At 46.7% G+C, this 288,358-nt stretch overlaps 7 protein-coding genes across 19 annotated transcripts; 3 read left to right on the forward strand and 4 right to left on the reverse strand.

The window, feature by feature from the left end:
- Nucleotides 1-14,687: 14,687 nt before the first annotated feature.
- On the reverse strand, nucleotides 14,688-107,332 carry IKBKB (inhibitor of nuclear factor kappa B kinase subunit beta). Of its 3 annotated transcripts, none has more exons than XM_078603560.1 (22): nucleotides 106,845-107,332; nucleotides 91,726-91,838; nucleotides 86,294-86,388; nucleotides 82,640-82,760; nucleotides 81,650-81,719; nucleotides 79,370-79,458; nucleotides 78,034-78,123; nucleotides 75,330-75,454; nucleotides 74,237-74,344; nucleotides 73,198-73,333; nucleotides 70,421-70,609; nucleotides 67,872-67,974; nucleotides 65,915-66,038; nucleotides 63,656-63,834; nucleotides 60,908-60,969; nucleotides 56,638-56,747; nucleotides 55,868-55,917; nucleotides 46,935-47,034; nucleotides 46,316-46,463; nucleotides 23,780-24,003; nucleotides 19,392-19,491; nucleotides 14,688-16,938 (listed from the first exon to the last, which is right to left on the reverse strand). In XM_078603560.1, the coding sequence occupies exons 2-22, from the start codon at nucleotides 91,813-91,815 to the stop codon at nucleotides 16,909-16,911; spliced, it is 2,343 nt and encodes a 780-aa protein (XP_078459686.1). In that variant the 5' UTR covers nucleotides 91,816-91,838; nucleotides 106,845-107,332; the 3' UTR covers nucleotides 14,688-16,908. The 3 variants fall into 3 exon arrangements, with proteins under 3 accessions (XP_078459686.1, XP_078459688.1, XP_078459685.1); XM_078603562.1 differs by having other exon boundaries at nucleotides 63,683-63,834; nucleotides 91,726-91,852; XM_078603559.1 differs by having other exon boundaries at nucleotides 91,726-91,852.
- A 3,547-nt stretch (nucleotides 107,333-110,879) lies between these two features.
- LOC144724441 (stomatin-like) lies at nucleotides 110,880-123,590 on the forward strand. Its single transcript, XM_078603567.1, has 7 exons — nucleotides 110,880-111,067; nucleotides 114,359-114,474; nucleotides 115,458-115,530; nucleotides 116,906-116,988; nucleotides 118,093-118,296; nucleotides 120,523-120,657; nucleotides 121,870-123,590. The coding sequence occupies exons 1-7, from the start codon at nucleotides 111,055-111,057 to the stop codon at nucleotides 122,080-122,082; spliced, it is 837 nt and encodes a 278-aa protein (XP_078459693.1). The 5' UTR covers nucleotides 110,880-111,054; the 3' UTR covers nucleotides 122,083-123,590.
- On the reverse strand, nucleotides 122,845-142,553 carry TRMT1L (tRNA methyltransferase 1L). 2 transcript variants are annotated; one of them, XM_078603565.1, is made up of 16 exons: nucleotides 142,251-142,553; nucleotides 140,271-140,411; nucleotides 139,538-139,600; nucleotides 138,423-138,536; nucleotides 137,396-137,496; nucleotides 134,693-134,822; nucleotides 133,082-133,229; nucleotides 131,131-131,210; nucleotides 130,447-130,699; nucleotides 129,638-129,850; nucleotides 129,307-129,497; nucleotides 128,497-128,575; nucleotides 126,905-127,071; nucleotides 126,300-126,383; nucleotides 124,959-125,091; nucleotides 122,845-124,658 (listed from the first exon to the last, which is right to left on the reverse strand). In XM_078603565.1, the coding sequence occupies exons 1-16, from the start codon at nucleotides 142,309-142,311 to the stop codon at nucleotides 124,466-124,468; spliced, it is 2,151 nt and encodes a 716-aa protein (XP_078459691.1). In that variant the 5' UTR covers nucleotides 142,312-142,553; the 3' UTR covers nucleotides 122,845-124,465. The 2 variants fall into 2 exon arrangements, with proteins under 2 accessions (XP_078459691.1, XP_078459692.1); XM_078603566.1 differs by lacking the exon at nucleotides 142,251-142,553 and adding an exon at nucleotides 141,730-141,954.
- A 916-nt stretch (nucleotides 142,554-143,469) lies between these two features.
- On the reverse strand, nucleotides 143,470-161,990 carry WDR24 (WD repeat domain 24). 2 transcript variants are annotated; one of them, XM_078603563.1, is made up of 16 exons: nucleotides 161,900-161,990; nucleotides 159,055-159,202; nucleotides 158,153-158,368; nucleotides 157,573-157,717; nucleotides 156,694-156,871; nucleotides 154,521-154,842; nucleotides 151,485-151,696; nucleotides 150,758-150,874; nucleotides 150,029-150,196; nucleotides 149,775-149,872; nucleotides 149,445-149,597; nucleotides 149,118-149,295; nucleotides 147,713-147,811; nucleotides 146,839-146,962; nucleotides 145,994-146,178; nucleotides 143,470-144,134 (listed from the first exon to the last, which is right to left on the reverse strand). In XM_078603563.1, the coding sequence occupies exons 2-16, from the start codon at nucleotides 159,166-159,168 to the stop codon at nucleotides 143,966-143,968; spliced, it is 2,478 nt and encodes an 825-aa protein (XP_078459689.1). In that variant the 5' UTR covers nucleotides 159,169-159,202; nucleotides 161,900-161,990; the 3' UTR covers nucleotides 143,470-143,965. The 2 variants fall into 2 exon arrangements, with proteins under 2 accessions (XP_078459689.1, XP_078459690.1); XM_078603564.1 differs by lacking the exon at nucleotides 161,900-161,990 and adding an exon at nucleotides 161,409-161,774.
- A 4,204-nt stretch (nucleotides 161,991-166,194) lies between these two features.
- Nucleotides 166,195-174,020, reverse strand: PGLS (6-phosphogluconolactonase). The gene is made up of 5 exons (XM_078603568.1): nucleotides 173,582-174,020; nucleotides 172,589-172,696; nucleotides 170,377-170,478; nucleotides 168,378-168,518; nucleotides 166,195-167,647 (listed from the first exon to the last, which is right to left on the reverse strand). The coding sequence occupies exons 1-5, from the start codon at nucleotides 173,849-173,851 to the stop codon at nucleotides 167,528-167,530; spliced, it is 741 nt and encodes a 246-aa protein (XP_078459694.1). The 5' UTR covers nucleotides 173,852-174,020; the 3' UTR covers nucleotides 166,195-167,527.
- A 4,931-nt stretch (nucleotides 174,021-178,951) lies between these two features.
- On the forward strand, nucleotides 178,952-208,983 carry SHFL (shiftless antiviral inhibitor of ribosomal frameshifting). 3 transcript variants are annotated; one of them, XM_078603569.1, is made up of 8 exons: nucleotides 178,952-179,210; nucleotides 185,726-185,864; nucleotides 190,542-190,594; nucleotides 193,665-193,748; nucleotides 194,473-194,628; nucleotides 196,307-196,413; nucleotides 207,252-207,403; nucleotides 208,411-208,983. In XM_078603569.1, the coding sequence occupies exons 1-8, from the start codon at nucleotides 179,154-179,156 to the stop codon at nucleotides 208,611-208,613; spliced, it is 951 nt and encodes a 316-aa protein (XP_078459695.1). In that variant the 5' UTR covers nucleotides 178,952-179,153; the 3' UTR covers nucleotides 208,614-208,983. The 3 variants fall into 3 exon arrangements, with proteins under 3 accessions (XP_078459695.1, XP_078459698.1, XP_078459697.1); XM_078603572.1 differs by lacking the exon at nucleotides 194,473-194,628; XM_078603571.1 differs by lacking the exon at nucleotides 193,665-193,748.
- A 4,969-nt stretch (nucleotides 208,984-213,952) lies between these two features.
- LOC144724444 (uncharacterized) lies at nucleotides 213,953-237,239 on the forward strand. Of its 7 annotated transcripts, none has more exons than XM_078603574.1 (10): nucleotides 213,953-214,214; nucleotides 217,891-217,931; nucleotides 218,503-218,678; nucleotides 219,334-219,481; nucleotides 230,568-230,644; nucleotides 231,635-231,708; nucleotides 232,968-233,029; nucleotides 234,019-234,179; nucleotides 235,293-235,376; nucleotides 236,017-237,239. In XM_078603574.1, the coding sequence occupies exons 3-10, from the start codon at nucleotides 218,587-218,589 to the stop codon at nucleotides 236,144-236,146; spliced, it is 828 nt and encodes a 275-aa protein (XP_078459700.1). In that variant the 5' UTR covers nucleotides 213,953-214,214; nucleotides 217,891-217,931; nucleotides 218,503-218,586; the 3' UTR covers nucleotides 236,147-237,239. The 7 variants fall into 7 exon arrangements, 6 of the variants coding, with proteins under 6 accessions (XP_078459700.1, XP_078459704.1, XP_078459699.1 ...); XM_078603578.1 differs by lacking the exon at nucleotides 217,891-217,931 and adding an exon at nucleotides 231,176-231,270 and having other exon boundaries at nucleotides 234,019-234,150; XR_013586478.1 differs by lacking the exon at nucleotides 217,891-217,931 and having other exon boundaries at nucleotides 235,234-235,376.
- Nucleotides 237,240-288,358: the final 51,119 nt, after the last annotated feature.

The following is a 288,358-nucleotide window of genomic DNA, read 5'->3' on the forward strand; positions in this document are numbered from 1 at the left end:
AAATATGATTAACCCCCTGAACCACCGATGTGCACCTCATAAAATATTAAGTTTCAATCGCAGTCTCAGTCACTTCTCAATTTCAGTTCCAGTTCTGTCACATTTAAAATTAGAGGGTTTCTTCGTGTAATGTCATGGCGAATGTAATATCCAACAACAGAATTCAACGACTGGGTCTCGTGAGCAGCAGAGCATTGGGATTCCTCACGTAGCCTGCGTGACAGCACGACAGGTCACGAGTACCACCATCGCCACACTTCAGACAAAATGTGAATCCCAACTCGGAGAACGTGGAATCACGTGTCAAGAAACAGTTCAAACCCGTTCTGCATCGTAAATGTACATAAAGTTTATTTTTGTTTCAAATTTCCATTTTGTAACATTTCTTTCAATTTAGTTGTATTCTCAATGGCAGTAAACACGAAGAATACAACTTTATCGGAAGCGAACACTTGCTTTCCTATTCTCAGACGCACCCCTACCATAGCAATGTGAAATTTCAAACGCAAGTTCAGGGTACGTAGCAGAGATGAGCAAGCACTTTTCCACCTCTTATTTTTGAACACGAGTCCACTTGCATTCAAAAGTAGGCTTTATATAAAAAAACAAAGCTTCCCTGTATAGCCTAAACAGACTGATGGAGCAAGTGCTGTTAGCGAGCACATATGAAGGACGTTACGGCACACGAGGGGGTGGGTGGCCAACACCACGCCTGGCCGCCTTTGTCTCCCTAGTGGCGATGTTTACACATTACACCAGGTACTCATTTGAGGCTGGAGTCGACCATGGGGAGGCCCGTGACGGGTTCAGACAATTATAATAAGCCGTGAGAGGGAATCCAACTCGTGTGGCCGGGTTCGTAGCGCAGCACGCTAACCGCTACACTACCGCTCCCCACAAGGATCTATATATACACACAAACACACGCATATAATTGCGAAACACAAGGGACATCGAATGCATTTGTGGCTTCATCTGGTTATATAAAGGATACGTGAATCGCGTTTGAGGTCGTTTAAATAAGGCTGGTCGGATGAAGTGATAGAAGGCGGTGGGTGGGTGATCTTTGTGTGGAACAACGCCGTCGGATATAACGACCGTCGCGCCGGATATAACGACCGTGCAAAGAGGGGGGGGGGGGGGTGCCCACCAGCTCAGGAGAAGAATGATTGCACAGACGATACGAGGGGCTTTAATTAAGGCTGCGGGGAATACATCACTTATGCCGCACGCCACACATGCTGCGTGCGTGTGAGCCGGGGTTATGGAGCCAATGTTGGTTCATTTTCGCAGAGATGGCACAACGCCTCCGGTTTGTGACTGATGAATAATGAGCCGCGGTTGAGACTTCGTTTCTATTTATTTTCGATGTGAGCTGATTTACACATCCCCCACCCCCCGGGCCATGACGACGTGTTCCCTGTACGTGTTACTTCACCAGCAGGGAGCTGGGCTGGATGCTGTCAGGTGTTAGTGGGGAGGGGTCTAGGACCGTGGCTTCTTCACGGCCGAAGACAATGGGCGATAACGCAACGGTGCAGCATGCCCTGCGTGTGCCATGCACACGAGTCGGTGTGGCAGAGACACGAACAGTAACGGTGCAGCCCTGCAATTGCTTGCTCGGCAGAATCAGAATATGAATTTATACTGAAGGAATCTGATGAGCTATAAAGCTCTTTTTCATAGATGACCAGTTGTTTAACAGATGTCCAGTTGATGTAAGGGGCCGTCCATAAATGATGTCACGCGATTTTGGACGGTTTTTGACCCCCCCCCCCCCCTTCGTCACACGACGTCACAAAAAGTCAGCCCCCCTCAAATATGACGTCACAAAGCTCTGCCCCTCCCCCCCAAAAAAAATAAAACATGCTTCAAATCGCTTTAAACTATTGTCATTGTAGTGCGTATTTAATGTGGCGCTGCACTCTGATGTTGTAGGAGAAAACATGTATTAAAAAGTATATTTAATTTAGCAGAACGTGTTGCCTATATTTATTTAAAGTTGCGCATTTTGATGTGACGTCACATTTCTCACCCCCCCCCCCCCCTCTCGTCACACATCGTCACAAATGTCTGACCCCCTTCCCTAGGTGCGTGACGTCATTTATAGACAGCCCCCAATGACACTGCTGAAAAAAAAGGCCTCCACCCAGATCATATTTTGGCCTAATCTTTAACCCTGGTCATACGTCATGGAAGAGGTGGAAGGACCCACACTTTACCCCAGTACACGTGACCTTCTGACGGACTGTGGTGGTGGGGGGATTTAAGAGACGTGCACCTCGTGTCAACTGCCGTGACGAGAGATCGAGCCGATGACTTCTGGATTACAAGCCCAGTGCGCTGACCATGAGACCAGGACAGCCACCCAACCATCACTAACCTACACACAAAAGTGGGACAGGTGCTGCTAATGATTATTACATTTACAACCTCCTCATACATATTTATTCTTCAATTACGGTTTATTTCCCAATTTGGCTTCAGTGCGGCTCAATGTTAGATATGAATCACAAGGTGCGACCTGTGATGCCGCCACCACGAAGCCGTTCAGCAGGCGCCCCATCCCCGACCTCGCCACCACCAAGCAACGGAGCCAACCCCTCGTCCCCCTCACCTCACCTCACATGAACACACCTGCACGCATTTCCCCCCCCCCCCCCCATAGAGCTGGAAGGGAAGGTCACCTGATCGACCGGTTTTTATCCGAGAAACCCTTATCGGGATTAACTCTCACGGTTTCCGGCGATCAGGGAATTGGACGGCCTCCCCCGACGCTACGTTGCACCGCGGCGCTGCGACCTGCCTTAAGATGGCATGGCCGCGGCGAGGGGCATTCGGCCACCGCGGTTGAAGCGCATCCCCCACACACACCACCCACGTGTCGACGGGGCAAGCAGGGGAGGGACGGGACAGCATGAGTAGCGGGACCGCAGGGGCTCTTGCGCATAGTCACGGATGGTTGGGATAATTACGCTTGAGCGCGCAGGCACCATTGTTAGGGAGGGAAAGGGATTAATTGGAATTTGCGCCGCGCAGGTTGAGCATTAAGTAGGATATCAAAAGCGCCCGGAACCGCCATGCGCGTGCCAGAGGGTCGCGAGCCTATTGTTCAGAGCCGCATCCCTTTGAGGTAGGGAGGATAAATAGGGAGCGCAAAGGGGAAATCGCTCTCTCACTCCAGCACCAGGCGACACCACGAGCTCCAGCCCAGCGACCCGGACGTCCGTGAGACGCACCGCGGTACGCTGCGAGGAGGAGATCAACGGACCGCCGTGAGCACCTAACAGTGAGTACGAAGGTGAATTGAAATCAAAGCCGATAAATAGAGAATAGATTCAGGGGTGGTAGAATAGGCCGGCCTCGTCGACTCATACTGATCAAACATCAATTACCAGGTAGCAGATAATAAATCATTAATAGCGAAGCGTGGCCTCGCGTGATCTTGTCGAGCAGTGTGAACGTGTGTACACAGTGGTTCTGTAGTGCTGCGGCTCGCCTCGGGGGAGCGCTGCGCAGAGCGGTGCGAGAGTGGGTGTCGCGTGTGTTCACTCCGTGTGTGATACAGGTGCGCAATCACAACGTGAGTGCTCCGTGGTGAGTGAGCGCTCGGGGAGCTGTGTGCGTGAGGGCGCGTACGTTCACTACGTGTATGATACAGGCGCGCGATCACAACGTGAGTGCTCAGTGGTGAGTGAGTAGCTCGGGGAGCTGTGTGCGCGAGTGCGCGTACGTTCGCTACGTGTATGATACAGGTGCGCGATCACAACGTGAGTGCTCCGTGGTGAGTGAGCGCTCAGGGAGCTGTGTGCGTGAGGGCGCGTACGTTCGCTACGTGTATGATACAGGTGCGCGATCACAACGTGAGTGCTCAGTTGTGAGTGAGTAGCTCGGGGAGCTGTGTGCGTGAGTGCGCGTACGTTCGCTACGTGTCGGATATGGGTGCGCATTGGTCACGCGATTATTCGACGTGGAGGCGAGAACCGCACCAGGCTATAGACGGGCACACGCTCGCAGTGTGCGAGAGCTGTACGTAGCGGTGTAAAGAGGGGGAGTGTGGCGTTTGATTGATGATGCTGTGCGCAGGTATGCTCGCAGCGTGGGAGCGCGGCGCGAGGCTGTAACAGTAGGGGCGTCGCGTTCGAATGCCGGCGAAACCGTAGCGGGTAATAGGGAGGTGCGGTAACGTAAATGGAATAGGGGATGCAGGCGGGAGGGACCCCGGGGGCCAACGGCCCCCACATAATGGTGTCAGAAACGGGACGATCCCCCGCACCCCCAAGGGAAAGAGGCCCCCCAACCCAGATTAAAATCAAATGCACATTTACGGGCAAAGGAATTCCATCATGGAAATCGTTTGCCCGCAGCATCAGGGGGGCTAAAAAAGTTAATGGGTGGTCAGATGAGGAGGCGTTGCAGCAGTTAGAGCTACATTTAGATGGGCGGGCAGCTGACTTTGTGGAAGCTTTGCCCGCAAGCGCACAAACCCAGTGGGAAAAATTAATGTGCGAACTCGAACGGCGCTTCAGCGCCTATGACGAGGAGGATGCGCAGACGGCCTTAGAGGCACGCCGCCGCCAACACGGCGAGGATCTACGAGATTACGCCGAGGATGTACGCATGTTGACCCAGCTCGCGTACCCAGAGTACGAGGTCAAAATAATTGAGGGCCTCGCTGCCGGTAAAATCCAGCGATATTTGGCACGCACCCCGTGGTGGCAGCCAAATGTCGACGGTGCACGCCTCTCCTTTAACACCCTCGTCGAGCGCGTGCGCAAATGTGAGAAACTCTCAGGTGAGCGCGCGCAGCCTCGAGGGAGGGGACGAGAGTGCGCCGTAGCGAGCCTATTCTCCGACGAGGAGGAAGAGCTCGCCATCGCAGTAAAGGGACGGGCAAGCGAGCCCCAGAGACCCAGCGAAACAACCCCGGGGTGGGTAGCTGGGTTACAGGCCGGTATGGGAGATATGATAAACCAAGTAGGTGAGAGGGTAACCCAAGTAGGTGAGAGGGTAACCCAAGTAGACGATAAAATGAGCCGAAATATGGTTAAGCTACAGTGTACCGTTGAGACTGAGATGGGGGAACTACGCTCGACAGTAGGGGGGCTGGCTGGGAGGATAGCCCAATTAGAGTCCGATATGGGACAACTGCGTACTGGGGGAGGGAGAGGGAACGCACAGGGGACCCGCTACGGAGCCGCCCCCCCTCCCCGGGCGTGTTATGTGTGCGATCAGCGAGGGCATCTCAGGAGGGACTGTCCTCAGGTCGCCCAAGCTAGACAAGAGTGAAGGTCAAACACTAAGGCCCCCCTAGAGAGGGGTGAAATCGACGTTGCCCCGACACGAACAAGCTGTGAGAATAATGGCGAGCGAGTGATCTCCACACAGGTTCCAGCAACAACGCCCACGGAAATGGTGACTCCTGGCGACTGGCTACGGGAGCTGGTGGCGGGGATCACGGGGGCCACGTCGCTGGTGGAAGGGGAGGTAAACGTTGTGCGTACCCGAATCCTGCTGGACACGGGGGCGGTGGCCTCGCTCGTGAGCGCAGCGCACTGCAGCGCGATCAGGGTCGACGTGCGTCACCTGCAGGCCCCGGACCGCGCGCTGCACACGGCGAGCGGAGCCGGAATGGGGCTGCTGGGGAGAGCCACCCTAGAGGTCCGCATAGGCAGCCAGGTGTGCACCCAGGAGTTCTACGTGTCGAGTGCGTTGTGTCACGAGTGTATTGCAGGTACCGACCTCTTAGAACAGCTGGGACTCAACGTGCAACCCCGCCAGCGATGCGCCACCATGGAGAGCAACGGCGAGCGGATACCGTTCCTGGGACGAGAACCAACGCGCCCCCGCTTCGCACCTGTGGCCGCTATCCTGGCGACGGCAGTCACCATCGGACCACTCACCAAGATGCTGGTGCCGGTGGCAACATCCCCCACCGACCCCGCGCTCCGACCATCAGGGGAGGTAATGCTGACTCCTCACCCGGAGTTGGCAAAACGGTATGGGGTCGTGGGATCCGCCACGTTGGTAAACGCAGATGGGGACCGATTGTTTATGCGGATGTTTAACCCCCACAGTACCCCAGCGATACTGTGATGGCGCACCCCGATCGCCACCGTACACCCCCTGCACGCACGCCACTCTAACGACTCGGTGTTCGCACTCTGGGCTGAGGACCCCGGTCGTCCTGAGGGTGACCAGGACCTGGCCTGGCGAGTCGGCCCGACTCCCCGAGCCGAGGTCGTTCCCCTGCTCGACGCGTTACATGTACCATGGGCGGATTTACCTAAGGGAGAGGCCGATCGGCTGCGCGAGTTACTGCGGGAGTATGCCGACGTATTCAGTGAACACGACTCGGACGTGGGTCGGACCGACCTTGTTAAGCACCAAATTGACACCGGTGCAGCTCGACCCATTAAACTTCCTGCGTACCGAGTGGGCGCACCCGAACGCGCCCAAATCAAAGAGGCAGTTGGGGACATGCTTCGCGATAACATAATTCAGCCCTCGGCGAGTCCCTGGTCAGCCCCGGTGGTACTAGTAACGAAAAAGGATGGGTCAACCCGGTTCTGCGTCGATTACCGTAAACTGAACGCAGTCACCCTCGGCGACGCCTTCCCCATACCCCGCATCGACGACACTTTTGACAGCCTCGCAGGAGCGCGATATTTTTCCACCCTCGATCTCGCGTCCGGGTACTGGCAGGTGGAGATGGCGGAGGAGGATCGGCCGAAAACCGCCTTCACCACCCCGATGGGACTATTCGAGTTTCGAGTACTCCCGTTCGGACTCACCAATGCGCCCGCGACGTTCCAGCGGCTGATGGAGTTGGTGATGCGGGGCTTGCAATGGGAACAGTGCCTGATATTCCTGGATGACGTGATAGTGTTCAGTAGATCTTTGTCTGAGCATTGGTCCAGGTTACGAGAGGTGTTCCAGCGACTGCGAGCAGCTCATCTCAAGCTCAAGCCACGTAAGTGTCACATCGCACAACGCGAGGTGGGGTACCTCGGGCACCACGTCAACGAGGCAGGCGTGCACACCGATCCGGAGAAGGTACGCGCCGTAGTGGAATGGCCACGGCCAAGGAATCTGACGGAGATCAGATCATTTTTGGGGCTCGCCACCTATTATCATCGATTTGTAAAGGGATTCAGCGAGATTGCACGCCCCCTCACCCAACTCACCTCCCCTAAGCACCCCTATCAGTGGACGGGGGCCTGCCAGACGGCCTTCACCACTCTCAAAGACCACCTCACCCACGCCCCCACCCTCGCTTTCCCCGATTTTACCACCGATTTTATTTTGGACACCGACGCCTGCAGCAGCGGGCTGGGCGCGGTGTTGTCACAGGTACAGGATGGGACGGAACGAGTCATCGCGTACGCCAGCAGGACCTTGAGTGGGGCCGAGCTTAACTATTGCGTGACCCGCCAAGAGTTGTACGCCGTGATTTTCGCATGTAAGCTGTTCCGGCCGTATTTGTACGGCAGGAAATGTCGCGTACGCACTGACCATTATGCTCTGCAGTTTCTTCTTACATTCAAGGAGCCGCGGGGGCAGATGGCCCGGTGGTTGGCGCAGTTGCAGGAGTACAACCTGCAAATCGAGTATCGTGCTGGCCGGACGCATGCAAACGCGGACGCCTTGTCGAGGCGGCCCACGGTGTACGCCGAGACAAGGGCGGAGGAGGCCTGCCCGTGTTTCACGGGGGGACGCTGCCGGCAGGCAACGGACCCCCGAGGGGCCGCGGCCACTGACCCCCCCCCAGCGAGAGAGAGTGCAGTGTGCGCCACAGAGACCCTCACAGGTGGCACCGAGGATCCCGTCGACCGCCCGGCAAGCATGGGACCCACGGCTCGGGACCCGGCGGATCACCCCGCCCCGATCGGACGAATCCAGGAGGACGTCGGCTGCGCCTTCCCGGGCCTGAACGACGAGCAGCTGAGACAGACCCAGCAGCGAGATCCGGATCTGGCGGCAGTGGAGGCGGCACTGCGGGAGGAAAAGAGCGCCCTACCAGGACCCTGGAGCGGTTTGTATGCCCGGTTGTGTGTGCAGAACGGAGTGGTACGGGAGTTAACCGAGGCCGGCCAGCCGGGGTGCATCTGTGTTCCTGCCCAGGTGCGACCCCAGCTGCTACGGCTGGTGCATGACCACCCACTCGGGGGCCACGATGGGGAACGACGCACTCGAGAGACCCTGCGTCGCCAGTATCTCTGGCCCAAATTGGCACAAGACGTGGCGGCCTGGGTACAGGGCTGCCGTGCCTGTCAGCAGTGCGGGCCGAAATCGGCACGATACCAGGTACCCCTAAGGCCGTTCCGCGTCAGCCGCACGAATCAGCTGGTCGGGATCGACCTACAGGGGCCATTCCCGCGATCCCATCGAGGCAACCAGTATATCCTGGTCGCAGTAGAGTATTTCACCCGCTACCCCGTGGCAGTGGCTATCCCTGATAAAACGGCCTTGGTGGTGGCCCGGACATTTGTGGAACATTACGTACTGAAGCACGGGATCCCAGAACGAGTCCTCACCGACCAGGGTAGCGAGTTCGAGGCCGAGCTGTTCCAGGCACTGTGCCGAAAATTCGGAATCCAGAAGGACCGAACCACAGCGTACCACCCCCAAGCGAACGGTATGGTAGAGCGCATGAATCAGACCCTAGCGGGGAAACTCAAACGTATGGCGGCCGCAAATCAACGGGATTGGGACGAACACCTCCCCTACGCCCTTTTCGCTTACGCCACCACCGTACACACGTCGACGGGACAAACCCCGTTCTTAATGATGTTCGGCCGCGAGTCTCGTTTACCCGCAGATCTGCTATTCGGCGTCCCTTCCCCCCAGCCGGAGGAGGGAAGCCGCCCCGTGGAACACCTGTTGGAGACCCTGCGAGAAGCCCGAGGCCGAGCATACCCACAAGGGGAAGCCGCGCATCGGCGGCAGGAACAGGGCACCCGACCCCGCATGGAACCCCCCTTATTCCTGACAGGCGCTAAGGTGTGGCTACACACCCCTCGCGTCGTGGCCGGGCAGGTGGGGAAACTGACGACCTACTGGCGGGGACCCTGGACCGTGGTGCGGCAGATCTCCCCCTGGACGGTACTAATTTATGGCGGGGAGAGGGGTCGAGAGACGGTGGTCAACGTCCGCCGCTTAAAACCGTGGAAAGCGGCCCCGGCGAGAGAGAACCCCGTCACCCGAAGGCCCCGAAATCCCGGAGTACCCGCACCCCTCGTGTTGGGGGGCCTCGCACACTACATGGGCCCCGCCGGGCCCCCGAGACGCCCCGATCCAGTCCGGAGACGGCGCGGACGACGGCCCCTAAACCCTTCCGCTGCTGAGTTTGTGCCCCAGCCCACAGGTGCCGGAGGACGGGGAGAGCCGCTGGAGTGGAGGAGGAGGCCGCCGCAGGAGCCACAGAGGATGGAACCACCCACCCCGAGACCAGCCACCAGGTCCGGACGGATCCCCCGGACCCCACAACGTTTCCTCGTGGGCGCGGCCCAAGCAAGGTGCTCCAGTCAACCCGGGACGGGGACTGGCACTTCGGGGGGCTATGTGATGCCGCCACCACGAAGCCGTTCAGCAGGCGCCCCATCCCCGACCTCGCCACCACCAAGCAACGGAGCCAACCCCTCGTCCCCCTCACCTCACCTCACATGAACACACCTGCACGCATTTCCGCCCCCCCCCATAGAGCTGGAAGGGAAGGTCACCTGATCGACCGGTTTTTATCCGAGAAACCCTTATCGGGATTAACTCTCACGGTTTCCGGCGATCAGGGAATTGGACGGCCTCCCCCGACGCTACGTTGCACCGCGGCGCTGCGACCTGCCTTAAGATGGTATGGCCGCGGCGAGGGGCATTCGGCCACCGCGGTTGAAGCGCATCCCCCACACACACCACCCACGTGTCGACGGGGCAAGCAGGGGAGGGACGGGACAGCATGAGTAGCGGGACCGCAGGGGCTCTTGCGCATAGTCACGGATGGTTGGGATAATTACGCTTGAGCGCGCAGGCACCATTGTTAGGGAGGGAAAGGGATTAATTGGAATTTGCGCCGCGCAGGTTGAGCATTCATTAGCATATCAAAAGCGCCCGGAACCGCCGTGCGCGTGCCAGAGGGTCGCGAGCCTATTGTTCAGAGCCGCATCCCTTTGAGGTAGGGAGGATAAATAGGGAGCGCAAAGGGGAAATCGCTCTCTCACTCCAGCACCAGGCGACACCACGATCTCCAGCCCAGCGACCCGGACGTCCGTGAGACGCACCGCGGTACGCTGCGAGGAGGAGATCAACGGACCGCCGTGTGCACCTAACAGTGAGTACGAAGGTGAATTGAAATCAAAGCCGATAAATAGAGAATAGATTCAGGGGTGGTAGAATAGGCCGGCCTCGTCGACTCATACTGATCAAACATCAATTACCAGGTAGCAGATAATAAATCATTAATAGCGAAGCGTGGCCTCGCGTGATCTTGTCGAGCAGTGTGAACGTGTGTACACAGTGGTTCTGTAGTGCTGCGGCTCGCCTCGGGGGAGCGCTGCGCAGAGCGGTGCGAGAGTGGGTGTCGCGTGTGTTCACTCCGTGTGTGATACAGGTGCGCAATCACAACGTGAGTGCTCCGTGGTGAGTGAGCGCTCGGGGAGCTGTGTGCGTGAGGGCGCGTACGTTCACTACGTGTATGATACAGGCGCGCGATCACAACGTGAGTGCTCAGTGGTGAGTGAGTAGCTCGGGGAGCTGTGTGCGCGAGTGCGCGTACGTTCGCTACGTGTCGGATACGGGTGCGCATCGGTCACGCGATTATTCGACGTGGAGGCGAGTGCCGCACCGGGCTATAGACGGGCACACGCTCGAAGTGTGCGAGAGCTGTACGTAGCGGTGTAAAGAGGGGGAGTGTGGCGGTTGATTGATGATGCTGCGCGCACGTATGCTCGCAGCGTGGGAGCGCGGCGCGAGGCTGTAACAGTAGGGGCGTCGCGTTCGAATGCCGGCGAAACCGTAGCGGGTAATAGGGAGGTGCGGTAACGTAAACGGAATAGGGGATGCAGGCGGGAGGGACCCCGGGGGCCAACGGCCCCCACAGACCTTCTGAATTTGATTCGCAACGTACAATGCGGATTGACGTACATAACATTGTTGCACTACCCTCATTAGACCCCGAGCAGCTTGAGTTTCTTATGTAATGGTTACCATTGTGGTGATATTGACACGGAGAGACACCATGATAAAGACTGTACCGGGGGATTTGAACCTAATGATGTTTACTTCTTGCTGTCGTTTAAAAATAATCTACTTAAAGTTTTACATTTCAACTTAACTTGGCAACGTGTTAGTGATGTTTACTTCTTGCTGTTGTTTAAAAAAGAATATACTTTAAGTTTTACACTTGGAAGATATTTCAACTGAACTCGGGAACATATTGCGATAAGTTCAGTATGATTGACAATGGCTATTTGAAACCATCCAGAGTTGTACATAAACATTGTACGAGCTGTATGTCGATGATGATGGCATAGAGAAAGACAGCAAGCAGGCTGGAGGGGTACTCTTAGGTCTTTTCGGTAAAGTCACGTAGGTAAAAAATAAAAAAATAATAATAATAAAAGAAATTATAGAAATTAAATAATACATCACGACGTTTCGGAGGCAACACAAGCTTCCATTTTCAGGTGTAAGTACTTGATACAGCAATTGTGCTGTGACTGTTCCACCTGAAGACGGAAGCTTGTGTTGCCTCCGAAACGTCGTGATTTATTATTTAATTTCTATTATTTCTTATATTATTATTTATTATTTATTTTTTACCTACGTGACTTTACCGAAAAGACCTAAGAGTATGACACCGAAAAGACCTAAGAGTATGACAAGAAATAATAGAAATAAAATAATAAATCACGACGTTTCAGAGGCAACACAAGCTTCCATCTTCAGGTGGAAGTACTTGATACAGCAATTGTGCTGTGACTGTTCCACCTGAAGACGGAAGCCTGTGTTGCCTCTGAAACGTCGTGATTTATTATTTAATTTCTATTATTTCTTATATTATTTAGTATTATTTATTTGTATTATTTATTTTTTACCTACATGACTTTACCGAAAGATCTAAGAGTATGAATCCTTGCAGTTACGAAAGCTTCAAATCTAGACTGGAGGGGCATTTAGAAAGATGAACTTGATCAAGGAAGGCAACATAGGAATGTACCAAAAGAAAATGGCGCTTGTTTAACACGGAGTAGTAAGATTTCGCGACCAATATCATCCATAAAAGGTTTTTTGGCTTAGATCGTGTAAATATAAATGTATCGCTATACCCGCCACCACCCGACACAGATAATTAGTAAGGTTTGTCACGTAAACAGAACATGCCAATTCGTTAGTAGTACAGCACATTTATATTTACGCGATCTAACCCAAAAAAAGCCTAAATTATGGAAAGAGGTGTTTAAATCATGCCTATTACCTGCAAAGACAACATGGATCACAAACATGCTCATTCACAATAAAAACGGAACACGTTGAAAAGTCCTCAAAGAAGGCTTGGAGAGAAAGAAAGAGGAACACTCGGATTCGACAACATCCGCACCTCCCGATTATCACGGTTGGCTACGGACGGTGCGAAATAAGTTCAACAGACATAGATTAAAGACACCTCTCCGTTAGGAAAAGCAAGTGAGACTTGGGCAGGACACGTCACTCGAGCGAATGAATGGCTGAAGATCGAGACTAGTGTGGAGTGGCAGCCAATGGGACGCGTCCAAGACGACGTCCGCCTCGGAGATGGGTCGGTGAGATCAGCGCTTGTGCAGACGCGAAATTCATTCTTGCATCGCAGGATCAAGAGATGGCTCAGGGAGGAGGCCTTCATCCAGAAGTGGACTGAACATAACCAATGATGATGATGATGGAGATTAATGTCGTTGCTTCTCTGTGGGGTGCACATCGTAAAGCAAACTGAAAGATGGTTGTGCAGTTTACTTGAAAGCATCACCCCCCGAGTGATGCGCCACACAAATTAAACTATTTTTTATTTTACCAGGTAAGGCACACTGAGCTACAGATCTGTTTTTCAGATGCGACCTGGCCACAAATGATAGCCCAATGAGGTGGCTTATCACGTGGAAATTTAGGAGCCAAATACTCTAAACGCATGTTTCTAAATGTGAAGGAGAAACCAGAGGACGCGGAGAAAATTCCAAACGACCACGGGGAGAGAGACACATGCAAACTCCAATGATACAGACGTCAGGGTGCGGATCGAACCCACGACCTCCTGCATACCAGCCCAAGTCAATAAGTGCCACAACGACAAAGTGAACCACTCTCCTGCGCCAGGTGCCGAACTCTGCCTGTGACACAGAGCGAGGAGCACAGGGAGGCGTCTCCTCTCGGACCTCACGAACGACTCGGGCCCCGACCCAGAGGCGAAACTTGGCGTGGGGCAGGCAGGGGGTGCCAGGCCGCCCCCTGGTGGACTCAGCTCCGATTTGGGTCCCCCTTCACAACCTCCATGATATGTTTTCAACAAGTGGAAAAGAACAAAACACATTTAAAACGTAGTTTAAATAATTAATGCAAAATGCTTTAATCTCCGTTCCACGTTTTTTTTTCATTTAATTAAAGCAACGAACGGGGTTGGCTTCCACAAATTGCGCCTTTCGTGTTTGTTTTCTTTGTTGTTGTTGTCATCATCATCAGTGTCACTGCGTAGACAATCAGAAACCTTTATTGCGAGTTGAGACGAATAGTGGCAAGGTATAAATAAATAAATAAGGTGGCACCACTTCGTCCAAACAGGGCACGCGCTCGCTCGCCGAAAGCCACAGCAGTGCTGCCTTGTGAACCCAAAGAATTCACGTGTGAAATTTAAGAATAAGTTTGACCCTTTCTGGAAATAAAACGGGTATTAAGATGTTCAAAACACCAAATAGAAACCTTTTGCAAGGAATCGGTGAGAGAAAATGGAAAGGCGATTGGCTGGTGGGTCAATGAACCTTCGAGAAAGGGGCTTGAGGGATATGTAAGGGGGGGGTGGCGTGTCTCGTGTCTGAACAAATAAAGACTCCTACCGTCGAAGACCGCAATGTCGGTGTCACTACATTTGTAATAACAGCAGTAGTGAGAATAGTTGAGATGATTACGATACGATCGTGAGGACTAAATGATTTAGTGCACAATACTGATGAACCGTAGGTACACGAGTGTATGACTGCGATTCAGTCATTGTCCACGCCTGCTGTTCACACTGCCCAACCATAAATGACCTACCAGCCGTCACCAGTACTAAAGTTCTGCCGATATCAAAGCAACAGAGCCGGCACTGCTGAGACTGCGGGTTTGGCTGTGACCCCATCACTCTCCATCGCTGAGCCTGTTTGCAAAGTAAAATTGTTCACTTTCAATCACCTAGTCTTTGCAAAAAAATACTTTAAATGTACCGTGGGCATTTTGAGAGGCGACACTTTAACTGTCCATTGCATGGGAATGCCATCGTCCAAATCCTACATTAAAATTATCCAGAACGGTGAAAGATAAAATAACATTATTTTAGAGGCCTCCTTTGCAAAAAAAAAAACATGCTGGGAGAAGCCGCATATCGTTAAGACAATATTGGAAGAGTCGTGAGTAGCGGTGGGATAGCTGCCAACGACTGGTCAAAAAGAAACTCCAATCATGTGCAGTAATGTTCGTCTTCACTTTATTAAATCTCCGCGCACCTAATCGGGCTCATTGTATATACAATGTGTGTAAGCACGCGTTACAGAGTACAACAAAATAACGACTCGACATTAAAGCACACGACGAGCAATAAGCGCTGTCCCTGTGGCTTCTGGCAAAGGAAGCCTCCTGCAAGAGACACACCAGCAGTGGCATTTCTATTTCATGCCACAATCATGCCCGTGATGTTGAGCGTCCGTTGTCTGCAGAGGGTTCTCGGTATTTCTTTCCTTTGTGCCCCGCCGATTCCAGCTGAGAATTAGTGATACGTACGATAGGTGTCGTCAACGGAGGACTAGAGTTCTATCCGACGATCTAAAATTGTTTATTTGAAAACAATTAAAATGTCACGTAACAAGTGAACGCCAAAGATTTACAAATGCATGACTCAAGAGCGGTATTCCACATTTCAATTGCATTATCTTCTGGCATGAGCTCGCAAATGAATCACACCATTCAGAGCAAATTGTTAAAAAACCGGGACGATAACTATGCTCTCTGACATGTATCGTATATATTTGAGAGTGTTATATTATGAGTTACATGAGTGTGTTATGGAGTTACATGTATGTAAATACCTTAAGGAGTCGTGTGAGGATTGTAGTTTAGACACTACACTTAACCCAATGCATTTCATCTTCTTAAATCCACATTTTAATATATTAACATACAATAGCGAGCGTCGGAAAGCCCCATGCAATGCAATCAATGACGTCTATAAGAACGGGTATTTAAATTTACAGAAATAACACGAACGGCAACATAAAACAAAAACCGTGTCGGAGGAACTTGTGCACCTAACGCATCACAGAGTTCGATAATACGGTGGAGGTTTATACACATATTGCAGCACTGTCAAAATGTTCCTGTACAAAGATAACTCTACTGATAACCACCACCAACAACCAGGTCACGTCTCCAACCCTTTAAACTTGCCTTACGTATCGGATCATAGCGGCATTTCATTAAATATCCTGAACACGGCACACTTTGATGTTCTAGGTACATTTCATTCAGGCACAATTCTCCACCTCAACAGTTCCCACAATGAAGATTAATCGCAAAGCCAGTCCACCTACCTCTCAAACTGTTGGAAACAACAGGAATAAAATGTCTTTATTTATTACAGAACATATCAGTGAGCCTCCAGGCTTTTGGGGGGGGGGGAGGTTGGTCCTGCATTGGGGTTGTTGTGGCCAGTCACTGGGAGGACAAAAAACACACAAAACTTTTAAAACCCTGCACAGATGGGTCCCAGACCCACGTTGTCCTTCTGCCACCTCCTGTGCAACGTGTAGCTCCTGCAGCCACAGGAGAGGCTTCAAGCGCGTGATAAAACCTGTGTGGCTACACCACCAACCTCAACTCCGAAGCAAAGGTCGAAGGCCATAAGCTTGCGTGCGCTGCCAAAACCTAAAACCAGCCTACAAGGCACCATTTATCAAAACCTACAACTCAAACATTGAGCTCGGTTCTCCCAACTCTTAAATGTGACGTTTTCAACCTGGCTAGAAAGACGCATGTTTCAATGCCATCCCTGACGTATAAACCCCTCAAATTGCAACACCGGAATGGCAGACCATCGACATATTTGAACCAATAATACACAATCAAATTACATTGTAAAACGGTCCAGTAATCCTCGACACTGTCATAATAAACCTAAACCTCTGTATCAAATTCGAGCCAATGGGAATTTTACCGATAGAGCCTTATTGGCAATTAAATCAACGACGATTTGAGCTACGAACCAGTCGAGCGAACGTTATCTAGCGTGTCACCATCAATACTGGCAGTACGTACTGTGGAACAGAAGATTCTATTTAGATTTGTTTTATTAATTCTAAGACATTGCTACACCATGAACCAGCTGAGTTGCAGCCACCTCATTTCTACGTATTCTTGTGAAAAAAATATAAAAAGAGGTTAAGAGAGAAAGTCCAAAAATGTAATATACAGCAGTTAAAAAATAGTGTTTTTTCATTTGTTGCATTTGAAAGGGTTCACGCAAGTCCTCACATGCAGATAACGCGAGGCGATAAAGCTACAGAGCGCCCAAGTCCAACACCAAACTGCTGGTGGTGCGCGTGTCCTGCCCAAGCCATAGCAAAACCCATCCGCCGATTCTGCTCGTCTTCTCCTGCTCCATGTGACACGTGTGTGTGTGTGTGGTGACTCCAGTCGCTAGCTTGAGAGCCAGCTCCAGTCCAAGGTCTACACAAGGTGGACAGGGGAGGCACCATTCACAATCACAGCTATGCCGGCGTGGCACTCAGACCGGGGTGGCACGCAGGCCAACGTGGTGTCAAGTCAACATGGTAGCGCTGACGTGGAAACGCGAGCCAATCCATCAAGCCTGGTTCACACACCCAAGCCAGCACGTTTCCCAGTGTTCATGAAAAACAAAATAGCGCAAGAGCCCCAGGGGGACAACAACAGTGAGTGGGACACTCACAGAGAGAGGGCAAGCAGACTTCACGAATCATATTTACAATTGGTGCTCATTTATAACTCTGCCCGGGGAATTCTCCACTGACCAGGTTTTTGCGGCTTGCATTGTATTCATGCCGAGACGAAAATCGGTACCAAAAGGATTAACTCTTACCTCTCACGTTGCAACGGTTTTCCTCTAAAGAATGTGACGTTGCCTTTTACGTTAAGTGAGAGTTGGAGTGAAACAAGTTTCTTCGGCACATCCCTTCTTTTTTTAGTTAATTTAACGGAAGTTTTGCACGTGTATGATTCCACGAAGGCCCTTGCGAGTGCCATCCCACAATCACAGCAATGGTTGCATCATGTGGCTAACATGGTCAGGCCAGCTCCCACATGCCCAAGTAAACTGCTATAAAACCTTATTTGGAGTTCATGGGTATTATGATCAGCTGGAAAGAAAGACTGCGGGCTACACAAATATATGAAACAATACCCTCTAAGTCTGCTTCTCAAAGTGTTGAAAGCATCAACGAATCACAATAACTGTGAACACACCACAAAGAAATCATCGACCAGCAAATCTTTCTCCACGTTTCTTGGTCTTCACACCGCCTTCAGAATCGCGACATGCCACTTATCACCCAGTCGGCCACATCATCAAACCACTCGCAGTTACTCACCACTCAGTTACAAACCGCTCGCAGTTACATACCGGCCAAAGGCCCCCACTGCCCTAGCAACACCTAGCGGCAGTCCCAGCAGAACCTGCCTGAGCAAAGCTTCATCGCTCACCCAGCATGCCCCACAAACTCAAGTTTCCTCCGTCCAATCGTCGTACCGATATCAGGCGTCACATTCTGGTCACGCTGTAAATTCTGCCGATGGCCTCGTTAGTCACGTACGAGGTAAAGCTAACGCGGAGCAAGCACCTGCGGCTTCAATGTCCAATTTCCTCATCGTTCGTATCTTGCATGCATAGAGCAAGATGCTGAAGGCGAGAGACTGCGGCGGTTTAACTTTACACTCCACGGTACCTTCGTTTCTTAAAATAACCACGGTCGCAAGTCCAGTTCAGTGTCAGATCTCTATGCGGGGTTTAGCATCCCTCATAGTCGCAGGCATCTGAGGGACTCAACGCACCCCCCCAATGCCTCCTCAGATTTGGACTTCATGAAAGCCGATTTCCAAATTGACACAAGACAAGTATAGAGCTGTTTATTTAACATGCTGCCACACAATGTCTGTTGTCGCCACAATGTCATCGTGCCCCCATGTGGGGTCTGATGGAATTAGACATTAGATTATTTCTCTAGCAGACTTTGTTTCATCTGCCCGACAACAATTGCTTCAATATCTAACAATGCACATTATATGTATATACATGATATCAAATAAACTCCTAAAAAAAATCCAAGTTCCTCCCTGGTCATGGGACATTGTTCAGTTGTGTGGCTAAAATTCCAACATTTGTATGGTGAGGGCCAATGTCTCCATAGACTGTTACTGGGACTTGCCACATTCTCTAAGCGATTCTTATGCGTAGATGATCTCAGTGGTACTGGGTCACTGCTAATTAAACATTAGCCCTACGAGCCACCCAACTGCATAAATCAAATATTAAGAACTAGGTTGTACTAGATTGACTGTTTTGTCTCATCCATACTGTACTCAACCACCACACTGCAGGCGATAACACTTATTCATACCTGTCAGCCTATACGGGTTACCCGTATTATTGTACAGGGAAATTGAGTTTTCAGGTCCATATGGCGTACAGCCGTTTCAATACGGGCAAAAAATGTGTATATTTGTTTGTGTTTCTCCCTCGTGATGGGACTTCGTAGGATGAACGTTGAGATTTATTAAGGACACGAGGTGACCAATACGGTCTGAATTGGTCCGTAATAAGGTAGGCACTGATAAGGGGTTGACAGGTATGCTTATTCATACTGTGCTAAACCACCACACTGCAGGTTATAACATTTCTCTTTCTGATTCTTTCCTAGCACTGCTGCTCCCCTTTGGAATTCCCTCCAATCGCCTCGTTCCCAAATGTTTACAACCTTGCTCACGAAAGAAACGCATTAACTCCCATCTATTAAACCTTCAACAGCGCCATTTGTTGCTGGCCCTTTTGCATGTTTGGGCATTTGCGCCCATGCTCAGCAAATGTTATGAAAGTCGGCCTCTGTGCAGCACAAGTCCCTTGGCCGTGAACGGGCACTTCTCCTCACCTTGAGGTCCAGCTTCTGCTCACGCAGAGTCTCCTGGATGACATCGACGCAGCGGCTCATCTGGCTGTGGCCCTCAGCGATCAACATCAGAGACGCCTCACTGTTGGGACGTACACACGAGCACACATGCACTGCTCAGGAGATGATCACAACACGTGTCGAGAAATGCACAAAAAATGCACAGGGCTGTCATTGTTTTTTCTCACGTTGGACGACTCTACTGTTAAGTCAATTCGTCCCTAACGTTGCTTCACGTATTTTTTATTTTGTAGTGGTAGTGCGTTGTTTATTTACAATATTGGCGAAGCGTTTTTGGCCTCTGCTTCTCGAACGTGGAACCAGTGAGCTTGCTGGGAAGGAACAGAGGTCTAATTATTGCTTCATGAAGCAAATTGGGCACCACTGAGATCAGGTCCCTAAGGGCTGTACAACTACACCGCCATGAACGTATGGTTCATTTGAAAGGTTCTTCGATGCACTTTTGGGTTGCACCGCGTGTTGTTCTGCAAGATGTCTGACGTTTCACTCCACGTGCTGGGACCGTCTTCAGTTCCTCAAGAAGCTTCCAGCAAATTGGGAGTGAAATGTTGGACATCAGGACACGAGGAACACACAAGGAGGTCGGAATGAACATGCGGTGCAGCCCGAAAACAAATCTAGAGACCTACAAATCACAACCGCGACAACCCGTGTAAGTAGCACATCAAAGGAGGTAATGTGAGTATTATGGATAATATTGGTCGCGAAAGCCTACGTGTTCAACTGAGGTAATGTGACTTTGCTGATTGCCAGGCATTAAAATGAGCTGATGGTCAGACAAGGCGAAACCACACTTGAAGTTAAAAGCAGGGGATTGCGTGGTGAAAGACAGCCATCGGCGTGCACCACAGGTAAGCTCTGTGCCATCCCACATCCTCTGGGGATTGTTCCGGGTCAAGATTGTCGCTCTGCTCCCTGTTGCGTAAATGATGCCACTGGCGTGACACCACATCACCTGATAATAGCACAACTGGGATGTGAAAGTGGCTCGATCACAAAAAAGTTGCACCCTGGCACGTTGTCACGTGGCTCTCTCACAATACCGTTCTGATTGCACCATTCGTTGAAAAGTTGACCGTCTCTCCATCTGCTAATGCGTTACTTATGGAGGCATGAGAAGAAAAAAAACATCAGCCAATAAAAGGTTGGGTGCATTGATTTTCACAAACACCCGTGAAAGCGTGCTTGGATGAAACCCAGCAGGCTGCAATCTTAACGAATCGCACATCGCTTGCAAGCGCAAAAATATCTGCGGCAACACATGCATTAGAGGGGGGGGGGGGATGCCCATTCGGATTGCAGCCTCTGCCTAATCGGCAAAGCAAATCTGCGAGTGGCGCAGTACCAACTGAAGGAAAGGGAGCGTCTCAATGGCGAGCCACTCCAGGTTGAAGGCTCAACGAGGACGGTTGTGTGCCTTCAATGTGGATTATACAATTCAATTAGCACCAACTGAGCTGTGACTGCTTCTTAATGAAGAGTGCTACGCGTGTGCACGTCGGTGCTTAGCTCAGTAGAGTGGTATACACCCCCCCAACTTCGAAGCTTGAGCTCGTGACAGCACATTTCCCAAAAATAATGTTGACATTTTGTCCACAGGCTGAGTGCGGCACTGTAAAAATAACGTGGCATATGGCTCTCAACACGCAGCTGTGTTCAAACCACTTTTTGATGTATTCTACTTGTTTTTTACACACCCACCAGTGCTCCGATTGGTTGGCTAAGGTCACGTGGCCTGTCATAAAGCAGATATTATTTCAGCATGGTATTTTTGTCGTTTAGATACGATGGCATTGGGCCGTTTAATATCATAACACTCACGTTTTTCACAGACAATTTTATGATTCATGATTTAATTATTTTGGTTCGGTCACGCTAATGACCTGAAAAAATCAGTGTCATTGGGAACCCTGTGTTGGATGGTTCCATAATGTGACGTCGACAGCAGATTTAGAATATAATTTGCAGAGAGAAAACAAATAATAACACATTTTTATTAATCTAGGAGAGCCTCACTGAGGGATTCAGGTGGAAATGCGAGTGTCGAGAGAAAGCCCACACACAACAGATGGCTCAATAGCTACGTGCAATCTGTAAGCAGCGTGTTTGTGCAGATGGTGATTCGTGAAAATACATGAAAAATTACAGAATCCAAGAAACTACTATTTGTCCTCAAATTAATACAGGGTGCTTCAAAAAAAGTCAACACTTAAATGGGACTATCGTTTTTAATGGAAAAGGAATGGATAATAGACTGTAACATGATAACAAATGTATGTCAATAGATTAAAAAAGTCAAAGAGTCTCCACTTGTTCACCATCATTGTCAACACGTGCCTGGAATCTTCTCCAGGTGGTCTCGTGGTATTGTTGCAAAATTGTCAGAAGTGTTAACATTTTTTTTGAAGCATTTGCAATGGGTGCCTGAAAGCTTGCTGCCATGGCAACGAGACGAGCTCAGGGTCCCACGAGGCAGGTCGCCACGACCCACGGGCAGCAACACGACCGCGACTCACTCGCCAGCGTGAGGCCCCGGCGGCGCCACTCTCACAGCTCGGCAGTGCCAGCGCGCACATGTGTGCACACACGTGTCTGCGTGCACACACGTGTGTGCGCGCATACTTGTCGGTAAGGGCTGGCGCGTGCATGGCATGGCAGTACACCCGCATTTGCAGATTCTGTTACAGATACATAAATGGGCACCGATGTGCGGGGAAAGGTGTTGAACTTCTTTCGCACTGTACGTAGCCAACCACGATAATTAGAGGTTTGGGGGAAGGACAACAAACTAAACACAAAAAAAAGTTCTAAATAAAATAGTTTTCAATGTAGATTTAAAAGTGCATAGCTCCGCTCCAATGCAGTGACCATCTTTGTTCGCTGGCAAGTCAAAAGCCACGGCGAGGATGACCGGAGTTCGTGTGATGGTTTATGCTCCTTGATGAGAATGTTGGAGTGTGTGTGCGGCCGATGTTTGTTTTGTAAGGTGCCTTTGTCTTTCTATCTCGGGTGGGTGCCGAACACCAGACCATTGGTAGTGCTAGTTCAGGTATCTTTGTGGTATTTTAGCTGCTGAGGCAACCCAGCCTCTTACAGGTGAATGTATGTGTGTGCACACATGTCTGGGGAGCGGTAGTGCACTGGATGTACCAAACAGGACCCACCATTATAACCTCTGCTTCAAATCCAATCTCACATCACTTGATGCAAGAATACATCTACACTGGGCTCTGTTCATCCATAAAATCCTTATTGGCAAATCTGCACTATACTTAGCTTATTCATCATCCCAATTGTTAAACCCAAGGAACCTAATTGCCTTTTAAATACCCCTACAACAATGGAATAGGTGACAAAGCCCATGCCATTGCAGCACCAACGTTATGGAACAATCGTATTTCCTACCACAACATGAAAAATCTTCCATCACAAACTAATGACCTGAACAAATCAGTGTCATTGGGAACCATGTGTTGGATGGTGGAGGGTTCCACATTTGCCACTGTGATTTGTAACTTACCCGTGTATAGATAGTTACATTTAAATGTGCCATTTTATTGAGGTATTGTATGCTGTCTTGGTGTGGTCTGGGACTGTTTTTTGTTGTTGTTTTGCTGCTTTGCCCAAGCTTGCATTTAGCGTTGAAAAATCCGACTCATGTACTTAATTTTTGTTAAAGTTTTATTTGGTGACTTGCTTTCCCTTTTCTCTATTTTGCCCTCCTCTGGTATTTTTGTATATTGTTCGTTGTTGCAACTTTTTGACCCACCCCTACTGGAACATCTGTGAATAAGAGCTTCATGTCTCATCACATTTCTCCAGTCTAAATAAAGATTATGATCCTATGAGGGCACTGCACTACGAGCACGGCGACCTTTATTCTTGCTCGTGGAAAACTTGAACCCCATCCTAGGTCACCCAAAATGAATACCTGGGTGAGGTGTGAAAATGTCACCGCTGGGGAGATAAAGGTGGTCCGGCGTGGTGCTGGACACCACCTCGCACACAGTCTATGTGCCACGTCCTTTCTTAGACGATGGCAATCATGGCCTTCTTCCATTTACCTCTGCCCATAATGTTACTCAAGAACTTTTGAATGAGATGCTCATCCCATTGTTTAAATGTATTAAGTGCCTAACTCTCTGTCCTTCCCGGCTTCTTGCACCACAATTTTCCACTGGTCAAAACATTTATATTCAGTCTCTTGTCTTCTCATTACACATCCGAGGAATCTAACTCGACAGTCTTAATAGGTGCTCGCCAACTGCACTTTCCCCCCCAACGGATCCGTCTGGGCTACAACGGGTGAAAGAATGCACGCGTGCATGTGCACGGCTCGGCAACGTTACCATCGCTCGGCAGCCATGGAGTGCAAGGAGTTGGGGGTGGTGGGGCCGGGGGTGGGGCCGGAGGGAGCCACCGCGGCAGCAGCGCTGGCGACGCCGTTGACGTTCGCGGAGCTGGAGGAAGCGGAGGTTGTGCTGGCGCCGGGCGGCGAGGGTGGCCACAGGGGCACCTGTCCCAGGGAGCCTGAGTCCGGGCTGGCGCTCATAGGAGACTGCTTGCTCTTAGCCTGGAGGAGGGGGCAGAGGGGGCAGTGGGGGGGTGTCAGCAAGGGGGCACAGCAGCCGCTCGTAGTCATCCTCATCGGCATCCACGTCCTTCCCAAACGTGGTGCTCGGAACAATAATCTAGCCACGGAGCACTGTGGTCAGAGTGCCCGACTCACCAAGGAAAAGTAAGTTAGTCCAAATCACTGCCGGGAGTCACAGTCAACAGTGGATGTTTTGTTGATAAACTAGTCTGTGCCGTAAGAATGTCGAATTGACACCATTTAAGCAGTGCCATCAATATGTATTTTTATTTTAAAAAATGTACCCAGGAAAGCCTCACCGAGTCCCAAGACTCCTTTTCAGGAGAATCCTTTTCAGGAGAACCCCGAAAAGGAGTTGTGGGTGACAATTGCTATGTTATTTCCAAAACGATTCTGTTGTGTTTTTTTCTTTAAAATCCGGCAAATTTGGACCACGAAGCCAGCACACAATGACCTCCTCTTTTTCTAACAGCGTGTACAACATCTATAACATCTAACGTGCATCAAACAGTACCTTTATTGTTAACACCCCGGCTGCATTAACCAGGGCGGCCGCAGGCTTCAAACCGAGAACCTCTGTGGCAAACAAGTGGCAGACGTGCTGCCGATCGGGCCACGTCTTTGACTCGAGAGTAAGTAATAATTAACGCGATTTATTAAATTCAGACTTGTGCACATTTGCTTTTGAATATGGTTTTATTCTTTCCCGGTTCTGAAAACTACCAGGGACCTCTGGTAACCTGCTCTTTAAAAATCGTGTCGTGTAAAAAAAGAGAGTGTTATCGAAACGACCAGAGTACAGATTTACATCTGTAGATCTCCATCTGCAGATCTCCATCTGTCGTCACTGTCTGTGTGCGTTTTCATTTTAAAGGGGGGCCCCACCTCCTGCCACACACGATGCGAGGCTTTGCCGACTGGTTGCCGCAAGATAAAATGTTTAAGCTCGTCTCCCTCTTCTTTGATCGGGATGTTAAAGAGTTAAACACACAGCCTACTGCACTGCTGCCGCCAAACGATTCCCGATTTAGCGGAGGAGCTCTCACTTAAAATCCACAATTGGTTTTAAAGCAGAGCCTCGCAAAATCCATTCGTTGTACAATGTCCACATCAAAATACAGGCACAGCTGCGTGTGAAGCTGTCATTAAAACCACCTCTGAGGTCGGTTTCAGGCAAAAAATAAAAAAGTGTTATTTTGGATCCAAACAATTTCCCCCTTTTCGATTATCCCACTGACCGAGGAGGGGCATTTATCGCTACGGGGGGAAATGAGAATTTTTTTATCACACCGTTAAAGCACACACACACACAATCAAATCAGGTGAGTTTTCCTTATGAAAAACTTGTAGACTAATTCAATGAGTCTACATCGTCTCATTTTAAATAAGCAACGTCATTCACTGTCGGACGCTCGGTGGCAGTGGATTGACAAAAGATGGACAATATTTTTCATTTGCCCCCACCAACCATTCCAAGCTCAGCCCCGCTCTACCCCGCTCTCCTTCTAAAGGTTAACAATGCATATTTAATTCATTCATAATCGATAGCTCTAGGCATGTAATAACCTGCACACTCCTGGCCCCGCAAGCTAAACCAATTAAGCATCACGACCCAGGCTCACAATTCAAATAAAAACATCAGTTTTTTATTTGAATTGTCTTGTTCAGTGTCTATCTCATATGCTGTCTTGTCCCGTATGGTTCATTCCATGAGCTTAACATCTGCATCATTTGCATTTATAGTAAACAATATGTTCTTATCGTGTATAATAAGTGTCAAAATAAATGTTAACTGATGACTCGTTACACATCTCGTTGCAACAGTGATCTGTATTAACATATAATTATTACTTCGGTGGAAGCGGCTCATGTTTGCCAACGCTGATGATCTCATTGCTCTCGTGAGACGGAGGTTTCAGGAGCAGCCAAATCGAAACGGTTTCATGTCCACTTACATCGTAGATGAGCGGCGTCTTGCTTTTCTTGGCGGTGTTACTTGTGTTCCATCGCTGTATTATATAGACTACCTTATATACTACAACGAGCTTTACTACCCGGCTTCGCCCGGGATTTGGATTCACCACGCCCGGCTGCCTTTGTCCCCCCAGCGGCGATGTTCGCACACCACACGAGTTACTCGTTTGAGGCTGAGTCGACCTAGGGGAGGCCCAGGTACCAGTTCAAATAATCGTCACCGGTGGTGGCCATGAGCGGGAATCGAACTCGGGTCGCCGGGTTCGTAGCGTAGCGTAGTGCGCTAACCACTACACTACCGCTCCCCCTACACACACGCGCACGTCCATAGGTACACATACACGCGCTTGCTGCAAACACACGCAACTTTCAGGGTGGGTACGGCAATAAACGACTCAAATAATAAAGCAGCAATGCTACGTGAAGAACGCCTTAGACCTGCAACACATTTGTATGGCACTTTACTCGCGGAGGGTTGGGGGGGGATGCGTGACATCAGCAGGCACACTGCGTGACGCTTCCTCATGCGGGTGACATGACAGATGTGACGTCACAGCTCACTTGCCGTGCAAAATATATGCATTATTGCGCCCCCCCCCCCAAAATACAAAAGTCTATTTTTATACTTTTTGCATGGTGTACAGTCTGGAAAGTACCCACATGCCAAATTTCAAGTTTGTTGCATGTCAGGAAGTATGCTAAACATTTTGAACACACACACACATTCACAAATTTACCTTTTACATATTAAGACAACTACAACTTACATTTACAAATCTAGATTGAAAACTAATTTCTTTAGAACAGTTTTTTGTGTTTCAGTTTGTTGTCTTTCCCCTGCACCTCCGATTAGCACGGTTGGCTACGTACGGTGAGAAAGAAGTTCAATATGCATACATACATCACGTAAAGAAATCTCTCAAGAGCACGGAATTACAAACGAGGAAACGGGAGGGAAACGAGCAAGGAAGGGGTTAACGGATGCAAATAATGAGGTCCTCCATAGGCATGAGGGGTTGAAGAGGAAAGTTTTTAGGAGAGACTTGAAAGCAGAGTGAGCGAGGGGGGGGGGTGACCAGGCAGGAAGGGAGTTCCAGGGGGTTCCGGTGGCTAAAAGAGCAGCCACGCACCGTGGCACAGTGGCCGATGGGCGCAAGGAGGAGGGTGCCAGCGCCCATGGCAGCGGCGGGAGCGGAGGCAGTGGCTGGGACGCACGCGGGGGGCGGGGGGGCATTGGAGGTTGCAGAGATAGGGAGGTGGAGGAGGGGGCTAGGCTGAGGACATGGACCCCCGTGGCCCCCAAGCTCGGGGATAGGAAGCTCGTGAAGCAAGGCCAGGACTGAGGTGATGCAACACGTTTAATCACATCCAGGACACAACCTGTGAATTTGTTTACAGATCACTGACAGACATATCCAGGGTACATCACAGCCAGAAAGCACACGTTGTTGGCGTGCACATGCCGCTAACACGACAAGCAATTTCGTAGGTTTGATTGCAATATGAAAGATGATGAAAATAGTTCGCCACATAATTTAAATTATACGCATGGCTTATGATGAGACCTTCCAACTGCCATCTGTTTAAAATGAAATGCAAAAACAAATATTCATAACATTTAAAAGGCAATGAGCATTCCTTTGCTGATCGAGCTATGGGGGAAAAGATTCACGGAACTCACTTCAAATGATGTGGTTAACATCAATTTCTCAAAGCAAAACAAATACTGAGAACAACACTGAAATGTAAACGATTTTACTTTCTAACCCACCTATTACTGTGAATGTGAAAATCCACACATATCAAGTGATTAAGACAGAGCACTCACCATCGTCATGCACCAAAGATCCCCTGTATAGCCTGAACAGACTTTCAGGGAAAGTGCTGATTTTTACGACCACCTATGAAAGCCATTTTGCCTCTGTAATGGGGATATTTACACGCCGCACCAGGTACTTATTTGTGGCCGAGTCGACCTAGGGGAGGCCCAGAACTGGTTCAGATATTTGCCACTGGTGTTGGTGGCTGTGAGCGGGAATTGAATTCGGGTCGCCGGGTTCGTAGCGCGGCGTAGCGCTCACCACCACACTATCGCTCAGCATCGGCACGCACTGAGCGCACACACGTGAACAGTGTTCTTTCGAAAACCATCATTCCCAACGAGGCTGTCATCGCGGCCGTACACGTACGGTGCAGTCGGCGCGCACTTACGCCACACCACGCAAATGACCCATCATTTTGTGGAAACCGGGAGACGGCTGGTGTAAAGAAATGTTCCTATTGATGCCGATAACGGCACGAGCACCGTAAGGGTTTTGCATTTGTGGAGGCGGAGGGAGGGGTTGCAGCCCATGTCTATAACGTCACGGTGCCATGTATTAGCGTGATGCGCTACAATCGATCAGAGGTATCAGTGTGGAACTACTGAACGTCACTATTTTCAATGGATGTGAAGTTCTCTTATTGGCGATTACTTGACGTTGTGTTGCATTTCAATGGTAGTGCCCATTCCAGACCTTCTCTGCCAGGAGCTGTAAATGAAACGCAACGGACGAGACACGATGTGGCTGCAGTGAACTATGGTGAATGGATGTTACCGTAACGGATTGGAAAACTCCTTTTAGCACATTGCTCATATTTACACAATTGCCCTACATTTTAATATCCGAGTGATATATCCACTCACACTGGGATGTAGCCCCCCAAAGTTTGCGAGTTCACAGTGTTATACTCGCGTGTTCACACTTGTGTCAGCTTACTCTCCCGGAAACCAAAAAAACAAAGCAGTCTAAATATTAATCTCCCACCATATTTATAAAATAGTATCTTATCTTAAAAATATCTATAAAGCGCCTTTTCCTAAGGTGCTTTTCCTAAGGTGCTTTACAACTATTATAACATTGTACGTAAGGGGCCGTCCATAAATGACATCACGCGATTTTGGACGATTTTTGACCCCCCCTCCCCCCTAGTCACACGGCGTCACAAAAAGTCAGACCCCCCCTCAAATATGACGTCTCAAAACTCTGCCCCCCCCCCCAAAAAAAAACTATGCTTCAAATCGCTTTAAACTATTGGCATTGTAGTGTGTATTTAATGTGGCGCTGCACTCTGATGTTGTAGGAGAAAACATTTATTAAAAAGTCGATTTAATTCAGTAGAACGTGTTGTCTAGATTTATTTTAAGTTGCACATTTTGATGTGACGTCACATTTCTCTTAAGGAAGGAACAGGTTCGAGTGAAGATGATTATTTTATCTGTAGTGGGAGTTGGTTCCAGTGAAGGAGAGCAACAAGGGAGAAGGAACGGAAGTGAGACTGGGTGCAGGGCGAGGGAGGCACAGGGAGGGATGGAAGTGTTTTGGAGTGTAGAGTGTAGTGAATGGGATGGGACAGAGTAAGATATGAGAGAGCAGCAAGATAAGACAAGGTGAGGCAGGACCATGCACCCACATATATTTCCACATTATTAATCATTCAGCACAATTATATAGCATGAAGAAAAACAAGTTTCCAACGTGCTGGTACATTTTTAAAACGGTAACAAACTTGTTTCTGCATAATTCCTGCTACAGAAACTCAAAATAAAGACCCGAGTTTAAATCCCAGCAGGGGTTGGATTCTGCTCATTATCTTTACGAGGGTGACCAAATGAATACCACAGTGGTCGTCTGACAGCGACTGGCCCGGCGTGAGAAATGGACATTAGAATCAGGGCCACGGACCTTTTGTGAAGGACAAAGAAAAAAAACGCTTCTGAAGTCAAAATACTTTGCTCGATCTAAAGCAGCCGGACTTGGTAATTCTCTGCAGGGGTTTTGCCAATCGACCAGATCGGATAGATACCGTGGATGCCTTTCTCCATTAATTTAACGAAACAGCTTATGAGCTCGCCCAACGAAGCAGAGCATTCTATGTCCTTGGATGCAATGACAATGCGCAGAGAGGCAGGGGCAAAATCAATGTGACTGAGAAGAGAGCCGCACGCCGACCCCGTCATTGAACGCATCGGGAGAGAAGCAATACCAACTAATGCGGTTACCTATAAACCTCAAAATAAAATAGATCTGCTTCAGATGGATGAGACTTGGTCTCAATCAACTCTAATCACCCTATTTGCCGCATTGTCATTATGATTTTTTTCAGAGTTGGCCGGCTTGCTGCTTACACCACGCTCAGAAATTAAGTCAAAGGATGTCCCAGCGATTTGTGCCTTCGAGGACATACAAGGGTGTTCGCAAATGAATATACATAAAAAGAAAGCTGAATAGTTTTTATCTTTTATTCGAGACACTGACATAAATTTGATATAAATATTTGCATTGGACTTATAAGTTTTAGTTTGTTGTCAATATTGATTTGTACTTTCTGTTTCAGGAGTAACCCCATTGTCTGATATGTTCATCCGACTTAACATCATTAGATGTTTATCTCTGGGGTTTGTTAAAAAGGAAAGTCTTACACTAGCAAACCAAGGGACTTTGAAGAACTTAAACATCGTATTGTTAATGCTGTTGTGTCATCATCCATCCTTACATGTGTGATGGATTTTTTTCTCAGTTTGAACTCCAAATTATATTGATTATAGTGAATGATGGACCACATGTAGACGTTTATTAATAATCCGAGAATATCGAATCAATACTATCAACATTTAAATAAACTAAAACGTGAGTATCTCAAATAACAATAAAACTAGTCAATGTTCTATTTTTGTGTATAGTATTCATTTCCAGACACCCTATTTATACAGCATGTCTATGATGTACACTCAGCAAAGGGCAATCACATCCTGGGTGTCCCACAAAGATTTGATCGACTTTCGATTTAAAGCTTTCGTGACCGCAGGGATTAATCTTCTTGGTTCTTTCGGTAAAGTCACATAGAAGGGAAATAATAAAATAATAAAAATAAAACATAATAAAATAATTCTCACGACGTTTCGGCCACAACGCAAGCAGCCGTCCTCAGGTGAAGACCAGGTCTGTCGGGGAGACAGCGTCTGAATGTTCAGACGCTGTTCAGACGCTGTTTCCCCGACAAACCTGGTTTTCACCTGAGGACGGCTGCTTGCGTTGTGGCCGAAACGTCGTGAAAATTATTTTATTGTTTTATTTTTATTAATTTATTACTTCCCTTCTACGTGACTTTACCGAAAGAACCAAGAAGATTTGATCGACTATTAAGGTTTCAACTTCCTCGTTGCAATGTTGCCAACACGCGTCTTTCTTTATCACTCGTTTCTATTTACCGAAAAGCTCGAACCATCTCGAACAGCGCACGACAGAAGCATTTGAAGCGTTCACAGCCCAGAAGCTGCCCAGCACACCGAGACTCCCTGAAATCACGATGGCAGCGTGCGTCGCCATGCCGCGTGGAGGATTACAGGGGACGAGACTCGCACAATTAAATAGTCACTGTTATCAAGTGTAGTTCATTTAACCAAACTCAAACCGCCGTCTAAATGTAATTCTTTGAAAATAAACTGCTGATACCTTTAAAGGCACACTGTATTGTATAGTTAATGTACTCCAAAGTAAGTTAACATCGTACAGCTCATCATCATCCGAGAGCCATCTACTGCTGGTTGAAGGCCTCCCAAAAGCACCGCTAACACTCAACACTTCCTCAATGTCATAATCCGCCTCGCACCAGCACACGAGATTATCTCGTCGCTTCATCTCCTCGGCGAATGTCTTCTTGGTTGCATTCATCCCTTGGCAGCCAATCCCTCATTATTCCTGACCATCATCCCTCCCACCCAAAGCCCATTTAGGTGTTTGAATGAAATCTTAATTCTTACGGATGTTTCCTAATGCATGTGTTCCTCTTCTCTCACTTAATGTATCCAAGCACGAATTTCTCCACTAGTCTTGAACAACGTTTCAGTTTGTACCCTTTCCAGAAATAATACAGGAGGTGTTAAGATGTTGAAGCACCAAATAGTCACCTATTGCAAGGCCTTCATCTGCCTCTATTTCACTATACAGCTCAAATGATGGACAAAAAAGCCCCGTATGGTTTCAATACGTCATTGTCAATCACACTGAATATTGTGAAAGATGTTCCAAGTTTAGTCCAAATACTATACCAAGTAATTTACCCCTGTTTAAAACTTCTTCTTTTTTACACAGCACGAAATAAACATTGTTCTGTACAAGTCTCCCAAGTAATTACAATGGCAATTTCTATTTCAAAGGTGAATTATTTAGGTTCAAAAGGGTGCCAAGCACAGGATTTGACAATATGAATTATTAAATAAAACAGGATGTATAACCACAGGAACATGAGACAAATGCCCTATGAGTTTCAAAAGGAGCACACCATGAATGGAACAAGTTCCAGCCTCTAGAGCAGTGGTTCTCAACCGGGGGTAGGCAGACCCCGGGGGGATACGTGGAAATGTCCCAAGGGGGTTCCTTGAGGTGATTTCTGAATGTGTGAAAATGTTTCATACATGAGAGTCATTGGTGAATAATCATGTAAGAATCTACATCATGGGACCTCCTTTTCCAGTACCAAAATATGAGAATAGGTTTTCCCCTTTTTTCTGGCAACAATACAGGTGTTCAGATGTTAAAACACCAAACTGAAACCTTTTACAAGGAATCATTGTGGTCAGAATGCAAACAAAAAACATACTCTGATAATATATGCATCAGAGTATTTTTTTTGTTTGCATTCTGACCACAAGTATTGTGGTTAATGCAGACATGATTCCTTGTAAAAGGTTTCAGTTTGGTGTTTTAACATCTTAACACCTCAAACTTAATTTGGAGCTTTCGTGACTGCAGGAATTATTCTTTGGTTCTTTCGGTAAAGTCACGTATAAAGATAAAATAATAAATTAAATACTAGCATACGACGTTTCGATTGCAACACAAGCAATCATCATCAGGTATAAATGAAATAGAAACACAAATCTAGTATACTTAGAAATGTAATGTAATACAACAGAGAGTCGGATAACATAACAGTCAACACCCTATCTGGTTGATTACGTTCTTCCTGAGAATGCTAAATTTGAGAGAGAGATTAAACACAGAACCAGAAACATAGACAGACATATAAGCAGACAGATATCACAGAGATACATAGAGAGAGAGCAAACATAGGCACAAAGAGAAACTACGCCTCTGTGTCGAGGCCTTAAATAGAGAAAAGAGGCGTAGTTTCTCTTTGTGCCTATGTTTGCTCTCTCTCTATGTATCTCTGTGATATCTGTCTGCTTATTTGTCTGTCTATGTTTCTGGTTCTGTGTTTAATCTCTCTCTCAAATTTAGCATTCTCAGGAAGAACGTAATCAACCAGATAGGGTGTTGACTGTTATGTTATCCGACTCTCTGTTGTATTACATTACATTTCTAAGTATACTAGATTTGTGTTTCTATTTAATTTATACCTGATGATGATTGCTTGTGTTGCAATCGAAACGTCGTATGCTAGTGTAATGCGGGCGAAAGCGACCTTCCGGATGTGACGTCACGAGGAGGCGGAGCCAGGTGACGTGGGGGAAAGGTAGGGGGTCCTTAAGCGGGTAAACCGGAAGGAGAAGGCAGTCGGGGTGTGAATGGAAAGGTGTGGGGCCACGCGGGCGTACGAGCCGAGGGGGCACCGGGAGAAGCGGGAGCCAACCCTGGGAACAGTAGGGAGCTACTGGGAGGTGTAAAGCTGCAGATAGAGATAGGCAGTAAGGCTGTGTGTGAGGAGCAGCGGGGTGGCTGCCAAGAGTCGCAGGAGCGACGAGAAGGCGAGACAGCACGAGGCTGTCAGAGCTGCAGCAGGAACAGCCAAGGGAGCTGTGTGAGAGTACAGCAGCGGAGCTGCTGTGGGGCTGCAAGAGCGACAAGAACAGCAGCGGGGCTGCTGATGTGGACTGAAGTGACATCGGAACCAGCACAGAGAGAATAAGAGAGACAGCCGTGTGGGAACGCAGTACGGACCGAATAAAGGACACTGAGCCAGAGATCGTGGTCAAGTCTTTTATTACACTGGGGTCAGAAGTGAAACGGCATGTCTAAGCAAGTAAGGAAGAAAATTCCCCCGGCGCCAGCATCGGCTTCTTCGTCCGACGACGACGAATTCCCTCCGACCACGGATTCTGCTGGGGTGGTGGAGGAGAGCCCTGCTGAGGCGAGCACGGGGACGGGCGTGGAAGATGTCGGCGCGATGGCGGGTCCGTCAACAACATCGGACGCTCACCAAAGATGGCAACAGGTGGCAGAACAACTGGAGACACTCAAGGACGTCCTGGCGCATCTATGTCACCTCGTTACGCCAAGGACGACGATGGAACGAGAAGGTGCTCCACGGGCCGCCACGTTGCCTGCCCTGCCGCCGCCATTGGCCACGCGGCAAGAAGACGCCATCTTGCGCGCTCCGCGGCGCCAAACCGCCATCTTGGCCACGCCGCGGGCCGACGCCATTTTGAATTTGCCTCCAGAACAACCATCATTGGAAGACGGCGTAAAGAGGAGTCGGAGTCGCCACCTTACTACAGTTAAGGAATTCTCTATCGGGGGCGATTGGAGCGCTTTCGCCTGCCGATTTTTGGCGGCGGTTCGTTCAGCAAGATGGACCGATGCGGAGGCCTTGGAAGTGTTGCCGACTCTACTGGACGACGAATCTGTTCGATTTTTCCGTTCCATAACGGCCGATAAGAAGAAGACTTTATGTGGAGTTTTTGAGGAAATGGCCGACGCCTATGAGCCACCTGACGACGCGCATCGGCGATTCGCTCAACGACAACGAGCACCCGAAGAATCGCCCGTGGCGTTCAGGGGTGCGGTGTTGGAGCTGGCCATGGCAGCATATCCTGACACGCCACAGGATCTGCTCGAGCCTCTCATATTGGGAAAAATGCTGGAGCTGTCTCGGGATCTGGGGATCCCCATGCCTGTGTGTGGGCATGAGAAGCTCACGTCCCGGGCGGCAGCAAAGTGTCTGGATGCGCAGTTTAATCTCCGTCGCTGGAAGCAAGTGGCGGCATGGACGGGTGGGCCCGTCAAGGAAGGAGGCGCGATGGGGTGGGACCCCACAAGGGCGATCTATGTGCCGGATGAGCGGGGTCCACAGGAGCTGACGGCTGCCTCCTCTCCATGGTCGGGACGCGGAAGGCTGGGGCCGCGCGCTACGCCATCGGGACGGGGCCGCCGGGATGCAAGACCTGCGCTTCGGCGCAACGAGGCCGATTGCTTCCGCTGCGGCCGTAGGGGCCATTACGCCAAAGATTGCTGGGCCCGCTTCCCGGGTCCGCCGCAGCAGGAGCCCACAACACCGGACAAGCCGACCAAGGAACCTCCGAAACAGGCATGTCGGCACGCACCAGACACTCGGCAAGGCTTTACACCTCACCCACCACCCTTGTTGCGCGATCCTATTGTTGTTGTTAAAGAAAGGCCATCGACGGGGCCTTGTCATTCAGTTACGCAGTGGCGCAAATTGGCACGGAGAGTTGTCGCGGCCGCTACGGGTTCGTCCACTGTGCCGGGGTCCATACAAGGTGTGGACGTGCGCATTTTGGTCGACTCGGGAGCGTCTGCGACTATTATATCGGATGTCATTTTCCATCTGTTGGGCATTCCGCCGGGGGCTGTGCGTCCGGTTTATGGGTCTTGCGTCGCTGCGAACGGGGGTAGTATGGGTATCGTGGGCCAGGTGGATGCTAAGATATCTATAGGGGATGTGTCGGCTTCGGGCGTTGTGTTAATATCGAGATCTTTGGCGGTTCCTTGCTTACTAGGCACGGATTTTTTGGCTAAGATGCCCATTTTGATTAAAATCAATGAGAATTGTATTGAATTGCCGGGGGGCCGTCGAATCTCGTTTCTGCCGTCGCCCTGGGGGCGACCTGCTTCGGCCGTACAGGTGCAGGCGCTGTCCGTCGCATCTGTGGACATCCCACCTGGTTCACAGATGCTTATACCCTTGCGGTATCGGAAGCCCCTGCCCAATCGGCTAGGAGCATTAGGGGTCTTGTTGTCACCATCCGCCACGATAACAACGGGATTGGCGTTGGTTGGGGCACAGACCATCGTCCGGCCGGATCAATTACCGGTTTTACAGGTGCTTAATGCGGGGGTGGAAAACATCCGTGTTCCGGCCGGTACGGTTGTGGCACATGCCACTACGGCGTTTGCGACGCACGATTGTCCGCATCGCCGAGGAGTGGTCGCTGGTGTTTCCGAGCCAAGGAGTTCGGATAATCGTTGGATCGCTACCTTATGTGACGAAAATTCTTCCCTGTCCGTGGGGCAACGTGATGCGCTGCGTAAATTGTTGCTGACGTATTCGGATGTATTCAGCTCCGACGATTTGGATTTGGGACGCACATCGTTGCTTTCCCATCACATTGAGACGGGTGACGCTGCCCCTATTCGGTTAAATTCGCATCGGATGAGTCCAGCGGAGCGAGAACACGTTCGGGGGGCGGTGGAAGACATGTTGGCTGCGGACATTATATCGCCATCTAACAGCCCATGGGGCGCTCCTGTGGTCTTGGTTAAGAAAAAGGATGGCAACTTGAGATTTTGTGTCGATTTCCGGAAATTGAATAAGATATCGGTGGCAGATGCGTACCCCCTGCCGCGTATGGACGACTCCCTTGACGCATTGTCGGGGGCTAAGTTCTTTTCCACACTGGACCTCTCTTCGGGATTTTGGCAGCTTCCCCTTGACGAGTCCTCACGGGAGAAAACCGCATTCCGTACGCCGCAGGGGTTATTTCAATTCAACTGCCTCCCGATGGGATTGAATGCGGCCCCTGCTACGTTTCAAAGATTGATGGAGCTCGTTTTGACGGGGTTGCAGTGGGAGACGTGTCTTATATATTTGGACGATATTATTGTGTTCAGCCGCACATTTGAGGAACATTTAACGCGGCTGGAGACAGTGTTCACGAGGATGCGCTCTGCCAATTTGAAATTCAAACCAAAGAAATGCCACCTACTGCAACGGTCCGTCCGTTATTTGGGGCACATTGTGAGTGCCGAGGGGGTGTCCACGGATCCGGAAAAGACGGCGTGTGTCCGGGATTGGCCGACTCCGGCCTCTGTGGGGGATGTTCGACGGTTTTTGGGATTCGCCTCGTATTACCGAAGATTTGTGCCGGGGTTTGCGACGATTGCGAGGCCCTTGCATCTCCTTACGGGTAAAGGACGGAAATTTGTTTGGGGAGAGCCGGAAGAGGCGGCCTTTCGGAGTCTGCGCGATCTATTGGCTACGGCCCCGACATTGGATTATCCCGATTTTGATCGCCCTTTCATTCTCGATACGGACGCGAGTGACACAGGTATTGGGGCGGTATTATCACAGTCTAAAGGGGGCGTAGAGCGCGTCGTGGCGTATGGTAGCCGAGTCTTGTCGCCTGCGGAAACACGCTACTGTGTCACTCGTAGAGAACTTTTGGCGGTTGTTTTTTTCCTACGGCAATTTCGACCGTACCTTTACGGTCGTTCTTTTATTGTGCGTACGGATCATGCGGCCTTGCAATATGCACTTAAAATGGACCAGCCATCGGGACAGTGGGCACGTTGGTTGGACACGCTGCAGGAGTTTTCCTTCCAAATTCAACATCGGAAGGGAGTGCGCCATGCGAACGCTGACGCACTTTCCAGATTACCAGGGCGCGCCCCTTGTAAATGTGCGTCGGGGACGCATAGGTGTTCGCCGATTCTCAACCCCCCTCAGCCGCTCACGTTGGCCGTCGGGAAGTCGGATACTCCGATGGAACCGGGACCGACTGATGGGGTTTTGAATCTGCCGCGGTCTGTCTGGATTCGGGAACAGATGATGGACGAGTCGTTGTTGTCCATGCGGAAGCGGTCTATGAGGGACAAGGGGAGTCCGAGTTCGGCTGTGGGGCCGCGAACCGCTCTCCGAGATGGTCTGCTTATGTGGCAAGAAAGGTTCCAGGAAAGCTGGCGTGTGGTGGTACCAACGTCCTTGCGATTTGAGTTGATTAGAACTCTCCATTGTGACACACTATTGCATTTAGGGGTGCAGAAGACCTTGTTGACGTTACAACGTCATTATTTTTGGCACGGCATGGCGACAGATGTCGTAGGGCACGTGCGCGCGTGCCCTGAATGCGCCCGGCGTAAGCCGCCTAAACATCTTTACGTGCCGCCTCTCCAGTCGATTCAGGTGTCTCGAGTCAATGAATTGGTGGCACTGGACATATTGGGACCCTTCCCACCATCGGCGAGGGGAAATAAATATTTGCTGGTAGGGGTCGAGTATCTCTCCCGTTGGCCGATGGCCTGGCCGTTGCCCGATCAGTCGGCCGCGGCCATCACCGACGCCTTTTTGTTTGGGTACATTATGGACAAGGGGGCGCCGGAGAGACTCCTCACGGACCAGGGCCGAAATTTCTCTTCTAAATTATTGGCTGAAGTGTGCGCAGGCCTTGGGACTAAGAAGATACGGACATCTCCATACCATCCGCAGACGGATGGTATGGTTGAGCGGCTGAACAGGACATTGTCTGCCATGCTTTGCCATACTGTGAGTGAACAGCAATCGGATTGGGATCTGCACATCCCCGGAGTGCTTGCGGCGTACAGGATGACGCCCCATGCGGCTACAGGGTATTCGCCGTTTTACCTTATGTATGGTCGGGAAAACGTGCCTCCGGTGGATGTGCAATTGGGTACTGGGGTGAAGGGACCTCGTAAACCACTCCCTGAATACATTCAGGACACGGTTCGCCGGGTTACGGAGGCGCGGGAAAACGCCCGCGTGGCTACGGCCAAAGCCCAGGCCCGGAACGAGCGGTATGCTCGGCGGTCTGAGGGGGAGTGCCCCTGGAAGGTGGGAGACCTGGCCTGGCTCCATTGCCCGCAGGTGCGGCCGGGGACCTCTCCTAAATTGCACAAACCTTGGCATGGTCCTGTGCGCCTCATTGAGGTTCCCAATCCACAGTCGGCGCGCGTTCAGTTTGGTTCTCGCCGTTGGTTTGTTCATACGTCGCGGTTGAAACCATATGTTGCTCCCCTACGTGATGCGTCATCTCCCAATGTTGCCTTGCCGGGGTCTGTTGCTGCTGACTCTGACTCTTCCCCGCCTGCGTCCATTGATCTTGCTAGAGCGCCTGTCGTACCTGTTCCAGACAGGCCGACCGTGACACCGCGGGGGAGGAGTGGGCCTGCTCGGAGGGCGCCTGCCAAGGCTGCGGGACCTTCAAGCCCGGCGACCCTTCCGACCCCGCTGCAGGCGCATTCGCCGAATATGACCAAGACTGATTCGTCAGGGACACGAGATGTCGGTGGACTTCCAATCGCAGCAGGGGAATTACCCCCTGTCATTTCTCGTGTTCCATCGCGTCCTCGTTCTACAAGTGGGCCGCCGACCGTCCGGGACGGGCCGGCGACCCGCACTCGTTCCAAATCGCTTACGTTTCGTTGATTGTATGTTGTTATTGTTCTTGTTCTTGCCGTCGTATTTATCGCATGCTTTCGTACGTTCGTCGATGTTACTTGTGTGTTGTTCTTGTTGTTATATTGCATGCTTAGTGTCCTTTAAGGGGGAAGGTCGGTTCACCGCATTACGCTTTGGTGTTGTTCAGCCGAGGTCGGCTGGGTTTTTTCTATGGGGGAGGGTGGTGTAATGCGGGCGAAAGCGACCTTCCGGATGTGACGTCACGAGGAGGCGGAGCCAGGTGACGTGGGGGAAAGGTAGGGGGTCCTTAAGCGGGTAAACCGGAAGGAGAAGGCAGTCGGGGTGTGAATGGAAAGGTGTGGGGCCACGCGGGCGTACGAGCCGAGGGGGCACCGGGAGAAGCGGGAGCCAACCCTGGGAACAGTAGGGAGCTACTGGGAGGTGTAAAGCTGCAGATAGAGATAGGCAGTAAGGCTGTGTGTGAGGAGCAGCGGGGTGGCTGCCAAGAGTCGCAGGAGCGACGAGAAGGCGAGACAGCACGAGGCTGTCAGAGCTGCAGCAGGAACAGCCAAGGGAGCTGTGTGAGAGTACAGCAGCGGAGCTGCTGTGGGGCTGCAAGAGCGACAAGAACAGCAGCGGGGCTGCTGATGTGGACTGAAGTGACATCGGAACCAGCACAGAGAGAATAAGAGAGACAGCCGTGTGGGAACGCAGTACGGACCGAATAAAGGACACTGAGCCAGAGATCGTGGTCAAGTCTTTTATTACACTAGTATTTAATTTAATTTATTATTTTATCTTTATACGTGACTTTACCGAAAGAACCAAAGAATCTTAACACCTGTTTTGTTGCCAGAAAAAAGGGGAAAACCTATTCTCATGTATGAATCTGGCAATATAATATAACTAGTATAACGTGTAAATCCACGTGGTAACCTGGAGCGACATAAAACACCTTTACAAACTCAGTGATCATAAACATTGTGGTTTACAAGAGTAACCAGCGAGCGCGAACAGATTACGTCATGCGTGCAGAGCGTCCATTGAATTTTCTTTTTATTTGCTTGCAGTTACTAGTTCGTTAGGATACCTCACAAATGGACAATTGTTTAAAATGTTGATGTTGATTAGTGGTACATTTATTTCTCAAGAACCACTTTGGGGCAGGCAAAGGGGGTATTACTCGGTGTGAAACAAAATTCAGAAAGAGGTAACAGTAGTCAAAACATGTTTGAGAACCACTGCTCGAGACCACTTCCTCAGCTGGGCCAGCTGACGTGCATACTTCTCTTGGCTCGCAATCACTCTATTAAAGAAGAGGGCTCCCAATCAACACAACAATTTAAGACGTATTTCACGGTATACAGTGTCTTGCACAAGACAGCAGAATCAGGCCACCAAAACATACTTGATGGAACCCATGAGTTGACATCATGATGACCTCTTTTACGACAATCAAATCTCCCTGAACGTACTGGATCTCCTCGGATCTCAGCAGCTAAGCAGTTGTTGAGCCTGGTTATAACTGGGATGGAAGATCTACCTGGACATATCAGGTGTAAGAGGCATGGCCTGTAAAGGTGGCCACAGTACGGCAATTCAATCTTAAGTCTGCGTATATAGCAAAGCTTTCAGTATTACCCTCCTCATACGCATGTGCTCTCTCAAGTACTCCAGTTTAATCCCACACGAAGTCAAAGTAACTCAACAATGTAAACAACCAAACACCCCAATGCCAGACAGCTCTTGACATTAATTCTGAAAGTCAATGATGATTTTTTTACATATTCCAGAGTATTGTAAAGATACTGTAAGTGACCACTTGGTAAGGCACACCATTTGATGGAGGTGTAACTACTGGCTGACTTCAAAACCGTACTTTTATTGGTAGCTATGCAGCGCTCACAGCTCGACATATTCGCGTGAGATAACAAACAAAAGCCAAGATAATGTTTGGATACAGACTGCCACAATATCTTCATCGCCAGTTGATGAACCCATGTCACGGAAGAGTATAGCAGTACTAACAACCATATCAAAATTATGAGGGCAAGTTCTCCGATTGTGAGAACCCATCAAAGTGGGAACTGCACGGTGGGAGGCTAGCGGCTAACCACCTGGTGGAAGAAAACTTTCCAGGTCAACGAGAAAGACCAAGATATCCCGTATAGCCTGCAACAGACTGTTGGGGAAAGTGCTGTTAGCGAGCACTTATGAAGGCCGGAACGGTACACAAGGGGGTGGGGGTGGCCAGTACCACACCCGACCACCTTTGTCTCCCTAGTGGCAATGTTTATAAACCACATCAGGTACTCATTTAAGGCTGAATCGACCAAGGGGCGGCCAATGACCGGTTCAGATAATCCTCACTGGTGTTGTTCATGAGCGGGAATTGAACTCGGGTGGCCAGGTTCATAGCGCAGAGCTCTAACCACTACACAACCGCTCCCCACCGACACACACACGCATCCATGCACTTTAAGAGAGTGCTGTGCATGAAGAAATGCCAGCACTTGAGCAAACTTCTTCAAACACCATTACGCACTCATTCGCGAAATGCCGCTCACACCGAAGACGACACATCAAGAACACGTATCGACTTTTCTTGCTCTCACACGACGTCCATCTATCCGTCTGTGGAAATTAAGCCATAGCTGGAGTGGCTTAACCAGCTTATTTGAATGCATAAATGCTTGATGAAGGCCCTTGAGCCACCACACTTGCACGCTGCTTACTCAGCAGTGCGTTAATTGACGACAGTACGACATTATTTTCCCTGGGCCGTAAACGTTTGCCCAAGATGGGACACGCACACGTCTGCGTGCGTGCTCGCACACCGAAGGAAGCTCTCAAGCACACAGATACAAAAACTAAACATGAACAAACAGCCCCCCCCCTTTCTCAGCCAAGAATAGACTGAGGGGAAAAGTTCTGTTGACAAAGTACCTCTTATAGTCAGCATGGCACATCATATGGTGCGGTCGGGCACCACACCTTCACTTCCCCAATATGGATAAAGAAAACTAACATTGCGTGAGGTGATGACCTAAGAGAGACCCTCTCTTAGGTCATCGCCTCACACAGGGGAAAGAAAAACAATCCAGAGAGGCCCAGCATCAAACACATGGACGCATGGGATTGGCAAAAACCAGGAAAGTGAACGATTCACACCCATTTCATCACAATTTGGGATCATGATTAGAATGTTACATTTTTTTCTTATTTCATGCGTTTCCGATCTCCTGTCCGATTTCAATCTTATTTTCGCACCTCATTGGATTAAATGTAATACTGGCATATATTTAGAATTAATCATAAAAAATAGTAATGTAGTCTCACTCCATTGTTTGCATGGAATGAGAAAACAAAAGTGATTAATCAATATCTCACTACATGCCTAATGCATACAATGTATGTTACCTTTCTCTATATCATACCAAAGACCCACCGTATAGCCTCAAAGACTGTTAGGGTAAGTGCTGTTAGCGAGCACCTATGAAGGCCGATACGGACAACACCACGCCTATCCACCTTTGTCTCCCTAGTGGCAATGTCTACACACCGCACCAGGTACTCATTTGAGGCCGATTCGACCTAGGGGAGGCCCAGGACCGGTTCAGATAATCGTCACCGGTGTTTCCCGTCATACCAAGCGTGCACACGCGCCAGCAGGCGTAGAAACGCAGGCGCGAGTTGCCTTCTTTCCACTCATGCTCATCGCTTCCTGGAATATGGCATGCCCAGACTAATTTCCACAATCCCAATAAATGTTGACAATGTGAGGTCGTTTTAGGCAAAGGAGTCCTTTAGAGTTTACTCCCACCTATCCTCGGACTCCACGTAGCAAAGTGCGAAGGGGTGCGAGACCACGGCTAAACCTGACGCGGTCTATTCATTGAGTGTTTCAGGTTTATTATTTAATGTGTTAATGGCAGGAAAAGGTTCAGTTTGAATTATTTATGACTCACTTCCCACGAGCTATTGCATTAAATGCAGGTACAGCTGAATGTTAAGCTGCCATCACCACTCAGGGATTCCAAATCTAAAAGTTTATCAATGTTGCTAGACTCCTCACTTTCAGACTTCAACATCACAAGGAAACATATACAATAGTCCCTTGATTAACGTTTTTAATCCGTTCCAAGACGACCGCTGATGGCATGAGTCTGCAAGAGAGCTGTTTCCACTGCCAAAACAGAAAGCGTAATGTAAACAAAGCCAGTCGAGGTCTAAACACCCATAAATGGGCATCGCCAATTGGCTGAGGGACATGGCTCAGCCCCACTTACGAGCGCTCGGATTGGCCGAAATTGGCGCCCGCGTGCATAGCGTAAACATACTGCTAATCAGCATGTTAACGTTAACGGAATGTAAAAACGAGGGACTACTGTGCATACAGACTTACAAATATCAGTCGCGTCCTTATTTGCCAAGACGAATAACCTTTTGAGTTGTATAGACTGTAGGGATAGCCACTGTTAAGTTTATGTAAAACGCTTTGAGGCCTTATGTGAATGTGCTCTAGAAAACCGAGTTTATTATATTATTATTTGAGGTTAATGGACACAAGGGGGTAGTGGGTCAAACACAATGTCTGTTTGTCTTTATCCCTCCTCTGCTGATGCTCACATAACCGCACTTGTTTTTAGCCTTAAGGGAGGGCCAGACGGATTAAAATTTCCAACTGTCACTCGTGTTGAACGTGACTTAGACATTAAGGTTAGCAAACCACGATTCGTAAACCGTTTAATCGTGTTGAGAATCTATTCCAAATAATTAACGTCAGGGAGTCAGAAAGCGATTTTGTGGGATCGTTCACAACCGCACAGTGCATGTGCTAACTCCGATTGGTCACGGCACCAAATCTAAAGCCACGAGCGGCAGCAGGCCAACGTGTCATTGCTTGCTCAATCTGCCCTCATTTCTCAATTAAAAGGGTAAAGGCGCAGCCCTCGAATTGCTTGTTCACGCGACTGCTCTGGAAGGATCTCCTTGAGAGGGAGCTCTGGAGGGTATTTGGAATTCTCTTCCACGCTGGCCAGACGGGTTGAAAGCTCAGAATCAGAATCTTTATACTGATTTGCAACACCACGTGGTAATTGGTGACTGAGGCCTGTCACTGAACGTGGATTGGACCTTCAAGGTTGACTTAACCTGAAACGAGGACCAGCTGTGATGGTCAGGTTCACATCAACACGTGGGAGACACGGGCGTGGCGCCGGCCACATGGCACAATCAGAACCTAACAGGCGATCGCGAGTTCTATGATCAGTGCAGGGTGTTTCCTGGATTCTCATACTTGATTACCGATTGTCCTATGAATTCTATAGATATTTCACACGCACCGTCTCTACACTTGCATGCTTTATTTGTACAGCAGCAGACATATCGGTGGACTTGCACAATAAATGCGTGCAATTCTCTAAACACTGCAACGTTTTACATTTTTATTTTCTGTCACTAAGAGGAAAACGTTCTTTCTGAATTTCCTCTCAGAAACCAGATTTTTTTTTTATTAACTCGTTAGTGTCTTTTACTACATAGTGTAAAATTAATCATTAGTATAAATGCACCTGTGTTAATCATGTTTAAAAAATTGTAAGTAATAACTTATCACGAGCACAATTAGATTGCTTGTCATGTCAGGGCAATAAACTTAAAATAAACATTTGATCAGAATATTTATACTGAAGGAATCCGATGAGCTATGAAGCTCTTTTCCACCCTGCGGGAGGCGACCTGCCGTACAACGAACTCTCGTCTACCCATTTTTACCGCTGGCTGGAAGGAGGCAGGAAGAGTACAGACACTTGCGCCATTGTTGCAACTGCCGCTCCAGAAGATGGAGTAGAACCAGCAACCTCTGTGTGCTGACCAGCTCACCACGGCGGTAACGTCCCCTTGTTTCTCAATTTAAAAGGCGAACTTTTGTGCTTCTTGCTCGACATTTCTATCTGCACAGGAAACCGATAACCGATTTAAACAATTCATTTACTGGTAATGCCAAAACTTCCGATTTTAACAACCCTGCTAGGAATGGAACCCAGATCGCCAGCATCGCAGTGCAATGCACTCATCATTCCACCATGGCTACCCGCACAAACAGTACAGCAAACACCGTATGTAGCCAAACGCGCTAATCGGAGGTACAAGTAAGTGGCAGTGACATTAGCATGTTCCAATTGGCCAAATTGGCCATAGTGGCCGGCTGGATTCAGCAACCTGCTTAGACTAGCCAACATAAATTCGGAAAAGATCGCAATAGATTCCCAATCTATTGCACCAATCTTACCACGGCAGGATCACTGTTGGAATCTCTCATTAAATTTGAATGTCGATTTTTTTACATGGCAATCACCCATAGAAAGAATCGGGATTCCTGCAGGTGAATCTCCCAGCTCTGTTAGACGTAGGGGAGGCCCAGGACCGATTCAGACAGTCGTCACTGGTGTTGGCCATTAGTGGAAATTGAAGTCGGGTCGCTGGGTTCGTAGTGCAGCGCACTAAACGTTGCACTACCGCTCCTCACCCGTTCTTCACACAGCCACAGGATACGGAATATCATACTACAGTGCCTCTATCAACGTGATGGATGGTGTACGCACGTACTCGGTGTGCCCATGCTTAAAAGGAGGCTGGGTGACACCTGATTTAAATCGCTGGTCCGGCACCAACAGCGAAATTCCCAAGGTTCTATGACGGGCACCGGTTTACAGAACAACCCACTGTGGGCGACTTCCTGCGAGGTGGTGCAGCCTCACCAGGTGGGGCTCTCACTGTACCCACCGTGAAGCGATGGCACCGATAGCGACGACGATGGGATCAGGTTGATCTTAGCGAGGATTTGAACTCGTGGTGATCGGGGGGGGGCGCCCCTCTGCTATGACAACAGAGTGCACGGGGGGGGGGGGGGAGGTTTGATCGTGCAAGTCACACCCACCATGGCGAACTTGAGCAGCGACCAGATGTCCTTCTGCCGCTTGTCCTGCATGCGTGTGAGGGCGCGGTCCGCCTCCTTCATGCACTCCACAGACTCCTCCAGGCGTGGCATCAGCGAGCTGATCTCATTTTTACAAACCACCATCTTACTGTGATCGCACGCACACAGGCAAAACAAATCAAAACCCCCACGGTCAAAGGCACGCAATACGCACGCTCGTCTGACTGTGATCACACGTACAACAAAAATCACGATCTCACTTTCAGTGACAAAAGACAAAGATCCCCCGTATAGCCTTAACAGACTGTTGGGGCAAGTGCTGTTAAGTGAGCACTTATGAAGGTCATTACAGCGTACGAGGGGGTGTGTGGCCAGCCCCACAACCGGCCGCCTTTGTTTCCCCAGTGGTGATGTATACACAGCACACCAGGTACCCATTTGAGGCCGAGTCGACCTCGGGAAGGCCCATGACCGGTTCAGATAATCGTCACTGGTGTTGGCCGTGAGCGAGAATCGAACTCGGGTCGCCGAGTTTGTAGCGCAGCGCGCTAACCACTATACTCCCACTCTCCCAATCCTGTTGTCCCTGACGCACACACACACACAGACACAAGCGTACCCTAGGAAGAGGCAGAGCTCCTTCATGAGTTTCTCCAAGTTCTGCACGGCATGTATTATCAGCTTCACCATCTCCACGCTGTCTCCATACACACGTTGGTCTGCAAAACAATGCACAGATGCCCGAGTATATCAGCCCGACCGAGTGCACAGCCAACTGCTGAGCACCCATTAAGGTCGGCACGGCACATGGTGAGGGGATGTCAGTTACACCGCACTGCAGAGTGCTGACATTGACATGCTTGCTCCTTACGAACGTTTGAAGCCAAGCCGAGGCACTGGAAACCCAGGCAAGTCTCAGCCATCAATTGTCAATGGTGTAGCATGGCCAGGAATCAACGTCGGGACACAAAAGGTCACGCGCGTCGTACACAAGGAGCTCTCAACGTTGGGGTAACGATGGGGTAACGATGGGGTAAGGGCGATCGTTGCGAGTTCCATACCTCCCGCTGTGCTGCAGCCAAAGACCCAAGATTAGAACTCAAACATTTAATTGTAAAGAGAATCTGCTGCTATATCCTAAATTTAAGTGCAAGAGAAATAGCTCGCTTTAGAACAATTTAATTCAACTGATACCGCTGATAAATTTAGTCTTATGCAGTTGTTTTAATAAGGAGACTTTGGTTATTACTGTAACTTATGTCTGTGCGATTTCAGTCAACACTTAATAATGAATGAGGCATATGATTAATGGTGTGGTGCTCTTCTAATGTGTAGTTGTGCAACAGTGCCAAGATCTTTGATCACATGATATATCTGCCATCTAGCAGCAAGGCCTGGGTGAAAAACATGTGGCACGCGATAACCAGGATCGTGTCCCATTCACGATGTAAACGTGACCAAAATCATACATTGGGTCAATTCGTAATAGTTTTTTGGGTCAGATGGCCAGTTAAATTTGTGCTGTATACCCTCCTCCACCTGACACCGCCAAAAAATAGTGGGACGCCTGTGTACATGTTTACCTGTCACCTTAAATAAAATGAATATCAATGAGCCGAAATGGATGTCGTTAATTTAAATGCAGATATGATCAGTAAACTGCTGCAGTCTATGCTCCTTCAATTTAGAAATAGCAAACCTGCATGACCTTTCTCCTTAAGCCCTCTCGTGGCACGCAGACTTCGACATTAGCTCATAGCTTCAGCACAACGGTGTGCTGGAGAGCACCCTATTTCAAGTTCAAGTTCATTTATTAGGTATAGCCCTGTGAGCCATTCGGCTCTTGAAATCGGGTGCAACCGCAACAAACAAAAAACAAAAACATGAACAAAAAACATCTTAAAGTGAATATGTGACTAAGTGCAAACAGAATAGACAGCAAAATATTGCAGAAAAAACATATGGGTGACGTTTTGCATTTACAACCGCAACTGGTGTCATCAGGCAGTTGCCAGAATTGTGTTAAAATACATTGGGGTACAGAAGTGTAAAAAAGGCCCATAAAACACCCTCATTTAAATTAAAAATACACTCATATTTACAGAGAGAAAAATGGCATGAGGATTATGGGTGAGCGACCTATAAGAATAGAGATGCTGGGCGGTGGTGGCTATGCTGCATGTGGTCTGTAATCCAGCACTGTGGAGGCGAGGGTGTGTAGCTCACACAAATGTTGCGAGGCTCCCTTTGCGTGGGCAATGAGGGACAATACCCTGGCAAGCCAGAATGCGGTACAGCAAAGTGTGGACTGATAACATCTGTCCCTTCTGTATTGGATAAGAGTGTTGCCCCCCCCACCCCCCCAATATTCGAGGGTTTTCTCCGGGTGCTTCAGTTTCCTCCCACACACATAAACAACACTCACAAATTGGCGGAGAACATCTTGATATACAGAGAGCTGCAGAGCAATTGTCGGCATCTGCTCCGCCTGGCAGCCTTCCGGCTAGTCTGTGATTCCTACTCAGCGATTGAGATGTGCAATTTACAAGAAAGAAGCGAAATAAAATTTAGCATTACATATTTTTTCAGATTGCAAAGAACGCTTGTGCGTCCAGTCTGAGTAAATATGAGCTAATGGCCTCGCTTGTGCTTCCCTCATTAAACACGTGCACAAACATTGCCAAAACAGCAAGGTTTAATCGTACAGCCGAGGATCCTGCTACCTTTGCTTCATATCAAACCAATTGAATTCATGTGTATTCGTAACACAACCACGTGCACAGACGCACGCGCGTGCACATGAATATGGGGGATTTAAAAAAAGTTGTCATTTATCAAAGTAATTATACGCATTTATTTCGATCACTCATTCAATATTTTTTTTTACATCACAAATGTATTATGTAAATCATATGTGGGGAACACAATGTAAAAAGTGTTTCACTACAAATCTGTGATGTTGTTCCGAGAATGAATCTCCCTCGCTGGATGACACTGCATCTGTTCTTCTGCAGCAGGAATATTCTGCCGATTTTAAAGCCTTGATTAAACACTATTTTGATATCAGAAACGTAACGTCCCAATGACCAACTGTTTTTGTTTTAAACAACCGTGTAAAGGGTCTGTTGCCATGTTCTTGGTGGGTATCTGGCACAGTCATCACAGTTAGAAAAACCGAGACGCAGGAGTATTTGGTTTAACACGTAGGCTTTCGTGACAAATATCATCCATAATAGAGGTTTTTGGGTTAGATCGCGTACATATATGAATGTGTCGTTAAAACCCGCCACCACCCGACACAGCCAACTAGTAAGGGCTGTCACGTAAACAGAACGTGCCAATTCGTTACTAGTACAGTACAACCGGTGTGTTGGAGAGCCAAGCCACAACATTTACAAACTGAGTATGACGTTTCGCCAGTAATTACAACTAGCGTCATCAAGCGACAGGCAGATTTGTGGAGAAGTCCGCCTGTTTCGTTCCTTATATAGAGGTGTAGATGTGTTGACCACGCTTCTGTGCTCTTATACAATGTGGGGGGGGGATTACTGAGGCAACGTACATTATGCATGTGCATTATGCGAGCCCTTTGAACTTGTCCTTCCTATCTATTGAAGTACGCTGCCCTTTGTAGGCATGCATTTAAATCATGTATTATTTGATGATTCGTGTCCACGCATCACTAAGACGGTAACTATCCGAACGGTTAAAGTTATTTTTTATTTCTATTTTAATGAACACAATAGACAGGAAGGACAAGTTCAAAGGGCTTGCATAATGCACATGCATAATGTACGTGGAATATAATCGACACAATTACACAGCAATCAGCTGATAATATATTTTACAAAACTAACACTACCCAATTAAAAAAATTTGCTAGACTATCTAACAAAAACAACTCTCAACTAAAAATGAATATTTAATAAACACAACGGTTATCAACATGACTAACGTTGAATTATCCAGCGATATGGTTTCAGTCCTGTCTAAAGGTCTTAATGTTGCTGTTGCCGCACGTACAATCCCTCTGATATGGAATCAGCAGTGAGACATCTCCCTCATAATCAAGCTGAGATGACTAGGCACGAAGTTGCCAAAATTATTGAGAACAGAAAAGTGCCAAAAACAAATATTAACTGCAATGAAGCAAAAGCCTTAAGAAAATTGAGAGCAAATAACGATATCCAAATTCTTGCTGCTGATAAGGGCCGATCGACTGTTGTGATGCCCCGTGAGGATTACGATAATAAAATCAAAGATTTACTCGATGAAGGTACCTACCTTAAAATTAAACGAGACACAACCAGCACCTTGGAACGTAAAACAACGGCAATCATTGCCAAATCATCAATTGCCAAAAAAGAGCAATACCTGACTGATCAAACCAAGGGCATCAAAACCACCAAGACTTCATGGGCTACCAAAAATCCACAAACGTGATGTCCAATTAAGATCCATAGTACAATAGGCTCTGCCACGTACAAATTAGCATGATACATAAAGAAACAAATACAGCCCTACATCGGTAGGACCTCTTCGTTAATCAAAAACTCTGAACATCTCGTAAATATAATTAAAGATATTACGCTTAATCCTAACGATATTCTCATAAGTTTTGATGTGACCTCTCTGTTCACGAGGGTTCCGGTCAACGAGTCAATTAAATTACTCGACACTAGTAACGAACAACGGTTTAGCCAAAGATATCCCAAGACTAGCTGAACACGATCTAAAAAACACCTACTTATTGTAGCAAGGTGATTTCTATAAACAAAAGGAAGGACCAGCAATGGGCTCTCCTTTGTCTCCTGTGATAGCGAATTTGTACATGGAAGATTTGGACACAAAAGCAAAGGCTTCAAAGCACACTAAAACCATCTGCTTGGTTTAGATATTTGGATGACACATTGGTGGTCTGGCCACACGGCCAAGATGCACTGAACGCATTTCTAAATCATCTCAACTCGCAAAACCCATCCATCCAGTTCACCATGGAAGTGGAAGCTGACAGAACTCTACCATTTCTGGATATTCTGCTCGGACGTGGTAGAAATGGTAATAAGTATAACCAGTAAAAACAAAGTTTTTCACTATAAATCCTTTATATGCGTGGCGGCGAGAGTCCTCTTGTCCTCTGGCTTGAGATGGCTGCCACCTATGGGTCAGATGATTGTCGGCCAGTATTAAGCAATTGGTAATTAAATATTTAATTTGTTTTCCCTAAACAGTGTAAAATTTTGGAAAAAAATTTTCACGAACATTAATTGTCTCGCACAACGAATCTGTGTGCAAAATGTCAGCTCGATTGGATCACGGGAAGTGGGTTAAAAAACGACCGAAAGATTTGCACGGTCGTAAGCAAGCAAGCAAGCACGCAAGCACGCAAGCACGCGATCTTAATATAAAGTATTTAAAAAATATATTCGCTTGTGGAGGACGCGGGGATCGATCCCGCGACCTTTGGCATGGGAAGCGAGGGCGCTACCAACTGCGCTACTCCGCCACGGCCTGTGGAGTGGTTACGCTCTGGGCTCTTACACTCTGACGTTCAGCCAAAGCCATGAATGCATTCTATTTGAATATATGTAAAATAATTTTTTTTTGCCTAAAAAGTGTAAAATTTTGGGAATTTTTTTTCACGAACAATAATTGTCTGGCACAACGAGTCTGTGTGGAAAATGTCAGCTCGATTGGATCATGGGAAGTGGGTTAAAAAACTACCGAAAGATTTGCACGGTCCTAAGCAAGCAAGCACGCAAGCAAGCAAGCAAGCACGCGAACTTAATATAAAGGATTTAAAAATAACACACAGTGTTTACGAAATAAAACGCATACTGACACCTATCTGAATGCAGAGCCACACCATCACCCGCACAGAAATATGCTCTTATCAAGACGCTCATTCATCAAGCTAAGAAAGTGTCAGATGGTGACAGTCTGAGATGTGAAATTCAACATGTTAAAGAAGTGCTGCAAATGAACGGTTACAATGATGCACAAATCAACAGGGCATTGAATGCCAAAAACAAATCAACTAACATTGCGGGAGTAACTGACAAACTAGCCAGATGTTTGCAAAAACAACACATCTGAGTCAGATTTGGCACGGTAAATAAAATACAGAATCTAATATCTGGTACAAAAGATGTATTACCGAAGCTATCAACAGAAGGTGCATACAGGATTAACTGCACGTGTGGTAAATGCTATGTTGGGCAAACAGGACGAATGATCAGCACGAGACTAAAAGAACATTAGAGAAATATTAAATTCTCCCAAATGCAACTGTCAGCAGTAGGAGAACACGCGTGCCAACAAGGACATTCAATTTATTTTGATAAAGTTGAAGTTTTGTGCAAAACTAGCTACTACTGTCCAAGACTAATTAGAGAATCTATCGAAATTGAAAGAAATCAAAATAACTTTAACCGTTCGGATAGCTACCGCCTTAGTGCTGCGTGGAAGCGAATCATCAAATAAGTCATTATTTAAATGCATGCCTACAAATGGCAGCAATCTTAAATAGGGATTACTGTTGGTAGGGCTATTTTAATAAACACAATAGAAAGGAAGGACAAGTTCAAAGGGCTGGCATAATGCACATGCATAATGTACGTTGCCTCAGTAATGCCGCCGCCACCCCCCACATTTTGCAAGAGCGCAGAAGTGTGGTCACCACATCTACGCCTCTACATAAGGAACGAAACAGGTGGACTTCTCCACAAATCTGGCTATCGCCTGTATGAAGCTAGTTGTAATTACTGGCGAAACGTCGTACTCAGATTGTAAATGTTGTGGCTTGGCTCTCCAACACACCGGTTAGTGCTGTACTAGTGACGAATTAGCACGTTCTGTTTACGTGACAACCCTTACTAGTTGGCTGTGTCGGGCGGTGGCTGATTTTAATGACACATTTATATATTTACGCGCTCTACCCCAAAAACCTCTATTATGGCAGTAGTATTTGGTATTTATTTGTGTTTCCGTAATCTGACGGAACCAAATGCGTTCCATGGCAAAGAGGCTTTTCTAAACTCAGCTCGATCACGCAGTTGGTCTGCAAATTGTCAAAATATAAAAATTTCTGCAAAAGCAGTACCTATCATATAAAACTGTTTTTCGAATGTCTGCTTTTAAGAACTATATATTATACTCGTTCATAATGCCTGTCCTCGCCAGGCAAAAGTTTTCAATAAATGTAATAATTAACCTGATGATTTTTTACAATGTTTATCTATGATCAGACACTAACTACTCCAAAAATGTGTATGTTTCCGCAAAAAAAATACTATTGTTGACGACTTGATTCAACTTCTTAATTTAAAGACATACCCCTGGGCTACTGCTTAATTTAAAGATTCCATTCTTTAATTATTAGAAAGACTAAAAAATTAATAACTCAATACTCTATGAGGGGAAGCTCTCCTATCTTTTACCGTTTTCGAATTATTCGGATTTGAACATCATAAAATGCAGATTTTTGTCGCTCAAAACGGCTTAAATCCGAAACAATCTCAAAAACAATCAACATAGAACAATGGTTCTCGCTTAAATTTTCTGACACGCACAAACATGTTTATGGGGCACTTAAAATTGATATTTGGCGGCCTTAAACTTAAAAAAACCTCGGATTTTATGATTTTTCTGTTGTTTGTGTCCTAAAAGCTACGAATGTACCAGGCATCAGCTTTCTACCTTGTCGAGAATGACCCAAGAGGTTTTGAGAATACAGATTAAGGTTTTTATTTATATAGAAGATATGTTTAGACCAACCAACTTGCCGTTATACAGATTCCATTTGTATACTTCCTGAGGATTCGTAAGCATGCTTAGCTTGAGTTACAAATAGCACATGCGGACATGGCACATAATTGCGTTATATAAGTAATTTGAAGGCAGGAATTAACGATAATCGAGGCATCCTTTTTACATTACAGCCTACAACCTCCGGCCAAAAAGTGATGCAATCAACCAATTTAACACAACGCACGCTGGCAAAAGCACTTTATTATAAGCGCTTGGTATGCTTGCTGAAAATACATTGACTGGTTTGATTTAAAAATTGATGCGCAATCACTTTAAGGGCGAACAGCAATAGGTAGCGGAGTACACCTCACTTGCTCAGCATGCTCAGCACCGAGCCAGCATCGGAGTCGATAGTTTCATTCCTGTAGCCGCCTAGTAATTTTTACGGAGGAATTAGTAAAGTGAACGTCTGCTGTAAGTGATGAGTGTGAAATGATGTCGCGGCACTTACATGGAGCCACTGTGCTGTTTTTCAAAGCTCAACGTCGACATTAAAAATTATAACGAATTTAAAACGGCGAGTCATTTTACGCTTTGGCCATCCTTGACTCCCGCTGTGCGCCCGTGAGAGAAGGCGGCGTGCTCGCCGCCACGGGTGGCAGCGCGCAAAAAGTGTGCAGCCGGGGGCTGCGTGCGCGCTGAGCGTCGGCGCAAAAGCCTCTTGGGGAAAGGGTACAATCCCTGTGGTCAGCCACGGTGGCGAGATAGCAACTACCTCGCCTGGTATGCAGGAGGTCGCGGGTTTGAACCCGGCCCTGACAATGCCTGTATATTGAGTTTGCGTGTTGTCTCTGCCGGTGGTCGTGTGCATTTTACTCCAGGCGCTCCGGTTTTTCCCTCCACATTTAAAATCAACATGCGTTTAGAGTCGTGGGCTGCTAGAAATTTCCACTCGATAAGCCACTTTGTTGAGCTCTCATTTGGGGCTAGGTCACTTCTTAAAAAGCGGTATATAGCTCAGTGGGCCTTACCTGTTAAAATAAAAAATAGTTTTAGTTTTAAAATTGGCTGAGTACTTCCCTAAAAAAAACATTACCAACTTAACAAAAATCTCATATCGAGATCTCATATGGAGATTTCGAGGTGACAAACCCCAGAAAATGATAGCATTGATTGTCGCGAATAAGAACAATGTAGTGTGTCGTTGTGCTGTGCATTGCGATAACAGCCTTGGGGTTCTTGTGTTTTTTAAAATAGAATTTCTGGATGCTCCCTGGAGCAGAGTTTATACTTATGGAGCATGCTTGAAAGCCGCCTCCTGGACAGCGCAATTCAGTCCTCTGTGCCTTGCGACAACCAAGCTGGCAAGAAGCGATAAACAAATAATTGAACACGTCCGCTTTATGAATTAAACAAAGAATTGCAAAGACCAACGCAGGAGGATTTATCCACAACTCTGGCTGTCACCAGATGATGCTGGTTGTAATTACCAATGAAACATCGTGCTCAAATTGTAAATGTTGTGGGTTTACACACCAACACACAGGTGTGCTGAACTCGTAAGAAATTGGAATATTTTCTTTAAGTGACAAACCTTACTAATTGGCTGTGTCTGGTGGTGGCGGGTTTCACGACACGTTTATATTGACGGAATCTAACCCAAAAACCTCTATTATGGACAATATTGGTCTTGAAAGCTTACTACGTGTTAAACTGAAAGAATTGCTGTTTTCCAAGCATCTCCTTCTCCCTCTCAAACCCTGAAAAACGATCAGGACATCGCGCGCACTGAAGCGTGCTTACCGCTCGGCTTCTCTCGCAGTTGTTTGTACAGCTCCATTGCCTTTTGCTCCCTGTAAAAGTAAAAAAAAAATCCGTTGTTTAGAGTGGTTAGACAGACAGGGAATTATGATGATGACGGTGGCTTTTAAGCACGTGAATGTGATGCAGCCAGCAACACCCCGGGGGTCACATTCGTCTCCCCAGTGCTGGTGCCACCACGTGGTTAAATTTTTTTATTACAACTCAACGCGAAGCTGCTACAAAACCCCCCCTGCAAAACGGGGTGGAAACTCCGCGACAGCGACCCGCTCGATTTCGGCGCGACAGGTGCCCAATGAAGGGGAAAAATTGGGCTCACTGCTCCCACTCAGGTTGGGACCACGTGTGCGCAGATGGGGCATTTAGATTTAAACGGGGAACACATCTTTACCAACAGGTGGCTCTCAGTTTAGCCCGAGTTGACTTACAGGATAAAACAAATGGCGGGTACTCTCGAATAAGCTGTGTGTTATATCACTACCAATAGTAATAATAATTTATAATTCAAACTTGTCCAGTATCTGCTCACTGTCGTAGAGAGTGAACGACCGAGGGGCACAGGGAAGCGTAGGATTGAAGAAAAGCAGCAGGCGCACGTGTCGGAGTGATGGGGAGGGGTGGTGGCACGCACGTGTGGGGAGGTGAGGGGATGTGGGTGGTGGGGGGATGTGGGTGGTGGGGGGTAGGTGGGGGGGAGGTGGGAGGATGGGTGTGGTGGAGGGGTGGTGGGGGGGGTGGGTGGCGTCACACACGTGTTCTCCAGCACGTCGCCTTGCCGCCGCGCTGTGGGGCTGCGCTGCAGCGCGACGATCTGTCCCTGCACGGCCAGCAGCTTCTCGTCCACCTCCACCACCTCCGTGTTCTGGGTTCAAGGGAAGAGGGGGGGTGAACTAAAGTAAACGTGAGGCTCTCATTTTACAACGTCCGTAAACGCGGGGATGCTGCCCCGAGGTATAATGGTCAGCGCGATTTGATCTCCTGGCGTGGCAGCTGAAACAATCGTGTATTGCAAGTTTCTTTTTTTATATTCTTGAACCCAAAGAACTGGAGTCACACAGAGGAGATACATTCTGCACGAGTCAACTCGTGACCCCGTGCTCTGTGGCCCGTTGTAAAGAGTCTGCTGCACTCCAACCACACATCAACTTAGTGAACCCGATCAGAGCACGGGACTCGCGACGTACTTCGCCAAAGAAAATAGTGACGATCAAGACGGCAGTTTCTAACTTGAAGGCAATGGCATTGTCCCGGTCTGCCATCTGAGTTTGATCAACCTGGAACCGATGCAAAACTCGAGACCCTGGCATCAACGTCGGTAGCAGAGTTGTCGATGTTCATCGCACGGCTATATTAAGCTTCACCAGTGGTGCTGGGTTTATTATCTTTTAACAGGCAATGCATTTTGCGAACGTTCCCAAAACACAAACTCCTATTGGCTCCTTGAGCCTCTTCGTTTTTACAACTCCCTCGGGTGATTTAAATCCAGTTGAGCTCTGCTCCGGGATAAGATCAAAATCTCTAAACGTTATTAGATAGTTACATTTTTGTCAGCATAATAATTTTGGTATTTTCCCCAGGTTTGAGATTGCACTTTTGCTATCGTTAGTGTAAGTGTCATCAGAGCAAGCGTCTGTTCTGAACACTCGCAGAACAGTGCATCACTTCTGAGATCGCCTTCAAGAGATCTTTTGATCCGCACACTCGAGGCGCTCCCTCATGCACCCCCGCTAGAGATAATAATTTGTTGCGTGGCAGTCGAACTGGGATTTTCTTTTTCATTTCAAAGAGCTGGAATTCAGCCAAATTGAGAGAAAAAGCATATATAATACGACGGTTTTTTTCGTGCAGTCAGCAGAGGTCGCAAACGGGTTTTGATTCCTTACCCGTACCTGGCCGCACCAGGGTCGCAAATGGGTACCCGTACCTGGCCGGGTACGGGTATCGGGTACCCGATTGCGACCTCTGGCAGTCAGTGCTGATTAGACCGAGACCAACAACCTCGCTACATCTGAGAATCCAGTTGAATCGCGGGTGACCGCCAGGATCAGAACACAGACTCAGTGGTGCCAGCGCAGTGCTCCAGACTCATCAGACGCCCAGCCACCACAGCAGTTCAGTTTTTATTTAAGTGTTATCTACACTTGCATTGCTGACAAAGATTTACATCCGTAGTCACTTTTGACTCAAATTACTCTGTTGGAAGTGGAAGTCGCACATTTTCAAGTGTCTCTCCAAAAAGCACTGTGTAGTTTACTTAAGAGGTGATTTGAAGTTGAAGGATTGATTGCTTATGCCGTGCAGCTTGAACGTCCGTGCACTCCAATCGCTTCAATCGTTATGAAAAGTGAATTGGATCAGATCATCGGTTCCATGAATTTTAAAATAAAATTTCGATTCCAAAAAGGATCGTCAATACATCGATAACAAATGAACAACCCGGATATGTATGTGCGTATGCATGTTGAACTTATTTCGCATCGTACGAAGCCAACAATGCCAAGTGGAGGTGCGGGATAGCAACTGGATGCTAACCCTAACGATACAAGGAAAATATGACGGAGATAGAAACGGAGTGAAACCATATGCGATATGAAGCCGTACAGACACCAACGAGATGACCAAATCAAGCTAAAAGCAATGGCCCAGTTGGGCCTTGGCAGCACACGCCAACAAACAGTTTTGCATCCGATATGTTAACGAGCGATAATGGACGGAATCAGACCGACCGAATGCATCCGCACCATGACGAGTGAGCGAGCGCGCGGGCAGTGACGCAAGGAAGGGATTGGTTTACGCAGCGCAAGGGGAAGCGATTTAATTTTTACGTTTAAAAAAAAAAGATGACAACAAAGATTGGTAATTGCCCACGCGCGATGGATAATCGTGATAATGCATTGCACTGTCCAACCACAGTAAAGACACCTTTCGCTCAAATGTACTCGCACTTTCTCCACGATGTGCAAAGATCGAAAATGGTAGTGAAGCGCTGATGTGGTGTTCGCGTCTAAATGGTCTATAGATAAACTGTTTGAGCATTTTATATATTTTTCACTCCCCACTTATGGGATTTCAGTTGTTGCATGCACCATTTTCAGCTCACATTAGCTTTTCACCACCACCTATTTCCAGTTACACCGTCACCATAAATGTTTATTAAAAATATGTTTGTAAAACATTCATGGGATGGTACAACAGCATTATTGACCTACGGGGAAGCTATAGATAGGGTTTCAATTAGATGCTATAAAAATCCAAACCGTACTTAACTAGTGTTTGCTACAGCTCCATTTTCTGGAGCGTGCAGTTGCATGGGTACGAAACATAAGGCGGATAGGGACTCTACAGGTGGCCACTCTGCGCTCCGAACCCGGGATTTTCCGCTTAAGCGCTCCCACCATCTGTTTATCTGAGGCTGAAAATTATCTCACAGCATTGGAGCATCAAGCTAATTTGTGCCGGAACTGTGGGCACACATTTTCATAATTACCTCCGAGTTACAAAATTACCCGAATGTCCCTATCTGATGCCTGTCAGGGCAAAAGGTCCCTTAACTAAACACTGGGCCGTTAAAATGCTTCCGTAATTCCTAAAGGATAGCCAGCTGGTGCCATGTTTATCAATCTTCAAAGGGCTTCTGTTGATGAACGGGGTGATATTATCTAAAAGGCCACCTGCAGCCAATGCATTTGGGCACTTTTTTGTTCAAAGTCCTGATCTTCAAAAAGTAAATACAAAAAATTGTATTCACCTCTACTGCTGTTGATTTTGGGCATAATTCCTTCCCTGTGCTGATCTGGGGAAGACTGCTTGTGGTTATAGATTATTACGACTCGGGCAACATTTTATAGATAAACAGAAAATATATCTCCGACACATCTATCTCAGCAGATAAAAAACTGAATTTTTTTAACACAACCCACCAGCCCAACATAACTTACGTTTGGCTGATAAAAGTCACAATTGTGTGGCGAGTCGCAAGCTGTCAGCTGCAGCACAATTAGGCAGATATGGCTCTAAATCCTGGCACGCCCAGAAAACGCATAGCGGGCTCTTTCGCTGCGTCCCGACACGGCAACCCCTGACCCCGTGAGCCCATCCAGACGCATCGCATTCAAGCGAATTTCATCCAAATTGGGTGGCGCCGAGTTGACGGCGCTTGCTTCTTAAGGATGAGATTTAAAATTCCAGTTACGGGCAAAGTCAACCTGTTATCCCCTCTTGCGGGTGATCTCGACCTATCATCCCCTCTGTGGGTCTCTCTAAACGAAAGGTACGCCCCCCTACCCATATCTGTACCTCCACCTACAATTATAAGTTTGATGCAAACTATATAATACGTACTTAAAGCTTTCGTGACTGCAGGAATTCATATTCTTGGGTCTTTCGGTAAAGTCACATAGATAGGTTCAAAGAAATAACAAAAAATAACAAAAAACTACGACGTTTCAAAATAAAAAACGTTGCGATCACAACACAAGCTTGTGTTGCGATCGAAACGTCATAGTTATATTCTTTGAACCTATCTACGTGACATTACCGAAAGACCCAAGAATATATAGAATACGTAAAACAATAATGGTTGTCTTGCATTAGTATTGCATATAACTAGAAATGATATCTAACAATGGGGGGGGTCTCCTTCCCTCTAGACATCTGGCAGTTCACCAGCATTGCTTCAAGTAAGCCCCATTCTGCTGCTGAGACACCAAATATCAGAAACCGTCCCTGAAATAAATCACTCCTAGAAGTCCGTGTGAGCGATGGGATGTGTAAATAAAAAAAAGTTTTCATACAGAGAAACAGATGTGGGAAGGAGGCATATTTTACGTTTATCTATTTTGATACTTGTAGTCTCCAAAACGCTAAATTATAATTCCGTGTTAGACGTTGTTCTCGGAAGACACTGGCATTTCATTGCTTGTTTGAAATGGGAGACAATCCCTCGTTCTGGTGTTCGCTTTGAAGATTTCTCCGCGACGCGTAACAGGGGCAATGCTCACGCGGACGGAGGACGCCACCCACCTGCACCAGCGCCTTGGCCTTCTCCTTCATTTCCAGCCACGCGCTGTGCATCTTCTTTGAGGCTGTGCAGAGCGCACGCCAGCAGAGACACGGACAAATTAAGAACTTCACAACAGAATCAATTTTACAATTGAAATCAAATGGCCGAGTGGCGCTGTAAATGACTTTCGTTCATCACCCATGGCAAATACAGTACTAAATGGGATTATTTTTGCCAGTATCAAAGTATGAACAAGTTCGTGTGGTTAACGCAAACTGGATTCCTTGCAAAAGGTTTCTATTTGGTGTTTGAAAATCTTTACACCTGTTTTATTGCCAGAAAGGGTCAAACCTATTCTTGTTTTTTCATAAGTACACGACTAGCAAGTAACATTTACTCCTCACCATCTCCCTAGTTTTGCATTCTGTGGATGTAACGTTGATCATGACCTTGGGAAGAAGTATCTCTTGAATAAGTACTTCCGGCTGCTGCTGCTGCTGCTTTGAGTTAAAGTCTTACAGAGCTGAGAGCTGCGTTGAAAGCCGGATTGACGAATGAGGCTGTGCATTGATTCTCTCATTTCATTACACTTTTAGAGCTGTGCTGGCCACATTTTAGCGGCCTGTTTCAGTGAAACCATTGGCCGAATTAAACGCAGTCGTGGGCAGAATGCGGCCGATTGGCTGCAGTTTTGGTTTGTTTGTTTTAAAACACAGCTGCTAAACACAGGCCCCAAATCGGCAAGCAACAAAACAGCACTGTCACATTTGCAATATATATCGAGTTAACACATTTCTTGCATTGACGTAAGAGCTTGGGGAAGGAGACGACGGGAGGGAATTACAAAGTGGAGCAGTGCGAGGGAAGAAGAGAAGTGTTGTGACCTGCAGTGTGGTGGTTTAAGGTGTGGGTGATATGAAAACCAGTCTGGTAGACCGAGTCCTCAACATGGGTGGACGAGGAATCAAAGAATAAAGTTCAAGTGAACAGTAACACGGTCGTAGCAATAGAAGTGATGAACTCAACTATTTGAATTCTACCAAGTCAGGCCCACCAAGCTATATAGCTCTTTTTCAGAAGCCACCAGCCACAAATGATAGCTCAACGAAGTGGCTTATCGCGTGTACATTTACAGCGGCCATGTTTCTAAATATGGAGGGAAAAACCAGAGGAACCTTTAAAAAAATGCCCGCAACAGGGAGATAGAGAGACATGCAAACTCCAAATACACAGACGTTGTCAGGGTCGGGATCGAAGCCACGAACTCCTGCATTCCAGACGAGGTACTTCACATCTCGCCATCATGGTCGCCACTGCAGTTAGCGAGATAAGGAAGCGACTGACTGCCGGTGAGCGAGCATATGGAGTGAAGGGGTGCGAGAGCCCCAATCACCCCGACAGCTTTACGCTGGACAACCCTGGCTTACAGCCCCTGTTTAGCAATATCTGCGCTGTTCAAAAGAAAAAGCGAATGGCCTTTTCTTTTTCTGGTGCATTATGTAATTTAAAAGTTTTCCATTGCATTTTCACTCAGGTCTGCCTCGCAAGGGATATTAATCTCCACGAGCTCTCTCCCGAATCTTAAACATATCTCGCCAAACGATCGAGACTGATGGATGGTGCCAAATGGTAACAACCACCAGCCTCTCAGGAACACCAGAGGCTCCAAGCAACGTTTACTCAATGGCACAATTTGAGGTAAGACCTTGTATTAACGCGCTTTCATACAACGCACTTTCACTATAACACTGTTCTTCTATTCGGTAGCACTTTTCGCACTACGTAGAACACGCCGTTATTACGTGGAAAACGCGCGCCCGTTATAATGCGGAATGCGCACCGTTATTACGCGGTTTATGAGCACTTGACAAACTGCTTTTTTTTATCCGAGCGGTATAGTGATACAGTATTCGGCGACGTACCCTCATCACAGTTCTTTGTCCCGCCATGGGATGCCTGCAGGCTGATTTTATAGCGCAAGTGTGATTCAGAACGGTAATACCTCGCTCAAATGTGGTTTTCTTTTATCTGCGCCACTTTTTAGTAATGCATCTACTACCACATTAAAACGAAGGGTTACTCGTTGCCAGGTGTAAATCGAATGCAAAAAAACCCATCTCTGTGGTCACTACAGGAAGATGCAACCCTGTTCCTAGGCTGTGCGTGGCAAAAAATGCGAATCTCAGCCATAAAACGCTCAGGTGTATTGCCATAGCGCCCTCGAGTGACAACATCACCACGCTGGAGACCCCTCAAAATACATTCACAAGGGGGTGACAGCCCCTCGGTTACCCCGGCTATGTCACAATATGCAGGGCATGGTAGGAGCCGCTCAACGTTATTTAAATAGACCAGCGTGCACTTGGGAATATGAAACCTGTCGAGGTGGCACATCAACCCGTAGCCGGAATTCAAGTGGTGAACGTGCGTATTTTCTATTGGCAGAAGCGGATTTCGACTCGATACTGGAACAGGATTCGCACCCAATCGTTTTGTTTAGTGTATCACGCAGGCTTTTGCGACCAATATCATTCATCAGAGGTTGTTTTTTAGGGTTAGATCGCGTAAATATAAGCGTGTTGTTAAACCCGCCACCAGCCGACACAGCCAATTGGTAAGGCTTGTCACATAAACAAAACATGCCAATTCGTTACTAGTTCAGCACACCCAGTGTGTTGGACAGTAAAGCCACAACATTTTTTATTTTTGTTTGGGTTGCATTTTCCTTTCGAGGAGGAAGGGGCTACACAGGGGCTGCCCATCCATGCCTTCGAGCCCACTCGGCATGCCCTCACAGATGCCGGAGTTCATCTGCTCCTCGTATTTCTCCAGGTCGAGTTGAAGGCTGCTGAGGAAGAACTCGAGCTTGGCCTTGAGCTGCTGAGCCAGGGCGGCCGTGAAGCTGCGCAGTTTCGTCAAGCTGCTGTTGTAGCGCAGGAGGCTGAGCCTGCATGTTGGGGAGAGCGCGTGCGTGTGGTGAGCGTGTGTATGTGCAGGTGTGTGTGTGTGCAACGGCGTGTGTGGGGGTGTATAGTGTGTACGACACATGTGTGCGCGTGGGAGTGTAGCGTGTGCGTGTGGTCATGCATGGAGGTTTAGTGTGTTGTGTGTGGGGTGTATCGTGTGTTTGTGTGCGTGGGGGTGTAGTGTGTGCGTGTATAAGGTATGCATGTAGGTCAAAATGAAGGAGTGGATAATCATGTTAATTGAAACTCAATTCACGTAACAACAACAACATATATTTACCAAGGTGCTGTTTAAAGTAGCCAGGCGTCTCAAATCGCCGCACAATTGGAAAAGCACAAACTGGACATTGAATTGAGGTAGGAAACAACTCGAGGAGGGTGGAAACTCCACGAATTGCATCTGGAACTCTGCACGACTGCATCGAGAGAAAGAAAGTGATGAGATAAAGTGATGAGAGATAAAGTGATGAGAGGTAAAGTTATGAGGTAAAGTGATGAGCGATAAAGTGATGCAAGAAAGTTATGAGATAAAGCGATGAAATAATGTCCATGTATTTAATAGTTTATTTACATATTTAAGGCCATTTATTTAAAATATTTTAATGGTTTTCGAATAAGGAGCGAATCCCACCCAGTGATTGCTGTGAAACTCTCCATTGCGGCCTGTCACAGGCTCAAGCGTGGCATGTCAGCAATGGCCCAGTGAGACTTCAGCATTTTTAGGGCAATATAGTTATTATACAGGACATTGTCGGTAAACTAATCAAAGTGAAATAACAAGTACATTTGTATGTGCATGCATGCATGGCAGCCGTCGCAGTATAATGGTATATCTTCTTGGTTCTTTCGGTAAAGTCACGTAGAAGGGAAATAATAAAATAATAAAAATAAAACATAATAAAATACGTGACTTTACCGAAAGAACCAAGAAGATGAATCCCTGCAGTCACGAAAGCTTTAAATCGAAATTTATAATGGTATACTTTGGGAAAATAAAGCAATCTTAGTGAATTATCTCATCAGCTTCAGTGTATTCCCTTGCAGACAACAATTAAAGTCCATTAGCCATAACGGTGGTTTCAAGAGTGTGTAATTTCAAGATCAAATTAAAAAATAATTATTTGTTATTTTAAAGCAATGTTCTGCGCTGTGAATTCCCATGAGATGCACACAGTAAGAGCAATCAAGCACCTGCTTGGCCTCGTCGTTAACGTTCACGAATGGGCTCATATAGTTTAACTGCAATTGAAACATCATTTTAAATGGAAATTACCAAAGCGAACTTTCATTATTATTTTTCTGCACGTTTACCCAGGAAAGACTCAATGAGTCTCAAGACACTTTTATAAGGAGGGTCCTACCAGGTTTTTGCAGTCGAGGGTGATGTTATTGCTGTGTGTAATCCCGATTGCGTTAATTTGCAGGTAATTATTCAGCAATGGGATGTCCGGCCAATACCAGTTCAATTTGGCAATGGGGAGGAAACCAGAGAATCCGGAGAAACCCATGTAGAACAGAGGGGGGGACACACAAACTCCGCACAGAAAGGTGCCCGAGGAGGGAGTTGAACCCAGGCACTTCTTGCTAATGAACTGCAAGTGTTAACAACTGCGCCACCGCCCTGCCGCCCTGAACAGAAACCTTAGGAAGTGTCACAACGTAGAAGATTAGGAATATTGTCTTCAAGTCTCACCATCAATATTTTACAAGTCTTAAATCACATCCACAATTCATTCAAAACAAAATCTCAAATTACGTGCAAGTAAAATGGTGCGGGGAACGGTTACAGTGGTTAACCCGGTGAACCGCGTTCAAATCCCATGCAGGGAGCGGTTGCACAATGGTTAACCTGGCAACCCGAGTTCAATTCCCGTGCATGGCCTGTAACAGTGGTGAAATTTTTTACCGGTCCCGTCCCTCCCCGAGGTCGACTCAGCCATAAATGCGTATCTGGTGTGGTGTGCAAACATTCGCCAAGAGAACTTGCTCTCAGTCTTTCGAGACTAAACTAGGGGCGTAATGCTTTGCGTGTCCAGTTGGGGCAGCGGATAGTTTACGTACATGGCGGCCCTCTGTCCCTGCTGCAGGCGGCCCAGGTGCTCCTTCATGCTGCGCACGTAGTGGTAGGCCTGGCCAAATGCCCTGCGCTGCTGCATGTACGACAGCAGCGTCTTCGACTCGGACACTGGCGGAGAGGGAGTGCCAGATAGAGACACGCACTCAGACGCTACAAACCTGTCGATGAGGGAGGTGCTTGCAAGCGAATGCACACGCCGAGTGTTTTCAATTGAGATAATTTAATTTGGCCTCCAAATATCATCGGAAGGAAGACCGTTCCAGATGGCCGCAGAAGTGCATCTGAAGGCGTGCGATGCAGTGACCGTCTTTGGTCGATGCCTATAGAGCTGGGATAAAGCCGATTAATTAATAAAATAATTAAACTAATACTTCTTGTGGTCGATTCCTTACGGCCCCTTTAAAATGGCCACCTCTTTAAATAAAATTAACGTTAACCGCTTGCACGTTCCGAGATTCAGCGGTGAATGGGACACCCCCACCCTGCGACTGTCAGGCATCTCGGAACGGGAAAGGGTAAAGTGCAAAATTCGCATTCAATAAATTTTTGTCCTGTCATCAGTGAGCAGGCAAAGACCATCAACTCACTAAGACAGTTGGCCAGTTTAATCATGGGGCCACTGAAACCCACATTAATCCCCATGACTTCTGTGGTGCCGGTTTAGTGCCCCCTACCCATGAGCCACCCAGCCACATTCAAAATGCCAGTTTTTGTCAAATGTATCTTGGTAACCAAAAGAATGGCAGCGTGCAAATGGGAAATGTACCCCCAGATGCACAAGTGATACAATACAAATGTAGTTAAATGTTCTGATGCCTCTATACATTCACATTTGTGTTCTTAACTGACATTCACAGGGCTTGTGTATTTCACACGAGTTGTGTTTATGTATGCATGTTGAACTTATTTCACACCCTACGTAGCCTAGCATGATAATTGAAGTTGCGGCGAAGAACAAACTAAAACAGAAAAATCAGTTCTAAAGAAATGAGCTTTCAATCTAGAATTAAAAGTGCAAAGCTCCAGTGGCTTCCTAATATCAGAAGGAAGAGCATTCCAGACGGCCGCAGAAGCGCATCTGAAAGCGCGCGATGCAGTGACCGTCTTTGTTCGATGGTTAGCCAATTACCTCTGCGAGGATGACCAGAGTTCGCGTGATGGTTTATGCTTTTTGACACGATCAGCAAGGTATTGTGGTTCATCACAGACCTCATGGGTTCACCAGACACTCAAGCACAGCTGATAACATCTGCTCGGTACTTTGTTTTTACAATCTATCAAGCAAAAGGGTCGACATAAGGCAGCAGTGTTGTTTAATTAACTTCTTCAACCAATGTAAAATAATTCGAAGGTTTTATTACAGACGCAAAAGCCAGTATTTATCAACCCCTGCTTATCCAAATATAAATGGTGTGCATCACAGCTGCAAGACACCAAAGCAAGTAAATTAAATAAAGCAAAAGAGGTATTTTTAAAAGCATGAGTAAAACAAAATGAGAAGATATGCAACCTGTAACCTGGCTCCAAATGTCTCGATTCTAATTGCTAATTTTCTGGAGAGAAAATAAAATCATTACCCTGCAAATGTAGAAATGTTGCCAATAAGGATAAAATTGATTTGGCAAATATAGGAACACACAAATGTAGACTGAAGCCAAGGTGTTAATTGATCGCCGAGATTCAATCAACGGAAGACGAAGTATGTCCAATTATTCACAACGGACATTTCTGAGAAGTATTGGCTTCAAATGGGAGGGTAAATGCAGCTCAGGAGCTTTTTTTCCCCCTCGCAGATTGCAACGCAGAACTTCTAATCGAGAGCCGAGTACGCCAAGCGACGTGCCACCCACTCAATCAGGCATGATGGTAGCCCTTTTACTCACGGTGCCTTATGCAGATATAAACATGGCCGACGAAGTAGACGACGATGCTGGTACTTACCGATGTAGCTAACGAGGTCAGGTATTTTGGGAACCCTCAACTGAACTCCGTATTCCTCCCTGCTCTTGTCGAACAGGTAGACCAGCGACATGTTCCAGCAACCCTGCACATGTTGGATGTATTACAGTCATCATTGCCCATAGAATAAACTCTCCAACACACCGGTGTGCTGAACTATTTACGAATTGGCACGTTCTATTTACGAGCTGGCGGGTTTAACGGCACATTTATATTTACGCAATCTAACCCAAAAAACCTCTATTATGGATAATATTGGCCACGAAAGCCCACGTGTTAAACAGTCCTCATTGTCATCGTCATCACTCTTCCCCGCGGGATACTGTGCGATCTATAAACATTTTCACAATTCAGCACAATGGATGTTATCTCTGATAATCCGCCACGAAGCCACGAAGACAAATGATGTTTAACGGGATAACGTGCCGTTGTTTGCCTGCTGGGCCGGGTGGCAAGCAGACTTCCACCCTCTGCTGTTCAGAAAAAGGAAGTGGCGGCATTACCGTAATAATTTGTTTCGCCTGCCGCGTGCGTTGACAGCGATTTGACTTTGTAGGAATGACATTGTTGTTGTAACTTTCTGACCCGCCCCCCCTACTAGACATCTCTGAAAAATATCTTCATAGCCCATCGGATTTCTCCAGGCTAAATAAAGACTCTGATCCTGATTCTGACGTGCACAAGGTGAAACTCAAATACATAAGACACTGCGCCACACACTCCCGACGGGTAACACTTTTGGGAAGTTCGAGTCATGAGATTCGGGGTGATGATGGACGACGGTCAAGAATATTGACGGAGTGACAGCCAAGGCATGGGACGTATTCAGGAGAGAACACCCATCGATGAGACGGAGCGATTCAATTTCGGTTCGTGTGCAGGCCTGAGGTGGATTACTGCACCGCAAGACAGTAAGAGGTGGTGGTGGCTTGGGGAGGCCTTCATCCAGCAGTGGATTGCCTATGGCCAGTGATGATGACTACTTTTATTCACAAGCAAATACTTGTAGGTGCATAAAGAAGCTCCCACTGGTTCGCACACAGCAAGACCCAAACACACACACACAAATAAACAACAACAACCGCCATTCGCCACTAAGTGGCGGTGACGTCACCACGACGCTTGTGCCAGGCCATGTGCACAGACATCCACCGCCAATTGTGTACACACACACACTAACAAAAGTAGACATATACCGCATTGGATTTTAGATTCTCCGCACAGCATACCACAACATAAGAATGGTAGTGCACAACTCGTGTTTCCTTTGTTCATTTTTTTTATGTAAATGTTTATAATTTGTTTGCGTGTAAGTTATTCATGATAACGTTTCTTGGAATATATCAAGTAAATGTACGTGCGTCGAAAACCCACCTCCACCCAACACAGGCAATGAGTAAGGTTTGTCTGTTTACGTTTGCACGGTTGCCCCGTGTAGTGTATTGATATGCTCCTTTATTTAGATGGTTCAATCGACGAATCCAAGATTCATGAAGCACCATATTCTGAAGCTTGGATGGCAATGAGAACATTTTACTGAACGTAAGAACTGAAGAGAAAATCATTGTTTTTAGTCCGTTATTGAAAGCACCGCTGAGTAGACTTCAGTTGCCAGAGACTGTTCCAGACACCGGGGCTGCTTGCCAAAGCCGAGTAGATTTCACGCAGAGCAGCAGCAGGTCCATAGCAGACGAGCGTAGTGACAGTACAATATTGGCCGATGGCACTGCTCAGGCAGGTTGGTTGACCTGTCGTCTTTGCTATAAAAGAAAGCACTGAGACCTTGCACTGCACTCTCTTATGCACCGATAACCAGTCCAGGGACTTCACAAAAGTCCAAGAGCACACGAGAAAGGCTCCGGCGAGGAGGGCGTTTTGGCGACGCTGGAGACGTTTGCCGAGGCCTTCACCGACTCCGTACAACAAAGAGTTGGAATTGTCCAGGCGTGTGGCACAGACTACACGTGATGCCATTTCTGATGTGATGTAGAGCTCGGGTGTGGTGAGTGCGTGACTAGATTAACTCGCTCATTTGTGATTTATTATTTGATATTATTTGTTTTTAACAATTACTAATGCCAATCGTTCCTGTCTCTTAATGTGCACCTTTTCCCAAATGTTATAGCATTGGATTCAATTATCAGTAACATTATTCATCCAACAATTTTGTCTCGGTCAGAGTAAAGCGCGGACATGTTGTGAATTCTACTCGAGCATTGTATGCAAATTGTACCTCACTTAAAATATTTCACGCAAACGTGTTTTAGTTTTCGATGCAAATTGAACCGTAAAAGCCAAAATGCCTCACCTATTTTGATGACATTACAGTCAGCACAAAACTCTTTCACCGTTCTTTTTTGCAAAAGCGCTTGCGTCATGAAAACTTAAGAATGGGGAATTTCCGCCAGGTGATGCGCGGTTTGAGAATAGCCATGAACACAACACAACACTCATTTCAGCACGGAGGACACTTTGCTTGCCCACACGCCGGAGCGACCGCGTGAGCGAGCGCCCACGCGTGGAATCCGTACCTCGGGCAGGCACTGGTCCACGGGCTTGCGAGGGTCCAGCATGATGCCCGTCTCAAACAGCAGCTCCTGGTCGGCCACGGGGATGGTGGTGGATGCCATCACTTGCTCCTGCAGGTGCTGCAGGGACTCATCGGGCCGTACCGTGTACGCCAGCACCTCCCCCGTCACCATGTTGAGGATGTGCACCGTCTGCACGGAAATAACCAGCGGACTCGTTCACAACCCCGCCACAGGGTGGTGCTCGTGTTACGCGTGCGCGGTTCACCTGAAGCGGTTTATGCAAAGTGCCTCCCGAGTTCTTGGGCGAACATTGCGTCTGATTCGCGATATGAAGTGTTTTATTACTATTATTATTGGACGGTGAGAACAAATCGAACAACTATATTTGCCCGGTGTTTTTTTTCTTTTTTCCCCAGAGTCGTTGGTAACCAGGGGTCCTGAGTGCAGAAAAATTGCGTGAATCTAAGCAGGAGGCGATTTGCGTCACGCTACAACAAAAACTTCGCAGCCTTTTCTCAGACACGCCTCTCCAGCCAATCGGCTGCTGTGGGGATTTTGGCATCAAGTTCCACGGATGCTACTTGTGCTGCAGCAGCAAGAGCAGCAGCGGCAGCTCCATTTCTCCTCTTCTCAGGGAGAAGAGTGAAGTCCGCGTGCAAAAAGTTGGATGAGCGGTGGAGGGGGAGTGGAGGTGTAGCGGTTAGCGCGCTGCGCTACGAACCCTGCGACCAGAGTTCAATTCCCGCTCACGGCCAAAAGCCAGTGATGATTATCTAAACCGGTCCTTGGCCTCCCCTAGGTCCACTAAAGCCTCAAGTGAGTAGCTGGTGCAATGTGTAAACATCACCACTGGGGAGACAAAGGCGGCCGGGCGTGGTGCTGGCCACCCACCCCCCTCGTGTGTCACAGTACCGGCCTTCACAGGTGCTGCTCGCAAACAGCACTTGCTCCAAGAGTATGTTAAGGCTATACGGGGGATCTTTGTCTTTGTTTTGCTACGATGTGGGTGGCGACGTCCACCTCCGTGAAGTGAACCCAGCAGCGTTTAGTGGCAGCGGTCGAGGCCACAGGATAGAGGGGAGCGCGTGGCACAGGTAAGCACAGCAAATGTTGTTAATATTTGAGTTATTTATTATATCGTGATAAATAATGTTAACCGTGTTAGAAAGGTTATCAAAGTTGATGTAGTATAAGGCAATGTTGGTAATATTGTAATTTCTTATGTTGTTATAAATAATGTTAACCAGCAAGAGTAACCACTTTTTGGGTTTAGTTTGTTGTCCTTCCCCCGCACCTCCGTTTAGCACGGTTGGCTACGTACGGTGTTAAAAAAATCATGTAAACCTTGTTATAAAAGCCATCAAACTTGATATCGTAGAATTAAATATTGTTCATGTTATAACATTTTATTATGTGGTTATAAATGTTAACCATGTTAGAAAGGCTATTAAAGTTGATGGAATATAATGCAATGTAATGTTACAATAGTTTATTATGTGATTATAAATAATGTTAACTATGTGAGAAAGTTTATCAAAGTTGATACATTAGAGTGCAATATTAAGGTTATAATGGTTTATTATATAGTTATTGTTATGCTTAGCATGTTAGAAAGGTTATCAAAGATGATGATGATATAGTCGAATTTAATGTTTTTAATGTTATGCACTTATTATATCCTGATATATTATGTTAGCAACAACCACAAACAACCACAACCATACACCACAACAAACGCTCAACCACAACCATAAACCACTCAAACAACCACAATCATACATCACAATATATACACACACACACACAAATACAACCACACAAACACAACTACAAACACACAGCAACATCAACAACCGCACAGACACACACAAGCATCCGCTCAAACATGAAAGACATGGACATCTCTCCTTCCACACGGTCACGGTGTCAGAGAGTAATGGTGGACTCACAGCTGCCTGCTATCGTTCGAGCATTCTTGCGAAAATGTACGCATAAATCAAGTGGGGAATCTGAAAAATGAAATTCGCAGCCTACGCAAGTCTTAAAATTGCGTAAGCAGTTTGGGTACTCGGGCCCCCATGATGCTAAATGTGAGAACGTCGCAAATACTGCGCACCTGCTGCTAAGCAGCAATGAACACGCAGTGCAGCCTGCAAACGTTGGACACTGGCATCCCTGCAGCCCCAAGGGGAAGGGTCACGCCCACACGAACACGTCTAACTTCTGGGAATCTACTGTGGATCTACCATACCATTACCGACTGTATTTACTGTCATCATCCTCCACATGTTTACAGCCCTTTCGTCAATGGGATGTTCACCGTGCCCGTGGGAGTTGTTGGGGTTATTTATTATTTGACCGTACACAAACCACATTAGTAAGTGCGGACTGGTGGAGATGGGGAGCATAGACACACGAAAGCACAGAGGTACAATACAACAATGGATGTTGCACTCAACTGCCCACCACACACAGTCGAGCAGCCTGTAATCACCTGTTTGTACATGGTGGTGGTGACGAATCCAAGTACTACCCAGGTTCAACCCTGCTTAGCTTCCGAGGTCTGAAGAGAACGGGCGAACTCAGGTCATCCTCTACATCCTCAAGTTAAAAACTATGTAGCTAACCATGCTGATCGCACCTCCGATTACCACGGTTGGTTAGGTACGGTGCGAACGAAGTTCAACATATATATACACACATAACAATGATGGATGCCGCTAGGCCGATGGGAAAAGGAAACCGGGCAGGCGAGGGCGCGTTGCAATGTGTCGTGCCTTGCTCGTGAGGATGGTGTCGAGGATGAGGAAGCACGTGGGCCGTCCCGTGCCTTCATCCACAGGGCCGCCCCTCTGCCGAGCGTTCCAGAAGAGCATGAGCTGCAGCCAGTGCTCCAGCTGCACCGCCAACACACTGGGCCAGGCCAAGCACGAAGCACAACCACGTCAACGCGCGGCGGAGAGAGATCACCGCAGGCTCGTTAATCGTAGTCACCTTTCATTAGTCGCTGTGACTCGAACATCAACTCTGGACCACAACCCTTCAACTTGGCCTGTACAGCAGGAATGCATTCATAGAATGATGACTTAAATCAGGTTATGAATAGATGTCCATTTCCAGACATTAAAGTCGAAGTCCAAAACCGAGAAAGCAAACATTGTTCTAAGGGTTGTAATGTGTGGAAATACACCTCTGGTAGCCTAAGTAACGACTGCTATAATCATCCAAGAGTAATGTGATTGATGTATCTAGCAATATATAACAGAAAATTTAAGAGGAACACAAGTGTATAAATCCCAACCGAAACACAACAGCAAATAGAAGCTGGCGTTTGTGTTAAGGTACATGCAGAAGATGTAGGGAGATGGGAAATATTCAGCAACTTGGGTTGTTCAGAATACAACGAGGCAGAAAAGCATCGCAGGTGTAATCTGCGTGAGAAGATTGCAGTGGGGTAAGACACGTGTACAGAACGGAGGAGGGAAAGGTGGCCGAGTTGGGCTGTAGTGCCACCCAGAGGCTGGCGACCACCTACACAGCTGGTTAAGTTTAAGAGCAGACCGTATTGGTCAGGTGTCGACCGTGCAACGGTTGCAAAATACGACAGGAGGATAAAAGTGATGGCGGGGCGATGTGTCATCGATGGTATTAGCCTCGGTAACCTATCGATCTTGAAGCTGTAATGCTAACCATATTCCCTTGTTTTCACATTATTCTTGTCTCGATCCTTAAAACCCCCGTTTCCCCGAATGCTTTAGTGTCCGTGAGCAACTGCGGTTGGAAAGGGGGGGCTGGCATGATACTATATTCACGTACGAGTTAAGGTTGTGGGGCGCTGGGATGTGGCTGGAGAACTTGATATCTCGGTTCATCTCCTCCACAGCCACAATGTCGTGGGGGCCTTTCCGTATCACGATGCTGTGCCTTAAGCACAAGAGAACAGACGTGCGTACACATATTAAGCAAAGTCACGCAAACAATAACAACAAGGCTCCTCACAGTCTTGCGATGACGCGGCAAAAAGAGCCGCTTTGGATCTGTGCTTTTATCGCCACTGACAAAAAAATCTTCCCAGAAAACCTTGCCGGATCGTTGGTACCGACGTGTGACTGAGCACCGACTGTAAAGCACGGTGCATGGAGGGTCGCGGCAGCGCCATGCACAAGAGTCCGTCTGGATCTCCCCGCTGCCAACGCCAAGCAAACCGCACCGAGTGACGAAGCACGTGCAAAAAATAAACTCACTACGCAGGGGAAATGGTAGTGCAGCCTGCTAACAACCACGCAACTATATATATAGCCGGGCGGCGGTGGCACACGCCTGTAATCCAGCACTGTGGAGGCAGCGAGGGTTGGTGGATTGGACAAATACTGTGAATCTCCCTTCCCATGGGCTTCAAGGAGGAGCCACACCCCTGGCTCGCTGGTAGGCAGTACAGCAGAAATGTGGACTCCACCTGTTCCGTCTGTATAAGATGCAGTGTTGTTCCCTTGCACATATGGGTTTTCTCCGGGTGCTCGTGTTGCCTTCCACATGTGAACACTCATTTATTGGCTAAAAACATCTTAATATGTAGAGGACTGCAGAGCATGGTCACAATCGTTGGCGTCGGCTCACCGTCTGGCTACCTTCTCTATTGTCTGTGGTGCCTCGTGCCTCTGTGTTGGTCTCTTTGAGAGTGAGCGGAGCACTGTGCCCCTTATGAGCTGAACTTTTTAATATTTATTATTGTATACAACCACAGATGTATTCAAATGAAAGTTATAAAAATCCATCATACAACTCATGAATTTTTTTTAATCCGATTAAAGCCCCAGTGCTGCTGCACGGCAGACACAATAGAAGCTGGAGGGGGGGGGGGGGAAGGATTTCGCCGTGGTTCCGGGTGACGACGGAGTGCGGGTCCCACCACTGCACGGGCTGCATGTTGGGCAGGAAGGGGCGGAATCCGGTGATGCACTCAAACACGACGGTGCCAAAGCTCCAGTAGTCCACCGACACCGTGTACTTCTGCCCTTCGAACAGCTCGGGGGCCTGGATCACGCGTGCGAGAAACGCACGCCCACGCGCGCGTCCGCACACTGGTAAGAATGTGTCAGTGTTTTTATTTTCGCGACCAATATGATCCATAAGAGGGTTTTGTTTGGGTTAGATCGCTTAAATATATTAAATCCGCCACCACCCGACACGGCCAATTAGTAAGGTTCGTCACGTAAACAAAACATGCCAATTAGTTATTAATTGGCATTGGCTGCTGACATTTGGGCTACGCCCATTTCAAACCTTTAAAAGCAGTTGTCTTTAGAAGCTAACCCCCCTTTTCCTGAAGACGACCACTTGTGTTGCAATCGAAACGTCGATTTTTTTTTCTGTCTACGTGGCTTTACCGAAAAACCCATAGAATATGAATTCCTGCAGCCATGAAAGCTTTAAGTCAAGATTTAATTAGTTACTAGTTCAGCACACCGGTGTGTTGGAGAATAAACCCACAACATTTACAATTCGAGTACGATGTTTTGCCGGTAATTACAACCAGTTTCATCAGGCAATAGCCAGAATTGTGCATTAACGAACGAGCAAAAGGGATAATTCACCAACAGGCATCTCCACTTGTCCGTTATACAAATGCATCTCTCATAGTCAAGATAGCATCGATCAAGTTATGTAGGACTGATTTATACGTTAATTCGTAATGTAATTTCTGGTGACCAAATTCACTGAACATGATGAGGAACCTCATTTCAAATCTCAATACCCAAGCTGCCCAGGTTTGTCCTGTGATCTGTGCCAGCCAGCCACCTTTCATGATATATGACCACACATTTCCGAGCATATATCTGTGAACATTGGAACCAATATAAATGTACGTAAATCATTAACAAATCCCGGAACACATACAAATCTCTTCATGCGTACAAATACTTTTTGCAAGTGGACACACACAGAAAAGGCGGGGGGCGGGGTGGCAGAGTGTTTCATTGCACTGTGAACCGGGTTAAGTGCGACCAGAGTTAAATCATTCCTGACCACGGCCAACACGTTGTAATTACAGTATACATCGTGAAGTATGATGAAATAACTGCCCCATGACTGGCATGGTACGCGAAGGTCTTCAGCTAGCAGTGGATTGACAAAGGGATGTAAATTAGTATTGCTATTACAGCAGACGCTCTGTTATCCAGCATCCATGGGGAATGGAATGTGCCGGTTAATCAAACAAACCAGTAACACGAGAGATGCTGATGATGGTTCACCAAATTTTACAATCACGTAAAACGTTTCAAGAAGGAAGCTAAACCTACATTTTAATCTATGATATAAGAAATATCACACTCTTTTACAGAGGTACTCACACCACTCAGTTGTAGAACATTCTAAGTTGATTGTAGATAAGCAGTGTGGCAGTTTAGAGTATAGTGTACAGGAGTACAGTACTCTATGTATGGACTTCCGCTCGCACCACCACTCGGCAATGTCCTGAAGCTTTCGTAAGCAACAGGTCTCTGATAAGCGCAACGCAGGATGCCGGATGGCTGTGTGAATCTTTCCGGATGCTTGAAGGAAGATTGTATTGCCGTCGATGACAGATGCCGGTGAATAGAGCATTGCGGATGGTGAAGGGACGGAAAACAGAGCTTTTTCTGGATATAATTTACACACACACAGCATCATTATTGCAGGCAAGCTATGGTTTGCGTATGCCCTCACCAATTTACTAGAATGATGTTGCAATTAGTCTGTTGTATGGGTTCCCTTCACAGGATAAATGCTGACAATGTGCCAGTGTGACGCACTGGAGTACAACGTGGAGAGGCGATTAATGGTGGCGCAGTGTGGAAAGCGGAAATGTCATTCGTCTGCCTCAGCTGCACAAACACAATTTGCGTCATTATTATTATCATGGTTCAGTGTTAATACACACAATCAGATGTCTTGATTCATTCACCTTCATGGTGAATGTCATATAAAAGACCACACTGAGTCACTCTGGACTCTGAGGGCTCTCAGATTATTTCCAATGTGATACAGGTGTCACTAAAACTAATCGCATAAAATTAATCTCCATTAACAGGTGTAAAAAAACCCCAGAACTCCCATGATTTAAGCAGGAACACAGTAAACAGTATCATTACTCATAACAATCACTGTAAGCTCGTCAAAGACTTTATGCATAACAATTGCTTACATCGAACTGTTAAACCAATTCATTGTTCACAGCAATTGCTGAAATTAAAGTTATCCTCATGGCCCTACTGGGTCTTGGGTAGTTATGTTCTTTAGAAAATATTTTTTGTGTTTAGTTTGATGTCCTTGCCCCACACCTCCGATTAGCACAGTTGCCTGCGTTCGGTGCAAAAGACGTTCAACGTACATACACACATAGGTGCCCATTAACAGCGCTCGCCCTTACAGTCTGGGGGATCTTTATATTTTGTGCGTACTTACATGCAGGGCGGCCGGTCGCTGCAACAAAGGCGTGGAGGAGCTGCTGGCCATGGCGCTGGAGCACTTTGTTCAACGCACCCACACATACATGTTGACCAGTGCATCCTGGGTAAAGTGTCTGCCCTGATGCACCCGCGGAGGGGAGGGGGGGCGATGCCGGCGCTCACCAAGTACTGCAGAGTCCCCACGAATGAGGTGCACAAGCTGCCCTGGTCCAGCTCTTTGGCATAGCCCAGGTCGATAATCTTGTAGATGACCTGCGCAGGAAGACACGGAGATGTTACATTTCAGAGAATTAACTATGCAAACGAGCCCCCATTACTTTTCACGCAGGTAAGAACACACTGACATACAGTATGCGCCGAACTTTCCCAGGGAAACTTGTTTTTTATATTCCTGTAAACGATGGCAATGTGTTCAGGAGCTAAATGCCAATGTCGGGGTCTGCCGACCTCGATGAGGGCTTCAGTAGAGAGTTTGTGTGGTTTTCCTATTCCTCCATTGAAGGAGTAGAGTAGTTTACTGTGGTCCAGAGTTTGGGTTGCATCGCCACAATCGCACTCTGGCTTGTCTATAATTGTCCATTCATGAAGGACATGTGCATACCGACCTGTTGATGTTATTATACGGTTGTTAAGGGGAAACACTGTATAACCATGAAACACATTGCCTATGTAGTACTTGCTTGAAAGTGAATAACAGATGGATGGACAGAATGGCAGGCATAGTAACAGAGAGAACAACAACGCAAAATAACAAAATAAACAGCAGCACACATTATAATGCAATTACAAATTCAAGATGTAGATTGTCCCTAAGTGAAATACACACTTCACTTGATGGCCCTGAAATAACGATGGAAATTCCACCTTACAATGACGGTATACAGTCTCGCCATAGAACAAGCACTGGTGACTACCCACTGAGTGGTACCCATGTTTATCAACCCTCAGGGAAGATCGGCTGAATCGACACCCAAACAGGATTGGACCTCACAACCCTAAAATTGTGAACTGGCACTCTCCGACAAGTGACTCTCAGCTCTTACGGTGGCGAGATGTTAACTACCTCGCCTGGTATACAGGATGGTCGTGGGTTCGAAACCCGACCCTGACACCTGTATATTTGGAGTTTACATGTTCTCCTCGTGGTTGTGTGGATATTTTTACCAAATCCAGCATCGTGTGTTTTGTTTAGCTATGGGGGAGAACATACAAACTCCACACTGAAAGACTCCCAAGTCTGAAATAGAACTTGTGCCCTTCTTGCTGTGAGGTGCAGTAATACCACTGTACCACCCAGCTATCTAAAATTGTGTTTGTATGTAGAACTTATTTCGCACCATACGTTACCAACCATGTGAATCAGAGGTGTGGGAAACGATTGCAATTGCATACAATTGCGCAATGATTGCAACGACGACCGTGGCTGTCGTGTTGGTAGTGCACGACCGTGGCCGTAGTGTGGGTGGTGCACGACAGTGGCTGTGGTGAAAGCACCCACCCGGTCCTGCTGCTGCTGCAGCACGATATTCTCGGGCTTCAGGTCGCGGTGGATGATGCGGTTGGTGTGCAGATACTGCACTGCTTGGGCTGCGGGGCCAAAGAAGGGCAACACAAACAAAGTCACAAGGAGGCTGGATTCTACCCCAATATCCACTGCCTCTGACGGAGGTCAGATAAACAAACCACTACTGACTGCCACCGAGAACTAGAGGAATAAAGTCACCTCTAGGCCAGTGGTTGTTCTCAACCTCTTCTGGCTACTCTACACCACCCCCCTTGCCTGACCCAACATGGTTCAAGTTAACCACATGGATTTAAATGTTATTCTAGTAATTTCATATTGGCTGATTAATACATGATTACTCACCAACGACTCTCATGTACGTCATTATTTCAGTTATACATCACCTCACATACTCCCTGGGACATTGCCACGTGTCAACCCTGCAAACTGATTTTGTGGACTGCCATGCATTGAAAAAAATATGTAACGCAAATAACCTACGATTGGAACAATGCCAAACATACCACGTTACTGGTAAGTAATTCTACACATATGCGCTTAAATTAAGTATTGCCATTGTTGGTTGTGTGCATCTTTCACAAGTTGTATGTTACATTTTCACCATTCCAATTATCTGTAAAAAACACAGTTTTGCTAAACAAAATGCGTCATGCTTGTTTGTCTCATTCTTATTCACCAAGAGTAATCATAGACTAACAACCCTTAATGAACCGATGACAAAGAACGAATTCCACAACTTTTCTGATATCGCAATTTCAGACAACATCTGAATGAGGATAACAAAACGAATCAACACAGTTCCTCCCAAGGATGAACCACATTTGTCCAGTGTACACATTTTCACACATCAAACACACACATATATATCTCCTGCCTATGCGAGGTGCATTCTTTGACAGGTGTCGTGAATGCAAAGCACATATTCCATATCAGTTATTAGTCAGGGTGGGCAGACAATGAGGCACCTTTCCTGCAGGAAGAAACACGTACATCAAAAGTTCACAGCACCACCCACAGGCCAAACAGGTAGTATACGTAGAGTGGAACGATTCAAATCAGTTCACAAATGCTGTACTAACTACTATTAACTTTTTTTATTTTACCAAGTTAGGCCCACGGAGCTTATATAGCTCTTTTTTAGACGCGACCAGGCCGCAAATGATAGATCAAAGAAGTGGCTTATCATCATGTAGAAATTTATAACAGCCAAATACTCTAAACGCATATTGATTCTAAATGTGGAGGGAAAATCGGAGGACCCGGAGTAAAATCCACGCGACCATGGGGAGAGGGCCATGCAAACTCCAAATATACAGCAAGCATTGTCAGGCTCGGGTTTTAACCCACGACCTCCTGCATACCAGGTAAGGTAGTTAACATCTCATCACCACAAGCATGCAGGTGTGTATGTGCAAAGACAAAGATTTCCCGTATAGCCTTTAACAGATGTTTGGGGCAAGTGCTATAAGCAAGCACCTATGAAGGCCAGTATGGCACACGAGGGGGTGGGTGGCCAATACCCCTCGCCAACTTTGTCTTCCCAGTGCCGATGGCAACACACCACAGCAGGTACACATATTACGCTGAGTCGACCTAGGGGACGCCCAGAACCGGTTTCAAATATTCGGCACTGTTATTGGTCGTGAGCGGGATTCCAACTTGGTTCATAGCGCTGTGCACCCACTACTGCTTCCCATTGTGTGCAATGCATCCACACACAGGCAACGTGGGGATTCATGCAAACCGGTGGCAGGGTTCTTGTTCTTATTATCGTCACGAACACTCGGATAAACTCGCGTATGAGTGTGGGCTCCTCTGTATGGACAGTTCTGAAACAAGGATTGGACTTTTTAAAAGAAAACGCAACCCAAACAATAGCGTTTAATCCGTAGATACACAACTAAGCCGTTCATGTCAGCCTGTCCAACAGTGTATGAAGATTCCGTCTTCAAACACGTGTTGATGAAAAAATACCATATACTGTTGGCAGTGCATTTGCAATGTTTCTGCACTGATATCATGACAAACAGCACTTTATAAGCACGCATGACAGTGACTTTATCGGCGTTTTTTTTTCCTCTGTGAACAAAGCATCAAATGGCCCGATATGTATCGTACGTATCTATAAAATAAAATAAATGTATTGTCTTTGGTAGTCTTCTTTCAAAACAGGATCATTTGTACACTGGGAGTTTAAAAAATAAAAGTCTGAGGCCACATAAGACGACAAAATCAGTCCCGCTCATTACGTACAGATGTCGTAGATGACGGCCATGACGTCACATTCCCTCATCCCGCAGCAGTTCTCTGGCTTCAGCAGCACCTGCAGCAAACACCACCGCCATTCTGTCAGGCGCCGGATCTTTCAACGCAGACATTAAGTATCGGGTGGTGTGCCGGGTTTGCGCACTGTGTGTTTAGCTTATTGTCCTTCCGCACTGGATACATTGCAGTGGCTTCTGCAACGTGTAATGTCACACGTGTAATGTCACAGGTTTTTTTGATTGTTTAAACATGCTAATTAGGCTGTGGCATTCAGATTAAACAAGACGCGGATGCTGCTTGGAGGACACCCCACGCAGGCTGCAGGAAGAGAGTTCACTGCGCAGAGCGCAATTCACACTTCCGCTGCCCTTGTTCAATTCAACACGTAAGATGCATCTATTTTCGTGCGAGTATGGCTCACCGTTGCCCGTTTTCCTCGATGTGGCGGTGGTTTTCGTTTTTCTTACATGGACATGCTAATCTCTCACAATACAATGGCCACCTCCACAGCTTCGTCGTCGTGGAGGTAGCTGAGCTCTCCGATCTGACATTGACATGCAAATTTCATCTCTAGCCCCGCCCAGTTCGCTTATGACCCTTGGGCTACACCCATCTCAAACCTTTCTCACATCCTGCCTCAGCAGCTCTCCTGCTATATTTTTTCACCTGATGACGATTCCTTGTGTTGCGATCGAAACGTCGTGATATTTTTTTCTTATTTTTCTATTTACGTGGCTTTACCGAAAGACCAAAAGAATATTAATAACAATATGGTTCAAGTGTTATTTTTATCTTATCGCACCATTTGCATTTCATTTGTCGAGTCAATTACCCTGTTTATACCCAACTCTTGTAATGTTTTTTGCGTGCTGTGAAGCGCTAGGAGATGCGGTGGCATTTAGGCATTCTGTACATTGTCACCGAAAGCTGTTTGAACATGGAGCTGAACAAGGGGAGGGGAGAGAAGGGGCAGCGGACCTTGCGCAGGTCCCCGCCGGAGCAGTACTCCATGGCGAGCAGGGGCAGGTCCCTGGGACCCAGCGCCTTCTCCATCTCCTCGGGAACCTCGCGTGCCGACACCACGTTTGGGTGGTTCAGCCTGCAGACACACCACAAAGACAAAGATCAACCCACGTATAGTTTTAACAAGTACCGATGACGGCCGGCACAGCACACGAGGGGGTGGGTGGCCAGAACCACGCCCGGCCGCCTTAAGTCACCCGAGTGGCAATGTTTACGCATCGCACCAGGTACTCATCTTAGACTGAGTCGACCTATGGGAGGCTCAGGACCGGTTCGAATAATAGTCACTTGTGTGGATCCTGAATGGGAATCGAACACCACACAAATGCAGCAATGGCTCAGAACAACGGGCTGCACATGCAGTCAGAAGAATGCTTCCCTCCTGTGCAGCGCAATGCACGTGGCTGATGCTTGTTGCAAAGTCTGCTGACTAAACAAGTCGAGGCAAAGTGTCTCAATGCCCTAGCAAGTGCAAGATGGCGCTCATTTCCAACTGTGGCCCTGCAAGGAGTGGTGTGAATTTCACACTTCGATGGTAGGAGCCAGTATATCTATATGGGACAACCACTGCTGACTTGTGCAGAGTGCTACTCTTGTATCAACCAAAACCAGACGATGAGTTGAGTCATCTCCCGAGCAGGAATTAAACTTTCAATCGTGCGTGAGTCGGGTGCATGGACCACGGCACCACGTGCAGCAGAATCCCTCGGCCACAGATCCAGCAGACGAGGACCCTCCATTGTCAAGCACAGCTCGTTCCGCAAATACAACGGCACCACAGTAAATCGTGCTCAGCAAAGTGATCGAGCTAAACTGAGTCGAACGGCCGACCACGAGCGTGAGCTCAAGTGAGCCAAACATCCACCCACGAGTGTGAGCTAAAGTGAGCCGCACAGCCACCCACGAGTGTGAGCTAAAGTGAGCCGCACAGCCACCCACGAGTGTGAGCTAAACTGAGTCGAACGGCCGACCACGAGTGTGAGCTAAAGTGAGCTTAACATCCAACCACGAGCATGAGCTAAAGTGAGTCGCACATCCACCCACGAGTGTGAGCTCAAGTGAGCTGAAGAGCCAACCACGAGTGTGAGCTAAAGTGAGCCGCACAGCCACCCACGAGTGTGAGCTAAAGTGAGCTGAACATCCACCCACGAGTGTGAGCTCAAGTGAGCCGCACAGCCAGTCACGTTGTCGGGAGTGACAAACTGGATTTTCTTTAAGTGTCTCCAAAACAAACAAAAATTGTACCAGAGACACAGGATTACGCAACAGCTACTTGGGCTTCATCAGCGTTGTTATTTTGTTTTGTCCCCAAGCACAAAGTATCGACAGGAACCAGGTGAGCGAGTAGACCGGTAAACCTGGAATGTTACTTTTTTTCATAATTTGGTGACGTATCGGCAGTGGTGCACAATTCACAAAAAAACTCAGACTTATGAACTGTTTTAAAATTTTAAAAAATGTATACGTTAAATCAGTGACATTTCAGGTGATAACCACTCTTAATCACACAACCTGTCTGCAATGCATGGGGAGGAACTACATGACCCTAAACACAGACAGGCCTTGATGACAAACTGATAATAGTCATAACTACAACATCGGCAGCATTGCTCCTCTTTATTTTTATTCAAATACGGAGGCGATACTGTTTACATATGGAATATTGGTGCTTGAGTGAAGAAAAACGTTGTTGAAATAACTGACATGATTAGGACTCGGCGACATTTACCAGTGTGCTGACATTAGACGCACAGGAAGCTATGGCGACGGCTCTAATTGTGGTTGAATAAAACAGCAATTGACAGTGATGGTTGGTAAATATTTACTTTCAAACAAATTCATCGTCTTTTATGCAACTGTGGGAACCAACTCAGTTAAGACAACTCCCAATTATTATTTGTTTCTTTCGGTTAAGTCACGTCTAAAGATAAAATAATAAATTAAATTAAATAATAGAATACGACGTTTCGATTGCAACACAAGCAATCATCATCAGGTATAATGAAATAGCGACATAAAATCTAACCAGAAAACTATAGACAGACATATTAGCAGACAGATATCACCAAGATACATAGCGAGAGCAACACAGGTAACAGAGAGGGGTGATCGTCTCTGTGTGGTGGCCTTAAATAGACAGAGGGGGGGGCGGAGGCAGAGAGAGGGAGGAGGGTTAGAGAAAAAATTAGCATATCAATGAGTGGTCAACAGACGTGGTGCTGCGAATGCGATGGCACGGCAAGCAAGCCTGAAAATCAGGAGAAGGACACACTAAAATTAAATAACCTAGTAAAATATCGAAATGTAATGTAATACAACACAGAGGGTCGGTCAACACACAATTAACGCATAGCCTGGTTGATTACGTATTTCAAAGATTGCTAAGTTAGAATTTAAGTGTGAACAATCTAAAGAGAGGACACAGGCAGAGAAAACAAGTCGCCAGAGAGAGAGAAAAAAGATAAGCTTAAAACTTCCCCCCCCTCTGTCTATTTAAGGCCACCACACAGAGACGATCACCCCTCTCTGTTACCTGTGTTGCTCTCGCTATGTATCTTGGTGATATCTGTCTGCTAATATGTCTGTCTATAGTTTTCTGGTTAGATTTTATGTCGCTATTTCATTATACCTGATGATGATTGCTTGTGTTGCAATCGAAACGTCGTATTCTATTATTTAATTTAATTTATTATTTTATCTTTAGACGTGACTTAACCGAAAGAAACAAATAATAATTCCTGCAGTCACGAAAGTTCTAAAATTAAGATTACAACTCCCAATGTAGCTAACGTGCACGTAATCATTCACGGGTTGAAATATATTCTGAAGCACAGGACAGGCTCATTGAAATATGTCCGTAGGAATCAATTAGTCGTACTTGTTGTATGTGAATGATGCAAATAAGCCCTGGAGCCAGCGGAGGCTCCTCTGCATGCACCACATGATGGCTGAATCAAATCGCACCTCCGAATTGTGATGACTCATCGGCTTGTAACGCAGGCGAAAAATTACCACACATCTCAAGCCAAGTAACGAGGCCCTTTTTGTCAAGGCGACCCAGGTAAACAGGTTGAGGGGGGGGGGGAGTTATTATCGTTACGGTTCACTTGCACGTAATGCCCAAGTGGGGGACACAATGGGCATCTACGGTGGAAAACGTCACAAGGTCTTTACAATTCACTTCAACAGCGAACGTTGAACTTTGGAATTTCACAACAGCAATGACTACGCGGCTGTTCGCTGAGCAATGACGGCTGCATACTTTTGGCTGTAGATTTTTCTCCGGGTTCTCCGGTTTTTCCCTTCACATGGAGAAACACTCGTTGAAGAGTATTTGGCTGCTATAAAATTCCACGTGATGAGCCGCTTCGTTGAGCTATCAATTGTGGCCAGGACGCTTCTGAAAAAGAGCTATATAGGTTAGTGGGCCTTACCTGGTAAAATAAAAAAATTGCAGTATGGTGGTAAGAGCCCCTTTCGTTTGAAGCAACAAACATGCAACAGTGCAAACAGCAGTGTCATGCACACATAATTCTACCTGCGTTCTGTACATAGCAACAGCAACCCCGAGACTCCTCAATGCAGCCCTGAGTCAGTCAACAAACCCACCTCTTCATGATCTGAATCTCCAGAACCCATCGCTCCCGATTCCTGGGACTCAGTTCCATCCGACAGGTCTTGACAGCTCGCTGCTCTCCATTGTCCTACACTCACATGAAAAGGACACACACAAACATATATAGAACTCAATTAATGCCCTTAAGTAATCCTCAACAAAGCCAAAATACATTTGAATACCTTAAATCCCACAGTGATTCTTAAAACTCTTATATAGGAAGGACCTATTTGGTATTTGGGCCAATTCCTTGAAAATGCGCACAAGGACACTCAAAATATTTTACAGTAGGATTTGAAAACAATCTTACTGTACTACATCCTCATCAGACTGTCCTGTCGCAAAGGATTCTCTGCCCGACAAACTCGTGCACAAAAACCTTGAGTTTAAACCCTTCGAGAGCTTAAAATTAATTTGATGAACACAGCGTGGCGAGACAGCAATAAGCATTAGAGACGCTGTTAGCATGATTTTGCGTTTCTTAAATGACTATTTACATTAACATGTAGATATATACATATAAAGCAGATGGTGAACATTGGAATTTTTCCCTGAACTGATATACCCCCCTCTTGCTTTCTCAACCACAACACCATTTCCAAAAAAGGGTCTTTTTATTGGACCATAATAAGCACCATCACTTTACCCCACGAGTTATAGCATGCAAACTCGATACACGATGCATCTAACGCGTTTTAACAGTCAGTCTGGTTTGCGATGTCCCTTGGGCATGGAGCTTTTGTTATTCTCAAGTGTTTTTGTGGATATTTGACTCATTAAATATGGCCGATAAAAGGAAAAGCACAACGGCAAGTGATGTTTCTACCGTTTCTACTATCGATGGGAAAATAAAGTTCAATTTACGACGATGTTTCCAGGAAGCATTGTAGTAAAAGCGAAAACCGCCTGTACATACACATGTGTACTCACAAAAAAACCCGACATAAAAAAACCCCCAGAGCCTCACTCAATGTACTGGCTTGCAGTCTTGTTGTTTCTCGATTGCTTCACCACTGAAAAATGGCATGTTGAGGGTTTCGAGAGTGTGTGGGTGCCTCTTCTTCATTTGTACGACGGTGACATTTCAAACTAATCCTGAGACAACCGCGTAATCTGTCTCTTTGAGAAACACAATATGCACCCCTCGGTCCAACACCGTGCGATCACCTGAGCCCCACACACTCGGGCACCGAACCCATTGGCTCGTGCAGTGCGACCACGATGAACTCGCCGTTCTTTGCTTGGTGTGAGAAACATCGCTCGCATGTGGCACTGAGAATAGGCACGACAATCCATACATTTGAACTACATAATTATTGCTCACATAACCAAGACACTATTTCTTCCGTTGAACCTCATCTTGGCAGTACAATCAAATGCACAATTGGAGGGAAACACAAGGCAGCACAGGGTTATTTGTCCATACTTCACCACACCGGTCAGTGCAGGTTGATGAAGATGGGGGGGGGGGGGGAGTAACAGAATATATTTTGCCGCACTGCCCTCTGCCGTCCACAGAACCTATAGCACCTGTGATTGTGCTTGGTAGCCGCTCATCAGAGTACCACCCAGGCTCCTCAACCTTCCAAGGTCTGAAGGGATCAGGTGCATTCAGGCTTATTAGGTCAGAGGTGTCTGTGTGTTTAATTGTATTTATTTATATCAGCCCCTGGCCCAGATTTATGGAACAGAAAGGTACCTTAAGAAAAGAGAGCCACTCTACGAGTGCCTTCACGTAGTCATACAAACAATGCAATATATTTAGGTTGCCCAGAAAAAATATATCACAAAGCATTTTCACTTCCTGCCATGAAAGGTTTGTAGGGCGTTGTAAAAATAGCTGGCTCTGCCCACGCAACAAGACCTTATTCCTGGAAATATGCAGTTGATGTCACGAATTTGCAGACATAAACATTTTTTACGGAATTGCTTATGAAAAGGTCCTCATAATGAAGGGGTGTGGAAGTCTTCACATTATATGTACAGTGCTGGCTTTTTAGACCATATTTATTAAATTCTGTCTTTTTTACATCTCGTCACAGTGGCGAGATATTAAATTACCTCGGCTGGTTTGATCCCGACCCTGATGCCTGTATATTTGGGGTTTGCATGCTCTCCCCGTGGTCGCGTGAATTTTTCTCCGGGTCCTCCAGTTTTTCCCTCCACATTTAGAAACATGCGTTAAGACTATGTGGCTGTCATAAATGTCCACGTGATATTTGTGGCCAAGTCGCTTCGGTAAAAGACCTAAATAGCTCAGTGGGTCTTACCTGGTAAAATAAAATAAAAATAGTAATAGTTTAATTAACATTAAAACTGCCATTCCAACTGCCACTCAACATACGCATCATCATTTGTGTGTATCAAGAGTGGCAGGATGGTAAGGGATTTTTTTTATTTCTAATTACGGTATAATATTTTATCATGAGGCATGGTACGGTAAGTACGATATTTTTTGTACCAACTCAGATGATCAAACTAATTTAGAAGCTGATCCTCTGATAATAAATCATTATACTCTCGTCTTTAAAGGCAGTTACAATAATTTAACACATCAGCTATCAAAAATTTAAATAAGCAGGCAAGATTCCTTTCTCAAAATTCCACTTACAACCATTGAAATTGGATAAACATTTTCAGAATTTTGTTTAATCAATATATCGAAATGCGAATTTGGATTAAAATCTTTTTTGTCAATTCAAACAAAAAAATCTAACATTTTAACAGACGTTTTGGGGTTTAAAAAAGGATCTTCCTACAATAGATAAATAAGGCGCGCTTGTCATCTATACCTTATTTTCTAAGATTTTTTCTCTTAGGTACGATGTAAGGTACTAAATTACGGCATTCAATTTTACGGTACAAATTTTTTTTTCAAATGTACAGTACGACATTTTTCTCCAAGGCACGGTATGAAACAGGGGTATTTTTTTCTGAGGAAAAAAACTAAAATACCGCGTACCATAACGTGCTGCCACCCTTGATATGTGTAGCTCCACACACATACACGAGACTCGCGACCATTTGGATGACTCGTGCATCACGTATATTGTAACCGTACACAAGTATGGGGCCCCACATACTTTTCCAGCAATTCTTTATATATGTGTGGTAAAGCGATTTCACTCAGGCCAAAGTGTATCTCTGCACTAGTGATTAACAGGTGGTTTGCTCATCTTTCAATGGTGGCTCTGAACCAGTGGTGGAAAGTCCATGAGTATATATATGGCTTGGGCGAATGCAAAGCATATTCTTGAAGAAAAAACCTACAACACTGCAATGTGATTATTTTTTATTTGCCACTTGGAGAAGGGGAATTCCGCTTTCTATTTCTATAGTATTTCACAGATTGCGTTCTTGTGGACAGCATTGTTAGCATTTTATTTTCTCAAGCAGCAAACTTAAAATGTCAATGCACATACAAAGGCATGACTGGATGATTTTTGGAAACATTACAGAACTTGATCAAATATTGACACCGCAAGCCAGGTCTGTGGGTGAAAAAGGCTTCAGATTTATCTGAAGAGAAGTGAGAAAATGCGTGATCCTAAATCAATATTAAATGTTTGCCAACTAGACACCCTTCATCCTCAGCTTCAATTAATATTTTCAAGAAGAAATGTATATTCTATCTCCAATAATATCGGGGGGGGGGAATGTTGTGGAATTGTATTGCCGACAGCAGTCCTATGTTATCGTGTCAGGAAGAGGCTCTGTAAGACCCAATAAAGACTGCAACAGCTCACTCTTACCGGCACCAGAAAGTTTTCAGACGTCACGACTGAAGATTTCATAGACTCTCGTACGGTTATAAACGTCACCGCTTTAAAACATTTGGATAGAATTGTGCGAATTAAAAAGCAATAATAAGTACGTAATGTTTGTGCAATTACCAGCGACCAAGGCAGAAACAAATCAGATTGCCACCTTGCGGAACCTAGTTTAATATCGGGCAGATATTCAGAATAGAAGCCGACATCTCAGTGTTGTCATATGATAGCTGGAAGCAGCATAAATAACTACCTGATGCCTTCTCATGAACAACTACAGCACAAATAGACCCACATGCTATTTTGAGTGGTGCTAGAATATGCCGATGTAAATCATATGTTGGTTCATTCAAGTTGTGTCACTTAGCAATCCCAGGAACATCTTTATTAATTTCAAGTTCACCCTTAGGGTCTGTCGATCATTCTCACGATGCCCTTCATGGTGAGAGGCGGGGGATATTCAAGGAAGGTGCTGAGCAGAAAGAAGCACGCACGATAATGCTAATCCTGATTTTTTTTTGGGGTACTTTTGTGAGAAATGAAACCTGGGTTGTTTGCATTTGGCAACTGACAGTGACGGAACAGTTTATGCGAATGCTGTCGCAACAGGTCACAAGTTTGGCACAACGGTCCTTCGCTGACTCTGAGTGATGAAAGAATGAATGTGATGGAGTAACCCGGGTTTTGGGCACGCAGGAGGAAGCTGGCAGCACTAAAAAGGGATCTAGAATTCCAAGCACCAATTACGACCAGAGCAAAGGAGAAGGCAGATTTGGACCTTGACAGAGCTGACTGATCCGATGAGCTAAAAAACAGTGTAACTGGTGTTGGCCAAAATTTTAAATGCTGAAACATTTACTTGCAAATACTCAATTGGGATCACACACAGTAGCAACATCACCCGTTACTGCGAAAACTTGGCAAGGCCCTCCAGAAAATAAAACGGTTTTCAAAATTCAGCGAGGACTTCCATGGCAAACAAGCGCAGTAATCAAAAAATTATGCGAGCCTTCCAGATTCGGTGATGAATTTGACATGAAATACCCAATGCTTGATCCAACCATGCCACTTCAATTATCGAAATAAATGTGCAGACCCATATGCAAAAAAGGGACTAACGTTAGAAGTAAAGTCAAGACAAAAGCAGTATACATATTAATTGCAACCTTACAAACACCGAAATGCTACATATATAAAAAAAAAATGTAATACGATAATAAACGCAAAAAATTTTTTTTTAGGAAAATTGATCATTGGCATTACAATACAATGGGCCTCGTCTTCAAAGCACGTGAACAAAGGTCAGGGAGCTAGAGCGCAAAAGAGTTGGAGACTGTCCATGAGGCTTGATATCAATTACATTTTAAAATGGTTTCGAGAATATTTTTATTGGAATATGGTTAGTGCTAATGAGTAACAGACAACTCTTCAATATTCAAAAACGTATCATCACTAAACTCATTTTGTATTAAAATGCAAATGAAAAAATGTCGCCGGCACATTGCATTGTGGGTAGACCGTGTTGTAATGAAGTCAATGAACTCATCATGACCATAATTAACTTGTGCATTTCTTTGGCTTTCAATAATCATCCTCGTATTGGCAGCGGGTGGAAGGGGGAGGTGTGTGCGGGTGGGAGACGGGAGAGGCGGTACCTTGTTCTGCCACATGCACACATGGCCAAAGCCCCCGGCACCCAGCCGCTCCTTCCGCTCCCATGGCCCAGACTCCGCAGCCTGGTTCATCGTCCTCGCTCGGCCACTCCACCCTACGCACACCACGCTTGATCAACACCACGCGGACGATGAGACGGAATCAGTGGAGGGGGGCGGCACAGGAAATGGAGGCTCCGTGATAAGCTGGAGAAACATTTGCTTTAGACGTCTGGTGATCGTGGCTGAAATGGTGTTGATTCGTCGATGGTGGTTTTGAGTTCAATGATGAGCATTGTTTTCAATGAAAATGGTTTGTCACAAAAAGTTCACAAGACATTCTAAAAATCGAAACATCTTCTTGCTTAAATCAGCAATGGGGTAACATTGTCTCTGTTGGAAACACTGCACCAGTCGTGAAAAATCCATATTCTGAACGCCAGCCTCAGAAAAGCCACCTCCAAAGGATTGTCCGTGTTAAATATTCAATTACTGATATAAAGTGAATCGAAAATTAAGTATGTAGTATGCATGTAAAGTCACATTAAATACAAAACAATGAATATTCTTGCTTAAAATAAATGCCAGAAATTAAACAAAATTTCATAAATGTATACAATTGCTTTGGGAACCGCTCATCTTTAGTTATACATTCAAGCCCTTAACCATCACCACAAGTTAACCTCGCTCTAGGTAATTTACTTTTACACAGCCGCATCGTAAGTGCAGGTAATATAACGCATCATTTATCAGTAAAGAGAGGTGATGTCATCGAGGCACTTGTTGTGCTGGCCTCCTTCCTGCAAGGCCAGATTCGCAGGTCGCAAGACAGACCGCTTAAACAGATTCTTTGTTCGGCCCGGTTGACGATTCGGAAGAAAAAAATACTGCCAGCAACACCTTCCAAGGACAGAACAGTACGCAAGGTGGTGGTGTAGCTGGCACCACAGCCCTTTCACCTCCCTAGTGACAATGGTTGACAAAACTGTAGCAGCTACTCATACGAGATAGATTCATCCGAAGCCTTAGGTCAGGTTTAAATAACAATTGCCACTAATGTTCTAAACTACAAGAAAATCTATGTTTATTTCACCAGATAAGGTCCAACGAGCTATATAGCTCTTGTTCAGAAGCAACCAGGCCACAAATGATAGCTTAACCAAGTGGATTATCTTTTGGAAATGTATTGAGCCAAATACTGTAAAGGCGTTTCTAAACGTGAAGGGAAAAACGGGAATATCCGGAGAAAAATCCGCGAGATCACAGGAAGAACATACAAACTCCAAATATACAGGATCGAACCCACAACCTCCTGTATACCAGGCGAGGTAGTTAACATCTCGCCACCACGGCACCCTGTTGTGCTCTCTCTTTTCCCTCTGTCAGTCATTCACGGCGCCTGATGACGTGGCTGGACCAATTTCTCCCACTGATTTCTCTAGTCACGGCGATCGCTTCCTATGCAGCAACATATCAGGTTTGTCAAGTCCTCCTTTTGACGCCGTCCGATCACGGCAGTGCAAGGCCGCCAATGGCCATTTGTTGGCCTCCATTCTTTTTACGTGTCCAAAAAAAATTACGTCTGCTGCTTATTTTTCTTTTCTGCACCAAAGTTGTTTTCTTGGCTTAGCGTTTGCCTTCTGGTGTTGTGCATTTACTGGGAATGAACCCAGGTCACCGACATATAAGTGCTTTGTGATCATTGCTAAGCAACCTGCCTCCCAGAAATAATGCAGATGTGTAATTACAATGTTGCGTATGGCAATGTGTTCAGGAGCTATCTGTCAATGTCGAGGTCTCCTAGCCATGAGAGGGCTCCATGAGAGAGTTAGTGTAGTTTTGCTAATCCTCCATTGAAGGAGCGCAGACTAAGTGGTTTACTGCATGGTCCATTGTTTGGGTTGCATGGCCACAGTCGCACTGTGGTGGCTTATCTTTAATGTTTTCAGTTATGAAGTTGTGGCACATTGGCCTATTGATGTTCTAATGCAGTTGATGGTTACGCCAGTAGGAAAGGCAAAGCCGGGAGGTTGCGATATTTGGGTCTCGAATAAGGTTCTTATTTTGGACTTCTGCCGTGTTTCACTGTCTACCAGTGTTCTTCCTGACCTGGGCGAGATTCAAGGATGGTGACAGCACAATCCCAGAAGGGTGATATAGCCTTGAGTCAGTGGTGAGGTACATTGTTGAGGTCTTGGTTGATGGGTAAGTTGTCATTGGCAAGAAAATGTGTAAACTCATTTGCACTTTGCATGTCTCTGCAGATGTTTGGTGGCAGAACAGGGATCCAGGTGATAGGTGTTGGTTTTCATCTTCCGGTTGTGATGCACATCGTTTTATTTAATTGTGCGTCTATCAGTTTTGTGAACGAGCTCCCGGACCAAGCTGGAGTGCAGTGACTCTGCCACCAAGTCGATCAGTGAGAGGGCGGCAGTTCGTAGGACATCAGCCGAGGGGTTCCAGGCCATCCCTGCAAGTTTCCGTAGCAGGGCGATTCTTGATTTAGTCTCTTTTTACAGATCTGTTTCATATGAGGCTTAAAATTCAGGCTTCTGTCTATGATAACTGCTGGAATTGTTATGTAAATGCAACAAACTATCGTGTGTGTGTGTGTGTACACAAGTTGGCACAGTGAGGCACACAGCTGGTATCCCTGGCAGTCATCTCAAGTCAGTTAACTCAAAACCCGTCCCTTGACCTGCCAGCGAGACTGACAATGTTTTTGTGATCGCCTTTGTCTTGTCAAATTATTGACCTGTTATGTGCCTGCTATTAGTGATTGTAGGTAATAACGACATCACTGGCAGCTGTAACTCGCCAACTAGTCTGTAGCAGCTCATTGGATCATGCGACTGAGACTGACAGAGCGAACAAGCAGAACAAATGAGGCACAACAATAATCTGTTCTTGAATTGTGATGATCAAATGACAAATCATTGAAACACAGGGAGGAGAGAGGGATGGAGAGAGAGTTGAATGGTTAAATGCCAATCAATTCATACTTAAAATGGAAACCAGACTCTGAAGTGGCATTTACGCAATAACGAAAAGGCTTGGTGGCTGAGCAGCAATGATGATGCTCCTACAATTGAAATGTGAACTATGGGGGCAAGGCGCTTGCGGTGCAAAGGCATGACAAGGGGAACACCGTATTTGTTTCGATTTGTTTATCATTTTCTATAAGTTAACATCTCGCCACCGAGATGTTAACTACTTCACGATACAGAAGCAATACAACGGCAGTAAAATGTCAGGGGGGAGGGGGGGGGAAACCCCTCCGCACAGTTAGGAAGGTTTTTTCCCATTCAGCACCCAACGCGTGACCAGCCGGATGCCATCGGCGCGCAGTCACCACGGTATCATTCGAGTCATCTGGAAACTCTCGTGGGACCGTCAAAATTATTTTATACGAACGGTTCCCATGCCTTATCCAGATCTATTTTGGCCTGAATGTGTCGCGTAAACAAAACTCATAAACAAGTCGTCTTTATATATTTTACCATCCTCTGTTATTTTTTTAAAACGTCAAGTGAAGTTAATTTTTCGATTTAAAGCTTTCGTGACTGCAGGGATTCATCTTCTTGGTTCTTTCGGTAAAGTCACGTAGAAGGGAAGTAATAAAATAATAAAAATAAAACATAATAAAATGAAATAATTCTCACGACGTTTCGGCTACAACGCAAGCAGCCGTCTTTTATTATTTTATTACTTCCCTTCTACGTGACTTTACCGAAAGAACCAAGAAGATGAAGTTAATTTTGTTTAACCAGGCAGGAACTCAAGAGACCGGGATAAATCTCATTTTGCAAGAGTGACCTGGGTATGTGTTCCAACGCCCATCGGATTTGGAGGCCAGACTTCCCTATTTTCGTCGTTTAAATCGCTTTGTTAATTAGTGCGCGATCCCTTGCTGTCACTAACGGTCACCTTTCTAAGAACAGGAAATCCTCATATGGGGTCCTTCTCATTCCGTAGGGCGGTGCAGGGGAAAATCTGAACCCCCTTGTGCACACTGGATTGTGGAATGTATATGTACTCAGGTTAACTTCACTGTTGTGTCGTTGATGTTGTTGAAAATTCAAATAAAATAAAAGGAAATCCTCACTGGGTCTCAAGACTTTTTCAAGACGGTCCTGCAATGTGATGTTTGGTCAAATCCATAACAGTGAGAGAGTCTATGCCATACCCACAAAGAGGCCAGAAAACCATTCTGCTGCTGTCTCCTGCCATCTCAGCCCAGCAGGTTGAGAGTGTCAAACACATTTGGAAAATATTCACCTGACCTATGCACCTGACCTCCAAAGGCACTGGAGTACAGGCATTTGCCACTGACACTTATACAACGGACATAATGCACAGTAGAAGCTCAATTTCTGGTATATTTTACAATCTGAATCCAGGCCAAGCCAACCTCACAGTTCTCATTTGCAGAGACCTGGATCAGGAGAACTAAACAAAATGAGCTATTTATATACGGTATTTATCTGCGTGTAAGTTTGATGACAATTATTGGGCTGATGTTCGTGTCCATAAATAAAACCCAAGAGAATAAATAAACGCCATCACCCGTGAAAGCCCAAGCGGTCACCACAGCCAATGCCGCTACACCTCACCATCGCTTCCTTCTGCCAGATCCCTGCAGCCGGTGCACATTGCAATGCCAACTCCACGGTGTGTTCATTCTTACACCCCTCCACCCCCCATCTCAGACTCAATACTTCATTTCAGCTGGTGAGGCCCACTGAGCTAAGCAGCTCTTCTGCAAAGGACAACCACAGACCAGAGGACCATCGGCAGCAGTGGGACGGTTACGGGACAGGGAGGGAATACGCAAACTAACGACAGCATCTTGTTTGGGTCTTCCTCTTGGGCCTGAGTGCCACTACAATGAGGCCGGTTGTAATTACGGACGAAACATCACAGTACTCAAATTGTAAATGTTGCTGTGGGTTTACTCTCCAACACACAACTGGTGTGCTGGTGGTGGCGGGTTTCACGACACATTTATAAATGTATGCGATCCAAACCAAGACAACCTCTATTATGTGTTTAGTTTGTTGTCCTTCCCCCGCACCGCTGATTAGCATGGTTGGCTATGTACGGTGCGAAATAAGTTCAACATACAAACAATCTCAGAAACCGGTCCTCCTCGATCCTACATGCATGCCCCACCAATTTCAACCCTGTCCTTCCGATCCCCATGCTTTGTCACGTTTTTGTTCCAACTTTCCGAGTAACTTATCCTAACTTCCTTCTACACAATTCCAAGCACCCTCCGCCCGCATCCATACTTAAAAGGCAAGAGAGCAACACTGCTGTGTTCATGTCCAGCCCTGACCATAACGTAACACGTCACCTCCCGTCACAGCACCTGTCATAACGCCCACTCACTGCTGACGTGCCTGCTCTTTGAAAACAGTTTACACAGTCAATGTCGGAGTGATTATCATTATTTTAGCCAAAGGACAGACAACTGCACAGACAGTTGTATTTACAATTAGTAAGGAGACATTTTAACCGAGCAAAAAGGCTCGAGCCGGGTGGCCAACCTGTAACAGACCCAGAGCCAAAAGGTACCCCGTGAGTTCTGCAAAGAGCCAAGTGTATATGTACATATGTGTGTGTGTGTGTATATATGTGTGTATATGTGTGTATATATATACATATGTATGTATATGTACGTATATATTGACAGTTTTCGGCACGGCATGGGAGACATTCATTATTCTTTGCTACCGTGATAGAACGTTCTACGTTATGCCCCTTCGAAAGAGTCACATGTGGTGTGTTAAAGAGCTGCATGTGGTGTGTTAATAAGACACATGTGGTGTGTCAAAGAGACACATGTGGTGTGTTAAAGAGACGCAAGTGGTGTGTTAAAGAGACGCATGTGGTGTGTTAAAGACACGCATGTGGTGTGTTAAAGAGACGCGTGTGGTGTGTTAAAGACACGCATGTGGTGTGTTAAAGAGACGCGTGTGGTGTGTTAAAGAGACGCGTGTGGTGTGATAAAGAGACGCATGTAGTGTGTTAAAGAGACGCATGTGGTGTGTTAAATAGACGCATGTGGTGTGTTAAAGAGTAACATGTGGTGTGTTAAAGACACGCATGTGGTGTGTTAAAGAGCCGCATGTGCTGTGTTAAAGAGTCACATGTGGTGTGTTAAAGAGTCGCATGTGGTGTGTTAAAGAGACGCACGTGGTGTGTTAAAGAGTCACATGTGGTGAGTTAAAGAGACGCGTGTGGTGTGTTAAAGAGACGCACGTGGTGTGTTAAAGAGACGCATGTGGTGAGTTAAAGATACGCACGTGGTGTGTTAAAGAGTCACATGTGGTGTGTTAAAGAGTCGCATGTGGTGTGTTAAAGAGACGCACGTGGTGTGTTAAAGAGACGCATGTGGTGAGTTAAAGAGACGCATGTGGTTTGTTAAAGAGACACATGTGGTGTGTTAAAGAGACACATGTGGTGTGTTAAAGAGACGCGTGTGGTGTGTTAAAGAGCCACATGTAGTGTGTTAAAGAGACGCATGTGGTGTGTTAAAGAGACGCATGTGGTGTGTTAAAGAGCTGCATGTGGTGTGTTAAAGAGACGCGTGTGGTGTGTTAAAGAGACATGTGGTGTGTTAAAGAGACGCGTGTGGTGTGTTACAGAGATGCATGTGGTGTGTTAAAGAGCTGCATGTGGTGTGTTAAAGAGACGCGTGTGGTGTGTTAAAGAGTCACATTGTAGTGTGTTAAAGAGACGCATGTGGTGTGTTAAAGAGACGCATGTGGTGTGTTAAAGAGCTGCATGTGGTGTGTTAAAGAGACGCGTGTGGTGTGTTAAAGAGACACATGTGGTGTGTTAAAGAGACGCATGTGGTGTGTTAAAGAGACGCATGTGGTGTGTTAAAGAGACGCATGTGGTGTGTTAAAGAGACACATGTGGTGTGTTAAAGAGACGCATGTGGTGTTTGAAAGAGACGCATGTGGTTTGTTAAAGAGATGCATGTGGTGTGTTAAAGAGACACATGTGGTGTGTTAATGAGACACATGTGGTGAGTTAAAGAGACACATGTGGTGTGTTAAAGAGACACATGTGGTGTGTTAAAGAGACGCATGTGGTGTGTTAAAGAGCTGCATGTGGTGTGTTAAAGAGACACATGTGGTGTGTTAATGAGACACATGTGGTGAGTTAAAGAGCTGCATGTGGTGTGTTAAAGAGCTGCATGTGGTGTGTTAAAGAGACGTATGTGGTGTGTTAAAGAGACACATGTGGTGTGTTAAAGAGACGCATGTGGTGTGTTAAAGAGACACATGTGGTGTGTTAAAAGAGCCGCGTGTGGTGTGTTAAAGAGACACATGTGGTGAGTTAAAGAGACGCATGTGGTGTGTTAAAGAGACGCATGTGGTGTGTTAAAGAGTCACATGTGGTGTGTTAAAGAGACACAAGTGGTGTGTTAAAGAGACGCATGTGGTGAGTTAAAGAGACGCATGTGGTGTGTTAAAGAGCTGCATGTGGTGTGTTAAAGAGCTGCATGTGGTGTGTTAAAGAGACGCATGTGGTGTGTTAAAGAGACACAAGTGGTGTGTTAAAGAGATGCATGTGCGGTGTTAAAGAGACGCATGTGGTGTGTTAAAGAGACGCATGTGGTGGTTAAAGAGACGCATGTGGTTCGTGAGACGCCAGTTGGCCACCACTGGGCTAGAGATTTCTATTCCCATAAAGTGCATCCATGTGCCCAAGAACATTACACATTTTTTCATTTCAAACTGCAACCCCTGAACCAAACATTACAAAAATTACCAGATCAGCAATACCAGGGCTCATACCTATAAAGTTTTACGACAAGATTTGCAACAAAATACTTCTACAAAAGTATGTTTAATTACCACATGAAGATGAATTAACAGCCATTTGTCACTTAACAACTCAATAAAGGCCTCATGACGTCACTCCAGCAATGGGGGATGCTTGACCATACCTCACCACATTGGCCAATGCGAGCTCATGACATCGCTAAACCTTTATAAACAGCCTGCCTCAGCAGATTTTCTCCTATTTTTAAATCCTTTATATTAAGTTCGCTTGCTTGCTTGCGTGCTTGCTTGCTTACGACCGTGCAAACCTTTCGGTCGTTTTTTAACCCACTTCCCGTGATCCAATCGAGCTGACATTTTCCACACAGACTCGTTGTGCGTGACAATTAATGTTCGTGAAATTTTTTTCCAAAATTTTACACTTTTTAGGACAAAAATATTATATTTAATTACCAATTGCTTAATGGTGCAATGCAATCATCTGACCCATAGGTGGCAGCCATCTCAAGCCAGAAGACGAGAGGACTCAAGCCGCCACGCATATAAAGGATTTATAGTGAAAAACTTTGTTTTTACTGGTTATACATATTCACCTGAAGACGATTGCTTGTGTTGCGATCGAAACGTGATTCTCTTCTTTGTTATTTTTTCTATCTACGTGGCTTTACCAAAATACCCAAAGAATATGAATATTAACATTGTTGTGTACGAGCACTACTTGCTTTTCTCGCGTAAGAACGCAAGAGCGCACAGATGTCAACTCACGTGCCTAACATAGTCGTGCGTGTGTGCGCAAAGTTAAACACCCAAGAAGTCCCATATTGGCGTACGCCTACAATGTGTCACAAGGTCCCGAATCGCCAATTTACAGCAGACCAAATACATTGATGAATTCTCCAGAGAAATCCCCTGGTGTTCTGTAGGACGTAACAGCAACATTGCAAGTGGAACAGGGACAACAATCAGCCTGGCCACCCGGCTCACGCATGACAAACATATATTCAAAATGTTTACCTTGCACAGTGCAGCGGCCTTTGATTCAAGGTGCCCGAAGTTACACAAAAAACGGCCGTGTAACGCTTACGATCGAGTTGTTTAGCAATTTACATCTTCCTTCCCAAAATATATTTCATCAGGTCTGTCATCATACAAATAAGACTCTCGACTGGAAGTTCGTCCCTTCAGTCTCAAGAGCACACTTCTGAGAAGCACTTGTGCAATGGGCACCACGGGACCTGTCATAGTGTATCTGTCAGTTTCCTTCTCAGCGAGTGACGCGACGGGTTTTTGATGGGAACCGATTCTTGGTACATTCCACCACTGCCGTCGTTTTACCGTCACGACGGATAATTCACGTGCACGAAGGTACAACGCACGCCATTTGTTCGAGCCACCTTATTTCGCGTGGTCAGCAGGTTAATGGCCAAACTTGCTGAAGCTGAGAATCCTATAAAAAAAAAATCGGCAAAACTCTGCTCTTTACTTTCCTTCCATCGCATCTATAATATGTACCCTTTGGTTCTTTCGGTAAAGTCACGTAGGTATAAAACAAATCACGACGTTTCGGGCGCAACACAAGCATCCGTCATCAGGTGGGAAAGCATGGTCTGCTGCTGAGGCAGACTGTTTTAAAAGGTTTGAAATGGGTGTAGCCCAAGCGTCATAAAGAAGTGGCCGGGCTAGTGATGTTAATATGAGAAATTAGAATGTACCTGTAGAAAAGAAGGAAAGCGGCCTCCTCGACGAGGGCACAGAAGTGGCTATGTTAATGTGAGAGATTAGCATGATGTTAATGTGAGAAATTAGAGGGCACGGAAGTGGCTATGTTAATGTGAGAGATTAGCCTGATGTTAATGTGAGAAATTAGAGGGTACGGAAGTGGCTATGTTAATGTGAGAGATTAGCATGATGTTAATGTGAGAAATTAGAGGGTACGGAAGTGGCTATGTTAATGTGAGAGATTAGCATGATGTTCATGTGAGAAATTAGAGGGCACGGAAGTGGCTATGTTAATGTGAGAGATTAGCCTGATGTTAATGTGAGAAATTAGAGGGCACGGAAGTGGCTATGTTAATGTGAGAGATTAGCATGATGTTAATGTGAGAAATTAGAGGGTACGGAAGTGGCTATGTTAATGTGAGAGATTAGCATGATGTTAATGTGAGAAATTAGAGGGCACGGAAGTGGCTATGTTAATGTGAGAGATTAGCCTGATGTTAATGTGATAAATTAGAGGGTACGGAAGTGGCTATGTTAATGTGAGAGATTAGCATGATGTTAATGTGAGAAATTAGAGGGCACAAAAGTGGCTATGTTAATGTGAGAGATTAGCATGATGTTAATGTGAGAAATTAGAGGGTACGGAAGTGGCTATGTTAATGTGAGAGATTAGCATGATGTTAATGTGAGAAATTAGAGGGCACGGAAGTGGCTATGTTAATGTGAGAGATTAGCCTGATGTTAATGTGAGAAATTAGAGGGTACGGAAGTGGCTATGTTAATGTGAGAGATTAGCATGATGTTAATGTGAGAAATTAGAGGGCACGGAAGTGGCTATGTTAATGTGAGAGATTAGCATGATGTTAATGTGAGAAATTAGAGGGCACGGAAGTGGCTATGTTAATGTGAGAGATTAGCATGATGTTAATCTGAGAAATTAGAGGGCACGGAAGTGGCTATGTTAATGTGAGAGATTAGCCTGATGTTAATGTGAGAAATTAGAGGGTACGGAAGTGGCTATGTTAATGTGAGAGATTAGCATGATGTTAATGTGAGAAATTAGCATGTAACTGTAGAAAAGGAGAGCGGCCTCGTCGACGAGGGAGTGCAACCCAACGGGTGTAATCCAAAGGGCCTGTGAGAATCTATAATCTGGTTTATTTCCCCAATATTGCTTATTACCCAAAATGCAGTACTCTATAATCCATGGAAGGTAACTATAATGCTGCAGGATAATAATATTGCAGACCTTATTTTACCATCACTGAAAACACCCAGGTCATGATTATTTCACTGTTAGAATAGCATGAATGGCTTAATACATCAAATTGTGAAACATTAATGGAGCACATTTGTTCGCACATCACATTAGCCCGTAAACAAATATAAGTGCCCCCGAATGGAACTATTGTTTTTATTGTCTGTATTTCTTTGGATGCAAGATACATGCAAAACATGAAAATTGTGCATATTTAGTTACATAACATAGCGCAAGAGGAACTACTTGCACAAGTGGGTACGTTACAATTTTAAACAAGTATAGAACAACAATGTAGGGACAGTCTGTATCGATTAGCATGGTGCGAAAGAAGTTCAACATACATAGTCTCCCCGATGATGTATGACCAGGAAAAATGAACACAAACTTGAGCTCTTTGAATTTAAGAAAGAGCCAATGCAATCACAATAATAATTTGCAAAATCTCAAGGCACCATGAGTGAAGAGGACAACGATAACAAGAACCGGGCAGCAAAATAAGAACCAGAGAGGAACAAGGCCAATTAGAATGTGTTATAAACAGATGTGTTTTTCGGCAGGAGCTAAAAATGTCCACGTTATGGAGTTCCACGACTGGGGGCGATCAGTGTCTCACCAATGATAGAGACACACAGCAAGAACACGATTCAGTTTTGTGAGTTCTGGACAAAAACATAGCACATTTGCTACATGAAATGATGCCACTTTGAGAGGTGACATCTCCTTGCACTAAACCAATGTTCTTCAACAAATTTTCAGAGGGGGGAGGGGGGCAATTTCGCTGATAAGACATCATCAGTGTGAGGGCTACCACACATTTTAAACCATTGGGGTTTCACAGCACGATAATGACGGAGGATGTTTTCACATTTGTGTCTTGTTGGGGGCCGCACGACAGGGGCCGAATTAAACGCAACAAGGGGCCACCAGTGGCTTGCGGGCCTTGCAATAAAGAACACCGTACTAAACTGATGCTTAAACTTGAATCAACCAACATTGCGTATCCAACTAGGCTAGAGCCGATTGAGATTAATTATGCGTCTTATAAAGGGGGGCCAAAATGCCAGCAATGACACCAGAAAATGTATCATACATACAGTATTCCGTTCCTATTGTGGAATTGTCAACAAACGTTCAAATGTGACGTTTGTAGATTTTTTAAGTGCTTGATTTACCTGTCCTATACATTGCACTCCTATCGTGTTTTTGTCTTGTTTAGTGTTATAACGTTCCGACCTGCTCCGACTGGACATCTGTGAAAAAAAGCCTTATAGCTCATCGGATTCCTTCAGAATAAATATTCTGATTCTGACATTGTCAAAGGCAATAAACATACACTCTCCAGCAGAAGTCACAGTGTGTGATCCTGTGAGAGATGTAAGTTCTGGGCATGACGGTGCACGCCTGCCTGCTAATTCAGTGTTTCCCAAGCAGCAGCAATGATGGATCACGTGGACGTCATCATGCGCTGCACGATGATGACCGTCAGAAGATGACAGAACGTGAAATTGATTCCTGATCATTGCTGGTTTTGCCTAAATTATCCCTCATGCAAAACACTCCTGAAAATAAAGTAATTGGCTCAACATTTCAATTCATGACCCTTTTGAAACAGTTACAGTGAAGCTTTTCTGCATATAGGATGGATGTTTATTGTTACACATTGACTGCTGGATTATGTGGTCACAGGCAAATCTAAACTTTACATTCAGCAAATTGCCTTTATGATCAGCATCCTCAAACTTGTCTGCGACACAAGACTACTCATGGTGTAAATTTGGGAAGCCAAGATGCGATAATCGTGCCTCGAGTTCTATTGGTATTTGGTAACAGTTTAGTTCCATTAAAATACATCGCTGTGAACTGACCTGATGATGAGAGCCCTCACTGCTGCATTGTTAATGGTGGGGAGAGGGGCTAAAATTTGCGGGCAGCATTACTCTGATAAGTTGAAATTAGGAATACTGGAGGAAGAGGTTGACTATTGACATTAGGAATGATTGATGAGGGAGAGACAGGACTAAAGTTTAGGGGCTAATATTAATGGTTACAGCCGGAAACAAAAACATTTTTGGTTTGTTAAACGTCATGAGCAGAAATCACAACTAAAATCAGAGGCTATAACTAATAATGTGCAGAAACAATGAGAACAGTTTGAGATTGAGGGATGCCAACCATTCTAAGGTGAATTTGGTAATGTCAAGTTGGAAAGGCAGATGACGGAGGTTCCAAAGTCTGAGTTGGGTCGGAAAAGAGGAGACACGTTCCATGCTGAAGCGAGGCAGCCGGACCACAAAGCGACCAAGCGAATCGACGTCACCTGAGAAGATGTAAGCACACGCAAAGGCACGCGGTTTCTAAACGCAACAACCTTGACTGCGGTGGTAAACATTGATGAGTGTCTGTAGTGATTCGGAGTCAATCACCAGACAGATTAATCTTAATAAAACGAGATGTGAACAGTGAGCCTCAACAGGATAACAATGTATTTTGCTGCACTGCCCTCGTGTGCCCACAGTGCAGCCCTATAACAACATACCTTCAACACATGATGGTCAACCCCACACAAGCATCATCTCCAAGCTCCAATTAAAGCACAGTACCCACAAATTACTCAATTGGGATGACACATTGCAACATCGCCACTCACTGCAAAAATCGCAATGGAGTTTAGACGTTTTCTAGCCAGAGATAACGTGTCCATCAACCAAGACCTCAACCACGTTCCTCGCAGCTGACTCAAGCAGCCATCCCCCTTACTGGGGTCGCCCTGCCACTATCCTAGAATCTCACCCAGAGCCAGGAGAACACGGCCAAACAAAGTGGCACAACGCAGACGTCCAGAATAACCCCTCTAATTCGAGACCATTCAAGAACATCAACAGGCCCATTCACACGTCTCCTTCTGAAATGAAAATACAAACCACAGGAGTGCGATTGTGGCCATGCAACTCATCATATGGACCGTAAAGCTAGAGACATATAGAGATTCGGAGACGCATAGAGACTGACGAAATCGGGTGGCTTTGGCGCCATGTGGTCACAAGCCACCACCACCACCACCACCAAAGACAAAAATCCCTCCGATGGCCTTGATAGCCTGCCGGGGCAAGTGCTGTTAGTGAGTAGCACCTACGAAGGGTCGGCACGGCACACGAGAGGTGTGTGGGGTGGCAAGGACCACAAGCACGGACGCATTTCTCTCCCAAGTGGCGAGGTTTACACAGAGCACTCAGGCACCCATTTGAGGCCGAGTCGACCTAGGGGGAGGCACAAAATTCGTTCAGATCATCATAAGCGATAGTTGAGCGTACACCTGTCAAGCCCTCATCAGTGCCCTACCTCATTGCAGACCAATTCGGATCGTATTGGTCACACCGTGCCCTTATAAATCTCAACGTTAATCCTACAAAGTCCCATCAGAAGAGAGAAACGCAAATAAATAAACAAAGTATTGTGCAAGTATTGAAGCGGCTGTACGCCGTATGGACCTGAAAACTCAATTTGCCTGTACAAGACTACGGCTAAACCGTACGGGTTGACAGGTATGGTATGGTTGTGGTGTATAGTGTAGTGTATAGTAGTATATAGCATCCTTGTCAACCCCTTATCAGCGCCCCACCTTCTTACACATTCAGACCGTACTGGTCACCCCGTGCCCCTTATAAATCTCAACGTTTATCCTACAAAACCCCATCACAGGGGAGAAACACAAATAGACAAAAATCTACATTTTTGCCCGTTTTGAAGCGGCTGTACGCCATATGGACCTGAATACTCAATTTCCCTGTACAAGACTACAGGTGAACCGCATGGCTTGACAACTTTGGGTTCGCAGCGCAGCGCGCTAACCACTGCGCCACCGCTCCCCACGACATCCACCACCACCACCACGGGACCGACGCCACGTGAATGACGAACCCCGAGATGCGCGCGGGAACTTCTCCTTCTTGTTGCCCCGTAGGGGACCGAGACCACCCACACGTCCAGAACCCCACCGCGGCCCTCGCGATCCGCGGCCCTCCTCTCGACGAGACCCAAACAGAACACGAGCGGCGCGATTCAAAGGGCGACAGTGGCGACAGTAAAATGGCAAACGGCGTGGCCGCTAGCAGTGTGCCGTTGTTTCGCCTCTCGCGTTAGAGACGTGTTTAAACTCTTCACTCGCACGGAGGCAGTAATGACATTCTGCAGGAACTGTGCGGACGCTGTTCCGGTCATTCTTTCAGCCCGCGCCGCGTCCATCCGCCTTTTCATTCTGTCCTCATGACACTGCGGCAGTGTTGTGGCGACATGGGGTACAGATGTGGTGACAGGGCATTATTGTGATGATGGACAAGCCGTACCTTGTACTCTAGTAGCAGTGCCTTAGGTCGCTAATCCGCACTCCGCAAGCCGGCCCAGCCAAAGACCACCAAGCCAAGTCACGTGGCGTTCCGGGAAATATCGACCCGAGATTGGGGAGAGCTGGGAGAGAGATACTGGGTAGAGGGACACTGGGGAGAGAGACACTGGGGAGGGGGATTGGGGAGAGGGGCACTGGGGAGTGATGGGAGAGGGGCACTGGGGAGGTGGATTGGGGAGTTCTGGGAGAGAGACACTGGGGAGTGATGGGAGAGAGATACTGGGGAAGGGGGATTGGGGAGAGGTGGGGGAGACACTGGAGAGAGACACTGGGGAGACACTGGGGAGAGGGATTGGGGAGACACTGGAGAGAGACACTGGGGAGAGGAGAGCTGGGAGAGAGACACTGGGGAGTGCTGGGAGAGAGCGACACTGGGGGGTGTCGTGCACGGCCAATGCAGAGGGGGGGGGGGTCCCGCGCACGCGGAAGTGGGAGCCGCCGCCAAGAGGCTCGCGGTAGCCACCGCGGGGGGGCGCTCGCCCCGCGCGCCCATTGGCCAGAGCGCGCGCGCCGCCCCAACCCGATTGGTGCGCTCGCCGCTCGGCCAATGGGAAGCGTCGCTCCGCTCCCCCCTCCCCTCACCCCACCCTCCCGCGTGTGGACCAATGGGAAGCACCGCTTCGTTCCTCCATTCCTCCCCACCCCCCGCCTATGCATGCTAAGGAATTGAACTTCCGCTTTGAGGGCGCGTGGGGTTTCGTTTTCGCAGCGCGCATGCGCGTGCGGGCGTATGACGTCACGCGCACGCACGCGCTTCGGATTAATCTCGTGATTGTGCGTGCAACGGTGATGTAGCACAACGGGGAAGATGTGGCCGCTACTTCATACCTGTCAACCCACACGGCTTAACCCCGTATTCTTGTACAGAGAAATTTAGTTTTCAGGTCCATACGGCGTTCAGCCGTTTCAATACGGGCAAAACAATTGTTGTCTACTTTTTTTATTTAAAGCTTTCGTGACTGCAGGAATTCATATTCTTGGTTCTTTCGGTAAAGTCACGTAGAAGGGAAATAATACAAATATAAACCAATAAAAATTCTCACGACGTTTTCACACCTGATGATGATTGCTTGTGTTGCAGTCGAAACGTCGTGATAAATCTTCTTGGTTCTTTTGGTAAAGTCACGTAGAAGGGAAGTAATAAAATAATAAAAATAAAACATAATAAAACAATTCTCACGACGTTTCGGCCACAACGCAAGCAGCCGTCCTCAGGCGAAGAATGAGACATTATCAAGCTAGGAGCATATATAGGTGTAGCGAGGAGGAGCGCCTTAACAAAAGAATGTGCATATGAAGAGGAATTTAGCATACCAATGGGCAATGCGTAGGAGGTGGGCGGAGGGGTTTCAAAGTCCCATTATGCCCATGCATTATGCAGGATCAACAGCACCACGGGGGGGCGCAAGGAACAGCGTTAATAAAGGAAAGGAATGTTAATGATATGTAGCTGCATTTACCAAACAACCACGTAGAAAACCAAAGTAAAAACTACATAAAAAACTAAAATATAAACTGATACTTACTATACTCTACAATAAGCTGAGTTACTAACAACAAATAATAAATTACAATTCTACGTCGTAAGAAGTATATAATATACTTCCAACTAAACTTTATTCTCTTAGCATATACAGTACTATATACTGCCATAGATAAACCCAACATTAAATTATATACTGTATTGCTGTAAACCACCCTATACTTTATACATTTTAATATAACACTATGTATTATTCAACTCACCCTAATGTGTATCGAAATGGTTTATTACGTCCTTCCAATGATTGCTAAGCCTGAATCCATCTTCTCGGTTAAAATTGTCTCTGTGTTTGTATATGTGGATCGCCTCATGAACGAATCTCTCATGATAGCCAGATGGCTTGCAGAGAACCTCCGTCTTGGAGAAGTCAATGTCATGTGAGCCCACTGAGTTGTAACAGTGGTCTGCCACGGCTGATGAGAGATTCGTTCATGAGGCGATCCACATATACAAACACAGAGACAATTTTAACCGAGAAGATGGATTCAGGCCTAGCAATCATTGGAAGGACGTAATAAACCATTTCGATACACATTAGGGTGAGTTGAATAATACATAGTGTTATATTAAAATGTATAAAGTATAGGGTGGTTTACAGCAATACAGTATATAATTTAATGTTGGGTTTATCTATGGCAGTATATAGTACTGTATATGCTAAGAGAATAAAGTTTAGATGGAAGTATATTATATACTTCTTACGACGTAGAATTGTAATTTATTATTTGTTGTTAGTAACTCAGCTTATTGTAGAGTATAGTAAGTATCAGTTTATATTTTAGTTTTTTATGTAGTTTTTACTTTGGTTTTCTACGTGGTTGTTTGGTAAATGCAGCTACATATCATTAACATTCCTTTCCTTTATTAACGCTGTTCCTTGCGCCCCCCCGTGGTGCTGTTGATCCTGCATAATGCATGGGCATAATGGGACTTTGAAACCCCTCCGCCCACCTCCTACGCATTGCCCATTGGTATGCTAAATTCCTCTTCATATGCACATTCTTTTGTTAAGGCGCTCCTCCTCGCTACACCTATATATGCTCCTAGCTTGATAATGTCTCATTCTTCGCCTGAGGACGGCTGCTTGCGTTGTGGCCGAAACGTCGTGAGAATTGTTTTATTATGTTTTATTTTTATTATTTTATTACTTCCCTTCTACGTGACTTTACCGAAAGAACCAAGAAGATGAATCCCTGCAGTCACGAAAGCTTTAAATCGAAAAATGTCGTGATAAATAATTTTGTTTTATATTTTTATTATTTTATTATTTCCCTTCTACGTGACTTTACCGAAAGAACCAAGAATATGTTGTCTATTTGTTTGTGTGATGGACTGTAGGAAGAATGTTGATATGTATAAGGGCGCGGGTGACCAATAAGGTCTGTAATAATGTAGGCACTGATAAGGGGTTGATAGATATGCTACTTGAGCATATTGACACAAGACAGAGGAAAGTAGAAACACATGACGAAATGTGCAGTCGACACCTACGGTCTATCTGCCCATTGATAGGGATAATGTTGACAGCCCCTACGGCCCTCCACTCGGATGCATGCACTGTGGTGTGAACCTCTAGTGGGGGAGGGGGGGGCTCTGGTGAAATCGGTCAGAGTTGGTCAGCAGGTTCAACAAAATTAATTTGAAACAGTTCTGGATCCTGCTGATTGAATTCACGAGCGTCAATAAACTCAAACAACCAAGTCAACAAAGTCTCTTTCATAACGTATATGGAATGTAATTGATTTAATTAGTTTTTGGCGAGGGACACCTGAGTCAACTCGTGACAACGCCACAATTCAGTTTTCATTAGACCTAAACAGACAGGCCTATAAAGAGATCTGCAAGTTGTTGTGCACCAGCAGTAGACAGAGACTGTTAAAGCAAGTGCAGTACGGTAATTTCAAAGCATATGAATGTATCCCACATTGAACATTTTTCTGTAAGATGTGGAACGATCCCTTTCCAAATGCTGTATTAAATCACACATTGAGAAGTCGTACAAAATCAGTGAGGTATCTATAATTGAAACACCCTTTACATTGAAATTGGGAGGGGAAAGTCACAAATACAGCACACCTGCATTCATGCTTCCCAATTAGTGCCTCGACTTGCACACTCAAATCACTTTGTAAATGGAACTCAAGGAGTGCCCCAGTGGACATGCAACGTTTATGTTAATTGGTTGGCTATGTTAGGATCTGAACTTGTATGTATAGATGTTGAACTTCTTTCACACCGTACGTCGATATACGGCGCTAATCTGAGGTGCATTCATATGTTTACATGAATTCGCAGGGCCCCTTGTTCGTTTGTTCACGCACAGCGCGCGCCACCACTCCACAGCAAAAGCCATGCGATGACCACGTGGACGGTGTTTTGTGTGCCCCACCAAACATGGAGCTGGGTGTGTGTGTGACTGTGGGGCTGGGTGGTTTGTCGGGGTTGCCTTGTATGCGGAGCTGTTGGCAATCCCCTGGTTAGAGAGAGAGTTACTCGCACGCATAAAGCGGCTACAGCTGACCGGATCAGTGATCGAGAGTGGGTACAACTCAGATCCGTGAGCAGCAGTGTGGAGGGCCATTGTATAAGAGCGAGCCAACATCTCAACATGAACATCACAGGTGTGGCTAAGTGCGCGGTCTGTAGGAGCAGACGGAGTTCACCTGCAGTGTGGTTCGTGTGGCGACGGTAGTTAACGTGTTTGGAAGTGCTAAGAGAGAAGCATGCTGTCCCATACTGGACTGAATGTATATTATTCTATGCTGTACCTATGTTGTATCTTGATTATATTTTTTTAATAGAATGGATTCGCTACAGAATCATGTAAACGTGCGTTTACCTGACTGACCTGATTCACAGCTTAACACACTGGTCAACAACACTGCCTTAAAAGAACAAACCAAATCTATACCAAATATGTATTCAATAGCACGTGATGTAGTATGAAGAAGGGCTATTTCCCGAAACATTGTCAATTGTTGTATTTTAAAGCAGCGTCTTTGACGAGTATGAGGTTGTTGTTAAGTATACATCTGCCAACGCAGCAGCATCACCAAATAATTTGATTCCCTGCTGCTGGACTGTTGCGTCTAATTGTTATCACGTTATAATGCAGCGTGTGGTGGTCTCCTTCGGCCATCATCTGCCCGTGTAAAGTACATTACATGTGTCAGAAATTAAAATGGGGGCAAATAAAGCTTACATTTCGATGGTATTATGATTATAAATGTAGACCCCCACAAATACGAAATGGTTTGAACGTGGACCGTTAACTTTGTCACACATGTTCATCATGTGTCTCTGGGTAGTGGTCTGCTTTTTAAAACGAGCGTTCACAAGTTCTATCTTTGCAAAACGCAAGTGTCCTGCTGCTGCTGTTGTTGCAGGGAGAAATGTTGGGTGTATTTTTGGAAAGGCAGCCTGAGAGCGTGTAACTCAAGCCTGGCGAAAAGCGTCGAGTGCCATTCTCACAACGGCACAGTTCCAATCAGACCCTGACAATAACTACCATATCCACTCATAATTATGAATTAGATTTAAAGGTGCCCTTAAACAATGGATCTCAGAGCGCCATCTATATAAAGGAGTGAAATATAAGGGAAGTAACTCGGGAGAAATAGACGACAGGGGTGCTCTTTATTGCAAGGCCCGCGGGCCACTAGCGGCCCATGGTGGCCTTTAGTGCGGCCCCCGACAATACACAACACGTGAAAACACCCCCGGTATCGTGGTGCTGTCAAACCCCAATGGTTTCAAATGTGTGGCGGCCCTCACACTCTTCTTGGTTCTTTCGGTAAAGTCACGTAGAAGGGAACTAATAAAATAAAAAATATTAAACATAATATAATTCTCACGACGTTTCGGCCACAACGCAAGCAGCCGTCCTCAGGTGAAGAACAGGGCTGTCGGAAAGACAGCGTCCGAATGAACACCACCAAGCTTGGTGAAAGTGACCCCCTCTGAAAATTTACGAAGAACACTGGATTGAGAAGACAAGATAGAGAATGAAAGAGAGAGTAGGCCATTTTTTAGATGGGGTCTTCAACCGGGACACCTTAAGTCTCCATTACTGCGATTTTTTGACCTCGAAGGGCAGGGGAATTCCAAAGCCTGGGCGCCGTGCAGACAAAAGAGCGACGGTCACCCCCAAGTTTGAAGCCTGGAGCACGATACGCTTATCGGGTGGGGGAGGACGGTCGGTGGATCTCAGGCTCCCACTGGCGGAGCGTGTGGGCTCAGGGGTCACCAACCTGCGGCTCTTTGGCTTCCCCCCCCCCCCTTACGGCTCTTTGGCTGCTGCCTTGCGGGCAGTCGTTTTTTTACTTAAATATTAAACATAATTTTACGTAAAGAAAATGTATTCAATGCGACAGGGAATTGGCCACGATGGAATGTCTTGGTGACCACAAAATCTACAGTTGAAATGTCTATTATTGTTAAAGAATAACTAAGGGGGGAAAAACTAAATAGACGCATATTCTTTGGGTCTTTCGGTAAAGCCACGTAGATAGAAAAAAGATAACAAATAATAACAATATCACGACGTTTCGATCGCAATCGTCATCAGACGAGAGCTGCTGAAGCACCTCAGCAGCTCTCGCCTGATGACGATTGCTTGTGTTGCGATCGAAACGTCGTGATATTGTTATTATTTTCATTATATTTTTTCTATCTACGTGGCTTTACCGAAAGGCCAAAAGAATATAAATTCCTGCAGTCACGAAAGCTTTAAGTCAAAATTTAAATAGACGCAGTTTATTGCATGACCTATTTTGTTTAAGTGAGAATGTGTGTTGTCATCTGCCGTATGTATATCTGCTGTGTGTGTGTTTTGTGTACAAGTCGCTCTGCGTGTGATGCAGCTCTCTGAACTATTTTGGTCAAAAACAAAAACACAAAAAGTGGCTCTTCTTCTTTGAAAGGTTGCCGACGCCTGGTGTAGCTGAACCAACTCCTGGATGTATGGTGGAGCAAGCCAAGCCTTACACAGCGCACTAATTCGGTATTCACTATTGAAGCATTGCACAATCCGTAGCATATCCGACTCAGAATCAGAATCTTTCTTTAGACTGGAGGAATCCGATAAGCTATGGAGCACTTTTTTTACAGATGTCCAGCATAGGCGGGTCAACAAGTTACAACAGCCAAACAATACTTACAAAAACGATGGTAGTGCAAAACAGAGAAAAATGTAAGCAAGTCACTAAATATAAATCAAGAATAAATTACTTATATAAGTTCCATTTATCAAGCTTGGGCAAGGCAACAACAATAACAAAAACAAACCAGTCCCAGACCACACCAAGATACTGTAACACTCAGTCCCTCAATAAAATGGAAAGTAAACGTTGAAATATCGATACACAGTTAAAGATCAAAGTTACTAATCACATTTGCAAAATGTGGCTGTATCCAGCACGACTCTTCTGTCTCGGTATATGTTTTGAAGGACGATCTACGATGTTAAGGGACTCACTGGCGACTGAGGAAAAGACGATGTATGAAAAGTGAGAGATATAATCATGTAAAGAAGATGACACAACATGCACAAATACTCCACTGGGTGTGGGCCGTTCATTGATCGGCGCGGATACGTGACTTGGATATCCGGCATACTCCACTGCCATTACGTTACCAACTTTCATTACTGCACTGCGACTTTGTGGTAAACTATTTCTAATTATTGTACGTACAACCTCTGAAACTAATGGCAACTGTCACACCCAGACATTCGCAATCATGATGATAATATAATTAAATAGCTGTAAAGCAAAAGCACCGGGCTCCGTGAGTGGTCAAGAGAAAGTCAAGGCATTTTCCTTTTGTAGATTAAATAGGATAAGGAGGAAGACGTGGACGCGAGGGAATGATGAGCAAATCCGTTGAACAAATGAGCTATGTGTGTCGCGCAGGGGACAGCGATGGCAAGAGGCTGGAGAAGACAGGATGTTGCGAGAAGCTGCTTGGCATTCTCTCCATGGTCGTCATCATCTTGACCTTCCCTCTCTCCGTCTGGTTCTGCCTCAAGGTCGGTCGCGGATCCATCCATGAGCTATCCTTAAATTCCAACAAACTCGGTTGGAACACTTGTGTCTGTGTTGTTTTTCTTCAACATGTATGTGTGATCAGCAGCAGGACAATCTTTTATTAAAACTCCGAAACGCCCTTAAAATAGTAGTCGCTCGTCATCGTGGGCCCAACCTGATAGTGGCATCGCTTTTAGGTTGTATCCTTACACAGACACTCAGCGTCACATAGTTTGTCACACGCACACCGCTACCAATGTGCACACATTTCCACCGTGCAGATGAGATAGGCATTTGCATTAAAGACCCAAATAGGGGCCGTCCATAAATGACGTCACACACCTAGGGGGGGGGGAGTCAGACATTTGTGACGATGTGTGACGAGGAAGGGGGGGTTTGATAAACGTGACGTCAAATCAAAATGCGCAACTTTAAATAATTATAGAATTGTTATAACAACACTAATTGTTATAACAACACTCCTACAACATCAGAGTGCAGCGCCACATTAAATACGTACTACAATAACAATAGTTTCGATTTAAAGCTTTCGTGACTGCAGGGATTCATCTTCTTGGTTCTTTCGGTAAACCAAGAAGAAGAATAACAATAGTTTAAAGCGATTTGAAGCATGTTTATTTTCACGTGAAACGGAATAGTCATACTCTTTGGTTCTTTCGGTAAAGTCACGTAGGTAGAAAAATAATGGATCACGACGTTTCGATTGCAACACAAGCAATCGTCATCAGGTGGGACAACCACAGCAAGTTGTCTTGCTGATGATGATTGCTTGTGTTGCGATCGAAACGTCGTGATCTATTATTTTTCTACCTACGTGACTTTACCGAAAGAACTAAAGAATATGGATTCCTGCAGTCACGAAAGCTTCAAATCAACAGAATAGTCATTCGCTTTATCCCCGTGTGCTTAACAAACCTTGAAGCTGGACTGGACTGATTTGTATCGTCTCTTCGTCGATCGGCAGGTGGTGAGGGAGTATGAGAGGGCCGTGGTCTTTCGCCTGGGCAAGTTATTGCCTGGAGGAGCCATCGGGCCAGGTTTGTTTGCCTCGAAATCGTCGGTCGCGTCGGACAATCCGAGCACCTGCCACGGTGAGGTCCGCGTGGCAGCGCCGTCCAGCATGGCCTCGTCCTGGATGATCCATGAACAAAGCCCAGCGTGGGCGCTCTACGTTGCACGAACATGCATTTTGTTGGTATCGAGAAGGGTTATTTTACAGATTTAGATTTATTTAAATACCAGCTGTGACTCTATCAGTGTCTTGCCCTGCACCTCCGATTCGCACGATTAGCTACATACAGTGCGAAAGAAGTTCAACATACACACGTACATTTTCTACATAGCCACCCAAAGGAGATGACTTCACGTATATTATTTGGTTGTGAAATCCCTGTTGCAGTTTCATCATCATAATATTAAATATGCTTCAAGATACTAACAGCCCGATCCATGCATTGGCGTAAAGGGCTTTTCTTTGAATACAAATAAAACAGCCACATCTGAAGGAAAATAAAAATGTGGATGCTTTTTCCATACAATAAGTGGAGGAAACTGTTATTTCACTAGGACATGAATCAGGCTCCAAATCTCCTTCAGAGAGTGGAAAAGTTTATAGCAGCAGCTGAGTAGTGCAACAACATTCACTCAGTCGTATTTGGAAGTGGAAATCATAATCATGATCAGCCTTAGTCATTCCACTGAGAAACACTTTGACACGTTATACGAGCGCGCTTCAGATTTAATGACAAAGAGGCAACACACATAGCTTACATCCCCTTTTCACTCCACTGCTGGATGAAGGCCTCCGCACGATGTGTTGGACACGAGTGTTGGTTTGGCCATACTTGGCGCACAATATTTCACGGATATAAATGACCGTGACTCTTCAGGCACTGGCCCCAGCTCAGATTGAACGCTGCCGCGAATGTGAAGTGGGATGATTGGCCCCATTGCAGACAGAGGGAGAGGAGGGGGAGGAAGAGGTTGCGAGTCGCGCCGCTGCTGCTATTGTGGAGAGTTCCACCATGAGACGTAGTGATGGGAGACGTAGTGATGGACGGCCGAAAGTAGAGGCGAGGTGGCACAGGCAGGTGATCTTGTAGCTGACCCTGCTGGCGATGAGAAGCCAGATGAGGGAGGTGAAGAAATCTAGCCGAAGATAATGTCAAAATGTGAGTGTAAGATTCCCTAGTTATTTGAACTTTGACCAAAGCAAGCCCAGGACTGTTGAAATATACATGGATAACGGTTTGGCACAAGTCACTGCATAATATACTGTACACACCGTTCAGGATTAAAATTCAACTGCGATAACTGACAAAGCAATCACGTTCGAGAATGAACTCTCTTAAACAATGCTGTGCGAGGATTGTCATTGAAATGCATCCGATTTATTTACTCCCCCTGCGCCAGGCTTGTTTTTAGTGATGCCCTGCATAGACACCTTCGTGAAGGTGGACATGAGGACAGTCACGTTTGACGTTCCACCCCAGGAGGTGAGGCTCGGCCCGGTTTCTGCTTCTCTTGAGTCAGCAAGGAGGCTTCCACCTAGGCTGGCGGCTCAAATCGATTTGATGGGAGGAGGGCAGTTGAATCGACCAATGAGATCCTATTTCTCTAGAGGGGCGAGGAGAAACCCCCCCCACGCCCCCATATAAACTTTAAATTGACTTAAGGTCAATTCTTAATCAATTGGTTCTATCGGAATAGATAAAAAAAAGACGAGAACTACTTACATTTTCAACTCGTGTTACGTTGCTATACTATATTTTAAACAGTTTTATCGCGTGTTTTTTATTTATTTAAAAAAACCCACAAAAAACATTTTAAAAATGCCAGTAAACCTTTAGGTGGGGTGCCTCTCTAATGCCCCAAATAAAACTATGGCGCCTTAAGTCTCCCTTTATGTGTGACTAACCCAGTTTCCTGAAACTGTTTCCAGAACTAAAAAGTGGGTTTAACACACAGGCATTCACGACCAATATGATTCATAGTTGATTTTTCGCTAACAGCACATGCCCCAACAGTCTGTCAAGGCTATGTGGGGGATCTTTGCCTTTGTGCCCCTGTGCATCCGTCGGCTCGGGTGCCGTCTATAAATAACGTCACGCACCTAGGTGGGGGGGGGGGGGTCAGACATTTGTGACGATGTGTGACGAGGGGGGGGGAGGTTTGAGAAATGTGACGTCACATAAAAATGCGCAACTTTAAATAAATATAGACAACACGTTCTACTTAATTAAATACACTTTTAAATAAATGTTTTCTCCTACAACATCAGAGTGCAGCGCCAAATTAAATACGCACTACAATGACAATAGTTTAAAGCGATTTGAAGCATGTTTTATTTTTGGGGGGGGGCAGAGCTTTGTGACGTCATATTTGAGGGGGGGTCTGACTTTTTGTGACGCCGTGTGACGAAGGGGGGGGGGTCAAAAATCGTCCAAAATCGCGTGCCGTCATTTATGGACGGCCCCTCGATGCGCACGAATCCACAACCACGCAAACCGCGCGGCAGACACTCCGATTGCCCCCGCGGTAGCGCAGATGAGCAGCGTCGCCACCCCCTCAAGGCGGCGGCCTCGCCCGCCTCGTTGCAGATCCTGACGCGGGACTCGGTGACGGTGGCCGTGGACGCCGTGGTCTACTACCGCGTGCACGATGCCACCGCGGCCGTCACCAACGTGGTCTACGCCGACGGCGCCACGCGGCTGCTCGCGCAGACGGCGTTGCGCAACGTGCTGGGCACCCGCAGCCTCTCCGACATCGTGTCGGAGCGAGAGGTCATCGCCCGCAGTATGCAGGTGCACGCCTCCAAGCCGCAAAGGTCATCGGCGCTCAAAGCCTCGGCTTGTGTTGTTGCTGCTGCTGCTGCTCTGGAGACCGGGGAGACGGATGATCGATGTTCGCTCGCCACGCTGATGGCATTTGCCGTGATTTGTCACTGAACAGAGGGCTCCCATCTTCCACTCCGAAAGTCACCGATGCCACCAGTAGCCTCCTTGCCACCCACCTTCCTTGTTGTAGCTCAATCCATCGGAACTGTGGCGTGACAACTTTGGGAGCGCATGGCACAGTCAACGATATGCAAACGTTAAAACAAATGCTAAACGCTGAAGATTATGGGCAACTATGTAAAACATGTATTGTTTACTGGAACAATTCACCTGGATGAGCGCTGGAGATGGAACACCTCGTGTCCAAGTGTGCCCAGGGCACTCGGCTCTCGCTCTCGCCGGCCATGCGTATTAGGAGAGGCGGCGATGTCCAATGTAATAATTCTGAACCAACATTTTTGTTTGACGACTAGACGAACTTGGCGGGAGTGGGAGGGGGACAGGTGAGCTGAGCCTTTAGCCATGTGGGGGGCCGGCAGGGGAGGAGGGGGGGGGCGGTCAGCCCCCTTTGGCCCCCTGATGCTTCAGAGAGCGATGGCACATTGCAGTGGTTGGAGGCCAGCAGCTGTCTTTGCTTTCCCATTGTAGAGGCCGCGGAATGTACATTTGGCTGTGCCCGTGCTGTTATTTTTGTGCTCAGCACTATGAACCCAACGACCTCACTTTTAACTCCCAGCCGCGGTTGACATCGGGAGCGAGTGATATCTGAACTGGGTCCTGGGCCCCTTTCTTCACAAACCCATAATGACCAGCGTGGGGAAGCACGGTCAAAAAATTCCCCACGACCAACAGTGGGGAGGCCTTCATCCAGCAGTAGATCGACTGAGATCACGTGCATTTGTCTATTTACAGTGCTACAATTACCAGGCATTTAAGGATGCATCAAATGATCAACTAAAGTGCATTATTTAATTATAAAAAATGCATCGATCGTGAGTAAGAATCGATTTTCATTTGGGGACCTGTCATCACGTGTTCATGTTAATTAAACGAGCAGAGAAAAGGGGCAACAGTAGTCAAAATAGTTCAGGAAAGTCGACTACCTACCTTTAAGCGCCTTCTAAAAAAAAAACTTTTTTTATTTAACTTGAACTGAGCTGATTTCTGATCTGGGCTCCACACCTCAGGGTCGCTGCCTTCGGGCAAGTGAAAATTCTGCGAGTTATTTATTACCATTCTTATTACAATGGCCAGCTGATCTAAAGGAGTAGGCCATGGACTATGCCCCTTGACGGTCCCAAGTGCACAGAAACAGAATAGGATGCAGAAATTTAAACACATTCAGAGGGGCCTTCGGCACAGGAGTTCCCACGGCTGGCTTAGGGTCACCGATGGAGATGAGGATTGAGGCAGACTGAACGTCACCTGCATATAAAGAAATGCAGCACTCTTAATCGTGGACATGCAACAAATCGCTGTCTCCCAGTGATCTTACGGCTCATCACAATAAGGGGTTGTGATTCTGTTGAAGAATTGATAATTTTTGTCCGATTATATCTTTTTTTTTAAGGCACCGTTATTGACACAGGTGGAGTTTTTTTGTTTTGTGCTGTCAATTGTTAAATATAATTAGCTTAATTTGACGTAATGTAACATGCTTATTATTGGAAATGACTTTAAAAATTGTAAATATTTGATTGCTATGCAACACTTCGAGATATGTATATCGTATTTTTACTGAATGTAATTTCTTCCCATGTTCATGGCTTTACAGTTGCTGTTTAAGACGGCTCTTAAAACCACGAGTGCCATGCATCCTGAAGTGCTCTTGAAATCCCAGTTAGGGGTCATCTCAGCTCCAACTACATCGCTTCAGGGTTGCTAGAGTAGGTACCACTGCGCGGGAGACAACAGCCACCACGCTGTAGAGAAGCAAGGTATAATGTCCACCACTGACTCAGGGTCGTAAATGGAGATGAGTCACCACCCATCGACTTATCGTTTGCGACGGCAGCAACTTTACTTGACCCAGGACCAACTGTGGCCAGTGCTGTTTTTTTTATTAACAGCGATCGCTTCTCCGATGTGTTTGTGTTGTAGCGAGTGTTGTCCGGCATGCTGTACAACCTAAAAAACAGACGTGGTAGTAGTAGTCGCGCTGGGTTATGTCACCCTTATTATCGCACCCCACAGACAAGTCTAGATGAGGCGACGGAGCCCTGGGGCATCAAGGTGCAGCGTGTGGAGATCAAGGACGTGCGTCTGCCACCGCAAATGCAGCGAGCCATGGCAGCTGAGGCGGAGGCGATCCGTGAGGCGCGTGCCAAGGTAACACCGCCCGGCTTGGCGAGCCAATACATCATCCCCGTGGGCTAAGGGTGTAATGGGCTCTCCACTGGAACAATGTTCCATGCCACTCAATGCTGTGTGAACCACAACCCTGTTATTTTCGTAGGCAGCTGTCTATGTTGGATGCTCTTAGAATCCGATGGGGCCCTCTAGGCTTCATCACCTTCACCATTTGTCCTCCTCATGTGGGGGTCTGCTGCCATCCTGCTTCTCTTTCTCCACTCATTCCTGTCCTGGGCCATCTCCCCATCCACTCCAACATTCCTTCGTATCCTGGCTCACCACTTTGAACCACCTCTTTCTAGGCCACCTTGGGGCTTCCATGTTCATCACTTTTCTTCCAATTTGGTTTCCCGCTTTTATTATGAAATGCCTTGGCCGTCTTACTTCGACTCTTTTCGGCTTGTATGAGATGGGCACCATTCTCGTCTGCTTGATCTCTTCATTTCTGGGGCCATCTTTTTCTCAATTGTCAGGACGCTTTCGTGGTTCTAATGGTTAGCAGACTAGACTCCCAATCCAGAGGTCGCCTGTTCGATTCAAGCTCCTTGCGCAGCAGTCAAAACATTGGGGCAAGTATCCTACTCTTCCTCCGTCCGCCCAGCAGCTTAAATGCATATACACAGTTTAATCGACAGGTTGCGCATGTTTGGGGTAAAGTATGGGCACTAACACATTCCTACGGAGGGAGCTGGTAGGAACGTTGGGTTGCTCAGTCAATGGCCAGGGTCAACGGCGGCGTGGTGTATTCCGCAAATATGCCCGACTGTGAGGGCGGGCACAAGCCGGCATGAGTAGGTTAAACGTTGAGTTTTATAAGGGCACCACGGGGTGACCAGCCCCTCCCCACCCAGCCCCACCCCCCACCCTCCCCACCCAGCCCCCTCCCACCCTCCCCACCCAGCCCCTCCCCACCCTCCACACCCCACCCTCCCCAACCCAGCGTCTCCATCCCCACCCAGCCCCTCCCTGCACGACGGACACAATAATCCCCTGTGGGCTGGTGTAACCAGGAGGTTCCTACCAGTACAAGTCGTCTAACCAGTGTAGAATAATGGGTCAATTATACTCAGTGGGTGGTGCTGCTTCTACCAAGCGGTGGTATGACCCAAGAAATCGCAGGGCCGGACCATGACCTCGTATTTCTAGTCAAATCGGACCCATTATCTCCCGCCTTCCCTGAACTGGCAGGTTGTGTCGGCGGAGGGGGAAATGAACGCGTCGCGTTCCCTCAAGGAGGCGGCCATCGTGCTCGGGGAGTCGTCGGGCGCCTTGCAGCTGCGCTACCTGCAGACGCTCAACAACATCGCAGCCGAGCGCAACTCCACCATCATCTTCCCCATCCCCATAGACATCCTCAGCGCCCTGCGCAGCAACAGTAACAGTAGCAGCAACATGCTCTGATGGCTTCCAAGCCGGGACTCTGCCACACTTTACAAAGTCTGGGGAAGGGTAGGGGGGGGGGTGTTCTATGAGTGAATAGTTCCCGGTGGTTATTGGTTAGAAATTAAATCCGTGAAGTTTGCCCCCCACTTCGATATGCATAATAGTTCGAATGTACTTTAATTGTATTACATTTACACAACTGCTGGCTGCTACTGGCTCAGCACCGAGCCCGTTTGTGCACCTACTATGTATTTACAGGTTCCATCATCGACAAAAAAATCAACATTGTTCCGAGGTTAATGACATCAAAATTGAAAGCGGGCTTGGGCAGAACGCGTCGCTAAAAAAGATGATGAACGACAGTCAAGAATGATAATGAAGTGGCTGCTAAGGGATAAAAACGTCCGAGAAAAACGTACACCGAGGAGATGGAGCAATAAATTGAATTCAGTTCACGTGCCTTCATCCAGCAGCGGATTGATGCAGGCTAATAATGAAGAAATGTAAGCGCGTTAACTCTGCTCACTCGAGGCTTCAGTATCATTTCTCTGGTTACTCAACAAGCATCGATCCTCACTGAATATATCTGTGCATGTTTTGTTTTCACACGTGCTTACGTGAAAGCAATAAAGGACTTTTACTATGGCCATAAGTCATTGTATGTATGGTGAACTTATTTCTCAGCGTACGTAGCTAACCGTGCTAATTGTAACCCCAAGAGAATTTGCCCACAATGAGGTGGTTTCAGTTTTCATGGCTACTTCACTCATGTTACTTCCATTTCTCCTTTTTAGAATTTTTTTATTGATGCACCGAATGCTGATAATCATGGAAACAGTTTACTATGTTTAGCGCTTGTCCATTAACATTACAATGTGCCAAGCTTCAAACACATTGCAACCGAAATGAAAACAAAACAACTTGTTACATTCATATTCGTCTCAGTCAGTAGAAAACAACGTACAGAACCAGCGCAAAAAGTCAAATCATAAAAACACTCCGGCTCAGCTGCTAAATCTGACATGACTTAATATATTTGTTAATCGTGCATTGTCAACGTGCAGCCTCATCAAAGATTTGTACAAAAACATTTCAATGTTGACCGCACGATGGATTTCCACAACGCCCGCCCTCCAACTGAAGGGACAATAGACAAGGTAGGGAAAAAAAACACTGCCGACTCCTGCCCATTTGTGATCATGAGCGTGTGCGTGTTTTATATCCTCCAATCACAATGGGAGATGTGGAAACCACTATCACCCACCGCAAAGTGGTTATTATAATTTTTTTAAACAACAATTCACCCATGTTGTGTGCAAAATAAATTACATATGACCAATGTATCACGTTCTATCCAGTTTTGTTTCCAAAGGCCGACATAAGGGTCACCACGGTCAGGTGTATTGGACTATTATTGGTCGCGTTAGCAACGCACATTTGTCAAGGCGTCTGTTACTTGGTGTGGATGCATTTCTAAAACAATGTAAAACAACAATGTGTCAGAATAAACGCTACATTTACCTGAATGAACCAGACTTATTTTCTCTCTAAATACTACACATTTTGTTGAAGACGGCGATGCTACAATAGTCACACCAATCAACATAAACGTTACAGAGGCGGTGATGCTGTTAAGAGTTGCGCGTTATGATCATGCGAATGGACGCGTGTAACAGACGTTACACGTTTTGGGAGTGGGAGCACACGAATAGCTCATAATAGCTACAGTCTAAGAAACTCAGGTTAAATTCTTAGCAAATTAAAACACCACTGGAAATTGATATTTCATCCTGGCCTGAGTCTCTAACTTGTCCAAAGAATGAGTACGTGGTCGGGTGTTTGTCAGTGTCACCAGTGGGGAAGTGACTCTAGCCAGGAGCATTAAACACTCCTTGATGAAATTATCCCAATGCAGGGACACACTTCTAAAAGGGGGTCTTCTCTTAAGGTTCTTTCAAGTTTTTCTTGATAAATAAACGACAGTGTTGCTGCTGGCTATGCCCTCCTCCTCATGTTCCATACTAGTCCTAATGAGATGATCACGAAAATGACTTTTCCCCGATAGTCCCATAGGATAAACAGGATACGTTTGTCTGTGTGTGACTACACACCCAGGTATGGTTATGCTGCGACTGTGTTGTTGTCTATAAACGGTAGCTGCATAGTGATTGCTTGCGTCTCTTGACGTAGTTGCACGCTGGCTCTCTGTGTAAAATGACGAGCTGCGTGCTCGCCAGTTTTGCGAGTGCACTGCATATCCTCTACCGGCATGCTCGCTGTGCATGCACAAGTGTGCGTTACCTGCTCTGTGTAACCCTAGGCTGCGCACAGGCTTCATGCGCACGGCCGGCTAGATTGCCAAACACCCTTGCCCATCTATTTCCCCGCTCGCTTGCACGGGCTAACTGCTGGCGGGCTGCACGGGGGGCACGGGCAGGCCATGCGCGTGCTGGCTGTGCGTGGGCCGGCTGTGCTGCACCAGCACGGCGTTGATCTGCGGCAGCGTGGCGTCCGTGCGGATGCTGGTCGGGTCGAAGTGCGTGCGACTCGCCCGGAAGCCGGCTTCCGTCAGGCTGGCCAGAAAGTGGTTGAGCCTGGGGGTTGGGGACCAGGCCCGGCGTCACTCATAGGGCGGCACGAGGACAATTCAAATCACAACAACAATGCCCTGAGCGGTGGCGGAGGTGGCTCAGGGGTACTGTGTATCGCCATTATGATAGCAATTAGCTAGCGCCACTAAGGGCCACGTGCCTAGTTACGCCTCGCCTCTGGCTTGGCCTCTAACACGGTGGCGAACGCTCGCCATGGCCATCCCGAAGGAGTAGCTCTGAAGAGCATTTCTCAAAACAACGTTTGCTAATTTGCCGACTTGTGGGAGACTGTTGCACACTCACTTTGGCATGTTCATGCCCTTGATGCTGTGCCGGTGGATGCTGTAGTAGAACGGCGGATGTTCAGTGGAGAAGCCTCCGTCTCCGCGCTGCCTCTTGCCGGCACCTCCGGCCGCTTCCTCCGATCGTCTCTTACCTGCAAAGAACAAAATCAAGCAGGGACCGCGCATTTACATGAATACCCTAAGAACCAGGCCATGGCCAGCTTGACAGGACACCGCGCACGAGTGTGGCTTCAGTTAGCAAGATCTCCTCCGCTTTTATAAAATCAACAGGGTGTCTTATATTCACAAAGTCACCAAAATCACGTACCGTAACAAAAACGAGAGAGTGTTGGAGCTCAAACAACCTTGAGGTGTGTGCTGGAAATTGCATTGGTGACCTTAAAGCCAGTGCTGTAAATTGCACACATCCAAACAAAACATCTGTGCTAAGCACCTCATGCTGACAAATTTGGTCCACAGCACATGTTTATGTGCCGCTAATGCCCTAAAACCTGCCTGGGCAGCACTTCATGTGGCAACTCAAATCAATCTTGAAAATTTGCAAGATCAAATCCTCGTTGGGGTCGATCCTCTTATTTGGGATCAAGAAAGAGAGTTCCACTGTGTGGGAAGTCACAGTTATTATCCTGTAGTTTAGACTATCCTCACAGAAATATTTAATTTTAGCACAAGTTAAAGGTCACTAGTGGAGATGAGTAACATTAAACACTCCTTTGAATATGGAGATAATTACTTTTTTCAAACCCTTGAAAAAGAGACTTGAATATTGGGTGATTGATTGAAAGAAACAGCTTTTTCACCAATTCTCATGGCCAAAACAGAAATAATTTTTATAGTTTTTCTCCAAAATGTCAGCTGCGACTGGCCTTGCTTTCAGCTTTCCTCAAATCCTGCTGCCACCAATGTCTGGCACTTCCACCACTGCTGAAGCTATCCGCCTGTTCGAGACTCCTCTACATTTATCTACATCACATACTCCATGCTTATAAAAAAATATATCCCCACCCTAACTCTTCATGTGGTTTCCTCCTCCTCCCAATTCTGAATTATTTACATGGCCCCCCCAAAAAAAGGCAGTACCGGGAGAAAACACACGCGTGTGAGGGGGGTAACACTCGATGCCTATACAGATGAGATGCAGATGGAAATTAAACAACTTGCTGTGCTACTATCATGCCCTGGCAAGCCAGGAGATGGCGACCTCATCGCCCAGTGAGTTTGGGAGTTCGTGCAATCCATTAACCCTCACTGCCTCCACAGTGCCGTATTACAGGAGTGTGTCGCCACTATGAGGTGACACGCACAGGCTGGAGGTAACCATGCGGCCATGGAGCCTCACCCATGGAGTCGGTGGAGGAGTGGACGAGGCCTTCGGAAGTCGGCCGTGCCGACAACGTCGTGCTGATCACCACACCGCTCTCCTCTGCGAGCACGGGCACCACACGTTACACATGAGCAGCGGCTACGGCGACCGGATACACTCACCACCACACAGTAACAGCTCACGTGTTACAGGCCTGTCAAACACTCCACTGAAAATCAGTGGTGCACAAGGTCCATACGCTGGTGGACTTAAATGTTTTTTTTATTGAATCTGTTTTTGGAGCTGAATCAACAGCATGTATGTGTTTATTAATGTATTCGTTTTGTACAACTTGGGGTTTCGCGATTGTGCTCTTTAGCGCTCGGATGCGCGTTCGGGTTGTACCGCGTGTTGTTTGGTATGAGGTCCAACATTTCACTGCTCCAGCATGAGGAAGCGAAATGTTCGGACATCGTGCAGAACAACATGACGGAGAGTTATATTGTGTTAGCACTTAGTACATCTTGCATTCATAATGGACTTTGTTAATTTGTAGCCAGACTAAAACAATGGCATCGTAAACCGAAGAACCACTGTATTTACGTTGACTGCAACTTCATAGCCGTGCTAGAGCGACCGACCTTGGCTGGTGTGGGCGGCCACGTTGGTGAGGGCGTACTTCCTGACGTTGGTGCACTCCGCTTCGCCCGCGAGCGTCTTGAGCAGGGGCTGTACATCCTCGACCTCGTGCTGCACCGCCTCGAACAGCATCCGCCGCAGGAAGCCGCTGTTGAATAGACTCCCGGACCTGCCCCGCACCGCACACACGCACATGAAGAACAAAGGCAAAGATCCCCCGCGTGCAGCCTTTTACAGACTGTAAGGGGGAAAAGTGCTGGTAGCGGGTGCCTACGAAGGTCTGCTCGGCACACGAGGCGGTGGGTGGCCATGTATATGTGTATGTATGTTTGACTTTTTTCGCACCGTACGTAAGCCAACCGTGCTAATCGGAGGTGCGGGAAATCGGAGGTGCGGCCAGCGCCACGTCCGGCCGCCTTTGTCTCCCCAGTGCTGATGTTTACACACCGCACCAGGTACTCATTTAAGGCTGAGCCGACCTATAGGTGGCCCAGGGCCAGTTGAGATATTCATTGCCACACACAAACTCACACATACAGATACAAATACTAAGACACACACACCAGCGACACGCAATGATGAATTTCCAGAAGTATTTGTGCGAGTACTGAGTGCTAAGGAGGGCAGGAGTATGTAGCAGGGCTTAGTGTAACTGGAACACCCACCCTCGCCCCACATGGCCTGCTTGCTCAGTTGCTTTTTAACAATGATGTCGATGGTCATGAGGAAGAGAATGAGAGTTTTTTTCAGCATGTGGAGTTAAATATCCAAGTGGTTTCATGTTTGGGACAGATTTTGACAGCACTCATTCCCATTGGTTGATATGAGTTATTATTGACAATTTCTATGGTCGGGGCTAATCCCTACAGGACAACCAATGTTGACCTATCACAAAATGGTACTCATTGTATTGACCTCAAATGTATGATGGACCGTGTGAACACTCGACTGTGTTGTTAATTCGCAATCTCGTAAATGCGAGTAGAGTGGGAATGTTTCACTGCAGGTCGAGAGGCCAATGCTGGCAACGCTTATGATTACCATCACACCTTGCCATCTCTTCCTTTCCACTGCTAGATCCTGTAGTTGTGTAAAGTCAATACACGACCTCTACATTTAAGACCAAACTAAGGTCTTAAAAAATGCCACCGTCTGGCTTAAGGTTGTCCAACTGACCAGTCGAGGCGTGCGTGCAGGGTAGGGGAGTGCAAGTCCCCAAGACAGACATTAGTTTGGAAAACAAAAGGTCTGAGACTAAAGGGAAGACATAAAGCCAGATGGACGGCGACTGTAACATCAGATATTGATGGGTGGGTGTTAATTCCGCAACAGCTGAGGTATACAGCTAAATAAATTAATGGTAACAGACCGTGATGACCTTTTGAGGTCTTTGTAAAATAGATGTTTTTATCAGCTGGATCTTACCTGGTGAAATATATCCACACACCTATTTAGAAATTATGAAGCATTGCATTGGCTGGAATATACAACTGTGAGTATCTGGTGCAGTGTGTAAATATCAAAGGCGGGTGAACATGGTGACAGGCACACCCTGGTGTCTGGACGTGCGGTGTGCGGTGGGAGTGATGCTCACCACATCGGGCCCAGCTCGATGGCGGTGCGTCCTGGCATGCTGCTGTGGCAGTCGCAGGGCAGCACACTGTAGGGGTTTTCTGAACACATGGCGACAGCACATAATGCACAAGCTACAGCACCCGGTGCCACTCAATGTTCTCAGGGTCACCAATGCATATGATTGCCATCAAATGTTCATTTCAGTGAAAATAACACTTTGACGTTATAACTTAAAGTCTAGTGCCATGACCGATAGTCCTCACAACCCCCTACATGCACCTTCTTAGGTTTACCAATCTTGTTCTTTGATATACAGATGAGGCCACTTGCGCACCGTGTGGCAATCATGGAGCGCCGCACTGCGAGTCATGGGGGGTTGTGAGGACTTGACTGTGAGGAAGAGCAACCCTGGTGGAAAACGCCCAAAAGTCTACTCACTGCTCGCCTTGACCGAGCGGAGCCAAACCTCGATGCCGGCATGGGTAGGCGGTGATGCGGTGACGTGATGCCGAGGAGGCGAGAGACGCGGTGGGAAGGGGGCGAGAAACGTGGGGGGGGGGGGGGGGAATGCTGCAGATGGGGAGGGGGCGAGTGATGCGGGTGGGAGTGGGCGAGCGACATGGGGGGGGAGAGGGGACAAGCGACACGGGAAGATAGGGGCAAGTGATGCGGGGGGGGAGCGACGGGGAGGAGGGGGGGGTGAACGACGAGGAGGGGGGGGGGTGAATGACGTGGGGGGGGGGGGGGGCGAGCGACGCAGGGGGGGGGGGGAAGGGGCGAGTGATGTGGGAGGGGCGAATGGCACCACTGCGTGCGCCACTGCGTGTACCGCTCAGCATGTGCGAGTCGGGAGCGAAGACGCGCTCCTCGCACCACTGGCAGTGCACGAGGCGGCGCAGGCGGCGCGCGCACTCGTCCGCGTGGCCGGGCCCGCGCAGCACCCGCACCACCACCAGCACAAAGTGCTCCAGCGCCACGGCCAGCAGCACCTCCACGCCTTTGTTGCAGCGACCGGCCGCCCTGCATAAGCACACACAAAAGACAAAGATCCCCCATATAGCCTTTAACGGACCGTTAGGGCAAGTGCTCCCCACATTCTGCACCGCTATACGGGACGTGTATGCGTGTGTACGCGCGAGCACGGAGCTTGACTGCGCTACCTGACGGCGGCCGTGAGCACCATGCGTGCGGCGAGCTCGTGGTAGTACTCTGTGCGCACCAGGTTGCAGTGATAGTGGCGCAAGGCCACGTTAGGCACTTTGCAGTAGAGCGAGCTCAGGTCCGTGCTGGTGATGGACACGATACCGTGGTTGCGGACGTTGCGGAACGCGGCGTCCAGGTAGTCCACCGCCGTGCCAAATGGGTCCAGGTGGCTGTCGAGCAAACGGGAACGGGGTTAGAGGTCCGGCGTCTGACGTGGTCTGGTGGCTATGATTCAGGTGCGTTAAGAGATCCGAGTGTGTGTAGGCATTTGTATGCATAACGTGTGTATGTTAAACTGATAAGTGATTTTTTTTATAAGGTCACGTGAGGCCAAAAATCTCTTGTGAATCATATTGGTTGGGAAAACCGAGGCGTTAAGTGTGTACGGTTGTACACGAGTGGAGGTGCATTTGTGTGTGAGTTCGTGCAATCGGGAGCGGTAGTGTAGTAGTTACCGTGCTGCGCTAAGAACCTAGTGAACCGAGTTCGATTCCCGCTCACGGCCAACAACAGTGACGTTTATCTGCACCGGTCCTGGGCCTCCCCTAGATCGACTCAGCCTCACATGAGTACTTGGTGCAATGTGTAAATGTTGTCACTCGGGAGACAAAAGCAGCCTGCCGTGGTTCTGGCCATCCACCCCCTCGTGTGCCTTACCGGCCTTCACAGGTGCTTACTAACAGCACTTGCCTCAACAGTATGTTGAGGCTGTATGGGGGTTCTTTGTCATTTTGTGTGTGTGCCCACGACAGTCGGTTGTGCTCACATGTAGTCAAAAGCGCGTAGGTGCATGAGCACGTTGGCATCGTACTGCGTCACCTCCACCAGCCGGTCCTCCGCCTCGCCCTCACCCTCTACCTCCTCGCCACCCTCATCGCTGTCCGGCCACGACTCCGTCACCGTCATCCCGTTGAGGCGGCAGTTCTCCTCCATCATTCGCACAGACGCCTCCGACACGTCGTTGATGGTGACACGCACCGTGCTGCCCAGGTGCTTGGCCCACTGCAGCCCCATGATTCCTGTGTGCGCACGTGCGGGTCACTTGGCAGGTGAATGGGTGGGTGGTCGAGTGAATAAATTCATGGATGAGTGAGTATAGGGTGGTTTGGTTGGCGAGTGGATCAGTTAGTGGGTGGATGAGTGGGTAGGTAATTGATTGTATAGGTCGGTGAGTGTTTAAGTGATTGATCTAATTGGGAGCGGTAGCATAGTGGTCACCACACTGTGCGAGGAAACAAATGCGGCCGCCGTGCTGGGGTGAATAGGTAGTTACTAACAGCACTTATCCCAACAGGCCGTTAAAGCGATAAGGGGGATCTTTGTCTTTGTGGGTGGGTGGGGGGAGTGGCAATAGCCACCTCCAGGCATGGTTAGCAAAGGTATTGTTTTGTCTGTGCTCTGTTTAGTCAAATGAGTCATTGAAGCCTCCCAGCCATTGACCAGGCTCCACCTGTGGCTCCAAACGCATCGAGGCACGCCAGGGGCTTCCTCTCCTGCGTCAGTGCTGCCAGGGCACAGAACACCAGCTGCCTGCAGCACACACGCAGTCTCTGGGTCAGCAACACTCACACAGCCCTATGTACTGCTACACGTACACACACACAGCTTGTAAGTCCTTAACACTCAAATACACACGGCCTTTAAGTCGTTAATACTCACACACAGCACCTAACGTGAAAAACAATCATACAAAACAGTGTTTTGTACTACGCACACACATTAATCCTCTGGTTATCAACAATCATACAGTGCAATGTCCAACACGAACAATCACACACACAGCTTCCTAAGTCATTAACACTCAAACACACACAGCCTCTAATCCAGTCAAACACACACAACACACACAGCCCGATGTACTAACTGTTTGAACACACTACTTATTAACTCATAAACATACTCCTATATACTAGTTTAACAGTATCTATATCATGGATCCCATATACTACAACAACAACAACCGAATTTCGCCACTAAGTGGTGGTGACGTCACCACGACGCTTGTGCCAGGCTATGTGCAGGTTGAGGCCACGTGAGGTGTCGAACGCCCGCTGGCAGGAGGTCACGGGGCAGACCCAGATGCCACGAGTCGACTGACTGAGATGACCGAGATGAGTGGCTGATGCACCACCTGTGCCCCCTACTGTGCTAACTTGCTGTGCTTTAGCCACCCGGCGCTCCGCTCGTTGTTGTGAGCGTCGCTCCTCCCCCCTCCGTTGTTGTTGGAGGGCGACTGCCTCCAACTGCCCAGTAGCGTCCTTCACGAGCCTCCTCCACAGAAGTCTATCTTGACATCGCTGGTACCAGTCATCGGCAAGTCCAATCAGCTCCATATCCTCCTGTACCACATCACTCCATCTCTTCTCTAGCCCGTGCCACGCCCGTTTAGCCCCCTCAATTTGGCCAAACAAAAGCTGTTCAGGCATGTGGTGGCTGGGCATGCGGGCTCCATGACCCAGCCAACGCAGCCTTGCCTGGCGGAGGAGCTCACCGATGGGACTTTGTCCAGATCTTTCAAGAATATGTGAGCTCCTCACACAATCCAGCCTGGTTAAACCCAGGATGGATCGTAGACAGGCCAGCCTGTTTCTAATCGGCGAAGATGTTCCATTTGGGGGGTCCACGTTTCGCAAGCGTAGAGAAGAGAGAGAATGACTGTGGCCGAGAAGACCTGAAGCTTCGTGCGGAGCGACAGACCAGGTAGCTTTCACACAGCGTTACGCAACCGATGAAAAGATAATGCCGCTTGACTGATTCGGAGTGAGACCTCTGCTGCCCAACCGGAGCCGGTCATGAACACACTGCCCAGGTATGGGAAACTCTCCACTCTCTCCACAACTGCCCCATCACCAATTGGGAGTTGTGATGACATAGTGGTTATTGCTATACCCTGTGACCTAAGTTATATTGTTGGCTATGACTAATATCAGTATTGAGTGTTATATGAACCAGTCCTGTGCCTCTGTAAGGTTGATTCAGCCATTAATGACAATGCACGTACTGTACTGTGTAAATATGAACATTGGAGAGACAAAAGCGGCCGGGCATGGTGCTAGACACACTACAGCATCGTATCCCAGTGTGTGCACGTGTGCAACGGTTAGCCCGCTGTGCTACGAACCCTGTGATCCAAGTTCGATTCCTGCTCACGGCAAACACCAGTGACAATTATCTGAATGGGTCCTGGGCCTCCCCTAGATCGACTCACACTCAAATGGATACCTGGTGTGGTGTGTCAACATTGCCACTGGGGAGACAAAGGTGGCAGGGTGTGGTGGTGGCCACCCATCCCCTCGTGTGCCGTGCCAGCCTTCATAAGTGCTCGCTTCGAGCACTTGTCCCAACAATCTGTTAAGGCTATGGGGGGGGAGGGGGAATCTGTGTTTTTGAGTAGAGCTGACCGGTTGGGCTTCATGCGTGGGTTGAAGAAGGAGTCGGACTTCTGCGGAACGCTGTGATTGGGGAAAACGTGCACGCTCGTGTCGGCCTCGCTCAGCACACGGCCGCACGGCGGGGAGGCCAGCATGCTCCCCGCGCCAGAGCTCACCGCTACGGCCAGTGGTGAGAAGCACAACAGATAATCAACACGACGCCACCCCCACCCTCCCACTTCCATGCCATGCAGGGGCAGCGACCTAATGTGACTACGCTTGTAAAAGGCATCTAAGTGTAACGACATCACGAGACCTGGTACATGAGTGACTTGGCTCAGCAACTGCAGAGGTTCACGGTTCAAATCCAGCGGCCGCCCTAATTAATATTGCGGGTGTATTAACTTTTAAAATACTAGCCCTCTGCTTCATAATGGACATTAAAGATGGTGTGACGTCATTCTCAAGAGTAGACCATTGTGTGCCGGTGTCATAGTCCAAATCTGCCATATTTGAAAAAATTACATGCAAATTACTCAATTGGAATATACGTAGCAATCATTGCCTCCAACTACTAAAACGTTTGAAAGTACTGTCCTGAAAAAGAGTGCCGAGGCTAAGTGAGGCTTTCCATGGCAAACAAGTGTAATCATCATAATAACACCAGTGGAAACACACCAGCTGTGGGAAAATTGAATGAAGGGAGGGTAAGAGGGTTCTGCTATAGAAGACACTGGATGGAGAGAGAATTAATCATACGTAGGCAACGATGATGGATTACAGAAATTGTGCAACACTACAAAAGCCTCCACACTATCATTATCAATGCAGTCAGTTAATTTCTTAATATAAATTGTTCTATTATAAGAGGGCTCATGACAAAGTAATTCTGTACAATTTGGACATTGTTATTGTTTTTGTAAACGGATATTGGTTGTTAATTTTGCAATTTCCTTTTTACATGTCCTTCATTCACTAATTATCTCGCAATTGTGTTATCAGACGAGGTCATTTGACTTAATCAATTTATAGCAACGTCATTGTCTGCGGTCCCAGAGGTTCAGTATTACGGTCATCCATGGACAGGGATGACGGTCAGGGTTTGTGGGTATGCAGGTGGCTGATGAGGTCAATACTGGAACCGCATGTCTTGTTATAGTGACAGCGCGTGTTGTCGTTATTGATAGCTTTGAAGCTTTGAGAGTCCTGTCTGGTCTGGGTGCGTTCTTTACTTCGTCCACTGGTAACTTACAGGCAGCAGCGCACACACTGCGTTCAACCACCACACTGTAGGCGATAAAAAAAACTTATCTTTGCTGCTTCTTTTCATGCACCCATTGTGCAATGATTGTGTTTAGTTTGTTGTCTTTCCCCCGCACCTCTGAGCACGGTTGCAGACGTATGGTGCGAAATAAGTTCACCGTACATACATACACTGCGCTAAATTTTGGAATCCTCTCCCACCGTCTCTTTTCCCCAAGTTCATATAACATTCAATAACGCTGTTTGTTGCCGACTGCTTGATATAATGGGCCTGTGCCAAGTAATCATTATATAAATATTTTTTAAATCCCTGGCCGGCAAATCCCTTGAGTGCCTCTGCCATGGCCACTGAGCTTCAGCGGCAGCAGTGGGCATTACCTTCCCTGTAGTTGCCGTACGTCTCGCCCCGTTTGTAGTGCCGGTGCAGGTGGCTGAGCATGTCGGTCTTGCGGATGATAGTCACGGAGCACACGGCGCAGTGGTAGTGCGCAGCCATCTTCCCCTGGGCCTGTGCCAAAAAACAAGGGCGGCTACAATCGGCACAGCCAAACGCGCCGCATCCAGCCACAGTTGTTACACTTCCACGCAGGCCACGGCCGTGAAAGTTCACAGGCGGGAAATGTAATATTTTATCAACGGTACAGGTATGATGTGGAAAAAGCATTCACACGATGGTCAGCTGCTCATCAAGAGGGAATGAATGTTAATCAAATACGTGCACTCACCTCATGTGGCAGTGCTCACAGTTCAAATTCCAAACTTATTTTAAAGGATGCAACCAAACGTATTAGTTGCGGCTGCTGTTGTGTTTCTTGTCAAAATAAATACCGTATTGATGCGTGGAACTCGAGCAGTACAAATCTGATTCTTAAAAAAAAAAATTACCGATTCAACTCTCAAATCCGAGCTCCCGGTTACAACAAGGCGTGACTTCCACCATGTGCCACATTGTGACGTACCCAGGGTCAAAGTGCTCCTGTCATGGATGACAAAGAGGACTCCGTGTGGCTATCGTATTGCTAGACAAGGGCACTGTGGCGGTGTACCTGAAAGTCACTTGGCTGTGTGTTTACATTATTTGCTCATTAATAATCCCAATATGTATGTTGGACAGCCGATGCAAGGGAGCTCAGATATGTACAGTAATATCCTGGTTTACATCGGGGATGCACTCCTGAAAGATACGACGATTATCGAAATGACGTAAATCAAAGCAATTTAGAAGGTAGGTGGAGGCGCACTTCAGTTGGAGGTTGACGTTCGAAGTGGACTGCGACCCTCAAAGAAATGGTACCGCCCCCGTGGTTGCCCCCGTGATACATGGATCAAACAAATCACCGGAGGCACCGGTGGATGGCAGCAAGAGCAGTTTATGCGAATGCTGTTGTAAGAGGTCACACGTTTGGCACAACGGTCATTCGCTGACTATGCGTGATGAATGGAGGCGAAGGCTGAGAGGAGACGGATACGAGAAAGGACGGAAGCTGTCAGCGACATAAGTGTGGGTTCTTCTTCTTTTCTTCTTTAGTGCTGCCTAACGGCGTGTGCGACTTCACGATGATATTGGTCCCGGTCTAGCACGGCGTGTAGAGTTTGTGCTGTTGTTAATTGTAGCCATGTTTTGATGTTACTGAGCCATGTCGTTTTTGGCCGTCCTGGTCGTTTTTTCCCTTCGATTTTTCCTTCCAGGATTTGCTTTAATAGCTGGTATTTGTGGTCGTTTCGGGCAATGTGGCCTAGGTAGTAACACTTCCTGCTAATGATGGTCTTCAGCAGTTGCCTGTCGGTGCCCATATCTTGCAGAACTTGTGTATTGGTGGTTTTGGCTGTCCATGGGATTTTCAGCATTCTTCGATACAGCCACATCTCGAAAGCTTCGAGCCTTTTTGTTGCTGTTGTTGTTAGTGTCCACGTCTCTACTCCGTACAGCAAAATTGACCAGATGTAGCATTTCAGTGTGCGCAGTTTCAGTGATGTACTCAAGTTGCGGTCTGCAAGGAGTGTTTTCCATTTAATAAATGCTTGGCTTGCTTGTTCAATTCTGCTCTTGATTTCGACTTCATGGTTCAACTGATCGTCAATGATTACACCAAGGTATTTAAATCGGTGTACTTGTTCCAATTTTTCGCTGCCAAGCTTGATTGTTATTTCTCTTGTAGTTCGGCTGACCTTCATAACCTTTGTTTTCTTTTTATTAATTCGTAAGCCCCATATTTGACTCTCTGTGGCAACCTCGTCCAAGATTTGTTGTAGGTCTTGTTCCGAATCGGCCAGCAGTGCAGTGTCGTCGGCATACCTGATGTTGTTGATGTATTGTCCATTGACTTTAATACCAATGTTTTTATCTGCTAGTGTTCGATCAAAAATCTGCTCCGAGTAGATGTTGAAAAGACTGGATGAAAGTGGGCAACCTTGTCGTACACCTTTTTGTATTGGTGTTGGGTCTGTCAATTCGTTGTCATATCGGAGTTGGGCTGTTTGCTTCCAATAAAGAGCAATGATGAAGTTGATGTCGTTTTTATCTAGTCCCAGTTGTTTTAATAGAGCTGCTAGTCGGTCGTGGTCGACTGAGTCAAAGGCTTTCTCGTAATCTATGAAGCAGATGTACACTTCTTTCTGATGTTCGTAGCATTGCTGTAGTAGTATCTGTAGACAGAAGATTGCTTCTCTTGTGCCTAGTCCTTTGCAGAAGCCAAACTGTGTGTTCTTCAATGCATTTTCGCATGTGGAGCGTATGCGCTGTTGGATCACCTTCAGGAAGACTTTCAGCACGTGGCTCATCAAGCTTATCAGTCTGTAGTCCTCGCATTTCCGGCTTGTTGCTTTCTTTGGTATGGCCACAAAGATGGATTGTAGCCAGTCGGATGGAATTTGTGTGGGTTCAGGCAATGCAAATTAGGTAGCGGTATTCATAAAGTGACAACGTATTTGCGAAACAACGTAAAAAGGGGAGACGTAAATCGGGGTATTACTGTATCTACAAGCCAACAGCTACTGTATTAATTTGTGAAATTTTGCATTCTTTAAGGTAGTGTGCAGACAGAGTAATCGTATTCTGAAAGTGCTGGATGAGTGGCTCACTGGGACTTGGACACAAGTTGGTGGGGAACTGTTCACCGGCTCAATTCCATGGGACTGCTTGTGCAGGCGACACGGCAGGTGGCAGATGCACATGCGCAGGCCTGCAGACACACAGCACCAGCAAACAACATTGCAATGGCTCACACCATTTCATAAATATTATTTAATATTGCTACTTATATATCCCAATTGTGCCATGACATCACGTCGCAAGACAAATTACCACGTGGAACGCTTGCAGCTGGCAGTATATGACCGTGAGTCAAAGAATGACCCTGTGGGATGATGTCACAAAACCACTGTAATACCCTGGGACTGCAAACAAGTTGGTAAATGAACAATTCACTTTAAGAAAACATAAAAAAAGGATGACACACTCTACGTACGCACCCCTATTCTATGTAGGTATACAATAAAGAGGGTTTTATCGACTAATTTATAAGTGTTTTGCTCTTATCCATCTTTCTGTTTTATATGGGCCAACCCTCTGCACTATTACTTCATCGAATGAAGTGGCACATATCATCAGCAGCAATTATATTCTATCTACAATTGTTCATCATAGTTCTGCAATGCCCCCAATCCATCTCGAGCTGCATCTCCATGGTGGTGGTCCCTCTGAGTGTGATCCCTCCTCTGTTTTCCACTGTGGAAATTTGTTTGGTTTATGATGAGAGCTCATACTGAAGTAGGCACGTCACAGCATAATGGGTTTACTGAACTTTAGTATGAGGGAATTAGGCAAAACAAATGGGTCAATGTTGTAGTCCAGTGTTCTTCACTAATTTTAAGAGGGAGGCCACTTTCACCAATAAGACATCAGTGTGAGAGCCACCACACATTTTAAACCTTTTGGTTGACAGCAGTGTATTGTCGGGAGGGTAGGGGGAGTGCACATGTCAGAGGCTGCACCAAAGACTACCAGGAGACGCCAGTGGCCCATGGGCCTTCCAATGAAGAACACTGTTGTAGTCAGTGTAACATTAACTATGTTTCAATATTTCATGAGCAATGAAAGATGGCTTACCATTGCACTCCAGGGACACTTTCCAATGCAGATTCTGTAGGTGACGCTTGAGCTTGTGGTTGTACGTTGGTCTGAACTTTTCTTCTGAGCAGAGTGGGCAGGCTCTCTTACCTCCTGCTCAAAACACACAAAGTGGCAATCTTCTTCCATAAAGTATGGCTGATGTTGATGTAGAGCAACAACTATAATTTGACCGTGAGCTGGTTGAGCCAGACAATTGCATAAGCAGTAGCAAATGGAGCATATTGCTGTGATGCCTCCTTCGTATTTGTAAAACGGCAATAAGTCACTGACAAGCAAAGTCATGTGAAAGTGTCTCCCTGTTCACAGCAGCGTGGACCGGTGTTCGCCTCTAGTGGTGGCCCTTGAACGGTTGTTTCTTATGGATCCTATGCGAGTGCCAACAATGACATTAAAACAGTCCCACAGAAGGGGTAAGTCTTGCCATAGGAAAAGCAATGTTGATTTTCCACAAGGTTGATACTCATGTTTTTGACCCTGGAGAGTGAAAGACAACATAATGGGTATTTGAACTTGTATAATATCTATTTTATAAATATGTTTTTCCGTTTAAGGCAGTGTTATTGACGAATGTAATGCTCTTACCTGCCCTGACTGGACATAGATGAGAAAGAGCTTTATAGCTCATTGGATTCCTCCAGTATAAATACATTTTCGGATTCCGAATGTGTTTAATTTTTTTCGTTAAAATAACTCTGCAGTGTGTGTGTAACAATACATGGTTTTATCAATGTCCATTCTTAAGCTCACAATACATACACAGATTTGCTTACAGATCACAAATGTAATGGGTTCACAAAACCACTCCAGCCACCAGAAGCCACTACATTAATCACTACATTAAAAACGTAGATTTTTTAATAGAACCATGACAACTGAATGACGATCAGGGTAAATCATCACACGCCACAGTATAGAATCCACACAAACCGATCCGGTGCTGGACATGCCAACAACTGGGCTATATCCAGTCACGTACATTTAAACAGGTTCTCTGCTTTTCACATGCGACGTGCCATGCTCTACACCTGCAGGCACACACAGACTGCTCCAAACTCGGAATGTTTTGGAATCAAGAGGTGAAGGGAACTCACCAGTGTCCACCTGGACGAGGTTCTCCAGATCCTCCAGAGACTCCTGGATGGAAACGTGCCTGTCTGCCGTGACAAACGTTGAACGAGAGGTGGGAATAGAGCAAGTGAGCACGACGAGTAGGCCAACTGAATCCTGGAGTCTGCGACCGCCACACTTGATCCTCACACAATTTTTTTTTGCCTGAGTTGAAGTGCCACCCAGCAGAACCTCCGATTTTCAACTCTCAATGTGTCGACGGGGGAGTTTGGAATTTTGCCACAGTAGCATTTGGCCAAGGTACTCTCTTATGACTTTTACTGGTAGGAACCACCTGGTTCCACCAGCCCACAGGGGACTATTGTGTCCGTCCTGCATCCAAAAATGGGAGGGGTCGGGCTGGGTGGAGAGGGAAGGGTGGGAGGGGCTGGGTGGGGAGGGTGGGGCTGGGTGGGGGGTGGGAGGGGTGGGGCTGGGTGGGGAGGAGCTGGTCACCCCGTGGTGCCCTTATAAAACTCAACGTTTAACCTACTCACGCCGGCTTGTGCCCGCCCTCACAGTCGGCCATATTTGCGGAATACACCACGCCGCCGTTGACCCTGGCCATTGACCGAGCAACTCAACGTTCCTACTAGCTCCCTCCGCAGGAATGTGTTAGATATCAGTTAAACATGAGTTCAAGTTGTCTTCAGCTCACAATTCTTTTGCTCGCATTTTCAAATGACAATTACGAAAGAGGAATCGTTCAAGAGATACCTGCGGAAGATGAAGCCGAGACGACATCGGTGCCCTCCTGTGTGGCTGCACAGTCTGGTTGAGGGAGGGAAACCTCCATGGGCTCCTCCAGCTTCAGAGGGACCATCTCCATGGGATCGGTCTGAGAGTGGTCCACAGCCACTGCACACATGGCAAAAATCCCCCTCACCGTATGAGCCATGACAACATGCTGGGGGACACCCAGGCAGGTGCCATGCACCATGCTGCAGTGCCGCCCGGTATCAAGCATGAAGCTCCAAGGCAGCACACAAAGCACAATGTACTCCTTCAGAATCATCAAAGATAAACTCAACAATGCTAATTAATTGTATACGTAGGCTCTCAAAACCAATATTTATTCATAGTTAATTTTGGATTAGATTGTGTAGGCATGTACATTTTGGCTTTTATTATTTTCAATTTATTATGTACATTTTTAATTGTATTATTTATTATTTGTATTTCTATCTACGTGACTTTACCGAAAGAACCAAAAATAGGCATGTACATTTTAAAATATAACCCTCCACAACCTGAGCCAATGAAATACACCTATCACGTGGGCAAATGTGCCATGCGATTTTGGTTTATCAGTAAAAGCGAAATGATGGAAATCAAACAATATTTAAAATAAAGTACGACGTTTCGCTATAGACTACAACCAGCGCCGCCAGGTGTTAACGCGAGTGGTGTAGGGTTATATAGTAAAGTCTGGCATGATACCTACTCGATCTAACCCAAAATAAACGACTTTAATTATGAATTATAATGTCCATTATTCAGTAATCGACGTGGGTGGTGCATTCAACGCAATGACATGCACTTGTTTCATGAAGTAGTGTTCAGCATTCAAAGGCCAGACTATAAATCAGGCAGCAGTGCATCATGAGAATTGGGCTTGACGGCTGCTCCCTTCCTCGAAACATACTCTGGATGGACAAACATTTCAGAAAACATCTAGAGCGGTTCCAAAGGACTGCCCTGCGTTTTTTTTGCTGGAAATCAATTCAACGTCGTCATAAATTCAACTAAATTAACTTTTTATTTTACCAACTAAGCTCTACTGAACTATATCGCTCATTTTTCAAAAGCGACCTGGCCACAAAAGATAGCTCAACGAAGTGGTTTATATCATGCGGAAATGTACAGAGGCCAAATATTCTAAACGCGTGATGTTGATTCTAGGGAAAACCCGGAGGACCCAGAGAAATATCCACGCGACCACGGGGAGAGAAAGACACGCAAAATTTATAAATATACAGCAGGCGACAGGGGGTCGTGATCGAACCCACGACCTCCTGCACAACAGGCGTGGGAGCTAACATCTCGCCACCGAATCAAGACCCATCATTATTGTAAAGTTCGTGGAATTTGGGCATCGGGCACGGCGCCACGCTGCCCTCTTAGACACGAACCGGGAGCTCACCCACCCCTCGCTCTCCCCAGCCACCCATCTCACCATCTCACGCAGTCTCCAGCGGGAGTAGAGAGCAAGCTCAGGGCAATGTGTCTCTTGAACTTGTGCGCAGCTCTGGTTTGTACATCCACCACTGCTGGACGAGCCCCCCCCTCCCTCAATAACAGCCGTGGGTAGTAACGACCATACTTCACCACGCTGGTCACGGCGTGACGGTGACACGAGGCCCGCACTGCAGCGCCCTCTGCTGCCCGCGCCGCGGAGCTTCGCGCGCGGCGGTCTCCCATCCAGGCGCGTTCCAGGCCCAACTCTGCTTAGCTTCGCGAGACTCTGGGTCGACATCGCCGATGGTGGCGGGGGGGGCGAGCTGATCGGGTTGGAGCCAGCGGCGGAGCTCCGCAATGGGCCCAGCTACCTGAACCTGCAGCCTTGCCTCGTACGCATCGCACCTCACCCGCTGCCATCTCCTCACCCCGATCCCCCCCCCCCACCACCACCACCACCACCACGAGGACAGAGGAGAGAGCGGAGAGTGAGCGGGTGTCGCGTCCACCGCGCCTCACCTGAGCCCGGCTGCGAGGGCTTGCAAGGCACCTCCACCTCCTCCTCCAGCCGCTCCGCCATGTCGCCCACGCGTGACGTCACCTCCTCCAGGTCGCTGTGGCCCTTCAGAGTTTAACAGATGCCCCCAGGGCCGACAGAGCGTTGCTCGGCTCACGCGAGTCAACACGGAGAGTGCCCCGGAGGCAGCAGTTTGTGCTGGAATGTCTCGTGCCGTCGTGCGGCCCCCGCCTCGGTGCAGCTCCGCCAGGAGACCAAAACCGAGAAATGGAGCTCCGCGTCCTGCCCCGGAGCCCATGGGACGAATGTTACTTCTCACGCCCTGGACTCCTTTGCAAAAAGAGTCAAATTGTCTCTCAAGCTTTCACTTTAGTTTTGAAACATCGGCAGGATTTTATGTAAAGTTTGTAATACTTATAAAATGTTATTTAATACAGTAGTTTTTATTACCTTTTCTCAATTTTGCACTCCTATCGGGCTTTGTATTGTTGTAACTCGCTAACCCACCCCGATTGGACATTTGTAGTAAATAGCTTCATAGCTCATCGGATTCCTCCTAGATTAATATTCTGGAAGATCTGGTTTGGGCTTGTGGACATAAAACGAGCGTGCAGCGGGGTTAATTTCCATTACCAACGATGGAAACTCGACATTCCCATTGACGGGGCTGATTTATTCCACAGGACAAGCTATTGCTGTCCCACGGAGGCTCAAAAGTGATATGCCACTGTAAAATAATTGCGCAAAAATGTCAACGAATTACGTGAACACGTCGGGTATAAAGACAATGCAATACAGCATTTTGTATATTTACAATCACAAACCAAGCACTGTACTGTCGTTCAGGCTGTCGGGGTTATTTGGTCATACTTCACCATGCTGGTCAATGTGGATTGAAGGCAAGGAAGGATTGAAGTACTTTAATTCAATGGATTTTGCTACTCTGTTAACTACGTAGCTAATTAGTAACTTAGCGATGGATAGACATTCTATTTAAGCTGGCAAAAACACAATGAGTTATGAGCTAGTGGAAATTGTAGGTTACGTGGGTAGATAAATTAAACAATCGTACGTAAACACGAACTAAATATGAGATTATGGAGGAAAAAAAATCAGCAAAAGTTTTACACATTGTAAATTAAACTAATGACACGTGAAATTGCAAATATAAATTGAATTGAGTCTGCATATACCTTTACATATATCCCAACAAAAACAACGTAGAAACAAAATTAACATTTATTACAAAATTACAAATAGTGAAAACCAGCAGGCTTTTGAATGTTACATGACAATAAAAACAGCACTTCCCAACTGCATTGCACGAGGCCCCACCCACAATGATGCACCTATAGAAAGTCCAGTATTCTCCACACATGTATCATGCTCGTTCAATCTCATGTGTGGACATGTGTGGATGCGCTCATGCAAAGTTGGGCATTGCGATTGAAGACCATGAACCAGGACCCAAAAACAGGACAATGCTTTTCCCAACAGTTAATCTGCATATCATGAACATGGGTCGTGTGTCCAAATGCCCCTAAATGCAGATTGTTTTCAGACTTCTTGTGTGGCTCCTGATCTTCGGAACAAGAATTCAGCTTTGCTTCCGGATCATATGCACGGCGATCTCTTGTCATTCCGAAATGCACGTTCTGCTGTGTTGTGTTTAAAGGATATGAGAATAAGCCTCTGGTTTACACGCAGCTAGGTGACCTCACGTGTATTCACACAGGTGACCGCAGCCCGTGGGGCAATAAGGAGATGTTTGTAGCCAGTCCATAATATGGTTGAGGTGGCCTCCATGGCTGCAGCCTTGGCACCACACAAACAGGCCCCGCACCACATGGTGGCACACGGCACACACGCTGGCACATTGCCGACACCTGCAACCAAGCACACACACACACAGACACATAAGTAGTCACCTACACAGCACAATCCCATATATGACACCCAACAGAATGGACCAAGTGAGAAGCAAGCACACTAATGGTCCAGTAAAAGAGGTCATGCTGTAGTGAATCAAATATTTGTGATAGATGGGTGTACAGGTAAATAAATATTGATTTTGTTCTTACTTAATGTTCCCAATCTTAAATCTCAGAAACTACGCAGGGGCTGAGCTTGGATCGTGCTTAGATGGGCAACCACCATGCACGAATGTTTTTACAGGCTTGTGGGGATACATGGTGGGGAGTCGAGGGCGGTTATATTGAAAAACCCACAATGATCAGAATGGTTACGTATGGTAAAATAACCTCCATGACCTGGATGGTGTGGGGAGGCCCTCATCCAGCAATGGATTAACAAAGGGCTGTACATGTTCAAAGAGCCAATATTGAATAAACAGCCCTAAAAATTAAAGTGGTGCAGATACAAGGGCACTAAAAATACGAAATTATGTACTCCTAAATATACTAGTTTTATGAATGGTAATGTTGCAGTTTTAAGTGTATCCCTCATTAAACAAGTAACAGTGGCACTCATCTCCATTGGCAGCTCCGAGCACCAGTGATGCAAATTCCACGGTACCAATGCAGGGTTAGATCTCTTGGTAGGATGACCAATGTTGACTTAACACTCATTGGTATTTTATTGACCCCATTAAGATAAGTTGAGTCAACTCATGACTGGGATTTGAAATCACAACCTTACATTTGTTAGTCTTGCAGTTTTACCATACCGACATCTGGAAGTGAATGTTTACTGCCATATACAAATAATTAGCATTAGTTTCATAACTAATTCTCATACTTTTTTCGCAAAGCCCGTTGAGGACATGTGTTTTCTTTATGCATACCCCCACACACTAAGTATGGTGGATCTGTTTATACTGCTTGGTGAACCGAGGCGGGTGCATTTGAGACACTTTCCCAGTGATTCAACTACCCCAGAAAGAGATCAAACCAGCTAATTCTGGATTGCAAGTCCACCATGGCAGCACAACCGATCGTCAGGTCGCACGTGGTGGAGTAATGTGTGGGCTCTCCCAACGCTTCCAAGATTTCTGGCCAGCGTGGAAGAGGTCAAAACATCCTCTCGATGAATTCTCGAGCTCCCAACACGTGGTGGTCCTTCTGACAGCAGTAGGATGAGCAATTGACCGCTTCGCCGTGACGCTTTAACACCTTGAACCCACACGCAAGAGGGCTGCTGCACAACAATATGGCTGCTGTCAAACATGTTGAGCAACCGCTGGTTCTGTTTCTTCCTTGGTCAGAATCTGAGTTCCTATCAGGTCCTAAAGAATGACCAACCCCACCAAGGCTCTGTGTTGGCCCTGATATGTTGCAATGTATACATCAGCGATGTCAGATACCTACGCTGATGACTTAGCTCTGACCACACTGCACATCGATTTGTAGCTGCTACTGAATCCATATAAGAGAGACCCCATACACCTGACATAAAAATAGATACAGTTCCCCAAAAAAACCTTTAAACGCCTGTGGTGATGTGTGCTGTTAGTGAGCTCCCATGAAAGCTGGGATGGCATGAGCGGGTGGGGGGCTAACAGCACCCAAACTGCTTTTGTCATCCCAGTCTTCATGTTTACACCCCGCACTAGGTGCTAATTTTTAAGGCCGAGTCAATCTAGTGGAGGCCCAAGACCGGTTTAAATATTTGCCACTGTTATTAGTCACGAGTGGGAAACAACCTCAGGTAGCCGGTTTCCTAGTGTAGTGCGCAAACCACTACACTGCCGCTCCCCACACACACACACACCCAGTGATGTACTCACTTGTCACAGAGCCAACCCTTGCCATCGAGTGAGCGCTTGCAGGCGCTGCAGTTGAGATGAAGGCTGGTGGACGTCTGGTTGAGGATGTTCACAGCCTCACACGTACTCAATCGGATCACCTGTGTGGCTACAGACCACAGCTTAAAGCGGTGCAGTAACTCCAGGTATGCCGTGTACCAGTGTTCCTGTGTACAGCCAGACAGCCACATGCAGACAGGAGCATGAAAAGTAGACGTTACAATTTACAACAAGTGGAGTATGATTGAGTTTAAGATTTAAAAACAATTCAGCCATAGGATTTTCATATTTTTAGGTAAAATGTATTTTAATTGCATTTTAATAACTTTCATTGTTTATGTGATATATTTAAGGATTTAAAATATAATTCAAGGGTAAAGTAATTCTTTAAGTGTGATTTTGAAAAATATATATTTTAGTAATATAATTAAATGGAACCTCCTGTGATAGCAATTTTGGTGGAAAGAGAGCGGACGTGACATTATGTAAGTCACGTAATTTACCGTGACATTACATCTTTGGCTAAATTCCAACTAAATATTTTTCAAAAGATAAATGTCATATCTAGGTCCGCTTTTCAGATCTAAAACCTAGGACATGTCCCGAGTGAGTATGTACATCTGCCAATGACCCAGTCTGGGAAGATGCAACTTTTTAGAAACGTGTTTCAATCTATCTTCATGTGTTTATTCATTTCGCGAAGACCATGGTTGTTCAACAGTTTGAAAATCCTTTATTCAAAGTTCGATGAGAAATTTCTCATCAAAGCCTCCGAAAGCAAAACCGATCCTCTGCCCTTACCCGGATCCCCATTCATAGTGCTGTACCTGCACAGTCTGACTGACGTGCTGGCCTGCCCTCTGGCCCAGCACCAGCAGAGCTGACACGGCCATCTGCACGTCGCCCATCTCCGTATAGTGCTCCAGCATAGATGTAACTGTGGGAGAAAACCTATGGGGCACGCATGTGGGAATCCAGCACACACACAAACGTCAATCCAATACACACAGAGGGAATCCAGCGCACACACATGCACGTTAATCCAACACGTACAGGTGACCATCAAAGACAAAGATCCCCATAAAGCCTTAACGGACTGTTGGGGCAAGTGTTGTTAACATACATCTATGACGGCCAACACGACTCACTAGGGGGTGGATGGCCAGCACAACGCTCGGTCGCCTTCGTCTCCCCAGAACTGATGTTTACACACCGTACCAGTTACTTATTTAAGGTTGAGTCGACCTAGGAAAGGCCCAGGACAGGTTCAGGTATTCGTTTCTGATATTGGCCGTGAGCAGGTTAAGAACTCGGGTCTCTGTGTTCATAATGCAGTGCACTAACCATCCCACGACCTAAACACACACAACTCCAGCACGTGCGTATCCTGCCTGCAGCCACAGGTCCAAACACGCACGTTAACACGGGCACCTTCTTTACACTGTTACCTGCTGCAAGGAGCTACTTTGTATAAACGCAGCCCATTGCGCAGGGAGATAGAGGATGTACAAAGCCATTCACAGAGAACGCCTGAATGTGGAGAGAAATCATTATAGATAGAGGATTGTGCAGGGTAATATTATACGCAAGATTCTAATCTTGAAAAAACGTAGCACCTAGTGGACAAATGTTTTCAAACGTAATGACCCCAATAAAGAGAGAAATAAGGCCCGTGTGTGCTGATAGTGATGCCATACGGACCCTTCAACTGGCAGGGACTGTCCGAACAATGGGCGCGACACAGATATGAGGGACACACTTTCGGCAGGTGTGATCCCTGCTCCCCAAGCCCCCAGTCGCCTGCACACCACAAACACAGACAAACAACCATCAGTACACATAGGCCATGCTTTTCATTATCTACGGTAACTCAATTATATCAGTCATCAGATTATAATGGTTGTGGATTAACCATGCTGGTGAAAATAATTTACGCACACACTGCTCTAATCTCAGTCGTCCACTCAGTGACTCCGTGCCCGCGTGACCACAAACATGTTCACAAGTAAACCGCTAAGTTTTAGTCGCGATAAAAAGAGATGACACGTTCTATCCCTAGTCCGCATAGGTAAACAATTAATATATTATGATGGCCTAGTTTACATATGTTTGTCTTATCCATATACAGCAAAAGCTCTCTTAGCATCCGGAATGCTCTATTAACCGGCATCTGTCATAGACGGCAATACAAATCTTCCTTCACGTATCCAGAAAAATTCCGACTGCCATCCAGCATCTTGCTGTGCGCTTATCATAGATCTGTTGTTTACGGAAGCTTCAGGACACTGCCGAGTGGTGGCATAAGCAGAAGTCTATACATGGAGTACTGTACCTCTGTGTACTATACTCTAAACTGTCCCACTGCCTCTCTACAATCAACTTAGAATGCTCTACAACTGACTTGTGAGTACCTCTGTAAAAGAGTATGTTATTTCTTACATCATAATTAAAATGTAGGCTTCACTTATTTCTTGAAAAGTTTTATGTAAATGGAAATTTGGTGAACCATCAGTATATATTTAATTAACTGGCACCCTCCATTTTCCATGGATGCCTGATAACTGACATTTTTCTGTCTATATTTTGTCTGGGCCACCACTCTCGCCCCCCCACCCACCCCCCATTACCCTGGAAAATCGAGAGATGATCGCACATGCATCTTTACAATCATGTGTTGCACGTGCATCAGCTATTGTAAGCGTGTCCATGTGTGTGCGAGCGACACGTCTATGAAGGAGGCTTGTGAAGGATGCTACTGGTCAATTGGAGGCAGTCGCCCTCCGTCAACAACGGAGGACAGATGAGCGACGGTCGCAACAACGAGCGGAGCGCCGGGTGGCTAAAATGCAGCAAGTTGGCACAGTAGGGGGCACAGCTGGTGCATCTGTCAGTCATGTCTGTCTGTCAACCCATGGCACCTGGGTCTGTCCCGTGATCTCCATGGCCTCAGGCACCTTGGTGGATGTCACCGCCACTTAGTGGCGAATGGCGGGTGTTGTTGTTGTTGTCGAGCGGCACGTCTGTGTGTACGTACGCGAGTCCGTGAAGGGTGTCCACATGCGTGCAGTTCACGTGCGTGGGTGTCGGCGTCTGGGTGTGGCCCCACCTTGCAGCTCCCCCGGGTCGCCCAGACCCCTCCTCCACGCCCCTCTCCTCCTCATCCGCACTGAGGCCCGAGTCCCTCCTGTCCCCCGTGAGCTGTGCAGGGGCGGCCGCAGGGCCCTCGGCAAAGTCATGGCGGAGAGGGAATGCTTCCACCGGTAGTGAGAACTCCCGGAAATCTTCTACGGTGAATGAGTGGCACAGCAGAGAGAAGCTGTCATCGTCACTAGCATCTAGGCACCGAGGAAAACTCTCATCATGTCACACTTTAATTTGTGCATGCCACTTAAGTTGTGTGTTGTCTCGTTTGCGACCATCTTAGTGTGCTCACCAGCGGGTGTGTCATGTGTGAGGAGCTCCAGGCCACCTTCTTCCCCATCCCCAAAGAAGAAGTCGGTGGTGCCTCCCTGAAGACCAGCTGCCAGCCCAGGCAGCGTCTCTGCATCACTGCCCTCCGTCTCATCATTGCCGCCATCTGTGCCGCCTGACAGAAGGGTTGTCCACAGCTGAGTGTTTGTTAAGCAACTCTATAGAATAGCGAGGCACAGGGTATTCCATGAAGGGTTGTTGTGTTAGAAGGTGCTGGTTCAGGGACAGGTTTGAGTAGAGTGGTCATGGCCATGGTGGACAGCAGTGGGGTGACAACTAAGCAGACACTGACCATCAGGTGGGGGGAAGGTGGAGGTGGAGGAGTCTCGGAGCCGCCCCTCTGATCGTCCTTCCCCACCCAGCACCGGCACCCCCTCCTTCACGCCGAAACTAAAACAACATCAATAGGACTCACCAAACACAGAAGCTATGCCGTAAATCTCTGCTGCAAGAAGGTGGCGTGGTAGCTTTCTGGGTGCGTCCGAAAGAGATGGATGCAGGCGCGCAAGCTGGAGGAGAGGGGGAGCGGTACGTGCCCGCACGTACATGCTGGAGGGCGGCAGCGCAGGCGGTTTGGGAACGAGGGAGGCGGGCGAAGCCGAGTGGTCGCCGCCTCCGTACAGCAGTTTGAGCATTGTCCACGTCTGCGCCACCTGGAAGCGGCGGAGGCTCCCTGCCACGCGCGCGTTGTGGTCGCACAGCTCCCCGAGAGGTCTGCGCCCACGTTTCACAACCAAGTCAGCCCACGGGCATTTCGCTCAACAAGCAGGGCTGGTTTATTATCTGTGCTATACCGCATAACACATTTCCATGAATATTTACAACTTTGTCATCCCACCGCTGGATGAAAGTTGAATGAAGGCCTCCCCACACCGTGTCTGTCACGGGAGTTGTTTGACCATACTTCATCATGCTAATCAGTGTGGGTTGGTGAAGGGGGGAGCTTGGGACTCGTTCAAATATCACTCACCCCTGACTCAAGCCAAGGCCGGGAACCGAACTCAGGTTTCTGGGTTCAAAGCTCAGTGCGCAAACCATTGGGTCATCGATTCACCTCGTTGCCAAATTAATAGACAAAAGAATATAGGTCATTTTGAGCAGCTGACTCTCATCATAGTACAGGAAGATGTATTATCTGCAAAAGCCATGAAGATGAATTATCATTGGTGGCGATTACTCCAACCAGCCATTAATAACCCTCACGAAGACAGTGTGATAACTGTCGCATAGTGACGGTGGATGCCATGCCGTGTACATATGCATGACCAAGATTACCTGCCAGCCAAGCAGTATCGTTGAGCCGTTTCCACGAACCAGTCCGTATGCAGCCCTAGCACCGGGTCGAGCCCTTCCCCTCCGTGGGGCTCGAACACACTCAGCACACTGCACACGCTGCAAAACCGTGGTACATGGGACACTGAGCACACTACGCAGTGATGCAAGCAGCACCACAGATAGAAAAATACTAGAGTCCCTTTAACAGCGCAAATATGTTTAAAATCATCACCCTGCACATGCATATTCAGTCCATTGTCGATCCACTGCTGGGCGAGAGCCTTCCCACTCTTCTGAGGGTCGTGGGGGTTACCCGAGTACGGATTGATGAAGGCGGACAACATATAATGGTAAGCACAATCAATTTGTCTGCACTGCCCTCTGATGCCCACCACGTTATACCTCAGCAGCCTATAATACGAACTTAATGTATGTATGTTGAACTTCTTTTACACTGTACATAGCCAACCGTGCTAATCGGAGGTGCAGGGGAAGGACAACAAACTAAACACAAAAAGCAGTAATAGATTGTTGTCGTCCATCCAAGAACGACCTGTGCTCAACCATGCTTTGGTCAGAGTCTTCAAGCTCTTCAGGACCTCAAAAAACTACCATTCGCTCCTCTAGCGACACCAAATCTAAAACTTTTGTTGAGTTATCCAAGATCCCAGAGGCCTCCCCAAAAACTCGTGAGGGGCCTCTGAACGATGTGCGAGACCACCCCCACCTGGCACACGTGTTCTGGGCGGTGGGAAGCTCTGGGCTGTCGGAAGCTGGTGGCTTGCGGATGAAAAAGAAGGGGTAGCGGCGGTCACCAGCAAAAGCCTTGCGGCCAGACTCTAAAGCGCAGAGACCCTCCTTGGCTGCAAACGCCAGGTCACCCCGCGGGCCCACACACAGCCCCTCAGGGTTGGCACTGTCGGCTGGCCGGGATGCATCCTGCAACAACGAAAACACATATAAATTAAAAACAAACATATACATTATATATATTTTTAAATGTTAAATAAAAAACACGTAACAATAGCTTCATAAAAATACTCCGATTACCAACAGTGGAAACACAATTTAACTGGAAGGGAAGAGGATGCTCAAGGAAGGCAAAGTGCAGGAGTTGCTGAAGGAATAAAGGTGGATGAGGACGAAGGTCGAAGCATGGAACTCAAAGCATCGGATCGGGCAGGAGCTTTGTTATCTATTGGATTCTAATCCGGATGATCACTAAATGTACTGTGGCATGGTATTTTGTAAAACTCTACGAGCTGTCCATCTTACAATCTGCCACCAAGGTATAGATGTGGACCAAACCCATGAAGCTAGCAAAGGCATATAATTCAAGAAGCACCAAGTTTTCTTCTCTCTTTGTTAGGGCTGGCCTTTTAATTCAAGGGAACCTTCAAATTAAACATGACATTATCTGCAGGCATATTTGGTCTTAAAGGCAGAAAGTTTACAGGAAATAAATATTATAACTTGTTATAATGATGACTCAGACATTTAGGCGGAAAAGCATGTTACTTAAAATGTCAGAATCCTCTAAATGCTGGGGGGTATTGAGAATACGCAGCATGATATTCAATGTATTTATGTTAAACTTAAAAGCTGATACCTGACCATCTTCAGAAAACTCATGAAGACGCCGCGGAGAAAACATGACGAAAACAGCACCGCAAGACACCTCTGCAGTGGGAAACGCCGGCTCGAGATGAAAAAAATATGGTAAAAGTTGCCCTACACGTTTCGGACCGGCCAAACACAGGCTTATCTGTTGTCTTTAGGCTAGAAGATGATGCTTATATGTGATTTTTTTTTCAGCCACATCAGTGGGAGGGGCTCATGTGACCCGCAAAAGTAGGTAATTGGTTAAAAAAAAAGTAAATGTTTGCACAAGGAGGCAGTGTAGTTGTGGATGTGTATTGTGTCTGAGGGGGACAGTGTGGGGCGGGGGGGTCTGGAGGCCGAGGTAACGAAAAGACTTATTGTCATTTTCTGCCCACAAAATCACGTGTTGTGGATTGTGTGGTTGTAAGGTGTTTGTCATAGGTTGTAAATGTGCGTGACTTTGTTGTTCACTACCAGTGGTATAAGGATTATGTGAGAGGAAACAAATAGTGTTTTTGAGAATTATATTCGGGATCGTGTCTGAGGGTCTGTGGTGGTTGTGGTGATAATGTAAAGCGAGTGGTGAAATGAGTTGGAGTTATGGAATTGTGTTGTAGGCCCGTGTTTTGGAGTGTCTGTGACTTGTGAAATGTTTAGGTTGTGAAATGTTGTGGACAATATTTCTTATATATCTAATAGGGCCCCCGTGAGAGGTGACTTTAGGAAGGTTTCACATTTGTCAGTGGTGGAGTTCTGATGGGAGATTTTTTTATTCTTTAGTGTCATGATCTTTAATACGTAGGTGTTCGTGACCAATATCATACATAACAGGTTTTTCGGTTAGATCTAACCCAAAAAAAACCTGTATTATGTAATGATCTTTGTTTGCAGTGCATTGAAATTATTCCAGGAATTTACATATGGTTTGGTTTGGGGGTTGTGCTTAGAATATTGACCCCTTTGAAATCTACAGAGTGGTTTTATTTATCCTGTTTGGCAACCACATTCTTATATGTCCTGTAATCTGCGTCCTGTTTCTCCTTTGTATTGCAAGTCACAGACTTTGCAGGGTAACAAATAGACCACACCCCTCAATTTGGGGGTGGTCACAGGGTCCTTTGGTTTGGAGCTTTTCTCTTAATACAGACGCCTCACAACCACAATAAACATCACGTGATTTTGAGGCCAAGAAAATAAAAATATGTCTTCTAATTACCCCTCCCCCTTTCAGCCTCCAGAAACCACAACATTGACCCCCTCTGACACAATACACATCCATAACTACACTGCTTTTTGCTTAAACCCTTAGTTTTTTTAACCATTTACCTGCTTTTCTGAAGCACATGAGCACCTCCCATTGACATGGCTGAAACATCGCATCAAAACTATTAAACTATTAATTATTTGCATTTTACCAGGTAAGACCCACTGAGCTGTATAGCTCTTTTTCAGAAGTGACCTGGCCACAAATGACAGACCAATGAAGTGGCTTATCATGTGGAAATTTATAGCAGCTAAAACCGGAAGACCTGGAGAAATGTTCACGTAACCACAGAGAGAACATGCAAACTCCAAATATACAGGCGTCAGGGTCAGGATCGAACCCACGACCTCCTGTATAGCCGGCAAGGTGGTAAACATCTCGCCACATAGCCATGCATTCAGAGGGTCTCAGCTCCAAAGATAAGCCTGTGTTTGGTCCCTATCCGAAACGTGTACAGCAACTTTAACCACCTATTCTCACCTCCAGCTGGTGTTTCTCACTGCAGAGACATCTTTTCAGTGCTATTTTCCTCACCTGACCATCTTGTTGAATTACCTGCTAGAGCTTGCCACCTGACCCACCAGGGTCTACAATACAAACAATACTGTCATAGCTATATGATAGTATTGTCCAGAGCCATATGCGGATGTCTTCTCCATTTATATCCAGCAGTATAAATGGCTACACCACACCGCACCTCTGATTAGAACGGTTGACTATGTGCGGCGCCAAAGGAGTTGAACATACATATGTACAAGAGCCTGAAGAAATGTACAAATTAGCTTTCTTTGCCAGTACCAAAATTTTAACTGTAGGTAAGTGAGAGAAAGTAAAAACGCTAGTGTGGTTATTGTGCTTGAGGAAGCGAGCTCATAGCAACACGGATCCAGGAAGCACCTTGAAGGCGTGCTGAAAGAGGGTACAGTCTTTGGAGCCGGAGAGCAGGTAGTGGGGGTCGTTGCGCCACGCGATGCCTGTCGTGACGTCGCGGTGTTCTGGAAATGCAGCAAACGGGATGTAGGGCCGCCGCACGTCCCACACGCTGACCGAGTGGTCCACCATCATGGAGCACGTGGCCAGGTGATGGCGGCGTTCTGGCCGCCACTTGACGCGCGCCACGGAGGCGATGGTCTGCACGCAGTACTGCTCGCGTGCACGCGCACTCGCCACATCCCACACCTTCACCAGCTTGTCGCGACCACCCGTGGCCAGCCAGCCTCTGCCAAGAAGGAGTCGAGTGTCGGCAAGGGGAAAGACAGAATCAGAATCTCTATTATTAAATATCCTGGAGGAAGCCGATGAGCCATGGAGCTCTTTTTGATCAATGTCCAGCAGGGACGGATCAGAAAGTTACAATAATAGAAAAACCAACAGGAGTGCAAAGTATAGGAAAGGTAGGCAAGTCACTAAAAATTAAGTATACAAGTACAATTTGCATCAATTCCTGCCGATGATTTTTCAACAATAATGCAAGCTTGGGCAAGGCAGCAAACAACAACAAAAACAGTCCCAGACTACACTTAGACAACACCCGGGCACTGCACAGGAACAGAAACGGAGACCAGAGATACATAGTGTAGATAAGATTTCACTTTACTACTCTTATTTCCCTTCAACTCGTATCCGCTGTATCTCTCTGACCTCTATGTGCTATGAAGAGGGCCCATTGCCTGAAACGTCACCGATTATATATTTCCTTTTAAGGCAGAGTTATTGACGAAAGTGATGATTTTTTTTATTTGTGCTTGTGCACCACTGCCAATGCGGTGTCAACAAATAATTTGTTTTCGAGGAACAAAAGAAAACAATCAGTATTCTCCACAGGGTGCTCCATGTGTGTGTATGTATGTTGAACTTCTTTCGCACCTATGGGACCTTTTTGCCAGTGTCCAAGGTGAAGAAAAAATAAGAATAGGTTTTACCCTTTCTGGCAATAACACAGGTGTTAAGATGTTCAAACACAAAATAGATACTTTTCAAGTCTGCATTAACCACATGTATTTGTTGTGAAACATGCTAACAAACATGCTCTGCCAATATATGCATTGTCTATGAAACTGATTGGCCTACACCAGACAGCCTTCTTTACGGCCTTGTCTCACCAGCGTTAGACCAGAGAATGCCAAAAGGCAAACAGTAGATATCTTTTTGATATCTTCCTAAGTGCAGGTTCTTTATTGTATGTACAGTAAAACCTTGGATTGCGAGTAACTTGGTCTGCGAGTGTTTTGCAAGACGAGCAAATTTTTTAAATCAATATTAATTTCACAAACGAGCGAGGTCTTGCAATACGAGTACTGTAGTACGTACAGTATACACTTTGTCTGCCGAGCGTCACGTGATCACAACTGAGCCGATGGTTCTTTTCTCTCTCTCTCACTGCGGGATTGTGGGTAATCATCTCCCATGCTCGGTCTCAGTCGGCGTGCCTCACTCGTATAGTCAACATCCGTGCGAGCGTATACTGTTTACTATAGTGTTGTGCCCACGAGTGTGTGCGTAAAGCATTTTTTTTTGTGTCCAAGTGTAGTGACTGTTCTTTAGTAACTGTACTGCAAGTGAAAGTCGTCCTACACAATAACCCTCCTCTCCTCTCTCTCACACCAGCCACGATTAAATTTAATTAATTAATTTGATTACTTTATATTAAATTTAAATAATAAAAATATAAAAAGGTATTTTGTATTAATCATTTTTATATGAATATAGTATTTTTGGGTTGTGGAACGAATCACCTGAGTTTCCATCATTTCTTATGGGGAAATTCGCTTTTATATACGAGTGCTTTGGATTACAAACACGTTTCCGGAACAAATTATGCTCGCAATCCAAGGTTTTACTGTATGTGAGGACTTCTTTCTCACCATACGTAGCCAACAATGCTAATCGGAGGTACAGGGGAAGGGTAACAAAACTAAAACCAGTTCTAAAAAAATTAGTTTTCAATCCATAGCTCCAGTGGCTTCCCAATATCACAGGCATACTGCGCATTACTCTGAAGTGCAGCCCTGAAAGCCAAGGAAAGGAGGTTGTAGATCGGGGGGGTGGGGGTGGGGAGCCCCTCTCTCACCTCTCGTCAGGGTGCCAGTCGCAAGTGAACACGGGCCCATTATGTGCCGTGAACATGCGCTCCACGCGGTCTGATCGCCGAATATCCCACAGCTGCACGTTTCCATTCTCAAATGTGGCCGCAAAGGAAAAGCAGTCCCTGGGGCTGAACTGCACGTCGCGTACGCTCTCCGACTGGCCTGCGGATCACGCGAGACAAAAATAAAAAACATGTTACCTGCACTCGCTGGGCTAAATCACACATGATGATTTGATTTCAAACTGCCTCTGTGGAACACACAAACATCGAATAGGATGCTTTGGCTGCCCAGCCTGTGAAACATGTTCAAAAAGATGCACCACCCTGGCTTTTAATATGGCATGGTCAACCCCGAGCTTTGCCCTAAAAGAGTGTTCTTCGCTAATTTTCAGAGAGACGGCACTTTCGCCGAGAAGACATCATCAGTGTGAGGGCTGCTACACTGCCACACCACCTGCAAGGGGTGTTTTTACATTTACGTATTGTCGGGGGCCGCACGTCAGGGGCCGCACTAAAGGCCACCAGGGGCCACCAGTGGCCCGCGGGCCTTGCAATATAAAACACCGACAGCTGGATTCAGGCCTCCCCATGCCTCGTTGGTCATAGAAGACGTTTGACCATACGTCACCAAGTTGGTCAGTGCGGATTCATGAAGTGGGCGTCAGAGAATGGTTCAGGTATCACTCGCCACTGACGTTAGCCGTGGCTGCGAATTGAACCGAGGTCAACCCGATTGATAGCGCAGTGCGCTAACCACTCTGGAATTACATTGCCTCTATTTTACACACTTGACAGGTGCACCATAAACATCTGGTCTGGCTCTTGCGACTTGGCAGGAGGAGGAAACTGAGGGCTGGGTACCATTGAACGTGCTGGCGCTCTCCTTGCGCCGCAGGTCGAAACATTTCATGAAGCCATCCTGGGAGCCGCTCAGCAGCATGTGCAGCTCGCTGGGGTGGAAGCACACGCGGTTCACCGTCCGCTTGTGCTCCGCAAATAGCAGCTCCTGTAGGGGAGTTAAGAGGTGGTCAGTGGTATAGAGTACAAGACACGGTAACAAAGTTGGGATAGAGCTATGATAACGATATGGTTTGAGCTCAAATAAAATTTGTATCGATATAGCGTATAAATGTGAGCACATCTGAAATGTTAGAGGTTTATGGTTATGCGGTTCGGAGTGGTGATGTCGTACAGCGTATTTTTGATAATGTAAAGAATGCGAGTTACATTTTTGGCAGCAGACTCGTCTCAAATTGAGTAACACTTTACGGATAGTCAACGGTGACATTGTTATGTTGAATGACTACCAATGGTTTACAGTGATGGACACTGTTCCACACTTTGCGCAAAGAGACACTGGCGATTTGATAAAACTCCAGTGCGTGGGTTAAGGAGTGGGACTATAAGTGGGGGGTAAAGTGAATTTGCGGGATAGTTCCACCTGTTTGTTGCGTGACGCCTTTCCCAGGTTCCAGGTGAGAACGGCCCCATTCGTGGCGGCCGTGGCCAGCAGGTTGTCATCCATTTGGTGCCACGCCACATCCGCACAGCTGTAGTTGAGCGACGGCTTGCGGCCCACACGCAGGTTGGCACGCTCCACAAACTCACCGTCCTCGATGGCGTACAATTTGAAGACGTTGCGACCCGCCACGGCCACCTGCAGCCCAAAGTGTTACCTCTGTGAGCCGTGCTCGCAAAAGCGCTGCGCTCCCACCGCAAACCACACACCAACTGGGCCCCAACTCCACTATTAGCATGGTTGGCAATGTACGGAGCGAAAGAAGTTCAAAATACATACATACAACACTGAACTGTGCATTGTGGTCTTATAAGAATGCAATTGAATGTGGGAGATGCTGCCTTTATGTAATGGTGAGCACAGTGGACTTGTAATTCAGAGGACTCCGGCTCGTTCTGCCAGTGCGGCAATTGAAACAATTGCCAAACTTCTTAAAAGCTTTGTCCACCCAGAAAAGTAATGGATAAACCTTAGTTCATTGGCAGGCTGCATTTATACACATGTATGCTTATGTTACACTTAGGCCTCAGTAGCAAAATAACATAAAAAAATATAAATCAAGAAACAATATATTTCAGACAAAAAAGACAAGGGTTTTTTTCTTGAATTGAATCACGACCCTAAATCATCATAATGTCAAATCACCAGGGGTAAGTGGGTGGTGAATCGTTACAACTCTAAAAAGCTTTGTCTGGGTCAACCACTTCTCTAGAGGACCGATCACGTGACCGCTGGGGTCCCTGTGCAGAGCCAGGAGGAGTGTTGTTATTTCTCATACTGTGCCTAGGCTGTGTGTTTAATAGTGGTGATGAAGTGATTGTCACCTGCGAGCCATCTCGGCAGACGCTAAGGGCGTTCGCGGGTCCATCCAAGCTGATGCTCATGGTGCGGCCACTCATGCTGCTGGTGCTGAACACCTGAGTGCCACGCACCGCCATGGCTGCAAGCGCTGTCTGCCTGCACCCGACACAGCTAGAGAAACACGGCGGAGTTACACCGACCCCAGCGATACACGCACCGCAGCGATACACGCACCGCAGCGATACACAGATCCAGCGAAATACACACTGCAACGATATATAGACCCCAGCGATACACAGACCCCAGCGATACACAGACCCCAGCGATACACAGACCCCAGCGATACACAGACCCCAGCGATACACAGATCCGCAGAAATACACGCTCCGCAGCGATACACACACCCCAACGATACACACACCGCAACAATACACACACCGCAACGATACACAGACCCAAGTGATACACACACCGTAACAATACACACACCGCAACGATACACAGACCCAAGTGAAACACACACCGCAACAATACACACACCGCAACGATACACAGACCCAAGTGATACACACACCGAAACGATGCACAGACCCCAGCGATACACACACCGCAACGATGCACACACCGCAACGATACACAGACCCCAGCGATACACAGACCCCAGCGATACACAGACCCCCAACGATACACGCACCGCAATGATACAGACACCAGCGATACAAAGATCCCAGCGATCCACACATCGCAATGATACACAGACCCAAGTGATACACACACCGCAACGATACACAAACACCAGCGATACACGTACTGCAGCAAAACAGATCCAACGAAACACACACCGCAACGATACACACAACGCAGAGTTATACACGCCCCAGCGATACACACACTGCAATGATACACACATGTCAATGTTACACAAACACAGAGAAACAGACACCGCAACGATACACACACCACAATGTTACACACCAGATAAATAGACATCGCAGTGATACACAGACTACAATGATACACACAGCCCAGAGATACACATAAAACCTGCATACAGCACAATGATACACACACCAAACCGTTACACATACCACTGGGATACACATGCCACAGCGATGAAGCACACAGCAGTGACCAACACGCCAACTTATTCCGTGACCTTTATGTGAATAATTGCTTTTATCTGGACCTTAGCCCTACATTTGACGAAAAATGCCTAACCCGTAGCCTCGCTGTTGTGTACCCTGAGCAGATGGCAACCTGTGCAGCCACAGGCGATTATCCATGCACTACCACCACCTTCAGACACGGCCAATCCACTGTTGGATGAAGCAATATACAGCAATCCAGCACACGCACAAGGGCCGATTCCATCGCTCCATCTCCCCTGTATGCTCTCCTCTCGCACACGATCCGTCCCTTCCAGGCCGGGACGTGTCCTCCCTCCCCGGGCCCCACTCAATTCTCAAAACACTTTAACCTGCGTGTGTGCTCTAATCCAAGTGTTACACTTTCAGTCTCGCTGTCATCGCAAGGATGCATCTCCGCATGCAGCGTCAAGTGAACGCGGAGTTTCTGAGCAGGGCAGGTTACAGCACACACAATATCGATGACAAACTTTATTCTTTTATACTATGAGATCTCTTTTACCAGTGGCAAAATATAATGGTAGGTTTTTACCCTTTTAACTGGTACAAAACTGACAGTTTAAAAGGGTAAAAACCTACCATTAAACTTTATTCTTTACGGCCACATTGCCTTGCCCCGTAATGTAGGGTAGCAACTTCCTATAAAGCTGGGATTACCAAAACAAACTCCACTCAAACCCAGTTCTCAGCCGTGCACCTTTTTAAATCCTTTATATTAAGTTCACTTGCTTGCTTGCTTGCGCGCTTACGACCGTGCAAATCTTTCGGTCGTTTTTTAACCCACATCCCGTGATCCAATCGAGCTGACATTTTGCACACAGACTCGTTGTGCGTGACAATTTATTTTCGTGAAATTTTTTTTCCATAACTTTACACTTTTTAGGAAAAAAATATTTATATTTAATTACCAATTGCTTAATGATGGCAGGCAATCATCTGACCCATAGGTGGCAGCCATCTCAAGCCAGAGGACGAGAGGACTCTAGCCGCCACGCATATAAAGGATTTATAGTGAAAAACTTTGTTTTTACGGGTTAATTTTTTTACTCATTTATAGTGCTGTCTGCAATAGCTGCCCCGGGTAGCAGCCCATGTGCACCACGGCGGTGCAACTAAATACACACATATTGAATCCCACCGATGCAATCAATATTTAATTGAACCTTTGGAGTGAACTCAACGGAACGAGCCAAACAAACTTTTTTGCGCACGTGTATCTGGTTCGCTCTTACAAATCGAGGGCTCTCTCCCAGGCTCCGAGAGCTCTCGCCTGGATAAAGAAGACACTCTGGACGGTGAAAAAACAACAATACACCGAATGTCAAAACCGATCAGTTTGCTTGTCCCGAATCAATGCTGCTGAAATGATGCACTCCAGGTTAGCCCATGGGTCGTGTTAGAGATACTTTAATTCACTCAAAAGTGAGCCGTCGCTCATCTGTTCCGAAATTAAAAAACACAAGGGTGGGAAATTCGTTGCGGCGAGGAGAGAATGAGAAATGTGAGTCCTAGGCGACTGGCGTGGAGGTGGATGTTGGGTTGAGCAGCGGAGCTCCGCGCTGGGGCGCCACAACCCTTTCCCACACCTCCTCCCCTCCACGTCTCACCCCGACCCGCGCCGTCTCCTCTCCCCCACACCACAGGGAGGAGAGACATGGCGACAGAGAGAGAGAGAGACGAGGAGGGGGAGCCGTCATGCGCCACGTCCCTCTCAAACCCTCACCTGAAGCCCCAGGATCTCACGCCTCCTCCTCCGCCTCCGCAATGCCCGCCTGCGTGTGACAAGACGCCAGCGGCGGCGGTTGCGAGCGAGTTTAACAACTCGCCTCGAGGGCGGCGCCGTGCATGCGCACAGAGAAATTCGTTTCGCTGGCGATGCCCTGGGAGCGTGTGCGCAGTGCGAATGTCGCACGTCGTTTTGTGAGGTCCGCCTGGTGCAGCTCCACGAGGAGGCCACTGTCTGTTGTGCAATGAACGAGGGCCCAATGAATGCTATTTAAACATGTTTTTATATTTTTACCCGGTAAGGTCCATCTGAGCTATGTAGCTATTTTTCAGAAGCGACCTGGCCATTTCGAATGAAGTGGCTTTTTAATCGTGTGGACATTATTTTATGCCAAATTCTCTCTAAACGCGTGACGTTGATTCTCAATGTGGACATCGAGAAAAATCCACGCAATCACGGGGATCGAACCCACGACCTCCTGTATACCGGGCGAGGCAGTTAACATCGCCTATAACTGAATATATTTTCCATTTTATTGACGAACATGCTGATTTTATTTTATTTCATTTGCACCACTACCAATGCGCCATCAATTACTTTGCGTGATATTGAATTTCTGATATGAGTTGGAAAAAAATTAAGATCATGCGGGAGAAATTGACATTTTGAGTTGCATGATGTTGATATTTGCAGAGAACTGTGAAATATGAACATCTGATGCCAGATACGAGACTCTGTGTGTCATGCTGCAGTCAGCTGCGCCAGGAGAGGGCTTTTTACCAGATAATGAAAATTGCTCTCCTCCAGTAACTGCAACAGGTCACTGTGTCTTTTCTTGCCTCTGTTCAAAGTACCTACAACTTGGAAACATTACCAGAGTAAGAGCTGGTGGGAGGTTAATCTCCAAAATGTCACGAAAAACTATTGGTTGGAAAACATCCGAATGGAAAGGAAGACATTTGCCAATTAATTACCCCTAAAATTGCATGCATCAGTGCACGACGCCGGCTCTGCATACTGAACCTGTGCCATCACGTATCAACCTACCAACTGGAGCACAATAATTTTGTGAAACACCATACAGTATTCCACAAATGTGTGGTGCCATTGTTGGGACCCATATTCCTGTGCATGCTCCACAAGAGAAATAGTGCGATGCTGTTCATCGGAAACAATGGTTATTGTTTTGCAGGTTGTTGTGGACAATCAAGGCCTGTTTAGAAATGTATCTGAAAGATTACCTCGCAGTGCCAACAATGCTATAGTTTTGCGTTCATCCTAACGTTCTGGATGTATCGCCATCCAGAACGCCACTCACAATCTACAGTTAACATTAAAAGGTGTCCCTCCATGTAGTGGTTGTATCCTGCCTACCCATTGTTACCAAGGCTGACAAAGGCTTTTCATGGACCCACATTGCTATAAGGGTAAAGGTTAAAAATGTTTTTGGGCAACTAAAAGGAAGGTGGTGAATGTTGTGCAAAAGGTGTGAGTTAAACCACAAGTGAATGCCCACTGTTGCAGAAGCTTGTTCTTGCTCTCTGCACAATTGTTACGAAACGGTGGGTCAAGGCTTGGCAAATGATTGGCTTTCCAAAAGTGGAAGGACGGAGAAGTTGCTCAACCCGCAGCACTCATGAGCAGCGACCTTCTGAGGCAGGGCTTGCTCATATTGCTGCTCTTATGTTGCGCATGATTTCCACGGTCGATGGATGAATAAACAGCACCTTTAGTGATCACTACATGTGATCACTACATGTTGGTGTTAATCTTTGGGACGTGTGTTGGCTGCAGATCAAACATCCATTGAGATCTCATCTTGGATTTATAAGTCACAGAAAATTCTAAAAGGTTCAAATATGTACATGGTTTGGGTCAGAATCAGGATCTTTACTTATCCTGGAGGAATCTGATTAAGCTATTTTTCAAAGATGTCCAGTAGGCATGAGTCAGCAAGTTAAACAATGCAAAATAAACAAAAGATACAAGAGTAAGATCGAGAAAAGTTAAGCATGTCACTAATTAAAAAAAAATTGTGTTAGATCGCGTAAATATTAACGTGCCGTTAAACCCGCCACTACGCAACAAAGCCACTTAGTATGGTTTGTCACGTAAACAAAACATGCCAATTCGTTACTAGTTGAGCACACCAGTGTGTTGGAGAGTAAACCCACATTTACAATTTGAGTACTGTACGACGTTGCGCTGGTAATTAAAACCAACCTCAACAGCAACAGCCAGAATTGTGAAGAAATCCTCCTGTTTCGCGATCTGACCCAAAAAACACTTATGAATATTGGTCGCGAAAGCCTACGTGTTAAATATTATTAATGTGGTTGTAAAAATCGCCCTCATATATAAATTACTGTAGATTTGTCAAGACCAAATGCAAGCTTGGGCAAGGCTCAAAACAACAATCCAAGAACACACTGACACAGTCTAACCGTCACTGAAAAAAATAACTCCAGTTATGATTGATTACATGTTGGATAATTGAACCTCATGGCGGAACCCCGGGGTCCTGCCATAAGGTGAAATTGCATTGCAATTGCAAAAGCCAAGGTGGAGCTCACTGGCCACATGAAGTGCATGGAACCACGTGATAAACTACTCGGGAGACAGAGGGCCAGGCTTGAAGAAAGCCACCCACCCCCTCGTGTGCCGTGCTGGCCTTCACACAGGGGCGGTTTCTTCATTAGGGCGATTGGGCGACGCACCACCAATGTCATTCAACCAGTCACGCTAGCCGTCACTGTGCCTCTGGATATAGTCCAATCAGCGTCATGTCACGTTCTGTGGAGTACCGCCTCTTTTTGGGCGATTTCACTCCGGCTGAGAATCGCCCAGTGTTCCCATAGACTTACATTCAAAGATGTTTTTTTTTCTAATGGGGGGCGCTGCAATGCATTCTCTATGGCTTCCAGGAGGGCTCGCACTAACGTGCTTACGTCATCATACGTAAGCACGTTTCAGTCAACAATTTTATTTTTCGCCACCTAGTGGAATCTTTAATAAAAGAAACTTGAGTGGATTGTATTTATAGTGAGTATAGAAACAAAGAAGATGTATTGTAAGAGTCACTTTATTTTTCATTAATATTAAAGAAGTGAAGTTGCCTTTACATGCTTAAGCTGTTAATTTATCCTTTGCATGGGTGGACCTTATCCTTATAAATCATCCAGACATTTGCCCCCCCTGAGAGATTTTGCAGGAGCCGCCACTGCCTTCACAGGTATTTACCAATAACACTTGCCCCAAGTCTGTTCATGTGGGTCGTAGGTGATGGTGTTTTGTCTTTGATGGTGGTGGTGGTGGCGGATAACGGTTGTAGTGATGGAGGGTGATTGTGGTGGCATTTGGTGGTGTCACAATCGGATATGAACACAACACCGATGTTTTCCCTGTTGAAGTGGTCCATGGTCCAGGCTTGTACCCGACTGCACACACCAGCGCGTGTGATGCGTGTGTATGACGATCGCAGATGCAGGAGGCGGTCGCGTAGTGCAGTGCTCTTCAACATGTTTCACTCCACGACACACGGTTCTCTGGAGTTTCCTCGATCATCGCGGCCACACCGAGCCAAACAACTCACTGTGGGCCCGGGTGGGTGGTAAAGTGTTCCAGTTATGATATAATTCACGCTCTCTTGCTCATGCTTATCCAAAACAAGGAAAAGGACTGATAATGCCAAAATCCGTGACAATAATTTTCCCAACTGCACGTGTATTGGTGTCTGTCTCCGTATCTTGGTGTATCTCCTTGTCTCCGTGTCTATCTCCGCGTGTATCCGTTTCTGCTTGTCTCAAGTGTCTGCATGTCTGTGTCACTCCACGTGTCTCCATTGCCCTCATCCCCTCCTTGAGAACCCAAATATTGGTAATTTATAGATATTTACAAGAGACAAAACGTTTAATGTTTGTATTATTAATAATCTAGAGCCCTATTTAACACGCTGGAGATGTATAATTAGAGAGGAGGAATGTGATGATCAGAGAACCAAGGAGATGGAGTAAACAGTCGTGATGATACATGAAGGATGTCAGAGCTTGGTGAATGGAAGTTATGGACTTATGTGGTTAGAAGGCAGACAAATATAGGATTATGAAGCATGCTTAGGAAATCTATTTGAATCTCGTTTAAAATAATCAATATCCAGCTGGTAGAGTGGGTTTAATCTAAACACCAAATAAAACATATGATCCTACATCTTAACTGGTTTAGTTCATTAGGGTCTAAGCATCCACAATATTACATGGATTCGGCTTTTATTAAATACAACTCAAGGCCGCCAGTTTAATTCTGCACTTTTATTATATTAACAAAAATCAACATCCATAGTGCATTTCACATGATCAATACTAAAACTGATTGTGTATTTCACAAAACTAAAACCTCAGGAATCACAAGAGTACTGTACCAGTTTGATTTTAAGAGCAATTCAAGTACAGTATTTGTAAATCATTTGAAAAACCTCAGCATATCTCTCCTTCAAAGACCTGGTCAAAAGACAACATTCAAGTCGCCATGACAAATGTGATTCGGCAAGATATGTAAAAAATATCAACATAGATGAAATAAGAATTTTGAAAACTGATATCTTCATAATGTACATTTTTATAGTGGAGTAAATGATACATTTACTGTAATTTGCTATGATAATTAGATGACAATAAAATAACAATTTTCTCTGTTGTTTTGAATCTGTGCTGGTGCCCACTTCTCTGTTGACACAGAAATATTAAACATTATTTAATCGCCAATAGAATCATGAACATTTGTATTGGGCCTTTCCAACACTTAGAAAGCATCCACAATGAAAGCATTACGGTGTTAGTTTTTTGTATGAGCGCACAATTCCTATGCACACACAGGGCCTCGGCGCACACACTGAAGAATGTTCCTCGTCAACCAATTTCTGAAGTTGCGCAATGTCTCCACTTACCCACAATGGGCGGCATATTAGCAATGTGTTTTCGTCAACATATGAATGCAGCTCCTATGAATTTTACAAAAAATACCCTTTGGAGTTCACCTTGGCATTTTTGGTTTAATAAAAATCAGCTTGGAGTTGCAGTCACCTGCAAACATGCAGACTGCTACACAAATGCAGTGTGTAATCCCAAAGCCTGCTATCCGATTCCTTTTTTTAATTCAGTAGCCTGTTGCATAAAACACCATCAGCTACATTTACACTCGGTTTGTAATCTAAAGCAGCGTCATCTAATGGGCATAGCCCATATGTTTAATGTAACTAGCCACAGCAATTCACAACTGCTGATGATAGAAGTTACTAAATAAGGAGAAATAAAAATGCACATTTGTGCTGTTTCATGCGCAAAATGCCTAGAACTGAGTCACTATTCACATGCCCTCCACAACTACTCACATGCATCTCTTGAGAACCTCGTGTGGTTGACCATATTTAAATCAAAGACCTCAGTAGTGTTGTTGTCCTAGCGCTCTGATATTGCCATTAGCCTCCAAGAACAGCCCAGAAATCTTCTATATAACCTATGTGTCAACTCGGCTGAAGACCCTGATGTAACGGAAACCACATGCATGCGTCTCGTGGGCTGCCCAGCGGTAGACACCCCGAGTCGTGTCAGTCTCTGCAGGATGCAGACGTCACAGTGCTGACTTGAGCTGGCTGGCCGCTGCCTTGTCCAGAAGCCATAGCAGCTCCCCGTTACTTGGCTGCACCAGGGCTGCAGGAAGGGGGTGCTCCTCATGGCCCTCCAGTACTTGCTGCAAAGAGACCAAGGGAGAGGCACTTTCAAGTGAGTAACCTGCAGAAGAGGCAGTTAAATTTAGCACTGCAGCTTTTTTAAAGGCAAGATATAAACATTTTTTTTTTGATCCAGGAAAAATTCACCAAGCATGAAGACATTTTTAGGAGGTGATGAATAAGTATGTTTGGCAAAATTACATTTTAATGAGGGTTTTGTAAGTGGAAGGGAACTGGAGTATCTGGGGACAACTTATGAATATAAGGGAATCACACTCAGAGGCACAAGAATCCGCATGCTCTACATGACACTCAAAAGTCCAAAAACCCACGAGCTGTACTATCACCTCCTGGGATACTCACAGTTCTGTGGGGTTGAGTCACACAAACGCATCCACAAAACCTTGGCTCAAGTGCTGTTACTTTTTGCATTCCATCTATTCACGAGTTAAGTCATCCGTACACCCCCTCAAGGTCGTTAAGATCTGCAGACTCTGCCCTTGTGTGCGTACCTCAAACCCGGCTGCGTTCCTGGGGTGAGCGGGCAGCTTGCTGTGTCTGCGCCTTGGCTGTGCAATTCCCTACCATTGGAAATTCGTTTAACCAACAATGTGGATACTTTTAAGTCGTGTCTAAAAACACATTTTCTTAATTACGTTTATTTTATGTAGCTCTCCTTCTCTCTTGGCCTTTCCTTAACCTCAATCTTGCACTAAGAACGATGAGCCGTGCCGTTGAGAATTTGCTTACCTTGAGTATCGCCGCCTTGCTCTCGCCCGTACTGATGAACATCACGCATCTGGCTGCGTTGATCACGGGCAGAGTGAGCGTGATTCTCTCTGGCGGAGGTTTGGGGGAGTCACTGATGGGTGCGACCAGCAGTTTCGTCTCCTATCATTCAGCATGCATGGCAAACAATCAAATCATCAAAGCAAACTTTTAAGAAATAGATAGTCTGTTTTCCTATAACACAGTAGTTGTGTTCCTGAAGAGCACTGCGTTATGTAAAAAGCGCGGTACTATAAATAAGATAGGATAAAGCAAAGTTCGCTATAACACGTGAGATGCTAATACAGGCTGAACAAAGAATGAGGCACGTGGGTAGCATCTGAAGCATCTAGCAGCATCCCGCTTGGCGTAATGCTACGTCGAGGCAGCCGTACAACCACTTATTCCTACTTGCGCGACGTTGTTCTGTTAACTCAATCGCGTAATATATCCAATTCGCATCCGCTTTAATAAAAATGTGCTCCCTAATACATTCATCGCGTTATAATCCAATTCGCGTTATGAAAACAACACGCGGTACAGGAGAACAGACTGTATCTGTATTTAGCAAAGTCCCTGAATCACAAATAATATTTTCCAGCAGGAGGTTTAGTTAATTAATTTTCACAAGCATTTTTGCACGTGGTCAAACGGTGCCTGGAAAACACCCACAACATGACAACAATCAAGCGCAGCAGAGATAGGTCTAAAATCACACTCGGTCCCTGGCCTGTTACAGGGACGCTCCCCATAACACATCTGGTAACCCATTATCATCCGTTGAGACACAGCGATGTTGAAATAATTCCAATGTTTGCCTTGGTTAACAAATTCTACTGACAAATATTAATCTGGAAAAACCATTGTTCATTTATATTAAATGCGATTTTCATATTGGTGATGAAAAACAAACCTTGATTTTTTTATTGAAATATCAGTTGAACTCACAATCGAACACTCATTTTTTTAGGAGACATACTTTACTGCTTCATTGGGCTCCCTACTAACATGCAGGTAAGCATCTCAGCCACAGTACATCTCTAATCTCTGCATGACCTACTCGCGCTGCCTCCAGTTTGCTGGATTACAGGCGTATACCACGGCATGCAGCTAAGAATTTTAACGTTGTGATTTTATAATGCGTTCACAGTCTTGTACTGTATTGTGTGGCTCTGTAATACTGCAGTGTGCGCTATATATTTCAATCCCCAAGCGCTTAAGGGAAATAAATACCGTACATGATCTGGCTGATCTGGCTGGTGATATTGCAATGGTTTATGTAGCGTAACGTAGACAACACTTCCATTATGTGTATATGTTGAACTTATGCCACCCGAATAAAATATATTGGCAATACATTGCCCACAGTGTTTAATACTTCTAAGTAAATCAAACTAACCACTCCATTCCAGATAAGACACAATGTGAAAATACCAAAGTTGTAGAGCCAAGGCTTAAAATGCCACGATATTGCCCACTTCGTTTAAAGTATTTGAAAACGAAGACATTACATTTTATCAGGTTTAGACATCTATACCTTATGGAATTTAATCATGACATTGCTACATACATGAAGCAAACAAAAGGTAAGAGTGCTACTTCATATATCCTTCTGAATGGGTGACACAAAATACCATTACACAGCATGCGTGGAGTGTGCTAATATCATAGCAGGACACAGCGAGGACATCACAAATGCAAAGAAAATAATGGCTGTGTGTAGATCTATGCAAAATAAATATCAACTCTCATACCAAAATATTTCATTTGGTTAAATGCAGGATTGTAGTTTTTGTGAATGAAGGGAAAAATTAGTTCAGTGTTTTGCACATTCATAGCAAGAAGTTATCTACAGGTAACGTGTTGCTTCTCCACCACAAGGCTAGATGAACAGAGCATATGGAAATACAAATCAATATCAAACTGATTTATAAACATTGCCTACACCTGTCTGTATGTGTGTATGTGTGCAAACGTTAACCTGCAAAAGAGGGTGTGAAGGAAACAGGGAGCAAGTGTGCCCATCCGGTCCCATCCCTAGCACGAGTAAATCAAAAACTGGAACGTCTTCTCCCGGGAAAACCTAAAACACAAGAGTAGAGTCCACTGTAACGACAATATGTGACATTGTCATCTTCAAAAGCTGCCTTAAAATATGCAATACAAAATACTGCAGCATTATTAGAGTGTTATTGCTCAGACTTGTGATTGGCACAACCCGAAGAAAGAACCGGCTAATTTTTTTTATTATGCAAAGTACTCGACATACAAATTATACAGAAGGGTGTTACTCCAAATTCAAGGTTGCTCTTTTCACACCTCCTGGTTTTATGCATTTGCCTTTTAAAATAAAGCCACTTTGATTTGGTTGTTCAATGGCGTTGAGACATGCATCACAGTAATACATATGGCCACAGTAGAGAAGAGGAGATACTGAACAACTTGTACACATGAACATCTGTGAAAAACAGCTTTATAGCTCATCGGATACCTCCAGTATTAATAACTGTTCTGATTCTGAACATATTAGAATGGCATTTTGAGCATTTGACCTTGCACTAAAAGTAAACAATTGAGACAATGTGATCTAAGAAATCTGAGGATTAACTTTTCTTTTGCATATTTAGTGACAGCATATTATACAGTTACATGAACATTATTTTATTACTTCCCTTCTACGTGACTTTACCGAAAGAACCAAGAAGATGAATCCCTGCAGTCACGAAAGCTTTAAATCGAAAGACAAGACTATATAGGATTTCAATTGTGATCTCCACTGCATCCCCAGAATGTTGCTCAAAGTCCAAGGGTGATGTCTGGGCCTTTGCTTCCGTGGGATCTGGATTGTGGAACTCTGCCGAAGACTGTCAGGGAATCCGGTTCCGTTGGGATCTTAAAGTCCCTCCGCCTAAAAAACATTTATCTTTCAAAAGGAATTTCCTATTTTAAGTCAGAGCCACTTCTTTCCCAACCTCACCCCCATTTCTCCTGATGTAAAGCACTTTGAGATTTTATGTATGGATGTCTAGATTATATTGTACAGATGCATTGGGTTATACTATTAAATATTGTACATATGCATTGGGTTATTGCACAAATGGAAAATTAAAAACGATACAATGTGTGACTGTGGTCATCCAGAACAGACCATGCAGCAAATAACGATGCAATGCCCGAACCACAAATACAAAGGAGACATTACAGCGATACACTCCGCTGCTCCTGACACAGTTGTCTGGCTTGACCACATGAATGTGAGATTGTGGTTGTTGCTCTGCACCAACATCAGCCATACGAAGAACATTGCTCCAAGCACTCCCTTGAACTCACAGTGTTAAGCAGGGCGGCAGCGGAGCTCAAAAGCGAATCTCTGCGATGATCGACAAACGTGATTCTGCTCCTCGGCCAAGTCACCTCCCCGTTGAACGATAAAATATTTTTTGTTAAACTACAGTACACAAAGTGGTGGATGAGTGGTGTAAAGTGTGGGTTAAATATTATTAAACTAAACTTTTTATTTTAGCAAGTAATGCCCACTGAGCTATATCGCTTTTTGTCAGAAGCGACCTGGCCACAAATTATAGCTCAACAAAGTGGCTTATCATGTGGAAATGTACAGCATCCGAATAATTTAAACGCGTGATTCTAAATGTGGAGGGAAAAAACCGGAGGACCCGGAAAAAAATCAATGGGAAAACACGCAAAACTCCAAATATACAGGCGTCAGGGTTGGGATCAAACCCACAACCTGCATACCAGACGAGGTAGCTAACATCTCACCCAATACAAACTTGTCATAGGAGCTTTATGGGTGGGGGTTTGTAATTCTGGGGTGAAATACAAATACCCACATTTATCTAAACACATCTGACCAGTATGGGAATTATTTGATGGTGCATGAACATTGGTGCCCAAGCACAATTAACAACATTTCACTTGTCAAACATTGCCTTAAACATCGCCGAGATTTATTTCTTTTCAAGCAGTATTATTGATGAGTTTTTGCTGACCAATATGGAAGAGTACATTCAATGTCCCATGAAGAAGGGATGCCATGAACTTGCAGTGCTATCAGGTACAACATGTAACCAGGCACACATATCTGAACACATTTTTTTAGCAGATGCAAAGCTCTGCAAAGTTACAAACAGCTGCTTGACTGTGTTAACCCATCACGTGGTGCGAAGTCTCACTTCTCTCATCCTGCGCTCGTAATCTTGGGCTGCTTCCTCCACAGACAGTGAAGGGTTAATTGCTACGACCTGGGACTCTGGCAGGGGGACCTTTCCCAATAAACTGGCCTGAAAGAAAAGGCAGAGAACAGACATTGGATTAACTCTGTTCTGGAAATTATTATTCACCACACAACTATTCATCACATTTTTATAAATGTATCCATAGGATTATCATGCACAGAAATGCCTTGCACTCTAGTGGCAGTGCCTTACGCCAATAATCCCAACTTAAAGCCCACACGTCCTATTAGCACGGTTGGCTATGCACGGTGCGAAAAAAGTTCAACATACATATACATACATACAAGCCAGCTGGCAGGTTAGCCGGCCAGTGTTCGGGAAAATGAATCCACCACCACCGTGTCTCATGCACACGATGACTGTGCATCTCAGCGTGATCCACCAACCCCACCTCCAAGAACAGACAAGATGTAGTAAGCCTGATCAAAGCCAGTGCTTGACCTTTCACAAGCACTCTTATCTCCGGCGGCAAACTCTGTGCCCGCGGTGGATACTCCACATTTCGATGGCGAGGACCGGAAAATTCCAAGCCAAGCCAGGTGGCCTGCGTGCAGGCGTGGTGCGGAGTGCATTCGTGGTGGTTGACCCCTCGGTGAGCGGTGGCAGAGCGGTGGCAAAGCGGTTAGCGCGCTGCGTTGGTGCGATTCCTGCCCAGGGCCAACACCGGTGACGATTATCTGAACCGGTCCTGGGCCTCCCCTAGGTCGACTCGACCTCCAATGAGGAGTACCTGGTGCGGTGTGTGGTTAAACATCGCCACTCGGGAGACAAAGGCGGTCGGGCATGGTTGTTTGGCCACCCCACACTCTCGCGTGCCGTGCCGTGCCGGAATTTCATAGGTGCAACACTTGCTCCAACAGTCTGCTCATCGCCTATACAGGATGCGTGTGATGTGTGGTGTGTGCATCTCTGTCGGTCTATCGGCGGCACCTTGTACTGGCCGTACGTGCTGTCGGGGTGCTGGTGAGGCACGAGCCTCTCGTCGCAGAACAGCAGCCACGTGCGCGCCCAGGGCAGTCCGGGGAGGCCGGGCAGCTCTCGGCCGAACGCGGCGGCGACGCTGCCCCCGGAGAGAGCGACACGGAACCCTCCGCGCTCCGCCACGGCGCGCACCGCCAGCTCCGAGACGCGACGCGCGGCCCACGCCGCCAACTCGCCGGGCTCCGGGAAGACGCGCACCTGCCGGCTGGCGAGCGACATTGTCGAGGGCAGGCGCGAGGGAGGGAGGACGAAGGTGGTTGAGTTAGAGAGAGAGGTGGAAGTGAGTGAGGCGAGCGCGGAGGATTGGAGGTTGGTTGATTGGACAAGATGGGAGAGGAGAGCGGGCGGCTGGACGAGGGAGGATGCGCGCCCCCTGCTGCTGCTGCTACTACACGCGCGTCATTCCGCGCTACGTGCAAGTGGATGATGATGATGGTGGAGGATGTGGCACGTGGGGGCCGGTAGCGTAGCGGTTAGCGCGCTGCGAACACGGCAGCCCGAGTTCGATTCCCGCTCGCGGCCAACACCAGTGACGATTATTTGCAGCGGTTCTGCCCGCCCCCTAGGTCGACTCAGCCTCAAACAAGTACCTGGTGCGTTTGTGTCTAAACATCTTCACTTGGGAAACAAAATCAGACGGGGCGTGGTGCCGGCTACCCTGCCCCTCTCGTGTGCCGTACCGACCTTCATCGGTGCTCGCTAACAGCACTTGCCCCATTGAAACCTCCTTTGCCAGTAGCAAAATATAATAATTGTTTTTTTACCCTTTTATCTGGCTCTAAGAAAAGCTGTCTCGGGTGTGAACCAATCAATTTCAAGGACAGTGCATATCATTATCAGAGTTGTGTTTTTTGTGTGCATTCTGACCGCAGGTATTGTGGTCAATGCAAACATGACTCCTTGTAAAAAAGGTGTCAGTTTTGTTGCCAGATAAAAGGGTAAAAAAACAGCACTTGCCCCCACAGTCTGTGACGGGCTATCGGAAGGGAGAGCGTCCCGGGACGAAGCACATCTGAAAGCGCGCGATTCGGTCACCGCTGTCTTTTTATTCGAATGTTCGCCAAAAGCCGCCGCTGCGAGAATGATCGGAGTTTGCATGATCGGGGTTCATGCTCCTTCACGAGATCAGCAAGGTAGTGTGGTTCATTAGTGGCACGCACTTTGTGTGTGATGAGTGCGAACTTATAATGTGTTCGTTATCATCGGGGTGGCGAGGGGGTACTGCAGAGCCCTCGCTTGTCCCAGTGACCCCCCTGTGACCCTCCTGGCGACCACCACGCCACCCTCGCCTGCACCACTGGCCACTGCACGGACACCCATTTGATTATGGACACGACACAGATACATGATACCGGTAACGCTGTGGGTGCGATTTCAACATCCACGTTTGAATTTCTACCGCACGTAATTTTATATCGAGATGTATCATCGATAATTGACATTCCTTTTGTCAATCCACTGTTGGATGAAGCCCTCCCAAAACACCATATAGCTCATTGAGTTGTGTGGGCATACTTCACCACGCTGGTCAATGCGAGTTGGTAAATGGAGAGGTGCCGAACACCGGTTCTGATATCACTCGCCACTGATGTCAGCCGTGGCCGGGAATCGAGCTGAGGTCTCCGGGTTCAAACTTCAGCGTGCTAACCACTTCGCCACCGCTCCACCCATACGTGCAATGTACATTAACAGAGTACTGTACTGTATATATTTCACAATTGAATACTGTAATGTTGTAAATATGTCTGCGTTAAAATACAATGCTGGAATCACTATTTGTGCACGTGCACTCAGTCTTCCACGTCGTCTTTATTCGTCGCGTTAAGTGTTTTTAAAATTAATAAATAAAGCAAAAGTCAACCTTTAAAATACTCGACATGTATAGATGCAACCTCCGAAGTTGGTGGGCTTTCAACATCACTTTCAAAGATACGAGCTCTTAAAACAACAGGCGCGCGTGGTGAATTACAATCAATCCTATCAACTCCCACTTCGCACTCTACACGGGCTGTACTGTGTTCGCTAATGTCACGAGTACTGGTAGTGACCCTTCTCCATCGCACATCAAACTATAAGGGCCCTTGTCCGAAACGTCGCCTATTATATATACTTCTCCTTTTAAGACAAACGCATAGCTGTCAACCCCTTAGTGCCTATCTTATTACAGACCAAGTCAGAGCTAATTGGTCACCCCGTGCCCTTATACATCTCAACGTTCATCCTACAGTCCCATCACAAGAGACAAACACAAATAGACAAATAAATGTTTGCCCGAATAAGATGGCTGTACACCGTATGGACCTGAAAACAACATTTCCCCACACAAGAATACGGCTAAAACGTATAGGTTGACAGGTATGTAAACGTGTGATGATGAATGTCTGGTGGTATTTAAAAAATAAATAATTTATCCACCAACGCAGCAGCATCAACAATTGTATGCGCTGAACTTCTTTCGCACCGTACGTAGCCAACCGTGCTAATCGGAGGTACGTCACTGGTGTTGGCCGTGAATTTTGCTTTAAAGACAGAGCGGGCAGCAGTGTCGGTGTCTCAAATTCCGCCACTGGCGTCGTTTGCAGCTGCCGGGGTCGGCCACTCGACCCGGATCGGGAAACGCCGTGACCACGACTCTCGCGTACAGCTCAACCCCGCCTCCCCCCAGCGTCGTGCGCTTGCAAAGCGATCGGAAGACGGCGGCGCCACCAAACAGCCCCGTTCGCAACACCTAAAGCTGACGACAATTCAACCGATTCGGAATTCCAAGCTCGCTTGCTCCAGCAAAAGCGGTCATTGTTAAAGCATGCCGTCAGCTCAAATCCGGGGCATATACCATGACACGAACTTGTCTGGGCGAGGGATACGGGAAGGGATGAAGAGACACTGTGCCAGGGCACGGAAGTGGTTTTGGGAGCTCGTTCTGGACTCACTGGGTGCGCGTGAGCTCCTGCACGCACAGCAGCAGCAGAAACAGCAGAGTTGGGAAGAAGCCGCCGAGTGGTGCTGCCCTCATCACGGCCAATGCTGGCAACTGCAAAACCCGCGGCGTTCAAACAAAAAAACTCCCCCCCCCCACACCAACAGAGGGCAGAGCAGACATTGCGGGTCAATGTATGCACTCACAGAAGGCCACGTGGTTGATAATTAATGGTGTAAATACTGTAATATTTGTACATACACATGGAGAGATAGCTACGTGAATTAGGCCTATTGCCGATTTGTTGATATTGTTACCACATTTCTGGGAGACGCAGCGGCCCACTTTTACAAAGCCACGCCGACTCAGTCACTCGTCCAGTCCACACACTGGACCTGTTTCAACCTTCTGGGTCTCATCAGCAGAGTTAGACTTGTTAAACAAATGCTGCTGGATCAACTGAAGTTTTTGGCAAGAGCATATGCTTCTGCACCACTGCCAATGCAGCAGTATCACCGACTAATGCCAGGAAGTTGAAACAATTATTGTGTGCTCTTTGATCATTGTTGTGATACTACAATGAATTATGATGGCTCTTCCTTGCAAAATTATGGATTTAAACTAGGGTTCAAATATGGTAAAAATTAAGACTCGTTCAGCCACTAACACAGGGGTGGGTGGACCTGCGGTTCTGGAGCCGCACGCGACTCTTTAAGGACTGCTTGGTGACTTGATTCACAAGCATTGTGGTGGCTCTTGAACTATTTACGGTATTTTTTTTCTACCGAATTCGAAAAAAATTGCTCCTCTTGTTATTTTTGTTGCCGACCCCTGAACTAAGACGACTAATTTGTGTCGCACCGTCGAGTTAAGCCCTTCAGTTCAGCACACGGTAAATATTGAGCTGTGTGTGGGTCTGCCCGTTGCCGGTACAAAGGGCATTGCGTATCCCATGTAGACACGTGTAGGGTTAGCACAAATAACTAGAGAGCAGAGACTTTTACTGGTAAGAACCTCCTGGTTCCACCAGCCCACAGGGAATTTCCTGGTAGGAACCTCCTGGTTACACCAGCCCACAGGGGATTATTGTGTCCGTCCGTCCGTCGTGAAGGGAGGGGCTGGGTGGGGAGGGGACGGTGGGGAGGGGCTGGGTGGGGAGGGTGGGGCTGGGTGGGAAGGGGAGGGTGGGGAGGGGCTGGTCACCCCGTGATGCCCTTAGAAAATGCAACGTTTAACCTACTCACGCCGGCTTGTGCCCGCCCTCACAGTCGGGCATATTTGCGGAATACACCACGCCGCCGTTGACCCTGGCCATTGACTGAGCAACCCAACGTTCCTACCAGCTCCCTCCCCAGGAATGTGTTAGGTACCCTTCTATTTCGCCGTATGGCTGATGTTGATGTAGAGCATTGGTTCTTAACCTTTACTGCAGCCTTGCACCACCCCTTTGGTTCTGAATTGTAAAAAAATGTATGTTAGTAAACACATAGGTTTGATGAAACACAGTAGTTGTACTTACGTGCCAGTGCTTAATTTGTGTTTCGATGATTTACCTTCTAAAGAAATCTGCCATGTCTGGCACCCCCAGAAAGGGCATCTCACACCCAAGGTTAAGAACCACTGATGTAGAGCGACAACTTAACTTAAGTTGAAGCGATTCAGCCAGATTATTTGGTCAGGAGTAGCGGAGTGGTGCATCACCGTGATGATGCCTCCATTTGCGTTCATGAATCGGGTATTGAGTCGTCAAATGTTCAATGATCGCTTCTGGGTGTCCACAGTCGACACCGGACAGTTTTAAATATTCCATTCATTCATTAAACTATAAACTAGAACATTAAGTACTGTTTCCACATCTGCCATGGTAGTCAATCAGATGGGAACCCATTGAGACAATTGTCAAAACGTAATAATCAAATCAACTAAAGCATTCGTTAACAGTCTCGAAATGGCTTGGAATCATATACAAGTCATCAAGTAATTTTGTTCTATCTGTAACTCGTTACAAAAGAGGCGATATTTTCCGTGTCTCAAAGGGTTTATTTAATTTCGTAGTTGAACAATGAAAGTAAAGAGTTCGCCATGATCTGTCTTAAGCCAGACTGTTTCGCGACTCGTATTCACGTGCATTGCGGCTCTTGAAATCTTTTTTTAGCCGATTTTTGTTCAAATGGCTCTAATTATTTAGATTGCCGGTCTAAGCACAGTGGCTAAAGAAAGCGCCCTCGAAACCACCGTCACTTCGCCCGCGTTCTTCAGCCGAGCTTCACTGCGTTCATCTCCGCCACGGTGCACGTTTCCTGAGCCACATTCATTCGTCAGCCCCCACTTTCCCTCGGCCGTTCTTCCTCCTTCACGCCCTCTACGATCTCCTTAGCCGCCTTTTTTTTTTAAACACCCGTATTCCATAGTTTCGCTTCCGCATTCACCCATTCACTCACTCGCTCCAACCCACCACCCCGACTGTCAGAGACGCGCAGCGCTCTCCTCCGACGAGAAAACCCAGAGCAACAACAACAAAAACAGCTCACACAACAACAACAACCGCTGGCGAGACCAATCAAGGCAAGCGTTAATTAAGTTAGCCGCAGAGCCGAAGAGAAGATGGCAAGGGCCGCCCCACGCAGACGGCATGAACACATTCCAGCCGAAGAGATCATGGTACGAGTTTCTGTGAATTGCGATGAGCAGCCGTGCGCTCCTGTCGCCTCTACACGTGATGGCTGTGTGTGTGTGACGTCTCGCTGGCATTCGTGTGCGTGCTCTGAGTCGTGTGATGTCGGGAAATCATTCGTTAGGTACGTGAACGTCAAAAATGTGGCTATATAGTAATTGTGGATGTGCCTATAGAGTAATTGTGGATGTGCCTATGCTGCCCCGATGTTCATATGTTGTACCATGTAAGGTAGACACATTTGTCTTGAGACAAAATCACCCAGGGATGCACCGATTTCGTCACATGTGGGAAGTTAAGGAACGTCGGCTTTCGCGACCAATATCAACCATAATAGAGGTTTTTTTGGGGGGAGAAAGGACAAGTTCAAAGGGCTCGCATAATGCACATGCATAATGTACGTAGCCTCAGTAATCCCCCCACATTGTACAAGAGCGCAGAAGCGTGGTCAACACATCTACGCCTCTATATAAGGAACGAAACAGGTGGATTTCTCCACAAATCTGGCTATCGCCAGATGACGCTAGTTGTAATTACTGGCGAAACGTCATACTCAGTTTGTAAATGTTGTGGCTTGGCTCTCCAACACACCGGTGTGCTGTACTAGTAACGAATTGGCACGTTCTGTTTACGTGACAACCCTTACTAGTTGTCTGTGTCGGGTGGTGGTGAGTTTTAACGACACATTCATATATTTACGCGATCTAACCCAAAAACCTCTTATGAAGGAAAGCCTTGTTATGAAAGTGTTGTTCCGAGGCGATTAAAACAACAACAGCTGGTTGTACCGTGTCCTTGACACGCGTTTTAACACTTGATTATTACAGCAATGTCAAATCTAACCACCGGTTATTGACTGTGCAACAACAAAACACAGTCGAGCTGGTGTCGATAGTGCTGTGTCTGCCAAGCCGTGCGATCTGAACCGCTGATTCACCCCATCCAGATGCTCGTCCAGTTTGGCGTGCTCTGAACCAGTTGAGTTGGACTCGGAATTTGTGTTTCTTCCCCTGCGAATTCTGATGCATCAGCTGACAGGGAAAACGAGGCCTTTCTTCAGTAACAGCGTGACCTTTTGGTTACTCAGGTGTTTCAACCATTAAATAATTTGCATGATAATACGAATAACATTTTTTATACGTTTCCTTCACAGTATTTTCGAGTATGTATGTTATTTGACATTTTCTCTTTGACAATTACGTTGTATCTTGTTTGTAGGTGAGGAACTTTAATGTACAGTACATACAATATGAGGGAAGCCACTGTTTCTGATTGGAGTATTGTTCTGGAAGAGTTTTAATTTGTCCCATTTTCCAACAATACAATGTTCTTTACAAATGACTGAGTAGACTTCAGTAAAACTCACTCTTGAGTGAGATGACAATACGAATATAGACAACTAGAGATACGAAGGTGTCGGAACCAATCTAGAAAACAGAGATGTGGAGATGGTGTGTTGACAAGAGAGTGAGAGCTAGAGATGAAACGCGTCAAAAATATATAAATGCAGAGAAATGCAACATTGATGTTTGGGTGGAGAGACGACAGTATAGCTGTGTAGTGAGATGAGAGAGATGTAAGCTGGATATGTTGTTCATAGCAGATGGTGAGAGAGCATGAATGTAGATATACTGTACTCGGCAGATATTTAGTGCACGCCTCTTGTTCCCATAAAATCTGGTGCCCTTGAGCTTCTTGTGACCCTAAGCATTTGCTCATTTTGTTTATGCTTATTTCTATCACTGCAGTATTACAAGTATAGTGACATAAATTTAGATTTAAAGCTTTCGTGACTGCAGGGATTCATATTCTTGGTTCTTTCGACGTTTCTACTGCAACACAAGCAATCATCATCAGGTGTGACTGCAACACAAGCAATCAGCAGCAGAGAGCGGGAGCTCCGGGCTGCCGGTTCTGGGAGTAGACTCGTCTCATCGTCGCTGTCGTCTTCGCCGCCTTTGTCGCTGCCGCCTTCACTCGATAATTGCGCGGCCGGATAGTTGTTGGCTGTCTCGGTCAACGCCGTCAGTGTAACGCGGTCAGGGTTGTAGCTAGGCTGGGCTGTACGGCATCAGGAGGAACGAGGCGAACCTGTGAACCTAAAGAGTCCATAATAGAGGTTTTGGGTTAGATCGCGTAAATATATTAATGTGTCGTAAAAACCCGCCACCACCCGACACATCCAACTAGTAAGGGTTGTCACGTAAACAGAACATGCCAATTCGTCACTAGTACAGCACACCGGTGTGTTGGAGAGCCAAGCCACAACATTTACAATGAGAGTACAACGTTTCTCCAGTAATTACAACTAGCTTCATCAGGCGACAGCCAGATTTGTGGAGAAGTCTTCCTGTTTCGTTCCTTATACAGAGGCGTAGATGTGTTGACCACGCAGCTGCGCTCTTGCACAATGTGCACAATATATGTTTTGTCGTTATGCAATCTAGATACGGAATTGTAATTCGATCTCCCATTAAAACATTGGGAAATGTCTAAATTTCCTCTCTGTCCACCGAACAGTATAAATGGGTTACACAAACAGTCGATTGGCTGGTAGTGTGTGGTGAGGTAGAGTGGGCAATCCCACCTCTGCCAAGACGTCTGGCCTGTGTGGAGAGGGACAAGTAATTACAGGGCTGCACCTTAATCTTGTTTTACCGTTCGTCGCACGTAACATGAGATTGCTGTGCCACTTCCATTGTCAGTCACATCGATCATATACAGTATGTACATTGCATCGCTGCGTAAACATTCTACACATTAATTGTGCTACTGCAGCAGATTGTGAATAGTGGCATACTGGACATGTGAATAACAGCTTCATAGCTCATCGGATTCCTCCAGTATGAATATTGATTCTGATTTTACGCTTCACAGGTTTTGGGATGTGGTTTTTGTGTAAGGTAAAGTGTGATTTGTGCTGTACCGAGGGCATACTCTGCAAGACTCTGATAAAGGGACCTATGGAAATACACGTTTTATACAGTAGTGGACGGTACTGTACTTAATTGACGGGGAAGTGGCACGATTTTCAAGATGAAATGTCGACATCCATTATTTATGAGCACATCTGTATATGTTAAATGGAAACCACTTCAATATGAGCAGGGCTTAATTTAGGTATAGTGCCCCTGGGACACCCGAGCAGAAAAAGGGCTCCTACCACGATCTCCTCACCTTCCCTTGTTCATAACATAGGCACACTGTACACACAAGCACCCCAATCCCTCACAGCCAGGACACACTCCAAAAGCATAAACAACAAACAACAGTACCCACATTTTTCTAAAGATCGGAATGTGTTTCAAGTTCATCCACCGCACTGCATTGCACTTGATACGCTTTTTTCATCATAATTTGCTCAAGTCTTCATTGAACCGCGTTAAAAAATGTTTTGATCACAGAATCCTATAAATACCCTCAACATTGCGGTTATAACGTACACGTAGTATGCAGCGATAGGGTTCTCTATAACGGGAATCTAGTTTTGTTTACTTCTCGGACAAGCTCGGTCGGGTTGAATGACGAGTGCACGAGTCGCGATAAAGCTCAGCTTAAAAGCTTTCACCTTCCAATAAAACCCAACACATTCGTCAATAGCACTGCCTAAATGAGACGCAGTATGTACGTAGTAGTAATAGGTGACGTTTCGGGCAATGGCCCTTCTTGGGGTCTTCAAATTTGCCACTTTCATCTTTGTGGACGAACATAAACTCCCTGCCCCTGTTCTAATCTAATCTTAAGACGTGTCGCTCCTCTTCTGCCTTGGCTACACTTTATCTCTTCCATAGAATATAGACAATAATTACTTTACTGTGTATGCATGAATCGATATATTTTTTTCCCCAGAAGTTAACGCTACACGATGCGCATGTCACATTTTTTTGTACAGGCATCTTGAGATGCAGTTGTATAATTAGACTCTGAATAAATACAATCTAATTGTATTTCAATGAAAAGGTTTGCTCTCCAAGACTATTCGACACGAAAAGGTAGCGCAGTCGGGAGCACAGGTGGTTCACCTTGCCACAGTCATTTTAGTGAGTTAACGCAGCATAGCTGTCAACCCCTTATCAGTGCCCTACCTTATTACAGATCAATTCAGACCTTATTGGTCACCCTTTTCCCCTAAAACATCTCAACGTTCATCTGACAAAGTCCCGTCGCAAGGGAGAAACACAAACAAATAGACAAAAAAACATTTGCCCGTATTAAAAAGGCTATACGCCGTATGGACCTGAAAACTCTACATAAGATGAAGCTACCCCAATGACCAGCATGGCATGAGGAAGCCTTCATCCATTCGTGGATTGACAAAAGTTAGGTTCTTTTTTAACCCTAACCCTGGGATGAATTGCAGAGGTTTGTCCTCTATATACGTATATAGGTGGTTGTGGTGTCATTTATTGAAGATGCGTGCAGGAGAGAATGGACAACTTTGCATCGTTAGAAAGTCAGTGATTGCCACCATAAATAAGTGCTGTTGTAAGAAACATACAGTACAGCAAACATTTGTGGCATACAGGAGGGAAGTGGGCCACCGATAAGCATGCTCTACGGTAGTAGCATATGAGCTTGCATCCTGTTTAATATATAAAATATCCAAAACTCTTTTTTTGTGTTGTTTATGAAGTAATAGAGTTAAAATATCGTGCAACTTTCCATTGTGCGATGAGCACAAATCACACGGTAATGGATTTGGCTAAAAATGCCTCTGCAGGGGGGGGGTTGGGGTAGAGAAATTAACATGTCAATGACATAGTTGTGTGGAAATCCTCCCCGTAGCGGCCGGAGGAGAGAAAATGGACCGATAAACAAACAAGCATGGCAAAATTTATAGAGAGAAATAGGAAGTTTGAGAAAATAAACTTCGTAAAATTTGGAAGTGTAATGCAATGCAACACAGAGAGTCGGTTAACACACATTTAACGCATAGCCTGGTTGATTACGTTCTACCAAAGATTGCTAAATTAGAAGTTAAGTGTGAGTTGTGTGGACATACTCCCCATATAAGTAGTTCAAACTAGATTTGAAGCTTTCGTGACTGCAGGAATTACTCTGGTTCTTTCGGTAAAGTCTTCCCCCCTCTCTCTCTGCCCCCCCTCTCTCTATTTAAGGCCTCGACACAGAGGCGTTGTTTCTCTGTGTGTCTATGTGTGTGTCTCTCTCTGTGTGTCTCTGTGTGTGTGTCTCTCTGCTTGTGTGTCTATGTCTCCATGTCTCTGTTTTGTCTCTCTCTCTGAAATTGATCAATCTTTGGAAGAACGTAATCAACTAGGTAGGGTGTTGACTGTTGTGTTAGCCGACTCTCTGTGTTATATTGCATTACAATTCTAAGTTTACTAGGTTTGTTTTCTCATTCATTCTTACCTGATGACGGCTGCTTGTGTTGCAATCAAAACGTCGTATTCTATTATTTAATTTATTTTCTTTCTACGTGACTTTACCGAAAGAACCAAAGAGTAATTCCTGCAGTCACGAAAGCTTCAAATCAAGTTTTATACATACATCCTTTAGTAAAAAATGCTTCACTTGCTTGTGCCATAACATTTGAAAACGTACACGACTGTATATGTATAAACAATGTCAGCACCAACTTAAAACATTGCATTCGTCCTTGATTAACTTAATGTCAAGTTGGCAACACATCTGAAGATATGTACACTCTGTGTGGAGTAGATCTCTTTTCAACGTTCATAGTCAGGGTGCTGCGGTGGTGAGATGTTTTTTTCCGTTGCCTAGTATGCAGGAGGTCGGTCGGTCGGTCGATCCTGACCCTGACGCCTGGATATTTGGAGTTTGCATGTTCTCCCCGTGGTCGCGTCGAATTTTCTCTGGTTTTTCCGGTTTTTCACGCCATGTTTAGAATCAACATGCATTTAAGAGTATGCTGCTGCTATAAATTTCATTGAGCTATCATTTGTGACCAGGTCACTTCTGAAAAAGAGCTAATAGCTCAGTGGGCTTTATCTGGTAAAAAATTGTTTGGTTTCATAACAATGTCGCAATATCCTATTGCCAGGACAGCCTCACTGAGTCTCAACACTCTTTTTCAGGACGCTCCTACATTAGGATGGAGGAACAATGCCAAGAAATGAGTTTCAATAATTTTTATTGTGCTTGTTTACCCAGGAAAGCCCCACTGAGTCTCAAGAATTGTTAACTTTGTTGCAGTTGGGTCGATGTTGCTATTTTGCCTAATCCCAATTTAATAATTTGCAGATTATGTTTTAGCATTGGAATGTTGACCAATACCAGTTACATTGCATGATTTTTTGAGCTATGGGAGGAAATTGTCAAACCCAGAGAAAACCCATGCAGAATGGGGGAGTGAACATGCAAACTCCACACAGAAAGGCACCCGAGTCGGGCATCGAACCCAAGGCCCCCTGTTGCTGCGAGGCACACGTGTTGCCACTGCCCTGCCGCCCAGTGCAATAGCATACGCCAATGAAATCTCCGTACCTTCCCTGAGCTGCTGTGGCGTTTTCCGAACATATAGATGGAGAAGAGTATTCGGCGGCTGCGTGAGAAAGTTCACGGGAAGGTGTCCATCGAGAAAGCGGCTGCCCTCATGCTGCGCTTCCAGATGCAGTATGAGAGCGTGGCCAAGTACATCGTCCTGGCCATGGACAGAGAAGGTGAGGAATGCACGAGTCATGCTCGACGCACACCTGGCTGGCAAACACACTCATTGTGGTAAAATTAAACTAACCTATTAACCCCTTTCCCATTCCGATGACGTATGTGTACGTCATGACAGAGAAACCAGAAGTAAAAACAAGTAAACCCGTAAAAACAAAGTTTTTCACTATAAATCCTTTATATGTGTGGCGGCTAGAGTCTTCTAGTCCTCTGGCTTGAGATGGCTGCCACCTATGGGTCAGATGATTGTCTGCCAGTATTAAGCAATTGGTAATTAAATATTTAATTTGTTTTCCCTAAACAGTGTAAAATTTTGGAAAAAAAATTTCACGATAATTAATTGTCACACACAAAGAGTCTGTGTGGAAAATGTCAGCTCGATTGGATCACGGGAAGTGGATTAAAAAACGAGCGAAAGATTTGCACGGTCCTAAGCAAGCAAGTGAACTTAATATAAAGGATTTAAAAATATATTCGCCTGTGGAGGACGCGGGGATCGATCCCGCGACCTTTGGCATGGGAAGCGAGGGCGCTACCAACTGCGCTACTCCGCCACGGCCTGTGGAGGGGTTACGCTCTGGGCTCCTACACTGTGACGTTCAGCCAAAGCCATGAATGAGTTGTATTTGAATAAATGTAAAATAACACATTTTTGCCTAAAAAGTGTCAAATTTTTGAAAACATTTTTCATGAACATTAATTGTCTCGCACAACGAGTCTGTGTGGAAAATGTCAGCTCGATTGGATCACGGGAAGTGGGTTAAAAAACGACCGAAAGATTTTCACGGTCGTAAGCAAGCAAGCAAGCACGCAAGCACGCAAGCACGCAAGCAAGCAAGCGAACTTAATATAAAGGATTTAATAAAATAGCTTTATCGGTTCCGAGGCTCCCACAAGGCCACGCGGGAGGACGTGTGGCACAGTTTGGCGTCAGCTGTCATAGAGTTGCGGTCGTATATCTACAGTTCTCTGCAGTGAGTACAATGTATTTAAAAACAACCATGTTATGCCTCTCTAAATAAAATTAACGCTGAGCCGCTTGCGCGTTCCGATATTCAGATGTAAATGAGACACCCTCCCTGCAACTTGCAGATATCTTGGAATGCAAAAGGCCCACTGAGCTACAGTGAGGGAAAAGAGTATTTGATCCCTTGCTGATTTTGTACGTTTGCCCACTGACAAAAAAATGATCAGTCTATAATTGTAATGGTAGGTTTATATTTGAACAGTGAGAGACAAAATAACAACAACAAAATCCAGAAAAACGCATGTCAAAAATGTTATAAATTGATTTGCATTTTAATTAGGGAAATAAGTATTTGACCCTTTCTCAATCAGAAAGATTTCTGGCTCCCAGGTGTCTTTTATACAGGTAACAAGCTGAGATTAGAAGCACACTCTTAAAGGGAGTGATCCTAATCTCAGCTTGTTACCTATATAAAAGACACCTGTTCACAGAAGCAACCAATCAATCAGATTCCAAACTCTCCACCATGGCCAAGACCAAAGAACTCTCCAAGGATGTCAGGGACAATATTGTAGACCTACACAAGGCTGGAATGGGCTACAAGACCATCGCCAAGCAGCTTGGTGAGAAGGTGACAACAGTTGGTGCGATTAATCGCAAATGGAAGAAACACAAAAGAACTGTCAATCTCCCTCGGCCTGAGGCTCTATGCAAGATCTCACCTCGTGGAGTTGCAATGATCATGAGAACGGTGAGGAATCAGCCCAGAACTACACGGGAGGATCTTGTCAATGATCTCAAGGCAGCTGGGACCATAGTCACCAAGACAACAGTTGGTAACACACTACACCGTGAAGGACTGAAATCCTGCGGCGCCCGCAAGGTCCCCCTGCTCAAGAAAGCACATATACATGCCCGTCTGAAGTTTGCCAATGAACATCTGAATGATTCGGAGGACAACTGGGTGAAAGTGTTGTGGTCAGATGAGACCAAAATGGAGCTCTTTGGCATCAACTCAACTCGCCGTGTTTGGAGGAGGAGGAGGAATGCTGCCTATGACCCCGAGAACACCATCCCCACCGTCAAACATGGAGGTGGAAACATTATGCTTTGGGGGTGTTTTTCTGCTAAGGGGACAGGACAACTTCACCGCATCAAAGGGATGATGGACGGGGCCATGTACTGTCAAATCTTGGGTGAGAACCTCCTTCCCTCAGCCAGGGCATTGAAAATGGGTCGTGGATGGGTATTCCAGCATGACAATGACCCAAAACACACAGCCAAGGCAACAAAGGAGTGGCTCAAGAAGAAGCACATTAAGGTCCTGGAGTGGCTTAGCCAGTCTCCAGACCTTAATCCCATAGAAAATCTGTGGAGGGAGCTGAAGGTTCGAGTTGCCAAACGTCAGCCTTGAAACCTTAATGACTTGGAGAAGATCTGCAAAGAGGAGTGGGACAAAATCCCTCCTGAGATGTCTGACCTCTGTGATTGCCAACAAGGGTTTTGCCACCAAGTACTAAGTCATGTTTTGCAGAGGGGTCAAATACTTATTTCCCTCATTAAAATGCAAATCAATTTATAACATTTTTGACATGCGTTTTTCTGAATTGTTCAAATAAACCTACCATTAAAATTATAGACTGATCATTTCTTTGTCAGTGGGCAAACGTACAAAATCAGCAGGGGATCAAATACTTTTTTCCCTCACTGTATATAGCTCTTTTTCAGAAGTGACCAGGCCACAAATGATAGCTCAACGAAGTGGCTTATCATGTGGAAATTTATAGCAGCCAAATACTTGAAATGCCTGTTTATTCTAAATGTGGAGGGAAAAACCAGAGGTGCTGAAGAAAATCCACATGACCACGGGGAAAACATGCAAACTCCAAATATACAGGTGTCAGGGTTGGGATCGAACCCACAATCTCCTGTAAACTGCTCACAGTTCTGCATATATATGTAATGTAGTAACTCGGCGGGAGACGACTTCACGGGTAACACACTCTTTATTTTATCAAACTCGTTCACAGGTGACTAACACCTACCTTGTATCTCGGGTGACAAACACCCACTTAGTATCTCGGGTGACAAACACCCACTTAGTATCTCGGGTGACAAACACCCACTTAGCTACTTGGCGACTAACGCCCACTGAGCTACTCGGATGACCAACATCCACTTAGTATCTCGGGTGACAAACACCCACTTAGCTACTCGGCGACTAACGCCACTGAGCTACTCGGATGACCAACATCCACTTAGCTACTCGGCGACTAACGCCACTGAGCTACTCGGGACACTCCCTGCCCGGGGTATCCGTCTCGACTGTGGGTCCCCAGCCCGACCCACGGGGGCGTCGGACCCCGGGTCCCACAGCCTCGCCTCCGAGCCACACAGGGCCCCGGTCCCCACAAGGACGGCGGGACTAGGGGTCTCGGGGCACTAGGTCTTCAGCTCCGTCTTCGGGTCTTCAACTGGGTAACTCTCCCCGAGTGCTCTCGCGCGTCCCCCTTTATACCCCACCTGCGGACGTCGCTGCGAGCACCCACTTATTCGACCAATCGCTGGGCGCTGGCTACGATCCTGTTTTCCCACATCTCATCGTGCCTCACCACCCACGCCGCGCCGCCCCGTCATCTGTCACTCCCGGCGCGCGCGTCCACACCACGCCCACAACGCGTGCCCAACCCCGCACCCCGCGCCGCCCCGTGATCCATCACTGTCACAGTCGGCGCACGTCAACACCACCACTACATATACACATTCTTTTACATTATTCACGCTATGCTTAACTGCAGGTTATTCATATTGCCCATACAATGCATTCAATGCATGATAGACACAAATTATTCTTAATAACCATTGCACAGCATTACAATTCTATTTGAAGCTTCCGTGACTGCAGGAATTACTCTTTGGTTCTTTCTTTACAAATTGCACACGAATGGATGCAATGAATATCACGTCGTGGTCTGCTTTTTGCTTGCAAATTTCAGATTTACTGCAATACACCCGTCCTTGGATGGGCAAAAGGCTAGTTTATGTTTAATTTTAAAGCAGTGTGATGGACGAATTATGTTGAAACTCTTCGGTTTTTTCGGTAAAGTCACGTAGGTAAAAAAAAAATGAATGAAAACAACTAAATTAAATCACGACGTTTCGGAGGCAACACAAGCTTCCGTCTTCAGGTGGAACCGTTACAGCCAAAGTCGCTGTAGTAAGTGAAGCGAGCTAATAGAGAGACGCGGCTATATTGGGTAAGAGGGGGGGAGCCAAGGTAGGGGGGGGGGGCATCGGGGGGAGGGGGGATGCTAGCCTGAAGGTAAGCCGATTGATAACATTTATTCATGGGGTACCATGATGTTGAGTTTATTGTTAATTGTGCTTGCCCACCACTATCAAAGTAGCATCGCCAAATCATTCGTTCTACGATGATGGAGCAGTCTTGGCTAAATCACGGTCACCAGCACATGGCAGATGGAATGATGAGACCTCCAAGAGGCAAACTCTGATGATCACCGTGCCTGCGATGGTTTGATTGGGATAATAGGCACAGCAAGATATGCAGGTGCATGTTCCTGCACTTTCCCTCATCATTTACAGTGGTAGGACCCGTCGCTTAGCACCCTATTGAGATGCACATAAACAACGTTATACACATTGTAAATTACAATATATATATAATTAATATGACTGTTGTGCTCAGACTTGCAGATGAATGAAAGAGACAGGCAGCTCCTCAACAACCCATCCATACAGGTAAGGGCTGAGGATAAAATACCTAATTCATACAAATACGAGATGTGGTGACACACGCCTGTGACTTGGAGGTGGAGTTTGTGGATCACACCAAGATGGAGCCATTGGGTACATGAGACACCTACCTGTAGAGTAATACGACAGCACCCATAATTATATTTTTAAATCCATCAGCTTATGGGCTTTTTTGTATTAGAGTCCAGCAGTATTTGTTAAAGAAAAAATTAATAATGTTGGGTTGCCAAATGTTATTGGAAAGTGCCCTGCACCTTCAGAATGGACTTTTTTGTAGTGCTACAAAGAAATGCTGTGTTGTATAGAACTGACTAGGGGGCTATGGTGGTGAGATGTTAACTACCTCGCCTGGTATACAGGAGGTCGTGGGTTCGATCCTGACCCTGATGCCTGTATATTAGTAGTTTGCATGTTCTCCCCATTGTCGCGTGGATTTTTCTCCGAGCCCTCCGGTTTTCCCCTCCACATTTAGAAACATGCGTTTTATAGTATTCGGCTATGATACATTTCCACGTGATGAGCCACTTCGTTGAGCTATCATTTGTGGCCAGGTCTCTTCTGAAAAAGAGCTACATTTCTCAGTGGGCCTTACCTGGTTAAATACAAATAAATTACAATAGTTAAGAATTAAACCACACACCATTGTGGAACATTGTAGATGCATCGCCGTTTTTTGTCAAGTACACCACTAGCCAAGAGCCTCTCCACAAGTTGAAGTCCATGAATCATATTCGATCATACTTCACCGCTCTGGTCACTGTGGATTGGATAAGATGCACTGCCCTCTACTGTCCACAGCGTATAGTACAGTGTCCTTGGGCCATGGATGTCACCCATCCAAGCACTATCCAGGCTCAGCTGAGATTTGATGAGATCTGGTAATTTTTTTCTGTGGAGCATTATGGGTAATAATAACAAATATGCCTTTGTTGTGTCTGTCCACATGAAATTATTTTGGGACATCAATCTCAGAACCTTCCAGACTGTCATCCAGCAGCATTTTTTAAAGCAAGCAAACTCATGTACCATCGAGTTGATTTCAAATATGTGGATGTTTTACGTTTCAACACTGCAATATACAGGGTGTTTATAAAATATGGACCCGATTTGAAATCGCTATATCTCTGCAACCATGAACCGCCCATGAATGAAACTCTTACCACTTGAAAGGACAGGGCATAGAGTTTCAAATGATTACTGCTAGATGCCTCTTTCAGTGCACAAACAGCCCCTAGCCTCAATCATTTGCAAGATGGCGACCCCGCAACACAAGGCATTTTACGTTCTGCAGTTCAGCAAACCTGAATCCGTAATTGCAGTGCAGCGTGCGTTTCAGCGGTGTTTTGGCATTGATCCACCAATATCAAAGAGCATTCGTCGTTGGTACCGACAATTTGAGGAAACAGGTTGTTTATGTAAGGGGAAGAGCACAGGGCGACCACGCACCTCAGAGGAAAACGTGAGAAGAATTCAAGAGAGTTTTCTGCGTAGCCCGCGCAACTCCACTCGTTGTGCCAGCCGAAAACTTGCGATCCCTCATACGACTGTCTGGCGTGTGTTAAGGCAATGTTTAATCAAGAGGCCATACCAGTTGCAAATGGTACAGGCTCTTCGCGCAGGTGACAAAGGAAAGCATGTAGATTTAGTGATGCGATGTTACAGAACATGGAGGACGACAGCTTCTTACCGCGTTTGATTTTTAGTGATGAAGCAACGTTTCATCTAAGTGGTAAAGTTAACGGTCACGATGTGCGCATATGGGGATTAGAGAATTCACACGAAACTGTAGAGCATGAGCGTAGTTCCCCGAAAGTGAACGTGTTTTGTGCTGTTTTCTCAAAGAAAGGTTTATGGCCCTTTCTTTTTCGAGGGAAACACAATTACGGGGTAAGCGTATCTCGAAATGCTGCAGAAATGGCTTATTCCACAACTTGATGAAGATTCCGACGTTTTCTAAATGACACACTGCCTCAACGTTGGATTGGTCGCATGGGACCCAAAGACTTGGCGCTACACTCTTGGCCCCCAAGATCCCCAGACATTACACCCTGCAACTTTTTCTTGTGGGGATACGTCAAAGACCGTGTTTTTGTTCCACCATTAGCGACTAATCTGGATGACCTTTTTGTGTAATTGTAACATGTTGCCATCGTGAAATATACTGCTTTGAAATTGGGTCCATAATTTTAAAACACCCTGTATTAGTCGGTTTTCTGAGACAACATACTTTACTTCTGGACTTGTATCGGTCCATTACAATGCAATTCTGGACATTGAAACTGTTTGACATTGGCAAAAAAAGAGGTGGCCAGGTGACTCAGTGGCCTAATTACCAGCAGCGCCCTGAGCAAATACAATTTGGATGTGGTGAGTAATTGTGCTCAATTCAAATTGTATCCATGCTCAAGTGAGCATTGGGTACATTCATCTTTTATCGACGGTCCCTTGCCAGTGTTGGAAGTTTAACATTCCTTGGCCAGGCCAGTCTCCCCATGTGATGACTACCATAAAAAATAAGAATGGGTTTTACCCTTTGTGGCAAAAAAACAGTTGTTAAGATGTTCAAACACCAAATAGATACCTTTTACAAGGCATCAGGTCTGTATTGACCACATGTACTTGTGGTGAACATGCAAACAAACTTGTTCTGATAATATATGCATTGTCCTTGAAACTGATTGGCCTACACCAGAGACAGCCTTCCTTATGGAATCGTCTCACCAGTGTCAGACCAGAGAATGCCAAAAGCAGACAGTACAAAGAAAATGCACGTATGAGAGCATTCATAGCTCGGGGTGAGTAGCTATATCATGAGACCTTTTTGCCAGTAAAAAAAGTATGAAAAATAAGAATAGGTTTTATCCTTTATTGTCAGGTTTTACCCTTTATTGCCAGAAAGGGTAAAACCTCTTATTATTCATACTTTGATACTGACAAAAAGGTCCCATGATATGATGACTACTGTTGACTTCCACACTATGATACGAATGTTTATCCATCTGGGAGGAATACTGGGCTGAGTCAGCCCTTGACCCGTTGTTTGTTATTCTTTTAGAACATTATGCGTCGGATCCGGATGAATGTCCCGCTGCCACCAGAGCCCAGGCAAAGGGATCCCATGCAGGATTTCGACGTTCAGGTTGTTAATTACATCACTGTGGAAAGTCGACTCCAGCGGCACATGGCCGTGGCATATAATGAATAGCTTTGAGGTGATCTGTGCCAACAGATAACACGTTAAACAAGTCAATCTAGCATGAAAATGGACACTTAATTAATAATGTGAAGAGCCCAGTCGCTGTGGCAAACATTATAAAAGCACAATTAGAAGATAAGTTGTAAAAGAAGCAAAAATATATAAACGGTGACGATTTTTTTTTAAATGTAGGAATGTCCATACATGTGTTGGCATAAATGTAGGCTTTGTAAAACAAAACTACACTTTCATAAAAATTTAAGGTTTCTTTCATGAAATTTTGGCACAGATGTTAACTACCTCACCTGGTATACAGGAGTCGTGGGTTCAATCCCGATACTGACGCGTTCATATTTGGAGTTTGCATGTTCTCCCGTAGATTTTTTTCTCCGGGTCCTCCGGTTTTTCTTTCCACCTTTAGAAACATTGGTTTAGATTATTTGGCTTCTATAAATTTACATGTGATAAGCCACTTCGTTGAGCTATCATTTGTGGCCAGGTTGCTTCTGAAAAATAGCTATATAGCTCAGTGGGCCTTTTTTGGAAAAAAAAAATTTGTTTAGTTAGATTGTACCAGAGCAGATAAAATTTCCCTAACTAAACTCATGCAGCCACTGAATTTGTTTCGTCAGGATTGCATCTGTTCAAATGTGTTTCACCTATGTAGACAGCAGCCAACGGGCTACGCGTGCTGGAGCTGACCGAGCAGAACCTCAACATGTTCGAAAACCTGGCGAACAATGAGCTGCCGCACGATGACTGCCAGTTTGCGTGCAGCGTCTGCGACAGCGTGTGGTGGAGACGCGTGCCACAGCGGAAAATGGTCTGAACTTCAATCCCAGCACGAGACTAATCTGCACCATGCTTTAACCCGCCTGTAAATGTATGGATGTTGAACTTCTTTCGCACCGTACGTAACCAACCATGCTAATCGTAGGTGCGGGGGAAGGACAACAAACTAAACACAAAAAGCAGTTTAAAAAAAAAAATTCAATCGAGATGATTTAAGAGTGCATAGCTCCAGTGGCTTCCGTATATCAGAAGCAAGAGCATTCCAGACGGTTGCAGAAGCGCATCTGAAAGCGTGTAATACAGTGACCGTATTTGTTCGATGGCTAGCCAAAAGCCACTGCGACGAAATCAGCAAGGTATTGTGGTTCATTTGTGGCAGGCACTTTTTGTGTAATGAGTGCAACCGCATCACCCCCATCTTCAGATCGCTTCACTGGCTGCCAAGCCACTGTCAGATCAGCTACAAGACTGCCCTCACTGTTTCAAGATCAATCATGAATTGATTCCCAATTGTCTTATTTGTCATCTTCTCCAGTAAATCTCTACCCACTCTGTTGATTCTTCTCCTTTGTTGCCTCCACTGTCTATAAGTAATTCCACCTGCCACCCACACTGCTCACTCCACTTCTGTTCTCAAATCTTTCATCGTCAATGAACTAATTTTCCCTTTTTTCCCTCATGTTTTACACTGGTCAACACACTTTTTCTGGCATAAGGTATTCCAACGGTTTTAAGGTAATTTTGGGGTGCTGATTCCAAATCTGGCATCAGTTTTTTTGAGATATCAAATATTGCATTTTCAATCAAAACTGCAGAAGAAAAATATTAAATAAATGTGGATATCTACATAAAATTATATTATAAACACACTATCCTAAAAATACAGCACCATATTTTAACACTAAAGCAGTCACTGACTCGCAACAACTTGCAATCATAAGTGACAGAGTTAATTTTGGGTAAAATCAATGAAAATGGGGTATGCTGATAGCATAAAAATTAGATGTGATAGAGCAAATCTGAGATCAGATTTGGAATCAGCACCCTGAAATTAGTCTAAAACAGCTGCAAAAAGTCCAGGCCAGAAAAAAATGTTTTTTTTGTTGACCAGTGTTATTTACTAGTCTTTCCCTCGAAGCTCATACCTTAGGTGAAAGCAAAGAGTGAGTGTGCAGTGGGTTGGAACGTTGCCTCATATAAATTAGCTTGAGTAGGATTTGCAGTTCCATTTATAAGGTTCTTGCCTCAGAAACACGCATCTTGCATCTCATCTCAATCATTCCAATACTTAACTTTATTTTTAGCCCAGGGGAGCCTCTGATGGCAGCTGTCCCCATATGGCACAAGGTGAACACAGCCCCAAGCTGCAAGTGGGTAGTAGTTTGCCAGTTGCCGGCAATGTTTCTATGGGTTTTATCAATTGAGTAATTTGCAAATATTTGGATTTATTTGAACCATGACCCTAGTGCATGTGGCCTACTCTTTTTCCTAATCACGTCACGGGATTTGTCACATCCACTGTGGAGCATACAGCATATATTTTCTGGTAATACACCCACGGCATTAACGAGGGTGGCCACGGGATGAATTGTGAACCTTCCAACGAGCGGAAAATGCGCCACCGCTCGGCAATGCCACCGCCCAACAACTTCTGTTGCTTCCACCGTTGCTGATCGGGGTGTGGATCATTCGTTGTCTTTGCTGTGCAGGTGTCCCAGTGCAGGCGCTGCAAAAGGAAGTACCAGCCAGTGCCACGGGACAGGGAGTGGGGGAGTGGAGCGCTCTTCAACTGCACAAACTGCAATAACACCTTCAGGTTGTCGGCGATAAAAGGGACAGCTTTTATGTGTGTATTGATGCATTGATTCGCAAAGCTTATGCGAGTGTGCGTGTGTGCGCATGAGAACCGGTGTTTTATAAAAAATATATTATATCATAATACGAGAGGAGCAAACCATTGAAAAGGATGTCACCACTCAAATACATTTGCATAGTGATGGAGAAAAAAAGTGTGGGGGGGGGTGAAAGCAAACTGAGAGCAAATCGTTTAGAACTACAAAACTCGTGTTGAGGACAGATAGTGGCAGCAGTAAAGGAATGAAACGCATCTCAGAGAGCGTCCACTGCGGAGATGGAGTGACGACATCGGCTCGCGCACAGGTGCTAGTGCTCGGTGGATTATTCAATTGTGACAGATGGTGCATGCTTGGGGGAGGCCTTCATCCGGCAGTGGATTTAACATGGCTGCTGATGATGAGAATGAATTTTTTTCAAAATAATTAGCGCAATGTATTGTGTATATGATTACGCTAGTAGTAAATATAGAGCACTAGCGGTAAGTACCCGGCGTTGCCCGGGCGAAAAAGACACACAAACACATCGACTTACCCACACACACAGATATGGACTCACACACACATACATCTACTTTAGATACACACACATGGAGTTACACGCACAAATCGACGTACACACATACAGCGACTCACACACACATACGTAGACTCTCACACATCGACCTAAGCACACATATGCACTTACACACATATCGACTAAGACACACACACATGGACTTACACACACACATGGACCCACGCACACACATGGACTTACACACAACAACAACAACCGCCATTCGCCACTAAGTGGCGGTGACGTCACCACGACGCTTGTGCCAGGTCATGTGCACCTTGAGGCCACGTGAAGTGTCGAACGCCCGCTGGCAGGAGGTCACGGGGCAGACCCAGGTGCCACGGGTCGACTGACCGAGATGACCGAGATGACTGGCTGATGCACCACCTGTGCCCCCTACTGTACCAACTTGCTGTGCTTTATCCACCCGGCGCTCCGCTCGTTGTTGTGAGCATCGCTCCTCCGCCCTCCGTTGTTGTTGGAGGGCGACTGCCTCCAACTGCCCAGTAGCGTCCTTCACGAGCCTCCTCCACAGAGGCCGATCTTGACACCGCTGGTACCAGTCATCGGCAAGTCCACTCAGCTCCACGTCCTCCTGTACCAAATCACTCCATCTCTTCTCTAGCCCGTGCCACGCCGGTTTAGCCCCCTCGATCCAGGCTCAATGTCTTCCAGGATTTTCGTGTAGGCTTCTATTTGTACATCCATCAGCTTTGGTTAATTTTCCTAAATAAGAAGCTCTAAAGCATAATAGCATATTTCACGTAGGATCTCTTGAGCAAGGGCATGCAGGTTGTCCCTGTAGGGTGTTGGTAGTCCCATATATGTGAGGTATATTCCATCAATGGAGTGCAGTTTGTCCTGAAGGAGGATGAGGGCCTGTTGAAAGATGACATCAGAAAGTTGACGTTGAGGTTTGTATTTTCTCATTGAGCTCTGTGGAGGATGTCCTCACTCATGCCCTCTTTGTATTTTTGCCAGAGTCCCATGGGGTTAGATGGTCTGCAAACTTGAAGATTTATGCAGAAGAGCAATGTCAGTTGGAAAGGGGACTGACCAACAGAAGCTTCTATCATAGCTTTATGAAGATGGTGATCATGCACAAGAATTGCACGAAAATTGAAAGCTTCCCTGTATGTTTGACAGACTACTCCTTCCACTGTTTAGAGGTCTTGGAAAGATTTGTGCCCTTTGGCAACATGGAGAAGCATTGGGAGAAAGTAGCACTGCTGATTGTTGGGATGAACTGTGTAGACTCGTCCTAAGGCATCAGATTGACCATCAGCAGCACGTCGCTTCCATTTATTTTAGCAGTCCATGTATAGTAGGAGGGAATGTAATGGTAGAGCAGGTTGGCAGCAAATGGGTCACTTGGGCACCAAACAAAGAAAGCCATAAGGGTGGTATCTTGTGGAGCTAGGGCCTGCTGTTGGGCATTTCCTTTGGTGACATAGATGCGTTGAGCATTTTGGAGGTGAAGTGCCAAATGGACGACTGTGAGGGAACGGTCATGGATGGGGAAGCCAATAATTCTTCAAATTGCCTCATGGTTGCTGATGTATCTTCCTTGGAAAAACTGTTTTAGCTCATGCACACTTTGCCCCTCTGTTTTGTAAGGCAAAGACAGCCATGTCAGAGCCTTTGTTGATGTATTGGCAAAGATATTTGATGGCTTTTTTAAGAATAGCCGAATTTCACATTAAAGTGGAGCAGGAAGATCTTGCACAGAAGAGGGCAGTAGGGAGCGATCCATCGGTTGTGAACCTTAATTTGAGAGTTAGTGGCAGGTCTGAGCGTTGTTTGAAATCCACCATGCTCAGTATTTCTGTGATATAGTGGATAGCCATCATGGGCCGACTGAGTGTCTTTCAAGTAGTTCCGTGGATAACTCTTGGTACACCTGTGGTCTTGCATACATGGCGCATTTAGATAGAACTGGGCACATGGGCCATGGAGCATTTGATTGCAGACCACATAGAAAAAGTGCAGGGTCTTAATGTGTCAATGTGACTTGCATGAATTGTTTCCCTCATCCATAGCGAAATGTGAGCATGAGGAAGACGACGTTTTTGCCACCCAACGGTGTGCAAGTTACTGCTTGTCTATCCAAAGATGCCGCCTTCATTGGTTGTAATAAGCATCATGAGGTCATAAACTTTGAGTTTTAAGAGCCTCGCTAAGATGTCATGTCTGTTTGGTAGTTTTTGGTTTGTATAAAGGTTAAACCTGGATCTCTTTTCATTTGGGATTGCAAGTGAAGGTGATGAAGATATGAGGCATGGCATATTGGCTGATGTACGTCATGGCATCGTGAGTTTTCTCATGCATGTATCTTGGTGAAGCTGTGAAGGATGAAGGCAAAATAACTAATCAGCCCACATTGTGACCGTTTGCATCTCCTTCGGAATTGATGGCATCCCAAAGATGAGCATACTGTTCACCTGCAGGCGGATTTGATAAAGTTGAATGTAAAGAAGGTGCTCACTGTCAATGTTGGCATTCCAATCGACAACATACTGGTGAAAGAGGTTGGTGCACCATAATATGTGGTTTCCTCCTCTGTCCATGATCACGAAGGAATAGAAGTTTTTTTAGAGGAGACAGTTTTGTGAGAATGTCTTTGTCCTACAGCTTTGTAATTGGAGGAATGTTGACATGGTACCCATCTTGGCCTTGTGACAGGAAAATGTGTTATTGTAGGGCATCGTATGCTCTGTTAGTGTCAGGAAATCGTGCGATGGTGTTTTCTTGGTATGGAAGAACAATGTCGCTCTCACAATGTTCCTCACCCACCGTAAGAAAGCAAGGTCAACAATATTTGGGGCATTGAACCTCCCTGCGTGCTCCCCGCTTTGGTGGAAAGTAAAGGTGTAGTACGGCAAAATTTAAATGGGTGATGTTCCTACGAATGTGATAAAACAATATACGAAATGCAATGGGCTGTAGCTAAGAAAGTCCAACGTATTTAGCAGTATAACAGATTAATCAGCATCTCAGTACTATAGTGTGACGTGAGCAATTGAAACAATATAAAAACATTGAAGAAATAAGCAGAAATTAGTGTACATTAAAGAGCAGCAGTATGCACAGGTAAGTTGAGAAGCAGGCTACAGTCTAGATTATAGACTGCCAGTATGTCGACTCAATGACCTAAGCATTGCTACAGTCGACATATAAAGCTAGCAATACGGTCAGCAGCTGAAAAAGCAAGATATAGTCGACATGAAAGGCTGGCAGTACACTGAGTATGGTAAAGAAGCAGGCAACAGATTATAGACTGGCATACTCATAATGGACAAAAGCAAAATTAGCAGTGTAGATAATAGAGTGCCAGTGCACTGACATTAATTAATCAGCAGGCAGCAGGCCAGAGGACAGACTGGTAAATACACCGTCGCATCGTCATAAAAACACCTAAAAAATATTTAGCAACCTAATAATGAATTATTAGTTTTCTGCACACAAACATTATTGTCATATTTTGCAACTTATTAGTTTCATAATAGTAAACAATGAACCTGCGTTCTTAGCGAAAGATTCAATAAAATTGTACTTTACATTGCCGTGGTGAGGCCTAGTCCTGTGCAGAGCCTGCGGCTTCGCCTAGATTGCCCAGCCGGAGGAGGTGACACATTGCCAGGCTGGGTGCTGGGCCGCTCTCCGCACCCACGCAGCAATAATGCTATGTAAGCGCTATAATATTAATATCTACGGACTTTATATCAGTAATTGCACGCATTGGGGTGGGGGGGGACATAAGACTGTGAAGAATTAACCTCAGCGTTGTGTGTATATTTTTTAAGCATTGTTAACGTGAATGGAAATTCTTAGCGATCATGTGTGCGTTGCTAGGGGCAACTCCTGTCAGTGTTTCGAGAAATGCGCATTTGCGTGCTTTGTCTCGCGGTCGGTGGCAAAAATATATAAATAAAGAGAAATCACACAAAAACACAATTTTAACAAATTTAAAGGTGACGGACGGGAAATGGAAATAGGGCTTGCCCACCGCGGGGCTTACGTCGTGGTACCTGTCTTAATTTTTTTCACATAAACCCCACCGTTTGAGAGCCAAATGCCTCGCAAGCGCGCGTGCGCAGACGGACAGACAGACAAAAAAATACTTTTATAGGTTAGACTAGCGGGAAGTACCCGGCGTTGCCCGGGTGAAAAATATATTTCAAAACTTCTCTTAAAAACCTTACATATACTGTACATACACAGATACTAAGGTATTGTGAAAGCCCGGCGAGCCGTTTGTCCATTTCTCCACCAACAAAATTATAAGAAGCTTGCACAAGTCCAAAAAGTTATAGAAAGTGGGGGGTAAATAGTTGATCTAAAAGGTTTCCGAAAATTGTCGACCCCCACCCCCTCAAAAAAATATATTTACCCCCACGTAGGGATATATACCTGCATACCCTACATACAACAGAGTACGTAGTATCTATTTTTCGATTTAAAGCTTTTGTGACTGCAGGGATTCATATTCTTGGTTCTTTCGGTAAAGCCACGTAGAAGGGAAATAATAAAATAATACAAATTAAACAATTAAATTCTCACGACGTTTCGGCCACAACGCAAGCAGCCGTCCTCACGTGAAGAACAGAGCTGTCGGAAAGACAGAATCCTAATAAACACTGCTGGCTGCTGCTGTTCTTTATTATTAAAATTTCCCTTCCTTTATTACTGGTAATCCTACATAATACACGAGCATAATATGACTTTTAAACCCCCCACCGCCTACACATTCCACAAGGAGTGACTAACCCCATATCTGCATTTGTCATCAACATGCTAAATTCCTCTGTTGATATGTAAACTCCTTTGTCACGGCGCTCTCCTCCTCCCACCCAGCTTAAAATATGCTTCCAAGCTTAGCAGTATTTATTAGGATGCTGTCTTTCCGACAGCTCTGTTCTTCACCTAAGGACGTCTGCTTGCGTTGTGGCCGAAACGTCGTGAGAATTGTTATTTTTATTATTTTATTATTTCCCTTCTACGTGACTTTACCGAAAGAACCAAGAATAATAAGTATCTGTTGACTCTGTAGTTGTATCTACTGACTGTACAGAAGTATCTACTGAGCCAGTAGTAGCTACTGACTGTATAGTAGTATTTACTGACTGTAGCAGTATTTACTGACCGTAGTGGTATATACTGACTGTTTTAGTATCTACTAATTCTATATAGCAGTATCTACCAACTCGATAGCAGTATCTACTATCACTACAGCAGTGCATACTGACTGCGGTGGTACCTGCTATGATTACAGCAGTGAATACTGACTGTGGTGTTACCTTCTATGCTTACAGCAGTGCAAACTGCTGTGGTGGTACCTGCTTTCACTACATCAGTGCATACTAACTGTGGTGATACCTGCTTTCACTACAGAAGAGCATAACTACTGTGGAGGTGCCTGCTATCACTACAGCAGTGCATACTGATTGTGATGGAACCTGCTATCACTGTAGCAGTGCATAACGACTGTGGTGGTTACCTGCTATCACTGCAGCAGTGCATACTGATTGTGATGGAACCTGCTATCACTGTAGCAGTGCATACTGACTGTGGTGGTACCTATGACTACAGAAGTGCATACCGACTTTGGTGGTACCTGTTATCACTACAGCAGTTCATATTGACTGTGGTGGTTCCTGCTATCACTACAGCAGTGCATACCGACTGTGGTTGTCCCTGCTATCACTGCAGCATTGCATACCGACTGTGGTGGTTCCTGCTATCAGTACAGCAGTGCATACCGACTGTGGTGGTACCTGCTATGACTACAGAAGTGCATACTGACTGGTGGTACCTGCTATTAAAGCAGTGCATACTGACTGTGGTGGTAACTGCTGTGATTACAGCAGTGCATACTGTAGTTGTACCTGCTATCACTGCAGTACTGCATACCGACTGTGGTGGTTCCTGCTATCACTACAGCAGTGCATACTGACTGTGGTGGTACCTGCCTTGACCACAGCAGTGCATACCGACTTTGGTGGTACCTGCTTTCACTACAGCAGTGCATACCAACTATGGTGGAACCTGCTTTCACTACAGCAGTGCATACTGACTGTGGTGGTAACTGCTTTCATTACTGCAGCGCATACTGACCGTGGTGGTACCTGGTTTCACTACAGCAGTGCATACTGACTGTGGTGGTACCTGCTATTACCACAGCAGTGCATACCGACTTTGGTGGTACCTGCTTTCAATACAGCAGTGCATACTGTGGTGGTACCTGCTATGATTACAGCAGTGCATACTGACTGTGATGGTACCTGCTACCACTACAGTAATACATGCTGACTCTATAGCCGGATATATCGACTCTATAGCAGAAAGTACTCACCTGACAGAGTGGCGTGGTGAGGCCTAGTCCCATGCAGAGCCCCCGACCTCGCCTAGATTGCCCAGCCGGCGGAGGCTGGGGGCTGGGCCGCTACCCCCCCACCATTCTCCCGCTTGCGCTACAATCATACTATCTAAGCGCTATAATATTAGTATCTACCGACCCTATAGTATTAAGTGCATACATTGGGGTGGGGGGGGGGAGAGAAGAGGACATGACACTTTGATGAATTTACCTCAGCGTTGCGTGTATTTTTTGTAGCATTTTGAACGCGAAGGAGAAATCCCCTCCACCGATGACGCGCATGCGTTGCTCGGGGCAACCCCTGGGCAGCTGTAGCGGTTCGAGGAGATAATTAAATAATGCTACATAGCACTTAGGGGTCGGCACGGTTTGAACCGACTCAAACTGGTTTCAAATTGAGCAAACCAAACCAAACCAGCGACGACTGAACCAAACCAAACCAAAACCAAACCAAACTAAGCTAAACCAAACCTCTTGAGTTGGCTTGAACCGAAAAGATGCGCGGCAAACAATATTCGCATTCAATACAAATATCAAGTGTATTAATCGCTAATTTCTACGCAGGCTTTCTTCATATTGAGATTCACTAGCAAGTACTGGACGACGATGTCGTCCACAGCCATCTCCTCAAGCTTGGCACGCCCAATGTCCTTGAACGCAGTGTGGTAGTTCAATGGCAGTGAAACCCCAACACTAGGCAACATCCGCGCCCACGAGCGCACACACATCTCGGCCTTGAACGTGCACTTGTGCAGGTTTGGTCGGTCGAGAAAGGAGCGCTTGGCGGCCGAGTTTGCTCTCTCGGAGGGCACGGACGACGCCGGGATAGGCAAATAGTCGAGGGCCACGCGTCGTAGGCGCGGGTACTTGCCGCCGTACAGCTTCCACCACTCGACGACGTCCATGCTCAGGTCCTGAGTCGGCTCAAGCAGGAAGCGGTCGACCTCGGACGCGGCGCCGTCGTGAGCGTTAGGCGCGTAGACCATGTCAAAGAGGATGTTAATGCCGCCACGCGGCGCCGCCTTCGGCGCCGCGTCCGTCGTCAACGCTGGGTAGCGCTGGTTGAGAATGTCCGTCATCATGTCCTTGATATTGCTGTACTCGGTGCTCGAGGCCGCGGGCTTGGGGTGGCGCAGGTCGAGAAAGCGGGCGACGCGGCTTGGTTCGGACGAGAGAAGGTCGCTGTACTTGACCATGTAGTCGGAGATGGTCACGGCGGCCGAGCTCACGACCACATGAGGACTCGGGCAGTGGGTCATGCAGTGGCTCAAGAGAGGCTCCTGCGCCGTGATGGCGTTCGAGATGGTGCAGTACTCCTCGGCGCCCATGGCATCGGAGATGGCCGCCGGCTTCTCCAAGAACTGGCAGAGCAGCGCCGCCTGTTCCCACTGCTCGTCCGACAAGCCGGCCTGGCTCCGCGACCAGCCGGGCTCAAGGCAGATGGCGTCGATCACTTGGCGCTGCCTTAGCGACGCCGTGAGCATCACGTACGTGCTACCCCAACGTGTGACCACGTCGAGGCAAGGCGGCTGCAGCGGGCACTTGAGGTAGTGCCGCGCGAGCGACGTGTAGGCCGCCCTCTTCGTCTTGCTCTTGCGGATAGCGCCGAGCGTCGCGCGGAGGCTGCGCAGCAGTGTCTCGAACGCGCCGAATGAGGCCTTGACGCCGAGGTTGACGCAGTGCGCGATGCACCGCAAGCAGCACGTCGAGCGCAGGTTGCTCCCCTCGAGGAGCGTGAGGGACTTGGCGGATGCGACGGCGTCAGAACCGCTGTCGGTGACGACGGCGAGCAGGCACGGCCACACGCCAAAGTCGTCGAGCAGCTCGTGCAGGCGCTGCGCCATGCGCTTGCGCACGCCTTCGCCCGGGGCCACCCAAAAGAAGTCAATGATGCAGTTGCACATGGAGAACGACGCCGGGTCCATCCAGTGGAGGGTGACCGAGAAGAAGCCGGTCATGGCGTCGTTTGTCCAACCGTCGTAGGTCAAGGAGACGCAAGAGCCAAAAGTAGTAAAGTACTGTAGCACGAGTAGCTTGAGGACGACATACATCTCGAGCATGCGGCGCTTGACCGTGCGCTCAGACTTGGGCTCGTAACCCGGGGCAGCTCGTTGAAGAAGAGTCGTAAAGGGATCCGATGTTACGTGTTTATGGCCTAGACCACTCGTCGCGATGTACTCGGCGACAAAGCTGTCCATGGCCTTGCTCGCGTGCGCTGACATGGGCGTGGCCATCTTGGACTGCATGAGCAAACCCTTCCCCGTCGGCGGCGACGTGACGACCGTGGGCGACTCGGGGTCGACGATCCCATGGGTCTTGAGATGCTTGATACGGGTGCCCGAGGAGGTGGAGCCCGCGTACTGGAGGGTGCAGATCTTGCAGGTCCGGCTCTGCACGTCGCCCGCGGCCTGGCTCGTCTCAAAGTACTCGTCGTGCCACAGCGCTCGGGACACACGGGCCTTCTTGGGCTTGGGCTGCGTCGCGGTCTGCAGCGCTGCGGCGCCGAGGGTGCGCATGAGGCTCTGCCGCGTGTCGCCACGCGTGGCGTCCGGGCTCTCACGTTCGCTCGCCATCGGCTCCTCGTCGCTACCGGCGTGTTTGGTCTCTTCCACGTCGTGGATGAGATACCTTGTGATGCTGGAGCCGCCGGGGATGGCGCCGTCTTGAGCCGCTCGAGCCATGGAGATGCAATTGCAAAGTGAATTCGCAGGCAAAGGCAACTACAGCATGTCCTTTCGTGTCGCCTTTACAACCAACCAAACTAGTTTGAGCCGGTTCCACCCTGTCCGAGCCAAACCGAGTCGGTTTTCGTAGCCCCAAACCAAACCGAACCAGTTCAAACAGAGCCAAACCAAACCGATTTGGTTCGGTTCAAACCGCGGTTTGGTGGTTTGAGCCAAACCGTGCCGACCCCTAATAGCACTAAATTGTTAATTTAACTACTTTAAAGTTGACCGATGTGAAAACGGAATAGCGCTGGCTCACCACAGCAGGGCCGGCCCGAGGCATAAGCGAACTAAGCGGCTGCTTGGGGCCCCCTGGCCACCTTCTAGCACAGATGAGTCTGCGTGGTGGGAGGGGGGCCCCCAAATCAAATTCTGCTTAGGGCCCCCAAGAGGCTCGGGCCGGCACTGCACCACAGGGCAGAGGTCGCAAACGGGTTTTGATTCCTTATCCGTACCCGTAACCGGCCGCACCAGGGTCGCAAACGGGTACCCGTATCCGGCCGTACCCTACCCGTACCCGGCCGCATCAGGGTCGCAAACGGGTTCCCGTACCCATACCCGGCCGGGTACGGGTAGCCGGGTATTGGGTAGGGTACGGGTATCGGGTACCCGGTTGCGACCTCTGCCACAGGGCTTATGGCGTGGTACCTAGCTACTTTGCAAGTGTGCTTCCACACAGAAACAGACAGACGGACAGAACAGAAAATTCCTTTTATTGGTAAGATTCTCAAAATAAACAACAAATTAATAATGAATACGTATCGATAAAACCTTCTGAAGTGATCACAAGCATGGAACAAATCGATGGGGTCGTCAAGACCTTTCCCAAGCATCGCACGTCTTCTGATGCCCTGGGCGCTCATGGTACAGAAGTCCTTAAACTGCCTATAATTTTTTTGATTTAAAGCTTTCGTGACTGCAGGGATTCATCTTCTTGGTTCTTTCGGTAAAGTCACTACGTGACTTTACCGAAAGAACCAAGAAGATGCCTATAATTTGTACTGCTATCGTGTTTTTGTATTATTTGTGGTTGTAACGTTCTGACCCGCCCCTAACTGGACATCTGTGAAAAAGAGCTTCATAGCTCATCGGATTCCTCCGGTATAAATAAATATTGTGCTTCTGCTTGTTTGTGAGCAGCGGCTGGGGACAGATGGGCGTGCCATCGCCGTGCTACCAGTGCCAGGCCGGCGTGTGCCCCACGCGCGTGCAGCGCCCCAAAACGCACAGTGCCGCGCGCCCTTCCGGGCAGCAGCACAGCTGCATGGCCGAGGACTGCTACAACCGCCAGGGTGAGGGCCACAACGCCACTCCGTCGCCTCTCGCGATCCGCTAGCATTTATAAGCGACGATCGAATCGAATTTGCTGTCTCGCAGACCCGCAGGAGTTTCGCGGGGGAAGGTGGGGGGGCGATGTTGCTGTGCATTTCTCCCAATGAGTGTTTTTTGCAGACAATTTCCAAAATTTTGACCGTGATGCCGGCATTCCCTCCCATCGTCTCTTTCACAAGATCTTGTAACCTCGCTCAATGCAAGAAATATATTAATTATTTTTTTCAACTTCAGGAGTGATGTTTGTTGATGGCCGATGGGAATTTTGGGCCTGTGCTAAGCAACTGTGATAGAAAAAAAGATTTGGGCAAGGCAGCATATTGGTCTGGGGGTAGTTACCGACAGCATCCCGATGAAGAAATTAACACTTAAGTAAAGCGCGTGAGTGAATCGACATAATTCTCTGATCCGTTCTCTATACCGCTATCGTTTTATCAGCATAATATAAACACAAACCTCACTTTAAAACATCACGACATGCATAAATAACCAACTCAATAAGTTTTGTTGCTGTAATTGTTTGGGTGGAGAAGTACAGTAGCATTTAACACGTACCACTCATGAAAACTCCGTGACCCTAAGTTTGATTCTCAGCCAAGGTTAACATGAGTGACACTTGAACCAATCCTATTTAGTTTGTTGTCCAACCCCCGCACCCCCGATCAGCACGTGTTCTACGTACGGCGGGCAAGAAGTTATGATTATGACGACAAGTCTCGGCAGATGGTTGACATTGGATGACAATCATGAGAGACGGAAATTGGCTGCCTAATCATGGGGGTGGTGAGGACGGACGATAGGAATTGCCTGACGACGATGGCGGTGAGCATCTTTGTAATGATGGCAGTGGTGATAGAACTTCTTTCGCACCGTACGTGGCCAACCGTAGATGACTGCGATACGATGATGGTAGTGCGGCGAGAGGCTAACATCCGTGTGCTGTGTGCACCATGAATGCGCGTGGCAGGCCCCGGGGTTACCGGGACGCACTGTGTGCACCCGCGCACCTTGCAGGTGAGGCGCCGGCGGCGCGTGTTGCACGCGAGCGAGCCGCACATCAGCACCGCCTCCACGGTGGCCACGTGCATCAGCCAGGGCAGCCTCGTGGAGCACGAGGACGTCCTCATCGAGCAGGACCTCTTGGAGGAGGACGAGAATCGGCACCACTGACCGTGCCGCGAGTGGGGATCGAACACGAGTCGCGCGCGAGCCTCCTCCGCTCCTTTGCGTTGGGTCGTGTTTTTAAATCGAGCTATAAAAGTTTCTAAACCCAACGATGATCCCTTGTTTATCGAAGATGGGGGTGGATGAACGGTGCGGTGGTTTTTGTGCATTGCGCTGTGAACCCAGCGAAGCAAGTTCGATCCTCGGCCACCACTAAAAAGCAGTGCGGAGTGGTATCTGAACTGGTCCTGGATGCCCCCTTTGTTAAACCGCGCTGACAAGCTGAGTGGAGTATGGCCAAACATTCCTCGTGAACAACACTGCTTTAGGATATTTGACCATTTTTTTTGTGTCCCAAATTTTTATTCATAAAAAATATTTTATTCCACATCCTCCCTCGCATCATACATTGCACTATTTTGACACTCCGGGCAGCAATTTCAAGGGGCATCGAAGGTATCGGGCATACCGGACTTATCAGGGCAGGCGGGAGGTTTTTTTTCCCCTTTTTAAAGTGCTCTTGTAATTGTTTTGATTTAACCTTGTTTTGGACTTTTTGTGTTTATTCATATTATAAACAGTGATGTGCACGAGGTGAAAAATGTTCCGAAAAAAAAGTATTTGCAGTCGGCATGTGAGACGTGATAACAATGGCTCTTTCATGCATCATGCTATCGTGCTGTGTAGCCAGATGGAAATTCAGTAGGTACCTTGAAACACATACTCTTATACTCTTAGTTCTTTCGGTAAAGTCACGTAGGTAAAAAATGAAATAAAAATTAATAAAAATAAAACAATAAAAATCACGACGTTTCGGAGGCAACACAAGTCTCCGTCATCAGGTGGGACCGTCACAGCCAGATTTGCTGCATCAAGTGAAGGAGGGATTCAAGATGTAAGCTCTTAAGTACCAGTAATTGTTTCTGTGGGGTGGTTTATTTGAAATGTTACGGTTAGTGGAGGTACACTGGCCAACTGGAGAGCATCTACTCTATACGCGACTAATCTATATGCTTGGATGTATGTTTGTTTCTTTCTATACTCTCCACGAAATTCAATGAACAAGGAGTCTTTTGAAAACTAAAGTAGTTTATATTATATTAAAACAATACAAATACTTTTTAAATTTCGATTCAAAGCTTTCGTGACTGCAGGGATTTATCTTCTTGGTTTTTTCGATAAAGTCATGTAGAAGGGAAATAATAAAATGATAAAAATAAAACATAAAATAATTCTCACAACGTTTCGGCCACAACGCAAGCAGCCGTCCTCAGGTGAAGAACAGGTCTGTCGGAAAGACAGACGTGAGAATTATTTTATTATGTTTTATTTTATTATTTCCCTTCTACGTGACTTTACCGAAAAAACCAATAAGATAAATACTTTTTACCTGATAAATCTGCTTAGCTGCTCTATCATTTACAATAGCTTGGCATGTGATGGCAAACTCTTGTAAATTCGTACAATGGATAGGGTTATAGAGGGCGGGGTGGCACAGAGAGCTGTTGAAACTTAATGGCTTCTCTTTAGTCTCCAATAAAACCACCTCCATAACAAGGATCAACAACATCTATACAGCATATCTCAATGTAAAACCAAATACACTTGTATGTGCGTGTAGCGCAAGGACGTGCGGTCAGGGGAGACAGAGCCTCACCTGTTATACTCCAATGAAAATAGCTGTTACGAAAAAAAAGAATCATCAAATAAAAAATATCATTTTCCACTGATCTGTGTTATAAATGTCATTTCTGTACGATTACAATAATTTTTATAGTCAAAATCGCCAAATTTGCGGAGCTCCGCTGCAAATACAGGAAGAGACGAGAGGTGAGGCAGCGACGCGCTCAGCCTCCCCTCTGATTGTGCAACCCCTGTTCTGTAATGCTGCGTGTTTTCATAAGGCGAATTGGATATAATTCTATGAATGTATTAGGGAACACATTTTTATAACACGTATACGAGTGAACAGAACTACGTTACGCGAGTAGGAATAAGCAGTTGTAAGGCTACCTCGGTGTAGCATCACACAAGGTGGGATGCTGCTGGATGCTCTTGATGCTACCCACACGCCTCAGTCTTTGTTCAGCCTGCGTACGCACATCAAGTGTTATCGCAGACCGTGGCTTACCCTATATTGTACAGAGTGCTTCAACATTTTTTTAACACTTATATGGGACTATCGTTTTTAAGGGAAAAAGAACGGATAATACACTGTAACATGATTAAAAAATGTTATGTTAATAGCGTCAAAAAGTCAAAGAGTCTCCACTTGTTCGCCATCATTGTCAATACATGCCTGGAATCTTCTTCAGGTGGCCTCCAGAGCCCGGAGGCGCATTTCTTGTGGTATTGTTGCAAATTCTCACAAGTATTACCATTTTTTTGAAGCACCCTGTACATTATTTATTGTAGCGCGATTTTCCATAACGCGGTGTTCTTCAGGAACGCAACTACTGCGTTACAGGAGAGCAGACTGTATAATCATGCAGGGTCTCGAACTCAGGACACTGCTATATCTTCCATATCGTTCGTCTCTTTGCTATATCTCTTCTGTCGTCTCACAATGAGTTTATGGATAGGAAAGGGGTGGGGGCAAAATTATATCTGCTCGGGGCCACCAAATAGGCCAGCACCACCACTGCCTGAATGTACCACGAGGAGGCGTTTCAAGTCTTGAGCTCGCAGTCTCAGACTCGCATACTCGACATGCCCCTCAACCATCGCCCACAAACACCGCCTTGTTGTGAAAGAGCCAACGCAAGATGATCCCTGGGTTTGATCTTCCACGAAGCTCATGGTCCACCCTAAACTGTATTCACTGCACAAACCACGGCAGTAGATTCGGATACCTGATGCACAAGTGGAAAATGAAAAACTCCCCAGTAGTGTGTGACTGGTCATCCAGAACAGACCGTACAGCATACAATGATGCAACGCCCGATCCACAAATACAAAAGAGACATCTCAGTGATGATGATACACTCCACTGCTTTTGGCGCGATTGTCTGGCTTGACCACCTGAATGTGAGATTGCAGTTGTTGCTCTGCGTCTACATTAGCCATACGAAAGAAGATGAAGACCCATCGCCCAGCTTGAGGGCACGGTGGGGTCTAAATAAGGAATTCACCATAAAAACACATGATTTCAGTAAAACAAATCCATATGATCTCGCAAGTGCGTGTCACACAACGGCATATCAAACAGAATGTGACAATGAACTCACCTGCGATATAGCAAACTCAATGTATCCGTGTGCTACCGATTTTGTCTTTATAGTATTCGCTATTCATGGTTTCCTGCTGCAACAAAAACACGTTATAGCAATTGTTTTTACCTTTAGCAGGGTCCAAGATAATGGATGGAGTGATGATGCAGTGGTTCATGCACTGCACCATCTGAGTTTGATTCCTGGCCATGGCTGACATCGGTGACAAGTGACATCTGAACAGATCCTGTACCCCCCCAACCCATACCGAGCAGCATGGTAAAGTATGGTCGAACAACCCAAATGACCGACACGGTGTGTGGAGGCCCTTGTACAGCAGTGGACTGGCAAATGAGCTGTAATGTGTGAATTTGTATATGAAAGCGTATTTTGCCATAAACTGAAAAATCTGAGTCTTGCTGCTCCAAACGATCATGGGGTGAAATTCCATTCTGTATGCAGCTCTCAGCAAGGTGGTCAATATTCCACATTCCTTTGGGAGGGGGAACTCTATGGAACCACCACTTCTGCATTTCCACACAATGGATTTTATTTTATAAACTCCCGACCTTCAGTGTAGCATTCTAGCACAATGTCAGCAACGGTTTGTCCAGAATTACCAGTAAGCCAGGGCCAATCTGGTTTCCTGTACCATGTTCAATGGTCCATCCGTTTTAGTGTAAACCTTAGATTCATCCATTCCATTAAATGCAGTATTGTAATTGGTATCTATCAGATACAATACAATGCAATTCAACCACATCCCAATACTCTGTAAGGAAAAAAAATGGCATATTTTATCGAGGCAGTCTATAAAAACTAAAACTATAATCTTTATTTTACCAGGTGAGGCCCACTGAGCTATGTAGCTCTTTTTCAGAAGAGACCTGGCTCAGGTGTTTCACAATATTACGTGTTACTCTTGTTCAAGATAAATACAATTACAAGATGTTACCTCAAGTGTCTGGGATGGTTGCCCTGTATGCTGTCGATTGGCTGCGGTTTGTTATGATTTTATCCATCAGTGTTCAATACTCACGTGGGTCTCTTTCCTTTGACATATGATGGTGCTGTTTGTTGCTGGATGCTTGGCGTTTTTGGGACTCTGCACAGATCAACTTGAATATTTTGATTGTGTGGAATACCCTCCATATTTGCAATTAATCAATTACACTAATATTAGATTCTCAAGATTACAATTTAACCGCACTGTATAGCAGCACTTTCCAATTTTTTTCCAATATGACCCTATTTTAATACAAAATTAATCTTAAACTCACAATAACCAATAATAAAAAAAAAACATTTCAAGTGACAGGATATTATGTACGTTCATTTTATTTCGGTATTGCAGAACAACAAATGTGAAAATTTTGGATAAAGAAATGATGAAGCAATAATTTGGACTCAGCAGGTTAAGTGGGCTTGAGGCATGCGACACAGTTTCTTAAAATCTTGCGGTGTGGCTGACATTGCACATCCCACCTTCTTCAGCTGTCACATCCAAAGTCAGTGTGCTCACTCACGTGTACACTACATACTTGCAAAAGGCGGATTCTTTCTTTTCCGTGAGAAAAAACTTGTCACGTGACATTTCAATGAGTTTCGTTTCAGCTGCGGTCACATCCATTGTTTTAGGCTGGGCATTGAAATGATTTTTGTACCCAATCACACCTTTTCACGTCAAAATCATGGAAATTGGTTGCGAAGTGTGCTTCCAGGCAGCTGAGGTCGTCAGTCTTCGCCCAAGTGGGGGCACGGGTCAATTTCGTCGTCTGAAAGAAACTTTGAAAATTGAGTGGAGCCGGCAGCTCAACTTCAACAAACTCATCTTCCACACACTATCTCTCACGGATGCTGTGATTTGATCGCTCATTTGTATATTTGTGGATTAATTGCATATTTGCATTCACGTCGTTTCGTTTCCCAAACACAGGCGCGTCTCGCTTAACGAGCGTTCTTCCTCACTAGAATCTGCTAGAACGCGCAATTTGAATTTAGCCCAATTTGTTCGCAACACGAGAAAATGTTCCCGAAACAAGCGGAGACCGATCAATCAAACGCGTCCCGTGTTGGCAAGGGGCGCTACGCTACAACGAAGTGATCGTCGTAAGGCGGTGCCCTGCGCACGTGACCCAGGTGGGGGCCACGTGGCGGTGGCAGCACTGTCATGGCGGCGCGTGGGGAGCGACGCGCGACTCCCGCTCACGGCCAACACCGGTGGCGATTGTACGAAGTGGTCATGGGACACTCCGAGATCGACTCGGCATCAAATGAGTACGGCCTGTAAACATCGCCACCGGGGAGGCAAAGGCGGCCGGGCGTTGTGTTAGCCACCACACCCACCCACACCCGAGGATCGGCGGGCAGGGCCGCCATCGCAAACCAACAGCGGTGGGTAAGTGAGCTCTTTACTATACTTATATTATTGTTACATTTATATATTATATCAGGTATGTAGTTTCTTATTCTTTGTGCCCGACGCTTAAGGGCTAGCTTTTTAGTAGCGGCAAGTTTGAGTAAAATTCACGTGTACAATATTTTGGCGGGAAAACTACTACTGTACTAACATTCGTGGAAATATCACAGAATCGATTTGTGCGTTACCCCCCCCCCCCCTCCTAGAGGTTCACTCAATGTTTATTTTGCAAAATGAGCACTTTTCTCTCTCGAAAAAAGTGGTAAGCGTTTAAAAGTCAAACTTAACCAAGTCGTCAATTTAAGTGTCGTTTGCATATTTTTGTTCGTATGTTTGATTATATTCTGTCTAGATTCGTTTAAAAATAATGGAACTACGAGACGTCCAGTTTGCAATCAGCTGCCCGCTCTACCCTCCTCTCCGTGCTGATATTTATTTTCAGAGCGTGACTTATGGCATTCAAAATGGTAAAATAAAGTGGGTCTAAAGCCTTCTAAAGATTTCACTTTAAACTATATACATGTTACATGTATTAGCGAATGTCCAAAATATAAACTGCCTCGTGTTAACCTCCCCATTGTGTTGTCATCCTCGCGTCCGTCGGGCAAATATTTACCCGATTGTCCTCAGAGTAGTGGTTCTAAACCTTCTCTGGCTACTATTAGTCTTCTTGTAGAAGTGTTTCAACCGATTACCCTCACTTGCCTGACCCATCATGGCTCTGAGAAATACATGTTTGACTAATGGACCTCGATATGTTAACCAGTTCTCCATTTTGTGAGGTATTCCTAACTAGCCAGTAACTTGTAAGCGAATACAAAATCAACGACGTCATTTGTTCGCGCTCGCTGGTTACTTTTGGAAACAACATTGTTGATAATTAATGAATTTAGAAAGGTCTTTTATATCGTTCTAAGGTACGATATGGATTTAAATGTTAGCGTCGTAATTTTCAATTGGCAGATTCATACGTAATTATTCACCAGTGACTCATGTATGCTATAATTTCACACATTTATAAATCACCTCACGTACACCCGGTTGCGAACCACTGGCCTAGAGAAGCCATTAGTGACAGACATTACCATCACATCGACAATGAGGATGGCTTTGAGATTCATACTCTTAGTTCTTTCGGTAAAGTCACGTAGGTAAAAAATGAAATTAAAATTAATAAAAGTAAAACAATAAAAATCACGACGTTTCGGAGGCAACACAAGCTTCCGTCTTCAGGTGAAACCGTCACAGCAAAATATCTGTACCTTATATAGTGGTTAAGGGGGGAGGAGCCAGGAAGGGCAGCGGGGGAGGAGGAGTTGTGAAGTGGTCAATTACTGCTTTTGTTATACTGCTGGGTGGGTGAATGAATTAGATACGATTAAGCCGCTCTTTGTTATGCTGTTTGTGCGCAAGTCACTGTGGGGTGAATGGGCTCGTGGTCAGGGACGTGTTGCGCAAATAACTGTGGATGTACATAATAGAAAAGGGGCGGAAATGCCCATGTTTATACTAGTGTTGGCTGACAATAAAGAGTACTGTTAAACGTTAGGGATGTTAACACTCGGTGAAGTAAAATAGTGCCTGTCAGATAAGATGGTCTAAAAATGTGTAATTAAATCTTTTTTGCATGGTTGATAACATCTTTCCAATGATTACTAAGTTTGTACCCATCATCACGGTTGAAATTATGTCTGTGTTTGTATATCTGAATGGCTTCGTGTACAAACCTTTGATGGTAGCCAGAAGGCTTGCAGAGCACCTTAGTCTCGGAGAAAACAATCTCATGAGAGCCCACCGAGTTGTAGCAATGATCGGCAACGGCGGACGACTAAATTTTGCCGTGTTTCAAATCTGACTTGTGCTCGCGGACACGATCAAAGACATGATGTTTCGTTTCCCCAATGTAACAGTCACCACAGCTGCAACTCAGTTTATAGACTCCAGGGTATTGCAAGTCAGGGATGACATCCTTCACAGATGGAATTAGATCACGGATTTTATGTACTGTACTGAATCGGACTTGGATCTTATGTTTGTTTAGAATTTTGGAGATCTTTTTGGTCACGCCTGCTATGTATGGTAACGTGACAGGCGTGATCAAAAAGATCTCCAAAATTCTAAACAAACATAAGATCCAAGTCCGATTCAGTACAGTACATAAAATCCGTGATCTAATTCCATCTGTGAAGGATGTCATCCCTGACTTGCAATACCCTGGAGTCTATAAACTGAGTTGCAGCTGTGGTGACTGTTATATTGGGGAAACGAAACGTCATGTCTCTGATCGTGTCCGCGAGCACAAGTCAGATTTGAAACACGGCAAAATTGAGTCGTCCGCCGTTGCCGATCATTGCTACAACTCGGTGGGCTCTCATGAGATTGTTTTCTCAGACTAAGGTGCTCTGCAAGCCTTCTGGCTACCATCAAAGGTTCAGATATACAAACACAGACATAATTTCAACCGTGATGATGGATACCAACTTAGTAATCAACGGAAAGATGTTATCAACCATGCAAAAAAGATTTAATTACACATTTTTAGACCATCTTATCTGACAGGCACTATTTTACTTCACCGAGTGTTAACATCCCTAACGTTTAACAGTACTCTTTATTGTCAGCCAACACTGGTATAAACATGGGCATTTCCGCCCCTTTTCTATTATGTACATCCACAGTTACTTGCGCAACACGTCCCTGACCACGAGTCCATTTATCCCACAGTGACTTGCACACAAACAGCATAACAAAGAGCGGCTTAATCGTATCTAATTCATTTACCCACCCAGCAGTATAACAAAAGCAGTAATTGACCACTTCTCCCCCCTTAACCACTATATAAGGTACAGATATTTTGCTGTGACGGTTTCACCTGAAGACGGAAGCTTGTGTTGCCTCCGAAACGTCGTGATTTTTATTGTTTTATTTTTATTAATTTTTATTTTATTTTTTGCCTACGTGACTTTACCGAAAGAACTAAGAGTATGAATCCTTGCAGTCACGAAAGCTTCAAATCTAGATGGCTTTGAGACCCAAGGCTACATGGAATGCACAAATACGTTTAAAATGCCAATGTATTCTTTGCGCGGCATTGACCTGCAAGGCTGTGAGCCTGAAATCGATGAAATGATGCAAAACTATCCCACCCAGTTGGGTCGCATAATTGAAAATGACCCTGAAGAAAAATGCAGTCGTGTATTTTGACGGTACACTATATGAAATGCACAATCGTTGATTCATTTAGATGAAGGGTGAGCAGTCAGATTCATTCCCTCACCCATGTTAACAATTTTGGTCTACCACACCGACTATTTGGTCTCATACACACCGCACACCAAATGACTTGGTGTTTCTACGTTGGCAGTGGTACACAAGCACAACAACAAATAAATTGACGCATTCGTCAATAACACTGGCTTTTTTCCAAGATAAAATATCAACGGTAAACCCTCTCAACCCGCAAGGGTTATGTTCTTAAAAACGCTCGCGAATGTAGAAACCTTGTTCAACAGGAAAAATGGGGTTATATTCCTGGCACGAGTGAACATAGGGGGAATGGTAAAAGTTTAATAACACTGACTGCAATAAATAATAAAATATGAATGACAATGTTTTTTTTATTCCCTTTCATGATGATGATTTGATGACAATGGAGATGGTGAGGAATTCAGGTGGACGACTCCTCGGGAGATGCAGGTGTTTGATAACAACGCACAGTTATCATTTTAGCACACGTCTGTGATGGGGTGACATTTTGGCGTCGACTGTGAGATCCATTAAGAATAAGGCGAATGCAATCAGGGAAAGTGTTGCGGCTAGTGCCCCCCAGTGCTATCTTCTCGTATCAAGAACTTATCCAATTTTTCCTGTTGAACAAGATTTCTACATTTGCGAATTCTGGATTCGTGACTTTATAAGACGGCTGTAACCCTCGCGTCGTCAACTGCGAGCCGTTGGGGAGTGTCAGGGAAAAGCTGTCCCAGGTCGTCCAGGAAGCCGTTAACATGACTTCTATGATTTCATGGGTGCCACACATTTCTATTTACAGCGATTTTCAATGTACTGCTGGATCAGGGCTTTCCTATTAGAGCTCCTTCGGATTTCCATAAATCACACACACACACTCAGACACGCTCCCAAACACATATACTCGCTCACACTCTACACTCTGCAAAACATACAGACTCAGCACGTGGTTTCAACTCAGCACTTGCCCCAACGTAGCATTGAGGATATGGGGGAATCTTTGTGTTTGTTGTTGTTTCAGGACCAGGACCCCCCGGTGGCGGGGAGTCTATCTGCACGATCGTGACCGGCGCGTGGAGCCACCGGCTCACCGGCCACTCCCAGAATGCGTGTTGGAAGGGCAGGTGGTGCACAGCGACACGTGATACGTGTGCAGTGGATTCCTAAATATCAGCGTCTTATCTCCACTTATACATGGCAGGTTTTCTCCCGGTTTTCTCACACATGATGCTAATCTGTGACGAGTAATGGAATTTGTCGTCAAACATCCAAATGTGGCAGCACCCGCCTCACGGTGTCTTCGTTAAATCACTGGCATTGCTGTTACGATGGAGAGTGACGTAGCCGTGGAGACAGGCGTCCTCATCGTATGTTGTTGTCTCGCTACTCCAAGGAGGAGGTTGGCTGTTGTTGTGAAGTGGTCCCACCCTGACTGTCCCCGCCCACCAACACCACCTTCCCCACAGTTCCTGCACGAGCTCCCAACACGTGGAGCAAGACGTCGATCATCGTGCTGAACCACGCCTCGCGGCACGACCCAGAAACACACCTATGAACCAGACACGATTCTTAAGTGTCCCAGAGTTGATTTTATGTCACCAGGTGAGGACTCGAGAGAGGAGCTTGGAAGCATTTGCAAGGGTGAAATAGAGCAAGAACAACCGCATCCCGTGAGGAATCAAGAATATTCCATGAACTCCCTGTGGTGGGAGTCTGCTCGGGTAGATCCTGATCCCGCTCCTCCCTCCTGTGCTCCCCCGCTGCAGCTCGATGCGCTGCCACATCGTCCACCCAGCAGCGAATCAATCGGCGAGCGTCTGCTTCTCTCTGTGTCTGACCCCCGCCCCCACAGCGCAGCTGGGGTCTGCACCCAGCTGTGGCGCGGCGAGTGTGGTGGGAACTCAACACCAGCGGGGCCACTCGCCTACCTGGAACTGCGCGCCAGTCCCGGGGCAGCTGGCATGGCTACAATGCAACGCAAACTCGCAGGGAAGAAACAGGTGAGTTTGTGGAGGGGAGTAGAGTAAGATGGAAGGGGAGAGGCAGGGGAGTGTGTGGAGAGGCGTAGAGTGGGATTTCAGAGGAGCGACAGTGAGGGTGTGGAGGGGAGTCCTTTGAAATGAGGGGAGAGACTGGTGAGTTTGTGGAGGGGAGTAGAGTTAGAAGAGAGGGGAGAGACAAGTGAGTTTGTGGAGGGGAGTAGATTTGGATGAGAGGGGGGGGCAGGTGAGTTTGTGGAGGGGATTAGAGTTAGAAGAAAGGGGAGAGAGGCAGGATAGTGTGTGGAGAGGAGTAGAGAGATATGAACGTGGAGAGACGGGTGAGTTTGTGGAGGGGAGTAGAGTGGGATGAGAGGGGAGAGGCAGGTTAGTGTGTGGAGGAAAGTACAGTGGGATGAGAGGAGAGACAGGTCAGTGTGTGGAGGGGAGTCGATTGGGATGAGAGGGGGAAACAGGTGAGTGTGTGGATGGGAGTAGAGTGAGGTGAAAGGGGAGAGGCAGTGGAGTGTGTGAGGGGAGTACTGTGGGATGAGAGGTTAGTGACTGTGAGGCTGTGGAGGTCAGTAGAGTGAGATGAGAGGAGAGGTACAGGTGAGTTTGTTTAAGGGAGTAGATTGGGATGAGAGGGGGAGACAGGTGAGTTTGTGGATGGGAGTAAAGTAAGATGGAAGGGGAGAGGCAGGTGAGTGTGTGGAGGAGAGTACAGTGAGATGAAAAAGGAGTGACTGGGTGTGTGGATGGGAGAACATTGGGATGAGGGGAGAGACTTGTGAGTGTGGAGCTGAGTAGAGTGGGATGAGATGGGAGAGACGCGTGAGTTTGTGGAGGGGAGTAGAGTGGGATGAGAGGGGAGAGACAGGTGAGTGTTTGGATGGGAGTAGAGTGAGATGAAAGAGGAGAGGCAGGTGAGTGTAGCCTAGAGTGAGATGAGAGGGGAGAGACAGGTTAATGTGGAGGGGAGTACAGTGGGATGAGAGGGGGAGACAGGAGAGTGTGTTGTGAGGAGTAGTGAGATGAAAGGGGCGACACAGGCGAGTGTGTGGAGAGGAGTAGAGTAAGATGGAAAGGGAGAGGCAGGTGAGTGTGGTGGAGAGTCCAGTGGGATGAGAGAGGAGTGATAGTGAGTGTGTGGAGGGGAGAACATTGAGATTAGGGGAGAAACAGGTGAGTGTGTGGAGCGGAGTAGAGTGAGATGAAAGCGGAGAGGCAAGTGAGTGTAGCCTAGAGTGAGATGATAGGGGAGAGACACGTTAGTTTGTGGAGGGGATTACAGTGGGATGAGAGGGGTAGACAGGAGAGTGTGTTGTGAGGAGTAGTGGGATGAGAGGGGAGAGATAGGTGAGTGTGTGGAGAGGAGTAGAGTAAGATGGATGGAGAGAGGCACGTGAGTGTGTGGAGAGGAGTACAGTGGATGAGAGGGGACATAGGAAGCCGAGTGTGTGGAGGGGCGTAGAGGCAGATTCGAGTGGAGTGACAGTGAGTGTGTGGAGGGGAGTTAATAGAAATGAGGGGAGAGACTGGTGATTGTGTGGAGGGGACTGCAGAGGTGTGAGTGTGGGGAGAGGAGTAGAATGAGATGAAAGGAGAGACAGCTGAGTGTTGCCTAGATTGAGATGAGAGGGGAGAGAGACAGCTGAGTGTGTGGAGGTCAGTAGAGTGAGATGAGAGGAGAGGTACAGGTGAGTTTGTTTAAGGGAGTAGATTGGGATGAGAGGGGGAGACAGGTGAGTTTGTGGATGGGAGTAAAGTAAGATGGAAGGGGAGAGGCAGGTGAGTGTGTGGAGGAGAGTACAGTGAGATGAAAGAGGAGTGACTGGGTGTGTGGATGGGAGAACATTGGGATGAGGGGAGAGACTTGTGAGTGTGGAGCTGAGTAGAGTGAGACGAGAGGGGAGAGACGGGTGAGTTTATTGATGGGAGTAGAGTTGGATGAGAGGGTCAGACAGGTGAGTGTGTGGAGAGGAGTAGAGTAAGTTGGAAGGGGAGAGGCAGGGGAGTGTGTGGAGCGGAGTAGAGTGAGATGAAAGTGGAGAGGCAGGTGAGTGTAGCCTAGAGTGAGATGATAGGGGAGAGACACGTTAGTTTGTGGAGGGGATTACAGTGGGATGAGAGGGGTAGACAGGAGAGTGTGTTGTGAGGAGTAGTGGGATGAGAGGGGAGAGATAGGTGAGTGTGTGGAGAGGAGTAGAGTAAGATGGATGGAGAGAGGCACGTGAGTGTGTGGAGAGGAGTACAGTGGATGAGAGGGGACATAGGAAGCCGAGTGTGTGGAGGGGCGTAGAGGCAGATTCGAGTGGAGTGACAGTGAGTGTGTGGAGGGGAGTTAATAGAAATGAGGGGAGAGACTGGTGATTGTGTGGAGGGGACTGCAGAGGTGTGAGTGTGGGGAGAGGAGTAGAATGAGATGAAAGGAGAGACAGCTGAGTGTTGCCTAGATTGAGATGAGAGGGGAGAGAGACAGCTGAGTGTGTGGAGGTCAGTAGAGTGAGATGAGAGGAGAGGTACAGGTGAGTTTGTTTAAGGGAGTAGATTGGGATGAGAGGGGGAGACAGGTGAGTTTGTGGATGGGAGTAAAGTAAGATGGAAGGGGAGAGGCAGGTGAGTGTGTGGAGGAGAGTACAGTGAGATGAAAGAGGAGTGACTGGGTGTGTGGATGGGAGAACATTGGGATGAGGGGAGAGACTTGTGAGTGTGGAGCTGAGTAGAGTGGGATGAGATGGGAGAGACACGTGAGTTTGTGGAGGGGAGTAGAGTGGGATGAGAGGGGAGAGACAGGTGAGTGTTTGGATGGGAGTAGAGTGAGATGAAAGAGGAGAGGCAGGTGAGTGTGGAGGAGAGTCCAGTGGGATGAGAGAGGAGTGATAGTGAGTGTGTGGAGGGGAGAACATTGAGATTAGGGGAGAGACAGGTGAGTGTGTGGAGCGGAGTAGAGTGAGATGAAAGTGGAGAGGCAGGTGAGTGTAGCCTAGAGTGAGATGATAGGGGAGAGACATGTTAGTGTTTGGAGGGGATTACAGTGGGATGAGAGGGGTAGACAGGAGAGTGTGTTGTGAGGAGTAGTGGGATGAGAGGGGAGAGATAGGTGAGTGTGTGGAGAGGAGTAGAGTAAGATGGATGGAGAGAGGCACGTGAGTGTGTGGAGAGGAGTACAGTGGATGAGAGGGGACATAGGAAGTCGAGTGTGTGGAGGGGCGTAGAGGTGGATTCGAGTGGAGTGACAGCGAGTGTGTGGAGGGGAGTTAATAGAAATGAGGGGAGAGACTGGTGATTGTGTGGAGGGGACTGCAGTGGTGTGAGTGTGGGGAGAGGAGTAGAATGAGATGAAAGGAGAGACAGCTGAGTGTGGCCTAAAGTGAGATGAGAGGGGAGAGAGACAGCTGAGTGTGGCCTAGAGTTATATGAAAGGGGGAAACAGGTGAGTGTGTGGATGGGAGTAGAGTGATGTGAAAGGGTAGAGGCAGGGGAGTGGGTGCGGGGAGTACAGTGGGATAAGAGGTTAGTGACTGAGTTTGTGGAGGGGAGTAGAGTGGGATTAGAGGGGAGAGGCAGTTGAGTGTGTGGAGGTCAGTAGAGTGAGATGAGAGGAGAGATACAGGTGAGTTTGTTGAAGGGAGTAGATTGGGATGAGAGGGGGAGACAGGTGAGTTTGTGGAGGGGAGTAAAGTAAGATGGAAGGGGAGAGGCAGGTGAGTGTGTGGAGGAGAGTACAGTGAGATGAAAGAGGAGTGACTATGTGTGTGGAGGGGAGAACATTGGGATGAGGGGAGAGACTTGTGAGTGTGGAGCTGAGTAGAGTGAGACGAGAGGGGAGAGACGGGTGAGTTTATTGATGGGAGTAGAGTTGGATGAGAGGGTCAGACAGGTGAGTGTGTGGAGAGGAGTAGAGTAAGTTGGAAGGGGAGAGGCAGGGGAGTGTATGGAGGGGGTACAGTGAGATGAGAGGTTAGTGACTGCGTTTGTGGAGGCGAGTAGAGTGGAATGAGAGGGGAGAGGCAGTTGAGTGTGTGGAGGTCAGTAGAATGAGAGGAGAGGGACAGGTGAGTTTGTTGAAGGGAGTCGAGTGGGATGAGAGGAGGTGACAGCTGAGTGTGTGGAGAGGAGTAGAGTAAGATGGAAGGGGAGAGGCAGGGAAGTGTGTGGAGGTGGAGTACAGTGGTTGAGAGGGGACAGAGGAAGCAGAGTGTGTGGAGGGGCAGAGAGGGGGATTCGAGAGGAGCGACAGTGAGTGTGTGGAGGGGCGTACATTGAAATTAGGGGAGAGACTTGTGAGTGTCGAGCGGAGTAGAGTGGGATGAGATTGGAGAGACACGTGAGTTTGTGGAGGGGAGTAAGAGTGGGATGAGAGGGGAGAGACAGGTGAGTGTGGAGAGGAGTAGAGTAAGATGGAAGGGGAGAGGCAGGTGAGTGTGTGGAGGAGAGTCCAGTGAGATGAGAGAGGAGTGACAGTGAGTGTGTGGAGGGGAGAACATTGAGATTAGGGGAGAGACAGGTGTGTGGAGCGGAGTAGAGTGAGATGAAAGCGGAGAGGCAGGTGAGTGTAGCCTAGAGTGAGATAGGGGAGAGACACGTTAGTGTGTGGTGGGGATTACAGTGGAATGAGAGGGGTAGACAGGAGAGTGTGTTGTGAGGAGTAGTGGGATGAGAGGGGAGAGATAGGTGAGTGTGTGGAGAGGAGTAGAGTAAGATGGATGGAGAGAGGCACGTGAGTGTGTGGAGAGGAGTACAGTGGATGAGAGGGGACATAGGAAGCCGAATGTGTGGAGGGGCGTAGAGGCGAATTCGAGTGAAGTGACAGCGAGTGTGTGGAGGGGAGTTCATAGAAATGAGGGGAGAGACTGGTGATTGTGTGGAGGGGACTGCAGTGGTGTGAGTGTGGGGAGAGGAGTAGAATGAGATGAAAGGAGAGACAGCTGAGTGTTGGCTAGAGTGAGATGAGAGGGGAGAGAGACAGCTGAGTGTGGCCTAAAGTGAGATGAGAGGGGAGAGAGACAGCTGAGTGTGGCCTAGAGTTATATGAAAGGGGGAGACAGGTGAGTGTGTGGATGGGAGTAGAGTGACGTGAAAGGGTAGAGGCAGGGGAGTGTGTGCGGGGAGTCCAGTGGGATAAGAGGTTAGTGACTGAGTTTGTAGAGGGGAGTAGAGTGGGATGAGAGGGGAGAGGCAGTTGAGTGTGGAGGTCAGTAGAGTGAGATGAGAGGAGAGGTACAGGTGAGTTTGTTGAAGGGAGTAGATTGGGATGAGAGGGGGAGACAGGTGAGTTTGTGGATGGGAGTAAAGTAAGATGGAAGGGGAGAGGCAGGTGAGTGTGTGGAGGAGAGTACAGTGAGATGAAAGAGGAGTGACTGGGTGTGTGGATGGGAGAACATTGGGATGAGGGGAGAGACTTGTGAGTGTGGAGCTGAGTAGAGTGGGATGAGATTGGAGAGACATGTGAGTTTGTGGAGGGGAGTAGAGTGGGATGAGAGGGGAGAGACAGGTGAGTGTTTGGATGGGAGTAGAGTGAGATGAAAGAGGAGAGGCAGGTGAGTGTAGCCTAGAGTGAGATGAGAGGGGAGAGACAGGTGAGTGGAGAGGAGTAGAGTAAGTTGGAAGTGGAGAGGCAGGTGAGTGTGGAGGGGAGAACATTGGGATTAGGGGAGAAACAAGTGAGTGAGTAGAGCAGAGTCGATTGGGATGAGAGGGGGAAACAGGTGAGTGTGTGGATGGGAGTAGAGTGAGATGAAAGAGGAGAGGCAGGTGAGTGAGGAGTACAGTGGGATGAGAGGGGAGTGATGGTGAGTGGGGAGGGGAGTAGAGTTAGATGAAAGGGTAGAGACAGGTGAGTGTGTGAAGAGGAGGACAGTGTATGAGAGGGGACAGAGGAAGCAGAGTGTGTGGAGGGGCGTAGAGGGGGTTCGAGAGGAGCTACAGTGAGTGTGTGGAGGGGAGTACATTGAAGTGAGCGGAGAGACTAGTGAGTATGGAGTGTAGTATAGTGAGACGAGAGGGGAGAGGCAGTTGAGTGTGGAGGTCAGTCGAATGAGATGAGAGGAGAGGGACAGGTGAGTTTGTTGAAGGGAGTAGATTGGGATTAGAGGGGGAGACAGGTGAGTGTGGAGGAGAGTCGAGTGAGGTGAAAGGGGAGAGGCAGGGGAGTGTGGGGAAAGGAGTACAGTGGATGAGAGACGAGTAACAGTGAGTGTGTGGATAGGAGTAGAGTAGGATGGAAGGGGAGTGACTAGTGAGTGTGGGGAGGGGAGTCCAGTGGATGAGAGAGTACAGAGGAAGCGGAGTGTGTGGAGGGGCGTTGAGGGAGATTCAAGAGGAGCGATAGTGAGTGTGTGGAGAGGAGTACATTGAAATGACGGGAGAGACAGGTGAGTTTGTGGAGGGGAGTTCAGTGGATGAGAGGGGACATATGAATCCGAGTGTGTGGAGGGACATAGAGGGCGATTCGAGAGGAGCGATAGTGAGTGTGTGGAGGGGCATGGACTGGGATGAGAAGGTTGAGAAAGGTGAGTGTGTGGAGTCGAGTGGGTTGAGAGGGGGAGACAGGTGAGTGTGGAGGGGAGAAGAGTGAGGTGAAAGGGGAGAGTCAGGGGAGTGTGTGGAGGGGAGTACAGTGGGATTCGGTGAAAAACAGGTGAGTGTGGCCTAGAGTGAGATGAGAGGTGAGAGACGTGATTGTGTATGAAGGGGAGTAGATCTCTAAACGTTCGTAAACAGCTCTTTGATTGGGGTAGACCTGCCTCAGCAGCTTTCCCCCTCTTTTTTCACCTGATGATGATTGCTTGTGTTTTGATCAAAACGTCGTGATAGCGTTTCTTTTTTTTCTATCTCCGTGGCTTTGCTGAAAGACCCAGTATTATTCATAATAATGTTTTTTGGGTGAGATCGCGTTATTTATAAATGTGTCGCAACCCTCCACCACCCGACACAGCCAATCAGTAAAAAAATGTGTCCCGTTAACAAAACGTCAATTAGTTACTTGAGCCCAGTGGTGTGTTTGAAGAGTGAAACCATGATATTTAGAATTTGAGTATGACGTTTCGCTGGTCATTACATCCAGCATCTTCAGGCGATTTGCCAGAATAGTGAAGCCATCCCCACCTGCTTCCGGCCTTAAATAGTGCATGATGACGTCATCATTGTTGAATCCCATCAGGTTTCGAGATAAGAGGTGGGGGGCGGGTATTGCAGTTATGTAATAGATCAGTAATCGGCCACTTGGCATGCGACTACTCTATAAGGAATTGCAATATGTATTGTGTATTACTTAATAATAGCTTCCAGGCTTCACTGAGTCTAGCTATCACAGCGGTTGAAATTATTTGTATTCTCAATTTTGATTGATTCTCTAATTAGTCTTGGCCAGTAATAATTAGTTTTGCATAACACTTCAACGTTATCAAAATCAATTGAATGTCCTTGTTAGTAAGCATGCTCTGCCACTGCTGACAGCTGTGTTTGAGAGAATTTAACGTTCCTTTGGTGTTCTTTTAGTCTTACGCTTATGTTACGTCCCGGCTGTCCAATATAGCATTTACTGCATAAGCAATTGATCCGATATACACCATCTGTTGATAACTTTGGTAATTAATCTTTAGTACAAGACACTAGTTTTTGAGTTTTGTGTACCGTACCAAATCTCACTTTAATGTTTTGCTTTTGCCAAACACGGGCTAATTTTTCAGTAACACCCGAGATATATGGTATTTTAATTGTTTTGATAATCTGATCACTTTCAGCAGTATTGTTGTTCGGTCTTTGTTTTGCATTCACTGCTCTGTTAATTTGAGCATTATTTTAGCCATTCAGTCGTAGTGCTTCTTTAACATGTTTAATCTCTCTCCTTAGACTTTCACCATCTGACACTGTTTTTGCCTGATGTATGAACGTCTTGATGAGAGGATTTCTGTGCTGGGTGATGATGCGAATCTGCATTCAGATAGGCATCAGTGTGCGTTCCCTTTCGGTAGATGCTGTGTGTTATTTTACCATTTTTACCGCATCCAAGCAAAGTATCCAGGACGGGGAGTGTGTTGCTCACCTCCATTTCCATGGTGAACTGGATACCTGGGTTTTGTGCATTGAGATGATTTAAAAATTAATTAAGTGTATCTTTACCATGTGGCAAGACAACCAAAGTGTCATCGACATATCTAAACCAAAAGGATGGTTTTAATGTACTTGAGGTAAATGCTCTTGTTTCAAAGTTTTCCATGCACAGATTTGCTATAGCAGGAGACAAAGGATAGCCCATTGCTGCTCCTTCCTTTTGTCTAAAGAAGTCAGCTCTCGAAAAGAAATAAGTGTTATTTAGACAATGGTCAGCTAGTTTTGGAATATCTTCTGGTAAACCTGTCTTCTTTACTAGTGTATCAAGTAATGTAAGTGACTTGTTAACTGTAACCTTAGTAAATAGAGAAAATACATCAAAACTCATCAGAATATCATTAGGTGAATGTGTGTGAAGGGGAGCAGAGTGAATGAGAGTTGACAGGCAGGATGGTGTGTGGAGGGGAGTAGAGTAGGGTAAGTGGGGAGAGACAGGTGAGTTTGTGGAGGAGAGTAGAGTTGGATGAGAGGGGAGAAAGGCAGGTGAGTGTCTGGAAGGTAGTAGAGTGAGATTAGAGGGGAGAAACAGGTGAGTGTGTGGACTCAAGTGAAATGAGAGGGGAGAGACAGGTGAGTTTGTTAAGGGGAGTAGAGTGAGAAGAGGGGAGAAACAGGTGAGTGTGTGGAGCAGAGTCGAGTGGGATGAGAGGTAAGATGCAGTTTTGTGGAGGGGAGTCTAGTGGGATGCAGTGAGGGAAAAAAGTATTTGATCCCCTGCTGATTTTGTACGTTTGCCCACTGACAAAGAAATGATAAGTCTATAATTTTAATGGTAGGTTTATTTGAACAGTGAGAGACAGAATAACAACAACAAAATCCAGAAAAACGCATGTCAAAAATGTTATAAATTGATTTGCATTTTTATGAGGGAAATAAGTATTTGACCCCCTCTCAATCAGAAAGATTACTGGCTCCCAGGTGTCTTTTATACAGGTAACAAGCTGAGATTAGGAGCACTCCCTTTAAGAGTGTGCTCCTAATCTCAGCTCGTTACCTGTATAAAAGACACCTGTTCACAGAAGCAATCAATCAAATCAGATTCCAAACTCTCCACCATGGCCAAGACCAAAGAGCTCTCCAAGGATGTCAGGGACAAGGTTGTAGACCTACACAAGGCTGGAATGGGCTACAAGACCATCGCCAGCAGCTTGGTGAGCTTGGCGATAAGGTGACAACAGTTGGTGCGATTATTCGCAAATGGAAGAAACACAAAAGAACTGTCAATCTCCCTCGGCCTGGGACTCCATGCAAGATCTCACCTCGTGGAGTTGCAATGATCATGAGAACGGTGAGGAATCAGCCCAGAACTACACGGGAGGATCTTGTCAATGATCTCAAGGTAGCTGGGACCATAGTCACCAAGAAAACAGTTGGTAACACACTACGCCGTGAAGGACTGAAATCCTGCGGCGCCCGCAAGGTCCCCCTGCTCAAGAAAGCACATATACATGCCCGTCTGAAGTTTGCCAATGAACATCTGAATGATTCGGAGGACAACTGGGTGAAAGTGTTGTGGTCAGATGAGACCAAAATGGAGTTCTTTGGCATCAACTCAACTCGCCGTGTTTGGAGGAGGAGGAATGCTGCCTATGACCCCGAGAACACCATCCCCACCGTCAAACATGGAGGTGGAAACATTATGCTTTGGGGGTGTTTTTCTGCTAAGGGGACAGGACATCTTCACCGCATCAAAGGGATGATGGACGGGGCCATGTACAGTCAAATCTTCGGTGAGAACCTCCTTCCCTCAGCGAGGGCATTGAAAATGGGTCGTGGATGGGTATTCCAGCATGACAATGACCCAAAACACACGGCCAAGGCAACAAAGAAGTGGCTCAAGAAGAAGCACATTAAGGTCCTGGAGTGGCTTAGCCAGTCTCCAGACCTTAATCCCATAGAAAATCTGTGGAGGGAGCTGAAGGTTCGAGTTGCCAAACATCAGCCTCGAAACCTTAATGACTTGGAGAAGATCTGCAAAGAGGAGTGGGACAAAATCCCCCCTGAGATGTCTGACCTCTGGGATTGCCAACAAGGGTTTTGCCACCAAGTACTAAGTCATGTTTTGCAGAGGGGTCAAATACTTATTTCCACCTTTATTATTCAGGAACTTTGTTATGCTGCTTTTGATGATCAAATCGATATTCCAAAAGCACTTTCTTCTGCCCTAATTGTCTTTATTTCATACTTTTATTCACAATTCACCTTCAATTACCACACCTCCGATTAGCACAGTTGACTTTGAATGGTGCAAAAGAAGTTCAACATACATACGTACACATGGTATTATTTATTTTTCTTGGCAAATTCAGAAAAAGAGAGAAGAGCTGAGGATTATTATTACATCTGCTCCTCTTAATGCAGAGGTTTGAGTTGATTGCGTGGTTGATGCTAGCGTGGCTTTAAAATTCATGTATCGATGCCGTGCTATTGCATTTGATGAGCAGGCAGTGTTGGTTTTCAGTGCTATGGTTATACTGACCCATGCTGCTTTGTTCCCATTCTGATTGTTGGTCAATTCTGACTAAAAGTAGTCGGTAACTTGTGATGTATCAACATGAGCGTTAATTTTGTTGGTTACCGAAAGCCTGTGGAATTTACGTAAAGTCTTATTCTGTGGATTTAATTTAGTTGATTACTTATTTTAATGACTAAATGAAACAGATGATGGGTTGGCTAAAATGTTGCAGGTTATTGTAGACTATTACTAAAAGAGTGAAATGCTCACGAAATCAACACTGATCATCACCAACCTCAGGAACACAAAGGCCTCGCTACTGCTTGGTGCACCAGCCACTGCACGGTCTCTCTAGTGGAGGCCCTTCTGCCAGCAGTGACGCGAGCAAGTAATTGTAGAACTGCACCATTACTTTCTACTTTTAATCCAGAAATGCCAAAGCTCTTCAACCACAAGTACACGAGCACCGTCCTAACTGTGGAGAGATGTTATACAAGTACAGATGACTTCCCGACGATGTCTGCTTCTGCCCAGGCTAGGGGCACTTTGAGACCACATGGAGTGACAGGCTCACGGGCTGAACTCGTGCAAGTCCGATCCAAGTGTCACAGGTAAACATACCGGGTTGACTAGCAGTTGCAGTTACCTGGGTTCCCAACTATGTCAATGCAGTGGTTTGTAACCATTCGTTGTAATTTTGTTTGCAATTCACCTTAAATTAGCACACTTTTCTTTAGTACGGTTGGCTAGATCAGTCTCTGAGTGCGGAGGAGTGCAACATTCCTTCCCATACAGATGGAACAGGTGGCGTCAAGATTTGTGCTGTGCTGCATTCTAACACACATTTGTGTGATCTACCAACTCTTGCCTCCACAGTACTGGATCACAGGCTTGCGCCACCTCCGCCTGGCTGAAGTGCAAAACCAATTGTAATGTGAAATGTTGCATGACAACTCTTATCTCATTGCTCCTGTCCATCTCTTGTCATCGTCATAACCGAGGGTTGATGCCCAAGGACGATGCTCCTCATCTTTCGTGATCTTCAGGCTCTCTCATGGAGAGTCCCATCTAACTGTTCACATTTTGCCACCAACTGATCAGTTCCTCCCTCTTCCCCGTTTCCTTTCCATTTTTCTTTGCAGAGTTATCTTCATCAAATCCCCAGCTGACTCAGGATATTTCCCACATTGCCAAATTTCTCATTATCTGCTCTTATCCGTGGACAAATACAGATAAGGTGAAAATTTAATCACAGATAATTGGATTTTAATCTTGATTTGAAGCTTTCGTGACTGCAGGAATCCATACTCTTTGGTTCTTTCGGTAAAGCCACGTAGGTAGAAAATTTTAATCAAAAAAATAATATATCACAACGTTTCGACCGCAACACAAGCGGTCGTCCTCGGGCAGAAAAAATAATCCTGCAGTGGAACTGCTGAACCAGCACTTGTGTTGCGATCGCAACGTCGTGATATATTATTATTTTTGTTTTATTTTTCTACCTACGTGACTTTACTGAGAGAACCAAAGAATTGGATTTTAGTCACTATTCCCAATGTGTGTGTTGTGTGTCTTGTTTTCCGCTCTGTCTGCATGAGCAGGAGATGCCAACCCCGTGCATTGTGTCCGGTTTCTTCACCAATGCTGCCAAACTGCACCACCGTGAATCTTACAGGTGTAGTTTCTCCATACTGCCTCATGTTTTAATATGACGAAGTGGTCATGTGCCTTATGGGTTATTGAGATTATCACGAAGGTTAGAGAGGTGAGACTTTGATGGTTTGTGTTGAGAAGAGACAAAGAAGGTGTAAGGGAAATGTGCTATGGAGATGCTACCGATGCAGCACAAAAGGAGTAGAGGGTGACCGAGGGGGAGATGGGAGGCTGTGGTGGCACGAGACACGACGGTGGATTTGACGAGAAAAGAGGCACGGAATGGAAGTTCACAGAGAAAGGAAATAGAAGCAGCTGACCCCATGCAATAATGGAACGTTTGGCTTAGAATAAGAAGAGTTGGTTGTGTGGTTCAGGGCAATCAGAATGGCTATGTCCTACATGAAGTGATGAGCACTGCTGAGATCCTGGATTAAGAGGGGTATCTACCTGTTGCTCTGAAAGAGTTCACAATGGCCAGAGTCAGAGACACTACGCTGGCACTGTTGAGACCTGAGATTGGATCCTTGGTATTTTCTGGGGTTTTTTCAGGGGTTTTAGTGTACGTGTGTAGAAATTGGCATATGTGTTGCAGGAGGCTAGTGGCTACAAATCCAGCGACCTAAGTTTGATTTCGTGCCATGGCTCGCATCAGTGATGAGTGATATCTGAACCAATTCGAGTCTCCTATATGTAGACTCAGCTCCAAATAAGTACATGCTTCAGTGTGTATTAACATCAGCAAAGGGAGCTAGGCTTGGAACTGGCCCCACCACCCCCTTGTGCACATTGCCAGTCTTAATAGGCGCATGCCAGCAGCACTTGCCTGGCATGTGCCAGGCAGCCTGTATAAACTGTGACTCTGTGTTTTTGTTTTGTGTGTGAGAGTACGTATGTGTGTAGTGGTGGGGAGTGGTATTGTGGCGGTTAGCGAGCTGCACTATGAACTTGGTGACCCGAGTTCGGTCCCGCTCATGGCTAGTACCAGTGACGATTATCCGAACCGGTCTTCGGCCTCCTCTATGTCGACTCAACCTGAAATCAGTACCTGGTGCGGTGTATAAACATAACCACTTGGGAGACCAAGGCAGCCGGGCGTGGTGCTGGCCACCCAGCTCCTAGTATGCCAGCCGGACTTCATGGGTTCTTGCAAACACCACTTGTTCCAAAAGTTTGGTAAAGGCTATATGGGGTGTCTTTGTATGTGTACATGCTTCTGGGTCAGTGTGTTTGTCAGAGAAACTGATCTAACAGTGCTGAGATTCTTCATGCTGTCCCCAGCTTTGACTGTCTCACTGGGTTCATCATGGCCATGTTGGAGACGTGGACAATTTCATGCAAATGTGCGTGTTATATATTTTTTGTTGATATTAATGGCAGTAGACGTCTGTTGACTAGTACTCTGTTTTTCCACTTTTTCGTGAAACAGGACGGTAGGAGATGACTTTGAGCCCCACATCCACACCACCTCCGTGCTCAATGCCGAGGAGCCACTGTAGTGGTAATAAACCCGCAATGTTTTTTATTTGTAAACCTGCATTTTTTTCCATATTTTCCCAATTTACCGCGATTGTGCTCTCGCTATCATGTCATGGATCCCCAAGTATTCATTCGTGTCTTACAGAGCAATACAAGCCTTGTTTTAGATCATAGCCCAATGAATATGATGTCACAGAGCTACTTTGTATCCTTTAATTTACCTTTTGTCCACATAGTAAAGGGCAGGACTTGCCCACCCGTTTCTCATATGAGAGTAATATTAGTCGTGCAGAATTACAGTAAATATGATGCATTATTTTGTGCAGTCAATGACAACCGGAATGAGACCATTAACTCACTCGATTTGAGAACCCGCTTTAATCACAGGCAGCTGCCTGGATTCAAACTCAGGTACTCGGTGGTGCCATTTCGGTGCTCTGGCCTCTAAACACCCACATGTTAAATACATAAGCAACCTTTTTAATTAGCAACATTCTTTGAACACTTTGCCAAAACAATTGGGATTGTGGAGCTGTGGCACAGTCATGACGTTGCTTTTTCTCATGCCTCTGCTGGCAGAAATAATTTCCACAAGAGGATGCTCGTGTGAGAGCCCCTTTACAAAGTATTTAGTCTACTCTTCCACACTGGGCAGATGTTTTACTGCTTGGCAGATAGGCAGGGGAATATAAGATTACTTGACCATTTGTTTCAACTGCTGTGTCAGAGGGTCGAACAAGCAACATCTCTGTTGCCAGGCCAGCGTACTAGGCATTGCACCACAGCAGCCCCCTCCAGTATTTCATTCTAAACGAGGGTCACTATCTGCGTGCTTTTGTGCACACGCGTTTAGGTGGTGTTGAACGAGATGGTACAGATGTCTCGCTTCTTCGTGAGGAAAGTGACGGCACTGGAGCCGGCCTGGCTCACGGGATGCGCTCCGCGCTTCTCCTGGCAGAGGCCTCATTGTCGCCACTGCGCTCCGGTGACACTCACCGGGCCACGGTTCATTTGGTTCGTGAAATTGGTGACGAAAACAAACGTCAACAAAGTGATTTTTTTTTATTGCATGCAAAGATAATGGGAGGTCGGAAATCATCAAAAAGGGCGGTGACCGCCTAGCAGTCGTGCGTTTGCCGCTTATTACGAAGGTGCACGGTTAGAATCCAGCGGCTGCTCGGATTTAATACTGCGGGTTTTTTAGCTGTAAACATACACTCAGTCTGCTTCAGAGTGGACATTAAAGATCCCGTGACGTCATTCGCAAGGTTAGGCCATTGTGGCGGCATCATGAGCCATGTTATTCTCATGAGAAATTGTGTCTGAATGATTCAATTAGGGATATACATAGCAATCGTAACCCCCTCCTGGGCAAACCTGGCAAGACTCTTCTGAAAAATAGTCAATGTGCTCAATGACGCTTTGCTGGGTAAATCAGCATGATAACCACTGTGACATGAGCCTGTGAACCAGTGGTTTGTAGTTGAGGTTTGGTGGATTTTGTGGAGATGGAGCTATCGTGTTTGCTGGGGGCACGCGCCTGCAGGGTGATGGGATGGTACCTGTAGGATTTGGTACAGCAAGTATGCTTGACATAGAGTACGTTGCATATCCGTCCTGATCAATTCACCGGCCACACCCAGTGCAGCATCTTTGCATGTTTTGACTGTCATTGCATATGCATGTTCGGTCACATATCCAAACGTTTCACCGATCTGCCTATACCACACTCCCCAGCAAGTCGGATATGCGACGTAGTACTGAATGACTTAGCTTGAGTGTTATCCTGTGGTTTCTGTGGGCTTTCTCTTGTTCATTTCCACACGTATAATATTCAAAGGGGCAGATTGCAAACAAACACATTGAAATGAAATGTTTTCCTGTTTAAACACAAAATAAGTTTGTACAAAATAAGTGAATGTCATGTTTAAATACTGCTTGCAATGTATATATTGTAGGAAGATTACTCTTACAAAATGTTTTGTTGCACTATATCCATAACAAAACTCTACTATTAAGAAAACATGTGGTCATCCGTCGTGAAACATTACTGTATGCTCTCAATCAGCAGCCATGATGGTCACTGATCAAGGCTACTTACCACCCTGCACTGTCCTGTGATGCCAGGACCCGACCCCTGCACACAGCCCATCTCATCGTTCTATTTCTACCATGGACAACTTCCTGTGTGGCGAGTTTTCTCCCCACTGAGTATATTACAACGTTGCAAGACCCATGCTGCAAATTTACATCTAAAATCCAAGCACATACACTTTCATATGAAATGTAACCTTCTGGCTATAGACAGGAGCAAATGTTAGGAGTAGATTTAGGGGTAGGGATAGTATGGTTATGAGTATTAGTTATAATAATTGTGCCTTGTATGTATCCAAAGTAAACCATAAGAGAGGGCCAATATAGGTTTGTATTAAGGCTGATTTGACCTAGGGGAGACATAGTATAGGTTGACTAATTTAAGGCTGAGTTGACCTAAAGGCAAGTTTCCTAAATTCACGGTGCCTGTCCACCCAGCAGTAAAATAGGCGCACTGCAACGAGTTGATCGGCAATATGCATGTGGTGAGGTAAAGTGTGGGTACTTCCTTTCCAAGACGCCTGGCCATCTTGAAAGATAAGTTATAATCCTCGAGGAGCTCTCCAGAGCTCCCCCAGTTGAGTTCCTTCTGCCAGCAGTGGTGCGAGCAATCAGCTGCATGTTGATATTTCTGAGATGAGCACTTACACTAAAACAATGTTAAGTTAAATGTACTTAATTTCACATTTCAAAAGAAAATTTGTGACCAAAGATGGAATTTGACTCATCGCCAATATTTGTTTTGTGATGCTGGCAGATTCGTATGTGGACGTCTCCGATTCCAAACAGTATTCCTCTTCTGTGAAGATGTGGACGACGGACTTGTCCCAGACCCACATTCTCCACCGAGGACCACACGCGCTGCACACGAGCCGCGTGTCGAGTGAACCCCAGCAGCGACGTCTCGATGTTCCTGCCTGCCCACTGAATGACACCTAGCAGCGCAACAACACTGGATTAGAGTTGCAGTGCACAGTAGTGCAGAGGCGTGTCTATAAACTTCGTAAATGGAGAGACGGTAGCGCCGACATTTTAAGCTGCTTAAAACATGTCTTACTGGTAAATATCAATAAAAGATTATTTGGGTCTTTTGGTAAAGCCACGTAGATAGAAAAAATAACAATAGAATAGCAATTTTGCCGTCTCAAGGGGGATGCGATCGCCCCCATCGCCTCACCCTTGGATGGAACCCGCACGATTGGCGTGATCACAAAGGTGTACAGCAACCGCCGGACATCTTAAAAGTGTTGAGCAGCCAGTCAATGCAGACGAGGGCTCACATGTTTCTCTGCAGCAGGGCTCGGTGCAGCTGCACGTGACCCTTGCGTCATTCCGGTTCCTTCAGAGGCTTGTCCACCTTAACCACTTGACAGTGGAGAGACTGAGATGGGGAAGCAGGCAGCATCTGTTTTAGTAAAGGAGACGGTATCCAACACAGTCCCTACACGTGTGTACTGTGATTGCTACTTTAAAGAAAGTCTCGTGTTTAAAAAATGGAAGATGTTGCTCACGCACTATTCCCTCTTTCTGTTCTATGTGGAAGAGGATGATGACGGCTCAAGATATCTGTTTTTGAAAGATGTTACATCCAGGAGCTCCAGCATTAACATTATTTAGAACTGCTTTTTGTACTTCTTTCCCGGCACTTATTAAGCATGGTTGGATATGTATGGTGCGAAAGACGTTCAACATACGTCCAGCAACCTGCTGTGTCGGGATATTTCTTCAAACTCAGCCTAAAAAGTCAATAGTGCAGACTTTCAGTTGAGTCGTAACAAATTATTAAGAGTTATGAATGTGGATTGTGATACATTCCAACGTATTTGCATATTTTCAAATAGTATAAATATCCTATGGTTTGCATCTTGATAGTTTTGTGCAACCCCTTAGTGAATTAGACTGATTTTGAATAAGGCAAGTCTTTAAAGGCAACACAATTTTGTACAAAATTGTATTTAATATAAGATAATGTTTTGTGCAGTCCTTGTGGTACAGTACACGAGTTGGGGGAATCCTTGCATGTCTACATGTCTGTCAACCATACGTATGCGCATTATTTGGCAATTGCTGCCCACTGAGAAAAAGTTGCAGATCCTGCTGCTGAACCTGGAGCATGCTACTTCAGAAATAGCGCTTTGCCATTGGCCCCACAAAAACAAAGCACCGGCCTGGGTATTTTATGGCATCACATGCTCCCCTCCATTAACTCCTCAAGTGATGAGATAGTTGTGGGGAGAGTAGAGAAGTCTGTACTTGGGCAGTGTGCGTATGACCCCCTCTGGTTTGGCAGCCGAGGTCTTGCTCTAAATCAGTCGAGCGACTTATTTTCATCAGCTGTGTAACGCTATGTAGAAGCTACCTGGCTTAAATCGAAATCTACCTGGCTTGTTGATACATACAAAGCTCCGGGTCTTCTTGGTCACAGTTATGCCCTCTATGCTTGTGAAACGTGTAGCCCTCTTAAAGGAACATCTGCGCTACTTTTAAACATTCAGGATAGCCATACGATCTATTCTGGATTTAACCAGACTGGATTGTGCGAGGAACTCGCAGAACCTTGGAAGATCTGGACACTTCCATCGGTGACATGTGGCCTGCATACCTAGCCACTGCATGCCAGCTTATACTAGGGAGATGGAATACAGTGGTACAGAAGGATGCGGAGTTGATTGGACTTGCCGATTACTGGTACCAGCGGTGTTAAGATCGGCCACTGTAGGAAGTTCGTGAAGGACGCTGCTGCGGAGTTGGAGGCAGTCGCCCTCCAGCGCCAACTAGCAGAGCGCTATACGGCTAAAACCCAGAAGGTTAGCAGTTGTGACCACGGTGTATTTTCCCGTCCGTCATCTCAGCCCATGGCACCTGGGTATGTTCTGTAACCTGCCAGCGGATCTTGAACACTTCGTTTGGCCAAGTGCACTTTGCATTACACAAGCGCCGTGGTTATGGTCACCGCCATCTAGTGGTGAATGGCGGTAGTGCATTCATAAGCGCGCCACGTGACCATCGCTCGAGTCGATGGGCGTGGCCTTTGTTCACCACGCCCCCTTCCTTACGACGTCACGCGTCGCATAGCAACTAAAGGCACAACAAGTGGCGGCAGCGGTGGCGGCGGCAGCACGAAGTCTTCTCTCCCAGCACGGAGTCGTCTCGCCGCACGGACGTGGTTTTAAGCTCTCGACATTCGAGACGACAGCCATCCGAGTGGCGGAGCAGATTCGGGTGAGTGATTCGGGTCAATTTGAAGGCGACATCAATTACAAGTAGGTTAAATTTGCGCTACCACTGCGACTTGTCACGTACGAATATACATCTAAATTCTGCTACACCGCTTAACCACGCCATTTGCTATGGCTGGCCGTTAGGGACGCCGCCGTTAAGGCGGGACCGACAGGGTCCGTATGTTGTGTTTTTTGTGTTATGTCTACTCGTGTGGTTCCGCTACAACGTTTCGTAGTGACTCCAGCGCTTCTTAGCGTCTGGGCGTGAAGAAAGACCACGCCCCCTTTCTTATTACGTCACGCGCGGGTGACGTAATAAGGAAGACCACGCCCCCTTATTACGTCACGCTGGTGAAGTCGGGTGCGTGACTAACCACGCCCCCTTATTACGTCGCGCTCGGGTGTAAAGGTAGGTAACGCCCCTTTACGGCACGCTGCGGGTAAAGTAATGAAGGGGGCGTAGTTGACCACGCCCCTTTTCCTATTGCGTCACGCGCGGGTGAAGAAGGGTGCGTGACTAACCACGCCCCCTTGCTACGTCACGCGCGGGTGATGTCACCGCCAAGCAACGAATCGGCACAGTCGCGGCGGCAGCGCGACGTCTCAGCCTCTGGCCGCACACACGCGGTTTTCGCGTCTACCGAGAGTCGAGACGACGGATGTCCGATGCGTGGCGGGGAGCAGATGCGGGTGAGTGCGGTTCGGGTCAAATTTAAGGCGACATCAATTTCAAGTAGGTTCAACTACGCTCCGCCTCGCGACTGCACTGTACCACGACACTATACCACGCGACTATATTAACACGTTGTACACTTCCACCACAACCGCACAACTCTGGACCGCTTTACCACAACACTTGTTATGGCCAGCCGTTGCTAGGAATGCCGGCGCTAAGACTCGACCGACGGTCAACAGTTCGATTATGTCCCTATGTTATGGTCGTGTTTGTGTCACGTTCACTCGTGTGTGTGTCGCGTTCACGAGTGTGAGCGTCGCGTTCACGAGTGTGAGTGTCGCGTTCACGAGTGTGAGTGTCGCGTTCACCAGTGTGAGTGTCGCGTTCACCAGTGTGAGTGTCGCGTTCACGAGTGTGAGTGTCGCGTTCACGAGTGTGAGTGTCGCGTTCACGAGTGTGAGTGTCGCGTTCACGAGTGTGAGTGTCGCGTTCACGAGTGTGAGTGTCGCGTTCACGAGTGTGAGTGTTGTTGTATATGTCGGGTTATGAAAAATTGATAAAAATGATACAAATTTAGTGAAGATTCGAAAAATGCGCAAATCTCTGTAATCTCTGGACACAAGGATTCAAAAAACATAATTTTGAACATTTTTTCACCTTCGTGATACTGATTCACATCGCCTGCGTAGTATGCTCTTTTAAATCGTAGGAGGTAATCTCGCAGATCCTCATCCACGCCCTGGGTCATTGATTTTACAGCATTAAACCCCTCAGTGTTGAATATTCTCCAAACTTCCGAATCACTGCCAGGCTCAGTTGTTTGAAATCATTCCTAACCTTGAATGGTTATGACTTTACCCATGGTATAGACTGTTCATGTAAACTTCTTTTCAGCAGACTCGCTTTCTCATCCCTTCTCAGTCCTCTGATCATTGCCTCCGCTTCTACTGTTGCGATGCGAGTGTGTATATCTCTGTTCTTATTGTGTGGATCAAAATAGGGAATTCGTATGAGAGCTTTGTCCATCAATTTCAGAGTTTTACTATCGAATGAGTATTCGGAAAGTTGGTCGTCATCAGAGGAGTCAGCGTCAGACGAGCTGTCACTCCAATTGTGGCACTGCTTAACATAACTCCTGCAGTGTATTTTGCCCCTGTGATGTGACTTGTGTTCTTTAGGTTTCCTATGTTGGTCTCGTGACTCGTGCCTGTCGTGATGTCTGTGTCTCACCTGTGGTGCGGATTGTTTTGTGTTGGTGTTTTTTGCCTAGCCCGCGTCTCTCTGGAGAGGTGTCCCTTTGATCTGTGCTGTGTTGGGCGTGTTTGAGTGGTGTGCGTTTTTCTCGAGAGCTGTCTCTGCTTTCCTGCTCGTGTTGCCAAGTTTCCGCCCTTTTTGCCTCTGCTCTTAGTGCAGCATATTCTGGCAACTTTCTTTTAAGATTTTGTCTCCCTCTGACTTCGGGGTTGTCGGTCTCCCTTGTTTGTTGCCTGCTGCATCTGTATTTCTCCATCCCTTCTCTCGCGTTGCGAGGGGGTTTGTTTGTCAAAGTTATTTTGATAACCATACTTTCTGTGCGATTTGTCCCTGGAATATGTCCACGTACCCAAGAATGTGGTAGACTGCTACCTTCATATTTGTTCTGTGAATCAACGTCTGTGAGTTTCGCTGGTGTCGCAAGCACTGATTCCTTCATATTTACGAGGGTGTGAGGACATTTTACCTCGTCGATTAGAGACGGTTTCTTGCCTGTTTCCTTTCCGAATTTTTCCTCATTCCACAATCTCTGCCTGTCTGCCTGTGTGAGAAGGCATGAGTCCTGTCCTGCTTTTTCTGAAGTTTTTACATCGCGTTCGCCTTCGTCACATTTTATCCAGTCAAGTAGTTCCTCTTGATATGTCGTAGTGTCATCGATACAGCTCCCCTCCCATGTGTTTCTCTGCCTTGTCGGTTCTGTAGCAGACCAGCCTGTATGTTTTAATACGAGTTCCCAGTATTCCGCAATCCATTCAAAAATTCCTCTTAATCCTAGCATCTCATTTGTGGCAGAAGCTACTCTGGCATTCCACTTCAGAGCGCATATAAAACAATTGTATCACAGAGTTTAGTCGGTTTGACTCGAGCTACTCTGGTATTCCGCTCCAGAGTGCGTATATCTAACACAATTTTATCACAGGATGCAATCGGTTCGATATGAGATTATCTTAATCCCACTGTATTCGTTATACTCTGCTACTCTGGAATTTCGCCTCGGAGTGCATTTTAGTTTTTAGTTTTTTTGTTTTACGCCCGTTTACAATCACAAGGCAATGTTGGATCACAATACTCTGGTTAACACAACAGTGATTCGTTCCTTAATTAATGCATAAAACTGTCTGCGAGAAATCCCGGATGATCCCCCATTATGTTGTATATGTCGGGTTATGAAAAATTAATACAAATAAAAAAAATACAATAAAGATTTAAAAAATGTGGAATTTTCGATAAGTATGCTAATTTATGTAATTATGCACATACATTATGCTAATTCGGGAGCTTATCATATTATTTTCTGCAACTGTTGGCGATTATGTTAATGTGGTCAGTTATAACAATTAGGGTTAACTTCGCTACCCAGAGTCGTATCATCAATCGGGATAATGCAATTATTCTTGCTTAAACATTTATTGATTACTAGCGGGAAGTACCCGGCGTTGCCCGGGTGAAAAATATCTTTCAAGACTTCTTAAAAAACCTTCCATATACATACACAGATACTAAGCTATTGTGAAAGCCCGGTGGGCCGTTTGTCCATTTCTCCACCAACAAAATTATAAGAGGCTTGCACAAGTACAAAAAGTTTTAGAAAGTGGGGGGTAAATAGTTGATCTAAAAGGTTTCCGAAAATTGTCGACCCGCACCCCCTCAAAAAATATCTTTACCCCCACGTAGGTATATATTATATACCTACACACCCAACATACAACTGAGGAAGTAGTATCTATTGACTCTGTAGCTGTATCGACTGACTGTACAGTAGTATCTACTGAGCCAGTAGTAGCCACTGACTGTGTAGCAGTATTTACTCACTGTAGTAACTACTGACCGTAGTAGTATTGACTAAGCCTACAGTAGTATCTACCGACTCTATAGTAGTAATGACTAACTGTATAGTAGTATCTGCTGACTCTAGTAGCTACTCACCGTATTCTAGATTTGAAGCTTTCGTGACTGCAAGGATTCATATTCTTAGGTTTTTTCGGTAAAGTCACGTAGGTAAAAAATTAAAATTAATAAAAGTAAAATAAAAATAAAATAAAAATCACGACGTTTCGGAGGCAACACAAGCCTCCGTCTTCAGGTGGAACCGTCACAGCACGACAGCTGTATCAAGTAAATGAGAGATATCAAGAGATACCACTCCGTATATATCATGGTTGAGGGAGGGGCAGGAACGGCCCACTTTTTATTATTATGGTAAGGTGCGGCTTGAGACGGGGGCTAGATTACATAACAAATGACTGAGCCTTTATTATGGAGAGGTGCGGCTTGTGACTACGTCTAGCCTACATAACACCGCTCACCCTCACCGCTCATCGCTCACCACTCACCACTCTCACCACTCACCCTCACCCTCACCACTCACCACTCACTCTCACCACTCACTCTCACCACTCACCCTCACCACTCACGCTTCACCCTCACCACTCTCACCACTCACACTCACCACTCACACTCACTAATCACCACAACCACCCACCACCACCCCTCACCACTCACCCCCACCCCTAACCACTCACACTCACCCTCACCACTCACCCTCACCACTCACCGCTCACCACTCACCGCTCACCACTCACCTTCACCACTCACCCTCACCACTCACCCTCACCACTCACCCTCACCACTCAATCACCATTCACTCACCCACTCACCACTCACCCACTCACCACTCACCACTCTCACCCTCACCACTCACGCTCACCACTCACCACTCACTCACCCTCACCACTCACCCTCACCACTCACCATCACCACTCACCCTCACCACTTACTCATCACTCACTCACCACTCACCACTCTCACCACTCCCACCACTCACTCACCCTCACCACTCACCCTCACCCCTCACCGCTCACCCCTCACCACTCTCACCACTCACCCTCACCACTCACCGCTCACAACTCACAATCACCCTCACCACTCACCCTCACCACTCACCACTCACGCCTCACCCTCACCACTCACCCTCACCACTCACGCCTCACCCTCACCACTCACCACTCATCGCTCGCAACTCACAATCACCCTCACCACTCACTCACCCTCACCGCTCACCACTCACTCTCACCACTCACTCTCACCACTCACTCACCACTCACCCTCACCGATCACCGCTCACAACTCACCACTCACCACTCTCACCACTCACCCTCACACTCACGCCTCACACTCACCATTCAGCACTCACCACTGAAGCCTCACCCTAACCACTCACACTCCCCTCTCACCCCTCACCACTCACACTCACCCTCACCACTCACCACTCATCGCTCACCACTCACCACTCTCACCACTCACCCTCACCACTCATGCCTGACCCTCACCAAACACCCTTACCACTCACCCTTACCACTCATACTCACTACTCACCGCTCACCCTCACCGCTCACCACTCACCCTCACCACTCACCCCTCACCACTCACTCACCACTCACCCTCACCACTCACCCTCACCACTCACCACCACCACTCACACTCACCAGTCACACTCACGACTCACCACCACCACTCACGTCTCACCCTAACCACTCACCACCACCACTCACGCCTGACCCTAACCACTCACCCCTTACCCCTCACCACTCACCCCCACCCCTCACCACTCACGCTCACCACTCACCCTCACCATTCACTGCTCACCGCTCACCACTTATCGCTCACCACTCACCACTCTCACCACTCACCCTCACCACTCACGCCTCACCCTCACCACTCACCCTTACCACTCACCGTCACCGCTCACCCTCACTGCTCACCACTCACCCTCACCACTCACCCTCACCACTCACCACTCACCACTCACCCTCACCACTCACCCCTCACCACTCATCGCTGACCACTCTCACCACTCACCCTCACCACTCATGCCTGACCCTCACCACTCACCCTTACCACTCACCCTTACCACTCACTACTCACCGCTCACCCTCACCGCTCACCCTCACCGCTCACCACTCATCCTTACCACTCACCCCTCACCACTCACTCACCACTCACCCTCACCACTCACCCCTCACCACTCACACTCACTACCACCACTCACACTCACCAGTCACACTCGCCACTCACCACCACCACCACTCACGTCTCACCCTAACCACTCACCACCACCACTCACGCCTGACCCTAACCACTCACCACTCACCTCTTACCCCTCACCACTCACCCCCACCCCTCACCACTCACACTCACCACTCACCCTCACCACTCATCGCTCACCACTCACTACTCACCCTCACCACTCACGCCTCACCCTCACCACTCACCCTTACCACTCACACTGACCGTCACCGCTCACCCTCACCACTCACCCCTCACCACTCACCCTCACCACTCACACTCACCCTCACCACTCACACTCACCCTCACCACTCACCCTCGCCACTCAACACTCACCACTCACCCTCACCACTCACTCTCACCACTCACTCTCACCACTCACTCTCACCACTCACCCTGACCGATCACCGCTCACAACTCACCAGTCACCACTCTCACCACTCACCCTCACCACTCACCCTCACGCCTCAAACTCACCCCTCACCACTCACCCTCACCCTCACGCCTCAAACTCACCACTCACCCTCACCACTCACCCTCACCACTCACGCCTCACCCTCACCACTCACCCTTACCACTCACCGTCACCGCTCACCCTCACTGCTCACCACTCACCCTCACCACTCACCCTCACCACTCACCACTCACCCTCACCGCTCACCACTCACCCTCACCACTCACACTCACCCTCACCACTCACCCCTCACCACTCATCGCTCACCACTCACCACTCTCACCACTCACCCTCACCACTCATGCCTGACCCTCACCACTCACCCTTACCACTCACCCTTACCACTCACTACTCACCGCTCACCCTCACCACTCACCCTTACCACTCACCCCTCACCACTCACTCACCACTCACCCTCACCACTCACCCCTCACCACTCACACTCACTACCACCACTCACACTCACCAGTCACACTCACCACCACCACTCACGTCTCACCCTAACCACTCACCACCACCACTCACGCCTGACCCTAACCACTCACCCCTCACCACTCACCCCCACCCCTCACCACTCACACTCACCACTCACCCTCACCACTCACCACTCATCGCTCACCACTCACTACTCACCCTCACCACTCACGCTTCACCCTCACCACTCACACTTACCACTCACCCTCACCGCTCACCCTCACCGCTCACCACTCACCCTCACCACTCACCCCTCACCACTCACCCTGACCCTCACCACCCACACTCACCCTCACCACTCACACTCACCCTCGCCACTCACCACTCACCCTCGCCACTCAACACTCACCACTCACCCTCACCACTCACACTCACCACTCACCCTCACCACTCACCCTCACCACTCACACTCACCACTCACTCTCACCACTCACTCTCACCACTCACTCTCACCCTCACCGATCACCGCTCACAACTCACCAGTCACCACTCTCACCACTCACCCTCACCACTCACCCTCACGCCTCAAACTCACCCCTCACCACTCACCCTCACCCTCACGCCTCAAACTCACCACTCACCCTCACCACTCACCCTCATGCCTCACCCTCACCACTCACCCTCACCACTCACCGCTCACAACTCACGATCACCCTCACCACTCACCCTCACCACTCACCCTCACCACTCACTCACCCTCACCGCTCACCACTCACTCTTACCACTCACTCTCACCACTCACTCTCACCACTCACCCTCACCGATCACCGCTCACAACTCACCACTCACCACTCTCACCACTCACACTCACGCCTCACTCACTACTCACCACTGAAGCCTCACCCTCACCACTCACACTCCCCACTCACACCTCACCACTCACCCCTCACCACTCACACTCACACTCACCACTCACCCTCACCACTCACAGCTCACCACTCACCTTCACCACTCACCCTCACCACTCACCCTCACTACTCACCCTCACCACTCACCCTCACCACTCAATCACCATTCACTCACCCACTCACCACTCACCCGCTCACCACTCACCACTCACCACTCTCACCCTCACCACTCACGCTCACCACTCACTCACCACTCACTCACCCTCACCACTCACCCTCACCACTCACCATCACCACTCACCATCACCACTCACCCTCACCACTCACTCACCACTCACTCACCACTCCCACCACTCACTCACCACTCACCCTCACCACTCACCCTCACCCCTCACCACTCACCCCTCACCACTCTCACCACTCACCCTCACCACTCACCGCTCGCAACTCACAATCACCCTCACCACTCACCCTCACCACTCACCCTCACCACTCACGCCTCACCCTCACCACTCACCCTCACCACTCACCCTCACCACTCACGCCTCACCCTCACCACTCACCCTCACCACTCATCGCTCGCAACTCACAATCACCCTCACCACTCACCCTCACACTCACCACTCACCCTCACCACTCGCTCACCCTCACCACTCACTCACCCTCACCACTCACTCACCCTCACCACTCACTCACTCTCACCACTCACTCTCACCACTCACTCTCACCACTCACTGTCACCACTTACCCTCACCGATCACCGCTCACAACTCACCAGTCACCACTCTCACCCTCACGCCTCAAACTCACCACTCACCCTCACCACTCACCCTCACGCCTCAAACTCACCACTCACCCTCACCACTCACCCTCACCACTCACGCCTCACCCTCACCACTCACCCTCACCACTCATCCTCACCACTCACTCACCCTCACCACTCACTCACCCTCACCGCTCACCACTCACTCTCACCACTCACTCTCACCACTCACCCTCACCGATCACCGCTCACAACTCACCACTCTCACCACTCACCCTCACACTCACGCCTCACACTCACCATTCAGCACTCACCACTGAAGCCTCACCCTAACCACTCACACTCCCCTCTCACCCCTCACCACTCACACTCACCCTCACCACTCACCCCTCACCACTCATTGCGCACCACTCACCACTCTCACCACTCACCCTCACCACTCATGCCTGACCCTCACCAAACACCCTTACCACTCACCCTTACCACTCGCACTCACTACTCACCACTCACCCTCACCGCTCACCACTCACCCTCACCACTCACCCCTCACCACTCACTCACCACTCACCCTCACCACTCACCACCACCACTCACACTCACCAGTCACACTCACGACTCACCACCACCACTCACGTCTCACCCTAACCACTCACCACCACCACTCACGCCTGACCCTAACCACTCACCACTCACCCCTTACCCCTCACCACTCACCCCCACCCCTCACCACTCACCCTCACCGCTCACCACTCACCCTCACCACTCACCCTCACCACTCACCCTCACCCTCACCACTCATCGCTCACCACTCACCACTCTCACCACTCACCCTCACCACTCATGCCTGACCTTCACCACTCACCCTTACCACTCACCCTTACCACTCACTACTCACCGCTCACCCTCACCGCTCACCACTCACCCTTACCACTCACCCCTCACCACTCACTCACCACTCACCCTCACCACTCACCCCTCACCACTCACACTCACTACCACCACTCACACTCACCAGTCACACTCACCATTCACCACCACCACTCACGTCTCACCCTAACCACTCACCACCACCACTCACGCCTGACCCTAACCACTCACCACTCACCCCTTACCCCTCACCACTCACCCCCACCCCTCACCACTCACACTCACCACTCACCCTCACCACTCATCGCTCACCACTCACTACTCACCCTCACCACTCACGCCTCACCCTCACCACTCACCCTTACCACTCACACTCACCGTCACCGCTCACCCTCACCGCTCACCACTCACCCTCACCCCTCACCCCTCACCACTCACCCTCACCACTTACACTCACCCTCACCACTCACTCACCCTCGCCACTCACCACTCACCCTCAACACTCACCACTCACCCTCACCACTCACCCTCACCACTCACTCTCACCACTCACTCTCACCACTCACCCTCACCGATCACAACTCACCAGTCACCACTCTCACCACTCACCCTCACCACTCACCCTCACGCCTCAAACTCACCCCTCACCACTCACCCTCACTCTCACGCCTCAAACTCACCACTCACCCTCACCACTCACCCTCACGCCTCACCCTCACCACTCACCCTCACCACTCACCCTCACCACTCACCCTCACCACTCACCGCTCACAACTCACGATCAACCTCACCACTCACTCACTCTCACCACTCACTCTCACCACTCACCCCTCACCACTCACCACTCACGTCTCACCACTCACGTCTCACCCTAACCACTCACCACCACCACTCACGCCTGACCCTAACCACTCACCCCTTACCCCTCACCACTCACCCCCACCCCTCACCACTCACGCTCACCACTCACCCTCACCACTCACAACTCATCGCTCACCACTCTCACCACTCACCCTCACCACTCATGCCTGACCCTCACCACTCACCATTACAACTCACCCTTACCACTCACACTCACTACTCACCGTTCACCCTCACCGTTCACCCCTCACCACTCACCACTCACTCATCACTCACCCTCACCGCTCACCCTCACCGCTCACCACTCACCCCTCACCACTCACTCACCACTCACCCTCACCACTCACCCTCACCACTCGCTCACCCTCACCACTCACTCACCCTCACCACTCACTCACCCTCACCACTCACTCACTCTCACCACTCATTCTCACCACTCACTCTCACCACTCACTGTCACCACTTACCCTCACCGATCACCGCTCACAACTCACCAGTCACCACTCTCACCCTCACGCCTCAAACTCACCACTCACCCTCACCACTCACCCTCACGCCTCAAACTCACCACTCACCCTCACCACTCACCCTCACCACTCACGCCTCACCCTCACCACTCACCCTCACCACTCATCCTCACCACTCACTCACCCTCACCACTCACTCACCCTCACCGCTCACCACTCACTCTCACCACTCACTCTCACCACTCACCCTCACCGATCACCGCTCACAACTCACCACTCTCACCACTCACCCTCACACTCACGCCTCACACTCACCATTCAGCACTCACCACTGAAGCCTCACCCTAACCACTCACACTCCCCTCTCACCCCTCACCACTCACACTCACCCTCACCACTCACCCCTCACCACTCATTGCGCACCACTCACCACTCTCACCACTCACCCTCACCACTCATGCCTGACCCTCACCAAACACCCTTACCACTCACCCTTACCACTCGCACTCACTACTCACCGCTCACCCTCACCGCTCACCACTCACCCTCACCACTCACCCCTCACCACTCACTCACCACTCACCCTCACCACTCACCACCACCACTCACACTCACCAGTCACACTCACGACTCACCACCACCACTCACGTCTCACCCTAACCACTCACCACCACCACTCACGCCTGACCCTAACCACTCACCACTCACCCCTTACCCCTCACCACTCACCCCCACCCCTCACCACTCACCCTCACCGCTCACCACTCACCCTCACCACTCACACTCACCCTCACCACTCACCCTCACCCTCACCACTCATCGCTCACCACTCACCACTCTCACCACTCACCCTCACCACTCATGCCTGACCTTCACCACTCACCCTTACCACTCACCCTTACCACTCACTACTCACCGCTCACCCTCACCGCTCACCACTCACCCTTACCACTCACCCCTCACCACTCACTCACCACTCACCCTCACCACTCACCCCTCACCACTCACACTCACTACCACCACTCACACTCACCAGTCACACTCACCATTCACCACCACCACTCACGTCTCACCCTAACCACTCACCACCACCACTCACGCCTGACCCTAACCACTCACCACTCACCCCTTACCCCTCACCACTCACCCCCACCCCTCACCACTCACACTCACCACTCACCCTCACCACTCATCGCTCACCACTCACTACTCACCCTCACCACTCACGCCTCACCCTCACCACTCACCCTTACCACTCACACTCACCGTCACCGCTCACCCTCACCGCTCACCACTCACCCTCACCACTCACCCCTCACCACTCACCCTCACCACTCACTCTCACCACTCACCCTCACCGATCACAACTCACCAGTCACCACTCTCACCACTCACCCTCACCACTCACCCTCACGCCTCAAACTCACCCCTCACCACTCACCCTCACTCTCACGCCTCAAACTCACCCTCACCACTCACCCTCACGCCTCACCCTCACCACTCACCCTCACCACTCACCCTCACCACTCACCCTCACCACTCACCGCTCACAACTCACGATCAACCTCACCACTCACTCACCCTCACCGCTCACCACTCACTCTCACCACTCACTCTCACCACTCACCCCTCACCACTCACCACTCACGTCTCACCACTCACGTCTCACCCTAACCACTCACCACCACCACTCACGCCTGACCCTAACCACTCACCCCTTACCCCTCACCACTCACCCCCACCCCTCACCACTCACGCTCACCACTCACCCTCACCCCTCACCACTCACAACTCATCGCTCACCACTCTCACCACTCACCCTCACCACTCATGCCTGACCCTCACCACTCACCATTACAACTCACCCTTACCACTCACACTCACTACTCACCGTTCACCCTCACCGTTCACCCCTCACCACTCACCACTCACTCATCACTCACCCTCACCGCTCACCCTCACCGCTCACCACTCACCCCTCACCACTCACTCACCACTCACCCTCACCACTCACCCTCACCACTCACTCACCACTCACCCTCACTGCTCACCACTCACTCTCACTAGTCATCCTCACTACTCACACTCACCACTCACCCTCACCACTCATCGCTCACCACTCACTACTCACCCTCACCACTCACGCCTCACCCTCACCACTCACCCTTACCACTCACACTCACCCTCACCGCTCACCCTCACCGCTCACCACTCACCCCTCACCACTCACTCACCACTCACCCTCACCACTCACCCTCACCACTCACTCACCACTCACCCTCACTGCTCACCACTCACTCTCACTAGTCATCCTCACTACTCACACTCACCACTCACCCTCACCACTCATCGCTCACCACTCACTACTCACCCTCACCACTCACGCCTCACCCTCACCACTCACCCTTACCACTCACACTCACCGTCACCGCTCACCCTCACCCTCACCGCTCACCACTCACCCTCACCACTCACCACTCACCCCTCACCACTCACCCTCACCACTCACACTCACCCTCACCACTCACACTCACCCTCGCCACTCACCACTCACCCTCAACACTCACCACTCACCCTCACCACTCACCCTCACCACTCACTCTCACCACTCACTCTCACCACTCACTCTCACCACTCACTCTCACCCCTCACCGATCACCGCTCACCGCTCACAACTCACCAGTCACCACTCTCACCACTCACCCTCACCACTCACCCTCACGCCTCAAACTCACCCCTCACCACTCACCCTCACTCTCACGCCTCAAACTCACCACTCACCCTCACCACTCACCCTCACGCCTCACCCTCACCACTCACCCTCACCACTCACCCTCACCACTCACCGCTCACAACTCACGATCACCCTCACCACTCACCCTCACCACTCACTCACCCTCACCGCTCACCACTCACTCTTACCTCTCACCACTCACTCTCACCATCCCCTCACCACTCACCCCTCACCACTCACCACTCACCACTCACGTCTCACCCTAACCACTCACCACCACCACTCACGCCTGACCCTAACCACTCACCACTCACCCCTTACCCCTCACCACTCACCCCCACCCCTCACCACTCACGCTCACCACTCACCCTCACCATTCACTGCTCACTGCTCACCGCTCACCACTCATCGCTCACCACTCACCACTCTCACCACTCACCGTCACCACTCACGCCTCACCCTCACCACTCACCCTTACCACTCACCGTCACCGCTCACCCTCACTGCTCACCACTCACCCTCACCACTCACCACTCACCGCTCACCACTCACCCTCACCTCTCACCACTCACCCTCACCACTCACACTCACCCTCACCACTCACCCCTCACCACTCATCGCTCACCACTCACCACTCTCACCACTCACCCTCACCACTCATGCCTGACCCTCACCACTCACCCTTACCACTCACCCTTACCACTCACTACTCACCGCTCACCCTCACCGCTCACCACTCACCCTTACCACTCACCCCTCACCACTCACTCACCACTCACCCTCACCACTCACCCCTCACCACTCACACTCACTACCACCACTCACACTCACCAGTCACACTCACCACTCACCATCACCACTCACGTCTCACCCTAACCACTCACCACCACCACTCACGCCTGACCCTAACCACTCACAACTCACCCCTCACCACTCACCCCCACCCCTCACCACTCACACTCACCACTCACCCTCACCACTCATCGCTCACCACTCACCACTCACCCTCACCACTCACGCCTCACCCTCACCACTCACCCTTACCACTCACACTCACCGTCACCGCTCACCCTCACCACTCACCCTCACCACTCACCCTCACCACTCACCCCTCACCACTCACCCTCACCACTCACCCTCACCGCTCACCACTCACCCTCACCACTCACACTCACACTCACCCTCGCCACTCACCACTCACCCTCACCACTCACCCTCACGCCTCAAACTCACCACTCACCCTCACCACTCACCCTCACGCCTCACCCTCACCACTCACCCTCACTACTCACCGCTCACAACTCACGATCACCCTCACCACTCACCCTCACCACTCACCCTCACCACTCACTCACCCTCACCACTCACTCACCCTCACCGCTCACCACTCTTACCACTCACTCTCACCACTCACTCTCACCACTCACCCTCACCCATCACCGCTCACAACTCACCACTCACCACTCTTACCACTCACACTCACGCCTCACACTCACCACTCACCACTGAAGCCTCACCCTCACCACTCACACTCCCCACTCACCCCTCACCACTCACCCCTCACCACTCACCACTCACACTCACCCTCACCCCTCATCACTCACCACTCACCACTCTCACCACTCACCCTCACCACTCATGCCTGACCCTCACCACTCACCCTTACCACTCACCCTTATCACTCACGCTCACCCTCACCGCTCACCACTCACCCTCACCACTCACCCTCACCACTCACCCTCACCACTCACCCTCACCACTCACCACTCACACTCACCACCACTCACACTCACCAGTCACACTCACCACTCACCACCACCACTCATGTCTCACCCTAACCACTCACCACCACCACTCACCCCTGACCTTAACCACTCACCACTCACCCCTCACCCCTTACCCCTCACCACTCACACTCACCACTCACCCTCACCACTCACTGCTCATCGCTCACCACTCATTGCTCACCACTCATCACTCTCACCACTCACCCTCACCACTCACCCTCACCACTCACGCCTCACCCTCACCACTCACCCTTACCACTCACACTGACCACTCACCCTCACCACTCACTGCTCACCGCTCACCACTCATCGCTCACCACTCACCCTCACCATTCATCTTCACCAATCACCACTCACCCTCACCACTCACGCTCACTACTCACCACCACCACTCACCCTCACCGCTCACCACTCACCACTAACCCTCACCACTCACCCTCACCACTCACCCTCACCACTCACCCACACCACTCACCGTCACTACTCACGCTCACCACTCACCACCACCACTCACCACAACTCATCGCTCACCACTCACCACTCTCACCACTCACCCTCACCACTCATGCCTGACCCTCACCACTCACCCTTACCACTCACACTCACTACTCACTGCTCACCCTCACCATTCATCTTCACCAATCACCACTCACCCCTCACCACTCACTCACCCTCACTGCTCACCACTCACTCTCACCACTCACCCTCACTACTCACCCTCACCACTCACCACTCACACCACTCACTGCTCACCGCTTACCACTCACCCTCACCACTCACCCTCACCACTCACGCCTCGCCCTCACCACTCACCCTTACCACTCACGCTCACCACTCACCCTAACCACTCACCACTCACCCTAACCACTCACCACTCACCACCACCACTCACCCTCCCCGCTCACCACTCATCACTAACCCTCACACTCACCACTCACCCCCACCACTCACCCTCACCACTTACTCACCCTCACCACTCACTCTTACTACTCACTCTCACCACTCACTCTCACCACTCACTCTCACCACTCACCCTCACCGATCACTGCTCAAAACTCACCACTCTCACCACTCACCCTCACGCCTCACACTCACCACTGAAGCCTCACCCTAACCACTCACCCCTCACCACTCACAACTCACCGCTCACCACTCTCACCACTCACCCTCACCACTCATGCCTGACCCTCACCACTCACCATTACCACTCACCCTTACCACTCACACTCACTACTCACCGTTCACCCTCACCGTTCACCCCTCACCACTCACCACTCACTCATCACTCACCCTCACCGCTCACCCTCACCGCTCACCACTCACCCCTCACCACTCACTCACCACTCACCCTCACCACTCACCCTCACCACTCACTCACCACTCACCCTCACTGCTCACCACTCACTCTCACTAGTCATCCTCACTACTCACCCTCACCAATCACCACTCACACTCACCACCACCACTCACACTCACCACTCACACTCACCACCACCACTCACGTCTCACCCTAACCACTCACCACCACCACTCACGCCTCACCCTAACCACTCACCACTCACCCCTTACCCCTCACCACTCACCCCCACCCCTCACCACTCACACTCACCACTCACTGCTCACCGCTCACCCTCACCACTCACCCTCACCACTCACCCCTCACCACTCACACTCACCCTCATCGCTCACCCTCACCACTCACCCTCACCACTCACCACTCACCCTCACCACTCACCCTCACCACTCACGCTCACTACTCACCACTCACCCTCACCACTCAGCCTCACAACTCACCCTCACCACTCACCCTCACCACTCACGCTCACCACTCACCACTAACCCTCACCACTCACCCTCACCACTCTCCCTAACCACTCACCACTCACTCTCACCACTCGCGCTCACCAGTCACCACTCACCCTCACCACTCACTACTCACGCTCACCACTCACCACCACCACTCACCACCACAACTCACCCTCACCGCTCACCACTCACCACTAACCCTCACCACTCACCCTCTCACCACTCACCCCCACCACTCACCCTAACCACTCACTCACCCTCACCCTCCCCGCTCACCACTCACTCTCACCACTCTCACCATTCACTCTCACCACTCACTCTCACCACTCACCCTCACCGATCACTGCTCACAACTCACCCCTCACCACTCACTCACCACTCACCCTCACTGCTCACCACTCACTCTCACCACTCACCCTCACTACTCACCCTCACCACTCACCGCTCACGTCTCACCCCAACCACTCACCACCACCACCACCACTCACTCACCACTCACACTCACCACCACCACTCACGTCTCACCCTAACCACTCACCACCACCACTCACGCCTCACCCTAACCACTCACCACTCACCCCTTACCCCTCACCACTCACCCCCACCCCTCACCACTCACACTCACCACTCACCCTCACTGCTCACTGCTCACCGCTCACCACTCACCCTCACCACTCACCCTTACCACTCACACCGTCACCGCTCACCACTCACCCTCACCACTCACCCCTCACCACTCACCCTCGCCACTCACTACTCACGCTCACCACTCACCACCACCGCTCACCATTAACCACTCACCACTTACCCTCACCACTCACCCTCGCCACTCACCCTCGCCACTCACCACTCACCTCTCACCACTCACCCCTCACCACTCACCCTCACCACTCACCACTCACGCTCACCCCTCACCACTCACCTTTCACCACTCACCCCTCACCACTCACTACTCACGCTCCCACTCACTCTCACCACTCACCATCACCACTCACTCCTCACGCTCCCACTCACACGCACCACTCATGCTCACCCCTCACCCTCACCACTCACTCTCACCATTCACCCTAACCCCTAACCACTCACCACTCACCCTCGCCACTCACCACTCACCACTCACGCTCACCACTCACCCTCACCACTCACCCTCACCACTAATGCTCACCACTCACCCTCACCGCTCACCACTCACCACTCACCACTAACCCTCACCACTCACCACTCACTCTCACCACTCACCCTAACCACTCACCACTCACCCTCGCCACTCACCACTCACCCTCACCACTCACCCTCACCACTCACCCTCACCACTCATGCTCACCACTCACCTTCACCACTCACCACTGACCCTAACCACTCACCACTCACTTTTACCACTCACCCTCGCCACTCACCCTCACCACTCACCCTCACCACTCACCCTCACCACTCACCCTCACCACTCACCCTCACTACTCACGCTCACTACTCACGCTCACCATCACCGCTCACCCTCACCGCTCACCCTCACCACTCACCCTCACCACTCACTACTCACGCTCCCACTCACTCTCACCACTCACCATCACCACTCACCACTCACTACTCACGCTCCCACTCACACTCACCACTCACGCTCACCACTCACCACTCACCCTCACCACTCACCCTCACCACTCACCCTCACCACTCACCCTCACCACTCACCACTCACACTCGCCACTCACCCTCGCCACTCACCACTCACCCTCACCACTCACCCTCACCACTCACCCTCACCACTCATGCTCACCACTCACCATCACCACTCACTACTCACACTCACCCTCACCACTCACGCTCACCTCTCACCCTCGCCACTCACCACTCACCCTCACCACTCATGCTCACCACTCACCACCACCACTCACCCTCACCGCTCACCACTCACCACTAACCCTCACCACTCACCCTCACCACTCACCCTCACCACTCACTACTCACGCTCCCACTCATGCTCACCACTCACCATCACCACTCACTACTCACCCTCACCACTCACGCTCACCACTCACCCGAACCACTCACCACTCACCCTCACCACTCACCCTCGCCACTCACCACTCACCCTCACCACTCACCCTAACCCCTCACCACTCACGCTCACCACCCACCACTCACCCTCGCCACACACCACTCACCCTCACCACTCACCCTCACCACTCACCCTCACCACTCACCGTTCACCCTCACCACTCACCCTCACCATTCATCTTCACCAATCACCACTCACCCTCACCGCTCACCACTCACTCACCCTCACCACTCACTCACCACTCACCATCACCACTCACCCTCACCGCTCACCACTCACTCACCACTAACCCTCACCACTCACTCACCACTCACCGTCACCACTCACACTCACCACTCACCCTCACCACTCGCTCACCACTCACCCTCACCGCTCCCACTCACTCACCCTCACCACTCACCCTCACCGCTCACCACTCACCACTCATCGCTCACCACTCACCCTCACCACTCACGCTCACCCTCACCACTCACTCACCACTCACCACTCACCTCTCACCCTTACCACTCACCACTCACCCTTACCACTCACTCACCACTCGCCGTCACCACTCGCCGTCACCACTCACCCTCACCGCTCACCACTCACTCACCACTCACTCACCACTTACCCTCACCACTCGCCGTCACCAATCGCCGTCACCACTCACCCTCACCGCTCACCACTCACTCACCACTCACTCACCACTTACCCTCACCACTCACCCTCACCGCTCACCACTCACTCACCACTCACGCTCACCCTCACCGCTCACCACTCACTCTAACTCACTCACCACTCACCACTCACCCTCACCACCACCACTCACCCTCACTGCTCACCACTCACCCTCACCACTCACCACTCACGCTCACCCCTCACCACTCATGCTCACCACTCACCACTTATGCTCACCACTCATGCTCACCACTCATGCTTACCACTCACGCTCACCACTCACCCTTCCACTCACGCTCACCACTCACCATCACCACTCACGCTACTACTCACGCTCACCACTCACCACTCACCCTCACCACTCACCCTCACCACTCACCCTCACCACTCACCCTCACCACTCACTCCTCACTCTCACCACTCACGCTCACCACTCACCACTCACCCTCACCACTCACCCTAACCACTCACCCTAACCAATTAACCACTCACTCTCACCACTCACTCTCACCACTCACTCTCACCACTCCTGCTCACCACTCACCACTCACACTCACCACTAACGCTCACCACTCACCACTCATCCTCACCACTAACCCTCGCCACTCACCCTCACCACTCACTCTCACCACTCACTCTCACCACTCACTCTCACCACTTACTCTCACCACTCACCCTCACCACTCACCAATCACCCTCACCACTCACCCTCACTACTCACGCTCACCACCACCGCTCACCCTCACCGCTCACCACTCACCCTCACCACTCTCCCTCACCACTGGTGAGGGTGAGTGGTGAGTAGTGAGCGGTGAGTGGTTAGGGTGAGGCGTGAGTGGTGAGGGTGAGGATGAGTGGTGAGGGTGAGTGAGTAGTGAGGGTGAGGGTGAAGCGTGAGTGGTGAGAGTGGTGAGTGGTGAGCGGTGAGCGGTGAGTGGTGAGGGTGAGTGTGAGGGGTGGGGGTGAGTTGTAAGGGGTGAGTGGTGAGTGGTTAGGGTGAGGCGTTGGTGGTGGTGAGTGGTTAGGGTGAGGCGTTGGTGGTGGTGAGTGGTTAGGGTGAGACGTGAGTGGTGGTGGTGAGTGGTGAGTGTGAGTGGTGGTGGTGAGTGTGATTGGTGGGCGGTGAGTGGTGAGGGTGAGTGGTGAGAGTGAGTGGTGAGCAGTGAGGGTGAGTGGTGAGGGTGAGTGGTGAGTGAGTGGTGAGCGGTGAGTTGTGAGGGTGAGTGGTGAGAGTGAGTGGTGAGGGTGAGTGGTGAGGGTGAGTGGTGAGGGGTGAGTGGTGAGGGTAAGTGGTGAGGGTGTGTGGTGAGCGGTGGATGGTGAGTGGTAAGGGTGAGTGGTGAGGGTGAGTGGTGAGGGTGAGGCGTGAGTGGTGAGGGTGAGTGGTGAGGGTGAGTGGTGAGCGGTGAGTGGTGAGGGGTGAGTGGTGAGGGTGAGGGGTGAGTGGGGAGTGAGTGGTTAGGGTGAAGCTTTAATGGAGAGTGGTGAGTGTGAGGCGTGAGGGTGAGTGGTGAGAGTGAGTAGTGAGAGTGAGTGGTGAGCGGTGAGGGTGAGTGGTGAGGGTGAGTGAGGGGTGAGTGGTGAGGGGTGAGTGTGAGTGGTTAGGGTGAGGCTTGAGTGGTGGTGGTGAGTGGTGAGTGGTGAGGGTGAGTGGTGAAGGTGAGTGGTGAGGGTGAGTGAGGGTGAGTGGTGAGTGGTGGGAGTGGTGAGGGTGAGTGGTTAGGGTGAGTGATTGGGGAGTGAGGGTGAGTGGTGGTGGTGAGTGGTGAGCGGTGAGTGGTGAGTAGTGAATGTGAGTGGTGAGTAGTGAATGTAAGTGGTGAATGTGAGTGGTGGGGGCGAGTGGTGGTGGTGAGGGTGTATATATTTTTGCCTATGATGAGAGCAGTACATACTGTGGTGGTACCTGCTATTTTGACAGCAGTGCATGCTGACGTTATGTATGTTAAATGTCAAAGGTAAATTTGTGAATCTGTGTCTGTTCGAAATGTTAAGCATACAGTACTTGGCGTCATGCAGTTTCTAAAACGGGAATAGGGCGATTCTAAAGTAATCTACAACCTTCGATGATTCCCTTGCGCGATTCAAAGAATCGATTCATGGCGCGCTCGGGTTAAATTTTTATTACAGAGTTTTATTTTCATTGGTATGTTATGTTTTAAAGTTTTCAGGAGTTTTTAACTATATTTTTGCCCTGGTCAATGCCGGATATTTCTTGTTCGTAGCAGTTTATATCAACTCTATAACCAATTTATATTAAACGGGAAGAGGGCGATTCTAAAGTAATCAACAATTTTCGATTCCTTTGCGCGATTCAAAGAGTCGATTCTTGGCGCGCTCAGGTTTAAACATTTAAATTACAGAGTTTTATTTTTATTGGTATGTTATGTTTTAAAGTTTTCAGAAGATTTTAAATGTATTTCCCCCCTGGGCAACGCTGGGTATATCGAGTTTATAGCACAAAGTCTTCGCCTGACAAGTGTGGGGTGTCGAGGCCTAGTACCGTGTAGAGCCTCCGGCCTCGCCTAGATTGCCCAGCCGGCCGAGGCTGGGTGCTGGGCTTGTTACCCCCCCCCCCCGCGCTACAATAATACTGTCTAATCGCTATAATTGTATTATCTGCCGACCCTATAATAGTAATTGCACACATTGGGGTGGGGTGGGAGAGATGAGGACGTGAAAGTTTGATGAATTTACCTCAGCGTCGCATGTACATTTTTGTGCACTCGCCCCCACCCCTCACCACTCACCCTCACCACCTTCACGAGTGTGAGTGTCACGTTCACGAGTGTGGGTGTCACATTCACGAGTGTGAGTATCACTTTCACGAGTGTGAGTATCACGTTCACGAGTGTGAGTGTCACGTTCACGAGTGTGAGTGTCACGTTCACGAGTGTGTGTGTCACTTTCACGAGTGTGTGTGTCACGTTCACGAGTGTGTGTGTCACGTTCACGAGTGTGTGTGTCACTTTCACGAGTGTGTGTGTCACGTTCACGAGTGTGTGTGTCACATTCACGAGTGTGTGTGTCACATTCACGAGTGTGTGTGTCACATTCACGAGTGTGTGTGTCACGTTCACGAGTGTGTGTGTCACGTTCACGAGTGTGTGTGTCACGTTCACGTGTGTGTGTGTCACGTTCACGTGTGTGTGTGTCACGTTCACGAGTGTGTGTGTCACATTCACGAGTGTGTGTGTCACGTTCACGAGTGTGTGTGTCACATTCACGAGTGTGTGTGTCACATTCACGAGTGTGTGTGTCACGTTCACGAGTGTGTGTGTCACGTTCACGTGTGTGTGTCACGTTCACGTGTGTGTGTATCACGTTCACGAGTGTGTGTGTCACGTTCACGAGTGTGTGTGTCACGTTCACGTGTGTGTGTATCACGTTCACGAGTGTGTGTGTCACGTTCACGAGTGTGTGTGTCACGTTCACGTGTGTGTGTGTCACGTTCACCAGTGTGTGTGTCACGTTCACGTGTGTGTGTGTCACGTTCACTCGCGTGTGTGTCACGTTCACGAGTGTGAGTGTCGCGTTCACGAGTGTGTGTGTCACGTTCACTCGCGTGTGTGTGTGTCGCGTTCACGAGTGCGGGTGTCACGTTCACGAGTGCGAGTGTCGCGTTCACGAGTGTGTGTCACCTTCACGAGTGTGTGTCGCCTTCACGAGTGCGGGTGTCGCGTTCACGAGTGCGTGTGTCGCCTTCACGAGTGCGGGTGTCGCGTTCACGAGTGTGTGTGTCGCGTTCACGAGTGTGTGTGTCGCGTTCACGAGTGTGAGTGTCGCGTTCACGAGTGTGAGTGTCGCGTTCACGAGTGTGAGTGTCGCGTTCACGAGTGTGAGTGTCGCGTTCACGAGTGTGAGTGTCACGTTCACGAGTGTGAGTGTCGCATTCACGAGTGTGAGTGTCGCGTTCACGAGTGTGAGTGTCGCGTTCACGAGTGTGAGTGTCGTGTTCACTCGAGTGTGAGTGTCGCGTTCACGAGTGTGTGTGTCGTGTTCACGAGTGCGAGTGTCACGTTCACGAGTGTGTGTATCACGTTCACTAGCGTGTGTGTGTCGCGTTCACGAGTGTGTGTGTTGCGTTCACGAGTGTGAGTGTCGCGTTCACTCGAGTGTGAGTGTCGCGTTCACGAGTGTGTGTGTCACGTTCACGAGTGCGAGTGTCACGTTCACGAGTGTGTGTATCACGTTCACTAGCGTGTGTGTCGCGTTCACGAGTGTGTGTATCACGTTCACGAGTGTGTGTATCACGTTCACTAGCGTGTGTGTGTCGCGTTCACGAGTGTGTGTGTCGCGTTCACGAGTGTGAGTGTCGCGTTCACTCGTGTGAGTGTCGCGTTCACTCGTGTGAGTGTCACGTTCACTCGTGTGAGTGTCACGTTCACTCGTGTGAGTGTCAGGTTCACTCGTGTGAGTGTCACGTTCACTCGTGTGAGTGTCGCGTTCACTCGTGTGAGTGTCGCGTTCACGAGTGCGAGTGTCGCGTTCACGAGTGCGAGTGTCGCGTTCACGAGTGCGAGTGTCGCGTTCACGAGTGCGAGTGTCGCGTTCACGAGTGCGAGTGTCGCGTTCACGAGTGCGAGTGTCGCGTTCACGAGTGCGAGTGTCGCGTTCACGAGTGCGAGTGTCGCGTTCACGAGTGCGAGTGTCGCGTTCACGAGTGCGTGTGTCGCCTTCACGAGTGCGTGTGTCGCCTTCACGAGTGCGTGTGTCGCCTTCACGAGTGCGTGTGTCGCCTTCACGAGTGCGTGTGTCGCCTTCGAGTGCGTGTGTCGCGTTCACGAGTGCGTGTGCCGCGTTCACGAGTGCGTGTGCCGCGTTCACGAGTGCGTGTGTCGCGTTCACGAGTGTGTGTGTAGCGTTCACTAGCGTATGTGTCGCTTTCACGAGTGTGTGTGTCGCGTTCACTCGAGTGTGAGTGTCGCGTTCACTCGAGTGTGAGTGTCGCGTTCACTCGAGTGTGAGTGTCGCGTTCACTCGAGTGTGAGTGTCGCGTTCACTCGAGTGTGAGTGTCGCGTTCACTCGAGTGTGAGTGTCGCGTTCACTCGAGTGTGAGTGTCGCGTTCACTCGAGTGTGAGTGTCGCGTTCACTCGAGTGTGAGTGTCGCGTTCACTCGAGTGTGAGTGTCGCGTTCACTCGAGTGCGAGTGTCGCGTTCACTCGAGTGCGAGTGTCGCGTTCACTCGAGTGCGAGTGTCGCGTTCACTCGAGTGCGAGTGTCGCGTTCACTCGAGTGCGAGTGTCGCGTTCACGAGTGCGAGTGTCGCGTTCACGAGTGCGAGTGTCGCGTTCACGAGTGTGAGTGTCACGTTCACAAAAAATTGGCTCGTCAAAAAAGAAAGACCAGTCAAGAAAAGAATTGGTCAATCAAAAAATAATTTTCCATCACACAAAGTGAGGCGGATGCGGCGGCGGCGGAGGCGGCGTAGGAGGCGGCGGAGGCGGCGGCGGAGGCTGCGGAGGCGGCGGAGGAGGTAGGTGGCCTGTAAAAAAAAGAGACCAGTAAAAAAAAATTGGTCATAATAATTAAAGTTCAAAAATTGGCCGGTAAAAAAGATGTGGCCATAAAAAAACGTGATTGGTTAAAAAAGAATGGCCATTAAAAAAAGAGTGACAAGAAAAAAGAATTGGCCCCTAAATAAAAAATGGTGGCCAATAAAAAAGAAAGACCAGTCTAAAAATTTGGCCAGTAAAAGAATGTGGCCATCAAAAAAAGTGACTGATTAAAAAAGAGTGGCCATTAAAGAAAAAATAGACTGGTAAAAAAAAAGTGGTCATAAAAAAAGAGTGAAAAAAAATTGGCTGGTAAAAAAGATGAATGGCCATCAAAAAAGTGACCGGTTATAAAAGAATGGCCATCAAAAAAAGTGACCACAAAAATTGGCCCGTTAAAAAAAAGAAAGACCAGTCAAAAAAAGAATTGGTCAATAAAAAAGTAATTGGCCATCACCCAAAGTGAGGCGGTGGCGGTGGAGGTGGCGGCGGAGGCGGCGGAGGCGGGGGAGTAAGAGGTAGGTGGCCCGTAAAAAAAAAAAGAAACCAGCAAAACAAAAATTTACTTGTAAAAAATAAAATTTACTTGTAAAAAATAAAGTGGTCGTAAGTTTAAAAATTGGCCGGTAAAAAAGAAAAGTGGCCATCAAAAAAGAATGACTGGTTAAAAAAAAAGTGGTCATAAAAGAAAAGTTTAAAAATTGGCCGGTAAAAAAAGAAAGACCAGTCAAGAAAAGAATTGGTCAATAAAAAAATAATTGTCCATCACACAAAGTGAGGCGGATGCGGCGGCGGAGGAGGCGGCGGATGCGGCGGCGGAGGCTGCGGAGGCGGCGGAGGTAGGTGGCCCGTAAAAAAGAAAGAGCATTCAAAAAAAATTGGTCATAATAAATAAAGTTTAAAAATTGGCCGGTAAAAAAGATGTGGCCATAAAAAAATGTGATCGGTTAAAAAAGAATGACCATAAAAAAAGTGACAAGAAAAAATTGGTCCATAAAAAAGAAAGAGCAGTCAAAAAATTGGTCATAATAGATGAAGTTTAAAAATTGGCCGGTAAAAAAGATGTGGCCATAAAAACATGTGATCGGTTAAAAAAGAATGGCCATTAAAAAAAGTGACAAAAAATAATTGGCCCTTAAAAAAGAAAGACCAGTCTAAAAAAATTGGCCAGGAAAGAATGTGGCCATCAAAAATAATTACCGGTTAAAAAGAAAGTGGCCATCAAAAAAAGTGACTGGTTAAAAAAAGTGGCCATTAAAGAAAAAATTGGTAAAAAAAAAAAGTGGTCATTAAAAAAAAGTTTAAAAATTGGCCGGTAAAAGAGATAAATGGCCATGAAAAAAAGTGACCGGTTAAAAAAGAGTGGCCATTAAAAAAAAGTGGCCGACCAAAAAAGAATTGGCCCCTACATAAGACCAGTCCAAAAAAAATGGGCCAGCAAAAAAGATGTGGCGTAAAAAAAAATGACCGGTTAAAAAAAGTGCCCATTAAAAAAAGTGGCTGACCAAAAAGAATTGGACCTTAAAAAAGACCAGTCAAAAAAACATTGGCCAGTAAAAAAGATAGGTGGCCATCAAAAAAAAATACTGCTTAAAAAAGAATGGCCATCAAAAAAAGTTACCACAAAAAATTGGCCCGTCAAAAAGGAAAGACCAGTCAAGAAAAGAATTGGTCAATCAAAAAATAATTGTCCATCACACAAAGTGAGGCGGCGGCGGCAGAGGCGGCGGATGCGGAGACGGCGGAGGAGGTAGGTGGCCCGTAAAAAAAAGAGACCAGTAAAAAAAAAATTGGTCATAATAAATAAAGTTTAAAAATTGGCCGGTAAAAAAGATGTGGCCATAAAAAAATGTGATCGGTTAAAAAAGAATGGCCATTAAAAAAAGAGTGACAAGAAAAAATTGGCCCATAAAAAAGAAAGAGCAGTCAAAAAATTGGTCATAATAGATGAAGTTTAAAAATTGTCCGGTAAAAAAGATGTGGCCATAAAAACATGTGATCGGTTAAAAAAGAATGGCCATTAAAAAAGAGTGACAAGAAAAAATTGGCCCATAAAAAAGAAAGACCAGTCAAAAAAAATTGGCCATTAAAGAATGTGGCCATCAAAAATAATTACCGGTTAAAAAAAAGTGGCTGTAAAAAAAAAGTGACTGGTTAAAAAAGAGTGGCCATTAAAGAAAAAATTGACTGGTAAAAAAAAAAGTCAAAAACATTGCCCCTAAAAAAGATAAATGGTCATCAAAAAAAGTGACCGGTTAAAAAAGAGTGGCCATAAAAAAGAAGTGGCCGACCAAAAAAGAATTGGCCCATAAAAAAAAGCAGTAAAAAAAAATTGGCCAGTAAAAAAGATGTGGCCATGAAAAAATGTGACCGGTTAAAAAAGAATGGCCATTAAAAAAAGTGACAACAAAAAATTGGCCCCTAAAAAAGAATGACGAGTCAAAAAAAATTGGTCAGGAAAAGAATGTGGCCATCAAAAATAATTACCGGTTAGAAAAAAGTAGCCATCAAAAAAAGTGACCGGTTAAAAAGAATGGCCATCAAAAAAAGTGACCACAAAAAATTGGCCCGTAAAAAAAGAGACCAGTCAAAAAAAGAATTGGTCAATAAAAAAATAATTTACCATCGCACAAAGTGAGGCAGAGGCGGGGGCGGAGGCGAAAGCGGCGGAGGCGGCGGCAGAGGAGGCGGCGGCGGAGGCGGCGGCGGCGGAGGAGGCGGCGGCGGAGGCGACGGCGGAGGCGACGGCGGAGGCGGCGGAGACGGCGGAGGAGGAGGTAGGTGGCCCGTAAAAAAAAAGAGACCAGTAAAACAAAAATTGACTTGTAAAAAAAAAAGTGGTCATAAAAAAAGTTTAAAAATTGGCCTGTAAAAAAGACAAGTGGCCATCAAAAAAATTGACTGGTTAAAAAAGAATGGCCATCAAAAAGTGACCACAAAATATTGGCCCGTAAAAAAAGAAAGACCAGTCAAAAAAATAATTGGTCAATAAAAAAATAATTGGCCATCACACAAAGTGAGGCGGAGGAGGCGGCGGAGGCGGCGGCGGAGGAGGCGGAGGCGACGGCGGAGGCGGCGGAGACGGCGGAGGAGGAGGTAGGTGGCCGGTAAAAAAAAAGAGACCAGTAAAACAAAAATTGACTTGTAAAAAAAAAAGTGGTCATAAAAAAAAGTTTAAAAATTGGCCTGTAAAAAAGACAAGTGGCCATCAAAAAAAAATGACTGGTTAAAAAGAATGGCCATCAAAAAAGTGACCACAAAATATTGGCCCGTAAAAAAAGAAAGACCAGTCAAAAAAAGAATTGGTCAATCAAAAAATAATTGGCCATCACACAAAGTGAGGCGGAGGAGGCGGCGGAGGCGGCGGAGGCGGCGGAGGCGGCGGAGGCGGCGGAGGCGGCGGAGGCGGCGGAGGCGGCGGAGGCGGCGGAGGCGGCGGAGGCGGCGGAGGCGGCGGAGGCGGCGGAGGCAGGGGAGGAGGTAGGTGGCCCGTAAAAAAAAGAGACCAGTGAAAAAGAAAATTGGTCATAATAAATAAAGTTTAAAAATTGGCCAGTAAAAAAGACAAATGGCCATCAAAAATCAGTGACTGGTTAAAAAAAGAATGGCCATTTTAGAAAAAATTGGTAAAAAAAAAGTGGTCATAAAAAAGAAAAGTTAAAAAATTAGCCGGTCAAAAAGATAAATGGCTATCAAAAAAAGTGACTGGTTAATAAAGAGTGGCCATTAAAAAAAGGTGGCCGACCAAAAAAGAATTGGCCCCTAAGATCATTCAAAAAAAATTGGCCAGTAAAAAGATGTGGCCGTAAAAAAAAGTGACTGGTTAAAAAAGAATGGCCATTAAAAAAAAGTGACAACAAAAAATTGGCCCATAAAAAAGAAAGACCAGTCAAAAAAAATTGGCCAGGAAAGAATGTGGCCATCAAAAATAATTACCGGTAAAAAAAAGTGGCCATCAAAAAAAGTAAAAAAATTGGCCGGTAAAAAAGATAAATGGCCATCAAAAAAAGTGACCGGTTAAAAAAGAGTAGCCATTCAAAAAAAGTGGCCGACCAAAAAAGAATTGGCCCCTAAAAAAGATCAGTGAAAAAAAATTGGCCAGTAAAAAGACATGGCTGTAAAAAAAAGTGACCGGTTAAAAAAGAGTGGCCATTAAAGAAAAAATTAACTTGTAAAAAGAGAAGTGGTCATTAAAGAAAAGTGTAAAAATTGGCCAGTAAAAAAGATAAGTGGCTATCAAAAAATAATGACTGGTTAAAAAAGAATGACCATCAAAAAGTGACCACAAAATATTGGCCCTAAAAAAATAAAGACCAGTCAAAAAAATAATTGGTCAATAAAAAAATAATTGGCCATCACACAAAGTGAGGCGGAGGAGGCGGAGGAGGCGGCGGAGGCGGCGGAGGAGGCGGAGGCGACGGCGGAGGCGGCGGAGACGGCGGAGGAGGTAGGTGGCCCGTAAAAAAAAAGAGACCAGTAAAACAAAAATTGACTTGTAAAAAAAAAAATGGTCATAAAAAAAAGTTTAAAAATTGGCCTGTAAAAAAGACAAGTGGCCATCAAAAAAAAATGACTGGTTAAAAAGAATGGCCATCAAAAAAGTGACCACAAAATATTGGCCCGTAAAAAAAGAAAGACCAGTCAAAAAAAGAATTGGTCAATCAAAAAATAATTGGCCATCACACAAAGTGAGGCGGAGGCGGCGGAGGCGGCGGAGGCGGCGGAGGCGGCAGAGGCGGCGGAGGCGGCGGAGGCGGCGGCGGAGGAGGCGGCGGCGGAGGCGACGGCGGAGGCGGCGGAGACGGCGGAGGAGGTAGGTGGCCCGTAAAAAAAAAGAGACCAGTAAAACAAAAATTGACTTGTAAAAAAAAAAGTGGTCATAAAAAAAAGTTTAAAAATTGGCCTGTAAAAAAGACAAGTGGCCATCAAAAAAAAATGACTGGTTAAAAAGAATGGCCATCAAAAAAGGGACCACAAAATATTGGCCCGTAAAAAAAGAAAGACCAGTCAAAAAAAGAATTGGTCAATCAAAAAATAATTGGCCATCACACAAAGTGAGGCGGAGGCGGCGGAGGCGGCGGAGGCGGCGGAGGCGGCGGAGGCGGCGGAGGCGGCGGAGGCGGCGGAGGCGGCGGAGGCGGCGGAGGCGGCGGAGGCGGCGGAGGCGGCGGAGGCGGCGGAGGCGGCGGAGGCGGCGGAGGCGGCGGAGGCGGCGGAGGAGGTAGGTGGCCCGTAAAAAAAAAAGACCAGTAAAAAAAAAATTGGTCATAATAAATAAAGTTTAAAAATTGTCCGGTAAAAAAGATAAATGGCCATGAAAAAAGTGACTGGTTAAAAAAGAGTGGCCATTAAAAAAAAGTGGCCGACCAAAAAAGAATTGGCCCCAAAAAAGATCAGTCAAAACAAATTGGCCATTAAAAAGATGTGGCCGTAATAAAAAGTGACCGGTTAAGAAAAGAGTGGCCATTAAAGAAAAAATTCACTGGTAAAAAAAAAGTGGTCGTAAAAAGAAAAGTTTAAAAATTGGCCGCTAAAAAAGATAAATGGCCATCAAAAGAAATTGACTGGTTAAAAAACAGTGGCCATTAAAAAAAAGTGGCCGACCAAAAAAGAATTGGCCCCTAAAAAAGATTTCTGAAAAAAAATTGTCCAGTAAAAAGAGATGGCTGTAAAAAAAAAGTGACCAATTAAAAAAGAGTGGCCATTAAAGAAAAAATTAACTTGTAAAAAGAAAAGTGGTCATTCAAGAAAAGTTTAAAAATTGGCCGGTAAAAAAATTAAGTGGCTATCAAAAAATAATGACTGGTTAAAAAAGAATGACCATCAAAAAAAGTGACCACAAAATATTGGCCCATAAAAAAAGAAAGACCAGTCAAAAAAATGATTGGTCAATCAAAAAATAATTGGCCATCACACAAAGTGAGGCGGAGGTGGCGGAGGCGGCGGCGGCGGAGGCGGCGGAGACGGCGGAGACGGCGGCGGAGGCGGCCGAGGCGGCGTAGGCGGGGGAGGAGGTAGGTGGCCCGTAAAAAAAAAAGACCAGTAAAAAAAAAATTGCTCATAATAAATAAAGTTTAAAAATTGTCCGGTAAAAAAGATAAATGGCCATGAAAAAAAGTGACTAGTTAAAAAGAGTGGCCATTAAAAAAAAGTGGCAGACCAAAAAAGAATTGGCCCCAAAAAAGATCAGTCAAAACAAATTGGCCATTAAAAAGATGTGGCCGTAAAAAAAAAGTGACCGGTTAAAAAAGAGTGGCCATTAAAGAAAAAATTCACTGGTAAAAAAAAAGTGGTCGTAAAAAGAAAACTTTAAAAATTGGCCGCTAAAAAAGACAAATGGCCATCAAAAATCAGTGACTGGTTAAAAAAAGAATGGCCATTTTAGAAAAAATTGGTAAAAAAAAAGTGGTCATAAAAAAGAAAAGTTTAAAAATTAGCCGTCAAAAAGATAAATGGCTATCAAAAAAAGTGACTGGTTAATAAAGAGTGGCCATTAAAAAAAGGTGGCCGACCAAAAAAGAATTGGCCCCTAAGATCATTCAAAAAAAATTGGCCAGTAAAAAGATGTGGCCGTAAAAAAAAGTGACTGGTTAAAAAAGAATGGCCATTAAAAAAAAGTAACAACAAAAAATTGGCCCATAAAAAAGAAAGACCAGTCAAAAAAAATTGGCCAGGAAAGAATGTGGCCATCAAAAATAATTACCGGTAAAAAAAAAGTGGCCATCAAAAAAGTAAAAAAATTGGCCGTTAAAAAAGATAAATGGCCATCAAAAAAGTGACCGGTTAAAAAAGAGTAGCCATTCAAAAAAAGTGGCCGACCAAAAAAGATTTGGCCCCTAAAAAAGATCAGTGAAAAAAAATTGGCCAGTAAAAAGACATGGCTGTAAAAAAAAAGTGACCAGTTAAAAAAGAGTGGCCATTAAAGAAAAAATTTACTTGTAAAAAGAGAAGTGGTCATTAAAGAAAAGTGTAAAAATTGGCCAGTAATAAAAGATAAGTGGCTATCAAAAAATAATGACTGGTTAAAAAAGAATGACCATCAAAAAAAGTGACCACAAAATATTGGCCCGTAAAAAAAGAAAGACCAGTCAAAAAAAGAATTGGTCAATCAAAAAATAATTGGCCATCACACAAAGTGAGGCGGAGGTGGCGGCGGAGGCGGCGGCGGAGGAGGCGGCGGAGGAGGCGGCTGAGGAGGCGGCGGCGGAGGCGGCGGCGGAGGCGGCGGCGGAGGCGGCGGAGGCGGCGGAGGCGGCGGAGGCGGCGGAGGCGGCGGAGGCGGCGGAGGCGGCGGAGGCGGCGGAGGCGGCGGAGGCGGCGGAGGCGGCGGAGGCGGCGGAGGAGGTAGGTGGCCCGTAAAAAAAAAAGACCAGTAAAAAAAAAATTGTCATAATAAATAAAGTTTAAAAATTGTCCGGTAAAAAAGATAAATGGCCATGAAAAAAGTGACTGGTTAAAAAAGAGTGGCCATTAAAAAAAAGTGGCCGACCAAAAAAGAATTGGCCCCAAAAAAGATCAGTCAAAACAAATTGGCCATTAAAAAGATGTGGCCGTAATAAAAAAGTGACCGGTTAAGAAAAGAGTGGCCATTAAAGAAAAAATTCACTGGTAAAAAAAAAGTGGTCGTAAAAAGAAAAGTTTAAAAATTGGCCGCTAAAAAAGATAAATGGCCATCAAAAGAAATTGACTGGTTAAAAAACAGTGGCCATTAAAAAAAAGTGGCCGACCAAAAAAGAATTGGCCCCTAAAAAAGATTTCTGAAAAAAAATTGTCCAGTAAAAAGAGATGGCTGTAAAAAAAAAGTGACCAATTAAAAAAGAGTGGCCATTAAAGAAAAAATTAACTTGTAAAAAGAAAAGTGGTCATTCAAGAAAAGTTTAAAAATTGGCCGGTAAAAAAATTAAGTGGCTATCAAAAAATAATGACTGGTTAAAAAAGAATGACCATCAAAAAAAGTGACCACAAAATATTGGCCCATAAAAAAAGAAAGACCAGTCAAAAAAATGATTGGTCAATCAAAAAATAATTGGCCATCACACAAAGTGAGGCGGAGGTGGCGGAGGCGGCGGCGGCGGAGGCGGCGGAGACGGCGGAGACGGCGGCGGAGGCGGCCGAGGCGGCGTAGGCGGGGGAGGAGGTAGGTGGCCCGTAAAAAAAAAAGACCAGTAAAAAAAAAATTGGTCATAATAAATAAAGTTTAAAAATTGTCCGGTAAAAAAGATAAATGGCCATGAAAAAAAGTGACTAGTTAAAAAGAGTGGCCATTAAAAAAAAGTGGCAGACCAAAAAAGAATTGGCCCCAAAAAAGATCAGTCAAAACAAATTGGCCATTAAAAAGATGTGGCCGTAAAAAAAAAGTGACCGGTTAAAAAAGAGTGGCCATTAAAGAAAAAATTCACTGGTAAAAAAAAAGTGGTCGTAAAAAGAAAACTTTAAAAATTGGCCGCTAAAAAAGACAAATGGCCATCAAAAATCAGTGACTGGTTAAAAAAAGAATGGCCATTTTAGAAAAAATTGGTAAAAAAAAAGTGGTCATAAAAAAGAAAAGTTTAAAAATTAGCCGTCAAAAAGATAAATGGCTATCAAAAAAAGTGACTGGTTAATAAAGAGTGGCCATTAAAAAAAGGTGGCCGACCAAAAAAGAATTGGCCCCTAAGATCATTCAAAAAAAATTGGCCAGTAAAAAGATGTGGCCGTAAAAAAAAGTGACTGGTTAAAAAAGAATGGCCATTAAAAAAAAGTAACAACAAAAAATTGGCCCATAAAAAAGAAAGACCAGTCAAAAAAAATTGGCCAGGAAAGAATGTGGCCATCAAAAATAATTACCGGTAAAAAAAAAGTGGCCATCAAAAAAGTAAAAAAATTGGCCGGTAAAAAAGATAAATGGCCATCAAAAAAAGTGACCGGTTAAAAAAGAGTAGCCATTCAAAAAAAGTGGCCGACCAAAAAAGAATTGGCCCCTAAAAAAGATCAGTGAAAAAAAATTGGCCAGTAAAAAGACATGGCTGTAAAAAAAAAGTGACCGGTTAAAAAAGAGTGGCCATTAAAGAAAAAATTAACTTGTAAAAAGAGAAGTGGTCATTAAAGAAAAGTGTAAAAATTGGCCAGTAAAAAAGATAATTGGCTATCAAAAAATAATGACTGGTTAAAAAAGAATGACCATCAAAAAAAGTGACCACAAAATATTGGCCCGTAAAAAAAGAAAGACCAGTCAAAAAAAGAATTGGTCAATCAAAAAATAATTGGCCATCACACAAAGTGAGGCGGCGGAGGCGGCGGCGGAGGAGGCGGCGGAGGCGGCGGCTGAGGCGGCGGCGGAGGCGGCGGAGGCGGCGGAGACGGCGGAGGCGGCGGAGACGGCGGAGGCGGCGGAGGCGGCGGCGGAGGCGGCGGCGGAGGCGGCTGAGGCGGCTGAGGCGGCTGAGGCGGCGGAGGCGGCTGAGGCGGCTGAGGCGGCTGAGGCGGCGGAGGCGGCGGAGGCGGCGGAGGCGGCGGAGGCGGCGGAGGCGGCGGAGGCGGCGGAGGCAGGGGAGGAGGTAGGTGGCCCGTAAAAAAAAGAGACCAGTAAAAAAAAAATTGGTCATAATAAATAAAGTTTAAAGTAAAAAAGATAAATGGCCATGAAAAAAAGTGACTGGTTAAAAAGAGTGGCCATTAAAGAAAAAATTAACTTGTAAAAAGAAAAGTGGTCATTCAAGAAAAGTTTAAAAATTGGCCGGTAAAAAAAATAAGTGGCTATCAAAAAATAATGACTGGTTAAAAAAGAATGACCATCAAAAAAAGTGACCACAAAATATTGGCCCATAAAAAAAGAAAGACCAGTCAAAAAAATGATTGGTCAATCAAAAAATAATTGGCCATCACACAAAGTGAGGCGGAGGTGGCGGAGGCGGCGGACGAGGCGGCGGAGGCGGCGGAGACGGCGGAGACGGCGGCGGAGGCGGCCGAGGCGGCGTAGGCGGGGGAGGAGGTAGGTGGCCCGTAAAAAAAAAAGACCAGTAAAAAAAAAATTGGTCATAATAAATAAAGTTTAAAAATTGTCCGGTAAAAAAGATAAATGGCCATGAAAAAAAGTGACTGGTTAAAAAGAGTGGCCATTAAAAAAAAGTGGCCGACCAAAAAAGAATTGGCCCCAAAAAAGATCAGTCAAAACAAATTGGCCATTAAAAAGATGTGGCCGTAAAAAAAAAGTGACCGGTTAAAAAAGAGTGGCCATTAAAGAAAAAATTCACTGGTAAAAAAAAGTGGTCGTAAAAAGAAAAGTTTAAAAATTGGCCGCTAAAAAAGATAAATGGCCATCAATAAAAATTGACTGGTTAAAAACAGTGGCCATTCAAAAACAAGTGGCCGACCAAAAAAGAATTGGCCCATAAAAAAAGACCAGTGAAAAAAAAATTGAACAGTAAAAAAGATGTGGCCGTAAAAAAAGTGACCGGTTAAAAAAAAGTGGCCATTAAAAAAGATAATTGGCCCTCAAAAAAAGTGACTGGTTAAAAAAGAGTGGCCATGAAAAAGAAGTGGCCGACCAAAAAAGAATTGGCCCATAAACAAAACACCAGTCAAAAAAAATTGGCCAGTAAAAAAGATGTGGCCATCAAAAATAATTACCGGTAAAAAAAAAGTGGCCATCAAAAAAAGTAACGTTTTAAAAAAAGAATGGCCATTAAAGAAAAAATTGGTAAAAAAAATAAGTAGTCATGAAAAAAGTTTCAAAATTGGCTGGTAAAAAAGATAAATGGCCATCAAAAATAAGTGACTGGTTAAAAAAAAATGGCCATTAAAGAAAAAATTGGTAAAAAAAAAGTGGTCATAAAAAAGAAAAGTTTAAAAATTGGCCGGTCAAAAAGATAAATGGCCATCAAAAAAGTGACCGGTTAAAAAACGAGTGGCCATTAAAAAAAGGTGGCCGACCAAAAAAGAATTGGCCCCTAAATAAGATCATTCAAAAAAAATTGGCCAGTAAAACAGATGTGGCCATAAAAAAATGTGACCGGTTAAAAAAGAATGGCCATTAAAAAAAGTGACAACAAAAAATTGGCCCCTAAAAAAGAATGATGAGTCAAAAAAAATTGGTCAGGAAAAGAATGTGGCCATCAAAAATAATTACCGGTTAAAAAAAAGTAGCCATCAAAAAAAGTGACCGGTTAAAAAGAATGGCCATCAAAAAAAGTGACCACAAAAAATTGGCCCGTAAAAAAAGAAAGACCAGTCAAAAAAAGAATTGGTCAATAAAAAAATAATTGACCATCGCACAAAGTGAGGCAGAGGCGGCGGCGGAGGCGAAAGCGGCGGAGGCGGCGGCAGAGGAGGCGGCGGCGGAGGCGGCGGCGGAGGAGGCGGCGGCGGAGGCGACGGCGGAGGCGGCGGAGACGGCGGAGGAGGAGGTAGGTGGCCCATAAAAAAAAAGAGACCAGTAAAACAAAAATTGACTTGTAAAAAAAAAAGTGGTCATAAAAAAAAGTTTAAAAATTGGCCTGTAAAAAAGACAAGTGGCCATCAAAAAAAAATGACTGGTTCAAAAAGAATGGCCATCAAAAAGTGACCACAAAATATTGGCCTGTAAAAAAAGAAAGACCAGTCAAAAAAAGAATTGGTCAATCAAAAAATAATTGGCCATCACACAAAGTGAGGCGGAGGCGGCGGAGGCGGCGGAGGCGGCGGAGGCGGCGGAGGCGGCGGAGGCGTCGGAGGCGTCGGAGGCGTCGGAGGCGTCGGAGGCGGCGGAGGCGGCGGAGGCGGCGGCGGAGGCGGCGGAGGCGGCGGAGGCGGCGGAGGCAGGGGAGGAGGTAGGTGGCCCGTAAAAAAAAGAGACCAGTGAAAAAGAAAATTGGTCATAATAAATAAAGTTTAAAAATTGGCCAGTAAAAAAGACAAATGGCCATCAAAAATCAGTGACTGGTTAAAAAAAGAATGGCCATTTTAGAAAATATTGGTAAAAAAAAAAAGTGGTCATAAAAATTAGCCGGTCAAAAAGATAAATGGCTATCAAAAAAAGTGACTGGTTAATAAAGAGTGGCCATTAAAAAAAGGTGGCCGACCAAAAAAGAATTGGCTCCTAAGATCATTAAAAAAAAATTGGCCAGTAAAAAGATGTGGCCGTAAAAAAAAGTGACTGGTTAAAAAAGAATGGCCATTAAAAAAAAGTGACAACAAAAAATTGGCCCATAAAAAAGAAAGACCAGTCAAAAAAAATTGGCCAGGAAAGAATGTGGCCATCAAAAATAATTACCGGTAAAAAAAAAGTGGCCATCAAAAAAGTAAAAAAATTTGCCGGTAAAAAAGATGAATGGCCATCAAAAAAAGTGACCGGTTAAAAAAGAGTAGCCATTCAAAAAAAGTGGCCGACCAAAAAAGAATTGGCCCCTAAAAAAGATCAGTGAAAAAAAATTGGCCAGTAAAAAGACATGGCTGTAAAAAAAAAGTGACCGGTTAAAAAAGAGTGGCCATTAAAGAAAAAATGAACTTGTGAAAAGAGAAGTGGTCATTAAAGAAAAGTGTAAAAATTGGCCAGTAAAAAAGATAAGTGGCTATCAAAAAATAATGACTGGTTAAAAAAGAATGACCATCAAAAAAAGTGACCACAATATATTGGCCCGTAAAAAAATAAAGACCAGTCAAAAAAAGAATTGGTCAATCAAAAAATAATTGGCCATCACACAAAGTGAGGCGGCGGAGGCGGCGGAGGCGGCGGAGGCGGCGGAGGCGGCGGAGGCGGCGGAGGCGGCGGAGGCGGCGGAGGCGGCGGAGGCGGCGGAGGCGGCGGAGGCGGCGGAGGCCGCGGAGGCGGCGGAGGCGGCGGAGGAGGCGGCGGAGGCGGCGGAGGCGGCGGAGGCGGCGGAGGCGGCGTAGGCGGGGGAGGAGGTAGGTGGCCCGTAAAAAAAGAAAAGACCAGTTAAATAAAAAATTGGTCATAATAAATAAAGTTTAAAAATTGTCCGGTAAAAAAGATAAATGGCCATGAAAAAAAGTGACTGGTTAAAAAAGAGTGGCCATTAAAAAAAAGTGGCCGACCAAAAAAGAATTGGCCCCAAAAAAGATCAGTCAAAACAAATTGGCCATTAAAAAGATGTGGCCGTAAAAAAAGTGACCGGTTAAAAAAAAGTGGCCATTAAAAAAGATAAGTGGCCCTCAAAAAAAGTGACTGGTTAAGAAAGAGTGGCCATTAAAGCAAAAATTGACTGGTAAAAAAAAGTAAAAAAAAATTGCCCCTAAAAAAGATAAATGGTCATCAAAAAAAGTGACTGGTTAAAAAAGAGTGGCCATGAAAAAGAAGTGGCCGACCAAAAAATAATTGGCCCATGAACCAAACACCAGTCAAAAAAAATTGGCCAGTAAAAAAGATGTGGCCATCAAAAATAATTACCGGTAAAAAAAAAGTGGCCATCAAAAAAAGTAACTTGTTAAAAAAAGAATGGCCATTAAAGAAAAAATTGGTAAAATAAGTATTCATAAAAAAAAGTTTAAAAATTGGCTGGTAAAAAAGATAAATGACCTTCAAAAATAAGTGACTGGTTAAAAAAAGAATGGCCATTAAAGAAAAAATTGGTAAAAAAAAAGTGGTCATAAAAAAGAAAAGTTTAAAAATTGGCCGGTCAAAAAGATAAATGGCCATCAAAAAAGTGATCGGTTAAAAAACGAGTGGCCATTAAAAAAAGGTGGCCGACCAAAAAAGAATTGGCCCCTAAATAAGATCATTCAAAAAAAATTGGCCAGTAAAACAGATGTGGCCATAAAAAATGTGACCGGTTAAAAAAGAATGGCCATTAAAAAAAGTGACAACAAAAAATTGGCCCCTAAAAAAGAATGACGAGTCAAAAAAAATTGGTCAGGAAAAGAATGTGGCCATCAAAAATAATTACCGGTTAAAAAAAAGTAGCCATCAAAAAAAGTGACCGGTTAAAAAGAATGGCCATCAAAAAAAGTGACCACAAAAAATTGGCCCGTAAAAAAAGAAAGACCAGTCAAAAAAAGAATTGGTCAATGAAAAAATAATTGACCATCGCACAAAGTGAGGCAGAGGCGGCGGCGGAGGCGAAAGCGGCGGAGGCGGCGGCAGAGGAGGCGGCGGCGGCGGGGGTGAGGAGGCGGCGGCGGAGGCGACGGCGGAGGCGGCGGAGACGGCGGAGGAGGAGGTAGGTGGCCCGTAAAAAAAAAAGAGACCAGTAAAACAAAAATTGATTTGTAAAAAAAAAAGTGGTCATAAAAAAAGTTTAAAAATTGGCCAGTAAAAAAGACAAGTGGCCATCAAAAAAAAATGACTGGTTAAAAAAGAATGGCCATCAAAAAAGTGACCACAAAATATTGGCCCGTAAAAAAAGAAAGACCAGTCAAAAAAAGAATTGGTCAATCAAAAAATAATTGGCCATCACGCAAAGTGAGGCGGCGGAGGCGGCGGAGGCGGCGGAGGCGGCGGAGGCGGCGGAGGCGGCGGAGGCGGCGGAGGCGGCGGAGGCCGCGGAGGCGGCGGAGGCGGCGGAGGCGGCGGAGGCGGCGGAGGAGGTAGGTGGCCCGTAAAAAAAAGAGACCAGTAAAAAAGAAAATTGGTCATAATAAATAAAGTTTAAAAATTGACCAGTAATAAAGATAAATGGCCATCAAAAATCAGTGACTGGTTAAAAAAAGAATGGCCATTAAAGAAAAAATTGGTTAAAAAAAAAGTGGTCATAAAAAAGAAAAGTTTAAAAATTGGCCGGTCAAAAAGATAAATGGCTATCATAAAAAGTAACTGGTTAATAAAGAGTGGCCATTAAAAAAAGGTGGCCGACCAAAAAAGATTGGCCCCTACGATCATTCAAAAAAAATTGGCCAGTAAAAAGATGTGGCCGTGAAAAAAGTGACTGGTTAAAAAAGAATGGCCATTAAAAAAAAGAGTGACAACAAAAAATTGGCCCATAAAAAAGAAAGACCAGTCAAAAAGAATTGGCCAGGAATGAATGTGGCCATCAAAAATAATTACCTGTAAAAAAAAAGTGGCCATCAAAAAAAGTTAAAAAATTTGCCAGTAAAAAAGATAAATGGCCATCAAAAAAAGTGACCTCTTAAAAAAGAGTAGCCATTAAAAAATAAGTGGCCGACCAAAAAAGAATTGGCCCCTAAAAAAGATTTGTGAAAAAAAATTGTCCAGTAAAAAGACATGGCTGTAAAAAAAAAGTGACCGGTTAAAAAAGAGTGGCCATTAAAGAAAAAATTAACTTGTAAAAAGAAAAGTGGTCATTAAAGAAAAGTTTAAAAATTGGCCGGTAAAAAAGTTAAGTGGCTATCAAAAAATAATGACTGGTTAAAAAAGAATGACCATCAAAAAAAGTGACCACAAAATATTGGCCCGTAAAAAAATAAAGACCAGTCAAAAAAAGAATTGGTCAATCAAAAAATAATTGTCCATCACACAAAGTGAGGCGGAGGCGGCGGCGGAGGCGGCGGAGGCGGCGGAGGCGGCGGAGGCGGCGGAGGCGGCGGAGGCGGCGGAGGCGGCGGAGGCGGCGGAGGCGGCGGAGGCGGCGGAGGCGGCGGAGGCGGCGGAGGCGGCGGAGGCGGCGGAGGAGGTAGGTGGCCCGTAAAAAAAAGAGACCAGTAAAAAAGAAAATTGGTCATAATAAATAAAGTTTAAAAATTGGCCAGTAAAAAAGACAAATGGCCATCAAAAATCAGTGACTGGTTAAAAAAAGAATGGCCATTAAAGAAAAAATTGGTAAAAAAAAAGTGGTCATAAAAAAGAAAAGTTTAAAAATTAGCCGGTCAAAAAGATAAATGGCTATCAAAAAAAGTGACTGGTTAATAAAGAGTGGCCATTAAAAAAAGGTGGCCGACCAAAAAAGAATTGGCCCCTAAGATCATTCAAAAAAAATTGGCCAGTAAAAAGATGTGGCCGTAAAAAAAGTGACTGGTTAAAAAAGAATGGCCATTCAAAAAAAGTGACAACAAAAAATTGGCCCATAAAAAAGAAAGACCAGTCAAAAAATATTGGCCAGGAAAGAATGTGGCCATCAAAAATAATTACCGGTAAAAAAAAAGTGGCCATCAAAAAAAGTAAAAAAATTGGCTGGTAAAAAAGATAAATGGCCATCAAAAAAAGTGACCGGTTAAAAAAGAGTAGCCATTAAAAAAAAGTGGCCAACCAAAAAAGAATTGGCCCATAAAAAAGATCAGTGAAAAAAAATTGGCCAGTAAAAATACATGGCTGTAAAAAAAAAGTGACCGGTTAAAAAAGAGTGGCCATTAAAGAAAAAATTAACTTGTAAAAAGAGAAGTGGTCATTAAAGAAAAGTTTAAAAATTGGCCAGTAAAAAAGATGAGTGGCTATCAAAAAATAATGACTGCTTAAAAAAGAATGACCATCAAAAAAAGTGACCACAATATATTGGCCCGTAAAAAAAGAAAGACCAGTCAAAAAAAGAATTGGTCAATCAAAAAATAATTGGCCATCACACAAAGTGTGGCGGAGGCGGCGGAGGCGGAGGAGGCGGCGGAGGAGGCGGCGGAGGAGGCGGCGGAGGAGGCGGCGGAGGAGGCGGCGGAGGAGGCGGCGGAGGCGGCGGAGGCGGCGGAGGCGGCGGAGGCGGCGGAGGCGGCGGAGGCGGAGGAGGCGGCGGAGGAGGCGGCGGAGGTGGCGGAGGCGGCGGCGGAGGCGGCGGAGACGGCGGAGACGGCGGCGGAGGTGACGGAGGCGGCGTAGGCGGGGGAGGAGGTAGGTGGCCCGTAAAAAAAGAAAAGACCAGTAAAAAAAAAATTGGTCATAATAAATAAAGTTTAAAAATTGTCCGGTAAAAAAGATAAATGGCCATGAAAAAAAGTGACTGGTTAAAAAAGAGTGGCCATTAAAAAAAGTGGCCGACCAAAAAAGAATTGGCCCCAAAAAAGATCAGTCAAAACAAATTGGCCATTAAAAAGATGTGGCCGTAAAAAAAAGTGACCGGTTAAAAAAGAGTGGCCATTAAAGAAAAAATTCACTGGTAAAAAAAAGTGGTCGTAAAAAGAAAAGTTTAAAAATTGGCCGCTAAAAAAGATAAATGGCCATCAAAAAAAATTGACTGGTTAAAAAACAGTGGCCATTCAAAAACAAGTGGCCGACCAAAAAAGAATTGGCCCATAAAAAAAGACCAGTGAAAAAAAAATTGAACAGTAAAAAAGATGTGGCCATAAAAAAAGTGACCGGTTAAAAAAAAGTGGCCATTAAAAAAGATAAGTGGCCCTCAAAAAAAGTGACTGGTTAAGAAAGAGTGGCCATTAAAGCAAAAATTGACTGGTAAAAAAATGTAAAAAAAAATTGCCCCTAAAAAAGATAAATGGTCATCAAAAAAAGTGACTGGTTAAAAAAGAGTGGCCATGAAAAAGAAGTGGCCGACCAAAAAAGAATTGGCCCATAAAAAAAACACCAGTCAAAAAAAATTGGCCAGTAAAAAAGATGTGGCCATCAAAAATAATTACCGGTAAAAAAAAAGTGGCCATCAAAAAAAGTAACTTGTTAAAAAAAGAATGGCCATTAAAGAAAAAATTGGTAAAAAAAATAAGTAGTCATAAAAAAAAGTTTAAAAATTGGCTGGTAAAAAAGATAAATGGCCATCAAAAATAAGTGACTGGTTAAAAAAAGAATGGCCATTAAAGAAAAAATTGGTAAAAAAAAGTGGTCATAAAAAAGAAAAGTTTAAAAATTGGCCAGTCAAAAAGATAAATGGCCATCAAAAAAGTGACTGGTTAAAAAACGAGTGGCCATTAAAAAAAGGTGGCCGACCAAAAAAGAATTGGCCCCTAAATAAGATCATTAAAAAAAATTGGCCAGTAAAACAGATGTGGCCATAAAAAAATGTGACCGGTTAAAAAAGAATGGCCATTAAAAAAAGTGACAACAAAAAATTGGCCCCTAAAAAAGAATGACGAGTCAAAAAAAATTGGTCAGGAAAAGAATGTGGCCATCAAAAATAATTACCGGTTAAAAAAAAGTAGCCATCAAAAAAAGTGACCGGTTTAAAAGAATGGCCATCAAAAAAAGTGACCACAAAAAATGGCCCGTAAAAAAAGAAAGACCAGTCAAAAAAAGAATTGGTTAATAAAAAAATAATTGACCATCACACAAAGTTAGGCAGAGGCGGCGGCGGAGGCGAAAGCGGCGGAGGCGGCGGCAGAGGAGGCGGCGGCGGAGGCGGCGGCGGAGGCGGCGGCGGAGGCGGCGGCGGAGGAGGCGGCGGAGGAGGCGGCGGAGACGGCAGAGGAGGAGGTAGGTGGCCCGTAAAAAAAAAGAGACCAGTAAAACAAAAATTGACTTGTAAAAAAAAAAGTGGTCATAAAAAAAAGTTAAAAAATTGGCCTGTAAAAAAGACAAGTGGCCATCAAAAAAAAATGACTGGTTAAAAAAGAATGGCCATCAAAAAAGTGACCACAAAATATTGGCCCGTAAAAAAAGAAAGACCAGTCAAAAAAAGAATTGGTCAATAAAAAAATAATTGGCCATCACACAAAGTGAGGCGGAGGCGGCGGAGGCGGCGGAGGCGGCGGAGGCGGCGGAGGCGGCGGAGGCGGCGGAGGCGGCGGAGGCGGCGGAGGCGGCGGAGGCGGCGGAGGCGGCGGAGGCGGTAGGTGGCCCGTAAAAAAAAGAGACCAGTAAAAAAGAAAATTGGTCATAATAAATAAAGTTTAAAAATTGGCCAGTAATAAAGATAAATGGCCATCAAAAATCAGTGACTGGTTAAAAAAAGAATGGCCATTAAAGAAAAAATTGGTAAAAATAAAAGTGGTCATAAAAAAGAAAAGTTTAAAAATTGGCCGGTCAAAAAGATAAATGGCTATCAAAAAAGTGACTGGTTAATAAAGAGTGGCCATTAAAAAAAGGTGGCCGACCAAAAAAGAATTGGCCCCTAAGATCATTAAAAAAAAAATTGGCCAGTAAAAAGATGTGGCCGTGAAAAAAGTGACTGGTTAAAAAAGAATGGCCATTAAAAAAAAGAGTGACAACAAAAAATTGGCCCATAAAAAAGAAAGACCAGTCAAACAAATTGGCCAGGAAAGAATGTGGCCATCAAAAATAATTACCTGTAAAAAAAAAGTGGCCATCAAAAAAAGTAAAAAAATTTGCCGGTAAAAAAGATAAATGGCCATCAAAAAAAGTGACCTTTTAAAAACGAGTAGCCATTAAAAAAAAGTGGCCGACCAAAAAAGAATTGGCCCCTAAAAAAGATTTGTGAAAAAAAATTGTCCAGTAAAAAGACATGGCTGTAAAAAAAAAGTGACCGGTTAAAAAAGAGTGGCCATTAAAGAAAAAAATAATTGTAAAAAGAAAAGTGGTCATTAAAGAAAAGTTTAAAAATTGGCCGGTAAAAAAGATAAGTGGCTATCAAAAAATAATGACTGCTTAAAAAAGAATGACCGTCAAAAAAAGTGACCACAAAATATTGGCCCTTAAAAAAAGAAAGACCAGTCATAAAAATGATTGGTCAATCAAAAAATAATTGGCCATCACACAAAGTGAGGCGGAGGTGGCGGAGTCGGCGGCGGAGGCGGCGGCGGAGGAGGCGGTGGAGGCGGCGGAGACGGCGGCAGAGGCGGCGGAGGCGGCGGAGGCGGCGGCGGAGGCGGCGGAGGCGGCGGAGGCGGCGGAGGAGGAGGTAGGTGGCCCGTAAAAAAAAACAAGACCAGTTAAACAAAAATTGACTTGTAAAAAAAAAATGGCCATCAAAAAAATGACTGGTTAAAAAGAGTGGCCATTCAAAAACAAGTGGCCGACCAAAAAAGAATTGGCCCATAAAAAAAGACCAGTGAAAAAACATATTGAACAGTAAAAAAGATGTGGCCATAAAAAAGTGACCGGTTAAAAAAGAAGTGACCATTAAAAAAGATAAGTGGCCCTCAAAAAAAGTGACTGGTTAAAAAAGAGTGGCCATTAAAGAAAAAATTGGCTGGTAAAAAAAAAAGTAAAAAAAAATTGCCCCTAAAAAAGCTAAATGGTCATCAAAAAAAGTGACTGGTTCAAAAAGGAGTGGCCATAAAAAAGAAGTGGCCGACCAAAAAAGAATTGGCCCATAAACAAAACACCAGTCAAAAAAAACTGGCCAGTAAAAAAGATGTGGCCATAAAAAAATGTGACCGGTTAAAAAAGAATGGCCATCAAAAAAAGTGACCACAAAAAATTGGCCCGTAAAAAAAGAAAGACCAGTTAAAAAATGAATTGGTCAATAAAAAAATAATTGACCATCACACAAAGTGAGGCAGAGGCGGCGGCGGAGGCGGCGGAGGCGGCAGCGGAGGAGGCGGCGGCGGAGGCGGCGGAGGCGGAGGAGGCGGCGGAGGAGGCGGCGGAGGCGGCGGAGGAGGCGGCGGAGGCGGCGGAGGCAGCGGCGGAGGCGGCGGAGGCGGCGGAGGCGGCGTAGGCGGCGGAGGCGGCGTAGGCGGGGGAGGAGGTAGGTGGCCCGTAAAAAAAAAAGACCAGTAAAAAAAAAATTGGTCATGATAAATAAAGTTTAAAAATTGTCCGGTAAAAAAGATAAATGGCCATGAAAAAAAGTGACTGGTTAAAAAAGAGTGGCCATTAAAAAAAAGTGGCCGACCAAAAAAGAATTGGCCCCAAAAAAGATCAGTCAAAATAAATTGGCCATTAAAAAGATGTGGCCGTAAAAAAAAAGTGACCGGTTAAAAAAGAGTGGCCATTAAAGAAAAAATTCACTGGTAAAAAAAAAGTGGTCGTAAAAAGAAAAGTTTAAAAATTGGCCGCTAAAAAAGATAAATGGCCATCAAAAAAAATTGACTGGTTAAAAAACAGTGGCCATTCAAAAACAAGTGGCCGACCAAAAAAGAATTGGCCCATAAAAAAAGACCAGTGAAAAAAAAATTGAACAGTAAAAAAGATGTGGCCATAAAAAAAGTGACCGGTTAAAAAAAAGTGGCCATTAAAAAAGATAAGTGGCCCTCAAAAAAAGTGACTGGTTAAGAAAGAGTGGCCATTAAAGCAAAAATTGACTGGTAAAAAAATGTAAAAAAAAATTGCCTCTAAAAAAGATAAATGGTCATCAAAAAAAGTGACTGGTTAAAAAAGAGTGGCCATGAAAAAGAAGTGGCCGACCAAAAAAGAATTGGCCCATAAAAAAAACACCAGTCAAAAAAAATTGGCCAGTAAAAAAGATGTGGCCATAAAAAAAGTGACCGGTTAAAAAAAAGTGGCCATTAAAAAAGATAAGTGGCCCTCAAAAAAAGTGACTGGTTAAGAAAGAGTGGCCATTAAATCAAAAATTGACTGGTAAAAAAATGTAAAAAAGAATTGCCCCTAAAAAAGATAAATGGTCATCAAAAAAAGTGACTGGTTAAAAAAGAGTGGCCATGAAAAAGAAGTGGCCGACCAAAAAAGAATTGGCCCATAAAAAAAACACCAGTCAAAAAAAATTGGCCAGTAAAAAGATGTGGCCATCAAAAATAATTACAGGTAAAAAAAAAGTGGCCATCAAAAAAAGTAACTTGTTAAAAAAAAGAATGGCCATTAAAGAAAAAATTGGTAAAAAAAATAAGTAGTCATAAAAAAAAGTTTAAAAATTGGCCAGTAAAAAAGACAAATGGCCATCAAAAATAAGTGACTGGTTAAAAAAAGAATGGCCATTAAAGAAAAAATTGGTAAAAAAAAAGTGGTCAAAAAAAGAAAAGTTTAAAAATTGGCCGGTCAAAAAGATAAATGGCCATGAAAAAAAGTGACTGGTTAAAAAAGAGTGGCCATTAAAAAAAAGTGGCCGACCAAAAAAGAATTGGCCCCTAAGATCATTCAAAAAAAATTGGCCATTAAAAAGATGTGGCCGTAAAAAAAAGTGACTGGTTAAAAAAGAATGGCCATTAAAAAAAGTGACAACAAAAAATTGGCCCATAAAAAAGAAAGACTAGTCAAAAAAAATTGGCCAGGAAAGAATGTGGCCATCAAAAATAATTACCGGTAAAAAAAAAGTGGCCATCAAAAAAAGTAAAAAAATTGGCTGGTAAAAAAGATAAATGGCCATCAAAAAAAGTGACCGGTTAAAAAAGAGTAGCCATTAAAAAAAAGTGGCCGACCAAAAAAGAATTGGCCCCTAAAAAAGATCAGTGAAAAAAAATTGGCCAGTAAAAATACATGGCTGTAAAAAAAAAGTGACTGGTTAAAAAAGAATGGCCATTAAAAAAAAGTGACAACAAAAAATTGGCCCATAAAAAAGAAAGACCAGTCAAAAAAAATTGGCCAGGAAAGAATGTGGCCATCAAAAATAATTACCGGTAAAAAAAAAGTGGCCATCAAAAAAAGTAAAAAAATTGGCTGGTAAAAAAGATAAATGGCCATCAAAAAAAGTGACCGGTTAAAAAAGAGTAGCCATTAAAAAAAAGTGGCCGACCAAAAAAGAATTGGCCCGTAAAAAAGATCAGTGAAAAAAAATTGGCCAGTAAAAATACATGGCTGTAAAAAAAAAGTGACCGGTTAAAAAAGAGTGGCCATTAAAGAAAAAATTAATTTGTAAAAAGAGAAGTGGTCATTAAAGAAAAGTTTAAAAATTGGCCAGTAAAAAAGATAAGTGGCTATCAAAAAATAATGACTGGTTAAAAAAGAATGACCATCAAAAAAAGTGACCACAATATATTGGCCCGTAAAAAAATAAAGACCAGTCAAAAAAAGAATTGGTCAATCAAAAAATAATTGGCCATCACACAAAGTGAGGCGGAGGCGGCGGAGGCGGCGGCGGCGGAGGAGGCGGCGGAGGAGGCGGCGGAGGCGGCGGCGGAGGCGGCGGAGGAGGCGGCGGAGGCGGCGGCGAGGCGGCGGAGGCGGCGGAGGCGGCGGAGACGGCGGCGGAGGCGGCGGCGGAGGCGGCGGAGGCGGCATAGGCGGGGGAGGAGGTAGGTGGCCCGTAAAAAAAAAAGACCAGTTAAAAAAAAATTGGTCATAATAAATAAAGTTTAAAAATTGTCCGGTAAAAAAGATAAATGGCCATGAAAAAAAGTGACTGGTTAAAAAAGAGTGGCCATTAAAAAAAAGTGACCGACCAAAAAAGAATTGGCCCCAAAAAAGATCAGTCAAAACAAATTGGCCATTAAAAAGATGTGGCCGTAAAAAAAAAGTGACCGGTTAAAAAAGAGTGGCCATTAAAGAAAAAATTCACTGGTAAAAAAAAAGTGGTCGTAAAAAGAAAAGTTTAAAAATTGGCCGCTAAAAAAGATAAATGGCCATCAAAAAAAATTGACTGGTTAAAAAACAGTGGCCATTCAAAAACAAGTGGCCGACCAAAAAAGAATTGGCCCATAAAAAAAGACCAGTGAAAAAAAAATTGAACAGTAAAAAAGATGTGGCCATAAAAAAAGTGACCGGTTAAAAAAAAGTGGCCATTAAAAAAGATAAGTGGTCCTCAAAAAAAGTGACTGGTTAAGAAAGAGTGGCCATTAAAGCAAAAATTGACTGGTAAAAAAAAGTAAAAAAAAATTGCCCCTAAAAAAGATAAATGGCCATCAAAAAAAGTGACCGGTTAAAAAAGAGTGGCCATGAAAAAGAAGTGGCCGACCAAAAAAGAATTGGCCCATAAACAAAACACCAGTCAAAAAAAATTGGCCAGTAAAAAAGATGTGGCCATCAAAAATAATTACCGGTAAAAAAAAAGTGGCCATCAAAAAAAGTAACTTGTTAAAAAAAGAATGGCCATTAAAGAAAAAATTGGTAAAAAAAAAGTGGTCAAAAAAAGAAAAGTTTAAAAATTGGCCAGTCAAAAAGATAAATGGCCATGAAAAAAAGTGACTGGTTAAAAAAGAGTGGCCATTAAAAAAAAGTGGCCGACCAAAAAAGAATTGGCCCCAAAAAAGATCAGTCAAAACAAATTGGCCATTAAAAAGATGTGGCTGTAAAAAAAAAGTGACCGGTTAAAAAAGAGTGGCCATTAAAGAAAAAATTCACTGGTAAAAAAAAAGTGGTCGTAAAAAGAAAAGTTTAAAAATTGGACGCTAAAAAGGATAAATGGCCATCAAAAAAAATTGACTGGTTAAAAAACAGTGGCCATTCAAAAACAAGTGGCCGACCAAAAAAGAATTGGCCCATAAAAAAAGACCAGTGAAAAAAAAATTGAACAGTAAAAAAGATGTGGCCATAAAAAAAGTGACCGGTTAAAAAAAAAGGGCCATTAAAAAAGATAAGTGGCCCTCAAAAAAAGTGACTGGTTAAGAAAGAGTGGCCATTAAAGCAAAAATTGACTGGTAAAAAAAAAGTAAAAAAAAATTGCCCCTAAAAAAGATAAATGGCCATCAAAAAAAGTGACCGGTTAAAAAAGAGTGGCCATGAAAAAGAAGTGGCCGACCAAAAAAGAATTGGCCCATAAACAAAACACCAGTCAAAAAAAATTGGCCAGTAAAAAAGATGTGGCCATCAAAAATAATTACCGGTAAAAAAGTGGCCATCAAAAAAAGTAACTTGTTAAAAAAAGAATGGCCATTAAAGAAAAAAATTGGTAAAAAAAAAAGTGGTCAAAAAAAGAAAAGTTTAAAAATTGGCCAGTCAAAAAGATAAATGGCCATGAAAAAAAGTGACTGGTTAAAAAAGAGTGGCCATTAAAAAAAAGTGGCCGACCAAAAAAGAATTGGCCCCAAAAAAGATCAGTCAAAACAAATTGGCCATTAAAAAGATGTGGCTGTAAAAAAAAA

The sequence above is a fragment of the Lampetra planeri genome, chromosome 20, assembly GCF_965212315.1.
Source record: "Lampetra planeri chromosome 20, kcLamPlan1.2.h2, whole genome shotgun sequence".
Lineage (NCBI taxonomy): Eukaryota > Metazoa > Chordata > Hyperoartia > Petromyzontiformes > Petromyzontidae > Lampetra > Lampetra planeri.

Coding starts and splice junctions, on each gene's coding strand:
- TRMT1L (XM_078603565.1), bottom strand. CDS start 142,311: ATGGCGGAGCGGCTGGAGGAGGAGGTGGAGGTGCCTTGCAAGCCCTCG. Junction 134,823..137,395: donor CAACTTGTGTCCAAGTCCCA/GTGAGCCACTCA, acceptor TTTTTGGCACAG/GCCCAGGGGAAGATGGCTGC. Junction 126,384..126,904: donor GGCCGCCCACACCAGCCAAG/GTCGGTCGCTCT, acceptor CCGTGCTCGCAG/AGGAGAGCGGTGTGGTGATC.
- LOC144724441 (XM_078603567.1), top strand. Junction 118,297..120,522: donor TCATCGCCCGCAGTATGCAG/GTGCACGCCTCC, acceptor CGCACCCCACAG/ACAAGTCTAGATGAGGCGAC. Junction 120,658..121,869: donor TCCGTGAGGCGCGTGCCAAG/GTAACACCGCCC, acceptor CTGAACTGGCAG/GTTGTGTCGGCGGAGGGGGA.
- SHFL (XM_078603569.1), top strand. CDS start 179,154: ATGGCAAGGGCCGCCCCACGCAGACGGCATGAACACATTCCAGCCGAA. Junction 194,629..196,306: donor GCGTGCCACAGCGGAAAATG/GTCTGAACTTCA, acceptor TTTGCTGTGCAG/GTGTCCCAGTGCAGGCGCTG. Junction 207,404..208,410: donor GGACTGCTACAACCGCCAGG/GTGAGGGCCACA, acceptor TGCGCGTGGCAG/GCCCCGGGGTTACCGGGACG.
- PGLS (XM_078603568.1), bottom strand. CDS start 173,851: ATGTCGCTCGCCAGCCGGCAGGTGCGCGTCTTCCCGGAGCCCGGCGAG. Junction 172,697..173,581: donor GCACGTACGGCCAGTACAAG/GTGCCGCCGATA, acceptor CTTTTCTTTCAG/GCCAGTTTATTGGGAAAGGT. Junction 170,479..172,588: donor ACGAGCGCAGGATGAGAGAA/GTGAGACTTCGC, acceptor CTTGTGTTTTAG/GTTTTCCCGGGAGAAGACGT.
- IKBKB (XM_078603560.1), bottom strand. CDS start 91,815: ATGAACCAGGCTGCGGAGTCTGGGCCATGGGAGCGGAAGGAGCGGCTG. Junction 78,124..79,369: donor TGCAGCAGCAGCAGGACCGG/GTGGGTGCTTTC, acceptor CTTCCTGCGCAG/GTCATCTACAAGATTATCGA. Junction 74,345..75,329: donor AACATGCAGCCCGTGCAGTG/GTGGGACCCGCA, acceptor CTTGTGCTTAAG/GCACAGCATCGTGATACGGA.
- WDR24 (XM_078603563.1), bottom strand. CDS start 159,168: ATGGCGGTGCGTGGCACTCAGGTGTTCAGCACCAGCAGCATGAGTGGC. Junction 157,718..158,152: donor AGGCGTCACGCAACAAACAG/GTGGAACTATCC, acceptor ACTCCCCTACAG/GAGCTGCTATTTGCGGAGCA. Junction 144,135..145,993: donor AAGGGTTGGCTCTGTGACAA/GTGAGTACATCA, acceptor GCTTGGTTGCAG/GTGTCGGCAATGTGCCAGCG.
- LOC144724444 (XM_078603574.1), top strand. CDS start 218,587: ATGCGTGTTGGAAGGGCAGGTGGTGCACAGCGACACGTGATACGTGTG. Junction 219,482..230,567: donor AACTCGCAGGGAAGAAACAG/GTGAGTTTGTGG, acceptor GCTTCTGCCCAG/GCTAGGGGCACTTTGAGACC. Junction 235,377..236,016: donor GCGAGTTTTCTCCCCACTGA/GTATATTACAAC, acceptor TGATGCTGGCAG/ATTCGTATGTGGACGTCTCC.